The sequence below is a fragment of the Mustela erminea genome, chromosome 5 (assembly GCF_009829155.1).
Source record: "Mustela erminea isolate mMusErm1 chromosome 5, mMusErm1.Pri, whole genome shotgun sequence".
NCBI classification, from domain to species: Eukaryota; Metazoa; Chordata; class Mammalia; order Carnivora; family Mustelidae; genus Mustela; species Mustela erminea.
Window position 1 is genome coordinate 144,631,557 of NC_045618.1, and position 203,989 is coordinate 144,835,545.

General features: G+C 55.2%; 4 protein-coding genes across 16 annotated transcripts; 3 read left to right on the plus strand and 1 right to left on the minus strand.

Annotated features, from left to right (window-relative positions):
• Positions 1-13,385: 13,385 nt before the first annotated feature.
• Positions 13,386-110,325, minus strand: CDC42BPB (CDC42 binding protein kinase beta). Of its 4 annotated transcripts, none has more exons than XM_032345369.1 (37): positions 109,924-110,325; positions 73,267-73,358; positions 66,246-66,329; positions 63,343-63,438; positions 58,893-59,041; positions 54,636-54,729; positions 52,936-53,136; positions 51,068-51,316; positions 49,193-49,272; positions 47,341-47,507; positions 47,137-47,256; positions 46,293-46,426; positions 45,740-45,982; positions 44,398-44,508; positions 42,491-42,735; positions 42,275-42,380; positions 41,710-41,834; positions 41,226-41,331; positions 39,881-40,029; positions 38,458-38,552; positions 36,909-36,988; positions 32,959-33,048; positions 32,542-32,619; positions 30,661-30,766; positions 29,655-29,791; positions 29,009-29,148; positions 27,818-27,899; positions 26,625-26,841; positions 26,376-26,438; positions 24,602-25,198; positions 22,022-22,119; positions 21,852-21,936; positions 21,637-21,754; positions 21,459-21,555; positions 20,027-20,132; positions 19,871-19,941; positions 13,386-14,763 (listed from the first exon to the last, which is right to left on the minus strand). In XM_032345369.1, exons 1-37 carry the CDS (start codon positions 110,096-110,098, stop codon positions 14,632-14,634), a joined length of 5,118 nt encoding a protein of 1,705 aa, XP_032201260.1. In that variant the 5' UTR covers positions 110,099-110,325; the 3' UTR covers positions 13,386-14,631. The 4 variants fall into 4 exon arrangements, with proteins under 4 accessions (XP_032201260.1, XP_032201259.1, XP_032201262.1 ...); XM_032345368.1 differs by having other exon boundaries at positions 21,438-21,555; positions 109,924-110,098; XM_032345371.1 differs by lacking the exon at positions 109,924-110,325 and adding an exon at positions 86,233-86,260 and having other exon boundaries at positions 21,438-21,555.
• Positions 110,326-127,134: 16,809 nt separating this feature from the next.
• Positions 127,135-131,991, plus strand: LBHD2 (LBH domain containing 2). 3 transcript variants are annotated; one of them, XM_032341729.1, is made up of 4 exons: positions 127,135-127,208; positions 128,944-129,022; positions 130,482-130,638; positions 131,639-131,991. In XM_032341729.1, the coding sequence occupies exons 2-4, from the start codon at positions 128,954-128,956 to the stop codon at positions 131,731-131,733; spliced, it is 321 nt and encodes a 106-aa protein (XP_032197620.1). In that variant the 5' UTR covers positions 127,135-127,208; positions 128,944-128,953; the 3' UTR covers positions 131,734-131,991. The 3 variants fall into 3 exon arrangements, with proteins under 3 accessions (XP_032197620.1, XP_032197621.1, XP_032197619.1); XM_032341730.1 differs by having other exon boundaries at positions 127,145-127,208; positions 128,947-129,022; XM_032341728.1 differs by lacking the exon at positions 127,135-127,208 and adding an exon at positions 127,833-127,926.
• A 4,084-nt stretch (positions 131,992-136,075) lies between these two features.
• Positions 136,076-147,485, plus strand: EXOC3L4 (exocyst complex component 3 like 4). Of its 5 annotated transcripts, XM_032345372.1 has the most exons (13): positions 136,078-136,249; positions 139,469-139,905; positions 140,400-141,063; positions 141,796-141,907; positions 142,173-142,295; positions 142,666-142,766; positions 143,000-143,080; positions 144,000-144,114; positions 144,622-144,741; positions 144,829-144,981; positions 145,606-145,727; positions 146,929-147,082; positions 147,190-147,485. In XM_032345372.1, exons 2-13 carry the CDS (start codon positions 139,485-139,487, stop codon positions 147,424-147,426), a joined length of 2,403 nt encoding a protein of 800 aa, XP_032201263.1. In that variant the 5' UTR covers positions 136,078-136,249; positions 139,469-139,484; the 3' UTR covers positions 147,427-147,485. The 5 variants fall into 5 exon arrangements, 3 of the variants coding, with proteins under 3 accessions (XP_032201264.1, XP_032201263.1, XP_032201265.1); XR_004286247.1 differs by lacking the exon at positions 147,190-147,485 and having other exon boundaries at positions 136,077-136,249; positions 145,606-146,258; positions 146,929-147,012; XM_032345374.1 differs by having other exon boundaries at positions 136,079-136,249; positions 146,929-147,283.
• Positions 147,486-155,593: 8,108 nt separating this feature from the next.
• On the plus strand, positions 155,594-169,236 carry TNFAIP2 (TNF alpha induced protein 2). Of its 4 annotated transcripts, none has more exons than XM_032345378.1 (13): positions 156,397-156,547; positions 157,318-157,444; positions 159,544-159,904; positions 160,216-160,873; positions 162,738-162,852; positions 163,015-163,137; positions 163,249-163,349; positions 163,963-164,061; positions 164,573-164,696; positions 165,546-165,668; positions 165,911-166,066; positions 166,220-166,341; positions 167,628-169,236. In XM_032345378.1, exons 3-13 carry the CDS (start codon positions 159,559-159,561, stop codon positions 167,767-167,769), a joined length of 2,109 nt encoding a protein of 702 aa, XP_032201269.1. In that variant the 5' UTR covers positions 156,397-156,547; positions 157,318-157,444; positions 159,544-159,558; the 3' UTR covers positions 167,770-169,236. The 4 variants fall into 4 exon arrangements, with proteins under 4 accessions (XP_032201271.1, XP_032201269.1, XP_032201270.1 ...); XM_032345379.1 differs by lacking the exon at positions 157,318-157,444 and adding an exon at positions 159,157-159,304; XM_032345380.1 differs by lacking the exons at positions 156,397-156,547; positions 157,318-157,444 and adding an exon at positions 155,594-155,680.
• Positions 169,237-203,989: the final 34,753 nt, after the last annotated feature.

Below are 203,989 nucleotides of genomic sequence, written 5' to 3' on the forward strand. Positions count from 1 at the left end.
TTTGACAGAGACAGCGAGAGAGGGAGCGCAAGGAGGGGGAGGGGGAGAGGGAGAAGCAGGCGTCCGCGGAGCAGGGAGGCGGATGCGGGGCTCGATCCCAGACCCCTGGATCATGACCTGAGCCAAAGGCAGACGCCCCGCTTTCTGCCCATTTTAAAAAATGGGATTTTTTCTTTTTTAAGATTTTATTTATTTGTCAGAGAGAGAGAGCGGGCACAGGCAGAGAGGCAGAGAGAGAGGAGGAAGCAGGCTCCCCGCCGAACAGAGAGCCCGATGCGGGGCTCGATCCCAGGACGCCGGGATCATGACCTGAGCCGAAGGCAGCGGCTTAACCCACTGAGCCACCCAGGCGTCCCCAAAATGGGATAGTTTTTTAAATACCGCGTCACAGGAGTTCTTTATGTGTTTTGGACGCTCGTGTCTTACCAGTCTTTGCGAAGAGCGTCTCCTCCGCAGTGCGCTGCCCTTTCCGTGTCCTGGATGGCTTCCCCTGCGGCGCAGAAGCCGCCTGGCTGGACGCAGCTCCCTTGGACCATTTTGGCTTCCGGTGCCCTTGCCCGAGGAAGTGCTGCTCAAGCCAGTATCAGAGCGCTCACCGCCTGGGTTTTCTTGTAGGATTTTGCTGGCTTGGGGTGTTACAGTTGAGTGTTCGGTCCCCTCGAGCTCGCTCTGGAGTGCGGCGCTCTTCCGCCAGCCGCTGCTTCCCCGGCACCGGGTCCTGCAGAGACTGTCCTTTCCCTGCGTAGGCTCCTGCCTCCTTGGTGCAATGAGGCGGCTGTGCAAGTGTGGGGTTTCTTTCTGGGCTCATCGCTCTGTCCCACTGGTCTGGGTGTCTTTCTGTGCCACCAAACTGCATGGATTACTCCAGCTGTGTCGTGTAAACGTGGGAGCAGGATTCGTTTCCTTGTTTTTCAAGTTTGCTTTGGCTATTCGCGGTCTTCTGTGGTTTCCTATAAATACGGGATTACATATTCTAATTCTGTGACATGCCATTAATATTTTGACAGATTGCTTGGACATTTTTTTAAAATTTTTTTTAGGTTTTATTTATTTATTTGAGATCACAAGCAGGCAGAGAGGCAGGCAGAGACAAGAGAGGGGGAAGCAGGCTCTCCGCTGAGCAGAGAGCTGGATGCGGGGCTCGATCCCAGGACCCCGAGATCATGACCTTTGCTGAAGGCGGAGGCTTAACCCACTGAGCCACCCACGCGCCCCTATAATTGGAATTTTAAGATTTTATTTTTTAAGTAATCTCTATAATCTCTATACCCAACATGGGGCTCGAACTCACAACCCAGAGATCAAGAATCAGATGTTCTACCGACTGAGCCAGGTGGGCGGCCCTAGTATTTGGAAGTTGTCCCTTTAGTCCCCTTCACCCGTTTCACCCACCCCACGTCTCCCTCCCCTCTGGCAGACCACCAGTTTGTCCTTTGTATCTGTGAATCTGTTTCTGTTTGCATGTGTGTTCTTTTTTTTTTTGACTTATAGATTCTAGACATACATGAAATCCTATAGTATTTGTCTTCCTCTGACTTATTTCTCATGGCATAATACCCTCTAGTTCCATCCATGTTGCAAGTGGCAAGATTTCATTCTTTTTTCTGCCTGAGTAATCGTCCATTGTTTATACACATCGGCTTCATCCATCTGTGGACGCAGATATCCTGGCTATTATAAATAATGCTGCGACACACAGAGGAGCATAGATTTTTTTTTTTAAGAGTTTATTTATTCAACACAGAGACACAGTGAGAGAGGGAACACAGCATGGGGAGTGGCAGAGGGAGAACCAGGCCTGGTTCTCTCTGGACTCTGGGACCACGACCACGACCACGACCTGAGCTGAAGGCAGCTCAGTTAACAACTGAGCCACCCAGGTGCCCCAAGGAGCGTAGATCTTTTCAAATTAATATTTTCATTTTCTCTGAGTAAATACCCAGAAGTGGGATCAGTAGGCTATATGGTATTTCTATTTTTTTTTTTTTGGAAAAGCCTGCCTGCTGTTTTCCACAGTGGCTGTACCAGCTTGCATTTCTACCAACAGTGCCCAAGGGTTCTCTTTTTTCCACATCTACACCAACACTTGTTATTTCTTGTCTTTTTCATAGTAGCCATTCTGATAGGTAGGGAGTGATGATCTCACTGTGGTTCGGATCGGCATTTCCCGGATGCTTAGTGGTGTTGAGCATCTCTTCATATATCTCTTGGCCATCTGTATGTCTTTATGGAAAAATGTTTACTTAGGTCCTCTGCCCATTTTTTAATCGGATTGTATGTATGTATACATACATATTGTATATGAGTATTGTATATGTGTATATTGTGTGTGGATATACATGCAAACGTATACAGACACGTACGTGCACACACACACTGAGTTGTAGGAGGGCTTTATGTATTTTGGATGTTAGTCCTTTATCAGATCTATTTGCAAATAGCCTCTCCCATATAGTAGTTGCCTTTGCGTTTTGTTGCTGGTTTACTCTGCTGTGCAAAAACTTTTTAGTTTGATGTAGTGTCAAATGTCCATTTTTGCTCTTGTTTCTGTTGCTTGGGAAGAGATCCAGAAAAATATTGCCAAGAGTGATGTCCAAGAGTTTACTGCCCATTTTCTTCTTGGATTCCTATGGTCTTAGGTCTCACATTTAGGTCTCTAATCCATTTTGAGTTCAATTTTGTCTATGGTGTAAAGTGTTCTAGTTTCGTTCTTTTGCATGTTGCTTTCCAGATGTCCCAGCACAGTATTTCCCTATTGTATATTCCTGCCTCCTTGGTCATAGATTAATTGACCACATGTACACGGGCTGAGTTTTGGTCTCGTGATCACGTTCCATCAATCTGTCGGGGTTTGTTTTGTTTTTGTTTTTTTGCCAGGACCATTCTGTTTTGGTTACTACAGCTCTGTGATAATAGTTTGAAATCTGGAATTTTGATACATCCAGCTTATTCTTTCTCAAGATTACTCTGGCTAGTTGGGGTCTTGTGGTTCCGTACAAATTTTGGGATTATCTGTTCTAGTTCTCTGAAAATACTTTTGGTGTTTTGATAGGGATGATTGCACTGATTCTGTAGACTGCTTTGGGTAATATGGACATTCTAACAATAGAATTTTTTCCAATCCATAGGCATGGAGTATCTTTCCATTTATTTGTGTTGTCTTCAGTTTGTTTTTTTAATGTTGTTTTGTTTTCAGAGTACAGTTATTTCACTTCTTTGGTTAAATGTCTTCCTAGCTATTTTATTCTTCAATTTTGAATGGGATTGTTTTCTTAATTTCTCTTTCTACTAGTTTGTTATTAGCATATAAAAACAGCTTTCTTTCTTTCTTTCTTTTTTTTAAAATTTGTCAGAGAGAGAGGGAGAGAGCAAGCACAGGCAGACAGAGTGGCAGGCAGAGGCAGAGGGAGAAGCAGGCTCCCTGCGGAGCAAGGAGCCCGATGTGGGACTCGATCCCAGGGCGCTGGGATCATGACCTGAGCCGAAGGCAGCTGCTTAACCAACTGAGCCACCCTGGCATCCCTAAAAGCAGATTTCTTTATATTAATTGTGTATCCTGCAACTTGACTGAATTTATTCTAATAATATTTTGGGTAGAGTCCTTACAGTTTCTGTATATATTACATGTTTTCTCTCTATACTCTTGTGTCCTCTAATAACATAGTGATCTTTCATTTCCTTATCATTTTGGATGCCCTTTATTCCCTTTTCTTGTTTGATTGCTGTGTCTAGGGCTTCCAGTACTATGTTGAATAGAAGTGGTGAGTTGATATTTTTGTTTTGCTCCTGATCTTAGAGGAAAAACTTTGAGCTTTTCATCAGTTTTATATTAGATGTGGGTTTTTCAGATAAAGCCTTTATTAGGTTAAGGTACGTTCCTTCTATTACCTACTTCGTTGAGAGTTTTATTCTGAATAGATGTTGAATTTTGTCAAATGCTTTCACTGCATCTATTGAGATGATCGTATGACTTTTATCCTTAATTCTGTTACTACGGTATAGCGCATCGATTGTGTAGATTTTGAATCCTCTTTGCATCCCTGGTATAAATCCTACTTGATTGTGGTGAATGATCCTTTTGATGTATCACTGAACTCAGTTTGCTGATATTTTGTCAAGGATTTTTGTATCTATGTTCATGAGAGTTGTCGACCTGTAATTTTGCTTAATTTGTAATATCTTTGTCTGGTTTGGTATCAGGGCAATGCTGGCTATTTTTTTGGAACAGTTTGAGAAAAATAGGCATTAGCTCTTTCACGTGTTTGGTGGCATTCGTCTCTGAAGCCATCTGGTCATAGACTTTGTTTTGGGAATTTTTACTGTTATTATGAATTCAATTTCATTATTTAGTAATCAGTCTGTTCAGATTTTCTCTTTCTTCCTGATTCAGTCTTAGAAGATTGTATGTTTCTAGGAATTTATCCATTTCTTCTAGATTGTTCAGTTTGTTGGCATGTAACTTTTCATGGTGGTCTCCTGTAATTCTTTATAGTTCTGTGGTGATGGTTGTAACTTCTTTCATTTGCAATTATATTTATTTGTTATCTTTTTTTTTTCCTTGATGAGTTGTGCTAATAGCAGATCAATTCTGTTTTTTCAAAGAACCAGCTCTTAGTTTCATTAATCTTTTCCGTTGTTTAAACCTCTATTTCATTAATGTTTCCTCTGATGTTTATTATTTCCTTCCTTCTACGACCTTTTGGCTTAGTTTGTTGTTTTCCAGTGCCTGTAGGTGTGCAGGTACCGTGCCCCCCTCTCCGGAGGTGGCCGGCAGTGCCAGCAGCGCCAGAAACGTAGCCTGTTAGAGCTGCTTTTGTTCTTCCCTGCAGATTCGGAGCTTTGTGTCTTCATTCTCATTTTTCTTCAAAGCATTTTAAAATTTCCTCTGATTTCTTCATTGACCCATTGGTTGTTCAATAGCACATAGTTTAATCTCTACATATTTTTAAGTTTTCTTGTTACTGATTTCTAGTTTCCTACCATTGTGGTTAGAAAAGATGCTTGGTATGATTTTAACCTTAAATGTATCGAGACTTGTTTTGTGGGCTACCATGTGGTCTGTTCTGGGGGCAGGCCATGTGCACTTGAAAAATGTGTATCCTGCTGTTTTGGGATGGAATGTTCTGTATGTATCTGTTAAGTCCATCTGGTCTAATGTGTGACTGCAGGTTAATGTCTCCTTATTGGTTTTCTGTCTGGATGATCTATCCATTGATGTAAGTCAGGTGTTAAAGTGCCCTACTCTTGGGGTGCCTGGGTGGCTCAGTGGGTTAAAGCCTCTGCCTTCGGCTCAGGTCATGATCTCAGGGTCCTGGGATCGAGCCCCGCATCGGGCTCTCTGCTCAGTGGGGAGCCTGCATCCCCCTCTCTCTCTCTGCCTGCCTCTCTGCCTACTTGTGATCTCTCTCTGTCAAATAAATAAATAAAATCTTAAAAAAAAAAAAGTGCCCTACTCTTATATTGCTGTCAATTTCAGCCTTTGTGTGTGTTAATATTAACTTCATGCTTTTAGGTGCTCCTGTGTTGGGTGCACAAATATTTACAAGCACTTTTCCCTTCTGCTGGGTGGACCCCTTTACCCTCCATCTACTTTGACTGATGGAATATTGTCCCCCAGCTGTTTGTTCCTGTTTGGAGGCAGGGTCTTTTTCTATCCCTTCCCGTGCAGTCTGTGTGTGTCTTAAGTCTGAAGTGAGTTTCTTGTAGACAGCATTTGGGTGGGTCCTGTTTTTTGTTTTTGTTTTTTTTTTAATCCTTTCTGCTTCCCCATGTATTTTGATTGGAGCATTTACATTTAAAGTAATTATTGATAGGTATGTACTTCCTGCCATTTTGTTAATTGTTTCCTGGTTGTTTTTGTAGTTCTTCTCTGGCTCTCTTCCCTTGTGATTTGATGATTTTCTTTAGTGTTTAGATTCATTTCTATGTTTTGTATATCTATTATTTATTTATTTTTATTTATTACTTATTTACATCTACTTCTGTATATGTATTATAGGTTCTTTGATCTGGGATTACATGAGGCTCATATTTAACAATCTGTGTCTATGGCATTCTGTTTTAAGTAGGTGGTTGTTTAGGTTCAAATCCATTCTCAAAGCACTACATTTCATCTCTTCTACCGTTTTATGTTTTTGACATCTTTTTATTTAGTGCATACCTTAAGTGATTATTGCAGAATTTAGTTGACTTTACTACCTTTTTTCTTAACCCTTATACTGACTTTTTAAAAGTTTTATTTATTTGAATAATCTCTACACCCAACATGGGGCTTGAACTCGTAACTAAGACTCACATGCTCTATGGAATGAGCCAACCAGCTGCTCCTGAATGCCTTTCATTTTGCTTTTCTGGGAAACTCTTTATCTCTCCTTCAATCCTGAATGTTAACTTTGTCAGAGAGTATCCCTGGTTATGTTTTTTTCTTTCAGCACTTTGAGTATATCATGGCACTGACTCTGGCCAGCAAAGTTTCTGCTGAAAATCAACGGATAGTCTTAAAGGAGTTCCCTTATACATAACTAGTTGCTTTTTTTTTTTTTTTATGCTTCGTATTCTCTGTATCTTTAATTTTTGACATTTTAATTATAATATGCCTTGGTGTGGATCTCTTTGGATTCATCTTCTTTGGAGCTCTATATGCTTCTTGGATCTTGGTCTGTTTCCTTCCCCAGGTTAAGTTATTATTTCTTGAAGTAAGTTTTCTGCCCCTTTCTCTCTCTTCTTCTGCGATCTCTGTAATATGAATGTTAGTATACAGTATACTGGATGTTGTCCCAGAGGTTCCTTAAACTCTTATTTCTTTTCATTCTTTTTTCTTTTTGTTCTTCATTTTGGGTGATTTCCACTACCTTGTCTTTCTCATCTCTGATTCATTTTTCTGTATCCTCAAATCTGTTGCTAATTCCCTCTAGTGTATCTTCCATTTCTGTTTTCATATTCTTAAATTCTGACTGGCACTTCCTCATATTTTCTATCTCTCTTTTTAAAAGATCTTCTTTATTTCAGATACAGAAAGGGAGAGAGGGTGTGTGAGCAAAAGCATGAGAGAGGGGAAGGGCAGAGGGAGAAGCAGACACCTCACCGAGCAGGGAGCCTGACGTGGGGCTTGATCCCAAGAGCTGGGATCATGATCTGAGCCGAGGCAGACAATCAACTGAGCCACCCAGGCGCCCCATATTTTCTATCTCTTAGTTGAAGTCTGCACTCTTGTTTCATTTAGTTATTTATTTAGTACAGGTTTTGTCTTATTTTGTCTGAAACATTCTCCTATGTCTGTTCATTTTGCCTGACTCTGTTTCTGTGTATTAGGTAGTTCAGTGACTTCTCCCAGTGTTCAAGGTTTATGTAGGAAATGTCCTGTGTGGCCGAGAAGTGCAGTGCCTCCTGGCCACCAGTGCCAACGGCTCCAGGGGTGTCCCTTACATGGATGGCATGTACCCTTGTGTTGTTGTGCAGCTGTGACTGCTGTGGGTGTGCCCATGGGCGGGGTGACACCTGGTCTGGCTGGCCGGGCCTCCCTGCTGTGACTGCCGTGGTGCACTGGCAGCCTGGGTTATAATGCTCTCAGCTGTGGCCTCAACAAAACACAGGGTTGTGTGGGATCTTTGGGGGTGTACACCCTGTTGTTAACCATCTAGAGGGAGAATTTTATTTTTTAAAAGATTTTATTTATTTGACAGAGAGGCACAGTGAGAGAGGGAACACAAACAGGGGAAGTGGGAGAGGGAGAAGCAGGCTTCCCACTGAGCAGAGAGCCCGATGCAGGGCTCGATTCCAGGACTCTGGGATCATGACCTGAGCCAAAGGCAGAGGCTTAACACACTGAGCCACCCAGGTGCCCCTCGAGGGAGGATTTCAAAATGGCACTTGCCATCACTGGAGTCTACACAGAATGGGCTAGGAAAAATGGCTGCTCCCAGTGTCTCCGTCCTGGGGAGATGCCCAGCTGTTTCTGCCCTCTCTGGCAGGTCCTCCAAGATTTTATTTTTATTTTATTCTAATTTTTTAAATTCTAATTTTTAATGAAAACATTAATTATGCCTATGGTACGTACATGTTTTATATGGTATTTTCTTACTGGTTTCTGAGTCAAAGCTAGTCTGTGCATTAACCCTTTAAGGGCAGGCTTTCCTTTTCCTATAGTTCCACTGTTTTCTTGGACAGGACTCCCTGGTAGTTTGGGAATCCAGGTGTTTTGTGAGCTCCTCTGGATCTGGGCTGCCTGATGTGGACCTCAAACCTCTCTCTCCTCAGGGAGAACGTCTGTACCTGTGAGATCTCTCCACTGTGGAGTACTGCCTCTGTGGGAGTGTGTGTTTTCCTTAGGCTGTGTTTCTGCCTTTTCTACCGCTCTCCTTGCTGTGCCTTGTTGTGGAGGCTCTGTTCACCCAGGGTCTGGGTCCCCATTACTGGGGATTATTCCACATACAGTTGTAGATTGTTGTGTTCGAGGGATGAGGTGAGCTCAGGACAGTACTATGCTGCCATCTTGAACTTTCTTCTTTCGGTATTTGTCATTTGGACCCTTCAAACAGGACCTTCATTTAACCATGAGAAACCTGCATTGGTTGGAGGAGTTTCCTGTAAATTATCAGAGTCAGAGGTGTCCTATCTGCAGTGATGAGGGGTGTTGTCCAAGAGGGAGGGAGCAGGGTGTCCGGGAGAAGGTGACTGCAGTGAGGAGTTCTGGGAGGAGTGGTTAGGAAGAAGATTTCATAGGACTGGGATGATGGGCCGGAAGGTGGTGGGTGTTCAGGAGAGCCTCTACACAGGGCAGGGGGATGGCTATGGGGGTCCCGGCACTGTCTCCTTGCTGCCCTTAGCCAAAGGCGTGGTGGCGGGAATGGCTCATTTTGGGGTGGTACTTGAAGGCCCTTCCTCCTTACATATTAAAAAGAAAAATGGGAGCTAATAATTAGGATGTCCAAGGGCAGGAGGCATCATTAAGCTTTTCTTTAAGGTCTCAAAGGTTACGTCATCTTGATTTTTCGTAAATGATAGGGTCAGATTTGTTGATTTCTTTAGAAAACATACAAAGTTTGGTCCTAAGAGAGAAAGTTCAAAATCCAATTCCACAGCAAACCAGTCTGAGAAAAGCTTATAATTGGTGCTTGGTTTTAGGTTTGGGATGTGCAGGATACTACAAAAGCACATGAGCTTCTACATGAGTCCTTGTTCCAAGACCAGTGCCATAAATACTGAATCTGAGTTTGAGCAAACTGCCATTTTTTGCTGGAAGACTTTCTGTTCTTTTAAGGCTAACGGTTTCAACAGGAGGCTGCTGTCCTCTTCCTTTGGGGGGACTTGGGAAAGGCGGCAGAGAAGCAAGTTCTGGTCGCATGGTACCAGTGGGAAGCCTCCAGAAAACCTTGCGTCACTAAGCCCTTTTGTAAGGTGCGTGAGCCCCCGGGATGTGACTGCCTGAGGGTCCTGCCGTCCTGCCCAGGGAAGCAGGGATCCCTGCTGGCCACCGCCAGAAATGCTGACACAGGCACTGGGTACGCTCATTATGGCCAGACCCCGGCTGTCGGTTGAGATGGAGGCAGACAAGGACAGGTGGCGAGGGTCACAGTGTTATTTTATGGCTTGGAGCTCCCAGACGAACCTCCCTGCTCAGCGGCTGGGTTTTCTCACAGGTAGGATCAGAGCTAGTGCAGGGGCAGTGAGGCCAGGGGCCTCTGGCCTTCTGTTATCCTGGTGCCCTGCAGGGTCTATTTATAGGGTATTGGTTTGTTCTGGGGAGAGGCTTTGCAGGGTCTGTGTGGATCTCCGTGGGAGGTATGCTGTGGATTTTGTGGGGGTCCATTGAGGGTTTTGCCCATAATGGGCTGGTAGTTGATCCAAGTGGCCTTGGACTTGGCGGCAGGGATGGAGGAGACACAGCAAGGACATGAAAGGGTCACATGACCCACCTAGTTGGCTATCTGGATTGCTGCTGTCAAATTCCAGAATTGCTTCCTCTTTCGGGAGAAATTCCAGCAATTTCTTGAAGAAATTTGGGCCCGGTAAGGGAATGGGGCCAAGGAACTAAGAAGAAAGTGTGAGTATCTCCTAGGGGGCCCAAGCAAGAGAGAAGAGGTTCACGACAGGACCTTGTTGAGGTTTGCTAGGGACCCCCATTATCTGAACGGATGTGGCTCTCCGAGGTGGGGCTCTTGGTGGTAGTGGGGCTGAGCACTGAGTGTCGCTGTCATGTCAGAAGGGACAGAGACTCATTCCCAGTGTGCAGGGTGGTAGAGAGGGACAGGAAGAGCCTCTGGTTCCTCGGAGCCCTGGCACAAGGGGTGGGAGGGACTGGAAAAGCCCGGACGGAGGCCGAAGCGGGCTGGGGCCCTTCTTCCATGTCCAACAGTCTTTTCCAGGGCCCTGGCCTCTTACGGTAATGGTGAAGGTCAGGAGGGTTTCGGTTCTGTTTAGGGGCCTCCGTATGTCAGAGTTGGAAATTATGGGTCTTAGAAGTCCTGGTTTTATTTGAGGCGTCCAGGGCACAGGTGAGCGGGCTTGCTACATCAACTGGATCCACAGTGGACAAGTTTCCCATTTCGTCCTGGTCCTTTTAACTGAAACATCCGCCCAGTAACGAACACGGAGCTCAAGGCCACCTGGCCGGGCTGCGCGTCCAGGGCAGACGAGGCAATCTGCAGGCGTCAGAGCCGCGGCGCAGGCTCACAGGTGTTCAGCGTCAAGCCTGGACTTGGAGCAACCAGCGGGCTTGGGAGCAGCTTCGGGAATTGTTCTGCAAGTTTTCTAGGGATTGCCCAGGCTTCCTGGTCTGTCCCTGTGAATCCCTTCCAGGGTCTTGCCGTGGGCCCGACCCTGCCCTGTTGGGAGTGACCCGCGTCCGAGGGCCGGGGTTCAGAAGACCGAGCGACCGTGTTCCGAGCGTGCGCGAGTCTGCGAGGACCCCGAGTCCTTTCTCAGCTTTGGCTCCGGGAACGCGAGAGAGTCGGGGCTTAGCTTTCAAGGGCAGGTTCTGACGGGCTGGGGGGCGCTGGGGCAGAGAGTGCATTCCGGGGGCACCGGAACGAGGGGCCGGGGATGGCCCCGGAGGCAGGCAAGGCGGCTGGGAGGGGACACGGAGGCCTCAGAGCCCTCGGAGGCCGCGCCGTCTTCCACCGCGGCTGACTGAGGACCGGGTCGGTCCGGCGCTGGGCGCGCTGGTGCCCCGGGGCTCTTCCCCTCGCGCTGTGTAAATTCGGAGCCACCGTCTTCCCCTCCGATTCTGAGACGGCGACTCTGGGGAGACGGAGGTTTCCCGAGTGACCCGCTGGGGGCTCCGGGAGGCGCAGCCGGAGGCCTGCACGCACCGCCCCGCGCGGCTGGCCCACCCCGGGCCGGGGGATCCCCGCTCCCAGCCGCACAGGCCGCTGCGGGGCGGGGCGGGGGTCTTCTCCGGAGCCCGCATTCGACACCACGTGCCGGGGACCTGGCCAAGGGACGGGTTTCCTCTGGGCCGGCGGGGGAAGGGCGTGGCGGGCTGTTCGGACTCGGCCAACCCACGGGGAGGCGCGTCTGGAGCCCCAAGGAGAGGAGCAGGATGGCCGCGGAAGGAGGGGCGTGGGAGGGGCGGCCTGGACCCCAAGTCCGGGGTGGGGACGGGTGGGGACGGGTGGGGACTCAGGGTGCGCGCTCGCTGGCCGGCTGCTCCAGAACCGCCTCCGCGGCCTCAGGCTTCTTGAGGAGGGACGAGACCAGGCGCGCGGGGGCTGCCGGGCCGCGCGGGGGCTGCCGGGGCCGCGCGGGGGCTGCCGGGGCCGCGCGGGGGCTGCCGGGGCCGCGCGGGGGCTGCCGGGGCCGCGCGGGGGCTGCCGGGGTCGCGCGGGGGCTGCCGGGGCCGCGCGGGGGCTGCCGGGAGCTCTGGGACCGCAGCCTCTGCGCTGGTTCCCCTGCCCAGGCTGGAGCTGAGCACCTGCGCCGCCGCAAAGACCCGGGTGCTGCGTCTCTAGCCAGACACACACACACACCCCCGGGGCCCACGGGGTGTCCTTCTGGGCGGGGGCAGGTAGAGCCTCTGGCGTCCATCGCTGTCAGGCCCGGTGCTTGGGGGGAGGGCGGCGGCGTGGGTGTCCCGGTGGCAGCAGCGAGAAGGCGAGTCACGCGGCGTGTGTGACAGCGGCCGGTCTGCGACCCCCGCCAGCACCCCCCACACCCAGGGCTGGGACCCCGAGGGCGTCTGGGGCATGCCGGCTGCCGGCCTCCGTGGGCAGCAACTGAGCACGGTGGGGACCCGTCACTCCGGGGCCCGTGTGGCACTCGGCGGTGTGAACCCCACCTGCTTCTGCGCCACCCGCTCTGCCGCTGCCGAAGGACACGCCGGCGCCCGCTGCTGGGATCTGCCGCCCGCACGGTGTGGCCGCGGCGGGGACCCTCGGCGATCACATGCTGGTCCCACGCGGCGCCGGTCTCCGCGGAGCCCTGCTCCTCGTCCGCTCCTCCGCCGTTTCCAGCTGGTGGCTTTCACCTGGGTCTCTGAAAGGCTCCACCTGTGCCTGGCGTGGTCCCTGCTGCCCGGACACTCCGGTCCTTTCAAGGACAGCAGAGAGGACTGCCACCTGTGCCCTGTGTCAGCGGTGGTGGGACGTGCAAAGCAAGGGGAGCAGATGGGAAGGCAGAGCCAGCGGCCCAGGGGCTGGTCCCTGAACATCCCCGTCACAGGGTGGGCGAGCTGCTCTCTGGACTTTGTTGTGGCCTCACAGCCCCCCTGCAGGCAAGGCTGCCACTGGCCGGGCCTTACCAAGAACACGGGAGCTCTCAGAACGACTACAACCCAACCCACTGCACTGGGTCATGGGGGGGGGGGGGTGCAGCTGCCCACTGCTGCCAGAGTTCTGCAGTGTCGAGGTAACTCCAACCTGCCCCAGCCCATCCTCTAGGGCCGCTGAGGGGCCAGCGTGCTTGTGTGTGGCCGGGGTCCCCCTGCGGCTCCAGGTGGCCCCACAGACTGGAGCCTCTCCCGCGCGCCTGCGCTTGCGGGACTCTTGCTCTGCCTTGCAGTGTCTCACTGATGCCCCCCACCCCCGCCCTGCCCCTGGCCCCTGGCCCCGGCAGCTTCTACTTCTCTCAGGCTGAAACTCTAACCCAATTCTGGTGTCTGGCTACCGCGAGACCCGGCAGGAGCACCTAACCAGGGGACCCCTCTCTCCCCGCAGTGGCCAAGCCCGTCCCTGCCTCCCATGTCCAGGTGCCCCCCACCAGGAGCCCCATCACAGCCCTGGAAGGCCAGAGTCCCACTGGAAACCAGCGTCTGCCACATGCAGACAGGTGCCTTTTGCAGGACCCCGCAGAGCAAATGAGGAAGAGCGGCATCTGCAGGCGGTTCCGGCACCGGGTCCCACTGGGGCACAAGCAGGGAGACAAGTCGTCACACTCAGACAAGCCACTGAGAACTTTAAAACTGCTGTCTTCTGCTTTATTGGCAGCTAAATTGTTCAAAAATGTTCTCACGATTCAATAATTACAAAGACTCAGACTTACATTAAAAAAGTAAAAACCAGAACCCCCAGCAGGTGCCAGACCCAGCAGAAGGCCCAGGGGGCGGTGGACAGCAGGTGCTGGGTGTGCGACACGCACAGGCAGGCCGTGGTGCCCACATCACTCAGTGCCGACTCAAGGGAAGTGCACGTCTTCCACAGCGTCGCCAGAACGCGGACCAGCGGGAGAGCAGGGCAGAGCCCGTCCTGGGCCAGAGACCAGCACTGCCGGCTGGCCAGTTAATCTAAGCCTTTCACAGGACAGGGCACAAACCTGATTACTCAACACAGCAGCAAGGAAGGGGGAGAGTAAATCCACGGGCAGAGCCAATGTGCAGGAGTGTCGGGCGAGTCTATGTGATGCATACGGGCACTAACCACAGGGCTCCATGCAGGGGCAGGGCGGCAGGGCGGGGGCTGTCCGGCGCCTGCAGCGGGGCTCCGGGGGCGCTGGCCTCCTCTTGCCCAGTGGCAGCTCGCCACGCCCACCTTCATGGTGAGGCAGCAGCCGTGCGAGCACAGGGACTTCACAGTAGTGAGACAGGTGACACTTGACAGCTGTGACCAGGAGTGGACTCACACACACACACACACACACACACACACACACACACACACACACGGGGCCCAGGGCAGGGGTGGCTCCGGGGGCCTCTGGCCATGGCTACACGGTCGGCAGAAGGTCTGCGGCTGACTGTAATGGCTAAGCGAAGACGAAGGCCACCGACTGACCTCCGCTTTCCTGTCTTCAAGATTCTAGGGACACGGGGACCGAAACACAATTTCCTACGATTCTCTAAGGTCCTAGGGGGCAGGGAACAGGCTCGTCACGGAGGCTGCGTGGGGTCTGCCGGCTCACCACGCGGGAGGCCGGCATCCGCAGCTGGTTCCGGGCGGGGGAGGCGAGGTGCTGGTCCTTCCTGTGCAAACGGAATGGTGCTGTCCCACCGTGGTGCGGGTCAGTGGGTCGGGCCCACCACCAACAACCATGTGGCAGAAAACTGATCATTATTATAATAAAGATTTTTCTTTATCTCCATATCTACATATTGAGTCTACGTTTCCTTGGACAACACTGGAGGGTCAGCTCAGTCTTGGCACTGGCACCGGAGGCCACCCACCCCAGCTCCCTGGCCCCGTGGTGGCGAGGCCGGTGGCTTCAGGCGTCGTAGGCTGGCTGCTCCAGGCCTTCGAGGGGGAGCTGGCTCCTGTGCGGGGAGTTGGGGCTTGGGGGGCCGCTGGGGTTGGAGCTGTTCGATGGAGTCGAGTGTTTGGTCGAGTCGGAGTCAGGCTGTTAACACAAGGAGGGGAGAGCGTAAGGACAACCACCCCGGGCTGTGGAGGCTGGGTGCGGCCTCCAGACACGGGCACCAGCCGGGGAAGTCGGTCCCGCTGCTGCCTGCAGTCTGGCTGGGACAACACTCGACGAGCATGTGACAGCGTCCTTCAGTGCGCCGGTGAAGCGATCGCAAACCAAAGCCCAACCTGAAACCCACAAATAACTCAGCAATTACAGTTCCAAAGAGGAATAAGCAACTCTACGGCGAAGCAACCAGACAGACCGAAGTGAGAGAAGGCGCTCTTCCATGAGAACCTTTCTCAGCGCGCTCAAAGGCCCACAGCTCGCTTCACACTGAGTGGCGAAGTCACAACTTTCCCACTAGCACGAGGCACAAACGAGATGCCCGCTCTCACCAGCGCTGTTCAACTCCAGCATAAACTTAACCAAAGAGGTGAGACATCTGACCACTGAAAGTAGAGAACGCTGCGGCAGAAAGACGGCCTGAGCCATCTCGTGTCCGTGGAAGGCAGACTGAGCATCGCGAGGACGGCAGCACGCCCCAGAACAATCCACAGCCTCAGCGCCGTCCCTACTGAAATGCTGACAGCTCTTTTTCCAGAAATGGGAAACGGCGGTCCTGTCCTCAAATTCATATGGAATTGCAAGGGGCCCAGAGCAGCCAAAACAATCCTCTGAAAAAACTGGGAGGAACCACACTTCCCAAACTTACTCCTCCAAATGCATTAAGAAGCAACAGTACCCCAAACGGTGTGGTGTTGCATCGGCACAGAGAGCAGCAGAACAGAACCGAGTCCAGAAATAAATCTGGTTACCACGGTCCACTGGCTTTTGGCAAGGGCACCTCGACGAGGGAAGGTGGCGCCGGATCTCCACCTCACGACATAAGGGAAACGCACTCCCAGTAGATCAATGACCGGAATATGAAGGCTAAACCCGTAACACCCAGAAGAAAACAAGAATAAATCTCCATGACTTTGGATTCAGCAATGAATTCTTAGTTATGACCTCAAGAGCACAACCAACAGAAGAAAAGCGGTTGGGTATCGCCCGAATGAGAAGCATCGGAGAACAGATCAAGGAGAGAGGCCGACCTGCAGAAGGAGAAAACACCTGCACCTCACGTCAGGGCCAAGTGTCCCGAGAACACAACGTGCTGTTCAACCCCGTAACAAAAGACAACTCAATTTACAAAAACGGGTAAACAACTAGATGTTTCTCCGAAGGTACAGAAGCTGCCAGCAAGCGCAGGAGAACAAGGCTGGACATCAGCAGTCACTAGGGAGATGCGGATCAAACCACAATGAGGTTGGTAACTTCACACCCACCAGGATGGCTATCAGAAAAAGAAGAAAAAAAGGAAAGGGAGGGTAAGCACTGACAAGGCCGCGGAGAAATCGTCCCCTCCACACCCTGCTGGCAGGAGTGTGAAATGGCACCGCTGTCGTGGGAAACACTGATGGCTCGTCGCAAAGTGAACCGTCCCCCGCGGCTGGAGGCGCAGACATGAGGACGCGCCCGCACGACGGCGGGTCCGCACGTGGTCTTCTCCGCGCTACTCGCAGCAGCCAGAGCTGGGTCCAGCCCACGTGTCCACCGGGGACAAGGAGGATGTGAAATGGGGGACCCCGGACGCCTGCTGCCAGGTCAGTGAACTCGAGGCCTTTACGCTGAGTGAAGGAGGCCAGACTCCGAAGGCGGCGCAGGCGTCCGCGGCGGGCACACCGCAGAGACAGAACAGAGATGTGCCACTGCCACGGCAGCAGGAGGGAGGAATGGGAGAAGACGCCGGGTTGGGGTGTGGTGGGTTTTGGGGCAGTGGAAATCCTGTGGTCTTTAGCTGGTGGTTGCACAACTCTGTGAATTTACTGAACAGCCACAGAATTGTTCACTTTAGAGCAGCACGAACTGCACCACATTCCTCCCAGTGTGAACACACGAGAGCAGTGCGGGACCAATGGGTGCTCTGTGCCTGGGGGTGCACTAGCCCCCTCGGGGGGTCCCCTGTCCACTGTGTGGCAGGCTGGCCTGGGACTTCTAACCTGAACCCCGAGAGGAGGCAACGTTGGAAAGACGGAGGACCAGCTCCAGGGTCAAGGGGACCGAAGCAAGGTGGTGAGACCGGGGGCTGGGGGAGCGGAAAGAAGGGGCCCAGTGCGCCCCCGACCGACGGTTCAGCAGAAGCGCGCGGGTGCACGCACAGGCACATGCTTACACACTCTCCTCCGCCAGCCCCTGGGGAGAACACTATGGGACCCGCTCACTGTTCGAGATCGCAGACAAGCCTCGCCCGAGAGGCGTTCTGCACGAGAGCTGTACTTCCCGTAAATTCAGCGGCATGAGAGAGAAAGGCTGCACTCAGACGAGAGGCAGGACGACAGAACCCACAGGTGCTCCTTAACCGGACTCTGGGTTTCAGCGCGGCCAGGCCCTGGGCGTGAACAGTCCCCGGGAGACACCGAGGTGCGAGGCGAGCCCCGCCGGGGAGGAGGGGGCTGCACCCTCAGGAGACGCGCGCAGAACCAGGCTGGGGCTCCGGTGAGACCGCACCTTCCTTTCTGCTGGGTGTTCCCCCACAGACCCAACCGGGGGAGGCAGGTCACGTAAAGCTCACGTGGGATGCTTACTCTGGTGTTCGTGCAACTTTTCTGAAGGTTCAAAACTTTCAAAATACACGGCTGAGGGGAAAAAAAGTAATAAGAGAAAAAAACCAAGACCTACCTCTAGAGGCAGCAGCGTTCGGCGGTTCTGAGGGTGTTCTACGAAACCTTCCCGGAAAGAAAACGGGTACGTTATGGCTACTAAGAGGTGAGTCAGAGCTGAGCTCAGTACAGCTCTGAGGACAAAGGCGGCCGAGGTCAGCCCAGGGCACGAGGCTGATGAACACTGTCAACCGAAGGACCCCAGACCGTCTCTACTCCAAGAAACAACACATCGCGACCAGGGAGGACTGACTCTCCGGACGCAAGGCTGCCCCCGTCCGACACAAACAGGCTGGCGAGAAATCCCGGGAAGGTGGGGTTTCAAAGGGAAACCTTTGATGAAAGCACCTGACCGACACCCAGCACCCCTGCCTTAGCCTGGTGAGACGCTGGCCAGAAAGGACGGGAGGCGTGTGTCTTCCTGGAGCCTGCTGGGGGCACGGAGCCCGCGGCGTCAGCGGGCCAAACCTCTGCTCTCAGGAGGCCCCCCAGTGTGCTGAGTGAGGCGACACCACCTCTGCCCCCCCCACCCCCTCCCAGGGTCCAAGAGACAGAACTCCAAGGCCATCAACCAAACACAAGTGCCAATCAGAACTCATCAAGGTAGGGGGACACTGAAGGGCCCAAAGTTGCCAGCTTGTACGGACCCCAGCCAGAACCACCAGGTACGCGGCGGAAGACGGCAGACCATCCACGATGGCAACAAAACCCTCCAACGTCGTAAGAATCACTTACCACAAACATGCGCTGCCTGCAGGAGGGAAACACAGAGAGACACTCTGTGTTCCCACACAGGAAAGGTCGAGATGGCGGGCATCCCCCAAATTCATCTATGAATCAATATAATCGCAACGAAAAGCTCAACACAATTTTTACTTTTTTTTTTTTTACTGTGAAGCCAACAAACTGCTTTTAAAAATGTGGAGTGTGGGTGCCGGGCTGGCTCGGCCCACGAGCACGGGACTCCTGATCCCAAGGTCATGCTCTCGAGCCCCACGCTGGGTGTAGATGTTACTTAATAAATACACTTAAAAGAAATAAAATTTATTTGCATAAAATAAAAACAGCTAAGAAACTGTTATAAAGGAACAGAGATTTCTTGCCTGATCTCCCGCAGGCGGCGCGGACAGAGGAAAGAGTCCGTCCACCGGCGGACGGACTATCCAGAAACACATCAACAAAGGGGTTTAACGTACTAAAAAGACAACATTTCAAGCTGGAGGGAAAGAAATGGCATGGGGCCAGGGCACCATCCGCTTGTGAAATGAGTCAGCTTAGGTCTTTGCCTACAAACATACTCTCAGAGTCAGGACACTTTCTCACAAACATACGTCACGAAGGTACGACGCACCAAAAGGAAACCTCGCTGAGCTCAAGAGACGCGAGAACGTCTGTTCACCTTAGCTGAATGAGACAGACGGGACTGCGTGGGAATTAGCGGCTGCAACAGACCACGTTCACAGTGAGGAAAGAGCTTCCAGGAATGAGGGGGGGCGAAGGTGGGACATTGGGCCTGGAGGAAGATCGGCCGGCCCACGCCGGCAGTGACTGCGGACCTCAGAGTCAGCAGCCCGCAGGAAGACCAGCATCGGCCTCACCCGTTCTGCCCCGGGTGGGGCTCCCAGGGAGCCACCGGGCAGGGTGTGGGGCTGCCTAGTGCGCGGAGGCAGGTGAGCACGGGCTCCCGCACCGTCCCCACCACCCCCAGCAAGCGTAAGGCCACACCCACCGTGGCACAGTCCCAAGGAGCAGCAGAGCCACGCTGGCCCCGCAGGCCCCAATCCTGAACAGCCACCAGAGAACGGGCAGAGAGGCCGGCGTGGGAGCCTCTCGCAGACGCACCAGGCCACCCTCACACCGACAGAACGCAGCTACCAGGAGTTACACGAGAGCTCGCAGGAGGACAGAGACGGTCCAGAAGGGAGAAGCTGGCTGCGCTTTTCTTGGAAAGGCATTCATTTCTCAGTCATTCGGCAGGGAGGCCCCTATTTGTCAGTGCCCGGGAGGCTTCTGGGGCCCCCCTAAGCTCCCAACTGAGGCAGAGCCCGGAATGGGGCCTGGTCCCAGAGGCCTTGGTCTGATTGAGGAACGTGCTGGTCAGGTCATTACCTGCGAACAGGATGCCACATCCTTCTCCCACCAGGCTCCCGGTCACGGAGCCCGTGCCCTCCCGCCCTCCAGCGGCGCTGGGGAGTAGCGCTCAGGTCAGCCTGTCACCAGGCTGCTCTTCCTCCTGCGGCGGTGACCAGGCTGCATCCCGGCCCCTTCTTTCCCGGGCCTGCCGGGCCCCACAAGGCTGGTCCAGGCGGGGTGAAGCTGCTGTCACCACCCGGATTCTCCCCCACGCGAGGAGCTGCAGACACTCAGTGGCGCCCCTGGAACAAGGTAAGTCTTACCTCTTTGTCGAAGTCCTGGTCAGGATCGGACATACTCCTAAGAGGCACAGCCACTCCGGGCTCCGACCCCCCTGTGGAACACGGACAGCTGCCATCTTAGGGAAAAGAGTCCAGAGCCCCGGCAGGCCAGGCCCCCACTCTCGGACACCCTGGTACCTGATGAGGGCCATGAGATGTAGGGCTTGTTCCTGGATGGAGGCTGCCGAGACAGGCTGGGGGGAGCAGGGCCAGGCCTTTCCTCTTGGGAGGGGGGTACAGCGCTCTGGGTGGAGGGAAAGGTAGTGAGCAGGCTTGGGGCGCCCGGGCAGACGGCAGGGCAGAAGCACGTCTGGGCCCTGGCCCAACTGCAAGCCAGGCCCCACAGGCCACAGCTGGGGTCCCGAGACCTCACTCCATGGACGGTGGCACCAGACTAATTTTGAGCTAAGAATTGAGAAGAATGATTTTAGGCAAAGTTGAATCTTAGCTCATGTCTGATTTTTAAAAATTAACATACAATGTATTATTTGCCCCAGGGGTACAGCTCTGTGAATCACCAGGCTTCCAGCATTCACAGTGCTCACTGGAGCACACACCGTTCCTAGTGTCCGTCCCCCAGCCACCCCATACCTCCTCCCCTGCCCCTCCAGCAACTCTGTTTGTTTTCTGAGATTAAGAGTCTCTTATGGCTGGCCTCCCTCTCTGGTTTCACTTTTTTCCCTCCCTTTCCTTATGATCCTGTCATGTTTCTCAAATTCCTCGCATCAGTGAAATCATATGGTAACTGTCTCGGGCTGACTGACTTCGCTCAGCCTAATACCCCCTGTTCCACTCATGTCAGTGCAAATGGCAAGATTTTGCGGTTTTTTGATGGCTACGTAGCAGTCCGTGGTGTGTGTGTGTGTGTCTGTGCGTGTCCCACAGCATTTTTATCCATTCATCTGCCGATGGACATCCGGGCTCCTTCCACCGTTTGGCTGTTGTGGATGTTGCTGGTATGAACACGGGGGTGCATGTGCCCCTTCAGGTCACTACATCTGTATCTCTGGGGTAAATATCCACTAGTGCAACTGCTGGGTCACAGGGTCTAGCTCACGTTTTTAAGTGAAAAGCTCTGCTACCTGCTTGTACGAAAATGTTCCTGAGAAGTCTTTTTTTTTAAATTTTTTTTTCTTAAGATTTTATTTATTTGACAGGCAGAGATCACAAGTAGGCAGAGAGGCAGGCAGAGAGAGAGGGAAGCAGCTCCCCGCTGAGCAGGGAGCCCGATGCGGGGCTCGATCCCAGGACCCTGGGATCATGACCTGAGCCGAAGGCAGAGGCTTTAACCCACTGAGCCACCCAGGCGCCCCCGAGAAGTCATTTTTGACAGCTAGTTTCCCCACAAAACACTAACAGCCTGAAAAGGTGACGGACACCAGCCGAGGTCAGAGACCCGCAGATGAACCAGCCAGCTCCGCAGTGAGGCGCCGCGGGATTCTGCCCGGGATGCGGTGGGGCAGCCGGTAGCCTAGGCCGGTGGACCGCAGGGCCTGCAGCCCCGCCCCCGCCCGCCCCTGCCCGCCCCGCCCTGCCCCGCCCCGCTCACCAGAGGCAAGTCCATGAGCACCTGCATGCCGTCCCCAGGGCCCATGTGGGCCACGTGGTTGAAGTTGGTGGGGTTGGATATCATTTTGGATCTCAGCTCCGGGTCTCTGAGCATCTCTCTGAGGAGAAGGAGCGCGTTGCCCGCGAGCCGACCCGAAACCGCCGCGGGCCCGCCCGCCCCGCCCCGCCCCGGCGCTCACCGCCGCTGCTGCAGCCGCTCCTCCTCCGGCACCTTGAACACGAAGCGCCTCTTGCTCCTGGTCCGCAGCATCTGCTTCTTGCTGTTATCCGACGTGTCGGGCACGTTGAGGGCCGTTCCTGCGGGAGGGGGACGAGCCCTGCGGTTCCGAGCGGCCCTGGGGCGGTGACCCGCCGGCCCCGCCCCGCGCCCCCGGCCCCGCGGGCAGAGCCTCACCCGCGAACTTGCTCTTGAAGTAGATCAGGCGGGGAGGCTCGCAGCTGAGGAGGTTGAGGGCGCCGTCGGAGCTCAGCGGCCGTATCTGCGCGCGAAAGCAGAGGGAGGGCAGCGGCGTGCAGGGCTGCGGCGCGCGGGACGGGGCCGACCCGAGCCGCGCGGGGCCTTACCCTCCGCAGGCCGATGGTCTGGACCCACTCCATGGTGCGCACGTCGAACACGTCCACGCCGTACTCGCTGTACACCGTGACGTGGGAGGGGCTGCAACCTGGCGCCGGGGGGGGGGGGGGGGGGGGGGGCAGGCCGTGAGCGAGCGCGGCCCGCGCCCCCGCGCCCCCGCCCCTCGGGCCGCGCCGCCCTCAGCTCGGGGGCGCAACCCGCTGGAGGGCAGGAACTCGCGCTCCGGCCCTAGAAGGACCCTTCGCTCACACAGGGCCCGCCTGGGCCCGCGCAGCGCCTTCCACACACGGCGCAGGGGCGAGCAGCCGTGCGGGGAGCCGGCTGCCCCTTCGCTTCCCCCCGCAACCCCTGCGGAAACCAGCGCTTTAGGCCCAACATGCCTGGAACTGAGGTGGGGGCGAGCGCGGTTTGGAGGCAAAATTCCTTTAAGAGATGCAGAAAGTCCGATTTCTCAGGGAACCCATAAAATCTCCAAACAAGACTGCTGCTCGGCTCCGGGGCAACCACCCGCCCTGCCTCGGCCCCAGCTAACCCACGGGCTCGCCCTCTCGGGGACTGGTCCTTCCAGGTGTGTGGTGGCCTCTGGTGCTCCCGCCTCAACACATCCGGGACCAGCTTTCTGTGAGAAGTCCCGGGGGGTGGGGTGGGGGAATGACATTCCCCCCTTGTCTGGAGTGATGGGACACTGCCGGGTGGGGACAGGAACACACCAGGGACCATGGGCCCATCTGGCATTTGAGGCTTGAGGGGACAGTCCCCATCTTTAGAATCGCAGTAAGACTGAACCTCTGGGGAAGGAGAGCAGGTCGAGGGAGAGGGCCCGCCCAGGAGGGCAAGGCAAGGGCGAGGCCGGCCGTGGGGTCCCCAGGGCCATCCGGCCCTTCTGCCTTCCAGGCTGAAGTTACTCCCTCGTGTCATGCGTCACTGACTGAAGATGAACCTTTGCAAGGCTTCTCCTGCTGTGCTGCCATCACAGTCCCCATGTGCGGTCAGCCCCTCTCTCCAACACAAACGGGGACATGAAGGAGCCTTTAGGAAGCAGCCGAGAGGCTGGAACTGGCCAGCGCCCGCCACAGAGGGGACATGCAGCACAGCTCCCTGCGGGAACTCTCAGAGGACCGTCCTCCACACGGAGGACCAGGAGAGGCTGTGAAGCTTGCTGGTAAACTGAGACATCGTTGTTTAAAGGAGACTGTAAATGAAACCATCAACACCGGTGGCGAGAGGACGGGCCGGGGAGCCTGACGGATGTGCGTCCGAGCCCGGCTCCACCGTGTGGCCCACGTGGGACCGCCCGTGCCTCCCTACGTCACTGCGACGGGCGAGGACCCCCGCGAATGCGCAGCGCGGGCGTGGAACAAGGAGGCAACAGAGCTCGCGTTCTCCGGCCCGAACTCAGCGAGTCGTTTCTCGCCCGCTCACAAACGGAAGTGGGGTGTGTGGTGTGCACGCAGGGGGAGTGGGAACCAGGAGGGCCAACACAGGAGCATGAGGTGCGCGGGCCAGCCACACAGCCAGGATGCCAAAAACATCACACGCAGTGACCTTTCCACAATAAACTTCTCAAAACTTAGGGTTCAGGAGAAGACCCTGACGGGCAGGGCTGCCGCATGGCTCTGAGGCCGCTCCTGTCCAGGCTGCCCATGAGGACGATGGGGTGCAGCAAGGAAGGGACCCGGCCAGCCATCACCTGCCTGCCTGTCTGCCGCCCTGGCTGGGGACTGACTGAGCTGGGGAATGTGCAGAGGCCCGGAGAGCCGAAGGCTGGTGGGTCATCTCAATGGCCCAGTGTCCCTGTCCAACACCTCTGGGGACTCTGCCAGCTTGGCGAGGCTGGCCATGAGGCACACAGGTTATCCTTTTAGGTAATTAAGGAAAAACAGGACCCCCACCTCCCACCCTGTCCCCATCCGCTCAACATCAGCATGTGCCCTGTGACCCGTCTCCCCACTCCCTGCTCTCCGCCCGACCTGCTGCTTCTCTGACTTGGGCTACACTGAGCACATGATCTGAGCCGTAGAGTCTGCTGAGAGCGCCCAGACAGCAGGCTGTGTGGGACGTGTCCCCACAGAGCCAACTCGGGGCCCTGACTCACTGGGCTCGGGCCTTAGAGACTCCTGTCCGGGGACCCCGTTCCGCAGGCCACTGAAAGTGGCAAACAAGGGGCCACGGCTCCCAGCAGTTCCACGGGCATCTCTGTCCCAGCAGGAGCTAACCTGCACTCTGGAGCTGCGGTGTCTTCTGGTACCTAAACCCTCTAGCTTGAGTTTATAAATCCTGCCCATCCGCGTTCTTCAGCGGAGGGGCCCCTGCGAAGCCCTGGTGCTCCGGGGGAGACAGGCGCCGCCAGCAGGAGGCTGGCGCAGCAAGAGGGACACCCCCACCTCCCACTGCAGTCAGGAGCACACCATCTCCTGAAGAAACGCAGGGGCCCGCCACCCCCACCCCGGGGCCCCTCTAACTGCTCAGCTGAGGGACCGAGACACAAACCAAAGCGAACTAGAACGCATGCTGACTGTCGAGGTGACGAGCGGCAACAGGGATATGGCAACAGAAAAACATATACATACTACAGGCAACAGGCGCCGCAGGCCACATGAGCTCCTGCATGCGTGACCTCCGACCTTGTGGGTCCACGTACAGTCCCATGTGGCTGAAGCAAAGCAGGTACTCCTCGCTTTTGAGCTCCACAGCACAAAGGGCATCAAAAGACTGCTGTGAGAGGAACGTAAGCGAGGGGTCATTGGGATTTACCAGGGTTAGAGCCTGCCCGTCCCCCTGGGGGCTCAGCAGAGAGAACCCAGACGGGTAGCCAACACACAGCTTGTCCTTGAGCGCGGCCATCCACTGCACAGTGCCGGGGGCCACGATTTCATTGACCTTCCTGTGGAAAGGCCTAGTTCTCTGGACCTCATAGCAAAGGACCAGGCGCTTCACAGCCGCGAACAGGCAGGTGGAGGAGCTCTTCCTCAGTGTCGCGGTTGCGATGAGCTGGCAGCCTTTTGTTTCTGGAAGCTTGACGTCTGCGCTGCTTTCTGCCCCATCGAAAGCAGACCACGGACAGAGATGGACGTGGTGGTTCCGGCCGCAGAGGAGGACGGCAACCTTCTCTTTGGGAGCAAGCTCGATCTGGTGGACTTTCTTGTAGTCAGCAACACGGACGATCACTGCGGGAATGGAACAGCGGAATCACAGCAGCTCAGGAGCGCCTGTGCGAGAGCGCCAGGAACCTTGCCGTCGGCTCCCTGCCCTGCCAACCACCTGCCCTGCCAACCAGCTCTAGAACACGCTCGAGAATGTGCCTCCGACCCTGCCAACCTCAGGGTCGTGCAGATGCCAGGGCAGCGCCCTCCTTCAGGAGCACCCAGGGGCCACCCCAATCTCACACTCCCCTGCCTCCATGGTACCAGCACCCCAAATCCCCGCTGCCCAGGTTGGGAGATGCCAAGCACACTGCAGCCTCGGGGGGTGGATGTGGATCTCCCGGTTTATCCCCGAAGGTAAGAACCCTCAGGTTGCACATGGGGAGCAAAGGTCTGTCTCCAACCTCACTGGACCCTCAGATAAACTGTCTGAAAGCAGCCACCCCCAAATTAACCTGCTATCCCCAACACCCTAACTGGTATAGGACCTGCATTAAGGGCTCTCTGAGCAGAGCCTTTGGTCTGGAATCTGAGGGACCAGCAGCCCTGGGCGCGGGCTGGCAGGAGCCACTGCTGGTGACTCGTGTTCCCACCAGGCTCAGCAGGAAGGGAACGCTGGCCACCACGGAGCAGCTCCTCATTTCTGGGGGATGTGCCCAGAGCCCGGCCCAGGGGCCAGGCCAGTTCTAATCTGCCTGCGTTTCTCTCCTGAGACACAGGATGGTGAAGAGAGGAGACGGGGCTACTTTGCATTTTCTTGCTGGCGAGAAGGAAATACCCCACTTGAAGCAGAGGAAGGAAAATTTCAGGAAGTCATCAGCACACTGAGGAGTTCAGTAAATCATCTTCCTTTTAGGAGGCTCTCCCTGTCCCCATCTCCCCCCTCAGTCCTGTCCTCCACGAGCTCAGTGGGCGCAGGAAGCCACTTGCCACCCCACCCGTGATGCCGGTGGGTCTCCGTGCTCTGCTGAACCTGCAGGTAGAGCCTAGCCCCGACTCCGAGGCACCAGGGGATGTGCCACACACATCTGCTGAACATCTGTCTTATCTGCCGCAGGTGACGTTTCTCAGCTGTTCACCCTTCCCTTTGTTTACGGAATCCACACGTCCCGAAGACGTCTTTGCTCCGGGGTTCCTGCTCCTCCTCCCGCACCCGTGCGTGCGAACCAGGGAGGGCAGACAGTGGCTCCTGGGCACTCACCATCGCGGGTCACCTCTATGACGTACAGTCCTTCTTCTAGGCCGACCACGATCCTGTCCCCATCTGTCACGGCAGGAGGAGTAAGAACAGCACACGGACGTCAGTACTATTGACACACAGCGTTCTCAGAGCAGACACAGGCACTCAGTTCCCGCAGACACCACGCAGATCAGGCCCCACAGGCACCGCGGACACGCTCCACTGTCCCCCGCATCACGGGCATGGCCCCGCACGGCACCGGGCACGCACCAATGACGGCGGCGCTCAGGACAGCCTTGATAAGAGGCAGCGTGCTGTCGTAGGCCTCCTGCGGGACGTGCACGACCTGGTTCTTCAAGCGGTTCTTGTGAAGGATGGACTGCAGTCCTTCCAGAATCCCAACCCACTTCCTCTTCTCGTTCTCATTTTCTGTCAGAATGAGCAGTGAGCTGGTCTTAGAAGGTGTCCCTAAAAGAGAAGCTGTCACCTTCGTGACAAAGAAAAGAGCCGTAAGACAACCAAAGCACGGCACACAGATGCCCACAGCCTGGCCCTGACGCCCCGCGCTCGAGGCCTCGCTGCCCTGTACTGACAAGGGTGTCGGCAGAGTCCCGGTTCCGGGTGCCCATGGAGACTGTGAGGGGCTCTGCTGCCATGAACAGGTGCCCCGCATCCCTTCCTTGTCCGACTGTGCTTTTGCCAACACTGATGGAGCAAGTCCACTTCAAAACGATTTCCTGAATGATCTTCCTATACTTAACATAACGGGAAAGACAGACTTGCCCGCACATGCTGGGACTGTCCCCCGAGCCTGTCCAGGAGCCTGGGCGTCATGGGCTGCTGCTGCAGGTCAGCTTTAAGCACACGAGGATGGCAGTTCTCTATACTGCACAGGTGGGGCAGTTTCTAGGTAGGTAGGTGAGTTCAGTTAAGAGGATTCATTTTGCGGTCAGTGAAAATTCTCCTGTGTTTATGAAAAGTCCCAGTGGAGGGGTGGGGGTGATTCTTTCCTTAACCCACAATGGCTCAGAGGCTTCCTAATGCCACACCACCTAATAGGAACTCTGCGGGGGGAACGCTCCACCTCGGCCAACAAACATGCTGCCGGGAAACACCCACTGATTCCTGCCGTTTGCTCCCGCTGAGGACCAGTAAGTCCCAGGGAGGGGAGCTGTGGGGGCACATTCCACTCATACAGGACCACGAGGTGGCTCCCAGCATCAGGCACGCTGTGACTGCACAGACAGACCAGGTGGGGTGCGGGCGGGAAGGCAGTGCGGGTGACATGGGGGAGACGGGGCCCTGGACAGGAGGGACCCCAACACAAGGGAAGGCAGCTGCAGCGAGGTATCTGCTGGGCTCTTGCTACGGCACACTGAAGTGCTCCGAGGAATGGTTCCATCTTAAGCAGGGGATTCCTTTTTTAGGGTTAACGAGACTTCTCTAAGGAACAGAAAACATACCCTGAATATACACGGGATATCTCGGCGGGAAGCGTGTATGACGTCTGAGGCCAGGACCGAGCTCACCGAGAACTCCTCATCTCTGGTGAGAAATGAACACTTGGAACATCAGGAAGAAACACACAGCCAGGCCTGACCCCACCCCGCTGTGCTACAAACCTCCCGAGAGAGGACACTTCCATGGCTCTACATATAGCGTCGGCCCCTCGCTTCCAGCGTGGTGAGGAAGCACTTATGCTGACCAAGCCCGCAGACCGGAGGACCCCGTCGGTGTTCCAGTAACAAGGGGCGTGTGAGAGTAAAAACCCTTTTGTTCCCTGAGCCACATGGTTCTGCCAGATGCTTCCAGCCACAGACACATCGCTGATTTAGCCCAGACCTGGCTACAATCAAGTGGCCGCTTGGTGCCGGCTTCTAAGGGAAGGGAGGCAACCCGTGCCAAGAGCCGCGTGAGCCCCATGTTGACTGAATCCCGGGCTCCGCCTGCCACCACACCCGCGGCTGCCAGCCCGTGGGCTCTTGTCCACCAGGCCAGGGTCTACCTGTGCCCAGTGATGGACAGGCAGGATCGCCCGGGGATGTGGAGGTGACCCAGCCACATGGCTGTCCCTGGAGCCGTTGTCGGGGGCACCTGCCGCAGCTAGGGCCACACAAGCCCCGGGGCGGAGACTGAGGCGCCGGGCTCTTGCCCAGGGCAGCTGCCGACAGGCAGACGAGAACCCTAACCCCGTGCTGAGCGTGTGCCTTCTAGAACTGCTCTGTCCTCACAACCTCTCCGACCTGATCGTGCAGTCATGCCCGCTTTACAAGTGGGGAAACGCACAGCTGGACGCTACCCCTAGGAGAAGCAGGAGGGAGCGACAGAGAGCGCTCTGCTGCCCCATCCGTCCGTTAGACGCCAGAGGGCAGGTGGGGAGAGATGCCATGCTTGAGGGAGGGGGTCACGCGGCAGAGCCCTGGGCTCCAGATTTCTGTCACTGAGAGAACGTGCAGGTGCCGATGCCTTGGGCTGGGCAACATGTTTCTGGGGAATCTCCTAGTTGTTCTTGGGGGCAGGTGCTCTTCTTACGTTAAATACCTATGTGCCAAATTGTTGAGTGCAAGAATACCCACAGGGAAGTTTCTAGCATGCGGGTCAAGCACCTGTTTACAGAAGTGTGTGATGACCAAGACAGAACGCACAGAACAGACCTGAGGTCCAGGACCTGGCTGGCGACAACGCCAGGCTGGGTGGACTTTCCCTCTGGCAGGTCGTAGAGAAAGAGCTTGCAGTCACAGACCACTGCGTAAGCCCGCTGCCATCCCTTCTTCACCCCGGTAGGCTTCGGGACCTATGGGCAACAGTGAGAACATTCCACCGCGTCGGAAAGGCCAGGCCCGGGCCCCAGGAGCCTCCTTGCCAAGGCTTCCCGTCCAGCTGCTGCATGGTTGGCCTACTTCTCCAGGAACAGCTGCCCCCATGACTCGGGGCACGACTAGGGAGGGGTCCACGCAGGATAAAAGGTGATGCAGGGGACCAAGTGGGGAACTCGGCAAACAGGTGTGTCCACACCACACACAGAGCATCTTGGAATGCTGTAGCTCTGAGGCCGTCTGGACCCAGCACTCAGCTCTGGAACCCTGTCTTTAAGTGACTGAAAGTCAGGAGAGGATGTTCTGGGGTCCTCAGAACCCAGGCCTGAATGCCAGAGGGGAGGCCTCCCAGGACCAGCACAGAGACTTCACAAAGCAACGAAGGTCGTCCGGAGAGCGCTGCGGCGGACGGTGGGCCATCACGCCCAAGACAGGGACAGAGGAACTGACGCGCGCACCCTCCCCTGCTCTCCGCATGTCCTACCTTGACGTAGCCCTTGTAGGCTGTTCCTATGCCCCTCTGCACATCCACGCCCAGAGGCCGCTTGGACTGCTCAGGAGGGATGGGGCACACCTGGGGCGCGCTCTCTCTGCAGGATACGTGGCACGCGAACGAGCACACTGGGAAGATGAAGGCGCTGCCGTCAGAACCTGCTTCCTCCACGCAGAAGCCACAGGAGGGCGCGTGCTGCACATGGGGCCATGCGGTAATCCCCACATGTCATGGGAACGGCCTGGACCCCCCGGCAGAGCGACTGGTTTCTGGAACAGAAGCCCTGGGACTCTGGCACCAAGCGGCCCCGCGTATGCACGTGGGAGTCCTGACAGGGCGTGAGGGCCAGCGCGGACGGGCGGCCGCAGAGCTGTGCACGCTGCTCCCTCAGGCAGCTGGGCCTCAGTCCCCACAGCTCCGTCCCCAGATCACCCGCAGAGGAAGCCACCTGCGGGTGTGTGACAGAACAGTGGCTTCAAGGACAGACAGGGGGTCCTGGCAGCCGATCTGAAGGCCTGCCATGAACAAAGGAGGTGGCTTCTGCGGCCAGGTAGAAGCACAAAAAGCTGCTTTTGCAGAGCAGCAGCTAGGACTTCAGCGGGCTGCTTGTCAGTGACACGGGCCATCCCACTGCCCCGAGGCGGCCACGCTGACAGACTGAGTGAGGTACACGGCACCCAGGCACCAAGGCCAACCATGATGCCAGGAGAGACAGAACACCCCCGCCTACCCTCAGTGACAGGACGGGAGAGGAGTGAAGTTGTTTAGTCTCTGCTCTTCCTTTCTGGAAGGCCCGCCGACATTTCATTTCACAGTAAACAACAGCCCACAGGCAACCTGGGTCCCTGTGGCCCTGTGGTCTCCCGAAGTTCAACTAAGCATTTATACAACTAGAGAGAGCATCTGCCCTGGCCGGCTCACCACTGGCCCGTGTGCACTGTTCCCCGACCCAACAGTGCACCCAGGCCCGCTCGGGCACCCCGCGGTCGCCACTCACCCTCGCAGGCGTAGCCCTGCCGGATCAGGCCCACCATCAGGGACGTGCAGTGGCTGCACTGTGTGGGGCTGGAGAAGGACTTGATGCTGAACTGGTGAGCTTTTGGCTGGAGGAAGAACATCAGCAAGGTGAGACCCAGGCTGTGAGCAGGGACCGGTCTGCTGCGGTCACCCGGACAGCCTTGGGCATGACCCTGAGAAGCTGCAGGGACCGGTCTGCTGCGGTCACACGGACAGCCTTGGGCATGACCCTGAGAAGCTGCAGGGACCAGTCTGCTGCGATCACACGGACAGCCTTGGGCATGACCCTGAGAAGCTGCAGGGACCGGTCTGCTGAGGTCACCCGGACAGCCTTGGGCATGACCCTGAGAAGCTGCAGGGACCGGTCTGCTGCGGTCACACGGACAGCCTTGGGCATGACCCTGAGAAGCTGCAGGGACCAGTCTGCTGCGATCACACGGACAGCCTTGGGCATGACCCTGAGAAGCTGCAGGGACCGGTCTGCTGCGGTCACACGGACAGCCTTGGGCATGACCCTGAGAAGCTGCAGGGACCGGTCTGCTGCGATCACACGGACAGCCTTGGGCATGACCCTGAGAAGCTGAGAATGTGCAGTTTCACTCTGACGTGTACATGTGCCTTCCTGGTGTTAAATGAAGAGCAGAGCCGACCACCCGCCTCCCAAGCTCGAGCCAGAACAGAAGTCAGCACACGCCTCCCCTGGGGCGCGGCCCTGCTCCCAGAAACGGGGGCTCGGCAGGGGTGCGCTGGCACTGCGCCTGGCCTCCTGGGGGCCGCCACCCAGGGCTGCACATGCATGTGAGACCCACAGTCGCGCAAGAAACCCACAGCAGCCCTGTTCCCGAGAGCAAGGGCGTGGACAGACAGCCGGCCCTTGTCAGGGGGGCGGGTGCACCACAGGATCCGCCACGGGGGACAGAGCGTGAGGCCGAACAAAGGAGCAAGCTGGAAGCCCGCAGAACTTAGAGTGTGTAAAGCTCCAGAAGAAAGGGTTATTACTCGGGGACACAAATGCCACAGGACCACGGGTAAGAAGCAAGGGAGTGGGCAACACAAAATCCAGAGGCCAGAGCCCCCGACCCTACAGGCATCTAAACCCAAAGCCTAACAAAACCAAGTATCTAGCTGGCCCACTGTCTCTGGCTGAGGCCGTGGCTTGTTTGAGGGGAATGAAGCGTCTGAGGGCATCGGGCCACGTGCTTGCTAAGCCGGACACTTCGGGCCTCCTCACAAGAGCCCGGAGCCACGCAGCCCTCCACACACACTCCGGGGAAGGACGAGGTACCGAACTGCGCTCTGGGCGCTCTTCTGCTTACTCTGGGGAAAACACCCTTCCACGAACCACATGGTTCTCTCCCATTCCAAGTGCAGACAGACGGATGGATGTCAGCCGGAAGGAGCGTGGCGGACACGTGACCAGAGTGGTCACTGCTAGAGAAGGAACTGTGGTCTGGGCGATGAAGAGGAGACTGATTCTGAAATTTCCCAGTTAACACGCAAGCCTGTGTCATTCACTGGTTGAATTAAGGAGACGCCTGGGTGGCTCAGGTGGTTAAGCGTCTGCCTTTGCCTCAGGTCATGATCTCAGGTCCTGGGATCGAGTCCTGCTTCAGGCCCCTGCTCGGCGGGGAGCCTGCTTCCCCTCTACCCCTCCATCGCTTGTGCTCTCTCACACACTCTCTCAAGAAAATAAATTCTTAAAAAATGAGAGGTAAGGTCCTGATACTTCGTGGACCACACTGCTCACGGCAAGCCATTACTAGACACCAGGGTCTCACTGCGCACACAGAAACAGTCTTATTTATACAAAGTTATCTCCTAAAACTGAGAAGGAGGCACAGGTGCAAAGCCAGGCCCCTACCTTTGGTCCGGCCAGAGCGAGGGGCTGCGTGGTGGGCAGCGGCACGGCGGGTGGCCTCTGTGTGGCCCGAGCCATGTCCTGGGGACAAGCAGGGAGAGTGAGCATCCTCTGAGCTCGCGACTGCTCTTACATGTCACACCCTGCTTGGGCTTCATTTCTCTCTAGAACTGATTAATAACGAGCAGCATTTTTCATCCCTGCATTGTTGCGACATCTGTCAGAGCAGGCCTCATCCGGCGGGTAATCGGACGATGACGGAGACCCGAGCTGGGCTCGACAGCTGGCAGAGGGTCCTGCTACAGGCTGAGTGGCAGGCCTGGGGGCCACCCTGGCGTGAGCACGGCCCTGCCTATCAAGGACACAGGCGAGGAGGGGACCCCAGGGCTCGCAGGGGGGTAACAGGGTAACACTGCTTACTTCCTGCTGTTCTGTGCTTGCGGCCACGGAAACTGATGGGGACACCTCTGGCTTTGGAGCCTGTGTCTCTTGCTCTCCAGCTGAGCCGCTCTGTAAAGACAAAGGCAGAGACACAGTGGGAAAGAAAGAACTTCCGCAGACGTTGGACTCTGACTGCTGGGTCTGTCCCCCTGGAGACCCAAAGTCCCACCTAGGCCCAGACGCCGGTCATGTCCCATCAGAGCCCACTTCACTCACAGCTGTGCTGCCTTCCCTGAGGACCACTGCCCTTGGCACTCTGAGACCGGAGAGGCGACCGGGGCACTGTGTGGTCTGACAAGTCAAGGTTATCCCCAAGGCCAGAGGCCACCTTCCTCACCTCCACCCGCAGCCCTGACCACCTGTTCTCCCTGCCACCCTCCATTTAAGGGGCAGGAGCTGGACACCGCCGACCCCCTCTTCTCGTTCAGAAGTTACTTTTTCTATACCTGGTATCGTTAAGCTAAAGGAGTCCAGTACTTTTTAACCTCATTTCGGGGGCCAAGAAGAAATTACAATGTCAGTAAGGGTGTGGGGCCTATGACCCAGAAGTAAGAATTTCCTTGAAAGTTTTACAACACGGGAAGGCAATGTTTTGTTCTAAGAACTCAAGATTCCCAAGTTAATTTCCCAAGAAGCTGAAGCTTTGAATCTAATTTGAAGCTTTTTTTAAAACCACCTAAAAAGGACCTCATTTTGAGTGTTCCTGAAATTGTTTCCTCACGAAGGGCGGTGACTATTTGCATAGACATGAGTAAAGCACATACATGTGCTCCATAAGCATGAGCACTGTGACATGGAGGTGGCTGGTGGGTTCTTATGGGAGCAGGTTATAGCTTTATCTAGCGTTGCACACTGAGATCCCAGTGACGCAAACCAGGAAACACTTCCTAAAAGTTGGAATGAGCGAGGTTCCTGTATCAGGAGCTGAATTCAGACAGGAAGGTATGTGAGCTCATGAACACACATGACCATGCACTGCACTATTTAAACCTGTTAGCAAATTCAGCAGGGAAATGTTCTGTGAATTAGCTAAACATCAAAGTACAAACTCAGTGGGGCGCCTGGGTGCCTCAGTGGGTTAAAGCATCTGCCTTCGGCTCAGGTCATGATCCCAGGGTCCTGGGATCGAGCCCCGCATCGGGCTCTCTGCTCTGAGGGGAGCCTGCTTCCTCCTCTCTCTCTGCCTGCCTCGCTGCCTACTTGTGATCGCTGTCAAATAAATAAATAAATAAATAAAATCTTAAAAAAAAAAAAAAAAATACAAACTAAGCGAATTTCTCCCATAAATGAGGTGTGGTACGCGCATTAGAGTCCGCATCTAGACAAACGAAGTCAAAGGGCACGAGGTAACTGAATTTCAGCCCCAGGATGGCCTGGCTAGTCTCCCTTGTTGGGGAGTCCAAACATGGGAATGAGGAATGAGGAGCCGTCCACATCTGAGGGCAGCTGGGGACACAGGGAGGGCGGTGGGGGGCCAGCACGGGCAGTGGCTTACTTCTTCCTGAGAGGCTGGCAGAAGAAGTGGGGAGGAGGCAGAGTCATTGGTTGCGACAGATGGCGGTGTGGGGGGGAATGGGAAACATCAAAATACACAGACTCTGTCACTGCTGTAACCAACACTATAGTATTTAACGATGTGTTTGTACAGAGAAAGCAAGGTAGAAACTTCTAGAAGATGGTTCTCAGGTCTGGAAACACCTGACAAACCCAGACTCTGACCAAAGATTTTTTCTTTCCATCAATGAGTGTCCTTCGTCCTCAAACCACAGAGGGAAGGAGGGGCTAAGGCCCAACAGGAGATCCGGCTGCTGGATACAGAGGCCTCCGTCCAGGTCCGCGATGGGACCACCTCCCCAAGGACCACTCCTCTTGCCCCAATCCTGCAGAAAAGCCTCGGTTCTCCAGGCCACCTCCACCCGGTGAGGACGGCAGGCCTCAGTCTCTGGGGACGTGCCTGGCGTTCCCGCGATGGGAGACACACGGGCCTCACGAGGCTGCATGTTTCTGAAGGAACCAGCTTGTAGCGACCAGATAAAGCTATCTGCTTCTTAAAACTGAGGACTTCAGGGAAAAGACAAACATCAACAGTTTGGTTAAGAAATCATTCTTTTTTTTTTTTTTAAAGACTTATTTATTTCACAGTGATCACAAGTAGGCGGTGGGGGGCGGGGGGGGAGTAGTCTCCCTGAGCAGAGACCCTGATGCGGGACTCGATCCCAGGACCCTGGGATCATGACCTGAGCCGAAGGCAGAGGTTTAACCCACTGAGCCCCCCAGGCACCCCTCTAAGACACTATTCTGACAGGTGAACAGAAGCAGGTATGAGCCAGGGTGGCAGGAGTAATACAAACCTGCGGGATTTGGTCATAACCGACCCCAGGTAAGGACTGCCACCAGACACCAGCCTGCTGGCGCACAGCTGGCCAGCGGCCATCCCGAAGGCCCAGTGCGGACGAAGGTGGGGTGGGCTCTGGCAGATACCACCTCACCCTGATGACGAGGCCTGGCATCACCAAGCCTACACGGGAAGTACCCCAGCATCACCAGTACACACAGGGGAAGTACCCAACGTCTCCTGGGCAGAATCCGTGTCCAAATGTGCAACCCCCCTCCAATCGTGAGGGCTATCAGACAAATCAGAACACAGGGCATTCCGCAGGGCAGCTGGCATGGCTACTACAGAAATGCCAACGTTATCACGCTGGGGTGGGGGAGAAGTGGGAGCCGCTGTTCCAGATCCAAGCCCCATGTGTCCTATGGGCTTTGGCTGGATGCGGACCAGGGGAGGCCAGGCAGCGGTGAAGGACTCTGCTGAGGCAACAAGGGAAACGGATGTGCGCGCTCTGCTACGGCATCGGCGTGAAACGTCCTCTGCCTGCTAGCAGCGGTGTGCTTATGTGACAACTCCCCTGATCTCCAGACGCCGCCATGTCCGGGGACGTGTCTGTACACACAGATGGGGTCATACAGCTGAGAAACATCTGTATGCTTACTGTACTACTCTTTCAAATTTCCTGAAGGCTTATAATTTTCTAAATATAAAGGTGGAAATCAGTAAAAACAATGACACTTTGTCAGAAGTCCCACTAAGGTGACCTTTCATTATCTTAATTTCTGGCTTGTTTTAAGGGTTGCCTGACCCTAGTAAGGGTCCACCTCTAGCATTTTGGAAAAAGGAGGGAAAGGCTGTGCTAGGCCCACTAACAGCACACACAGGGACGAAGTCGGGCTCACACACCCCGACAGCGGCTTCCTTGGGCGGCCCCGACCTGCTCCCGCGGGGGTCACTCCCAGCGCAGAGGCAGCAGGTCGGTGACAGGGCACCGGGGGCTGGACTCCTCTCATAAACCACCTTTCCTCTACCTGTCCTCAGCCAGTACAGGAGTCACTAAAAGGATAATGACACTGGCTTATTCTTCATCAGCTGCAATATGAGAATCTGTATTTTGAAAACTGCCCCGGGCATCTGGGCGGCTCAGTGGGTTAAAGCCTCTGCCTTCAGCTCAGGTCATGATCCCAGTGTCCTGGGATGGAGCTCCACGTCAGGCTCCCTGCTCAGCGGGGAGCCTGCTTCTCCCTCTGTCTGCCACCCCCCCTGCTTGTACTCTCTAACAAATAAATAAAAAACAAAACACAAAACTGCCTGAAATACTTAGCACACAGCCAGAGGCAAATGTAGATTTTCTTCCCCAAAGATGTAGAACACTTTCTTAATCAACTTCCATTTAGCCTGAGGACGCTTCTCTGGAAACCCTGCCAACACCTCAGATGCCTCTAACTGCACACACTGAACACCTGCGTCAGTGACAGGTCCATGCGGGGCAGAAAGCTGTTCTATGCTGTGGGTGGCCCTGGGCGGGGTCACAGCATGTCATACTAGTTCCAACTTAACATCAATTCATTGATCACTTTGAAAAATAACCACTTACTCTAAATGTCAAATCATGTGCAAGAGGCGCAGTGTTAAAATACTCAAAAATGGAATCCTGAAAATCTGGAAGTTTGAGTCCTGTAAAAAAGAAACAAAGACCAGTCAAAGCAGGTTTAAAAGACAGTCTGTTGTGCTTAGATGGGAAGATGTGACAGCATCAAGATGTCAATCCCCCATATGCCAACTGGTAAATCTGATGCGATTCCAGTCACGTTCTAGTCGTGGTCCGGAGACAAACTGAGGAAGACGGTCTCAGGAATCCTTACAAAAGGGGGTTGGAAGAGAAGAACTACCAGATACTAAAACAGGTCCCCCAAAGCCTCTTTAATCAAGATCAAGTCAACAATGAACAAGGAGGAAAACCCCGAGATAGACTCCGGTGCTCCGGGGACTCACGTGGGAACAGTCACATATAAAATCAGTACAGAGAGGAACTTTCTAGTCACTGCTTTGACACAACCGACTAGCCACAGGAAAAAACCAAAACTAGATCCACTCCTCAAACTGTACATCACAGTCCATCCAACTGAACGAGCACTCCCGAGGTAACCGATGAAACCGTACCAGCACTGCACAGTACGAGCAACTCACGTGAACACCTGGGGATTTGGGAGTACTTCCCTATGACTTGAGGAAAGGGAGAAGACTGATGAATTTACTGCACAAAAACTAAAAACAAAGAGCACTGAAAAACATTATGCTCAGTAAAAAACAAAACAGACTCCCCAAAACCCAAAAAACCAAACATAAAGTAAAAAAGACAAAACAGAAATGAGGCAAAACATCTGCAACTTCCATCACAAAGAGAAGGCTCTAATCCTCAATATACGAACCACTTCTAGAAGAAAACCTGAGGTTTTAAAAGTGGGCAAAAGCTATAAACACATAAAAATTATACAGTAAGAAATACGAGTAACCCTTAAACATACAAAAGGTGCTCGGTCCTGCTCGTGATAAAGGACGTGCAAGTGACTATGCTGATGCTCCTCTTGCCTCTGAGCGCACAGAGCGGCTCTGCGGCTGTGGCGCAGGCAGGGACGCACGTGCTCGAGCCCCTGGGGCGGGGGAGTGAACCCAGCAGGAGGGGATGGAAGCTCGCTCTCTAACCGGCAACCCCAAAGAAACGGGAAGAGTCATACACATACGGCTGTCCTGTGACAGCGAGAGCAGAGCGCAGCACTGTCCGAGCCCCCAGCACAGCGTGGGGCTGTGTGGCCGTGAGCTGGGACCACCTCGCATGCCGTGGCCCCATCCACGCACAGAACGGAGCCCCGAGCAGGTGCCTTGCGTCACCAGGGGGATACGAATGCGCATGCGCGCCTTTACACACAGGTATTTGCTGTGCATTCCGAGGTCCAACCGCAAGACTAAACCAAAGCCTGTGCTTATCTATGGGGAAGGTTATCTTTGAACATACCCTATTTTGGCTTTGAAGTAAGTGGTTTCTTTACGTAACCAAAAAAAAAAAAAAAAACACAATCTAAAACAAAACCACGTTCTTTAAAAAAAGTATGTAAGTACTTCAGAAGCTTATAATTTCAATTTACCAGTATCTGCTCTAAATTTTTCTTCCATCTTTTTCTTCAGAATTTCCATTTCTTCTAATAATTCTCTATTTTTGGCTTCGGAATCCTTTAGTTTACTAAAACAAAAAATAAAAAATAAACGGCTTTAAGCACACTGAGAACAGGTCATCCACACGCTGACTCAGCAAGTGTCAGGATGCGAGGGCAGGGGCTCATCTCCAGTGGCTAGGAAAGTGCCGGAACACCGCAGGCTCCCCACTGAACGGATGTGCAGCGGACGTGCAGACCCGCTCTCGGCCTGGGCGAGCCTACTGGGCATGTTATGGAGAGTAGGGCACTTCTGAATCATAAACGGACACGGATTTTAAAAATCATGGTTAATGCAGGTGTATCTCGAGGCTGCCATGCAGTTTCCGACACTCCTACTCTCTTTCCAGAGTCCTATGCCCTCTGAGGACACACAACCTCTGAACGTCCTTCCCACAGCTGGCAAGATGGTGGGCTGCCCCTGAGACCATGACCACTGCCCGAGCACCGGGGCTCCTGGGGCTCCCACGCGGTCACACAGCCATAGTCAGGCCGTGGCAGGTCACATCTGGCCCGCAGCTGAGCAGGGGCTGCCGTGCTGAACTCGCCGGGGAGCTGGCTGGCCCACCGCGCCTCTGCCTGTCTGCCTGTCTGTCTCACCATCTGTGAAATGTGGCTGCAGGACGGCCGGCCCGCCAGACAGCCGGGAGGGTCACGTCATTAACAGAATAAAACTCTTACGGGAGCATATTCAAGTGGTAGCCATTATTACTCTTTTAGCCCAAACCAAGGGAATGTATGACTCCGTAATCCTGTCAGTGATGCCCTTGCTGACACCCAGGTCCCCGCCCCCTCAGGGAGGGGCTCGTGCCACCTGCCACACCCACAGCTGCCACTCCGAGCAGGGAGGCCCAGTTTCTATGAAGCAGCGAGTTGGTCATTACGGAGTCCTGAGCGTGTCAGGCCGTGTCTGCAGACGGCGGCCTCTCGTCCTGCCCTGGCTGGATTTACTGGTGGCCATGAAGGCTCTCCTAAGGCTGCATGAAGCTGGGAAAGTGTTTTCAAATGGGACACCATCTCCAACCTGTATTTTAAAGTTTCAAGTTAAAGGAAAAACTTGAAGCTGATGAACTGAACGGCACTGCGGTGGACAAGAAGCCCAGAGTGGCTGCGTCCTGTCACCCAGCAGGGAAAACAAGCCCGGCCCTCAACACGCACGCGCAGAACTACAGATTCACCACTCTCACTACTCCCCGGAAGCCCGAGCGGAGGTGAAGGGCATCCGCACTGTCGCCCAGTTCATTCTTCCTGAGCACCTACCAGGTGCCCGAGACGACCCCCTGCTCAAAGCCCCTCCCGTCAGCTGCTGCCCAAGGTCACACGGCCCCCTGCATGGACGGACCACAGGACCAGGTACCTTTCAAAGGACAGATTAGTGTCTTTGACTTTCCTCAACTCCTCCTGAACCAGCTGCTTGGCCCGGATCTCTGCCTCGAGGGCGGACTGCAGCTCCAGCCGCGCGGACATGTCCAGCTTCTGACTCCGGCGGACTTTCCAAAGGGGATCCTGCAGAGGCAATGGTGCAGGCGCGTCGTTAAGCTGTTTATCTGTTAAACAAAATGCTGGCAAACATGTTCTTTTCTCTAAAACTTGTATTATCACATTTAATAAGGAGTTAATTTAAACATTAACTTGATACTACCAGATATTATCAAAGTCCACACGACCCGATTTCAGTTCGAGCATTTTGTGATGTTTATTTTCACTTAGAGATCTTCTAAAGAACGAGCCGTACCTTCTCTTATTTTTTAAAAGAATAAAACTGAAACCCTGGTGTAACTTCTACTTGAGCTCACCAGAGTCTCTCATGCGCCAAGATCTATTGTGAGATCTCAGCGGCCTTCCTGTTCCTTCATCCTGAGACGTTCTGCTGTCTCGCTCAGAGACTGTGTCCGTACGCCTCAGTCAGTCCTGCCCAGGATGAAGGACCACAGTACCCGGGAAGGAGGAATGACGGAGGAACTGAGAGCGGAACCAGCCTGATGCCAGGGTCCTGTTCCTGCCGAGCCCGATGTGGTCCGTCCACTTTCAAGAGGGCTCGAAGTCTGGGGACGCCACTTTGATACACCTTTTTAAAGTATTCCCTAAACACTGGGTTTTCGTTTTCTGCGCAGAGTAAGGAAAAGATAACCTGGTGTGGGGGCACAGGGCCGGGGAGGGGCGCTTCAGCTGGACGCTAATGCTAACGACTGCGCTGAAATCTGGCAAACGAGAGAAAAGTCAGCGAGTCTTCCGATGCCTGAGTCCCACACGGATTTCCTCAATCAACAGGTGAAAACACACTTCTCTGGACAGAAAGGAAAGACACTTTCATCCAGCGAGCCTCCAATACTAGTCTTCTGCAACAAGAACCTCATCAACCGCTTTTGCTAAAAGCACCTACGACCGCATTCTCTCATCTTCTAGATGGTTTGTGCACTCGGTGTTATCTCCGCGAGGGCAGCGGCCCATCCTGCCGAGGCTTCCCCCACCCCAGAGCCTGGAGCTCAGTGACTACTTGCTATGAGAGTGCGCTCTCAGGAGAGCCCGTGATCTCCAGGTTACTCACAGACCCTGAGCTCCTCATGCCAGGGCTTTCACTGGCCACGCGAAGTCCCACGTGACCGGTGTGACCCGCCTGGCATGAGCTGCACTCACGCTCAGCAGAAAGCCATTAATGAAGTCCGTTGCCATAGAAATGCAGAGTTCAGAACGAGGCCTACCAATGCTCTGGACCCCAGACTGGAGCTCCTCAGGGCCTCGAGCTCTTCGGTCATCTTGGAGGCAAGAGCCTGAAGATAACCTCGGGCATCTTTCTCGTCGCTGACCCTAGAGGAGGACCACACCCTGTGAGCAAGAGGAGCCGAAAACGAGACCAGGTTCCTGCCTTCCACAGGACAGAGCGACACTGCGTCCTATCAGGCGGAACAGTCGCCCACAACGGACGAATGCCCGCCGGCAAGGGCTGGCCCAGGCCCTTTCTGCTGTGCTATGCGGAGGCCTGGCCTCTTGCTCCCCAAACCCGGGGGGCGTGCAAAGCCTGACCCACACCGTCAGTGACTTGGGGCGTTTTCTCCACCTTTGGTCCAACGTGATGACCGCCACGCAGAACTGTGGCCCCAGATGTTAGCAACTCAAGGAAGAGCAGCGAGGTCTGTGCTGAGGAAGCGCGTCGGCGAGGAGAGCCCAACGGGCCCAGGTACGTACCACTGAATGATCTCTGCGATCTGGGCTTCCCAGTGGGCCACCGACTCCTTCTTGGCTGCCAGACCCTGCAGCTCGTCCTCCAGCTGTCTATTTTGGGCTGTGAGTTTATCCACAAAGGAACAAAGCTGAAATTAAACAATCATACCGCATGACTTGTTATTGGTGCCTTTTAACTTTTAAACTTTTTTTTTTTTTTTTAAGATTTTAAACTTTTGTATGCTCTGGGAATCTCTGTGGGAAGCTAGAAGCTAACACAGCGCCCTTCAAAGATGACGTTGGTGTTGTTATAGCCCAAGTTCTCCTGAAGAGCCTGAAAACGCGCCTCGTTACAAAATACTGTCCCAACTTGGTCTTCAATGTAGGCTTTTTGAGTGCATCTAACTTTGTACATCTCAATACAAATCTTAACACACAAGAGGTAAGAGCTGGTGGTTTGGGGTAATCAGCAGCTTTTAACCCAGTGAAATACCCAATTCAGAAGACCGAGCCTAGGACGCCCATAAGCACGAAGCTCCCAGGACCCACGACCGAGGACATGGCGGCCACGCGCAGGGACGCAGATTACCCTCTCGTTCTCAGCCGTGAGCTTCTTGTTCTCCTCCAGCAGCAAGGCTCTCTCGCGCTCGTACTTATCTCTTACTGTGCCTATTGCCTCCTCCATTTCTGTGTGCCTGGAAAGGTACGAGAGAGAGAGAGAGGAGTTAAGATGCCCGTGAGGCAGCCCCCCGGGGCAGGCACACCAGCCCGCACCCCCAACACTGCAGAGTGCATGGACACGTACCGCTCTCGCTTGGACTTCTCCAATTTGTCTTTTAACACGAGAACTTCCTTCTGCAGGGCCAGCTGGAGGCTCTCCGAATCATGCACCTCCTTCTTCACGTTTTTGACCTCCAGCACATGGGAGGCCTCACGCCTGACCAACTCCTCTTCATAAAACAGGACTTTCTTCTCGAGCTCAGATTTGATTTTGGAAATCTCCTGCTGGTGTTCTAAGGCGGCACCTGCTCCCCGGCCTCCTTGCTTCATCTGAAGACAAAGGTGACATAAAGCAAATCACAGAGCTCTGTGTCCTCCTGAGGGTCATGCGGCCTATCGCCCGCCCACCCAACGACAGGCGCTGCCCGGATGCATCTGGCTCCAGGGGCTGACAGGACCTGCCCTGCTGAAGGGACGTGCTCAGACCTGCCCGGGACCCCAGAGGCTCTGTCTACACCCGGACGTGAACGGTCTTCAACGCCTCCTCCCACTGCTTGTTCATCACGCAACACTCGTCCTTTGAGGGCCGACTACGTGTCAGACGCCTCCGTGGTAACCGGTGGCACTGAGCTCTCTGCTCTTGCGGGGCAGAGGGGAGAGCCCAACCAACCAGTAACTAAGCAACGAGATGCTAACATCAGGAGGCTAACACAAGGCAGCGGGATGAGGAATGGGGGTGGCACAAAGCAGACACCTAGGGAAGGCGGCACGGACACACGAAGCCCCAGGTCAGGTGACAAGCAGGGAGTCAGGCGCTGAGCTAGGAGTGAGCCACGTGTGCAACAGGAGGGCGTCGGGGTGGCTGCGGTCAGCAGGAAGGGAAGTGCTGGGAGGGGCGCCCTCAGAGTAGAGTCACTCTGACAGTGACTGCTGGGCACCGAAGACAGGATGCGCTCTGGCTGCCACGTGGAGCACAGACTGTCACTCTGGACAGCGACCAGCACTCGGGCACAAGGGAGCAGACGTCCAGGCCCACAGGGCACCAAGGACGACGGAGAGAAACAGGCCCCTCTGAGATGTGTACCGGGAGAGAGGGGGGCCACTGTCTCTACTTCACAGACAAGGAAACCAAGGCTCAGAATGGGGACTTGCACACTCGAGATCACACTAGGCTAACAATGAAACCTGCCAGGTCCTCACCCCTGTTCCCTCCACTAATGCCTTTTTTTTTCTTTAATATTTTATTAATTTATTTGACAGAGATCACAAGCAGGCGGGGGGGGGGGGGGCAGCAGGCGCCCTGCTGAGCAGAGAGCCCGATGCGGGACTCGATCCCAGGACCCTGAGATCATGACCTGAGCCGAAGGCAGCAGCTTAACCCACTGAGCCACCCCGGCGCCCCATGAGTGCTTCCTACCCGCTCCGTCCTTCCCTCCCTCCCGAGGTGCCTGGCTTCCCCGCCCGGCCACCAGCCTGCCTCTTCAACTTCAGCAGCAGGATGTGGGCTTTTCCAGAAAAGGACTCCACTAAATTTAGAAGCACGAGATAAGGAAGCCTGGTTAAGCGTCTGCCTTTGGCTCAGGTCATGATCCCAGGGTCCTGGGATCGAGACCCGTGTGGGGCTCAGTGCCCGGCGGGGAGCCTGCTCCTCCCTCCTCCTCTGTCCCACCCCCTCCCTCCTTGTGCCCTCGCCTCAGCACATTCTCTCTCGCTCCCAAATATATAAAATCTTAATTAAAAAGAATTTCGAGACAAATGGCAGTTATCAGGTGTTAGTTTACCAGGGCTTCCTATAAATCGCCTGAGACTTTTTTTAGAAAGGAAAGAAATGGAGGAACTTGGGTTTTAAAAGTGAAAAGCTGCCATAACGGCATATTCTCCGCGACCCGTGTCTTGTCCGTGACCGCCCTGCCCCCCGCCCCCCACCCCCACCCCGGCGAGCCCGCCATGACCATTGGTGAGGGGCCCAGTCTGGCCTCCGGCAGGCACTACCTTGAGGGCCTCGAGCTCACTCTCCACTTGCTTGGAGAAGTTCTCGCTGTGCTCACGGAGCTTGCGCTCCCTGGAGGCCTCGGCGACCGCGTCCTCCAGCCGCGCTTCCAGCTGCAAGAGGAGCGCCCGCGGCTACTGGCACAGAGTCGCCCCCCGACAGGGGCCCTCGGCCAGCGCAGCCCCGAGGGCCTCAGAATCCTCCCCTCTTCGTCAGACTTCATCCCCAGGGCTGAGAAACACATTCGAGACTTAACTGGAGCGGCTGGTCGATAATAAGCTTAAATTCTAATGTAAATCAGAAACTTGGCATTCAATTTCAAGAAAGGATGCTGAGTGGTGACACAAGTACTTGGCTGTCTGGAGAACAGGAAGGCATCTACCCAGCGACAGACGTCACGCGTGCGCGGGCTGGGGGGACAGTGGTAGGACTGGGCCTCGGAGTTGCTACCCCCCCACCCGCAGCACCTCCTGCAGGGCGGGGCTGGTAGCGCTCAGCTGGGGGAACCCACTGTCCGCAGCTCCCGCTGCAACTACGAACTTATCTGGGTTGTGAACTAAACGGAGAGGAAAACAAAGATGCTCCCTGAGACCCAGCGACTAAGCGCAAAAGGCCCTTCTTTGCCTAATTACCTGGGTTTTCTTCAAGTACTTTATCCAAAACAGTGTAACACGGTGGACCCAATGCAAAAACAGGTATGACAACCTACATGTTTACTACGGCAGTTACTAAAGAAAAGCAAGAAAATGTAAGAACGCCCCTCCTCTCGCCACACGGGGGAGGCAGTTAGATTTCATAAAAAAATGTTACCTACGTTACCACGCAATGGGTTTAGTGTTATACTGAAGACAGTGTCTTAATTTCTAACATGGTAGATACGAAGGGCTGTAACCGACACAAACAAGAGCTCTCTGGGGGTCTCGACAATGTCGAAGAGCAAACAGCCATCCGGAAAGCAGTTTCCAAGCCGCTGGGCTGACGTGCGCTGCGCCCGGTGGCGCCCAGTCCTCCCGCACCTCCCCACCCCCCACGTCCGTGTGGCTCACGCACACGTACATACACTGTGCTGTACCGATCGCTCACGATATGTTTTGGTTACGTCTGTTAGTTTGCTTTCAAACAGAATTTTTAAAAATCAGCACCCTAAGACATCTCTTAGTGATTTCACAGACACATAGGGAGACCTGAGAAACACAAACTAAAAACCAGACAGACCAACTTGATTTCGCCTAAAATTTAAGATTTTTAAGTAATTTGTGTAATCCAGCCCAAGATCTCAAGATGTTTTATGAAGATTGTAGAAAGGTCCAAACGGTACAATCCCTGAAACAGCTGAAAAGCTACCTCTTTCCTGAGCTTCTCGGACTTGCGCATCTCCTGCCGCATGGAGTCCATCTTCTGCATGGCCGCCTCCACCTCCTCCTCTTTGTCACGGAGCTGCCGGGACACCTTCTGCTTCTGGGAGCGGAGCTCGGCCATGCGCTCGTTGAGCTCCGAGAACTCCTGCAAGGCCAGCTTTCGCTGCTGGTGGGCGTCTTTGAGCTCTCTGGCCTGGGATTTCAATCTCTCCGAAGCCTCCACCAATTGCTGAACAGAAAAAACAAGAGACGTTTCACGTTTGCTTGACCAAGACGTGGATGGCCGGAAGCTCAGTGATCCCCGGCGATGCCAGCTGCAGACCACGGCCAAGATCCAAGAGCTCACCTTCTTGGAAAAAAGCCCTTTGCTCAGCCCCAGTACAGCCAAGAGCTGCCTGGAAGCAGCCCCCCCAAGCCGAGGCGCTACGCACCATCCTCCCTCCGGGGAAGACACCCCACGACACGGCGACCCGCAGCCCAAGCCCACAACTTGCAAAACCATTCGCGCCTCTCCCACGTCCGATCACTCCCTTGACTACCTTGTGAAAATCCTCCTTCTCCTGCCGCGCCACACGGTACTGCTTTTCCAGGCCTTTCAGCCGATGTGTGGAGTCCTCATGCTCTTGGCGAAGGGTCACCGTGTCCTCCAGCTGCCGCTCGAGCCTGTTTGAATCTGAGCAAAAGAGAAAACCAACCATCCTGAGAGCGCTTGACTGAGTAACTCCTCACGCTCGCGATCACCCAGGAGCTTTCTGACTTCCTCACACACAGCAGTTTGGAGACAGGTCACCTGACACAGGGTCAGCCTGGCAGGGACACCTTCTGCTTCTGGGAGCGGAGCTCGGCCATGCGCTCGTTGAGCTCCGAGAACTCCTGCAAGGCCAGCTTTCGCTGCTGGTGGGCGTCTTTGAGTTCTCTGGCCTGGGATTTCAGTCTCAGGCACCTGGCACCTGCCAGGCTGACCCTGTGTCAGGTGGAGGGCTGAGACTCAGAAGGAACATGAGTCTTTAGGAAGCTCTGATAATCGAGGAACCACAGAAGACTGGGGCAGGGGGCTGGCCCAGCACCTAAACGACCGAGGGAAGCCTCAGGAAGAAATCAGCTGTGGCAATTCTATCTCCGGGCCACAAAAGAGGGGAATTAAGACAGAGAACTGTAAAACGTTCCAAGAGTTTGTGGATGAAAGACTAGAGACACATTCAGGCTTCAACTACAAAATCCTATTATTTGAGCTGTGCCGAGGTGGAAAATCCTCTCCAGTGAGCTGACGAAACAGACGTTTAAACAGGTTCACCAAAGCCGAGTTTTTCCCTCCTTCTCCGCCTCACGAAAAGGACCGAACGTTCTCTGAAGGGAGGACCGCCCGAGACACAGACCACCCACCTGCGATTTTACTCTTCAGACGCTCGATCTCTTCGTTGAGCTTTTTGATTTCCTTCTCCCGCGCTGAGCCACCTAGCGCCCGCGTGGAGCCGTGCAGGGACTGCACCGTCTGCGTGGACTCTGGGGGAGGGACATGGGCCGTGAGGGCCGGCTGGCGCCCAGGGTGGCGGGCCGAGGCCGCGGAGGGCCGGGCTCCGCCCTCACCTTGCAGCTTCCTGCTCAGCTCCAGCTTCTCCTGCTCCAGCCTTCGGATGCGCCGCTCGTAGGCCTCCGCCTGCAGGCTGTTCTCCAGGTCCCGCTGCACGCCCTCGTCTCTGGTCAGGGTGCTGGACTGCATGATGCTCTTCAGAGAGCCGCGGTCAGAGAAACAGCTGCAAAGAAAGCCATGGGGTTTTCTCGTCTGAGAAGTCACGGTGAGCTCGTCGGCGTTCTACAGCTTCCTGGGGTCAAACACGCGTCTTCCAGGCAGGCCACCAAAACCGCGTGTGAGAAGACTGGTGTTTACAGAGCCAGAGTTTAGCCCAGGGCCCTCGTTAGGGCTAACGGTTGGACGACAGGGGGTGACCAACAAGGATGTGCCCTCCACGGGGGTCAGAGAACGAAACCCCTATGGCCCCGCTTCCGCTCAGCCAGAATGCGACAGGAGCCGGTGTCCTGTGGGCGGGCACCTGGGCGTGGGGACCTGGTGCAGGCCACGGGGATGGCCCTGGACACCCAGGCCACCAAGGGCTTTCTCCTCCTCCTGCCACTGACTGGCCGGGGAGTTCTGGGGATGGGCCGCTCCACCTCCAGGGCCCATCCTCCCCCCCAGACTGAAAGCGCGAGGCTCTCTTCTGTACGGCGGGCAGCCCAGCTACCCACCGGCGACGGGCCTGTGGTGCACGCCACATGCACAGATTAAAGCTCGTGGCGCTGTTCTCACTCAGAGCTTAATTCTCGAGCTGGTTCACAAGTTTAGTTCTCTTGCTTTTAATGTGACAATGATGCCAGGGGGACTCCTGAGTCCTGCTATACGGAGGGCGGCGAAGTCAACAGCACACACATGCTTACGGGAAGGGCCGGGCCAGGGTCTCTCAAAGGTGGCCTGAGAATGCTGCGCTCGCCAGCACCACGGGCTCGGTTCCGGGAGGAGGGCCCTGGGCCCGACCTGCCAAATGCCGGTGGGCCCAGAACCCCCAGGTTTAACAAGCGCCCGCGGATCGAGAACAGATCAGGAAATGGGGAAGCCCTGCACGAGGGATTAAGAGGTCACTAGGCCTATGGCACCTCAGGCCACTTCATGGGAACTACAGGGCGTCCGCGGTCACTCTGGCTCCTCACCCCAACGGGGTGTCTAAGAGCTCAAGCAGAAACAACCCGCTCCTGAAGGAATTCTCATCAATCTGGCTACGAGCTGCTAGCGGGTGCCAGGAGTCAGGCTGTGCTGGCCTCCGTCAGGCACCGTGGGGCTCTGTCTGCTCCACATGGCCTGCCTGTCCTCTGGCCCAGTTTCCTCTGAAAGCCAGTGAGAGCCTGGCGAAGAGGCCCATGTGGGACGGAGGCTGATAGGAACAGTCACCTCATGCTCAGGGCCTGCAGCGGCACACGGGGCTTCTGCTCCCGCCCTCCAGTTTCTCCCGCATCTGCGACCGCGCTCCGGCCCGCGGTGGAAGCTACAAAGCTGCAACTAAAATCCGCACAAAAGCTGGCACGACTGGGACAGGGTGGCCACCGGCCACGGCCAGGAACAAATCTCGCCAAAGCTGACAGGCTGTGAGTCAGAAGTCAGCCAACTACCTCCCATGAGCCAAGGATAGGTTTCCCATTTTCGGAGGTTTTGTTAACAAATAAGACTATATAAACGAGACCGCCCTTTGTGGAAGAAGTCGGCTGAGCCTGCGACATGTCACCATGTGTAGTCACCAGGGGACCGTTCTAAAGGACAGGCCCGTCCATGCTCCATGAGCACGGTCCCCCTAACGCCGACGCAGGCACGCACCCGTCCAGGAGCAGCCCCCAGACTGCGCACCGAGCCCGAGGGGAGGCTCTGCCTGGGGAACAACACAGCGAGACCCACCTTTCCGTCGTGAACGTAAAACCGATGAAAGGCAAGTGCAGCCCAGAGAAGCCCGTGTGCGGACCTGGAGGCAGTATTTCCTGCAGAAGAACACGACAGAGTGAAATCCGCGTTCCAACAAAGGAAGAGAAGGAGGAAGAATGCTACCCATGGGTGAGATCAGGGGTGTGTAACAGAATGGCCTTCTGGGACACGGAGGACACAGTTCCCCGCCAGGGAGCACCGCCCGGGCAGACTTGTAGTTCTCAGGCCCGGCTGCGCCTGCTGCACGCACAACGCAGCGAGAGGACAGACGTGCCGCTGCAGGTGAGGAAGGCGTCACAGGACACCTGCACCACACCCGCCCCTGCTCCACGTGGCCCCCAGCAGAGGCAAGCAGAAGGGCACAGACACAGCACCCGGAGGGCGCAGGGCAGAGGCTGGGGCGTCCAGGTTCTCAGCAGCAACAGAGGCCAGAGGCAGAAGGGAGGCCTGGAAGCCAAGCTAGGGTATTTTAGGTAAATACATGACCTACTCTATTTTTCAGTTTCAGGATCCTTCTTTATCAAACGTGAAACCGAAGTTACAATTCATCTGGGAAATGTCAGTGTGGAAGTAGTTTCTTTGGAGTCTAGGAAAACCCTTCCCACAGTGACACTACTTTTCTCTGTGTGGTCTACAGTTAAGGGCTTATTTGAGTAAGAGGAATTCTCTAGGGAGCCATCAAGAAGATCCTTCCTCTACCTGGCTGAACCCCAGTAATTCTATCCCCAAACCAGGTCACATGTACGGACTGAAGAAGGCTGGGTTCAGCCTCAGAGCCAACGTCTCTGGATCTAAAGGTGACGACTTGTGTACCAGAAGCCCTGTCGGACCAGCCAAACACGGCGTGGGCCCAGAGCCAGGACCCAATCTGGAGGACCCACAACATTGGTGGGAGGACTCAGAACACACACATGGTCACTGCTGCTCCCAAAACCCCTGCCAGACGAACACCAGTGAGCATAGGCACACCTTGGGAGAAATTTAGGGTTCGGTTCCGGACCACCAGAGAGGGAGTATCCCAACAAAGTGAGTCAAGTGTATTGTTCAGTTTCCCGCGCATGTGAAAGCTGCGATCACACCACCGGGAGGTCTGTTAAATGTGTGACAGTGTATCCCATCAGGATAAAGCAAACCCCTTAATTTAAAACTACTCTAGTGCTATGAAACAGTGACCGTCACCTGAGCTCTCGGCAAGTCGCAAGCCTTGATCACACATCACCTAACAATACAGAATTGTTACAATACAGTAAGAACGAAAAGGCCTGGGACGCCTGGGTGGCTCAGTTGGTTGGACGACTGCCTTCGGCTCAGGTCATGATCCTGGAGTCCCGGGATCGAGTCCCGCATCGGGCTCTCAGCTCCATGGGGAGTCTGCTTCTCCCTCTGACCTTCTCCTCGCGCATGCTCTCTCTCACTGTCTCTCTCTCAAATAAATAAATAAAAATAAAAAATCTTAAAAAAAAAAAAAAAAAAAAGAACAAAAAGGTCTGAGGCACGGCAAGAGCCAGCAGAATGTGACCCAGAGACACGAAGTGAGCAAATGTGGTCGGAATAATGGTGCCATAGCCATGCTGGAGGCAGGGGTGCCACAAACCTTTTGTCTATAAAAACCCAGTATCTGCAAAGCACAGAAAAATGAGATTTGCCTGTGACCCTTACTTTCTCAAAGGGACATTAAGGACCAAGCTGAAGGTTGAAATAAAGGTGCCTTTCTTAAAACAGCTACCAGATTTTTAAAAAACCCAACACAGTCCGAAGATGTATCATATTGGAGAGCAACCCCGGACACACACTGCCAAGACTCAGACCCATAGGGCTGCCACGTTGGGACAAGACTGCATCGACACTTACGATGTTTCTCAGCACGTCGTCATCCACGTCGAAGTTGGAAGTGTCGGAAGGACTGCTCACATCAGGAATATAAGGGGCCTCCAGATTCCGTATGTTCTCCCAGTTCAGACCTTCAAAGAACGCGTGCTGCTTGAAGTCCTCTATCCCATTCTGGCCCAGCCGGCGCTCCCTGCTGCAGATGAGTCTCTGAATGAGGTCTTTGGCTTCTTCAGACACGTCGGTGACGTGGGATGGAAACTGAAACCGCTCCTGGGGGTGGGGGGGTGGGGGACATGGGATGAAAACACATTTAGAAAAATCGAAGGTACACAGATGCTACAGGAAACAAGAGAGGCAACCGCTCCAAAGCAACAGTCCTAATTCCACGGTGACTGTAAAATCCACGGTAAAGTGTGAGCCACGGCTAACAAAACTGAATTCCAGAAAGGCAAACGAGAAAATCACCAGTCCTGCTTTTGCGCACAGTGGATTTGGTAGCACGTGCCACGTATATGACGAGGGACTGGTTCGTCACCCATCAAAGCAGCCAAGGACACAGACCGCGCGCTGCGGTGGGACAGGCCCACATGGCTCTGCAGAGGGCGTTTTGCCAGGAGCTATGGCAGACCCCCTCTGGAAACCGTGCTCTACGGAAACAGTCATGAAGAGAACGCCCACCGTGTTCACATGGCACGACATTCTGACCTGGTAAACTGCAAATTACCTACATGCCCAAAAGGGGACTTGTTAAAAAAAAAAACAACAGGGCACACACACGCCAACAGAATGGTCTACTTCTATGCACTGGACAGACAGACGACTAAAACACACAGACAAAACCACCTGGTTCTATGTGATGTGATGCCGTTCGTTCCAACACCCCCCCACTCCCCGGCGCAGGCCCACCTCTGTGATCCAGAACCAGGGACGGCAGCACCACGTCCCGGGGTGGCGGAGCTCAGGGGAGAGCGCACGGTGAGCCCAGCTGGGCCCCACCGGGAGCGTGGGACCAGCAGGCTCCGTAGCAGTCCCGGAGCCCAGCCCGCACCTTCAGAGTGCTTATCGCCGAGAAGGGGGTGGGGGTGATTCCCACCATCTACACTCTGCCTCTCTGTGTTGTCTGACATTTTTATGTTTTTATGGTAACTATGTATTAATTTACACATGAAGACATTTATTTCTACTTTGGGAAAAGTGTTTTTTACAAGTACGGCCTGCTCTGGTCTGGAGTTAAACGGAAAACCAGCCACCACTTCTGTGTGCACCTGCTCCCCGTGCGAGCCGTCAGTGAGAGACTGAGGACAAGTCAGCGCTGAGGTCGCCCTTAGGGAGGCAGGAGGACGCCAAGAGCACCCTGGTGGGGGGGGGGGCGGCCTAGGGAAGGCCTCCGTGACTGCGGGGGGCAGGCGCCGGGAGCAGGAGGAGGAAGAGCAAGTGGTAAAGCAAAGGAGAAACGGAGGCGAGGCCGAGGGGAGGCAAGGTCGGGGTGGAACATGCACAGACGGGAAGGGAAAAGGAGCAGGATCCGGGAGGCAGGAGGATGCCGCTGTGGAGAGGCGCGTGGCGCCGTCACGACCGCCGGTGAAGCCCGCCCCTCCAGCGACGTGCCCGGCGGCTCCCCGGCCCCTACTGCCCCGAGGCCGTGCCCGCTCCGCAGCTCCTCCTGGGCCCGGAGCCACGGCTCTCCTCCGCTCATGCCCACACCTCCCTTGCCGGCCGCGGCTGTGGACTCTTCCACCCACTCTCTCTGCTCCCGCCTGGCGGCCGGCAGCTGCTCCAGCCCCATCGCCTCTTCCCCAAAGACGCTCCCAGCTTCCGAGCAGCCCTCCCGCCTCCGGGCCTGCGCCTCAGGACTCGAACCAATGGGACATGGGAATGCTGTGTCTTACCTCGTGGTTCATGATCTTTCCATAGGTCTCCACGAGCGACTCTGCGTAGAAGGGCGTTTCTCCGTACAGCATCTCGTACATGCAGACGCCCAGCGACCACCAGTCACACTCGGGGCCGTACCTGCCCATGCCGTCCTCCATCGCCTGCAGGATCTCGGGCGAGATGTAGTCAGGAGTGCCCACGGCCACGGAGGACTGGACCTTAGGGAAGAGGGTGGTGTTGGAAGGGAAACCCCAGGGCAGCTCTCATGCCACATTCCTAACTACCGCCTCTAAAACAGGGACGACAAATAAGGAAACCATCATGAGATGAAAGTGGCCTGTGATCATGATTAAAAACTGTAATTCAAAATTCAACGCACAACACTCTCTCTCACACCTGGTCTCTCTGGGCCCAAAGGCCCACCTCAGCCCCCAATGGCACTGCAGTCCCTCAAGGGGTGGCATGTCCCACAGGCTCCAAGGTGGGGTCCCGTGGCCACGTGTGTTCAGGCCAAGCCTTCGCCACACCCATGTGCACACAGGCCACCTAGGTTCTTGTAGAACGAATTCTAGGGTGGGGCCCAGACACCGGACTCCCAGGATGCTCCCAGGGATGCTACGGTAGCTCACCGAGAGGCTACCCCAGCCTCCCAAAGGGAGCATCAGGAAGGGGGTGCAGGCACTAGGTGGGCGCTCAGGAACTCCCCGGTGGGGAAATAGGAGACTAAGGGCCCTAAAGGGGAAAGAATATTCCCTCAGCTACCAACATCAGCAGAATAGGCCTGTGACCTCTCTCCTGAAATCTGTGACCCGAGAGGGCAGCAGTCATCACAGAGAGCGAGAGGATGCCAGTCAGCTGAGAATCAGACCAGTCTTGGAGGACGCAGAGAACAGAGTCTGCAAGACTGAGAGAAACCATCACAGAAGGACTGACTGACTCTCCCCTGGCTACGTCTGAAGAGAGGGCCGTGGGGTGAAGCTGCACCCTGGGTCAGACCGAATCAGCAGGGAGAGCTGCCTCCATCATGTGACCAGATCGCGGCTGGGCAGCACGGCTGCAGCTCCGAGGCGGGCCGGGGAAGACCGGGGCATGAGGTGGCGGCACAGGATGCGCGGCCACGCGTGCAGGGGAGAAAGCGGAGCCGCGCGCTAGCTCAGTCTGAGGCCGCCGTTCGTTCTGTCAGAAGACTGGATTTGAGGACAGCACCCACCTATCAACTCATCAAGACGCGGAGAAACGAGAGACCGGCTTGTTGGAAAGAGAAAAGTCTAGCATCAAGGACCCCTGCTTCTAGATCTGCAACACCCACAGAGCGAAAAGCCCTCACTGACGGGAAGTTAGCTGCCCAGACAGAACGAGGAGGGTAGTTACAGCGAACGTCTGTGCGCCTGAGCGTCCCGCACAGGGCGTTTCGAGAAGTGACACAAGCACCACCTGCCCTCCACTGCAGCCCTGACGTGACTTTAGCCACCTAGCCACGTCTGGAAACCCAACCCCTGGCTGAGAAGACACATGCGTGACTTTCGTAAACACAGAAAGCAAAAAAGAGCTTTCAAACTTAAGTAGAACGTTTCAGCTGTCTCCTTAACAGATTTATCTTTTTAATTTACATTCATAAACTTGCTTTCTTAACTGGATCTCAAATCACAATTTTAAGCCCCTTCTAATTACAAGCAAAACCCCAAATCAAATGGAAGATCTCCAACAAAATACCTACAGTTCCATCATCATTCATCTTCAAGCATGATCCAAAGTCAGCCAGGCGGATATGACCATTCACGTCCAAAAGGACATTGTCAGGTTTGATGTCTCTGTTAGTGAAATAAATAAATGAGTTCACCATTTCCATGCTGTACATTTGGGAGGTCAAGCCCTTACCTCGCAGCATATCAGTGACAATCCTGGGAGCATGTCTCCCATGCGCTTTCCGTGGGTATGTGGTGGTGCTCACTGGTGCAGTGTCCCCGGTCCGTTGGGTGACATGCCACTCCTGTTCCCACCACACAGCCGACAAGGGGTCTCCTGAGCGTCTCCTTTGTGCCAGGCGCTGTGCTCGACCCCAGGTCTACGACAGTGACAGACCCCACAGCCCCCGCCTTCACGAAGCCTCCCCCTGGCTGAGGTGGCAGGAAACGAGCACGGGAGCACGACATGTGTGGTAAGTGCTGTGAGGAAACGTGAGGAAGTAAAAAATGCAGCCAAGGCTGGCCGGGCAGAGCCTGGATGAGAGCAGGAGGCAGGTGAAGCTCTGGGCAGGAGCCCAGCAGACCAAGGGCGCGCAGCACACCCCACGCTGTATGTGACGGACGATGACCTGGGGGCCGAAGACCCGTGAGCAGCAGGAAGTGCACGGCAGCAAGGGAAGCCCGTGGTCGCACGTGCTGTTCTAGGTCCTGGCAAACGTGGGCCCCGTCGGGGGTGGCGCTCTAAAACACAAACCCTCCTTCCTGGCAAAAGAAGCGAACAACAGGCTGGCGGGCGCGCAGTGAGAGCACAGGTGTGCCGACACGGTGTGATGCCTCCGGGAAAGCAGACACGCGCCCCCGCTACTCCCAACATCGGGGACGAGTCCCACGAAGTAAGCAGAAGATGACATTTCTTACCACAGGAAGACCCACAAAGCAAAAGAAAGCTAGCACAGCACTCCGAACTGGACAACACACAGGCAAGAGGAGAAAACAAACCCTCAATGAGTCAGGAAAATACAAACAAAGAGCAGAATCAGACAAAACAAGGAGAAATGAAGAGAGTTGATTTAACTCAGGAAGAACCAGAAGAAAAAGACAAAAATCATCTCAGACATAGTGACTCGATTCTATGGTACCCAAAGGAGAACAAATTGAAATAAAGATCTGATGAAAGGCAGTGAAGCGGGGAAGGGAAAGTCCTAGAAGAATAAGAAGTGAGACAAAGCAGAGAGAAGGGTCAGAGAGAACAGTTGGAGTGAAGCAGAAGACAGGCTAGGAAGACCCAGAACACGGATCATGGGAGTCCCCAAAGAAACGGTAACAGTGAAACGTAACTAATACTTGAAAACACAGAAGTAAAAAAAGGACCTGAACTGACAAACTGCGGGGCCCATCAGTGAACATTTTCCAATGTCCTGTTTTTTGGAGCCAGAGAAGTCGATGCTGAAGGTCCCAGGGATTGGTGACTGTGAAGACAGCCGGGAGAGCCGTGAAGACAAAGCAAGGGGCCTTGTGCGGCGACCAGGCCGCCATGGGCTCAGCCTCCATGACTAAAGCAGCAGGGCCCTGGTGCGGACAGACAGAGACGGCAGCACAGGACGGAATTTCCAAAACCAGACCAGCTGCACAAGGAGCGCGCGGACGTGCGGAGGGTGTCCTCTCAGTCCACTGGGCAGAGAAACATGGGAGTAAGTAAGCGGCTCATGGCATGACAGGAGGGCCTCTTCAGGATAACGTAGGCGCCCCCCACCTCAACGGCCCACCCCCCAACTCTCGGTCTGGGCCGCGTTTCCCCTGCGCGATCCTGCATCTCTTCCACACATGCAGCTCCTTGCTCGAGCTCTTCCTTTTCCAAGACCGTGTTTGTTTTCTGCACATTCCGTCTCACAAAACCGCACCGTTTCATCCCTCAGCCGTACTCCGTTCTTTCTGGGAATGCGCTGTCCTCCGCCAGCGAGCCTGTGTCAACCTGAGTCTTCGTTCCCACCTCTGCTGGGATCTGGGGCGGACCTCTCAGAAGCACGGGCGCTGCACGCCCCGCCGTGGGGCGGCAGGCACTACCAATAGTCACCGCAGGCCCACAGACAGCCACCGAAGCCGGGTGCAGGGCGGGGGCACAGGGTCCCGGCCGTGCGTGTTAAAGCCGGCAGTGCCGCTGCTCGTGCCGGCAGAACACGCTTCTCTCGTGCCCCACCAGATGTGGCTTGAGGCTGCTCACCCCGTGTCCTCCTCCACCGGAGGCTCGGGAGCACTGACTGACTTCCTACAAAACCTAACTTTGCGAACTTTCTACCAAAAATGCAAAGCTTGCTGTTTTTAGACGGGGTTGTTCAAGTGCTAAGTGTGAATCCTGAGTTGATGGCGCTGCTAATTACATATTTAATTCTCGTACTATGCCTGAAGGTCAGACAACAGAGTGAAGCTTCTATAGAGCCAATTAAGAAAATACGAAGAAAGCTTTCTAATTAGGGAAAATAGAGAAAGAATAAACTGTTAATAAGGGGGTCAGGTTAATTTCCCTAGAGATCAGTGACAGAGGCAAAGACATTCAGGTCTGGTATGAATCAGGCACAGTCTGTCAGAAAGGTAAAACATAAAATTGAAGCTTGAAAACAACTACAACGAATCGTTACAAAAGCAGGCACAATGACGTTAAGGAACCCATGAAAAAGGGCAAATGCACTGCTCCAAACCCCATTGCCCTAAACGAAGGGACAGTTGTTTGGGGCAGCTCCCCCTGCTTACTCTGTGACACACGGCCAACCTGAAGGGCATTTCTCTTCGTACAGGGTACCGTGGCTACACTTGGGACAGGAGCTGCGTCTGCTGAGTTGGGCCCCAAGCGGGGCAGCAGCCAAGCAGCAGCAATGCCAAGGGATGGCAGCAGCCCCCAGCCCCCAAACATGGCACAGTGACGCCTTCACAGTCCTAAGAGGAAGGTGACTTCCAATCAAGAACCCCGCACTGGTTCATCCTTCAATCATACACCTGGATGGAATTAAGATGCTGATCTCAAATAAATAAATAAATAAATAAATCTCAGGCGCCTCCTTTTCCAGAATTTACAGAGTGTGTGCTACCAAATCGAAAGCATGAACTGAGAAAGAGGAAGATGTGTGACTCAGAAAACAAGGGCTCCAGTCCCAGGGCGGTGGGGAGGGAGCCTGTCTGGGGAAGAGCTCCCAGGAGGAGGCCAAAGCAGGAGGCTCAGAGAGCACCGGGGCGGAGGGGAACGGGAAGGAAGAGGCAGCGCCAAGAAAAGTCAGACCAAGGCACACACAGGCTTTGTAACTCCGTGGCAGCGTCCAGGGATGGTCAGCGACGGCCACCACGGAAAAGCAGACTCACGAAAAAGCGGGACCGCGACCAACCCCGGAGAAGACAGGCTACAGGACAAGTGTAAATACTGTGCGTGCAAGGCTCACCTGTCGTATCTACACGGGCGCCGTGTTATGAACTCCAAACACAGATTTAACCAAACGTTCTCATTCGACTGCAATGGTGCGGGAGTGAGGGTGGAAAGCGTGTGCGGGCGGAGGGCCGCGAGAGAGACCTCCGTAAAGGGTAAATCTCCATTTTAACAGATGTAGTCTAATTCCCCCTTCTCCACACACCAAAAAAGAGAAGAGCAAGAGAAGCCTGTTATTTAGAAATATGAGGTAAATACCAGAAGAAACATTAAGAGAGTGACAAGCCACCTGTGGCCAGTGGAACCAGGGAGGAAACTCACAGACAGCTATGTGACTTTGACAAAGAAACAAACCCACTCCTGGACCAATCTGCTGTCTTAAACGGCAGAAGAGATGGATACAGTCCCTCGCACCAGAGCGCGCGAGCCTGGCAAAGGGCCCCCGGCACAGCGGGAGGACACCAGGCACACGGACACCAGCGCCCCCCGGCCGAGAGCCAGTCACACTGTCGCGCGGGCAGCTGGGGTGGGAGACCCTCTCCGCAGCCTCTCCTTCCTGCATTTTGCTGCAGGCTGTGGGACAGGGAAAGCTGCGCTGACAAGCTAGGGGGTGGGTGTCCTGCGGAGGAGGGTCAGCGGGGGAGAGGGGGAGCTGCTGTTAGGTGGCCTCGGGTGACCAGGTGACTGGAGCTCCAGCATCAAGGCTGTCACAGTGACGCTGGGACCCCCTGGTGCCAGACGGTGGGGCAGCTCAGTGAGAGGCTGCTACGTGCATGAACTCCCGGGGAGCCTGGAGCCTGAGGCCTGTGACACAGAGAGCTCTGAGGGCCCTTTAACACATTCCACGCAGCCTCTGTAAAACCCAAGAGGTGGTTACCTGTGCACGTAGTGCAGCTGATGGATGGAGTCGATGGCCAACACCATTTCACCAATGTAGAATCTTGCCATATCTTCCGGAAGCTTGTCTTCAAATTTACTGAGCAGGGTCAGCAAATCACCACCCACATAGTAGTCCATGACCAAGTACTACAAATTGGGGTGAGATGGGGGAGAAGAGGCACAGTCAGCGCCAAGCCTGACAACTGAAAGCCAAACCCCCCCGGGAAGTTCTCCAGCTCTTCAAGTTGGGAACCGACGGCTTGCCCCCACGTCATCCAGAATGCCCCCGGTTTGTTGGACCCTAACACTCCCAGTCAGGCCTCTGGCAGAGAACAACTTCAACAGGTAATACATTTAACCTCCGGAGAAAGTTACTGAAGAGTCTGATGCAGGAGAAGGCACAACAGAAGCTGGGAGACCCAAAGCGGAAACACGATTCGTGATCTATCAGGTTCTCCTGGGTCTGTAGAATTCTCCCGGCCCTTACATCACAGGAAGAGGACACCAGACCAGGAAGAAGGTGAGTCACCTAAAATCACATGAAACTAGCAGTTCTTACTAGAAAGGCGATCCCACAAACAAGCTAGAAGGCAGGTACCTCTGCATAAAGCCCCAGGAAATATCAGACCCTTTACTGCGTATGCAGAAATTAAAGCCACGACAGAAGAGCGTCCAAGTGCCAGGTGTCCTGCGAACGGGACTGAGTGGGCCTCCCCTCGAGCAGGGCAGCCTTCTCTCTGACAGCAGCCTCTCTGCGCAGCACCCTGAACGCTCTGACGTCTGATGGGGCATCTCACAGGTTAGGGAGGCTCAGGACAGGTGAGACTGTCACAGCCAGAGTCGGGGTGGCTGTGGCTTAGGGACTGCTGGGGAAGCGGTGGGCCCCACCCCAGAGCAATCACCTCCCTGGAAGCCAGTTTCCGTTGACGAGATGGACATGCTGGTCCAGCAGTTAACTAGCCAACAGAGGGAAATGCCGGCACCCGGTTTACTGAGCCAGAGAAACCACCACTGCAGACTGACTGGGATCCGAACAGCGGTCCGAGAGCAGCTGCCGGGCTCTGTGCTCTCCGGCTCCGGCTCCGGCTCGTGCCCGTCCCCTCTGGCAACGCCCGTAGCAGCCCCCGCCGCAGGCACGAGCACAATCCCATTGTGCGGCCGAGGAAGTGCAGCCCGAGGCCCAAAGTGGCCCAGCCAACAAGCGACGGAGCAAGGATCCGAACACAGGCAATCGGACCCAGGCCCAGAACGGCAAACACGGCCCTCGGTGCCTCACGCAGGAGGAGAGCAGCCACCATGCTGTGGGGCTCGTGTGAGGAGGGGGACCGTCACTCAGGCCCCTGCTCTCCAGAGCACCCATACCGACAACCCTCCCACCCAGCCTCACGAACCGCTCCCCTCGGCCTGATCTCATGGCGCTGAGGCACGGCAGCCCACCCGTCCAAGGGGGGGTCCTGGGTGATCGGGTGCCCCTCACCCGCACCCACAACTCCTGTTTCATGGAAGGCCCTCGACGGCGCCCGCTGAGCTCGTGCCTCCCTGTTCACTCACTCGTTCTCGGCCAGGAGCCCCTGGCACCCCGAGACAACGGGCGCGGGCCACAGAGCTGCCGCTGAGGGAGGGCCAGAGACCACACGTAAGTGCGCAGACGGCCCAGCACTTTCAGAGCGCGCTGGGCATGGAAGAAAATGAAAGAACACGGCCTGCAGAGCACAAGGCCGCGGGGACCGCCAGGCGGACGTCTGGGGCCCGCACGGCAGGCAGAAGCCGGCCTTGGCATGGGTTGGGGGTCACGTTCCAGACAAAGGGATGTGTGCGGAGGGAAGGATATGGCCAGCTGCGGGGAATGGACAACGGTGACTACGGCTGGAGTGTGAGCAGGGGTGGGAACAAAGCCAGGCCCCACGGGCCACAGCCGGGACCGCACGCCCCACTCTGAGCGCCGGGGAAACTGCTGGGAGGTCCTGGGCTAGACCGCTGCAATCGGCTGCACTTTATGAGCCTTCTCGGCCTGCCCAGGAAGAAGAGACTAGAAGACGAGGGCCAGGAGCAGGGCAGGAGAGGAACTGGGGGCCGTGACGCAGCTGGTCCAGGCAGGAGGTGAGGGTGACAGGCGCTGGGGGGCGGGGGGGGCACAGAGAGGCTGGATCAGGAATCATGGGTATCTGTAGGCAAAGCCCAGAGCACCCATGGACAGACGCACCCCGGGAGAGGGGGCAGGGGAACAAACAGCCAGGCTGTGCAGACTCTAAAGAATACATGAAGCGAGCGGCATATCTGGCCAAATGTCAGGGCTTTCCAGTTCTGCCGGGAAACATAAAAAGAAAACAAGGACGTAGCACAGCAGGGCTAAACAGGACGGACAGGCTCTCGCGAAACTACTCTGTAAGAAAAGTCAACTGTAAGAGCTTCTAAGGTGGACATGCAGAACCTGATTTTTGGAGTAAGAACCAGACTGATTACTTTCTCTGTCATGTAACACAGGATTCTAAGTCAGTAAAAGGCAACGCCCTTTTGGTTACTGGTGAAACAGGTTTAATTTTTATGATAGGCCGAGTTCAGACGCCTACAGCAGAAATTATAACATGAACCGGCTCGGCAGGGCAGCCAAGGAACCCACAGTTTGAGGGAGGCCTGACCCAGCCCGGCCCACCCCACGAGGTTGCGGACTGCCACTGTCCCAGCGAGCAGGAACCTGCTGGAAAGTACCACTCGGGGGCAGCAGAGACACCGGCCAGACCCTGATCCACCGACCCAACAAGAGGACCCAGGAAAGGCCCAGAGTCCCTGCTCTTTCTCCCTAACTGTCTCTGGACTTCTGTTTGTGCAACTCCACACACTCCAGAAGATGGCTTCTTGGCTGGATTCCTAGCAGACTGCCCGCGGTCAAAATAAGCCCAGACTGCGACACCCCACACTGACCTCGGGGAGAGGTGCTGCCCCGCTTCTGCGCACACAGCCCCGCGCTGCCCAGACCGCTCACAGGCTTCACCACGTCGGAAACGGGCTGGAGCCGGTCCCTCCCAGCAGCGGCCTACGTGCAGAGGACTCCAGGGCATCAGGACTCTGCGGTCTGCGGGGAAGGGCCCCGAACACCACTTCCTGCCACAGGCCCGGGCTGCAGTCCCTGCTCAGCCCCCTCATCTGAGCGACAACTCTGGGCACATGACTTCATCCCTTCCTGCTCCCGACACCCGATTTAAAAAGTGATGACAACCCTGAATGCCTAAGCCCTGGGGTCCTTGGAAGGACGTACGGAGGTGACCCACACGCCTCTGCTCAGTAAACACAATGGCCCCCTCTGTAGAAGCAAGTGTATACATTTTAAATTCTTTTAGAGACAGAGCACAAGCGCGTGAGTGAGCAGAGGGGACGGGCGGGGGAGGGGCAGAGGGAGAGGGAGAAAATCCCAAGCCGAGCCCGACATGGGGCTCCACCTCCCGACCCCGAGATCATGACCCGAGCTGAAACCTAGAGGCGGATGCTCAAATGACTGACCCACCCAGGTGCCCCTATTTAAAATTCTGAATGAAGAGCATAATAAACCCTTTTACCTAAGTCGGACCGTTCAGATCGAAGGGAGTTCTCTGATGTCTGAAAGAGGCGGTTCTCCGATGAATAAGCTTGCTCCAGGGAACGGAGCACACTAGCAGGGATGCGCTCAGGGAGACAGAGGTCTCTGCCCTGGGGCTGTGCTGACCCCTGAAGGCCCCTCGGCCATCGCCGGAGCTGAGTGGGCCAGAGGAGCGAGGCAGAGACCAGCTTCTCCGAGGTCTGTCCTCACCCGACATCCGGAGCTCCATATACAGACTTTGGCTTTAGGCGAACCTAGAGTCCCTCTTGGAGTTCACAGGGCCTGAGACCCCAGGTTTGGATTCCCTCCACTCTGAGCCGCTGTGTCTGCGTCCCCACGTGTTCACGACCAGGCACATGTGCGAACCACGCGGCAGACTGGTCACCACTGAAAGTAAGCCCAGCTCAGGGCAGGGGAAACGGCTGCCACAAACCCCCCAAGCCCATGTCAGAAAGCCTCAGAGCGCGCGGCTCAGAGTCCTGGACCTGCCGCCAAGCAGCAGAGGCAGCAGCAGCCGCTCGGCATCCAGGGCTGAGCCCTGCAACTCGCTCCCGTCCTCACACGTAACTCCAGACACTCAAGATGGAAAACGCTGGACACCCCCAGCTTATTTAAATGGAATAGCACCAGTGACCAAACTAATCAGGTTAGCTAATGATCAGGAAAACAAAATATACAAGCTCACTAGCCTATTTTTAAAAATGCCACCTGATTACTACATTACAACAAACCCCTAAGTCTTCTCTGGTCCAATATGCAGTGAAACAGCATCAATTCCACGCCGTGGGACCCCTTTTTCAGTCCCAGCACGGAGGAATCCACAAGCCGCAGCCACGCGCCATCTCAGCGCCTCGGCCCCGGGACCCACACGTACCAGGTAATTCTCGTCCTGGAAGGCGTAGTGCAGCGTCGTGATCCACTGGCAGTCCCCGTTCACCAGCACGTCCCGTTCTTCTCGGAAACAGGCTGTCTGTAAGGAATCGGGGACAGTTGGTCTATGTGCATCTGAGCAGCACAGTCCCCAGCAAAGGGGACCCTGCCGTGGCCCGGCTCTGGAGACGGTGCAGGATGCTGGGCCCCCCCGCCCTCACCTGGAAACTCCCCGAGGCAGCTCCCACCTACTCCTCTGTATTTCTTCAGCCCCACGGGCCAAGAGCCCGATCGGATCCAGGCTCTTCCCTGCTCCTGCCCACACCGAGGATCGGTGAGAACTCCTTCCTCACAATGGGCCTGTGCCCTCCCTTCCCCCCACGGGCTCAATGCTCCAGCCAGCACGGAACAGTCCACTGGGCTCGAGGGTGGACGCTGGCCCGTCCCACGCAGCAATGCCTGACCTCTCCTGACCAGGCCAGCTTCGCCCTGATGGCCTACGGTGCGGCCACCCTGTGTGTGACTCTGTCACAGATCGCACGGATGGCAGGAAAGGGCACACACCTGCTTCCTGACCTGAGCCGTGCAAGGGCATTCACTTCTAGCACGCTGGTGCACACGACCGTCACAGGACGCTCTGAGCACGGAACATTTCGACTCCTTATATTTGAACTTGCAAAGCTTCACAAAAATGAGAGTGGCACCAGCAGGGGCCCTGCTCTGGCAGGCACGGGGGATTCTACCTGTGCTCTCCGGAGACTCACAGTGGCCTGGAGAACTTTCCTCCTACAAGTTTTCTGCTCTAAAGTTGTTTTCTAAAGTTTTTCTTTCAAGAAGAAATGACTGAAGTAGATGTGCCTCAATTCTACTAATTAAAAGCAGTGAAAGTAACTTCAGTTGGGCAGCGGTCAGCTTACAATGTCCAGTGAAAGTAACTTCAGTTGGGCAGCAGTCAGCTTACAATGTCCAGATGTGCAGAGACCAGAGGTCCCGGAGCCCCTGTGGCCGCTTGGCCGGCAGCCATGGAGACCACAGGGCCCGGTATGGGGCAGTCACAAGACGCTCCGTGGTCCCGAGCACCTGCCCACCCAAATTTAGAAAGAAAGCCGTCCTGACACCGCGGACCAGCACTGGGACCCGCAGTTAGGAAAGACACGTATTGTTCAGCAGTTTTGTTTTTCTTTTGAGAGAAAACTTTCAGAACTTCTTTTTTATGAGCCAAAGAGATGAGCTGAAAGCCCAGCACGATTCACAAGTTACGAATTAATGCGGTTTTGCAGCTTCTCTACACTGCTTCCTCTTGCTGACTCCCCACTTTTAAAGATCTTTGCAAGTTAATATAAAATTTAATGTTCAAAATAAGATTACTAAGAATGAAAAGATAAATTACGTCAACCCGCATTTTGTATCAATATTATGTTTTTATACGTATCTCACACACACCCCCACGACATATATGCTGAGATAATCGTCAAAATTATCATCATAAATCATATATAATCATAATTCTGGGACTTTTCAGAGTATGCCAATTAGATAGGATCTCTGTAACCAGATTTAAATTTCAAAATGCCATAATTTTAAAATGCACTCACCATGACATTTGGGTAAATACTAACTCGTATGGTAAGGTGAGAATCCCTCTCCCTAATCTTGAGACTTCTCACGCTTATCAAAATATAAACTCGAATGAATTTGCTACTAGCATTTATTCCCCACACACTCATTCTTTCCCCAGACTTCTACGTAACACAAGCCGCTCGCGCCTCCCAAAGAGTCATGTCAGCAACAGCCCTGGGACGACCAGAGGACAAGCGGCACCGCGAAGAGGGCTGCTGGGGCCCAGGGCGAGGAAGGCGTCTGGAGCTCAGGGATCCGCACCAGTGGCGACGCGTCCACCCACCAACACGCGTTCACCAAGCAGCCCAGGGTGTGAAGCCTCGTGCCGGGCGCGTGGCAGGAAGCAGGGCAAGCCGTGAAGGACAGACACGATGAACTTGGACGCCATGTGAGAAGGCCCACCCACCGAGTTCACGACAGCCGGAGCTCAGGAGAGCGATCCGACCGGAACAAACATTGGTGCTGCCATCTGCCCAAAGGGACAGCATCACCCCAGGCAGGAACTGCAGAACAGAGGAGGAAGGGCCCCCTAGAATTACAACGAGGGTTCAGAGTGACAGGATGAGGGAGGCCAGAAACCAGGAAAGGAGTTTCCGGAGGCGGGGGCGGCCAATCCTAGGGGTGTGCAGTCCTGGAGTGAGCTTGCTTCACAGCTGGGGCACAGCAGGGGTGGCGCAGATGGTGGGCGGGGGGCAGGCGAGGCAGACCCCAGCCCCAGGCACGCCGAGGGCACTGGGCCTGGACAATCCAGCGACAGGACACAGGGTAAGGATGCTCAGGTTCCGATGCGGAGTGGAGGAGCACAGAGGAGGGCCGGGGAAGGGAGCCTGGGGGCGCGTCTGGACGGCACCAGAGGAATCTGTCGGGGCCGGGAGCGTGAAACAGGCACCCCAGACAGGACGCCGAACTCAGGAAAGATACATCGGAAACTGCCAAGCGGTCACCATCCACTTCTACTTATGATCTCGTCCTCCTTCTAGGAGGGAGTATTAAAGACATCTCTGTCCTGAAGTAGGCTCCGAATTCAACAATGCCTTTTGTGCAGGAAGCAAACCTGGGATAAACGCCTACAGTTCCCTCGAAGGCTTTAATCCGCCCTCTCCGCGACCAGCCCTGCGGGGGAGGAGCCCTGCAGGGCAGCGGACAGCAGGGCAGGACGGAGCACGCGCCAGGACATGGCTGGCCTTGCGGCAACAAAAAGCAGTTCGCTGGGACTGAGGAGGGAAGCCCGGACCCAGGAGGGCACAGAAACCCGTCCGCATGTGCACGGGTCACCACTGCACTCACCTCCGCCCTTTTCAGCATCTCCCACTTGTTGAGGATTTTCATGGCGTAGATCCGCTCCGTGTTCTTCATCCTGACAACGGCGACCTGGAACATGAGCAGGCGCGTGACAAAAATGTAGTTAATGGAACAAAAGCCAGCACGTTTTCACGTAACTACAGTGCAATCTTCATCGCCTAGGGGAAATGAAACACTGGAGAATGAGCTCCTGAGGAAGAGAAGTTTTTTACGTCAACAAAGATTTGCCCTTTTAACCATCAAGACCTGATCTCAGCACCTGGCACCCCACGCGCTCGGTTCACAACCCTCCCACAGCGAGCAATGGGCAACGGAGTGGGGGGCGGCGGGTGGAGGGGTCTTTGGCGCATGCCTAGGATTTTCATCAGAAAAACATTTTTTTTTCCTTAAAGATTTTATTTATTTATTTGCCAGATAGAGAGCGAGCGAGCAAGAGCAGGCACAGGCAGGCCGAGTGGCAGCAGAGGCAGAGGGCGAAGCAGGCTCCCCGCCGAGCAAGGAGCCCGATGCGGGACTCGATCCCAGGATGCTGGGATCATGACCTGAGCCGAAGGCAGACTCAACCAACTGAGCCACCCAGGCGCCCCTCATCAGAAAATTTTAAAAATCTACTCGCCGCTCCCCAGCCTTGTTCCCTGTGTCTGAGGGCTCTGTCCCCACGGCCTGCCCACCTGCCCCGCGGGGGGCTCACCTCTAGCTCTCACTCCCGCCACAGCCTCTGCCACATGCCAGCTCTTGCCCCTGAGACCCTAAGACGGGAGGTGCGCCCGCTTGGGCTCTGGACTGTGACCTGGACAAATTCTTCCCTTCGGGTTTCTACAGCAAGCAAAGTGGTCACAGCAGTGCTGGCCTGAGACCACTTACAGATTCGGAATCCGAGGCCGGAGGTTCAAGCAACATGCTGGAAAGGGGCAGAGGCTCTCCCTCAAATGCATGCATGTGAGCAGCTACTACACAGTCACAGCTGAATGTTGTCTTCCACAGGACTGATGACCGGCGGGGGGGGGGGGGGCGGGGGCGGTCCACAAGGAGCACGGCCTGACAGAACCCCACAGCACACCGAGGGCCAAAAGCACCTCCCAAACCACGTGACTTGCCGCCAGACTCCCGCTGCCCACCATGTGGACCATGTGGAATGACATGGTCCTCTGTCACCTCCCTAGGTCACCCTGTCACTGCCAGCCTGGCGCTCACGGTGGTGGCCCCACTCAACACACCACACCTGTTCCAGCTGCTATGTCTCAGCCATGGCCTTAGAAAGGCAGACCAAGCTCACAGCTCTGCACAGTTCTGAACAGAAAGAGTCTGTGAATTCCCCGACACGTCTAAGAACAGCAACTCTGGGCACACAGTCTGTCATTACGTCAGGAGTGTTGATTTCTTCCTTGGAACCAGCTACAATCCATAGGGAAAATATCAGTGTGAAAAAAAAATACTACTACCATGTAAACCCTATCAAAATATCAATGGCATTTTCACATGATCAGAATAAACAGTCCTAACTCCTTAAATAAAAATTTATTGCCTTAAAAAAAAAAAAAAAGAATAAACAGTCCTAAAATTTGTATGGAATCCCAAAGACCCCTGAGAGCCAAAGCCACCTTGAGAAAGAACAGAGCTAGAGGCATCACATGCCGCACTCTCACACTATCCTGTGGAGCTGTAGCGGCCAAAACACCGCGCGTCCTGGCCCAGAGACAGACACACAGACAAACGGAGCAAAGCAGAGTCCAGAGATGAACTGGTGGTGTGCGGTCAGGCTTCGACAAGAAGGCGATAACAAGCAACCTGGACAAGACCGTCTCGCCAACAAACCCACTGGGAAAACTGGACGGCTGCACGTAAGAGCATGAAACCAACCATTTCCTTACACTGCACACAAACACAAAAATAAACTCAAAATGGATTAAAAATTTAAAATACAGCACCTGAAACCATAAAAATCCTAAAAGAAAACATCGCCGATAATCTCTCAGACATCAGTCTTCGCAGTATTTTTCTGGATCTCTCCCCTGACGCAAGGGAAAAGCAAATATCAACTATTAAGACTACATCAAACCATAAAGCTTCTGCCCCATGAAGGAAGCCATCAACAAAGCAAAAAGGCAGCCTACTGAATGGGAGAAGGGATCTCCAAATGATACATCCCGTAAGGGGTCAATACCTAAAATACGTAACAAACATACACAACTTGATAGAAAAAAATGAAACAATCCAATTTAAAGAACAGGCAGAAAACTTGAGGGAATTCTCCAAGGAAGACATCCAGATGGCCAACAGACACACAACAAGACGCCCTGTGTCACTCATCATCAGGGAAGCACCAATCGGAACTACAATGAGACACCACCTCACACCTGTCAGAACACTACTACCAAAAAGACAAGAAAAAATAAGTGCCAGTGAAGATGTGGAGAAACGCGAAGCCTCGAGCACCGTTCGTGGGAACACAAACTGCCGTAGCCACTCTGGAAAACAGTCTGGAGGTTCCTCAAAACAAAAAAATTAAAAAAGAACTACCATTCGATCCAGGGGTTCCACTTCCGGGTATTTGTCCAGAGGAAACAAAAACACTTTTCTGAGAGACAGAAGCACTCCTACGGCTACTGTAGCATTGGTTTCAACAGCCAAGATCTGGAAACAACTGAAGTGTCCGACGACAGATGGACAGACGGATGGAGAAGGGACGGCACACACACACCGGAGTATCACTCAGGCAGAAAAAATATGAAATCCTGCATTTGCGACAACACGGATGGGGCCGGGAGTACTATGTTAAGTGCGGTCAGTCAGTCAGACAAGTACCATGTGACTTCCCTTATGTGTACAGTCTCAAAAACAGAACAAAAACAGAAACAGACTCACAGATGCAGGGAACGATCTGGTGGCTGCCAGACGGGTGAACCGGGGAAAAAACACGGCATAGTATTTACTACAGAAGTGGTCTAACTGGGAAAAACGGTGGAGATGATAACTTCTGAGGGAAGTAATGAAATTCTCAAGACTACAAGCCTCAGGAACAATCCAGATCCTGCTGAAGAGGAGATGCAGGACACTCTGAACTCTTACTAGAGCTTTTTCTGTAGAAGAGGTCATCGGGGCACAGGCTCTGGCCAGGAAACGCACCGATGCCTCTGATAAATACCCAAATAAACAGTTTGTAAAAATCCCGTTTAGTTTACCCGAAGCTGCTTCTTGGCCCAAAACTCAGTGTTAATTGCGTCAACGAGGTGATGATGATGCTACACACAGCTCCAAAGTCAGACACTTCCGGAAGGAAATACTAACAGAGGTAACTTACCGAAACCCTGAAAAATGATCCGGGGACATGACAGGCAAGTGATGCCTGCTGCGAGCCCAGGCCCAGTCTGGAGGGACCAGAAAGAATGCCAGGAAGGTCCTGGTGTGAGACAGTAGATCAGACAAAGAGTACTCGGACTGAAAATCCACATTTATGAACCGTGACTTTCTGAAAGACTGTCTCCAATGAGAAAACGGTCTCTGAAGCACCAGGGGAAAGCACCTTGCTGGACACAGGCAACCCCTTCTCAGTCCTTCAGGGAAAATCACACACAGATGCATGGGGGGCCGGGGAGGGGAGCACGGACAGGATAAAGCCAATGAGCTACAATGTTAAGTGACAAAAGGCACCTGGGGAAAGGGGTGAGGTGACTGAGCTCTGACCCATTTTATTCATGCACCGGTTCTGTTAGTTTGAAACTGTTTCTAAACAAAGCTAAAGCTTTCCTTCTTTTTTTTAAAAGATTTTTTATTTATTTATTTGAGAGAGATCACAAGTAGGCAGAGAAGCAGGCAGAGAGAGAGGAGGGAGCAGGCTCCCCGCGGAGCAGAGAGCCCAATGTGGGGCTCGATCCCAGGACCCCGGGACCATGACCTGAGCCGCGAAGGCAGAGGCTTTAACTCACTGAGCCACCCAGGTGCCCCTAAAGCTTTGTTTCTTTTTGAAAAAGTCATTCCGGGAGTAAGAGACAGCAGGGCCGAGTGGTTGGGCCTGGGGCTTTGAGTCAGGCAGGCAGGACTCAAGTCCGGCTCTAGCACAAGCCATCCTGGGCCCATGGGCCTCGATCTGTCATCTTCCTGATGGGGTGGTGCGCAGGCCGGGTATAGAAGGGGTCAGTGCTCCCACACTGATGAAAGCACTTCCCAGACCAGCCATCCCCATGATCCCAAAAGTGTTTCCAAAGCTACTATGCTTAAGAAAAAGGGCAATACCCCAAATATTCCCAATCTTATTTACAGAATCATCCAGAAGTGTTCCCCTCAACTCTGGCGGGGGGGGGGGGGAGTCGTGTGTGCGTGCAATTCTGAGCTGTGATTTTCATACACTCCTGCCAAGGGGTGTAGAGTTCTGGACTGTCCATGCTCTCTCTGGGAGGGGGCTCCGGAGCAGCACGTCCCAAGGCCTCAGTGCTATGGGTCTATATACCTGGGCTCCAATGCAGACCCCCACAGACACTCACTCTCCCCTGGCATGTCATGAGGAAAAAATAATTCAGTTAGAACCATGTTTCTCTGTGTGTGTTCTTCATACAGATGATCCCAACACTGACAGAGACCTCATTTCTGGGATCTGCTCAGTGCCGTCACTGAAATCGGGCACACACTTCAGGTACGTGATGACACGAATATCTCAGGCAGGCAACGGCAATGATGCCTCGTTACCACAGAGGGCCATGTAATGGCAGGACTGTTAAGAATCCAAACTTCTAGGGGCGCCTGGGTGGCTCAGAGGGTTAAAGCCTCTGCCTTCGGCTTAGGTCATGGTCCTAGGGTCCTGGGATTGAGCCCCGCCATCGGGCTCTCTCCTTGGCGGGAAGCCTGCTTCCTCCTCTCTCTCTCTGCCTGCCCCTCTGCCTACTTGTGATCTCTCTCTGCCGAATAAATACATAAAATCTTAAAAAAAAGAAAGAATCCAAACTTCTGGTCATGGCAGGGGAGGGAGGACCAGCAAGCGTGTGCAGGGAGCCCAGACGGGTCGCAGAATGGCTGGGTGGCTGGCGAAGCCGGACGAGGGAGCCAGTGTGGACAGCCCAGGCCAAGGGCCCGGGGAGGGGTGGTGGGGCACAGGGGTGGGGGAGGGCCTCACAGGCTGCTAAAGCCTGGACACAGAGCCAAAGGAAGGCAGAGAACCTGAGGACTTCTGCAAAGGCCCAGACAAGGACGGGTTTCTCTTAGTTTAGGAGGAACTTAAAAAGTGATACAGGCCACATTCTCTGAAACTCCGAAAGCTGAGTTTTGCATTAAACCTCTGGCAGCGGAGAGCACTTGCACTAAACGTAACCTTCTCGGGCACAAGGCTGTTGCCTCCCATTCTTTCATCTTGCCTCTCCGGCCCTGAGGCATCTTCTGGACCGTCCAGATCCCTCCGCTAGGCCCGTAACCACGGATCTCTGGGAGGGCCTGGGCCTTGCTCGTATCTGCGCCCAGAGCCTGGCGCAGGTCCTGGTACAAGGAAGTCCATCAGCAAAAGTATGCGCTGCCCCGAGCCAGGCTTGGTTCCAGAAGGCCTTCTCCCTCTCCTCACAGATCAGCCGCCCAACCAGACCTCACATCATCACATAACCCACCCAGCTCAGAGATGTGTTATTTCTTCTAAAACCCTTTTTTTTTTTTTTTTAAGATTTTATGTATTTATTTGACAGAGACCATGAGAAAGGGAACACAAGCAGGGGTAGTGGGAGAGGGAGAAGCAGGCTCCCCGCTGAGCAGGGACCCAAAGTGTGACCTGATCCCAAGACCCTGGGATCGTGACCTGAGCCAAAGTCAGACCCCTGACAAGTGAGCCACCCAGGCATCCCTGTGTTATTTCTGAGCAGAACTCTCGCTTTCCCTGTGGCACTGCTGCCTCTCTGCCCAACCCCACCTCTGTGAGACACCTCTGAGGGACGGGCCCAGGCAGGGGGACACAGAGAAAGGTGTGAGGACTTGAGGCTGGGGTCCGAACTGAGGCCAGAGCAGTGTCCAAGGGAGAAGCCAGGGCACGACACCCAGTTGTCCACACTCGCTGGGGCAGGCCAGGCTTTCTCCCTGGACTCTGTGAAGCATTTCTGGAGGAGTACCGCCTTTCTGTATGTTCTACCAAAGCAGACACGGGAGGGGTACCATCGGCCACTTGCAGGAGAATCGCCAGAAACACCGACATGTGTTCTCAGAGGACTGGCCTTGTTTCAGCTCAGCAGGCAGAGGAGAAGCATCCGAGCCCAGGGGCCACCTAGTGAATGCATGGCTTTGCTCTCGTCCTCGGCGCCCAACGGAAAACGCAGGCCGGGCACAACAAAGCCCACGTCGTGCTGACGGCACCGCGGAGTCACGGCAGGGCTCGTGGTCAGACAGAGCACGTCTGCTGCAGTGGGACAGCGTGTCACCGCTGGCTTTCTCCTCAGAACTGCGCAACCCCCCCACCCCCAGCTTCCCCAGCCCAAGAGGGCTGAAGGCAAAGTCTGAGCGGGGGTCTGTTCATTTCCGTGTTTAAGAGGTGCATGGGCCGTAAAACCACCTGACCCTGGTCTGCAGCAGGGACCTGAGCCTCAGGGCCCAGCTGGGGCCCGACGCCAAGGAGGGTGCCCGGGGCAGAGGCCATGCCCCCGGGCACTGGCTGTCCAGCCCAGGGCAGCGAGGCCAGCACTCCTGAGGAGAGCGGAGACTGGCAGGGCCCTGTGGCAGACCCCTCCCCAGCACAGGGGGCCCCAGCACCCACGGCAGGCGAGCCACCCAAGAGGAGAACGGCTGTGGTTCTGCCCTCCCTGCACTCTGTGGAAAATTTTTCAATTAACAAATGGATTTTTAATAGACTTGTCTCAAAGCAGCAGGATTCGGGGCAACTCACCTGTCACGGGGTTCCACTGCTCTTCCTCGTTGCATTAAGTGCTCTCCCAAATCCCAGCAGTGAGCCCCCCAGCCCCGGTCAGCGCGCTGGATCCCAAAACTGCTGGATGGGGCCTGCTTTGACCATGAGGCAAAGCCAGCACAGTAAAGCTTATCTTACCTCTCCGAAAGCCCCTCTTCCGATCACTTTAATGATTTCGAAGTCTTCTCGATGAAGCTGCATCTCCTTCACCAGTTGTGTAAATGGTTTAGCTACAAATTTAAAAAAGCGAAATCAACAATTTACTCTCAGGAGTTGAGACTACATAAAAATTCAGCTGACTGAGGCATTCTACTAAATTATACAGCTTTCTTAGGAAAAACGTTTATTTTTTAGATGTTTAATAGCTGGCAAGTTTCGGGAAGCCCGTGTTTATGCTCAATGTGGATGCACTTCCTGCTCTGTTGTCCACGAAAAGCTGGGACCGACCTTGCGGGGCAAGCAACTGGTGGGCACGCTCCCAGCCGGCCGGCAGCGAGAGCCCGCCACACCACATGGAACCAGCCAACCTCCAGGTAAGCGAGCGCCACGCTCCATCTGTCAGCTCCATGGGGCCACGGGGCCACTCTGGGGACAAGAGACATTCTCCAAGAATGGCAGCGACCTTTCCAGTGCAGGCAGTGCTCCTGGACATCGTGACCATCCTCGCTAATCGCGAGGAGCCTCGAACAGTGACCTTGGTAAGAAATGGGGCGAAGCGGCTTCCCCGGCACCCAAGTGTTCCGCATGCCAGGGAGGAGGAGGCTGAGCCAGGTTTCTGCGGACAGTGCACTGGCTGAACAGTGTCGTGTCTCCCTCACCCCTGCTCCGCCCAATCCAGAGTGTCCACCCAGAACCTGGGAATGTGGCCTTATTTGGAAATGGGCTGTTTGCACATTAAGGTGGGGTCACCAACAGGAATGAGATGGGCCCTAAATCCAACAGGACTGAGTCCTCACTAAAGAGAGGGCACGCTGACGCAGAGGGAAAAAGCCACAAGAAGACAGAGGCATGGATTGGCGCAATCAGTTGCGAGCCACGGAACGCAGCCTCCACCAGAAGCTGGAAGGGAAGGGGCATCTTCCCTGCGGCCTCCAGGGGGAGCAGAGCCCTGCTCACACCCTGACTTTGGACTTCTGGCCTCCGGAACTGTGAGAGGAGATGTCTCCGTAGTGTCAGGCTGCCCCAGCTCGTGGGGACCACCGCACACCACATGGGTCATCTCCTTCCGGGAACAGCACAGGCGCAGCGCCCAGGACAGAGGTCGCGCCGTTCACTCCAGAGGCAGTGCCCTCCCCACCACCACCGGGCCTGCCCCTGCTCGGACACCCATTCAGTCGGTCGCATCTCTCACACCTGTTCTGATCTTCACCTCCAGGCCCAAGTCCCTGTTTGATGCTAACCTGTATTCTACACATTTCTTTTCTCAAATTCCCACTACTGGTTTTGTGAAACATTTCCACGGGGGGGACCAGGCACAGTGCACAAGGGCTCTTTCTGTATTATTTCTGGCAAATACACCTGCGTCTACCGTTATCTCCAAAACCAGCCGAAACGAAACCTGCAATCTGACTTTTTCTGGGCTTCTAACTGAGCTCCGTATTATTAACCTAATTCTACCATTTTTCTCTTTAACTAGATGTTTAATAAACAGCACTAAGGTTTGATCACCCTGGGTCACTGACCACGGTAAGAGCAGCCAGAGCGCCAGAAGGTTCTCGGGGCCCATGGAGCGTAAACTGTGACCACTATTGGTGCAGATCCCCGTTGGCACAGACATTAGGGAAGAGAACACAGAGGGCCTGATTTAAATCAACAAAATCAAAAAAAAAAAAAAAAAAAAAAAAGCCCAGGCTAAAAAAAACCTTGAGCTACAACTTGAGTCTATGGCTCTTTCTTGTATTTCTTTCAAATTTTTCTTATTTTTTATATTTATTTTATATATATTTCTTATATTTCTTTCAAATGTCCCCCAAAATAATCATCCCCACAACTCCTAATGGAAATAGGTACCGCAAACAGCCACCGAAAACCTGGACCTCTGCTGGTACCGTCTCGGGAACCGCATGGCACTGCTCCTTCCACAGTGACGAAGGATCATCCCACACATCAGACCTGTTCTGTTCCACACCGGAAGAGAGCACTGCGGGAAGGACTGCTCGCTCACCAGCACGGCCGAGCGCGCCGCGGAAACATCCACTCTGGCAGGGCACAGTGCAACGTTCTGGACCCTTCCACAGATACCCCAACGACTCCCCAAAGGTGGTAGCCACTGCTGTAATGCACAGACCAGTCAGCAAAGGCAAAGAAAGTTCCGCCGGAATCGTGCCACAAGTCAACTGAACTTGTCCGTGCGCCCATGCCATCCAGGTCGCAGGCAGAGTCAGTGTTTCCTATCTTCTCGGACATTTCACGTCTCTGCACTCAGCTATCACTTGAACGGGTGCATACTTGTTCACTAAGCTGACACACCAACTGTAAATGGTGTGTCTGCTGAACAGACAGGTCAGACCTTTTTTCCTTTTTTTTTTTTTTTAAGATTTATGTATTTGGGCGAGGAGGAGAGGCAGAAGGAGAGAGAATCCAAAGCCCACTCCCCGTGGAGCTTGAGGCGGGCTCAATCCCATGACCCTGAGGTCATGAACTGAGTTGAAACCAAGAACTGGACACTTAACCAACTGTGCCTCATTATTTTAAAAAAAGATTTGGGCACCTGGGTGGCTCAGTGGGTTAAGCCTCTGCCTTCCGAGCAGGTCATGATCTCAGGGTCCTGGGATCGAGCCCCGCATCGGGCTCTCTGCTCAGCAGGGAGCCTGCTTCCCCCTGTCTCTCTCTCTGCCTCTCTGCCTACTTGTGATCTCTGTCTGTCAAATAAATAAATAATAAAATAAAATAAATAAAATAAAATAAAAAAATTTGGGAGAGAGCATGTGTGTACAAGCATGAAAGGGGGAGGGGCAGAGGGAGATGCAGACTCAGTGCTGAGCACGGGGCCCAAGGACGTGGGGCTCGATCCCAGGACCGAGATCACAACCCAAGCCACAGTCGGACGCTCTACTAACCGAGGTGCCACACAGGTACATTTCATTTTAAACCATTCTCTTTTCGGGGCGCCCGGCTGGCTCAGCGTCTGCCTTCCGCTCAGGTCATGGTCCCAGGGTCCTGGAACTGAGTCCTGCACCCGGGTCCCTGCTCGGCGGGGGGTCTGCTTCTCCCTCTGCCCTCCACTCCCCCGCCTGTGCGCCCATGCACCCCCCCCCTCAGGCAAATAAATATAAAAAATATTTTTTTAAATTTTCTGAAAAAAGTAGCTTCTGTAAAAAATAACACAATGAAGATGAAAACTGGGAGCATAACGGAGGTGTGGGGTTCACAGGTACGATGTCTGACAGAGTAAAGCACTTGCGCGGTTGGTTACACAGGATTAGGGAGCAAATGGGGGGGTGAGTGGGTAATCCGCATTACAGGGCATACAGCCGGCGTCACTGGGCCTCAGGAAACTGCCAGTTTCAAAGGCAGGTGAGACACCCATGTCCGGTGTTGGGATGAGGAGTGGGGACCCAGGAGGTAGTCTGGAGAGCAAATTAGGAGCTGCAGAAAATGGCAGTGTCCTTCGGAGAGTCCTGGAATTTCATCCTAGAATTATTTTAAAATAGTAAAAAATCTGGTGTGCCTGAAAATGTTCATTCTTAGAGTAACAATAAGAATATAGTAGGGTTTTTTTTTAAAGATTTTATTAATGTATTTGTCAGAGAGAGAGAGAGAGAGAGAGAGCGCACAAGCAGGGGGAGCAGCAGAGAGAGAAGCAGGCTTCCCACCGAGCAAGGAGCCCAGATGCGGGCCTCAGGGGTCATGACCCAGTGAGCCCCCCGGGCGCCCCTCTCCCACTCTTGGATAGAAGCACTTGTGTTGTTTGCCTGTACACAGATCTGCACAAAATTCCCTGAAACGGATGGACAGGGGTTCATCAGGGCCAGTCAGCCAAACAGGGGAAAAGCCACGCAAACGGAGATGAACCCTTGAAACGATATGCAACGGTTCTGAGGGGAGAGTAAAGGTACGTGCTGGCGCGTAGAAATGACCACGACTGCATTAGAAAACCAGACCAGAGAATCACACCTCAGCAGTGGGCCACCCTGCTAACCACACAGGTCTAAGGGGCCACGAAATCACACTGATGGGACAGGACTTAACAGACGAAAAGCAGCAAGAGTGACATTTCAAATGGGCTCTCAATCAGTACCAATACAAAAAACAGGGTGACCCCGCCATGCGGACTGGGTCAAGTTAAGAGACAGAAAAACACCAGTTACACAGATAAGAAAATCTCACCTAAAATCTAACATAAAACTGCTACCGAGGGAACTAAAAAGTAGGAACTTCCCCCAGGGACAGCAGACACAGGAAGCGGCTCTACTACCCACAGGGTCAGGGGAAGCAACGGAAGACGCTCGAATTTTTGAAACCTAGAGAAAGGGCTCCGGTGAGCGGAGGGTGGGCTGCTGCTGCTGCTGCTGCTGCTGGGGTCTCTGAGCTGGGATTCCGTGGGCTGAGAGCCAGGGAGCTGGGAGGGAGGAAAGGCCAGCGGACGCTGAGGGTCTCTGCCAGTGTGGAAGAGCGCCCGACTGCGACCAGGGGCTACTGCGAGCAGGTGCTTTGGCCAGGAGGAGGAAGGAGGGTTACTAAGGGCATCACTCAGGGGAAGGGGAGCAGGCAGGAAGTCCCTGTCCCTTCTGCCTCCTCTGTCCCTCTGCCTCCTCCTGCTAGTCTCTGACTAGCGCCCTTGAGGCAGAGCCCAACAGAGAGCAGGGGTCAGAGCCCAACAGGGGAGATGCTGGGGTCAGGAGGTCCCTGCAGGGAAACGGAACAGGGTGAACAGGGAGGGGAGATCTGCTACATCCGGGAGCACTGATCAAGCAAGGAAACAGAATCAGGAGAAGGGGAGTCCAGCTCCTCACAGTCAGAGAAGGGAGTTAACGAGTAAGTTACAAATCCCACAGTACTGGATTAGAATCGGAGGCATCGGTGTGACCTCGTGATTTTCAACGGACAGAGATATCCGAACACAGACATAAATGGCTGCGTCCATCCCCCACAGTCCTTGCTCTACCCACGGACAGGGCCTGGGGGCAGCAACAAGCACACCAAAGGGCTGGTCTTGGGTTCTCCGGACCATCCTCCCGCAGGGGAACCGGGGCTCCCTGGGCCCGCCAGAGCCCACGCTCAAACAGTCTGTGCCAAAAAGGAGAGACATGCTCGAAGAATAATGGTCAAAGTAAATACTGATAATCAGAGATTACATAAATAAGAAATCAGGAGCCCATACGGAAACTCCTAAATCTTAATAAAAATCTGATGAGAAATGAGATACTTATATACTTTCAAAGCACATCCCCAAGAAACAGTTCTCAATGACAAAGGGAAGCAGCCACTTCATGGGGACATCTGGCAGACACTGCTACCTAAATCAGAGGGAACACTATCACCAGTTATGTGACAAAAAGAAACTGCTGTCCCCCAAGAAGATACAGTGAGGAAAGGCACTGTGGCTTCTGTATTTTTCTGCCCAAGTTACAGAACCTGAATTGAATCAGGAGGAAACAGGAGGAAAACCTAAACTGAAGGAACATTCTACAAAGTAACTGGCCTGCAATGTCCAAAACTTTTAAGGTCAGGAAAGTGAAGACAAGACCGAGGAACTGTTCACACGGCAGGGAACGGACCGTCCAGGCCAAGGAGGAGCCATGTGTGGCCTGCGTGCGCCCGGGTGCCACGGTGCCACGGAGCGGAATGTCAGTGGGCTGGTGGCCCTTCCGGGGCTTTGAAGAGCATCTCACTCTCAAACAGTTGAGGGCACTTCTGTGTACTGCTTGTTATTTGCGACTTTTTCTGAGTTGGAACATGTTTCAAAAACATTTTTAAACATCTTTTTAAAGATTCTCTCTATCTGGAAACAGGCTGTTGGGGGCAGGAGTGGAAGCAGAGAGAGCAGAGGGTGCCGCCTCCCCACAAGCCACGTGGCTTGGAGACCCACGACGACAGTGGCAATGCTGCCGGCCGGGGCGCGAGGAGGAAGAGGCTAGGCTCTGGCAGGGCGGTGGTCTGCGCTGTGGACAGGCGCCAGCGACTCACAGCGACACCCAGGATGAGCAGGATTGGGTGGGGGAGGAGCCACGGCGGAGACGCCGAGTCCAAGCACTCTGGTTTCCCGGCGGAGCCCAAGATAGCGAAGAGACCAATCTTGTCCCGGCCCACGGCCGCTCCATCCTTCCGGAAAAGCCTCACTTCGGAAGCACCAGCTGCCGCGGGGGCGGAGGAGCCGTCGGCCGGCAGGGGAGAGCGGCAGGAACCGGGAGACGAGCTCGCGGAGAGGAAGGGGCCTCCGCTCCGTCCCCGGTGCCGCCCGCGACGCTCTCGGAGCTCGGAACGTTACAGGTGAATTGTATGAACTAGACCCACTGGGTGGGACCCGGCTTGTCACACACCCTCAGCATATCCAGGGTGCAAAGCAAAGCCATCTGGGACGCGTTTTGAGTCTCATTTTACTAAGGTTCTCCTAGCAGACAGACATCTTACGTAACTCCAACAGATGAGCCGCACCCCTCGGAATGTGCGAGTTTCACGGAGAGCGTGAACTTGTGGCTTCTGACGACGAGAAAACGGGTGCGAACCCTGGGAAGGTGACGCACCGCGCCTCCCATTCCAGGACCAAACACTGACGGCACCAACTCAGCAGGTCCTCCCCAGGCACCTCCAACGTGCCAGCACGAGGACGCCCTGCCAACGGACAGGCTCCGGCACCCGCCCCGCGGGGCAGTGTGGGGGTCCAGGGCCCGCCCCACGTCATGGACCCCACAGACCGTCCCAACAAGTCCCCACCATGCCCGAGCCTCTGGTCAGTCACACGGCCTCCCTCTCCCGTCCCTCTGATGCAGACTCTAATGCTCGCTGGCCGGTGCCCCGCGTGCGCCCTCCCCAGCCCCACCCGCTCCGGTCCCACAGGCCATGACACCATCGCCGCAGGGGCCGGGGGACCACATCGCTGCCCCGCTCCAGACTCCTCCACAGCTTCCCACGGCTCCTGGCAAGACCGCGCGTGCTCCCAGAGCTGGCTGCGTGCGCAGGGCCCCCTGCCTCCCCCAATGCCCACTCCAGCCTCGTGCTTCACCCCCGTGCTCCCCACGATCCTGCCATACCCGGGCTGTCACTCAGGCCCTCAGTCAACCCTGGGTCTGCCCAAGCAGACCCTTCAGCCCTGGACAGCCTCTCACCCCTGCCAGCTCCCGTGCACCCTCGGGATCCCTGAGGCAGGAGGGGACCCGCAGCTCTGACCAACTGACCAGGTCAGGAGCCTGGCGGTCCGCACGAGGTAGGCCTCAGAGCTGTGCCTGCTCACTGCCATCTTCCCCAGGGTACCGGAAGGCCCGGGAAGGCAGGGCTGCCGCCACCGTTACCGCCTGCTCCCCACGCCCCTGGCGCAACAACGCAGCTGACTGAGTGACGTCACCATACGCCATCAGGAAAGGTTACTTCCTTTACAGGAGGGGTGGCAGAGTTCCTAAGGTAAAAATATTTAATGACCTGATATTAAGAGACTACTAAAAGACTGAACAAAGCTTGAGCCCTTGGAGAGCGGAATGTTGATTAGATTTTCCTCCCCCACCTTGATTCTTCCACAACCCAAGACGGTCCGCAGCAGAACTTCTCTTGATGCCCCGAATTAAGCCCTGAATTAATTGTGGGCAGCCACTGGCCAACAGGAGATCCCAACTGCAAGGAAAAACTGGGGTCCAGTGTTCCCTTTAAACAGGAAAACACTTGCCAGGAAGAGCTGGGGGCGGAGGGAGGCTCCTTGGCTGAAACGGACAGAAAATCACTGTGAAGCGAGAAGCTGAGGCCCCCTCCCCCCTTGTTGATGTGTCTGTCCAGGGAGGAAGTAAGATCAGAGTGGCTGGAAGGAGTGTCCAGGGAGGGACAGCTGGAGGAAAGAGGACTATGTCACAGGGCACCAGGCCACGGGAAGGCACACGCGAAGTCCCACTCTGTCCCTTCCCAGCACGCACCCTGGCCTCCCACTGGACTCGACTGGCCCTGCGCCCTCGTCACCCACTCTCTCTGCTGTTCCAGCCACAGCCACTCACTGGTCATGTACTTGGAAGTGGAAATGGTCTTATAAATAATTCAGTCCAAATAATACATTTACTACTTAAGAAACAGGAGCCCCAAAGGCCAAGGGACCGACTGTCAGCTCCACTCTTTGGTGTGGTGCTCCACTCCTAGAAGTCCTCCCTGGCAGCTACCAGCTGCTGCTCTGGTCCCATCCAGAGACCACAGGACAGAGCAGCAGCCCCACAGCTGGCTGGGTGCAGGGGAAGAGCCCAGAGGGTTCTGGAAGCCCCGAGGCGACAGGCCAAGACATGCCAGTGCTCTAGGGACCTGGTTTCTCCTAGGAGAGAAGCAGCCAGGCCAGCAGCCCAGGACCACGGGTGTGGCCACAGCAGAAGACCACCAGGGGCAGCGCCTGACTCTGACTGTGATGAGCACACGCTGAGAACTAGAGAGCAGGGCAGGACTGAGAAAGGGCCGGTGGTCAGCTAGCGGGTGGCAGAAAAAGCAGACACTTCCCTACAAGGACCAGCTTCCAGTTCCAGTTCCCAAACTGCTTCAATTTATTCTCACCGCCAGACCAGGGTTCAACCTACAGAAGATACATCCCTATCATGAAGTTTTCGAAAAACGTGCTTAACTTGTATCAAATGGGATTTGCTTTAATACTAACTTCGTGAGAGGACCAGACACTTTCTTTCACGGGGAGTGGGTCACAAAGCCGTCTTGTTACAAACCGCGGGTTCTGAATCTTGAGAAGCCCTGTTAAGTCCCAGATAAAGCTCTCTAAACCTGGGCCCTCCCACACAGGCTGGTAATCAGGAACCCTACTGTGGTAAAGTGAACAGACATGACTTTTTAACGCAATTAAGGGTTTCAGAGAACCGAAAGGGAAGCCCTTTCACAGCACTCTGACCCAGAAGGCAAGGCAGGCACAGACGGGGGCAGAGAAAACCAGAGGAGCGAGGCTGAGGGGAGGCTGCACTGAGTCAACGAGAACCCGGAAAGGTCTCCCTCCCACCGCCTGCCGCCACCCGCGGACAGCGCGCCCACCTCGGCTAACCTTGCTCAGACCTGGGTTCAGGACACACCCGGGGCTCAGCCATGCCTGCCTTCCTCTTTGTGGCCACTCGGTCGCTGCCTGATTGCTTTTCTCAATTGGCTGTTTGCCTCACTGGGTCTGTGTCGCTCTGTGAATGACTAGAGCGAAGCCACACCGTGTCATTGCCACACATCACTTAGGGGGTCTGTCTCTTTCACGGCCCGCTGGGGGCCTGCAAAGGAGGCCACGCCTCCAAGACGGGGAGCCTCACCGCCAAGTGTAGGACACCGTCCTCTGGAATTCCTCTGTCACAGCGAAGAGCCCCCGCGGTGCGAGAAGAGATCTTCACCACGTCTGTCTGTCTCGTAAAGCCAACCTCCCGTCGAGGTGAACACAGATAAATGTCTAACTTCAAAAAAATCCGAGTGTGCAACGCAACGAAATGAAACACAGCCAACCGAGGCACATACACAAGTCACATGAATGCACCAAAGGCGCCAAGAGAAGGCGGCACGACGCTCCAGGGCTTTCCCGGTGAGAAAGCCGGCTGCAGGCCACTTCTCCCGCGGTGCATGGCAGCAGGCCGCGCGTGCTCGCTCTCCACTGAAGACACAGGAGAATCTACAGGACACGTGCTGGCTGTCAGATGGCGGGGGGAACCTCCCCCAAGAGCACCACTTCCTCACCAAGGGGCAGGCACAGGACCCCGGGGCCGGGCGTCACACCCCAACGGCGCTGGGCCCCGCGCCCACCCCGCAGGCTGCCTGGGCTCCCCCGGGGTTGCCTCCTCCCCAGCTAAGAAGGGCGCTCACCCAGATGAGGGCCGGGAGAGCTGCACGCCACCCGCACGCCCGCCCCAGCACGGAGCACACAGTTTCCCGAAGAGCAGCACCGGCTACTGGGTGGCGGGCTCTCTCCTCGACGGCAGGAGTGTTACTCAGAAGTCACATCAGACAGTAAGTAAACCAGCTCCGCCACCAGAATCACCCGGGAACCCGGCTGAGCTACCCACCAGCAAGATGCACCTGTCACCAACATGTTTTACCGGGCAGAGTCACCGCGGACAACACCCAGGTGGCACTCAGCAGTTGCCACCAAGAGGGAAGCCCACGTGCACACCTTCCACGTCAGCGTGCCGCGGGCGGTGGCTCCCAGACCTGTCTACTGGGGAGACAGGAGAATCTCACCTGCTGAGACCAACCCACCCAACAGCCTCCCTCTTCTCTGATCCCTGACATCTGCCGCATGTCTGCAGTGGGCCCGCCCACCTTGGGGACTTGCAGGACTAGTGGGGGTGACTCTGATCACTTAGTGACCCTCCCACTTCGATCTGACCTGCATGGCTACTTTTCTTCAGTGACACTCCATTTAAGAGTTTCTTTCCTTTTTAAAAGATTTTATTTATTTGACAGAGATCACAAGTAGGCAGAGAGGCAGGCAAAGAGAGAGAGGAGGAAGCAGGCTCCCTGCTCAGGAGAGAGCCTGAAGTGCGGCTCGATCCCAGGACCCTGAGATCATGATTTGAGCCGAAGGCAGAGGCTTAAACCACTAAGCCACCCAGGCGCCGCAAGAATTTCTTTATAAACCTAAGATATGAAGGGACAACCAAAGGGACCATCAGGCCTCAGGCACTCAACAGACTGCTGCCTGGTGGGACTGAGCGGCTCACACCCTCGTTCAAAGGCTCCGCAGACCTTCGGCACTGCAGTCGGCGGTGCACAGGAGGACTGACTTCCGATGGCGGGTCAGGGGTGCTGCTACCCTGCTGCGTGGGGGAGACCCACACGACTTCCTGCAGTAACCGGAGGTTTCACAGAAGAGTCCTGGTTTTCTCACTGTTTTGTTTGTCTGGGCTCCAGGTACCGGCCATGGTCTCTGCAGGTGGAAGGGTCACCCAGGAATGGAGGGCATGTCTGCCGCACCTGCTACTGATACCACCTGCGGCATCAGCGCGGCCACGAGCGACAGGCCCCGAGTCTGCCAGGAGCGCCTGCCTGCGGCCCACACGCCGGCTACCCTCTGCGGCTGGCCCCGAGGACCCCGGGATTCTGTACCCAAGGACATTATGTCACTGACGTCTGTGTTGACTGAGTAAATGATTACAAGAGACAATACATGACAGCACCTTGAGGAGCCTGGGGGGCTCCCAGTGGGTTAAGCCTCTGCCTTTGAGACTCAGGTCATGATCCCGGGGACCTGGGATCGAGCCCCACATCAGGCTCCCTGCTCGGTGGAGAGCCTGCTTCCCCCTCTCCCCCTGCTCATGCTCTCACTGTCTCGGTCATTATCTCCGTCTCTCTCTCAAATATACAAATAAAATCTTAAAAGCATTTTGTAAACTACAATATTGCACAAAAATGCTTATAGTCCCTGATGGAGGGACAACTATCTCACCAATAATACTCAAAAGGTTTTATTTACAGGTCCTAAAATCTGTCAGAATCATTCAACAGCCGCTGTTTGCCAGGCAGTGTGGGCAGCTCCGAGCCAACCCCACCTTCCGCATCCACGGGAGGAGCCAGTCCGCTCTACAGAAGATACTCAATCTTCAGATAAAAGCAAAAAGGCAGGAAGCCGGGAATGCTGCGGGGTAGGGGAGGCGAGCTGCTTCTCTAGGGCCGGCGGTCTGGACGGAAGCCGGCCAAGCGGTGGGGTCAGGGTCTGAGTGTATCTGAAGGAGAGCGCACAGGGTTTCCTGTAGGACCGACTCGCGGTGTGGGAATCACCCAGGTGCGAGCCTACCTGCCCCGGAGGACGGAGCCGTGGGGGAGGCAGCGGATCCTGGAGCCTGAGCTCCCGTGAATGTGGGTCCTCGGGATCCAGCTGGCGTCAGAGTCACCGGCACGGGTGAGATCCCCAGGGGTTAGCAGAGACAGAGGAGGGCCCGGGGCTGGCCCTCTGGCTATCGGAAGGCTGAGGGAAGAGAAGGAACCAGCCGGAGCCTGGAGGAGCAGCCAGCTCGATGCATGGGAACCGGGCCCTCCGCACGAAGGCAGCGGGGCTGACCATCAGCCACCGGTGTTCGCCACGGAGAGACCACGGCGGCCCCGACGCAGAAGCGGCTTTCGGGGAACAGTGAGGGACACAAGTCGAGGGAGTCTGAGGATGGGAGAAGGGGTCGTGAACACAGGGAGAGCAGATCCCTCTGAAGAGCTCTGCTGCTGAACAAAGCGCTCATTAGAGGCCTGAAGTCCTTTCCACCAAATGTTTTTGTGAACACGAGAACGAAACCCATGCATCCTGAACAGAGGTTAAAGGCGATCCGTTCCAAAACCAAGCTCACGTCCCTCTGACCAACTGACCTAAGCAAGCGGGGGCCAGGACGGGAAGGCTCTGTGACAGACGCCACCGTCTGATAAGCAAAAAGTTCATCTCCTCCAGCGCAGATGCCACCACTGAGCCCCAACTCCAGGCTTCCCAACCCACGTCCGAGCTTCAGGAAGCGACCCACGGAACACAGCCCCTTCCGTGTGGTGTTTCTGTGGCGCTGCCTGGACCTCGGTGGTGTTTGCTGGGCTGGGCCTGCACCAGGCTCCGAACACAAGGGCCACACCAGCTCTTGGTATTTTGTTTTGGGTTTTTTGGGTAGAAAGTAATATTACTCACTGGCTTTTCTTTAGCTTTTCCTGATCCTTCTCCCCTGAATTGTGAGTAAAAAGGTTTTATTTTGATAAAATTATTTATGAACACATATTGCTTTATGGACTCAACTTCTGGGATTACACACACACACACACACACACACACACACACACACACACTTTTTTCTTTCTTTGGATCGCACACAGATTCCACAACACAGATTCGTACCACACGGAGGGATGTCAGAGACTAGCAATCAGAGTGCGGCCTTCTCGTCCAGCAATACAGTATCACGCCCGCCCTCGAGTGGTTTTGTAATTCCAAGTCTTACTGTGTTAACTAGATAACCAGGAATCCCAGTAAGGGACACAGCTTACCTTTAATAAACATTCTATGTAGTTAAAGACAAAACGCAGGCCACCAGCACACAGTGCCCGGCGTCCTCTGGGTACAAAGGGCGCCCCCAGGTCAGCTGGGGAAGAGCCCGCATACCCAGCACGAAGACCAGGCCACCCTGGGAGTGCTTAGCCCACCCTCGGGAGGACCGTGAGAAACCGTCTCCGGTGGCAGGACAGGCAAGTCAAGGATGGCCTCCTCGCCCTGCCCAGCACGAAGCCAGAGCCGTCCTGAACAGACACGACATGCCTCCTGTACACTGGGCAGTGTGACCAGTGGGGCAGGAAGCACAGCAGGATGACAGCAAGGCCGGGGACTGTCTGCCTCGCTTCCTCCCAGGATGCTGCGTGTCACAATGCCTCTGTGCCCAAGGCTGGAGCCCTGGGGCAGAGTGAGTCCGAACCCGCTCCCCGGCTCCGACTGTCCGGTCGGCCTGCACCGGAGAAGGGAGCAGGAGAAAGTAAAATCAGAAGGTGGGAAGTCTGCAAAGCCTCCATCGGCAAATCAACACATGAATAAAAGGTGACTGAATTTCAGTAATCAGTAATTTGGGGGAACTTTCAACAACCAAATAATATCCACCAACCTTCTGTTACAACCGCTCAGTTTATGCCGCGGTCCTGTTTAAGAGGCGTGAGAAGGCAGGACCTGGCCGAATACTGACATCTGTATCTGTCTTCTGGCTTCCACCCCCAACGTCTGATAAAACAGTAAATCCACCCCATTGCTAACAGCAGCTACCGCCTTCCAAAGGTCTTTATACCGGTCAGGGATGTCACAAAACAATCTCTAAACCCTGCAGGACAGAGATTACCACCTGCTTTTGACAGATAAGTAAACTAAGAGAACACAAAGTTCACGTTCATGTAAGTGGCTGGTATTTTAATTCTTTTTTCTTTATTTCTCACAATATATAAATTATTTATATTTCCTTTACATTAAAAACTTCCAATTTTAGAATGAGAGGAAAAACTAACTGCCCTTGTTTTTCTTGTTGCTCATTCGGTCGGCCGAGCACAATGGCAGTTTCTGCGGGTGCTCCTGCTGCAAATATGGAGCGGCGTGGGCTGCGCTCCGCACAGGACAATCACAGCTGCTTCTGCTTTCGTGATCACTCACCTTCTGCAGAACCAAGAGTCAGTGGAAGCCAGGACTGTTTAGGTTACAGGAAGTGTATTGCCCAAATTCTTTAAAATCTGGAACAAAAGCAATTCTTTCATGCTCCTCTAAACGGATTCTTCAACACCCTACTCGTGTTTGTATATCCTAAAACGTAAGTGCACCCAGACGCCCCAGCCACGTCTACCAAAGACACGAGAGTGTTCGGCAGCTTTTGTCAAGTCGTCACAAACCCGTAACCACGCAAACGCACACTAACAGGAGAGCGCACGCACGATGTGCAGCGTTTGTGCAGCGGCACACCACTCATCAGAAGAACGAACCGCCGCCACGTACAACACTGATTAATCCCAAGGGCACAGTATGACGCGTGATTCCACTGTCTGAAGTTCAGAAACAGACAGCTCCAGGAGAGCGCAACAAGGAAGGCAGGCCTGTCAGTGTTAAGACAACCGACCACCCATACCCAAAAGAATAAATAGGAGCCCCTACCTCACACCAAATACAAAAAGTAACTCAGAAACGATCAAAGACCTGGGGCACCTGGGTGGCTCAGTCAATTGAGCATCTGCCTTCAGCTCAGGTCATGATCCCAGGGTCCTGGGATCGAGTCCTGCATCCAGCTCCCTGCGCAGTGAGGAGCCTGCTTCTCCCTCTGCCTGCTGGTCCTCCTGCTTGTGCTCTCAGTGAAATAAATAAAATACTTAAAAAAAAAAATCAAAGACCTAAAAGTAAGAGCTAAAACTATAAAACTCTTAGAAGAAAGAGTAGGTAAAAATCTTTGTGACCGTGGATTAGGCAACAGTTTTTTAAATACGAAATCAAAAACATAAGCACGAATAATTTTTAAAAATAAACTGGACTTCATCAAAACTAAAAATATTTGGACTTCCAATGCACCAATGAAAAAGAAATGACAAACTACAAAATGGAGAAAATACGTGCAAATCTGCAATTAGACACAAATTCATATACCTGATAAGGAACTTGTATCCAAAATATACCAAAATACTGATATATCCAAAATATACCAAAACATAAATCACTAATATCTGCTTTTTATTAAGATTTATTTGAGAGCGCGCACACACACGTGTAACCACAAGGAGACGGAGGGGCAACGCAAGAAGAGGGACAAACAGACGTACCGCCAAGTGGGGAGCCCAGTGATCCCAGGACCCCGAGATCATGACTTGAGCTGAAGGCAGACGCTTAACTGAGCCATCTAGCCCCTCCATGTAGAACTCACTAATAAGGCAAAACAGGGCGCCTGGGTAGCTCAGTCAGTTAACCGTTCGATTGACTTCGGCTCAGGTCACGACAAATCATCCATTTATTTTATTTTATTTTTTTAATCATCTAATTTAAAAATGGCCAAAGGATGTGAGCAGACATTTCTCTGAAGAAGACACACGGTGGCCGACAGACAGGAGAGAGGGCGCTCAGCATCAGGGAATTGCACATCGAAACCACAGTGCGCTGCCACTTCACACGCGCCAGGATGGTTAGAATGAAAAAAGACCAATCGTAAGAAGCGCTGGCGAGGTGACGGGGAACCGGGAGCCCTCACACACTGCGAGCAGCGCTGGACAATGAGGGAGGCACTTTGGAAAACAGTCCAGTCACTCCTCAAAATGCTAGACATGGAGTCCCCCAAAACTCAGCAATTCCACTATGTCCATGAAGACCCTGTACACAAATATTCACGGCATCACCAGAGTAGCCAAAGACAAGCCACGACCCGCGGTCCATCACCTGACGCACGGATGCACAAAATGTTGTCTATCCACATGACGGCGCATTCTTCAGTCATAAAAGGAAAATGTGCTCCCACCACACGGATGAGGCTTACAAACACTGTAAGGGAAGGAGCCAGTCATATCGGATCCGTCCTTTTATAGGAAATGTCCAGAACAGGCAAATCCACAGAGACAGAGCAGGAGGCCAGAGGAGGGGGGAGGGGAGAGGGTAACCACTAATGGGCACAGGGTTTCTTTTTGGGGTGGCGAAAATGTCCTAGAACTAGACAGAGGTAACTGTACAATTCTGTGACATTAAGATCACTTCATCATACACTTAAAAAATAATAAACATGAAAAGGAGGCATAACTAATCTATGATATGGGTCACAAAGGTGCTTACTCCTGGAAGAAGGGGCTCCACGCTGTGGGGGAGGGGCCGCACGGAGCCCGCAAGGGTCCGCGATTCATTCGGTTATTCAGAAGGTACTAGGAATATTGGAAGAAATGACGGAGAGAAGCAGCGGACACACCGGCTGACAGCAGACCCGAGCTGGACGCGGCCACCCCACTGGTACCACGAGCTACCGCACCTGAGCTCCAGACTCCCCTGCGGTAAATCCGGGGCAAGCGGGGCTGAGGGTTACTGGGAGGTTACGTGAGACCGTGGACACAAACACCGAGGAGGCACAGGGCTCACTCCGTCGATACACAGGGCCGCCCTGACCGCGCGTGATCACCTGCTCAGCACAGAAGACTCCCGGCTCCCCCGCCGCAGCCCGGGCTCCTCTCTGGGGCACACAGCACCTGCTCCCTCATCCCACACCCCTGGCGCTCCCCTGCAGCCTTCCCTGCCTGGTCGCCTGAGCCGGAAACCGGCACCCCAGTGCTCTCCACCATCTTCATCTCCCCTTCCAGCAGCACCGGGCGCGGGGCTCCTCCCTGCCGGGCCCTCAGGACACAGAGTAGGGGCCCCTGACATCGCCGACCGCCCTCTTTGGTGTGGTCTCAGCCCTTCACGGTCCTGCTTGCTCAGGACCTTCACACACGGAGCACCTTTGATCTGAACACAAGTGCACGGATTCTCGAATAAAAGGACTGTTATTTAACTCACTCAACTGTAAAATACTAGAAAAACAAATTTATGCCAGAGATACAAAACACTACTCTAGCACACATCCTGAGACCAGCAGAATCCTATTTAAACCTTCCACACAGAGCGCCTGGGTGGCTCAGTCAGTGAAGCGTCTGCCTTCGGCTCTGGTCGTGATCTCAGGGTCCCGGGATCCAGCCCCATGTCAGGCTCCTTGCTCGCTGGGAGCCTGCTCCTCCCTCTCCCTCTGCCTGTAGCTCCCCCTGCTTGTGTTCTCTGTCAAATAAATAAAATCTTTAAAAAAGTAAAAAAAAACAAAAAAAAAAAAAACACCAAAAAACCACTTCCATACAAAACCCAGCTTCATCAATGTTCATAATAACTGCCCAGAGCTAAGTATTTAGGGACCTGAGTCCAGTTTCACACTCTCTCTGCACTGGATGGTCAGTACACTAGGAACACTGTGGTGGGAAAGCAGGGGAAGAAGGGTCTTATGGGTGATGCCCCCATCACCTAAAATCCATTCCGGCTTTCATTTTATTTTGTGACGAGCTCTATACTTCTGCATGAGGAATACACATCTCCGCGAGGCATAAAACCATTTCTACAAAAATCACAAGAATCTTCTAGAACCCAGTCCTCTGCCAAACACCCGAGGCTACAAAGGGATGCTAGCCTGCAGCCCCAGCAGCCAGACTGGAAAGCAAGCAGGAAAGGAAGATTCAAAAGGGCAGCCCTTGCAGCCGCGCCAGCAGGTGTCTGATGTTTCTGACCCCAGGACGCAGCCGAGCAGGCTGCCCTCCCGAGACCCCCTCCTCCACCGGGCCCACCGGCCTCGCCCCCTAACAGCTTCAGGGCCAGGCCGCCTGCACCAGCCTCAACCACCTCTGGGGGCTGCCAGGGCTAAGGTGGAGACAGTGCCTTATTAGGATGCTTCTAAACATGGAAAAGGATCTAGTTTTCTTTCTCCTAAGAAGAGGCTTTTAAAAATTGTTTGAGCAGCAGCAATATTTTAGATGTGATAAAAAGTTTCACTCATTTGAAATATGCATCGATTCAAGGTCAACGATTAAATCTGTCCACTGTCCACATTAAATGGTACGTCCTATTATCCAACTGAACCTAAACACTTGTAAGGTACGTTTTTAAGAAAATAAACCCTCTGTCATTGATAGTTTTTCAGTAATATAAAAACGACAGCATTAAAAAAAAAAACCCACAAAGGAAAATAACCGAGACACTTAGGAGAGAAAAAAGGTACATGTCCTCCTGAATCTTTTCTCCTTAACTCACTGTCGTGAAAATAGGTTGATTAACAGGGAGTAAGGAAGCTGAATTTATCTAAGACTTTTTAAACCATTACTCTGGCTTCATCTAGCCATTGGCTAGCTGGTCCTCTTCCCAGTGGGTGGCTAGAGATGGACACACTAAGGAGATGGCCAATGACAGGCGCTTTCCGTAAATCAACAGAATTTTATTGGAAGGCTGGCAAATGTTTAACTTCAGAAAAAGACCTGCAGCTTTGTGCAGGCTGCATCTGCATGCTAGAAGGTCTGTCAAAACTGCTTTCTCCTTAAACCAGTCCTTCGGTAAAAATGAATTCTATTACAACATATGATCACCAAACACCCACACTTTTCCAGAATCTCTGGTGCTTCTGAGTGAACTGCGGATCTACACACACCCGCACTCATCTCTGGCGCTTCTGAGTGAACTGAGGATCTACACACACCCGCACTCAGCTCGGCTTGGCCTTCTTGCTCGCGGTGACCGCTGCCTCTGCCTCCCCGCCAACCCTTCAAAAGCACAGCCTTGCCCCTGGCAGGACGCCCCCCACCCCCGACCTTCCCGAGCTGGGTTACAGGAACCAAGTGGGAACCTGCAGGCACCAGAGAGCACAGCCTCAGGCACAGACGCGGACGAGGACACCTAACTTTTGGTCAGCTCGAGGACGGCCCGCCTAGCATCTGCTGAGGCCTCCTCCACACACCCTGTCTTGCCCTGAGTCACCCGGGCTGGGCCTCTGGCCTCTCCCTGCCCCTGGGGCCTATGTGGACCTCTGCCCTACCGGGCACCTGGCAACCCCAGCGAGGGAGGGAGCCTCGTGCTCCTGTGACTGCTCACACATCCGGACACAACGAAAACCAAAGGTCCCGCTTCACAACCTCGGGCCACGCAGTATCTTCCCTGTCTCTCCGGCTCCTGGAAGCTGGCGACAGAGACTCCCTACCCACCATCCAGGCCAGAAAGTGGGGGGGGGGGGGGGGGAGACATGCAGAACAGGAAGGGGGGGACCACCAGGCACAGGACGGGGGAGGGAGCGACAGCCCGCACAGGAAGGGGGGACATCCGCCCGAAAGGAGGACCGCACCTGAGAGCTCGGAGCCGGCACCTTGGATTTCAACTTGGATTTCAACTACGGTCATAAACTCAGAACAAAATACCACCAATGCTGACAAGAGACAAAGAAAAACACATATAAAAAGGGGGTTAATTTCCCTAATACAGAGTGCTAAGAAACTGATAGGAAAAAGCTGAACAAGCCAACAGAAAGTAATGAGGAGGAGGGAAGGGTTTTAGCTAAACATTAATCAACTCTTTAAATGTTCTTGGTGTTCATGATGATGCCCTGGGGGAAACCATGGGGGAGGTGAATCAGACTTGTGGGCTCGGGGAGGAAAGACGGGTCCCCAGGCCCACGCTGGGGAGACAGCCGGTCACAAGACCACGGGGAAGGGAGGCAGTAAGCGCCGCCACCCCCATCCCCACCTGGAACGTTAACCACCGACCTCGGGCACGGCTGACCCCACACCCGGCCCACACTCAGGATCTCAAGCCAAGTCAGCCACTGAGGAAAAACACACCTCCTAACAGTAAAAACGCGTGCACACACCCACAACAACAAAAACATTTCAAATAAAGGAAATATCTCATTTTTTACAACAATTGGTAACCCCCAAATAACTATTTCCCACAAAATATACTAGATCAACAGGGAGGAATGACTTGCCACCAGCCTTATTTGTCTCGCTAAGAAAACACTAAAAAGAAGTTAAAACGGCACAAGCAGGATGGGGCAAAGGGCCTGGTTTCTTCAACAGAAGAACTGAAAATGGGGGGCCTGGAGGGGTGGGGGGTGCGGGGGTGTAGGGGAGGGAGCCTGTAGGTCAAGAGATGCAGGAGGTGCACGTACAAATGCTGTGTGCAGACCTCGTGCTCCTACGGACCAAACCGACTGAAAACAGCAACCAAAAGGAAATCCACACCATGACGGAGTTTCTGATTATGCTGAAAAATTTGCTTTCATTTTTTAAAAAGATTTTATTTATTTATTGCTTTTGGGTTTTCAGTATCATAATGTCACCATAGTTATGTTTTTAAAAAATATATTATTATTATTATTAAGATTTTATTTATTTATTTGTCAGGGAGCCAGAGAGAGCACATGCAGGCAGAGTGGTAGGCAGAGGCAGAGAGAGAAGCAGACTCCCTGCTAAGCAAGGAGCCCGATGGGGGCCTTGATCCCAGGACTCTGGGATCATGACCTGAGCCGAAGGCAGCAGCTTAACCGACTGAGCCACCCAGGCGTCCCTTATTATGATTTTTAGAGATTGTACTTATTTATCTGAGAGTAAGAAAGCACAAAGCAAGAGGATCGGCAGAGGGAGAGGGAGAAGAAGGATTTCCGCTGAGCAGAGAGCCCGATACCGTGCTGGATCCCAGGACCCTGAGATCATGACCTGAGCCGAAGGCAGAGGCTTAGCCCACTGAGCCACCCAGATGCCCCCTACCACTGTGTTTTTAAAGAAAGCCCTTACCTTCTTAAACTGTATACTGAAATATTTACAAATGAGACCACAAATGTCTTGGATTTGCTCAAAATAATCCTTTTTGGAGAAGAGGGGGGGATAAAAAGAAAGAGACCGACCACGATCTGACAACAGTCGAATATGGGCATCATTCCACTCTCTGCTTCTTAATAGCTGAAATGTCCTACAATAAAAGAGATCTAAATTTGCAATGGGAAATATTTCCAATTGCTACCATTTTTATTAATACTACTTATGAAAATAAAGAATATCAACACATGAAAAATTCAAGCCACTCCAAAACAGAAATGACTTTTTCATACCGGGGGTCATCGCTATTTCTGACCTAAACAGAGGACAGCTGAAGGCGGGACGTGGGATGCCCGGCTAGGCAGCTTTGAAAACGGGTCTCCTTGTACACACTGGGCACTGTACACACTGTACACACTGTACACACTGAAAACCAGAAAGACTGACTGCAAACCTGCACCAGCGGTCGCTGCAACGACTCGGGAGTCTTCCTCACCGGCAGCACATCCGGACGCAAACATGAGCTACACGCCCAGTTTGGTAGGACATAGTTTGGTTTATTGCCAGCATTCCTTCTGGTCATAAAACAGTTTTACGAGCGGGTAAAAAACCTGTACACACTCTGCCGAGCTGACGTGACTAATGGCTTCAGTACTCAGCATCACAGACGTACACACGCTGGCACAGCCGCACCTCGGCCTGCTGAGATCCTTCTACTGCTAAGTGCTCACCCACAGGCGCCCCTTTAACTTAGGAGCCAGGGAATGCTTCGTGAAAAGTGAACAAGTTACACTTCTCCACGCCAATCTTTATTTTACCAGTAAGGTTCATTACTGGAAAATATTTTTTTTAGATGATAAATGCAGTATTTTATGCATCGCTAGATGTACAGTACAATCAACAAGAATTACTAGAGCAGGAAAAATAAACCATAAGAAACCAGACATGGGTGGTATGAAATGACAGTAACTGAGAATGACACAGATTTTTAAAGTTTCTAGTCTTAGTAGTAAATGAAGTTTTATTGATATTACAAACCAATTGTGATGAAAATGCTACTGAAGAAGAAAAAATAAAAAATATGTTCAATGAAAGCATCTGGCAATACTCGAAAATATCACCATTCATTAGGGACTAGTAGTTGTATATTATTTTAGCAACTTCCCAAGTAATCCGTGACAAATGGAAATCCAAGGAGTACCTGTATTTGAAGGAAAAATCACTGGAAGGAAAAGTTCCAAGGTGAACAAAGAACTGGTCCCAAAAGAAGCAGATAAATCGAAGAAAATGTTAAAACACTCTCATGAGTATCCACCCTCCATCACCTCACCATGATCACGAAGCAGAAACTTCAGGAGGGAGACACCGTGAACCTGGAAATCACACTCCGTCAAGCAAACCACCAAGACAGAGAGGGACAGTACGGCATTTTTAGACATTCAGTGGCTTGGAAAGATTACTACCCTTGATTTCTACAAGGGGAAAGATGTTACATACACACACATATCTGTATTTATGTAACATATATATCCTCTCCTCACTGTGAAAAGACTCTAGCAAGTCACCAAAAAAAAACCCCCCAGAATCCACAGACTAGTGATGTGAAGATAAGAAACCGTGGCGGCTGGACAGGACCCAGGAGCAGCACAGAAAGTGAGAAAGAAATTACAGGGGACTCTTCGGTGCTGACATCTGGAGGATTCTCCTACTCAAGAGACAAGACAGGTCCATTCTGTCCGGGACAGTCACACAACTGGGTTTCACAGTGAAGACAAGTTACAGAATCCCAGGCGGGCCCCGGAGACACCTCAGGTTCGCTTCCAGACTCACAGTAACCCGAGTGTCACAGCAAAGCCAGGCTCACGAGCTTCTCGGTCTCCCAGCACATGCCAGCCGTACGCTCAGGCCATACTGAGTCTATTACGTGTGCGACAGCATTAGGTCTAAAAAGGCAATATTCCTGCCTTAATTAAAAATACTTCAGTGAGGGGCACCTGGATGGTTCAGTCAGTTAAGTGTGATCCAAAGGGGCACGTGCACCCGAATGTTTATAGCAGCAATGTCCACAATAGCCAAACTATGGAAAGAACCTAGATGTCCATCAACAGATGAATGGATAAAGAAGATGTGGTATATATACACAATGGAATAATACGCAGCCATCAAAAGAAATGAAATCTTGCCATTTGCGACAACATGGATGGAACTAGAGTGTATCATGTTTAGCGAAATAAGTCAAGCAGAGAAAGACAACTATCATATGATCTCCCTGATATGAGGAAGTGGTGATGCAACATGGGGGCTTAAGTGCGTAGGAGAAGAATCAATGAAACAAGATGGGATTGGGAGGAGACAAACCATAAGAGATTCTTAATCTCACAAAACAAACTGAGGGTTGCTGGGGGGAGGGGGTTGGGGGAAGGGGGGTGGGGTTATGGACACTGGGGAGGGTATGTGCTTTGGTGAGTGCTGTGAAGTGTGTAAACCTGGCGATTCACAGACCTGTACCCCTGGGGATAAAAATATATGTCTATAAAAAATTTAAGAATTTAAAAAAAAATACTTATGAAGACAAAAAAAAATTAATAAACAAAACAGAATACAAGAGGCTCAACTGTGCAGTTTGAGAAAAACAATGCCATGGCTAAGTGTGCCCACCTGGGAATGCATGAATGATTCACTAGCATTATGTATGTCGATATACATATGCATAACAATAAAAATTAAAAGTTTATCAAAGGCAAAAATTACAGCCCTCTTGATACATGCAATAACCATATTTCAACATAAACTTCTCATGAAAATTTTAAAACTATGAATAATAATATATTTTTATATTTAGAAGCCTTTCAAATTAATATTCAATTTTAATGAGAAGTCTACAGTATGTTCTAAAATTAAAAAAGAAATAAAAAGTTACATACAATTACTGGGAAAAAGACTTTCACTTTCTAAGGCACACCTTTCTGAATTGTTTCAAGTTATTAGACCACATTGTTATTTTTATAATTTTAAAACTATTTAAAATAAAAATAGCACTGGCCTACTATAAGTTTTGTGATTTATGTTCTGATATTATTTAATACTCAGTACAAGGGGCAATCCCAAATCACAGAGAACTGTAACTTGGACCATCCACGACCATCTCCACAACTACTGCAGGACTCAGAGTTATGGGAGAGTAACTCAAGAAACATCTAGAAAGGAATTCTTAAAGAAAAACCAACGATGATATGGTAGACCCACTGCAGTCAAAGAAAGTCTCTCTGGAGAATTTTTTTTAAAAAATTTTAAAACCAAACCAATTTATGTTAGAACTCTTCATTAACAGCCCCAAAACCAGCCGCCGCAGACGTCCGTGCAGAGTGAACACACAGACACACAAACACCGGACAGTGAGCAGAAAAAACAAACAGCAGTTGTTGACAGCATAGATGGAGATCAGGGACTTTCACTTGCAGTTACTTTTTTACTGTGGTAAAACATAGAACGTGCCGTTTTATGACAACCCATTTTTAAGGTTGGCCAAGGGGACAAAAAAAAAAAAAAAAAAAGAGGAGACTCAAATTGTTAAAACTGAAATGAAAGAGGAGACATTCTCACAGAGCTTACAGAAATAAAAGGATTAAGAAAAACTATGAACAGACTCTATGCCAAAAAATTAATCTAGATGAAATGGACAAATTCTTTTTTCTTTTTTTAAAGATTTTATTTATTTATTTGACAGAGAGAGATCACAAGTAGGCAGGGAGGCAGGCAGAGAGAGAGAGAGGAGGAAGCAGGCTCCCTGCTAAGCAGAGAGCCCGATGCGGGACTCGATCCCAGGACCCTGAGATCATGACCTGAGCCAAAGGCAGCGGCTTAACCCACTGAGCCACCCAGGCGCCCTTTAATGGACAAATTCTTAAAAAAGATAAAAATTACCAAACTGACTCAAGAAGAAAGAGAAAATGTGAATAAATGTCCAATAAGTACAGGGGTTGAATTAGTAATCCAAAAACTAACCAAAGAAAAGTCCAGATAGCTTCCCAGGTGAACTGAGAATCTGGCAGTTCTTCAAAATCAAACATTTAAAGAATACAAAATTTTTACAAACTCTCAAAAGGAAAAAAAAGGGAGAGAAAACACCTTCTAACTCATTTTGTAAGACCAGTATTAACCCTGATATCAAAACCAAAGACAGACATTTAAGGAAAGAAAAAAACACAACACCAGTATCTCTTACAAATATTGATATAAAAATCCACAACAAAGTACTAGCAAACCAAATCCAGCCAACACAGAAAAACTGTACACCATGACCAAGTGGGATTTATCCCAGGAATTCAAGGTTGGTTCAACATACAATAATTAATGCCATATAACAGAATCAACAGACTGAAAAACAAAAGCAACATGATTGGGGCGCTTGGGTGGCTCATTGGGTCAAGCCTCTGCCTTTGGCTCAGGTCATGATCTCAGGGTCCTGGGATTGAGCCCCACATCGGGCTCTCTGCTCAGCAGGGAGCCTGCTCCCCCCTCTCTCTCTGCCTGCCTCTCTGCCTACTTGTGATTTCTCTCTCTGTCAAATAAACAAATTAAATCTTTAAAAAAAAAAAAAACCACATGATTATCTCAAGGGACCCAGAAAAAGTAGTTGACAAAACTCAATACCCTTTTAGGAAAAAACTCAACAAACTAGGAAAAGAAGGAAACTTCCGCTATCTGATAAAGGACAGCTACGAAAACGCACAGCTGTGAGCATACTTAATGGTGAAAGACTTACATTCTCTGTCCCTAGGATCTGGAATAAGACAAGAACGTGCACTCTTGCCACTTCTATCGTGCACTGTGTTGGAGGATCTAGTCAGGGCAGTTAGACGACAGAAAGAACGAACATCCAGCCTGGAAAGGAAGAACCAAACTATCTGTATTCACAGGGGACATGACCTTATATACAAAAATCCTAAGGAATCCACTAAAAACTAACAGAACTAATAAATGAGTTCAGCAATTCTGCAGGACATAGGATCACTATTAAAAAAAAAATCAATTGTTATTTGTATACATTTGCAATGAATAATCTGAAAGTGTGATTCAGAAAACAATTTCATTTACAATAGCATTTAAAAAAACCTTAGGAATAATTTAGTAATTGCAAATCTTATACTGTTTTGTGATGTAATTAATGTAACCAAATAAACACACTTTTAATGGTATAATGACAAATTTTATACCACATGTTTTGCAATTAAAAAAAAGAAAAACATATTAAACTCTGAAAACTACCAAATATTTTTGAAAAACAAGACCTAAATAAGTGGAAAGACATTATGTTCATAGACAGAAGACTTAATATTGTTAAAATGGCAATACTCCCCAAATTCATCTACAGATTCGATGCAACCTCTATCCGAATCTCAGATGGCTTCTTTTTGGAAACTGACAAGCTGATCCTAAAACTCATATGGAAATTCAAGAAACTCAAAATAGCCAAAACAATTCTGAAAAAGAACAAAGTCGGAGAACTCACACTACCTGAATTCAAAACTTACTAAAAAGCAAGAGTAATCAAGACAACGTTGGTACTGGCATTTAAGACTGGCAAAACTCTCAACAGAACACAACTGAGAGCCCAGAATGAAACCCATACACAAGACCGCTCAGTGGGGGAAAGAACAGTGTCTTCTACAGATGCTGCTGGGGTAAGAGGATACCTATATGCAAAAGAGATAAAAGAATGAGGTTCCCTATCTTACACCATACACAAAAATTGACTCAAAATGGAACAAAGACCTACATGTAAGATCTGAAACTATAAAACCTTTAGAAGAAAACAAAGATATAAATCTTTGGAACCTTGGATTTGGCAATGGATTCTTTTTTTTTTTTTTTAATTAACTTATTTATTTGAGAGAGAGAGAGAAAGCATGAGCAGGGGAAGAGAAGAGACAAGCAGACTCCTCGCTAAGCAGGGAGCCCTCCCTGGGGTCCAATCCCAGCTCTCTGAGATCATGACCTGAACTTAAGCAACTGAGCCACCCTGGTGCCCTTGGCAATGGATTCTTAGATATGACACCAGAAATAAAAAAAAAAAGATTTTTATTTATTTATTTGCCAGAGAAAGATCACAAGTAGGCTGAGAGGTAGGCGGTGGGGGGGGGAGGCTCCCTGCTGAGGAGAGAGCCCGATGTGGGGCTCGATCCCAGGACCCTGAGATCATGACCTGAGCCAAAAGCAGGGGTTTAACCCACTGAGCCACCCAGGCGCCCCAACAAAATTTAATTAAACTTCATCAAAACTTAAAACTTTTGTGCTTCGAAGGAAACCATCAAGAATGTGAAATGACAACCCACAGTACAGAGGAAAATATTTGCAAATCACACATCTGGTAAAGGTTTAATACCCAGAATATGTAAGGAACCCTTACAATTCAACAACAGAAAGACAACACAATTTAAAAATGGGCAAAAGAACAGACATTTCTCCAGAGAAGATATACAAATGGCCAATAAACACAAGAAAGGATGTTCAACACTGGTAGCCTTTAGAGAAAAGTAAATCAAAACTAAAATGAGACACCATTCACTAGGATGGCAAGAATAAAAGACAACAGCAAGTCTTGGTGAGGATAAGGAGAAATAGAAGTCTTATATGCTGCTAGTGGGAATGTGTACTGGGACAGCTGCTATGGAAAACCATGTGGCAGTTCCCCAAAATGCTAAGCATAAAGTCACTGAGTGACCCAGCAATTCCAGCCCCGGGGATACGCCCAAGAGCAATGAAAACGTAAGTGCACACCGAAACTGGTACATTTATGACCACAGCGGCCTTCTTCGTAACAGCCGGAAGGAAGGACAACCCAAGTGTCCGCCAGCTGACGGAGAGATACAGCGGGGACTATCCTTGAAGTCATGATGCTAAGTGGAAGGAGCCAGGCCCCAAAGACCACAGGAAACATCCAGAAGAGGCAAATACATGATGAGATGTGGTCAGTGGCTGCTTGGGGCTGACAGCGGAAGCGTACAAGGTTTTTTTCGGAGGTGACCAGAGAGTCTGTGACTCAACAGTGGAGACGGCCGCACAACTCCAGGAAAGATTCAAAGCTACTGGGCCGTGTCATTTGAACAGGTAAACTGTGTGCGAGTTACAACTCAATAACACTGCTACCAAGGAGAGAAAGAGAGGAAAAAAAGAGAGAAAGAAAGAGTAAATAAACCATCTGGTAACTGTAAACGCCAGAGAAATCTTTCTTTTCCACTAAAATAAACTTAATCAGTCGTGCAATTTAAGTTTCTCTCATCTTGCTGATCAACATCACTTTTTGTCCCAGTAACTCTCTTCACGTGGTATTTCACAAGGATTATCAAAAGTCCATAAAGGCAAACCTTGCTTTTTAAAAAAATAATCAAATATTTGTAAAAGGAAATATACCCAGGCTTATCACTTTGGTTACATAAAGCCATGATGACGTTTTCGGAAACATTTCTTGTCCTGAGACAGTCTAATATAAATGCCATTCTTGACACCTTAGTTAACTGGTGAAACTGGGAACAGAGCGCTCCCAGTAACTTCCCAACTCGCTGCGAGACAATACAGTCCACATATTTGAAAGCAGTGCTTTACTGACATTTTCCCAGATCAGTTTTAAAGGTACATCAGAAGGGTGGCTTGTTAACACACTTAAAACATTTTTCAACACTCTGATCTCAAATACTTGCAGTTAAAAAAGAAGTTCACTTGCGACAGAGCTGCAAAAAATTTTTTTTAAGATTTTATTTATTTATTTGACAGAGAGAGATCACAAGTAGGCAGAGAGGCAGGCAGAGAGAGAGGGGTTGGCAGGCTCCCTGCTGAGCAGAGAGCCCGATGGGGGACCAGATCCCAGGGCCCTGGGATCATGACCTGAGCTGAAGGCAGACGCTTAGACCACTGAGCCACTCAGGCACCCTGCAAAATTATTTTTTAAAAGATTACTGTATTCTCAGTAATTATGAAATCAAATCTTTCTCAATAGTGAAGAATAAAAAATGCTACTTCCAGGGGCCCCTGGCTGTCTCAGTACAAAAGCCTGTTAACTCTTGATCTCAGGGTCATGAGCTCAAGCCCAACACTGGGTGTGGAGCCTACTTTAAAGAAAAAATTAAACTAAGAAATAAAATTTAAAAAGTAGCATTTCCAGTTAAAAATAACATATAAGTTAAAAAAAATAAATTCAGGGGCACCTGGGTGGCTCAGTGGGTTAAAGCCTCTGCCTTTGGCTCAGGTCATGATCTCAGGGTCGTGGAATCTGGTCCCCCATCGGGCTCTCTGCTCAGCAGGGAGCCTGCTTCCCCCTCTCTCTCTGCCTGCCTCTCTGCCTACTTGTGATTTCTCTCTCTGTCAAATAAATAAATAAAATCTTAAAGAAAAACAAAAAATACACTGCAAGGGGGCCTGGGTGGCTCCGTCAGTTGAACGTCTGCCTTGGGCTCAGGTTGTGATCCTGGGGTCCTGGGACAGAGCCTCATGTCAGGCTCCAGCAGGCTCCCAGCTCAGTGGGGAGTCTGCTTCTCCCTCTGCCCCTTCCCCCAGCTTGTGTGCAGGTACGTGCTCTTGCTCTCAAATAAATAAATGAAATCTTTTTTTTAAAAAGTGCATTGCCTTCGTGAAATGAAAATAGGATTTTATAAAAAAGGAATGCTGAGAGCAAAAACACTTAGTAATGAAAGATGATGGCAGTAATAAAAATCCAACGTAAGGACTAGAAGATACAATTGAGGAGCTCTTCCAGAAAAACCAGAAGAAACAGATAAGTGAATAGGGAAAAGTAGGAAAAGGGAATTAGCAGAACACTCCAGAAGGTCCAACAACCGAATAATAGATCAAGAAGGCTACAGCAGCAAACTCAGAGATGAGATCATCGAGACAACATGGAAAAGTTTCCAGAGGCGATGGACTCAGTGTCCCCACCAGAAAGACCCACCAAGAATGCTGGCGGTGGAGAGAAGACCCCGAGAGTCCCCTGGTAAGTCCCACAAAGTCCTGGGGTCACTATGGGGTGAGGGTGCGGACCATGGAAGGTGGGCAGTAATGGACTGACACTTTCAAACTTCTGAGGAACAATTACTTCCAACCTAGAACTCAGTGCCCACGCAGTCTGCCACTTAAGAGTGCGGGAAGAACAGGCATTTTCAGACAGGGTAGGTCTCAAAAACTTATCTCTGATGAACCCTTTATCCTAGAAGACACACTGTACCTAAATGAAAAAGACATGAAATCCAGAAAGGGGAATTCAAAAGACAGACACCAAAAAAATTCCCATAAGGAATAAAGAGAAATGCTAGGAGTACTGCTAAGCCCTGGGCCTAGAACACAAAAGTCTCAATAAGAACAGGAAAAGGAAAGGCTTTGAGGTGTGGAAGGTGACAGGCTGGGTGGGGCAGTGTGAGATGTCCCAGCTACAACACCCAGACTCTACCTAGCTGTATGCTGGCTTCTAAGCTAAAGGGAAGCAGCCTACCTCGTTCTAGTAAACACAGAAATAATTCCGTCTCAGTAAAGACAGGGAACTAACTGCATGCTATGTGCCTGGTTAAGGTGTTTGCCTAGTGAGAACACACAAACACTACCAATTTAAACAAAACACATTTAGAAAAAGGGAGAGAGAGGACAGGTGGGCAGAGAAGGTACATGAAAGTTCTGTAACCTTCCCTTCTGCGGGTAAGAAGTCAACAGATAACATCTGAAACAGAAACACGGGAAGTCAGCGGCACAGGACTCACAGAGACCTGGAATCTGAGGCAGGAAGTGCTGAACAGCCACAAGCCCCCAGACCTGTCCCCTCGCCCTTCACCTGCCGCCTGGAATGCAGAGGGGACGACGGCCACCGTCAGATGCTGCCCTGAGAGCGGGTAAGGGCCCTGGTCCCTAAAGAGTTGCTGGAATGAGCTGTTTACTAGACCTGCCCTCCGCACACCCCAATTCCACATGAGACAGAAGTCGCCTTGATTCGGGGTGAGTCGCTGTTAGCTGGCTGTGTTACCGGCAGCTGAACGCAATCCTGAGACCGATGATTATCAAACAGCAACAGCGGGGTCAGAAGTGGCTGCTTATGAAAGTTAAAACCCAGTGTTACTAACTAAATGCGTTACTTTAATAAAGGTAAAATTATATTTGAAGAAAATCCTGGGGTATGGTCAGAACTGCTGTTAATCTCAACTTCTAAAACTACGATTAGATGGGTCTTTTTAGGTCAGTTTTACCTGATTGATTAAAGGCAACAGAAGATGAAGTATTTAAAAGGGGAGTGAGGAAAGGAACAGCAGTGTCTGAGGCCAACTTGGCAGAGGCATTTAAGTCCTCAAGTGAGAAAGGCATTCGTTTAGGTCCGTGAGCTGGAGAGCTTCAGCACGGCCAGCGATGACGGGAACGGAAGGAAAAGGCTACAACAAAACGGGTATTTCCAAGCACGTGCCTGCAAGGCTGACCAATGTTGATCACGGTCCGGTGAACAAGCGAACCCCCCACTAGAAGGCTGCTGGGTCCGAAATGATCAGGGAAAATGTCCTGAGCCTGGTTCACCGAAGGGAGAGCGGGGTCGGGGTGGAGGGCAGACCACATGGTCACTCCAATTCCTAAGAGAGTTCACACTTAGGACTCTGTGACTGTGGAGGCTGGAGAAATCACCGCAGTCCCCGGAACACCTGGAGTCACCTTCGGGCCAGGTCCACAAGTCGCCACAGCAGCTCCAATACAGGGACAGAAATGGACTGAAACGTGATCCAACTCAAATTTCTCTCTGAATTTCTAATTCTCACCTAAAGATAACAAAACCCAAAGTTCTCCCATCATCTAACTGATCCTCTTTACAAAGTTTTCATCTAAAACCAATTTTGTTGTCAGTTACCTACCAGTCAATGAAACTGACCAAAAACCTACCATGCGACACAGATCTTTCAGATCCTGCTGCACGACCTTCATTGTCAGTATCTGTCTTTAAAAAACAGTGGTCTCTGGTAAATTTTTAAGTCTGTATGTAGTTCAGATTCTCAAAACACGTCTGGTTTCAAATCTAAGATCTAAATCCTTATTAAGAGAGCATTTGTGTGAGCTTTTCACACGAATTTAAGATAACCCCAACACATTGTCATTCTGGACCATTCCAAGAAACTAAGAACCAAACTTAAACTTGGGGCAGGGACTAAAAGGTTTTATCTTATGGGGACTAGCCAGGGTGATGTGATTACAGGGTCTTCATGAGTTAAAAAAAAAAAAAAAAAACAAACCCACAAACTCTTTCAAAAGAGTTTCAAACTCTTTCTTTCTTCCTTCAATTTTATCTTCTTTGGGATTTAAAAAAAAAAAAAAAAAAAGGTAAAAAATCTCTATTTGGTTTCTTCCAGCAAGATCCTTTTACTTTATCAGTCTCAAAAAACATTTTTTGTCTCTTTACCAAGAAAAGCACTTGATAAGTTTCACCAGACTTCATACAGTTTGGAATTAACAGTCCCGTTTGCTCCCGTGTTTACCCAGCATCACAGACGTCAGACAGACAGACTTCTAAGGGCACCAGGCCCTGCACCGGAGGCAGGGCAAGGGCAGCAGAGGCCGCCTCTGTCCACCCGGGCAGTCTGCTACACAGCGTCAACCTTCTCTAGGGCCTCCCACAGCGGCATCCTGTTTGAAACCCATTCACTCCAATGCCAACCTTAGTTACTCGAAGTCTAGATTTAACACACACACTGTGTCACACACACAGAGACACCGCTGTTCACTCCGACATCCGAATGTCAACGGACCAGGTTCTAGGAGAGAACAAGTAAAGGCTGGCGTGTTAGGTTTAATGGTTTCAGCTGCCCCATCCCATGCCATGGAGTCAATGTCACCAGGCATTTCAAATAGCTACTTACAAGTCTAAATTATGTTAACTTAATTTTTATTAAGCAATCCCAATATCTCCCTCAAATTTAGATCTTATTCAAAACATCTGTTTAAGTCATTCCCATGTTATACAAACATTCCATGTGGAAGAGCCGTTATGTAGCAAACCAAAATGGATGTTGAGAGGTTCGGCCCCACCAGTTCAGCCTGAGTGTATTAAATTCGTTCGGTAGAGTCGTCCCCACTCACACCTCGGGCCGAGGATCCCTGCGCCAACTGCTATGGGAATTCATGTGGATGAAGGTAATGCTGCCTTCCTAAGGAGAAAAATCACGAATGAGGAGAGTCAAGAAGGCTAGAAAGGATTAATCCTCTTCCTTATACAGGAAGTACAGTGGCAGGGTAAAGGAAGGTGCCCTGGACTGCAAATTGGGAAACCCACACTAAGGTCCGTGTCCCGGAGGCGTGCCTACACCAGCTGCAAGATCCAGGCTTCCCCCCTGGTTGGCAGGCCGTGTGGGGGTCGGAGCACAGAGCCACCGTGGTCCGCCCACTGCCAACAGGCTGGGACTTCCAACATCAGCTCCATCCAAATGAAACACTAGCCATTATATTTAAGCCATTAAAAAAATATTTAACGCATGTAAAAGTATTTTTATGTAACAAAGATAAGAGATAGCAAATTCATCTCATTTACTTATATTTGTAGAAATTTCAAAGTGTTTCATGTGTTCTACTTAGAATGGGATGAAATTTGCATTAAAATACAGCTTAAAGAAATACAGATGCAAAGCAGGGTATTTCCAACTTTAAATTGAAGTCCAGGATTTCATAGAGGAAACTAATCAAACTATAAACATAATCAAGGGAAAATTAAAGACCTACAGTGAAGGTCTTGACTCTCGTCCCATGCAACTACTATGGCAAAAAGGAAATAAGAGCCAGAAGCCCTTCTTCTAAAACTTAAAAAGAGGGCACCTGGGCGACCCAGTTAAGTGCCTGACTCTTGATTTTAGTTCCGGTCATGATCTCAGAGTCGAGAGGTCAGGCTCTGCACTGGGCGTGGAGCCTGCTGGAGCTTCTCTTTCCCACTCCCTCTCCCTCTGCACCCACGCACTGCCTCTCTAAAAAACTGAAATTAACTTAAAATAAAACTTCAGAGAAAGACAAATGCCATGATTTCACTTGTATGTGGAATATTTTTTCACTCATATGTGGAAGATTTTATTTATTTATTTGACAGACAAGAGATCACAAGTAGGCAGAGGCAGAGAGAGAGAGAGGAGGAAGCAGGTTCCCTGCTGAGCAGAGAGCCCGATGCGGGGCTCAATCCCAGGACCCTGAGATCATGACCTGTGCTGAAGGCAGAGGCTTAACCCACTGAGCCCCCCAGGCGCCCCTCATATGTGGAATTTAAGAAACAAAGTAGACGGAACATAAGGGAAGGGAAGGACAAGTAAAATAAGATGAAAGCAGAGAGGAAGCAAACCGTAAGAGACCCTTAATCACACGAACAAACCGCGGGCTGTGGGAGGGGAGAGGGTAACTGGATGACAGGCATTAAGGAGGGCAAGTGATGGAATGACCGCCGGGTGTTATGTGCAACTGACGAATCACTGGATTCTACCCTGAAACTGATAAAAAACCCATTATCACCTGTTATAATAAAACAATTTTTTAAAATAAAAAGCCTTAAAAACCTTTATTATTTATTACTTATACATTCCAAATTTCCTCAAAAATTCCTCAGTAACTCTCAAAATCTGAACTGAATAGCTGTATTTCTTCATTAAGTTTCAAGATTTCTACGTACTTGTCATTAGACACCTACCAAGACTTGGAAGATGGGGAGAGGCTGGCCCTCTGCGTGCCAGGATCCACACACTGGAGGTTTCAAACACCACACAAAGTGTGAATCCAAAGACCGCAACCCCAGGTTGCCGGCTTACGTCTCTGTTTCCAGAGCAGAAGTAATTCTACTCGGAAGTCAGGACACCTGGTAACACTCCACAATTCCACGCGACGGCCCAATTCTTCACCCTCCAGTTGTAATACACATGCATGCTAAGGAACACTACCTAATGACCGTACACGCATCTTCATTAGTATCGCACCCCTGCGAGTTGCAAGTGTACATGCTAACATGCAGGAGATTAAATACTGTTCCCTATTTTACTAGTATTTAGAAGCAGTATTAAAATTTCATTAAAATGCCCCCTTAAACCTCAGTCCATTTTTCTTCCCTGCAAGTCAAGGTTTACAGTTCCCCGCAAACGGAGTCGTTAGGACACTGTAACTCCTTTGTAATCATAAGTTCCAAAACGCCAGAATACAGTTTCGAAAATATTTCAAAAATATTATAGCACACATCTTCTGTTTCCATTTGAAAAGGTCAAATCTCACAAAATAAGACCTCCACCCACACTGAGAAGAGCCTGCTCCGGTGACGCCCACCAGGTCACAGAGCGGCCGGCACAGTCTGGCAGGGAGGGGGCTACACAGGAACCAGGCGGGCACAGAGTGTCCGGTTGTCAGACTTCAGCCTACAGAGGCCACACCTCACCACTACAGCAACCCTCCCTCCGCTTCTCGCTTCGGTCACACTCCTACCCACACACTGTGCACAGAGGTGAACCTGACTGTGGCGCCGTCTGGATTTCAACATCAATGCTCAGCAAGGAAAGGCAAATACAATATCCAGAAGGCTCAGATGTAACAAGCACCAAAGACCTCGCTTTCTGCTACTGCGAAACTGAGTTAATTATTTGGTTGAGAATCACATCCGGAAAGGATCCCAGGAAGAGAAGGCCCTCATTTCACAGACACCGCACACGACCAAGCACAGTGGTCCCTACCGAAAAAAAGCATAAAGGGCTGTCCTGGGCTCTGAGTTGCCTTTCTCCTGCTGCTCCTACAAAACACCTCACTAGAGAGCAAAAAGCAAACCCTCTCAACTTAAGTTTTAATTAGCAAACAGAATCTCAAATTCCAGTTACCATTTTGGCCGAGTAGGAGGCCTCACCTCAGGATACATTTGCTTCTCTGCGTAAATATCAGCTTTATCAGTCCCAAAGGTTAGAAATCACTGGTTCAAACTGCACAGCCCTAGCCCAATGACGCAACCACCCCAGGATGAGATTTTCTTAGGTCTGCCTGACCATAAGCACTGCATTTTCCTACTAAGTCGTTCCAGTGAGTCTGAGGGTCTGGGCAGGACGCCCGCGTTAGCTAGAGAGGAATGGAAAGGGTCTCCCTTTGCACCTGTAGCTGTCTCCGGGATTCTAATGATCATCGAATGGCTTAATCAGACTTTAGTCCTCATAAAGCGGAACAGGTCAGCGGATCAATGCTTGGAGAGCTACAGAATAAACCAGAGCAAGGATCAGATGAACCAAGTTTCTAAACGACTCCCACATCCTGACAGCCCAGCCGCCCCCACCTATTACAAGAGAGCAGCAAAATTACGAAGAAACCCAATTTGTTCTTGCAAAACAAGGCTTTTCGCCGGAAAACTCCCTTGGAGGTGCTACAGTAAAGGGCGCTGAAGCCCTGGACGTCCAGGGGATGCCGCAGGCCGTCACCTAGGAGGGTCCGAAAGAACCGGGCTCCCCAGAAATGCGCACGCAGACGGGGGCGGGCGGGGGGCGCAGATGTAAAAACCACACGCGGCAGCCCCCACAGGCCAGCAGGGCGTGCGGGGCGGCCTCGACGCCGACTCTGGACCCCGGCGCGAGGGCGGGGGCGGATTTCCCGGGGAGTGCTGCAGGAAATGATATCCAGACTCGGGAGGGTGGATCTAGGAAGCGGCCCGGGCTCGGCCGGCGGCGGGGAGCGAGGGGGGGGGGGGGGACGGAGGATGTGGCTCCCGGGGGCAGGATGAGGGGGCGGGACGGCCGAAGGCGGACGCGCCGGGGCCGAGGCGGAGGGCAGGGAGGGCCGAGAGCCGCGAAGGGACGAGGGCGCGAGGAGCGGCCCGAGGGGAAGCGGGCGGCGGGCCGGGGGCTCGGGCCGGCCGGGGGGCGGGCGCCGCGGCGCACTTACCCCACTCGAGGAACTCGGCCACATACTTGTCGCGCCGCAGGGCCGAGTGGCTGCACTCGGTGTACAGGCAGACGAGCACGTCGAGCAGCGTCTCCACGCTCAGGGCGCTCTCGTTGCGCCACGGCCCGTCCAGGAGCAGCTGCTCCAGCTTCTTGAGCCGCACCTTGGCCGACATGGTGCCGCGCGGCCCGCTCCCCACGCGCCGGACGCTCGCCGCCCGCTCAGCCAGTCCGTCAGGGCGAGCCCTCGGGGGCCCGGCGGCCGCGAGCCCCGGCAGCTGCGGCGCCTCGTCGCCGCCCCGTCCGCGTCGTCGCGCCCCGGCCTAGGCCGACATCTTGGGCTCGGTCCCGGCGGCGCAGCGTCTGGGGCGCCGGGCCCCGCGGGTCCATGGGCCGGTCTCCTCCCCTCGGCGCCGCCGCCCGCCCCGCCCGGCGCGGCCCGCCCTCGCCTCGCCTCGCCTCGCCCCGCCGCGCGCCCTTCAGCCCCGCCCGCGGCCGCGCCCTCCCCGCCTTCGCCGCCCGCAGCCGACCCGGAGCGGCGCGGACCGAGCGCAGCGAAAGCCCGGCCGGCGCCCGAGCCCCGACCCCAGCCCCGACCCGGCGGCCCAGCCCCGCGGCCCGCAGCCAACCAGGGCGCGGCCAGCGCGGGCGCAGCCAACCACCGCGGGGCCGGCCGCCGCCGCGCTGACCTCAGCGCGCCGCCCCGCCCCTGCGCTCCCGGCTCCCGGCTCCCGGCGGGACGGGACCTCGCCGCTTGCCGTAGGGAGTCCGGGATGCTGGGAAGGCCGGGAGGAGGGGGCGGGGCGAGCGCGCGGCCAGTGCGCCCCCGAGATTGCGCGCCCGCGCGTGCGCAGAGGGCGCCCGGGCGGCGTGCGCGACGCTTCGCAGACCAGGCCCGCGGGTGCGGGGCGCGTGCTCGCGCACGCCTCGGGACCCAAAGGGAACCCGGTGCTTGCGGGGAGGCGGGGCGGGGGGGGCTTCGGCGGCGTGACCCGCTGGTGGCGCGTCGGAGCTGGGAGCAGCCTTGGAAAGCGGGACCCTGCCGGGCCTGCACGGGAGCCCGAGGCCCGGACTGGCCGCAGCAGCTGCAGAGCGGCGGCCCCGGGGGCCCCCCAGCCCCTCGTGAATTCGGGGTGCCCCGCAGTGGCTACTTCAGACTCGCTGTGCAGCTCTCTCCCGCTGCAAGCAAATGTTTTCGGGTGGGAGTTTGGTGGACAGCGGCCGGCTGTCTCCAGGCCGGGTTTGCCAGTCGCTGCGTCAGTGAGATCGTTGGTTTATTTGGGTGGCGGGGTGAGGAGGGAGAGGGAGGACACCCCCCACCCGAACAGACCCTTGGCGGCAGGACAGCGGGGCCGCCTGGAGCACAGGGGATGTCACTGAGGCCACGGGGTGGCCGAGAGCCGGGCGGGAGGGTGCAAGGCCTTGGGAAGCCTAACCCTAGGAAGGGGGTAGAGTGAGGGGCTTCAGCAGATCCGGGGCAAGGAGGTAGAGCGGATAGAGATGTGTAGACGGAAAACCGAAGGAGCCTGTGGCAAAACTAACGTATGGAAATAGGAATCAGAATAGGAGCTACCTCTTGGAGGAAGGAGTGGCTGGAAACGGGTAGGAGGGAGTTTCCTGGCTGCTCGAAGTGTTGTATAATTTTATGTGGGTGGTGGTTATGCAGGAGTAGGTATAGGTAACGTTCTTCAAACTGTACTCTGTAGATGTTACACCTTAATCTTTATAAAAGGCAGGCAGAAACGATCTTGGTGTTACAGATCAGAGTAGATGTTACTAGGGGTGGGTTATGAACTGGGGGCTAGAAGCATCTTGATCAGACCACCTAGGGCCAGATCTGTGCATACTTACTTTTTAAAATCTGAACTGTGCTCTAAATATTTGTTCATTTTGTATGTATGATACCTCAACTTTAATTGGGAGGAGGTAGGGGTGACCAGACCACGTGGCTCCAAACCACAGACTTCCCACTGGTTTTAGGATAAACACCAAAAATTTTTTAAAAGGTTTTATTTGTTTACTTGACAGAGAGAGATCACAAGCAGGCAGAGAGGCAGGCAGAGAGAGAGGGGGAAGCAGGCTCCCCGCTGAGCAGACAGCCCGATGCGGGACTCAATCCCAGGACCCTGGGATCATGACCTGAGCCGAAGGCAGAGACTTTAACCCACTGAGCCACCCAGGCGCCCCTAAACACCAAACTCTTTACCTTTGCTTTTAAGTAGGGTGACGGGATGCCAGAGTTTTTCCAGGACGGTCCCCATTCTTTGTCCCAGCGGAAGTGTACCAGTCCGTCCCCCCACTGCCCCCGTTTGGACGACATACTCTCTCATCTTCAGACCCAGCAGGCTCAGCCTGTCCTGCTCCACTCTCCCGCCCTGGTCGTCCTCTCTCCCGTCTCTGACCGCAGTGTCCCTCGTCTCCTTGCTGCTCCCGCTGTTCCTGCTCCCTCCTGCTGCTGCCTTTGCACTTGCCAAGACCTCCCCCTTCTAGTCCCCTCCCTGACCACCGTCATTTTGTCTGCTTAACCCGAAGCTGTTAGAGCACTGCCTTTCAGCCCAGCCTTGCCTCACTCGCTGGCTTGAGTCAAATCGCAGTTCACCCTATACTCCCTGTCAACTTTTGGCACTGTGGGTGCCAATAGGTCTTGCCCACTACGCTGAAGACTAGAAATCTCTGCCTCAGTCTCAGGAAGAGAACAACTGTTAAGACCTACCCTGTATTTCAGTGAGTTTCTGGAAGTACTAAATGAGTGAACAGTCACTGAGCACTTTGAACGGTTCTAGGCTCTTAGTAAATGCTCACATTGGTAACTGGAATGCATTACAATTACTATTTCAGAGACTAGGGACTCTGTGACCAGCTGATGGATAGAGCGGTCTTGGGTCCTCCAGACCAGAGAATCCCGGTGTCTTCAGGCACCCACGAAGTTCCCCTGTATATGTCTTAATAACTTCAGGCCACTATAACAAAATTCCATAGACTGAGTGGCTTATAGACAGAAATCTATTTCTCACAGTTCTGGGGGCGAGAAGTCCAACATCAGGGTGCCATCGTGGTCACGTTGGAGTGAGGGCCCCATTCCTATTTATAGAAGGCTGTCTTGCCATATCCTCTTGTGGTGGAAAGAGAGATTCATCCTTTGATGGGGAAGTAATCCCATTAATGACCTCCCTAAGTCCTCACCTCCTAATATACCACATTGGGGGTTAGGATTTCCGCATATGAGTTCTGGGGACATCCTCAGTCTATAGCAGCATCCTTACAATAAGCTCCTACTTGGGCTCCCCTGGGTTTCTGGTCTGTGCAGCATGGCAGGTCCAGCTAAACCCAGCATTGTGCCCAACACCCTGCAAAGTACACAGCTTACAGTAAGTTCAAGCTGAAGCATCTCAGTTTGGGATTCAGAATGACCAGGCTTGCAGAGTGACACCTCAGAACTTGATTTAACTCAACATCTTCCCCTTGCATACTGCTTGTGGGGCATGAGATAAGCACTGGGGACAGGGGCTGTGCTTGGTGCCTGCCTTGCTCCTTCCTGAGCCTCTGCTAGCCTGGCCCTGCTTCCACCCACCCGCAGCTACTACCAGGGCAGTCCCACCTCTGGTCTGGCAGGGTGTAAGCCCACCCTTTTGTGCCTGGGGATATTCACAGGCTCCTGCTTCTCCCTCTCTTGAGCAATATGTCGTCACTTTTCTGGGTGGGTGTTACTTCATGGCTGCAGGGGACCCTCTGCCCCTCAATGGGGACCACTAGACAGAACCCAAGATGACCCATCCCCGTGACTCATATCTGTCACCAGGAAAACACTCTTGCATCCTTTGCTGTACAAATGCTCAGAGCAGGCAGATCCCAGCACGAAAGCATACTCTACCTCCAAAGCAGCTCATGAGCCCTCCCTCCCTGCCTGGGAGTCCATTCCCAGTCCATGATGTCCCCAAGGGAGGGCCACATCTTAAGTTCTCTGAGCAATCCCTAGGAAGCCATAGGTTTCAGGTAAAGGAAGGCGTGCCCCTTGCTCCACACCCCAGTAGGACCATGTCATCAGACACACCTTTTATTCCAGAGTGTGGGACAGGTTTTCATGCATTTCTTTTGACAGCCTACATATGGTAATCCTACACCTCCTTTGAGAATTCTACATTTGTTGTCTCTTGATGCCCCCCCCCCAATTTCAGTTCTGATAAATTTATTACATGTACACTGGACAAAGGTCACTGTCCTTGTCGGGAAGTTCTTGTGTTTCTCTGCCTGCCATCTGCTCTAAACCTGAACCTTGCACAGAGAAAGAACCCTGAAGATCTGCAGGGGATCCCCCTGGAGTGAGTATCCAGCAATTTTTCAGCTAGCACTACTATGGGGGAGGGGAGAACTTCTAAAGGCTACAGAAAGAACCATTCAAGAAGATTAGAGAAAACAGTGCCTGGTACTCACACAGATTGGAAATAGTGTTGTTTTCCACCAGCCAGACTGGAAAAATTCATAATTCAACAGCACTGGGTAGAATCCTTAAGAGGGTTGTGCCTTGGATATGGGAATTATCTCTAGACTGAGCACTGCTCCAGACCCACCTAACATCCTATTAAAAAAAAAAAAAGTGTTTTGAAGCAATTTAACCACATCCCAGAACAAAGTGCAACAAATTTTTATAGGAACACAAAAATAGCCAGCACTCAAAAAAAGATAATCACACTATCTGGCATCTAATCAAAGATGACCGGACATTCAAAGAAGCAAGAAAACACAACTCATAGCAAGGAGAGTAATCAGTTTAATAAACCAAACCAGAACTTACACAATGTTAGAATCAGCACAGAAGTTACTATAACCATACTCTGTATGTTAAAAAATAAATAGAATCACAAAAGGCATTTTTTTTAAACCCTAATAGAACTTTTAGGGATGAAAACTACAATTCCTTGAAAACATATGGTATGGGATTAATGGCAAATTAGACATTACATAGGAAAAGTTTAGTGAATGTAAACACATAGCAGTAGAACCTACTTAAAACCGTGAGAAGAACCCAGAAAAATGAACAGCATGTGTGAATTGTGGGACAATATCAAATGGTCCAATGTATGGATAATTGGGGTCCTGAAGGAGAAAAACAAGAAAGGGAAGGGACCCAAAAAAATATTTGGAAAAAATAATGGCTTAAAATTTTCCAAGTTCGATGAAAACTGTAAACTCCTAAATCCAAGAATTTCAATAAACCCCAACCACAAGAAACATGGGGGAAAAACTAAGGTCACATCATAATTGAATTCCTCAAACCCAGTTTAAAAAAAAAGGGGGGGGGGAACAAGCAGAAGAACAAAATAAAGATGACCTCAAATTTCTCTTTTTTAAAATATGTATGTATTTATTTACTTGAGAGACGTACAGAGGAAGAGGGAGAGGCAGAGGGAGTGGGAGGGAGAAACTCAAGCAGACTCGGTGCTTAGCAGAACCTGATATGGGGCTTGACCTCCCAACCCTGAGATCAGAGCCCAAGCTGAAACCCAGACTCAGACGCCCAAGAGCTGTGCCATCCAGGCTCTCCAGATGTCATCAAGTTTCCTATTGGAAATTATGTAAATGATAAGATATTGGAACAGCATCTTTAAAAAAGTATTGAAAGGGGGAAAAAAAAACTCAGCCTAGAATTCTATACCCAGCAAAAATAACTTTCAAGAAAGGAAGGTGAAAATAAAGACTTTTCAGACATAGGAATGCCCACCATGAAGAGCCCAGCACAGTATCTAATTGTCTTTGTTGGGTTGTGTAGACACATTTATGGCTTGGGTGAGTTTCTCCAATTCATTGCTGGGTACCCTCCAAAACTGCCATTTTTTAATGGAACCCAGAGCACAAATGAGCTTTCCAGCAGCTCCGGGCTTTGGTGCAAGTTACCCTGCCACCTGACCCCTAAGGCCCAGCAGACCCTCTGTGGTGAGAGTGAGTGGCAGAGACTCTTGGTGGGGCAAGTCCTAAGAGGAAAATCCCTGTGTATACACACAGGGTTTTAGAGTAAGGCCATGCCAGCTTCCACTGAAAGCTCTTCTCTGGTTCAAAGACAGCTCCTGGCTTGCTGCTGGACCTTAGCAGGGACTTAACACAAAAAAACTATGCAACCCAAGCTGTCCATTACAAAACAGTGTCTTATCCCCTAAATCATAAAGCTGTATGTGCATGAGGCAGGGCATTATAAGATGAGACTGAGCTCACGTAGACCTGGGAGGACAACTAAACTTCATGAGAAAGTAGGTGGCTTAGCTTCCACACTATCTGCTCCTACGGTTTTGCCAACTCTTCTGAACCCACAGCTACACCTTCATGGGAAGGGACATGACCAACCAAAAAAGGATTGAAACAGTGTGGACCTGGGGCACCTGGGTGGCTCAGTGGGTTAAAGCCTCTGCCTTCGGCTCGGGTCATGATCCTGGGGTCCTGGGGTAGAGCCCCACATCGGGCTCTCTGCTCAGCAGGGAGCCTGCTTCCCCCTCTCTCTCTGCCTGCCTCTCTGCCTACTTGTGACACATCTCTCTCTCTCTCTCTCTGTCAAATAAATAAAAAATATCTAAAAAACAACAAAAAAAGTGTGGACCTGATTTAAAGGTTGGTCTGCCCAGGTCTAGCCAGAGGATAGATGGTTGCTGCTTTACAAACACACTCAGAAGAAACCCTGAAAGCCAGTGGTGAAGACAGATTCTCCCAGGAGACAAAACTTCTGTGTTTGTCCACGGGCAGCAGCTAACGGGTTGGCCTGCCAATCAGAGACTTGGAAAAATGAACTTTTTCTGCTTGGAGGGGAAACGCAAGTGGATGTGTCGCTCGGGATGGGCACAAATGTCATGGAACGGCTTCTACTGTGGAGGAGGCTCTTGTGGGTCAGGTGGACAAGGTGACCCATTCGGAGGACATCGGCCTCTTTCCTCCCCCGTCCCAGGGCTTTCTCAATGGGCCTGTGTGCAAGTGACTGACGAGGCTGGGAGGGCGACTACACGGGGGCTCAGCCACAGGGGCTGCCCTCACCAAGGCTGACTTGGCTTCCATGACAGCTGAGTGCCCACCTTGGCAACGTCAGGGCCCCACAGTGAGTTCCTAATATGGTGCCATTCCCCCAGGGGACAGGCGGTTGCCTAGTGGACTGCTGCCATCATGAAAAGGGCAGCGGCTGGCTCTTGCATACTCCGGCTCAGTACTTGCCTTTCCAGCCACATCGCTTCTGCCCGCACCACCATTTGTAGACTTGGAGAATGTCGTATTTATCCATCACCATGGCAATGCAAGCAACACCACCTTAGACTGAAGGCCTCATTTTCTGGTGGAGGAAGCCCAACAGACAGACAGCCCATGCCCGTGAAATTCCCCGGGCTTACCCTGTGCCCTGACACCCCAAAGGAACCGGCTTCAGAGAGTGGCAGAGTGGTCTGAAGAAGGCTAGTTCTGGCGCTGGAAGAGAGTCAATACCCCGGACCCCGCGGTCTGGATTGTGGTGTGTGCCCCGACCTAGAAAGCACCATCTAGCACCATCCCTCCACAGCCCGAATGCGCGGGTCCAGGAGCCATGCAGGGGAGGCGGGAGCCTTCCCTCTCACCATAACACCAAACAACACACTGGAAGAATTTTTGCTTTCCTTCCTGTGACCTTGGGCTGGTGTCCAAGAGAGGAATGCTTTCATCAGGAAACAGTCATGCTTCCAGTGAACGGAGCTGAGCTGCCCCCTGGCCCCCACCAGCTATTTCTGGTCCCTCATGCCATGGAACCAGCAGGCAGAGGAGCAGCAGAGGAGTGGGTCTGGGACATCGAACCCAAGTGTCAGAGAGAATCTGAATGGGTTCTACGCATTGGGCCAGGGCGCGGGATGTCCTGGATTTCCCAGTGGCCCCTGCTGGGACTCTGACGGAGACAGTCATATGTACAGTAATATTCGTTATCAGTTACCTGCCATTAAGTCAGGAAAACCTGAACTTCCAACCCGAGACACACAGATCAATAATGGTCCCTTCACTCATTGAAAAATTACAAATATCCATTCACTCAACCAAGCCAAAGCTGCCGACGACCCGCCACGCGCCAGCACGGCCCTAGATACGGAGGGTGCAGCAGTGGCACAGACGGGCGCCCGGGCGTCCACTCTCGTCCAGGGGCAGACCACAGACCGGAGCTCAGAGGGGTAGGAAGAGAGAATTTCGGAGAGTGGCCAGGGCTTTGAGGAAAGCAGACACGGCAACATGATGGAGAAGGAGAGGGTGCCTGCCTTACAGAAATGGGGGACCCAGGGAGGCCTCTGCCCATCGTGGCTACAGTAGCTAAGATGTGAGCAGGAAGGAGGCAGCCAGGTGAGGCTTTCTAGGCACAGAACGGGAACCGGAGGTGACCAGTGTGAGACGGCAGGGAGGGGTCAGGCCCGGACTTGCACGGGCAGGCCCTGACCGCAACCTTTGGGAGCAGCTCCACTGTCCCTGCCTGTTGCTGCCTGGGTCCTGAAGTCACGGTGATCCGGAGGTGGCTCCTGAGGTTTCCTGCCACCCATGTCTCTGGGCCAGGGCTCTTCTGGAAGCGTTTGTCTTCCTCCTGCTCAGCCTCCCAGCTGACAACGTGGAGGACTTTGAAGGTCAGGGGCATAAGCCGGTACCTGCCAGGATCAGACACAAAGAAAGTAGCCACAGAGACGTGTGTGCATGAAGGAAGCAGGCTGGGAGCCCAGAGAAGGTGGCAGGGAAGGAGCGAGGGAAGGCTGGACAGCCATCTCTCGAGTGGACTGCTGCTTATCTCCTTGGCATCTTGGCGCAGACCGGACTGTGAGTTTGCAAGCCTTGCCCTCCTAATCCCCCCTTGCATGGCCTTGCTTGAGATGCCCCATTGCCCCTAGGAATGTTCCCGGCATCCCAGAGCACTGAAACCAGCAGTGCCCAGCAACTGTCTGTGCAGGCTCGGTGAGAGGACCCGACCAGAAGCAGCAGGCTGACTCTGTGACCCCGAGCTCCTCATCTAAAAGGGACGTGGAGTCCCTGCATTGCAGAGGCTGCAAAACATCAGAGGTCATGACCAAAGCATGCAGTCCCACTGGGCACCTTCTATGCAGAAGTCCCACTGTGTTTACTTACAGAGAGTAGCTGCTGCCGGTGACGATGCTGGAAGGTGAGACGAGGTGGTGATCGAAACAGCCCATGCCACCTCCTCCCGCCCTGCTGGCGCCCTGCCTGGCAGTCTCCCCCAAGCACCTTCCCAAAGGCGGGCTCTGACCACATCTCTCCTGCTCAGAGCCTCCCGTGACTCCTCACTCCCGAAGTGGGGCCCTCTGGAGCCTCTGATCTAGGATTTCTGCTCCAGAACCTACAGCAGTGGGGAGGGAACCACGCACCGCCTGGAAGGAGCACCTGTGCCGCTGGACCGAGGAGTCAGGGAGGAGGCACCCAGAGCGCGTGTGTGTCGGGGGCAGCTGTGGGGGGGACAGCAAGGCTTTGCAGGAAAACCTGAAAACCATCGAAGTGTTCTGTGCACGATGCTTGGCCGACCAACCCACTGAGGACTGGGGAGGCAGGGACAGGAACGGCCTGTCTCAGAAGAGCAAACCGAGGCTTGGGGTGTGCCCTCCTCCGCTGCTTCGCGCCCGGGGAGCCAGCAGGATCGGGGTGCCGGGTCCCACCTTCAAGCCAGCTCAGCCTCCAGACCTTGAACCCCGCAGGCGGGGCTGGGAAAGGGCTGTCCGCCCCCACCTGCCGCCCCCACCCATGCCGTTTGGCTCCATGCCGTTTGGCTCCGGCCTGTCCCCGGCGCCATCACAGCTTTGCCCCAGGCGCACAGAGGTTTCCTGTGGGACAGGCAGAGCCCAGCCCGAAGATCGCAGTCACCGGGAGGCTGCGGGGGGATGGGCAGGGTCTGAGCCATCCGAGGGCTTACACAGCACCCCCAGCCTCCGGTGGTCCGCAGGGATTCAACGTCCCGTCCTGGGGCGAGGGGAGAGCCATGGCTGCAGGACTCGCCTGAGGCCCCTAGTCTTGGAAGCAGGAGGGGCCGGGAACCCAGGGAACCCAGAGTCCGGGCTCGGCTCTGCGCAGGGAGCCCTGGGGCAAGCCGCGTCCCCTCCGCGTCTGTGTCTGAGCCCGTAGCTGTCCCCAGGGCTGCGGGGACGCTGCAGAGCCAACCGGATAGGCCGCGTCCCAGCTGCGGAGTGGCCCCTGTTAAGAGCGGGCACCGCGAGAGGTGCCCCACCTCCTCGCGCCCGGTTCCCCAGAGCACCAGCCCAGCGCGGGGGTCAGCTGCAGGTCTCCTCTGCTCCTTGCCAATCCCAGCCTTGCTTGGCGCTCAGCTCTGCGGCCTGGGCAGGTTTCTCAGTCCCTCCGCTCCATTGTCTCCACCACAGAATGGGATAATACTATACCCTTCGTCCAGGCTTCCCATGATGCAATGAGCTAGGCAAAGCTCCCAGGTGGGGCCTGGCACACAGGAAGTGCTATGCAAGAATTAGGGCTAGAATTACGTTAAGTCACTCCAGAGCACCCCTGCACTAGGCAAACGTCTGTGTGCATTAAAGGGGCATCTACTCCAAACTTCATACGGGTTACACAAAGGTGGCTCATGGTGAGCACTGCTCATTTACCAAGGCTTCCTGGAGAAGGATCTGTCACCACCTTTGTGAACAGGAGCTGCGGCTTGGTGGGGTGGTGAGTCCTGGGATCTCCCAGGATGGCCAGCTGGGTCCTACCCCTTGCTCCTGGCAGTGGGTAGACCTCTGAAGGCCCTAATATATGAGAACCCCACCCCCACCCCACCCCCAGGTGTATCCCGCTCAGCCTCGGCTTCTGGGAATGGGTTGGGGTGAAGAAGCTGGAGGGCTGGTGACAGCACTGTCCCCAGGGGTGGGTGGGCCCAGAGTGGGATGGGGCCAGCGCTCTGCTGGCAGGACACAGGTTGCAGGTGGGATGACATCCGCCCTAGCGGCCTTTGTGAGCAGCACAACCTTGGACAGCTCTCTTCCCTGCAGTCTGGGTCAACTCTGCCCTGGGACCAGCCTCAAGTCCCGCCGGCAGCCGCACCCTCACCTGCCCTAGCACTAGTCCCCACACTTGGGCTGCCTCTCTCCAAGGTCACCTGTACTTCAGGCCAGAAACCAGGCCTCCTCTCTGGCCACCCCTACAGATCTTGATGGGTCCGCGGGGTCCCCCAGACCTGGTGGAGCTGAACCTGAGCCCCCCTGCTCCTTTTGCCTGTGAGTGGCGTTCCCTGTGTGGGGGACCAGCGGGGGCCCTAGCCTGTGGAATGGGGAACAAGCCCCTCCCTCCCCCAGTGCGCAGGGTGCCTGCTTTGGGGGACAGCTTTGCCTCCCATTCTCCCGCTGACCCACTCTCTGGAGCCCCAGTTTGTCCCCCATGTGCCAGGGGTAGAGGCTGCGGGCTGAGGTGCTGAGTGGGGAAGGAACATCAACCTGATCCCCTCAGGCTCCCAAGACCTGGAATCTGCACCCACCCCCGCAGGGAGGAAGGGAGGGCGTGAGGCTTGGAGAAACTGAGACCAGGAGACTGACTCTGAGCCACCTGGTCTGAGCAGAGAGCAGGGCATCCGGCAGCGTCGGTCCGAGGGGAGCGAGGCCCCCAAGGGGACCATCCACACGCTGTCTTTCCCTCATTCGTGAGGAGTGGGACGTGGGGAATGGGGCATAGGAATGGGCGCCCCCAGGCTCTCGGTCCGTGCATGGCTTCCCCCTTACCCACCACTGCGGGGCCCTGAACACTCAGTGGTCTGTCTCCCAGGCTGGGAAGGGTGCTGGAATGAAGCCTCGTGGCCTGCCAGGAATGCCCAGCCCAGACCCCTGGAGCCCCCCAGCGATGGGCCTGGCGTCCCTTGTGACATCCTGCCTCATTCACCCCGACCCCCTCATATGCCCCATGTCAGTCCCGCACAGTACTGGTCAAGGGAGGGCCGTTCAGACCCAGAGGACAGGCCTGGGTCCTCCTCCTGTCCCTACGCCAGCCTCCCAGAAAGGACAGATTTCTCCCACCCCCGGGGATCGCCACCCCACCCTTGTCCAAGGGCCTTGTCCACAGGCCTGTGGTGGTGGCTGATGGCAATGCTGGGGCCTCCTGGGTCCCACAGACCCTGGGAAGGGTGCTTTGGACTGTGCCCACACACCTGCTCACCCTCGCTCCCTGGGACTGCCTCTGTTGGTGTGATTCTCTTATCATGGCATTTTTAAAACCCTGAAATCTGGGGCGCCTGGGTGGCTCCGTCGTTAAGCATCTGCCTTCAGCTCAGGTCGAGACCCCAGGGTCTTGGTATCAAGCCCCGCCTTGGGTTCCCTGCTCAGTGGGAAGCCTGCTTGTCCCTCTCCCACTCCCCCTGCTTGTGTTCCCTGCTCCATCAAATAAATAAATAAAATCTCAAAAAGGTAAAACTCTGAAGTCTGAGTATTTGCATTAGAGAGAAACATCCTGAAGGAAGACTGAAGATTTAGTGTTGGTGCCGGACGGGGGGAGTGTTACTAAGAAGAGACAGTCGGTAGAGACGGCTGGAGCTTTTCTCCAGCCAGACCTTTCCTGAGCCATCCGTCCGTTCATCCCTTAGCCGGTGCTCCCCTCGCCTGGGGTAAGTTAGGTAGGACCCTTAGGACCAAGGGCACAGAGGCTCAGTCCCGGACCTGCTCTCACAGACGGTCCGCCGCCCGGAGTCTGGGCCGTTTTACCCGAGAAGGGCCGCAAGAGGGCGCACAGAGCAACCGTTCCGGGACCAGAACCAGGATTCCGCCCACCCTGAGTACCTCCAGCCCCCGCAGCGGCCCTCGCCCCCGCTCAGGCTTGGGAGGGTGTGTGTGCTAAGCGGGTGGCTAAAGGGATAATTCCAGTCTCGCCGCGGCCATCAGCGCTGGCACATGAGAGGTGCTTACTCTTCTCCTAGTCCGCTCTCTCCTCCTAGGACGTGGGGAGGGACTACAGGTCCGGAAAGGGGCAGAGGCTGGGCGCGGCCAGGATACAAAGCTTCCTTTGCCTCCAGATCTGTCCCTCTCCTGTGTGGCCGGGTCCGTGGTGGAGGCCAGGCAGGAGGGGGAGAAGGACCACTGGAGGCTGGAGGAGAAGATGGGCCCCAGGACCGACACTGCGGGTCCGACATGGGCCTCCTGCCCTGTCTTTAAAGATACTCCCTGTCCCCAGCCTGCTGCCCGCCCCCCCACGGCCTTTGCCTCAAGGGCCTCCAGCCCTCCCAGAGAAGCCTGTTAGCAGCAGTCCCCAGGAGCCGCGAGGCCCCTGTCGGCTAACACCTTGGCTGATAACCAACGCCCTAGGTGACAGCCAGCACCCTCATTAACACGTAGGAAGAGCAATTCCTGCCCCACATGGAAAGTGGCCTTTGGGGGGGTTGGGTGGTGTAGATGGGAGCATTCATGACTCGAGGGTATCTGGGCAGAGGGGCCGTCCGCTTGCAGCCACAGCATCGCACGGGTCTTGCCGGTGACTCTACGGCAGGCCCCCGCGCTTCTGGTCCCTGGTTCAGGTGCTCTTCCGTGGAGAAGTACTTGTTGTGTAACTTGCTTAGAACTTAGCTGACAGGGTACTTACCCGCCTCAAACCCTCCCAGAGCCTCCTGTCGCCATCAGGGACCCAACGCTTAGCCGGGGGTTCCTAGCCTTCCATGACCTCTGCTGACCTCATTTTCCGGCCTTATTCCTCTTTACACCCACATCATCGGCTCCCCCAAACCGCAGTCTCCGTGGCCGGATCAGGCCTCTGCCAATTCTGCTGCGATGTCCTCTCCTGGTCCTTCTCCTGGGAAACTCATGCACAGACGTCTGATGGTCCTATGGCCAGACGATGGAGGCACCAAGGTTTAAACACAACATACATTCTCTGACCTGTCTCTTCTTTTTGGACCATCAGAGTATGAATTCATCAGACCATGAATTTGGGTGGAATCTTGTCCATCTCTATGGTCCTAGAACCCAGCACTACGTTGAGTAATACATGTTTAATATTTATGGTTTTTTAAAAGATTTTATTTATTCATTCAACAGAGAGGGAGAGTACAATCAGGGAGAGCAGCATGCAGATTGGGAGGGGGAAGCAGGCTCCCTGCTGAGCCAGGAGCCGGATGTGGGGCTGGATCCCAGGACCCTAAGTCGAAGGCAGCCTCTTAACTAACTGAGCCATCCAGGTGTCCCTAATATTTATGTTTTTTAAAAGATTTTATCTGGGGGCGCCTGGGTGGCTCAGTGGGTTAAAGCCTCAGCCTTCGGCTCGGGTCATGATCCCAGAGTCCTGGGATGGAGCTCCACATCGGGCTCTCTGCTCAGCAGGGAGCCTGCTTCCTCCTCTCTCTCTCTGCCTGCCTCTTTGTCTACTTGTGATCTCTGTCTGCCAAATAAATAAATAAAATCTTAAAAAAAATTTTATTTACTTGAAAGAGAGAGAGATTACAAGTAGGCAGAGCAGCAGGCGGGGTGGGGGGGAGCAGGCTCCCCGCTGAGCAGAGAGCCCGATGCAGGACTCAATCCCAGGACCCTGAGAACATGACCTGAGCTGAAGGCAGAGGCTTAACCCACTGAGCCACGCAGGCACCCCTAATATTAATACTTATTGGGACACCTGGGTGGTTCTATCGGTTAAGCCTCTGCCTTCGGCTCAGGTCATGATCCCAGGGTCCTGGGATCAGGCCCCACATCGGGCTCCCAGCTGAGTGGGGAGTCTGCTTCTCTCTCTGCCTCTCCCTCCCCTTCTGCTTCTGCTCCGTCTCAAATAAATAAGTAAGCTCTTAAAAATATTGATATTTATTATTGAATGTTTATGAGTGAATGCGTGACAGCATGGCGAGAAGATGGGTGCGTGAGTGAATGACTGACAAGGTGGGTGGTAGAGAGAAGTCAGAAAGGTTAACGGTTGTTCGTGTGTGTGGGCAGCAGCGGATACAGGAGCAACGGATGAATGCAGGGGAGAATGGTGGACGGGTGAGACACCAGACGAGCGCACCGTGGGTAGGGGATGAAGGCTGGGTGGAGAGGTGAATTAATGGGAGAGAGGATGCAGTGGTAGACGGTGTGTGTGTGATGCGGGTGGGTGTGTAAATGATGGTTGGGTAGGCATGGAAGCATGGTCGCGGGAGGTGCTGGATAGATGGGAGACGGTGAATGGCGGATACATTGATGTGAGCAGTAATTGGTGAAGTGATGGGCAGATAACCAGACTAGGCTGGTAGATGGAGAGTGGACGATGCGGACACTCAATTGACAGACTAACGGACCGGACAGAATCTGCAGATAGAGGAGGAATTGCAAGTAATAGGTGGTGCACAGTGGATGCTTGGTGGGTGGATGAACCACGGAGCATGGGTGGGTGGCGGGTAAATAGTAAGTGGGTGATTGCGATGGATCTTTTCATAGAGAATGATGGGTAAATGGCAGATAAATGGGAGTGGAGGTGGGACTGAGGGATGGACCGTGAATGCTGGGGCTGAATGGGGCATGAATGGAGGAACAGACGGCAAATGAGTGGTTGCCAGGTCAGCAGATAGTGGTTTGTGTGCTGTGGGAGCGTAGATGGAAAGTTGGTGATGAGCAGACAATGAGTGCGTGATTCTGGATGGATGATTAGGGGAAGAATGGGTGATCATTAAACGACAGACGGCTCCATCATGGAAAATGGAAGCAAGGTGGAATGGTGAGGGAGAAGGTGGTGGAGAGATGGTGGGTGGATGGTGGGCGGTGAGTGGTGTACGGCAAATGCACGGTTTAGTGCACAGGTGAAGATCGTCCACGGCGAGCGGATAGTGAACGGACGACGAGTGGCGTTGCGTGTTGAACGGACAGTGAACAATGGGTGGGAGCTGATGCACGGATGGTAAGTGGAGGGTCATGGATGGATTGTAATGGCGGATGGATTTCATGGATGGATTGTAATGGCGGATGGATTATGGCGGATGCATGGTCACTGTTCTCTCCACTCTGTCTCCAGCACCTGGAACAAGAGTTGGCGCACAGAAGGCACTCAGTAAGGCATTCCAGAATGGATGATAGTAGATGCATAGTAGATGATACCTGAGTGGATTTTGAATGAAGAGTGAATGGTGGCTGGTTGATGCATAGAGGATATCGTGAGGTGGACAATGAGCGGCTAGATATGTGGTGAACAGGGACAAGAGTTGGGTGGATGGTAGATGGCTAGTGAGTGGATGGGTGACGGGTTGCAGTTCGTAGAAATATCAATGGAGGAGAGAGGGTGATTGATTGGTAACTGAATTGTAGATGGGAAGAATTGCGGCTGATTGGACCAATGGAGTCGAGTGGAGGGGTAGTGGATAAGTCCAGATAAATGGGTAGTAGAGAGATGACTGATTAATGACAACCGGGCGTATGGTGGATGGATAAATGGAGGGTAGACGAATAGTTGTTCAGTACTGACTGAAAGCTGTTAGGCAGGGAATGATGGGTGGGTAGGTGGTGAGTGGACACACAGTGAATGAATGTTGGACTGATGGGTATTTTCCCGGTGTATCCGTGCTCAGCAGGTAGTGGGTGTGGTTGACGAATGGATAGATGCACGGCTGAGCTGAATACTGGTGGAATGGTGGGCGGTGGTTGGGGTTGGATGGTTAACGAATGTGGGATGGTGGCTGGATGGTGGCTGGTTGGTGGAAGATACGTGAGGTGGTGCTTAGTGGAGGGTGGTTGGCTGAGTGAATGCCGAACGGTGGACTATGGATGTTGGCTAGAAGCCGGATGTTCGAGAAGGATGGGGGTGCTAGAGGCTGGATGGAGGAAGGACGGAATTACGTGGATCAGAGGCTATGCACCGCGTTCTCCGCCCTCAGGTCTGTCCACCGGCTGTCCCAGGACTTCAGTGTTCCTTTTTGGGAATGGGACTGGGGGCGAAGAGGAGCGGGAAGCAGGGCAGTCACACACACCCCACCCCAGTGGCCATCCCACTTGTTTCCCTTCTCTTCACTCCTTCAAACTGGACGGTGTCTTCTTCCCCTGTCTCTGGCCCCACTGACTTCTGACCACCCCTCACCCCGCATCCCAGACCCCCGCCGCCCGCAATTCCTGAACCTCAAACCTGAGGCTTGCGGTCTCAAGTGACAGGGGTCCGGTTCTGGCGGCTGCGGTTTTGTCAAAGGGAGGATGCGCCCGGGGCGCGCGACCGGGGAGCTGGGGCTGGGAGCGCGGGAGGGCCCCGCGGCCAGAGTGTCATGGGGGCCGGCGCGCGAGTGTGGGCGGAGAGCACCGGGGAGGGCGGGCGGCAGCCGGGGAGGGCGAACCCGGGCTGCCAGCTCCGAGCGGCGCCTGGCGACTCGGCGCGAGCATCCAGCGCGGGAGGGTGAGTGTGAGCGAGGCTCAGCGGGCGCCCCCTCCCCACCCTCGTCCCTGCCCTCGCCCCCGGTGCGCCCCGGCTCCGCGGGGCTGGGCGGGGGGGAAGGCGGGGGGAGTTTGGGGGTTCCGAGTCGGAGCTCCCTCGGGAGAGAGGAGGCGGCGGGGGCCGCGCTCAGCTCCTGGCTGCTGGACGCCGGGCTCTGGGCGAGCGCAGTGCGCCTGGGGACTGTGCGCCTGGGGACCGCACCTGGCCTGCCGCACCTGGGCGCCGGCGGAGGTGCGGGCGCGGGGGTGGCGGGTGGCGGGAGTCCCTGATGGGCGAGAGCTGCGGCTGCCGCTGGCCCTGGCGGCGCGGGACAGCGGGGAAGCAGCCCTTAGAGACTTGCTGGCTGGCTGGCTGCCTAGCCCCTGGCTGGGCCCAAGGCGACAGTTGTGTCATTTGTCTTTCTCAAGCCCTCTGTCTCTTCGTCTCTCTTCCTCTGTCTGTATGGTCCCTCTGGCTCTGTTTCCCTCTTCTCTCCCCAGCCCTGTCACCTCTGCCTTATCTCTGTGGCTAGCTGGTTTGTCTGCCTTCCCTCTGGGGTTTTTCTCCAATCTAAGTCCGGTCTCTTGGTCTCTCTCCTGGCTGCCCTGGGCTCTAGCTGAGATTCTGAGTTCTGATATGGGATTCCAGAAGGGGCACATATGGAAGGACTGATGTGGGAGCATCAGCTCAGAGAGAGAGGGTAGGGCCTGGCTCTCTCGGGCTCTGGGATTGGGTGGAGGCACATGGCTCCCTCCCAGCCTTCCCTGGGTCTCAGTGGGACCCGAACCAAACGGAGCTGGGCGTTGGGTGAAAGAAAGCTCATATCCCAGAATAGCAACCCTCGCCCTTTGCTGGGTGCCCGCAGGACCACCTCCCCCACAACCAGCAAGGCTTCACAGGCACTCGATCCCCCAGCTTGCTGCTGTCCCTCTGCCCAGCCCCCTCCCAGCACTCCTGCCCCTTGCCTGGGGCCCCCGGCGGCCTCCCAGCCAGACCCCACCCCCACTTCTGCCTCTGGCCAAGTACAGGTGGAGAGTCGGAGGCTGGTGCTTAGGAGGCCACCAGGGCTTCTCTTCCCAGAGCCCTTGCTGGGCTGTCCCTGGCTGGGCTCCCTTGCCCTTGTGCTGGCCCGAGTGGGCATGGCCAAGTGCAGAAAGGATGCTGGTTTCCCTTTGGCTGTGGGTATCGAGTGCCCGGCCCCAACTGGGGCCACTCTTGTCCACTCTTGGAGAGGACCTGGCCACCTTTGCCTCTGGCTGACTTGAACCTGACTCCAGGGGCTCCCAGCCTCCTGGCTCAGAAACCTGTTTGGGTCCCCCGATCTCTGTGTCCTCGCCTAGCTGTTCCCTGTCCCAGAACATCCTCTCTCCTCCCCACTGGCCTGGCAGCCTCCTGCTCAGCCATCAGGCTTCAGATCAGAGGGCCCTCTTCAAAGAAACCTTCATGGGTCTCAAGGCTTAGTCAGCTTCTGCTCCACTCCTGTCCCCTGCAACACTGGGCACGCTGCATGGTGCCCGTCCAGGGTCCCCTCTGATGGTGGGCTTGGACAGGGAGCAGTGGCGCAGGAATGTCAGCTGAAGCAGGGGCAGGGGGCCAGGGTGGGGTGGGCGCAGGCTAGAGTGGTCTCACAGGAGGAGAGTGGACTCCAGTATCCGTCCCCTGGCAGACACCTTGTTTCTCCCCTGCCCACAACCCCCGTCTTCACGCACCTCGACAGCAGCAACAACATGACTGCCCCCCAGCCAGCCATGCCCGAGCTAAGCCCAGCGGAGGAGGCCGGAGGCCCAGCGGGAAAGGTATGCAGTTGGGGCCCTGGGGTCTGCCAGCCACGGGGGACAGGAGAAAGTCAGCCTCAAGCCCTGGCCTGTGATTTGAGGCATGCCTCAGTTTACCCATCCGTGTGAGCGAGGCAGATGCTCCTCCCTAGAAGTCTGCTGTATAAAGCAACTGGCGGCCGAGCCTCCCTGACTTCCTCGGCACCACTCCTGGACCTCGAGGACCCTCGGGATTGTTCCCCAAAGTGGTCTGCTCCCTGGTGGGTGAGGCAATGCCACAGTCCCCCACCCTGGTCCCCTAGTTTTCAGGGGCTGTGTTGATGCATCCAGAAAGTGAAGTCCCTACATGAGGGGTTCAGTCTTGGTGTCCTGCATTCTAGAGGCGGGACAGTGTCATTGCTGGCACTGCTGGCGGCTGGTGGGGCTAGAGAAGGGGACCAGCCCAGAGTCACACGGGGGCCAGCCTCCCAGGCGGGACAGATGGACACCAAGCCTCAGACCTCCAAGCGCCGCTGGCGGGACCTCCCTCGTTCCAGTGGCACACCCTGGGCCGAGGAGCGCCCAGGCTGGGAGTCAGTGGGGCCTTCGCAGAGGAGGGCCGGGTGGAGAAGCGCAGGTGGGGAAGGGTGCCAGAGGCCGTGCCGGCAGGAGGAGCCGGGTGGTCCCGTCGCTGGGGCGGGGTAGGCAGGCCCCTGAGCTGCCGATTGCAAGGCAGTCCCAGCCTCGTGAGGGAACCCTGCGGTTCTTGGCGAAAATGCCGATTCCTGCCCCCCACCCAGAGGGCCCAGGAAGGTGCATTTCAACCCATGTTCAGATGGTTCTGCTGTGGTGGTTCTGAGCCACTTAGCCAAGTTCCCGCAGCGGTGGGCCCGCCTTTCCTCAAGGCACTCCTTGAGCGGAGGGACGCAGGACATCAGCTGCTGTGGCCTCAGCCGGAGGGCCGTGCGGGAGCGCTGGCCACGCGGGCCTCTCCCTCCGGAGGCCTTGAATGGGAGGCGGGGATGCAGAGGGGACCAGGAGGGCTTGGGGAGGCAGCCCCCGCACACTCTTGTGGGCACCGAACAATGAGCCCAGAGCGAGCCCAGAGAGCCTCCGGTTGCCATGGTAACAGCTTCCCAGCTCCTCGGCGCTGGGGAGGAGACCAAAGGCCCCTCTAGGAAGACCCTAGGAAGGGGCCACAGGGGATGCGGGAGGCGGCTCCAGCGCACAGAAGCCCTGGGCTCGCTCACCGGGTGGCCTCGGCCTCTCTGGCCTCAGGCTCCTGTCTGTGAAATGGACCTAAGGCCTGAGTGCAGATGGATCCTTTGGTGCCCCAGGTGCTGAGTGCTCGGTCCCCCCACGTGGTGGGATGGGGGAGGGGTTGGCACACCCACGTCACGCGCACGCGCACACGTGAAGCTCCCAGTAAACAAAGTGCAGGGCAGGTGTGGGGTGTAGGAGCGAGCAGGGAGCCCCTGACCGCTGCCCACCCTCCCTGCAGGCTTTGGCAGGTGCCCGGGAGAAGGGCCCCCAGCTGGGCCCAAGGCTGCCCTCAATTGTGGTGGAGTCCCCCGAGGCGGGCTCTGTGGAGAGCGGGGAGCTGCGCTGGCCGCCAGAGGGCGCCCTGAGGGGGTCAGCCCAGACCCAGGGCGCAGCTGGTGAGTGAGGGGCTGCCTGCGGCGCGGGTCGGGGGGAGCTACCCCTCCAGTCTGTGCACATCATGGCCCCCCTTGCCTGAGCTTCTGCGGGGGCACCTGGGAGCCTCGTGGCCTTGACCCTCTCTTTGTCCAATGCCCCCTCCCACGTGCACACGAGGACCCCACCTGCTGCGGTGGACCCCAGGCCCAGCAGAGAAAGGCACGCATTTGGGGTCTGTTGGACACAGGACCCTGGGCTCCTCCCAATTCCAGCTCCTCTCCTCTCCCACCTGATTCATGCCTGGGGGGCAGGTGTGCATTCAGAGGGCCTGGGAAAGGTGAGGGGGTGGGTGCTGGGCAGGCCCGGCCTGGGTGCCCAGGAGGTGGGGAGACGAGCCGTCCTAGTGACAGGCACCCGTGCTGGCCACCAGTGCCTGATTAAAGGCCAAGAGGCTGCCAGAGCCAAGGAAGCTTCCAGAAGGAGTAGGATGTGTGGGGAGGAGAGGGGTCTTCCAGGGCCCAGGTGTGAGGCATAGGAGAGACGGCAGGCTGGCCAGTGTGAGCCTCTGTGGAGGGCACTGGGGGGCAAGCTGTGCCCTGGGAAGTCTGTCTCCTGAAGAGGAAATGAATTTGGCCTCCGCTGGGGCTGCCTAGCCCCTACCTGCCCTCCCCCACTTCTCAGACGTCAGCCCCCAGCAGCTGAGGCCCAGAAGGGGCCTGTCTAGGCCATAACCCCCGCCTTTCCCCAAAGCCCCCTCAGTCTCTGTCAGCTTCCGTCTAGGGCCCAGAGCGGCACCAGGGACCACCCCTTGGGTAACCACTGGAACTTGGGCTCTGGGTGGGGGGAGGGTAGTGTCTCCAGATTGGCCCCGGACTTGCCTTCAATCTGCCACCTTATCGCTCTGGCCCCAGGGGAGGAAGGGCTCCTGCTCCCAGAGCCGGGCCTTGCCTGCCCCCCCTTTCCTTGCCAGCCTGTCGGAAATGCAGCCGCAGCAACATGGAGGCCTTTATGTTTCTGCAGCCTCCTCACTGAGGGAAGCACCCGGGAAGGCCCCGGAAGACGCCAGCAGCAAGCATGCCAGCTGCAAGGACCAGGCCCCCCAGGGCCCCCAGTAAGGGGGCAGGACATGGCCTGATTTTGCTGTGCAGGGCTGGGGTGGGGGGCACCCAGCAAACCCTGCTGGCTGACACCTGGGAGGGCCTCGGTCCCTGGGTGGCTGGGCTGATGCTTGGAGAGGGGACAGGACAGCCACCACCTCCTGCCTCCTGGGGTCTGGCCAGGACCACCGCCTGCCCTCTCCCGTCTGCAGCTCGGGATCTGGATCACACCCTACCTGTCCTGAGGTTTGAAGCAGAAATAAAGGCCCTTCCTGGTGGCTGGCGGGCACATTTGCTAGGGCCCTGAGGGGCTGGGAACAGTTTGGGTTTTACTATGGCATTCCAGACAAGGGCCTTGACTCGGAGCCCAGGGTGACCAGGCCAAAGTGCCAAGTGAGTGACTCAGGTGTTTCTACACTGGGGGTGGGGTAGCTGGTGGGGCCGTTTGCTCCTGTGGACTTTGCTCCTCTGGCTCCCCCAGCCTTGGGCCTTCTGCTTTGCTCAGCCTCAGCCAGGACCACCTAAGGCAGGACAAGCTTCCTCCAGGTGGCCCTCCCCCTCTCCTTGGGGCCTCCAGCTCTGGCTGGACCCTGAGGGCAAGATTCCTTCCTCTTATAACCCTCCTCACTGGGAGTCTAGGGCACAGGAGTGGCCCATAGGATGGGGGTCCTATTCCAGGCTGGGGCTCCTCAAGTCCTTGCAAAAGTCCCACTTCGCAGATGAACACACTGACATGTGAAGAGGCACCCACGGCTCGTCCCGGCCCCAGCTGTGATGGGGTCCCTGGGACGGGGCGGGGAGGCACCTCTTCCTGCCCACGTGAGTGTCCTCTCCCTCCAAGGGGTCCAGCGATATTGCCTCTTGGCCGTGTCTCTCTGCGCAAGGGGAGCCCTCCTGGCTAGTTGGGGTTAGCATGGGTGGGGGGCAGAAACCCAATCACTGCTGGAGCCCAGGTGTGCTGGCCTCCCTCCCAGTCTCCCTTTATGGTCCTCTGCCCTTGGCTAGCCTGACCCAGGGCAGAGAAAGCCTGGCAGGAGGCAGCCCCGCATAAATGTTAAGCTCAATGAAGTCCTCGGGCTCAGGCCGGGTGGGACAGGGCCCTGGTGAGCTCGGAGGGGCAGCTGGGAGACGCAAGCCCCTCTCTTCTTTCCTGGAGGCCTTGCTCACCTCAAGGATGAATAAGGCATTCCTCCAGCACGCCTTCCTTCTAAAAATAACCCAGCCCCCAGTGCAGGAGAGGTGAAGGCGGAGGTGAGGACGTTTGCCTGTTTTAATTTTAACCCCGTGGCCCCATGAGCCACTCCGCAGTCCCAGATGTCTCCGTGGTCCCCCCCCCAGGTCTCCAGCTTAGGAGAGGTGTTGGACAGTCCCTCCAAGTCCTTCTTGCCCTCCGCCTCCAGCCCTCCTATGGTTCCGCGGGGACATGGGGGGGCAGACATTTCACAGGACGCATGCCGGGGCTTGCTGACCGACAAACGGGTCGTGGGGTGAGGGACTTGGGCAAACAGGGGTGATTTGCATATTCTTGGTGCAGCAGGTGGGGTGGGCCAGGGTCTCATTTACTGAGATTTCTTCGGAGCCCCTCCCCGGTACAGTGTTAAACTCATTTGTATACGACTGTCCCAAGGTCCCACCGCTGACAAATCGCTGAGCTGGGACAGAATCCAGGTCCCCTTCAGAGCCCGGTCTGAGTGGTACCCACAATACCACACCGAAGCCCACCATCTACCAGGGCAGGCCTTGAGAGGAGGTGACCCATTATTGGAGGCCCCAGGAACCTGCAGTATCCAGTGAGTCCAGGGTGGGGGAGTCAGGCCCACTGAGGCAGTCTAGTGGGGGCAGGGCTCGGCATGTCCGCCCCTCCAAGCGCAGGCCCCCAGCCTGCAGGACACAGCCCCTTAAAGACCGGTCCCCAGCCCACCGACCTTCACTCAGAAGAGCTGGTTCCGGCAGAGCGGGAGGGGGCGGTACCAGAAGTGGATGCCCCGCCCATATGCATGAGGCCCCGCCCCCAAGGCAGTGGTGGGAGGGTGCGGGGTGGGGGTGGGGGTGGGGGAAGGGCCTTGGGAATCATCCAGAGGCCCCATTCCGGAATGGGTTGGGGTCATTGCCTAGTGCAGGTCGGAGATAGGTCCCCTCAACTTTGCAATATCGGTCTTGGAGAGACACCGTCCCCTGCCCCGACCCAAAGCTGGTTCGGAGCAGAGGACCCAGCCCAGGCTTCCTGCTCTCTGCCCCGTCTGTTTGGTCCTGGCTGCGGTGTGGGTGACATCTGCCGCCTCTGGCATCTGCATTCGGGGTGTGACAGCCTGGCTTCCCCGGAACCACGGGCACAAGCAAGCGTCTGGGGGTGAGAGTCCTTCTCCCTGCCCTCTCCCACGTGGGAGCAGGTTCTCTGCTGCCGTGGACACATGTCCCCAACAGCTGCATTTTTTTTTTTTTTTTTTTAATGGAGACAAGGCTGGGACTTTTCTACAGGGATTTTACTGAGGCAATTGGGGAACCACAGCGTGGAGATGGGATGAAAGAACCAGCACAGCCTCCTGCTGAAAAGTGGGCCCAGGCTGGCAACGGGTGTGGGATGGAGCTGGGAGCTGGGGAGAGGCCCAGGCGCAACTGCCCAGGCCCTGGGTGCTGCCAGTTTTCCGGGGACCCCTCTCTTGAGAGGAGGTGACCCTAATGTGCCCTGTGAAGTAGAGACCAGGAAGGCCTCGCCCTATGGGAAGACCCCAGTCCTCAGAGGCAGGACTGGCGTCCTGGCCTCTGTCTCACCAGCTTTGTGGGCCGCGGGCAGGTTCCTACGCCTCTGAGCCCGTGTTCCAGGGCAACGAGGGTGGAGGTGTTCACTCCACAGAGGCCCTGGGACTGCCAAAGAAGAGCCCCGGGCTGTCACTGCGGGGTGTCCCTCTGTCTCTGAAGCTGTGCGTCCCCCTCCCGTCTCTTGGTTTCTGACTGCTGGAGACACATGGCCCAGGAGGCCAGCGAGCAGACCAGCCTGAGCTCGGGCGGGGGGGGGGGGGGGAGGTCCCCTCCAGCCCACGGGGCTCGAGCTGAGACTTGTGACCCTGCTTCACAGAGGGGTACCCAGGGCTCAGGGGGCTCGTGACTCAAGTGGGAAGCCAGAGGGCTTCCTGGAGGAGGTGCTGGTATCTCTGGGTCCGATCTGACCCGGCTACAGGTGGCAGTGGGGCACTGCAGCATCTCAGGTGCCTTCCAGTCTGTTGTGGGCTGGAGTTTGTCCCCGAAAATTCCTACGTTGAAGTCCTGACTCCCAACAATTCCTCAGAAGGTGACTATATTTGGAGACAGTGCCTTGAAGAAGGTGACTTGTTAAAACGAGGCCATTCGGGTGAGTCCTGATCCTATAGGACTGGTGTCCTCATAAGAACAGAAACACAGAGACACGCACGGAGGAACGACCGTGTGAGGACGCGGGGAGAGCCTGGCGTCCCCCTGCCCAAGAGAGAGGCCTCAGGAGAAATCAGCTTTGCTGACACCTGGATCTCGGATTTCCACCTCCAGAACTTGGAAAAATAAATCTCTGCTGCTTAAGCCCCCCAGCCAGTGGCGCTGTGTCCTGGCAGCCCTTGGACACAAGCCTGTCTCCACCTGCCCTGCTCTGCCCCCTGCCCAGAGGCTCCTGCTCAGCCTGCTCAGGCCTGGATCAGTCCTCCTTGGATTTTCCCTAAGTTTTTTCCAAGGATGCCAGCACCAGAATCCCCCCATGAAGATGTGGGGCCTGCCTCTTCTGGGAAGCCTCAGGGTCGCTCCCCACAAACCCTCCCCAGCTGGATCCGCGGTGGGGGAGGAGGGCCTGTGCTCTCCGTTCCGCAGGCCCCGGCCGCATCCACACCTTTGCGGACCGCTGCCCAGAGCGCCTTCTCTCCTCACTCCTGAGCCGAATCCTTCTCCCCCTGAGCCCCCTCCCACGCCAGCTCCTGAAGCCCTCTGGAATGGCCTGTGGCTTATGACATTCCCTTTGCTGTCACTGTGACACCCTCCCGAACTCTCCCCCCACACCTCCATCCCTGTGCCCCATGGCTCTTGGCTCTCCGTGCCAGGCAGGGGCTCTCTGAATGAGCTTGGCACACGGGCCCAGAAGAGGGAGGGCTTCCTCTGGGCTGGGATGCCGCCCACCGAGGCAGGCCAGCGCCTCTGGCCCCTGGCCTCAGTGGGACCACAGAAGGGTCCCCCTCACACTGCCTTGAGCCCTGAAGGGCCGCCCCTCCCCTGCCGTGCTCCCTGACAGCCTGCGCGTGGACTGCTAGGAATCAAAGGTTGGAGTAATAGTGTCTGTGACAGGAGGGGCACTTCTGAAAGTGAAACTACGGGTTTGGGGTGGAGGATGGGGCGGGGGGTGGGGCCGGTGGGCCCAGGGCGTGCGCAGACCAGGCTGGGAAGTCCCAGCTGTTGGTCACTCACTCGGGCTGCTCCAGAGGCCGCACCACTGAGGCCCAGTTCCCGGGCCCTGGCTCAGCAGGCTTCTCCTGGCAGCTCCGTCCTGCCTGGGGCCTGGGCCCTCCTCACCCAGCAGGTACGTTCTGGGCAGGTGGCCCGGGAGGGCTGCGGGGATGCCTCGGGCAGTGGGCGGGGACTCAGGGGGCTGAGGACGGCTCTGCTCTGCTCGGGGTCTGCAGTGGCCTTCTGGGCCAGGGATCTCAGCTCGGAGCCCAGGACCGAGCGCAGCTCAAATCACCGGGTGCAGACACAGACACGCAGAACGCGGCTATGCGGATGGAAAGACCCACACATGGGCACTGACAGACACACGGACTCACAGACAGAGCCACTCGCAGGCCTCTGAGACACATGTACAGGGGGACACACTCAGGTTAACACACAAGGCCCATCCACACAAAAGGGGGAACCCCCTCAGCCCCCCCCCCCCACGTTAGATAGCTTATCTGTTTTCCTTGGGTACCTGCCAGGTACTGGGCGGGCCTGGCTGGGGACTGAGTCAGGCCCACTCCCCGCCCTGGGGGGCTCGTGGCCCAGGGCCAGATGCCCCACACCACGCCACCATCCCTCAGTCACAGGACACCCAGCGTGAAACCAGGCCCTGAGCGGGAGGTGTGGACTGTTGTCCAGAAAGGCTGCCGAGGCAGGTCTGGGGCGGGGTCAAGGTGGAGTCCACAGGGCATGGAGGCCAGCAGATACCAGTGTGGGGCCCGGCCAGGATCGCAACGGGGACCCTGAGCCTGACGGTCCCCTCCTCCACCAGGCTGACTCTGGGCGGATGGGCACGGGGCCGATGGACAGAGACTCCGGGGCCAGTAAGGAAAGCCCATTGCCACAGGAACATTGGGCAGCACAGCCCAAAGTCACCTTGGAGGTGGGGGCACCCATATCCCCTGGACCCTGAAATCCAGGTCAGATTTGGAGAGTTAAGATGGGGAGGCTGGGCATTTGAGGGCCAAAGAGGTGCCCGGGGGGCTGGATGGGTACAGGTCAAGGAGGCCCAGAGGTGAGGCTGGAGGGGGTCCAGGGGTGGGGGGCTCTGGCTGCCAGGATCTGGGGAGCCATGGAAGGGCTTAAAGCAAGGGAGTGACCTGGTTGACTTGTGCTGTAGGAGGGTCCATAATGGCTTGGGGAAGTATGGGAGCAAGAGGGCAGGGGGACCGTCTGGGGGCCTCGAGGGGCCTTCAGGACAGTTCTGGTTCTGGAGGAGGGTGGTCGAGCAGGCTGGGGGGACCCATCTGCTGGTGTGGCCTCACAGAAGACCCAAACTGCCAGCCGCCCCTCCTTCCCCCTGAATCTGCCTCTCGGCCTCACTCCTGGCATCCGGGAGCAGCTGCCACTGTGGGTGCCTCGGCCAGGAGAAAGGGTTCCTTGAGCAGCGTGGTTCACTGTAGCTGGGAGACGTGGGGACCCAGGCTGTGCTCCCGAGGCTCCCTGACCCTGAGCTGTGTGGCTGGAGGCAAGACCCTGCCTCTTTTCTGAGCCTGTTTGCTCATCTATGAGATGAGGTGGCACCCTGCAGCTTTGTCATTAGGGAAACCTGATGTGCGCCAGGCCTTGGGCTGGGCGCACAGTAGGTGTTTACCAAGTGTAAGCTCAGCCAAGACAGGGCCCACTTGACCTTCCCCCATGGCCCTAGTGACGATACTCAAAGCACATCTGGGCACAGCACAGGTCGCCTGGACCCTGCTGGTGTCTGAGGGGCCCCGGAGACAAGGAAGCTGGGGGTGGGGAGGGAAGAAAGCTCTCGGGACAATGTTCCCTGCGTGTGGGGGTCAGTCCAAGTTGGGGCAGGGTCCCTGAGTCCCAGTGCCCAGGAGAGGACGATGACCTGTGACCTGGGCAGGGCTGATAAGAACCCATCAATCACCTGCTCCTGCCTCTCCCTCCGCAAGGCCTCTCTCCAGGTGTTAGGTGGCCTCTGGGAACAGGAAAGGAGGACTTCGCTGACGACCTGTGTGTCTGACCCCTGGAGGGCATTCAGGGGGTGGGGGAGGGTCTGGGCCTTGACCATCCCAGTGTCATCCCCACCAAGGCAAATGGGGGCCTGGGAAGAGGTGTTCCCGCCTGATGTCACCCAAGGGTCAGGTGACAGCCTGACCTTTGTCCTGGGAGTAGGGGGAACCTGGAGATGGGCTGGGGGCTCTGGCCTCTGGTTCGTCTGTGACTTCAGTAGTCCAGCCCTCCTTGTGGCACACTTCTCCAAGGCTAAAGTAAGACCTTGCTGGTCTAAGAGAGCCTCCACCCTGGCCACACCCTCACAAAGGGGTGGGGGGGAGGTCCCCCAACGCTGAGGAGTCTCCTCTCTCCCACACCGGCCTTACCTAAAGGCAGAAGATCAAACACAGGCCCGGCTCTGCCACAAGGGAGTGGGAGAGCACCCTGGGGTGAGAGCACCCTGGGGTGAGAGCACCCTGCGGCAGGCCTGGAGCCCGGGGAGGGCAAGGGGGGCCCCTGCTTCGCACCTCCATGCTCTAGAGACCCCCTCGGGGCCCCGTCACTGGGGGAGCACAGCAGGGCTGGGTGGAAAGGCGAGCAACAAGGGCGTACTGCCTTGGGGACCTCCAGGTCCCTCCCACCATGCCCCCTACAGTGCTGCAAGGCTGGATAGGGAGATAAGCCTTGGGGACAGCAGGGGGTGGCCACAGACCTCAGGCCTGACCCCGCTTCCCTCCAATTCTGAGTTACCCAGAGAAGGGGTAGACTCTTACAGGGGTCCCTGAGCTCCCCTTTGAGCAGAAGCAGTTAGGCCGGATGGGCTGAATAAGGGTGCACTGAGGACTTTGGTGGGGGGGGAGGGCAGTGAAGCCTGGGGGTGCGGGGACTGGGCATTTTAGGCCTCAGGACCTCACGTCCAGGAAATCCTGGATGTGGTTGCTGGGCCCAGCCCCGGGGGCTGTGGGTTGTGGCTTGGGCTGGGCCACAGGACAACAGTGCAAGTTCAACTCTCCTCTCCCACTCTGACAGGAGGGTCTGGCCTGGCCAAGTCAGGGAGGGTCGGCACGGGGCCAGGGGGCGCTGCCCTGGGGAAGGTGGTGTTGGGGAAGTTTTCCAGAAGGAAGTAGCTGTCTGCATCTCAGAGCCAGCTGCAGCCTGGCACAAAGACAGCCCCGGCCACGAGAGCTGCCTGGTGCCGGCCTAGGGTCATCTCCTGGGAGAAGCTTCCCCGACCAAGCCCAGCTGCTGGGCTCCATGAGGTCTCACAGGTTTCTCACGGGGTTTCCGCGCCCATCCCCCAGGGCGGACGCCACCCCTCTCCCACCCCAGAGCTCCTGAGCCTCCTTTTCATCTCCAGCTTTCCTGCTACCAAGATGTCGTTGCCACAGACGGTGACCTCTGGGCCGGAGCTGCACAGCCCCAAGGAGCCTGCGAAGAAGCTGCAGACCCCACCAGTGCGGGGTCCCTGGCGGGCAAGCGGTGAGGGAGCTCCCGGCACCCGCCATGAGGACAGTTGGCCCGGCCTGGGCACATTCCGGCGGGCCTTCTCCCGGTCAAGCCAGCGGGCCTCAGGCCAGGCCCCCAAGGAGGACCTGGGCCTGTTCCAGCGCAGCTCCCGCTTCCTGTCCCGGTCCCTTCGGCGAGCCCGGGAAAACGGCTCCACGGCTGACCAGTCCCAGGCCACGGCTGTGCCAGGGGTGACCCACAACCCACAGGTGCCCTCTAGGGTCATGGATGGTGGCGGCCGGCGGTCCTCTGCTGGGGTGGGACGTGAGGAACTGGAACCGGAGGCAGGTGAGCGCTTCACAAACAATACTGAGCATGGGGGGAAACTGAGGCCAGAGGGTGAGCAGCAGGGCCCAGGCTTCCTGACAGGCTGTCCTCCCCAGCTCCTCCAAACACTGCCCTGCCCAACGGCATTTCACATTCGCCCAGCATTTCAACCAGGGGAGCCTCCACGGGGCCGCTCAGAGAGGTGAGAGTGAGCCAGGCGAGACTCAGAGAGGTTAAGTGACTCGCCTCAAGTCTCACAGCCAGGAAGTGGGGAAATGGGATTTGAACCCGGACCTGCAGGACTCGGGAACCCTCACCTCCCCACCGTGGTCCACAGCCTGGCTCCTGGCCAAACTAGAGGCATGGGCAAGGCCCTGGTCCTCTGAGGTCCTGGAGGGCTCCTGGCAGCCATGCGCCCGGAGGGGAGGTCCAGGGGGCGCTGCCAGGGCGGGACACACTGCAGCTGGGCCCAAGGCTGCAGGGCACCCTCACTGCCGGTGTCCTCCGCGTCGTAGCACAAGACAAATCCGTGGCCGACCTCATCACCGAGCGCCAGTTGTTGGCGGCCTTCGAGCAGCTGCGGCAGCTGGAGGGGCGGCTCGTGGCCGAGAAAGCCTCGCACAGCTTCCAGGAGGACCCCACGGGCTTCGCGCGGCGCGCCATGGACGTGTGTCTGCACTACGACGGGCTGGCGGCCGAGATCGGCGCCATCGTGCGCGAGACGCTGGGCCCGGGCGGCGTGGACTCGGCCACGCTCGGCGAGCTGGCCCGCACGGTGCGCGCGGAGGAGGAGGCGCACCCCGCGTCCCCCGCCGACGGCGACTTCCTGCTCACCCCGCGCCGCTGGCGCCAGCACTGGGAGGACGCGGTGAGGCAGAGCGCGCAGGAGCGCGTGCAGCAGGCGGGCGCCGGGGCGGCTCCTGGGGCGGCCGAGGCCGAGGGGGCGTCGGGCCTGGCCCAGCGGCTGGCCGAGCTGGGCGGCGTGGTTCGCAGCGACCTGCAGAAGGTGTGGCGGGAGGTGCTGCCGGCTTACTCGGCCGCCGGCTTCCCGGCCGGGGAGGCCTATCTGCGGGCCTTCCACGGCGCGGTGGCCCAACGCCTCCAGGAGCTCGCGCAGGATGCCCGGGGCTGCGAGCAACTCTACGTCCTTCTGGACTGGGCGGTCAATGTCTACGGCAGGTGAGGCCCCAGCCAGCGGCCGCGGGAGGCCCCGGAGGCTGGCATTGCCTGCCTGGCCGCTGCCCAGCCAGAGGCCTGTGGGTGCCCGCTCACCCTGAGCAGCTCGGGGCTCCCTTCTTCTCTCTTCCCTGGGGGAGGGCTGGTGGTTGGGCAGCAGAGATCCCGGGGACTTTGATCTTTTCTTCTTGGGCCCTGGTACTCTCCTACCAGAATTTTCCTAAGGGGCCACCTACGCACCCGTTCCTGAAAGCGGAAAACATCCGGGAGGGAGAGAGGGCATGTGCTAATCCACAGGGTGCCTCTGCGCATTTACAAAAGGGCAGCCCTCCAGGCCAGACACAGGGCGGCTCACAGAAGCTGGATCTCACCCCCACTCTTCCCTTTGGACAGGCCCCTAGGTACAGGGCCTCGCCTGTCGCCAGCTCCCGCCCCCAGCTCTGCACAGTGTGATGGGGGTGGATTACCTTCACCTCTGAGCACTTCCCAGCTCTGAAGGCCAGAGCACAGGTGGGAGGAGGGTGACTAAACGCTCCTGGGCTCATTAATTTGCTGTGTGGCCTCAGGCAGGTGCCCGTCACTCTCTGGATCTCCCTGGTGGGGGCTGGGGAGTGGCAGATCCCTGAGCTGCCTGGTGCTTGGTGATGGTGTTAGGCTTGGCCAGGGGGAAATTCGGGGCAGCAACTCATGCATCGAAGCCCAGTCCAGGCCCTCAGCCCCTACCCTGCCTTCCAGTCCTGACTTTCTGGGCGTCCCAGACCTGACCCTGTCCATGGAGCCACTGCCCCCACTCCTGGCTCCTGCCTTGTGGGCCCGCCTGGAGAGTGACTACACCAGCTTCCTCGAGGTGAGGCCAGGGGCCAGGCCTGAGGGGCATGGTACAGGCTTAATGCGGCTGCCTCACCCTGGGGAGGTGTGGTGCCCAGAGTCACCCAGGGTGTGTGGCCCTGGATCAGGCCAGAGTCCCTTCTCACCGTGTGGCCTTTGGCATAGGCCTATGCCCCAGCAGGGTGGTCCTTTCCTCCGAGGGTGCATGACAGCTCAGGAGGTAGGGGAACTGGGGACTTCTTCTTGGGAGGGTCTCACTGTGCCCTTCTCGCCACCTCGCACAGACCAAGGTCACGAGCTGCTTCGATAGCATCCTGCAGCTAGAGCAGAGTCGGTGGGCAGACATGGAGGCCCCCGATGTGCTACAGGGTCTCTACCACACGCCGCTGTCCATCGATGTCCACATGGTGAGCCTGGGGCGGTGGGGGGAGAAGCATACTTGGGCCTCTGCTGCTGTTTGGTTCCCTTTGAGGTGGGGATGCCCAGAACTGTACGACCCAGTCCCAACCTCCTTTCCCCATTAGCCGAGAGCCTGAGGCCCCACCTGGAGTGGAATCAGGGACCCTGGGTCACATGCCAGGCTGGGATCCCCGGGGCTCAGCGCCCAGCTTGGCAAGTGGCCCGTGGCTGTGGGGACAGGGAGGAGCTTCTGGAAGCTGTAGCCGAGATGGGGAGACAGAGCAGGGCAAGCTGGGGACACCTCTGGGCCACAGGTGGGGGACAGGGGCATCAGGATCTGGGCTCTGACGTGGGTTCAGCGGGTGGCATCTCTTGTAGCTTGTGGCAGAGCATGTGAAGGTGGCCGGTGCCATCTCTGCGGAACTGGAGGCCACCACCCTGAGCATCTGTGCACGTGCACTTGGCCTCTTCCTGCCCAGGTGTGGCCACCTCCTCCACCTGGGGATGGAGTGGGTGGAGTGGCCAGGGTGTGGACAGCCCTCGTCCCTGGGTGAGGGGAGGGAGAGCCCAACCTGTTTGCTCAGTCTGAGATCTCAGGACAGGTGAGAGGGAGGGGCCTTGTTATAACGCCCTGGAGGTCTGGGTGGGGACCTGAGCAGAGGGCTGACGCGCTAGGAAGGGTCCCTAAGGCCTCTCCGTACTTCGCCCCCAGGTTTGCAAAGGCTTTTCTAGAGTCGAAGGCGGTGAGCGAACCTCATCTGGGCGCCAATATCAACGCCTGCGAGGAGCTCCGGTGGGTCTCTCCTGCTCCTCCGCAGAGGACGTGCCCGGCGCCGCCAGCAGGGGGCGCGCGAGCTCGGGGAACCGGGCACCGTAAGCGCCCGCGGTGGCCAGCTGGCGCCCCGGGAGGAATCTGGACCCCGCGGAGGCACTGGGGGACTTCCCAGAAGGCCTCCATGGATGGCCCCGTCTCCACTCCCGCCCCCGCTGGAAGGTCCTCCCTCCGCCCTTCAGAGCTGAGGCCCTGGAAGGGATGCAGGGAGTTTCAACGCAGAGCAGAGGGGGAGAAGTTCCCGCTAGCCCAGTCATGGCCTGGTGCCTGCCCAGTGTGTCCCCTGTCACCATGGGTTCCTTTCTTTCCTCCCTTCATCCAGCTTAGCCATCTTCCTTTTCAGGGACACTCCCTTCTCCGGGAAGCCCTCCCTGGCACTCCATCCTCCCCACTACCCTGGGGGTGGCACCTGGGTCCCTCTGCCCCCAGAAGGCAGAGCCCCCCCTTTCTGTTGGCAGCAGCTGCCCCCCTTCTATGCCTTCAACACCAGGACCAGCTTCGGTGTCCTCCACATTGTGGACCACCAGCAGCTGTGGGGGTGGACTTTGAGCCACCCCTGCTGGGGTCTGATCCTACCTCTGCCGCCTGCTCGCGGTGTGCCTCAAGATAAGTCACTTCGCTTTTCTGTGCTTCCTTCTGTCACCTGTGAAATGGAGTTCGGAGCGCCTGCTCCTGAGGGCTGCGTGGGGACCTAATGTCTTAGAGGGATCATCTCACCTTCAGGGTTACTACCCTGTGCAGCCCTAGAGGCTGCCCTTCACATTCTAGTCTAAGTTTGCAGAGTTGGTGTGGCACCTAGGCTCCATGGCTGTATTCTGGAACTCCTTCCACAGCCTGCTCCCCCTTGCCCACTTCCTCCCCTGTCCTGGCCCCACCCCAGGACCAGTCTTCTGGCCAAGTTCCCAGGAACCTTTGAAGAGCTGGAGAAACCTCTAGTGGCTGCCACCTGTACCTTCCAGAAACGGCTGCTCCAGGGCCTGCAGGGTGATGTGCAAGTGAGTAGGGCTTCCCTCCCCACTTTCGACACCCAGTAGGTGCTCCCTGTGCCCTGGGTTCGTAGCAGCTTCAGGGGTGGTACGCGGGGGGGGGGGCAAGGGACCTGAACCGACCAGTGAGGTCAGGAGATGCCTACTGACTTCAGTCTCCACCTCTCCGAGAAGGTGGGTTCAAGGAACCAGACCCCTCACCCAGCCCCTCGGGCCTCCCCAGGCTCCCCTAAGCAAGGCCTGCCTAGAGGTTCACACACAACCCTGTCCACTGGAGCTCAGGGCCCAGATGAGGCGTTCCTGCCAAGGGCCTGGTGACATTCCTGGCTGAGAGAGGAGATGTTACCAGGGGGACTTTAGAAGGGAGCCAGATACCCCCTCCAGAGTTTCTTCCTGGGGACAGGCTGTCCCTTGACCCGAAACGCCCCTGTGAGGAGCCAGGCACTGGACTCTGAGGGAAGGTTCTGAGGAGGAGCAGTATATGGTTGGAAGACTCCTGTCCCCCTCCGCTCCTAGCCGCTTTTCAGGAACCTGTGCACCAAGGCGTGGCTGACACAAGACGTGCTGCAACCCCTCATGGACAAGGTGGTGGCCTTCGCCCGCCATCTGGAGCACATGGCCCCACTGCCGGCACAGGTACCTCAAGGGCGCAGGGCTCAGGCGGGGACGCGCGCTGGGCGGGGCCCTTGGCTCTGACCTTGACGCGGCTGCCTGCCCGCCCAGGAGACCCTGCAGGAGCTGCACCGCTACGTGGTCCGAGAGTACCTGGCGCAGGTGTTGAGGCCGCGCGAGCGGTTCCGGGGTGAGGAGCGCGTGAGGAGCGCCCAGAAGATGGGCATCGACGCCCAGGCCATCGGCGACACCTTCCAGGGCTTGGTAGGAGCATCCACGGCCAGCCCCGAGGGCCCGCCTGCTCTGGGGCCTCTGGCCTGGGGACCTTCCGCGGGCACCTCCGTTCTCATTGTAGTGGCCTCCGCAAGAGCCCCCGCGGGGTGGGCTTTGGCAGAAGGGGTTCTCCTCGGGTGCGGCTGGGGCGGGGCTCGGTGGCAGTCGTCTCCGTACATTTGCATACGGCTGGTGGGGCGAGTCGGGAAGGGGCGGGGCCTGTGGGTGGATCTTCCAGCCCCCCCACCCCGCCTTTGGAGCTGGGGCACTTGGTCCACGCACACCCCTTATCTGGGCTGTTGGTGTCCCGCACTCTGTAGGAGTCTGGGCTGTACCTCCGGGCCGGGGCCTCAGTTTACCCATCTGAGCAGAGATGGCAAGACATCTCTGCATTGTAATATGGGAAGGGAAGGTGGCCGAGTCCACCGCCGAGGCCCGAGGCCCATTCGGCCACAAGCGCAGGAGGCAGTCATAGCAGGGACACGGTGGCGGCTGCAGGGCGGCTGCAGGGGCCGGTGGGCTCGCGGGGCACTAGTGGAGGGGTCGCTGGCACAGGCGGCAAGGAGGCTCCGGGGGCAGATGACCCGGCCAGCACTTGTCTCCGTGTTTCCGTAGGGCTCTGAGGCCACGTGGCTGGACCAGGCTATCCCATGTGTGGCTGACATCCTGGGTGAGACTTACAAAGACGACATCCTGAGGCACCTGGAGACACTCATTGGGAGCTACCCTGACATCAGGTCTGTTACCCACCTGCTCCCTCATGGGGCTCCAAGGGCAGAAGGCCACCAGGCCCCGGGGAAGGGGGATTGGTGCCTTCAGAGGGTCCCTGTGTCTCTAGGTGGGCAGGGGAGGAACCCCAGGGAGGCACAGCTTGTTCTGGTGGGCAGGGGAGCCACTATGCAGGCCAGGTGGGCCCTTCCTCGGGCCACTATGTGTCAGTGCCTGGGGACCATGGCCCCTGACCTTCAGGCAGGATGAGGGGGATGAGGGGGGTGATGGGGGAAGAGGGGGGTCAGCCTTCCTTCAGAAGCTATTCTGGGCCACTCTCCTTCAGTGCCCTCGGACGGGGAGGCCCCTACAGCCTGGGGGAGTGGGTTGTGGTCGGGGCCCCTCTCTGGGCATCAGACCCCAGAGACAAGTACCCATCCCTGAGTTTGAAGGGGAGGCATGGCCCCTCTGCACGAAAGCCATGTTGGGAGCCTGGAGACTCCTGACACCCCGACAGGAGGAAGGAGACTTTGATCCCCGGGGGTGTGTTGGGGAGCATGGTGAGTCATCGGTCCTGTGGAAATTCCAACCCCAACCTCTCCATAACCTTGGAGAGTCCAGGATGGGGAGGCAACAGAGAGCCCAGGGCAAAGCCCTGTCCCCAGCCTGGACTCTCTCTGTCTTTGGCTGGAAATGACTACCCCCTCAGAGCACAAGGGGGGTTCCCCCTGGTCCCTGGGGTTCCTCTACACTCAGCCGGCTCCTCCCCTGCCCCCACCTTCTGGAGGGGGGAGGAGGGGGGACTCTGGGTGCTGCTGAGCCAGGGCTGCCCGCCCACTGCACGCTGCCTCTCTCCCCGCTGCCTGTGTGTGTGGCTCCCTGCACAGTGCTCCTAGGAAGAGGCCCGGGACACCTCCTGGCCAGGACCCCCTCTCCTGGAGGCCATCCCACTCTCTCGCTCACTTCTCCGCTGTTTCTTGACCTCCAGCTTGGACTGTTGTCCCTGTTGGGCACACTCCCTCCTCTTCGCGCCCAGCTCAGCACCCTCAGAGCCCCAGCCACCCTGTGCAGGGCCCTGCCCCCTCCCTCAGCCTCCATCATTCTTGACCTTTCTCAAGCTGGGCCCCAGGAATGCTGGGTGGCCCTGCACTTGAGCCCAGGCCTTGCCCCGCTCCAAGTCGGGATCGCCCCTGGAGATGGGCTGGCAGGGACAGGGCCTTGTCTTTGCAGGCGGGACCACGTGCTGGCCATCCTGGCACTGCGCAGACTGGGCCGCCGGCGGAACCAGCAGCTCTTGCAGCATGCCCAGGGCCTGCTGAGGGCTGCGGCCAAGGCAGGGGGCTCTGGGGCAGCAGGGGGCCACGTGCTCTTCGAAGAGATCGAGGTGCCTGCCTCCATGGACCTGCTGATCGCCTGCATCTAACGGCCTGGGTCTGGGAGGGGGCGGGCTCAGGCGGGGGACTGCGTTAGCTCAAGGGCACCTCGCCCCAGGCTTGGGAGCCCAGGGAGATGCGCTCAGCCCTGCTGCCAGCCTTGAAGCGCATGATGAGGAATCTTCACCCTCAGACACCGTGGCTGCGCCCAGGAGGAAGGGCGAGAAGAGAGGCATTCCGGGCATTTGCAGGGGAGTGTTTGGGGGAGGCAGAAGCTCCCTTCAGGACTGCCCTCCAGGGGAGGCCTCCCTGCCCACCCCCAGTCCGAATGGGAAGGATGGAGTATTTATTTTGAAAATAAAAGTGAATTAAAATGGTGCCTCCCGAAAGAGGGGGCGGGGCTGAGTTGGCTGGGAGCAGAAGGTGTGGGTCCCCACGTAGCGAGGGGTTGGGACGGAAAATTCTGTGGTTGTGGGTTCTGCCCATTGTACAAATGGGGAGGCTGAGGCGGGTCCAGAGCTGGGAAGGCCTGTGCCGGTGGCTGCACAGAAAACAGTCTTAACCCTGGGATCCTGGGTCCACTGGCCTCACGTGCCAAGTGAACCTCACCCAGCAGGGGTGGGCACTGCTCTGGCAGTTCTCAACAGGCCCGGCTCCTGGGAGACAAGAAAAGGCCAAGGCCTGTTCTGCAGCCTAAAGTATTTGGGTTAGACGTGAGAGGGACTTCCCAGCAGGGCAAGTATCACCCGGGGAGTATATGTGGGGGAGCCGAGTCTGCTGGTCTCAGCTCTGCGAGGCGAGGCTGCAAGGAGATCCCTCCACTGTGCACCTGTTGCCCTCCCCGCCCCCCTTCTCTCCCAGAAGCTTGGCCCTGGAATTTGACTCCTACCTCCTGGCAAGGCTACAGGGAAACTCATTTGCATGGGCAGCCCCTAGATTGCCAGAGAGCCTGAGCACGGAGACGGTGCGGGGAGACACTGAGCCGGGCAGCCAGCCGTGCGTGCCTTCCCACCGCCCTTCTGCAGCAGACCACCGGCTCTCTGAGCCTGACCTTGACCCCCAGTGGTAGGGGGCAAGTGGCTGCAGGTGGGCCAAGGTCCTGAGAACCCAGTGAGGACGAGTCTCCTGAGCACAAGGCGAGGGTTCTGACAGGCGGCAGGCCCTGGCTGGTGGGGGATGGCCCACCTCCCCACACCGTGGACGGCCAGGGGCAGTGCCGGGGAGGTCTGCCACAGCCCCTAGGCCAAGGCCAGAGAACACAGCCAAGTCTGAGTGTTGTCGGGGTCCTGAGGGGAGTGGAAGCAGGTACCAGGGGCAGCCCCCTCCATGGATACAGGAAGGCTGGGGGTCAGGGGTGGGGCAGGCAGGGGGCTGAGGGGATGTCCAGACCTCCCTAAGCAGGGAACCTGGAGGGGGGTAGGGCAGGAATGAGGGCAAGGAGAGGCTGTGGTTCAGTGCGCAGACTCCAGGCGGTGGGGGGGGGAGGGGAGCGGGGGAGGTGGGGGGCGGGGGAGGGCATGTTCCAGTGCTGCCGCTGACAAGCAACGGTTGCATCTTTCCGCTGTGGGGAAACTGAGGCCCACAGAGGGTAGAGGTTGCTGCTGCACAGCAGGCCCCAGCATAGGTAGCTTGAGGAGAAAGGGGTTAGCCAGGGAGAAGGGGGGTGTCGGAGGGGCACCGCCTGGGTGGGGTAAGAGGGCTGGATCAGACCCCAGCCTGGTTCTCCCTTGGGAGCCCGTACCCCATGTTAGAGCTCCAGTCGCCTCGTGGAAGCCTCCTCCCACAGCCCCTGGCCCTGACCCCGTCCCTAACAGGCCTGGCCTTGCCCGAGCCCCTTGGCCGAGGCTGAGGGTCCTGGGGTTGGGTTTCCAAGACAGGCTCCAGAGCTGGGGGGGAAGGAGGTCCAGTCCCAGCCATGGGACACCTCTCTGTGGTGCCCAGAGGCGCCTCCCTGTGCCTCTGTTTCCCGCGCCATGAGAGGAGGCCGTCTGTGCCCCCAGGCTGGGGAGGCTGAGGTAGAAGCCAGCCCCGGGCTGCAAAGAGAGGCTGGCCGTGCAGTGCGGGGCTCTGAGGGGTCGCGAAGCCTGAGGTGGTGGGGTGGGTGAGCGGGGAAGGCGCCCGGAGGAGGCTGGGAACAGAAGTGGAGGAGCCATTCTCTGACAGGAGCTTCCTGCCGCGGGGGAAAGGCTTTGGGCCGAGACCCAGGCAGCCTTCCTGAGCGTGTCTGGGCCTGGAGATAGGAAGTCAGGCTTTCCTGGCCGGAACCCTCATGCCCAGGCGGGTGTGTGGGCCTCGTGCGTGTTCCTGTGGGCCTAGCAGGATCTGGACACTGGGGCTGGCTTCCCGGGGCTAAGCGGGGATGAGCAGGAAGCCGGACAGCGGCCCTGAGGCGGGTGGTCAGGAAGGCTGGGGCCCAGAGGTGGGCCAGACCCAGGGAGCCCGGCTCTGGCCATTGACCATTCTGCCCCAGACCCTCCCGTTCTCCCTGCCCACCACGTCCCAGGAGGCCTTGCCGAGAGTGTAGCGTATTTCCTTGGCCATCCTGTCGTCCAGGCCGAGCATGGGGGAGGGCGCGGCCGTCAGAGGGCAGCTTCCGGACTCGTGGGCCAGGCTGTCTGGCTGCTACGGAAGCCTGTGTGCGTGTGTGTGCCTGCGGTGTGCCTGGGGGCGGAGGGGCCGTGCCCAGTGTCTGCGTTCCCCTATGGAGCAGGACATCCTCTTTGCCCCCCGAGCGGGGGTCCTGGGCCCTGCCTTCTGACCCCTGGTCTGGTCTCTGCCTGGCTACCCTCATTCTCCTGCACGGCTCCCCGGTCTCTCCTCACCAGCCCAGCTTGGCTTCCTTCAATGCGCACCCTTCCTCGGGCTTCTTCGAGGACTGGGGGGTTGCTTCTGGCCCGGGTCCTATGGGGAAAACAAGGCCCCCTCGGCGCAGGTTCTGGAGCAGGTTCTGGGACTCCGGCCCAGCCTGGCAAGGGCAGTGGGAGAGCACAGAGGGCCATCCTGCCCAGGGCCGAGAGCTCAGGTCCGAGGACACCCTGAGCCACGGCCTGCTGGTCCTTCTGCCAGCCCAAAGACAATCCCGGGGTATCGGGAGGGACCTGGGTGTCACCCGGGAACCCCAACTCAGCCGGGACTGGCGCCTTCTGTGGGTACCTCTCCCTGCTGGCCGCCGGATGCTTGGGCCCAGCTCCCCTTGAGAATGCGGTGCCGTACCAGCCCATAGGGCCACACCAGGCAGCGGTTTGCTCAGGGCTTGGCCTTGCCCTCCTGAGGAAGGGGGTTAGATGAGTGTGTCCGTGGGTCCTGGCACGCAGGGCACGCCGCCAGCATCACCAGCGTGTCATCTCCGCGCCTGCGCGGTCTCTCCCTCTTCCCCGCGTGCCTGGCCACTCCAGCCCCTTCCTTCCTGGCCCCACACCTCATGGGGTCAGCATCCGCATGGCCAGGATGCGGTCCTGCAGGCCCCCACCACTGCCGGGGAGGGGAGGGCAGGAGGCCGCAGCGCTCCCAGGGTCACCCTCCACCCCCACCGTCACTTCCTTCCTCTGCTGCCACCAGGTCCCTTTGGGAACTCAGCAGGCCAGAGAGCCCCCTTCTCCAGCCGGTCCACGGGGAGGGCTGGGCAGCGGGCCTGTGCGGGGGCTGGGGAGACACAGATGCCGCTGACGAGGTCCAGCCCCACAGCATCCCACGTCTGGGGGGATCAGTCCCGGCCCCCCTCATCCCCCACGCCCAGTGGTGGTGCAGGCCCTCCCTGTAGGGGATTGTGCCAGGGGCCAGGAGCGCCCATGGGTGAGCGCTGCCAGGGTCTCGGCCCGGCCTCCCTGGGCCCCCTCCTCTGGTGAAATGGTTGGAGGGCATGACTCTGGACAAGGCTAACCCAGTCCCGCGTCCGCTCCTCTCCTGGGACCTGTGCAGCCTGGACTAGTCTCTGCAGGGATTCCCTTCCCGTGCGGCACACACACCTCCCACCTCTTAGTGGCCTTCAAAACATACTTGTTAGATGTTTTCAGTGTTTAACGCGAGTTTCAGAGAGCGACACCATCACACAGCTCAGAATTCGAGAAGGACAAAAAGGTTCTAAGAGGAGATGTCTCCTTGTTTCCGTCCCTCGGCGTCCTTCCCCAGAAGCAAGCGGGGCTCCTTAGCGGATAAGCAGCTGCTCATCCGTGAATAACAAAGAGGCAAGCGCTGGTGAAAAGGAGGCAGGCCCTGGTGAAGCGAGCACCTGCTTTTGCCGGAGGCAGTGGGGGCGGGGGTCGGGGGAGTGGGGTGTCCTCCTTGAGCCCCGCAAAAACAAATGAAGAACCCAATGCTTTCACACTGATGGGATCCTCAGAGAAGATCATCTCGGGGCGCCTGGGTGGCTCAGTGGGTTAAGCCTCTGTCTTCGGCTCAAATCATGATCCCAGGGTCCTGGGATCGAGTCCCGCATCGGGCTCTCTGCTCAGCAGGGAGCCTGCTTCCTCCTCTCTCTCTGCCTGCCTCTTTGCCTACTTGTGATCTCTGTCTGTCAAATAAATAAATAAAATCTTTATTAAAAAAAAAAAAAAGGAGATCTCGAGGTCTTGTAAAAGAGGAACGTCATGAAAAGTCCTGCCGTTTCTGGGGTACCCGCGGGGTGTGCCTGGCTGAGCTCACTGATTTACACTTTCCTCCCTCTCCGTGGACTCGGTGCCAGGGTTAAGAATCTGCTTCTAGATCCAGACACCTCTGGGCTGGGACCCCAGCTCGGCACCTTCCTGGCTGTGTGACTTTGGGCAAGTGACTCCGCCTCTCTGGGCTGTCTCTGCAGGTGTAAGATGGGGAGCACCCATGAGAAAACATAAATGTGGTGCTGGCTGAGGGCCAAGCCCCCAAGAGGGGCATTATTGTTATTTACGGGTCCCCCCCGTCTCCCATAATCCTTTCCCGGCAACCTCCCAAGCCTGCATCACACCGTCTCCAAGAAGGAAGGCTGAGGCCTGCGAGATGGACCCCAAGTCTAAATGAACGCAGGTGTGGGTGATGGAGCTCCCCAGGGCCAGGGGGTCTTCACACCTCAGCCCCCACCATTATGCCTTCCCTCTCCAAAGTCCAGAAGCCCAGAGCAGCGAGGGGTCCCCTCTGTCTTATTGAAGGAGGGGTGCCCAACACCCAGGCCCTGAGGGGTTTGGGGACAGCCTGGCTTCCCTCCTGGCCCTGCAATGCTGGGGTTCCCAGGCATCTGCTGCCTCGTGAGGTGCCTCTGTCACTGGGTGGGGCCTGATGGGGAGCAAGGCACCTTTTGGTTGTTTTCCTGGAAGTCAAGGGCCTGAGAGAAAGGCCCCATTGCAGTCCCAGGCCTGAAGAGGTAGAAACTGAACTTGGCCTTGGGAGGGTGCCTGGCTGGTGGTGAGCCAGGGTCCTGGGTCTCTTGGCAAAGCCACTTACCCTCGCCTCAGTTTCTCCACAAGCCCCTTCCTCCTGAGGTGGGGGGGAAGGGGAGGAGCTTCACAGGGAGGGAGGGGCATGATCTGTTGGTAAACACTCGGTGTGTGAGTGCCCTCCTGGACAGGGCTGCCCTGTGAGATGGTTCCCGGTCAGCTGTCCTGGCCATCCCGTGGTCCCTGGGAAGGTCAGCAGACCCCAGCGGAGGTCCGGTGTGGTTTCAATACCCTGGAGCTGTTGACTTCCCCTTTTGGGGAAGGCCGCGTGGCAGCAAGGACCACAGCCCCAAGGCCTCGAACTTTGTGTCCACTTCCCACTCTGAGACTCAGTTTCCTCATCTGTCACCAGGGGGTACAATGGCTCTGCCCAGGGCAGCTGGCCAATGGGGCATCCCTGGAAACAAGAGGGCCTGGGAGGGATCCCAGTCAGAGGATGGCCGGCCTGGGAAATAAAGGAAGCAGCAGGCCCAGGCTGGGGCTGTGGGAAGTGCAAGTCATCTCTCAGAGGGAAGTGGGCCTAGCCCTGGGGGAGGGCTTTGATATATCCTGGAATGCCCTCATTTCCTAGACCTGGGGAGCCCTCCCCAGGGTCAACACTGCCTTGTGACCAAGGCACACTGGCCCAGGGACCCCCAGCCCCTTCATTCCCATGCAATGTGCTCCCGGGCCTTTGCACCTGCTGATGTCTGCACCAAACTTCACCCTCCTGCCGGCAGCGTCCCCCTCTTCCAGGGAGCTTCTCTCCAGCAGGGCTCTCAGGCAGGCCTGAGACAGAGGAGAGAGAGGATCACTAGTGACACACACGCACGGCCCTCTATTGGTCTCTGGCCCAACCTGGCAGGGCTGCCAGGACAGAGTTAACCCCACCTGCTGCCCCACAGGTTGAAGGTGAAGACTCAAGTCATTGACTGAACAAGTCATTGACCAGAGAGATGAGGTGTTTGGTTTTTTTTTTTCCAAAGACAAAAAAGAAGTAGAGGGCAAAAAGCCCCCCGTGTTTGCATCTAAGCTCTCTGCTCTGGCAGTCTTTACTTTTGTCTGACTTAAGTCAAGCTGCATTTCAGACGTTGATCAACACTGGGGGAGAAGCAGTAGGGCACAGGGCTTCCTGGCGGCATCCTGAGCTCCACGCCGACCGGCACACGATGGAACTTATCTGTGCCTCAATTTTTCTCATCTGTGAAAAGGGGATAATTAAGAAGTACCTATTTCCTAGGATGGTCTGATGAAATCAGTTAATGCACGCCAAGCATTTAGAACAGAGGGTGGCACCAAGTTCAAGGAGAGTCACTTGTCTACCCACAGAATTGAAAGCAGGCGGTTCCGTATTCGCACACCCGTGTTCAAGGCAGTATTATTCGCAATAGCCAAGAGGGGGCAGCAACCCCAGCGACCACGGACCGATAACAGTGAAATATTACTCAGCTGTAGAAAGGAAGGAAAATCTGACACCTGCTATAATGCGGCGGGACCCTGGGGGCATCACGCTGAGTGAAATAAGCCTGTTACAAACGGACTAACACTCTTAGGGTACCACTTCTATCAGCTGCTTAGAATAGTCACGTTTATAACGAGAAAGTAGGACAATGATCTCCAGGGGCAGGGGGAGGATGGGGGAATAGGTAAGTAATTTCAGAGCCTCATTCTTGTAAACTGAGGAGTGTTCTGGAGATGGGTGTTGGGTAATAATGTACATGTCCCTGAACTGCACGCTTAAAAAGGTCAATATGGTAAATTTGGTTCTGTGTGTTTTATCACAGTTGAAGAAAACGGTCCACTGTCATGTCTGAGCAGAGGGCAGGGCGGTCTGCCCACGGGTCCTGGGCTTCTGAGGTCCCGAGTTCACAGTGAGGAGCTGGCTGTTGCCCCCAGTGCCTCACACTTGACTTCTGGGCTGGACTGGGGGCGGGGGGTCTGCTGCCAATCCGCTTCTGGCTTCCACCGCTGTCCCCTCTCCCAGGTGGAGCTGGCCTGGTCTCCCCTGCCCATCCCCCGGGGAGATGGCAAATGGGACAGCAACTGGCCAGGAACACTCCCGAGCCAGCCAAGCGCATCTGATGTTCATTTCCTGCTGGGGATGGAATTTTTGGCTGGCTTGGCTCCCTCTGGAAGTGTCTGGCCCCTTGAAGATGGCTTCCTCATCTATCACGAGGGGGTAAGGGTAGTGCCTGCCCTGCTGGCTATCATCCCTTGGCCCTATGCAGCCCTGTTTTCAGAGGATTTCCCTTGTGTTGGGGAGTCCATATAGGGGACCCCCAACCCTCCTATCTTAACTCAGGGAAAGGGAAAGGGACCGGAGCAAGCACAAAGGAGAAGGCAACTTTTCCCGACTCCTGGCTGCTGCTCAGGGTGAGGCCATGGAGAGGGAGCTCAGGCAGCCTGGGCATCCGGGGATGCGGTCGGCTGACCAGGCCCCACCCTGGGAAGTGTCCTTCCTGCCTCCCCTGATCAGGATCCTGGGCTCTGAGGGGATGGTGGGATCTTCGGGCCTGACAACCACACCCCCTGCCCCCACCCTATGACTCAGAAAGCTTCAGATTCCCCAGCAATTTCCCAATCTGTTTGGGGTGAGGAGAGGAGGCCTGGCCGGAAAGTGCCGGGATTGCACAAGGAGGCCACAGGAGGCAACCACAGAGGCAATGAGCCAGGAGCTCTGCTTTCCATCCTCATTGGCCCTATGTCGCTGGATGAATTTGGGGACCTGGCCTTTTGTCTCCCCATCTGTTCACTGGGGAGCAAATGGAGTGCCCCTCCCAGCCCTGAGGCTCTGTGGCTCTGAGGTATCATCTGAACTCTGTCAGCCCGCGACCCCCTCCCCCAGGGACTCAAGGGAGAGTGTGGAATCTGTCTGAAGGGCCACTTCCTGGCATTCCCCCTCCCCACAAGGACCCCCAGGGACAGGATTAGGGGCAAGCCCAAACCTAGCATTTGACTTCCATTCCCAAGGAGGAAAAGGAAGTCCCAAGGGGCACCTCCAGCTCCTCCTCCCCACCGCCCACTCCCAGGGCCCAGGGATCTGTGCCCAGCTGCTGGGGGAGCAGGGAGTCCACGGGAGGGCGACACCAAGGGTGGGGCAAACAAAACATGGGAGGGGCAGGGGTTCTAGCAATGAAGGGAAAGGGAAGCTGGTGCCCAGCTGGGAAATTCCTGAACGACACGGTTCTTTCCAGAGGGCAGGAATTCCTAAACTGAGAAGGAGAGGTGAGTCCCTAATGGTTGCTCTTCACCAGCAACAGCCTCCCCCATGCCCCACCGGACCGGCTGACCCCGAGAAAGGGCCTCGCGGAGGAAGGACAAGGCCGCCCAGCCTGAGCTGTCGGAGTCCGGACCCGGTGCGTCCCGAAGCCTGTCCTGGCGCAACCGCAGGCCCAGAAAGGGAAAGTGGTCCCGTGGGAGTCCGGCGGGTGTGTGACCCCGCGGGAGCTGCAGGTCGCTTGCCTTTCTGAGCCCTGTTCCCGTCAAACAAGATAGCGAATGCCGGCACCCCGCAGACGTGCCCTTTGTCAAGAGCTGTCCCGGACCCCCTTCCCCTTAGGCGCCTGCTCCAGCGGGGTCCCTTCCCCGCCGCCTGGGTGGGAAGGCTCTGCCCCGACGCGGCGGTCCTCGCGCGGCCCAGGGCGCCAGGGCGGGGGCGGGGGGGGGGCGGGGGCGGGGGCCCCGGGGACCCCGCAGGGCGACCGTCGTCGCGCGGGGCTGGGCGCCGCTCTGTGACGCGGGGAGGGGGTCCCGAGCGCGCGGCCCCGGCCGGCCAATCGGCGGCCGCCGTCGGACAAAGGGCCCGCGCCAGGCCGAGCCCGGGCCGCGCGGGGTGCGGTTCCCCGCGCCCACAGACCGCCCGGGCGGCTGGGAAGGCGTGACAGCCCCGCTCCCTCGAGGGGCGCGCGCGACTCCGGGCTCGGGCGCGCAGGGTCGCGCTCGGCCTTGGCCTCCGCCCGCGGGTTTTCCGCGGCCGCCGCGGGCGGGGCGAGCGGGGCGAGCGGGGGGAGGCGGGGGCCGGGGGGCGGAGTCTGCGACTATTTCAGGCGGCGCCAGGCTCCGCGGGGACAGCGGCGGCCAGGCCCGGACACAGTAAGTGACCTCCGCCCGCACCGCGTCCGTCCCCCGCCGCCCCGCGCGGCTGCCCGCCCGCCTCCTCCCCGGGCTCCGGGCCGGCTCCCCCGACGGAGCGGCGGGCACAGCCCGACCGGGGCTGGGAAGGAAAGAGGGGGCGCAGAGCGCCCCAGGGCCGCAGGCCTCCGGCAGCCCCACTTCTAGGGAAACTGAGGCGGCCGCGGCAAGCCAGGGTGCAGGGGCCCCGGGTTTGGGACTGCAAAGGAGGGGGGTGTGGAGGAAGGCGCAGGGGTCCCTACCCTTTTGCAGAGGACCGGTCCGGGGGGGTGGGGCCGGCAGGCCGAGCTGCTTTGCTGCCTGTGTCTGGGTGTCCTCACTGCGGGATCCCTGACCCCGGGAAGGAGCAAAGGGGGGTGTGCGGTGCCTGAGGAGAAGCTGGGAGGTCAGGAGAGGGTGTCACCATGCGGCCACAGGCCGTGGTCACATGCTATGACCAGGCAGGCCCCTTGTGTCCGTGTGCCCAGCCTAGAGCCCAGCTGGAAGGAACGCCTTTCCTGCACTCTTCTCTACCCCAGCGCTGAGGCTGGCTTGATGGACACAGGGAACGGGACAGGCACCCTTACGAAGGCTGGCTTCCTAAGGGTGTGGGGTTTTGCCACTTCCTGTCTGCATCACTGTGGGGTGGGGGTCTTCGTGCCCATTTCACAGACGGTGGTAGGGTGGTGGTGTCCACGCGCTAAGGAGTGGTCGAGATGACCCCCCTGCCACTTCTCTTTCCACTGCACCAGCTGCCTCTGAAAATCAAGGCCTGGGATGGAGCCGAGGGGGCCGTTGTAGGACCCAGAAGTGTGAGGAGGATTTTGTACCAGAGAGGCAAGGAGGCAGCCATGTTATGTGGGGACCTGCAGGAGCCAGGTGTGAGGTGAAACAGAGCCCAGCGCATGCGCGGGCTCGTGGCTGTGTGTGTGTGTGTGTGTGTGTGTGGGCAGAGGTGAGGCTGGTGCGTCACAGCAGCCCTTTCCCTCACCCTAGCTGGACAGCAAAGTGGGGGTCTGGGCAGTCAGCTGGCTGGACCAGCTCCTGTGGGTGCGTGGCATAGGGGAAGGAGCAGACCAGCGGATGGGCAGGGCAGAAGAACCTAGTGGCCTTGCTTGCACCTTGGCTCTGGGGCTTTCTGGAGCACCCCTCGCTTGGCCCTGGAGTGGAACTCTCAGCCCCAATGGCATAGGAGAGGCGCCCGCAGTCCAGTGGTGTTGGACTTGGCTGAGGGCACTTGGTGAAGCCCTTTGAGAGAAACTTGGGCTTCCTGCCCCCCCCCCCTCCAAGGTAGCTGTGGCCAACGTCCTGGGTTGTGCTGAGACCTGGAGTAGCTAGGCTGGTAGGGAGGTAGTAGGGGCTGTGGGAAGAGTCTGACAAGCCTAATTCATACCTGCTATGTGCTTGGGGCAAGCACCCCCCAGCCCCCTTCCTTGCCTCAGTTTCTCCTGGAAGAGGGATCACCCCACCTGCCTTGCAGGGCTGTGGCAGGTGTGAATCAAAGTCATCATGTTGCATAGGTCACAACTCATTGTATTTACTCTTGGGAGGGCAGGGGGCAGGCACTGTGGTCCTGGATCTCCCCAGTCATGAGGGAAGCCCGACCCTATCTGCTCCCCACTCCCAGCCCTGCCTTGCTCCCCTCTCCTGGGCTCAGTCATGTTTCCCTCCACTGGTGCTGTCCTTGCTTTGGTAATGGTCATGGTGCTGGGGAGGGTGCTGCTGGACACGAGGGGGTCCTAAATCTCCGAAAGTGGCCTGCAAGGTTGGGGGGGGGGACATGGAGGTGGGGGACCCAGCACTGGATGATCCAAGTTACAAGCCTGGCCTGTCAGCTGTAGGGACATTTACCCGGTCAGTTTTGTGCACTGAGGATAGCAATGTCCTCCCTGCAGGGAATGCGGAAGAGATGGGATGGGCGCCAGCGACAGCACGGAAAGTGGAAGCCTTTGTGATGATGATATCACCCCATTTGGGAGCAGCCAGGGTGAAACGGGAGCCCGGAAGCCTGGTTCCTGGCCCGAGTTACTGGGGATCCTCAGGCAGCTGGGTGCCTCATTGGACCCCTTGTCCCTGCTGACATGTGAAAGTCTTCAGGGTCCTTTCCTAGCCCTTGAAGTTTGGGAGGGCACTATGAGTTCTAGACCTGAGCCCCAAGGCCAGGAGAGGGGGTCGGGCTCTGCTCCCCTTGTGGTCACCCCCAGGAGCAGCCCTGTTTCTGCTCAAAGCATCCCTCTGCGGCTCCACATAGAGAAGAGAAGAAGCAGGCAAGATGGAGGCTGGGGTGGGGAGGATGAAGCAGCCCTTGGTGTCGCGACCTTTCTGGACTGCGATTCTTTTTTTTTTTTTTTTAAGATTTTATTTATTTATTTGACAGACAGAAATCACAAGCAGGCAGAGGCAGGCAGAGAGAGGAGGAAGCAGGCTCCCTGCTGAGCAGAGAGCCCGATGTGGGGCTTGATCCCAGGACTCTGGGATCATGACCTGAGCTGAAGGCAGAGGCTTTAACCCACTGAGCCACCCAGGTGCCTGGACTGCGATTCTTGCTCTGGGCAGTGGGACGGCAGCCTGTGCTCTGCCACCTCTCCCAGGGCCTCCTGAAATGCAGGATGGAACTCGTGCCGTCCAGTCCTTTCTCCTTGCCCAGGGGCTGGGCTGCTGAGGAAGTTGGTGCCAAAATGAAGTGACGGCCCCCTCCGTCTGGGAGTCTTGGCATCTCCAGATTCTTCCCTGCTTCTGGTGATTTGGGGAGGTGCTGGGGGGTATTGGATTTGTGAGTGCTGAGACACTGGTGTCCAGGGAGGAAGCTGAACTGTAGGTGCTCCTGTGGTAGCCTGACCCTGATGGTCGCATGGCAAGACGAGATGGTGTCTGCTTGTGGCAGCTGCCGCGGCCATATCCTCGGCCTGGGAGCTGCTGTGTGTGCACTTGTCTGCTGCGGCGGCTCTCTCATTCCTCCTCCCCTTGCCAATCTGCAGGCCCCAGCCGGGGGGATGCTGAAGATGATGACTTTCTTCCAAGGCCTTCCAGGCCAGCAGACGGTGCCAGGGGTTCTTGACTTTCCCAGAAGCTCCCAGAAGTTGCCCTCCACATCCGAGGGGGAGTCCGAGACCTCCATGTCAGAGGCCTCTTCTGAAGACCTGGTCCCGCCCCTGGAGGCCAAGGCAGCCCCGGAGAGCGACAAGGACCAGTTGACAAAGCAGAAGAAGAAGAGGTCCAAAGGCCTGGCCAACATGTTCAGCGTCTTCACTAAAGGGCGGAAGAAGGGTCAGCCCAGCTCAGCGGAGCCGGAGGGGGAGCCCGAATCCCGGCCTGAGTCCAGCCGCCCGCTGCCCACAGGTAGGCTGGGACCCCGAGCAGGGTAGGAATCGGGGATCAGAGCTGGCGGGGGACGGGGGGTGCTGGGCAGGGCTGGGGCTCATCCGAGTGAAGGGCCCCCTCACGCTGGACGCAGGGAGGCCGGCAGCGATGGGCTGGGCCGCGTCTCCCCTCCCGGCTTTCCCCTGCGTCGCCCAGTCCTGGGGCCGGCCGGGTCCGGGTCCGGGGCACCGGCGGGGCTCTCGGGGCGCACCCCTTCCCCTGTCCCGGGGCGGGGGAGGCGTGGGGGCGCCGTCGGGCGGGCGGCGCTGAGCTTGCTGTCCCGGCCGCAGTGGAGGAGCTCAAGGAGGCGCTGGAGCGCGGGCGGCTGGAGGCGGCGGGGCCGCTGCTGGCGCTGGAGCGGGAGCTGCAGGCGGCCGCGGCGCGGGGCGGCGAGAGCGCGGAGGAGCTGGTGCGGCGCCAGAGCAAGGTGGAGGCGCTGTACGCGCTGCTGCGGGACCAGGTGCTCGGGCTGCTGCGGCGGCCGCTGGACGTGGCGCCCGAGCGGCTGCGCCAGGCCCTGGCCGTGCTGGCCGAGCAGGAGCGCGAGGACCGCCGGGCGGCGGAGGCGGCGGCGGCGGGGCCGGGGGCGGCGGGGCCGGGGGCGGCGGCGCTGGTGAGCGCGCGGCCGCGGCGCTGGCTGCAGCTGTGGCGGCGCGGGGTGGCGCAGGCGGCCGAGGAGCGCCTGTGCGCGAGGCCGGCCGCGGGCGCCGAGGGCCGCTCGGAGGCCGAGCGCGTCTTCCTGCACATGGGCCGCACCATGAAGGAGGACCTGGAGGCCGTGGTGGAGCGGCTGAAGCCGCTGTTCCCCGCCGACGTGGACGTGGTGGCCGCCTACGCCGAGAGCTACCACGAGCACTTCGCGGCGCAGCTGGCGGCCATGGCGCAGTTCGAGCTGTGCGAGCGCGACACCTACATGCTGCTCGTCTGGGTGCAGAACCTCTACCCCAAGTGAGCGCGGGGAGCCTCGGGCCCCGGAGTCGGGGGTGGGAGCGGGGCCGGCGCTCGGTGCGCTTTGCGCCGGGGACCCTCAGCCGCATTCCACAGTGAGGGAAACTGAGGCACGGGACGCGGCAGGGACTTCGTCCTTCGTTCCTGAGCTCCCAGTCTGAGGAGGGGGCGAGGCGGGGCACCATCCAGAGCAGGAAGGGCGGTGGCGGTGGCTGGGAGCCTCCAGCAGGGGCCCTGAGCAGCGCGCTGGTGCGACGTGGAGGAAGCCATCCCCGAGGCGGTGCAGGAGGAAGAGGAACCAAATTCTGCTGCCGGAAGGAAGAGAGGCGGGCAGGGGAGGGAGAAGACAGGCCTGGAAGTCGGTGCAGGGAGGATGCTGTTCCCAACCAGGGGAGCCGTCCTGCGGCGCCCGGGGCTGAGCGCAGACGCCTGGGAGTTGGGCAGAGTGCGCGGGCGTCCCAGCGCTCCCAGCCGCACACAAGAGGGGCAGAGCAGGGCCCTGTGGCCCTTGTGCAGGGTCACCTGATGAACCCACGGCAGAACTGGGTTCAAGGCCCAGGGCTCCTTGGGTGGGAGGCTGGCTCTGCCAACAGAGTGCCTCGGGCACCCTCTGATTCACCCCGACCCCCTGGAGTCCTGAGCACATCTGTCACTTATCCATGCTCTGTGAGGAGTGCGGTGCTGGGTGGAAATGCCCAGGGCACCAGAGGCTGGGGGTTCCTGTGCGGGCCAACTCCAGCCCCCAGGATAAAGTCTGCAGGAAGTCTGGAGGTACAGACTGTGAGAAGTGTCTAAGGGCCTCGGAGACACATCTGGGTGGCCAGTGGTCTCACAGGATGCTGCTGGTGGCTCAGCCTCCAGCAAGGGGCCAGAGGGAGGGCGCCGCGGGGCTGGTGGGTGAGTCAGCAGGGCACAGGGAAACTGGCGGAGGGCAGGGGCTGCGGGCTAGACAGGCCAGTCGGGAGCCAGTTTTTCTTTGCTTATCCTGACTCACCAGGAAAGACTGGGCATTTGCACCTCAGTCTTCCTGTCCCAGTGACCTCAGGCCTTTGGGCCTGGGGCCCACTGGGGTCGGCACAGCAGGAAACTGAGGCCAGCAGGGCAGAGTCCTGGAGAGAGGGAGTCCCACGGGTTGCCGTCGAGCCCCGTGTGGCCGGAGTGGCCAGAATACAGGGAGGAAAGGGTCCCCAGCACAGCCAGGCTGGGAGAAGGGCGAGAGGCCCCTTCTTGAGTGTCCAGGCAGACAAAGGCCCCCGAGGAAGTGCCAGGGAGGGCTGGGCCGTCCCTGGGGCTCCCGGATCCCACACAGGCGCCACAAGAACTAGTAGCTGGGGTGGGGCAGCCCTTCCTGCCTGCGCTGACCCGCCCTCGGGGGGCAGCAGGGCTGGCCAGGGGGTGCTGGTGCAGGGTAGGCAGGACACCCGAGGCCAGGGGGCCTGGAGTGCAGTGAGGGAATGGGGTAGGGACAGGGTGGAGATCCAGCGGCCAGTCTTGTCTGTGGGAGCTGGAGGCCTTGTGGCAGGGAGGGGGCCGGACTCCCAAGGCGGTCAGGTCTGCTGGGCGAAGGGAGTGCTGCTGGGGCTGGAGAGCGGGTCCCCACTGCCGCCAGGCGAGAGATGGCGGTGCTTGGGCATTGGGCAGCGTGGCTCGAGGCCAGTCTGCTTCAGTAGGAGGGGATGGCGGGAAACGAGAGGGTCCCAGCTGAGCAGATCTGGCCCCATCAGCCGAGACAAAGAAGCATGGAGGGCGGAGGGCCATCAAGTTCTGGGGCCGACAGAGACAGAGGCCGAGAAGGCGGGCTCTGGATGAGCCACGGTGCTGGGCAGGGGCAGTCTTCCTCACGCCAGCCCCCCTGTGCCCTCAGTGATATCATCAACAGCCCCAAGCTGGCAGGAGAGCTGCAGAGAGTCCAGCTGGGGAGCCTTCTGCCCCCCCGGCAGATCCGGCTGCTGGAGGCCACGTTCTTGTCCAACGAGGTGGTGAGTCCGTGCTGCGCTAGGGCCGGGGCCAGGGCGGGTTAGGAAGGACGCTCGGGGAGGCTTAGGGTTGGGCGGGACGCCAGCCAGGGGCTTGACAGGGACTCCGGTATGGGCTGGGCCGCTGGGCTCTGCGCTGCCCTGACCCTCCTCTCCCGCCCCCAGGCCAGTGTAAGGGAGCTGATGGCCCGCGCCCTGCAGCTGGAGTCACAGCGCTGGGCCCAGGACGTGGCTCCCCAGAGGCTGGACGGCCACTGCCACAGCGAGCTGGCCATTGACATCATCCAGGTGCTGCGGCCCGCCCAGTGTGCGTGTCTGCGGGTGTCCGATCTGAGCGCCGCTCCGCCTTATGCCAGCGCCTCCCCTCCCCTGGTCTCAGCTCACCCTTCCCCCCTGCAGATCATCTCCCAGGGCCAGGCCAAGGCCGAGAGCATCACCCTGGACCTGGGCATGCAGATAAAGCACGTGCTGCTGCTGGAGCTGGCTGCGTTCCTGAGGAGGTGGGTGTCGCCTGCAAGTGCCTGCGGGGTTGGGGGGCTGGGGGTGGTCCCTGTGGCCACTTCTCTCAGAGCCACCTGTGCTCCCTCGCGTTCAAGCTATATCAGCGTCCCCTTCCTGCCTCTGGAGTGTCTGTCACTAGGAGCAGGAGTCCTTCCATCCTCCCCAAACCTTCCACCCGAGCCCTGAGAGCCTCAGATGATCCTGCCTCGAGCAGGAAGCCCCCAGCTGCAAAGACGATGCCCCCCAGGGGACTGAGTGCTGGGGACTGGCCCTGGTGCTAGGGGGCTCCAGCCCTCCCGTTTCTCTAGGCTGCCTCTCTCCCCGCCTCCGGGGTCTCCTGCATCTACCCATTGACTCCCCTACACCCTTCCTGGCTTCCTGCTGTAGAAGGATCTGAGGGGAGGAGTAGGGGCAGCAGGAGCTCTGCAGGGTCCTTGGCTCCTCTGACCTTGGCCTGTCAAGCCAGTTACACGATGCTTGGGGGCTGGCAACCCCTCCCTGGGCTGCTGGGAGCCTGCCAATCGGAAACGCACTCTCTAGGCCTTTGTGGGGGGCGGGGCAGGGTAGGAGGCAGGCCCAAGGCCTTGCATGTGCCCCTTCCGGTTTCACCAGCTACCAGCGAGCCTTTGATGACTTTCTGGAGAGAGGCAGACAGCTGAGAAATTACAGGGGCAATGTTATCGCCAACATCAACAACTGCCTGTCCCTCCGGTAAGGGGTGAGGGTGCTCGGAGGGGTGTGTGGGAGCGGGACTCACTGGGCCTGCCAGTCGGCTGGTGGGGGGGAAGAAGATGGCACAGCCCAAGCAAAGCCGGGATCAGGGAGCACCTGGCTGTGAGGAATTGGGTCTGTAAGGTCTGTAGGGGCAGCAGCAAACATCTTTCAGGTGCTGCTGGGTCAAGCATTCACGCAAAGGCTCTATGCCTTATTTGTTTCTTGTAGGGCCCCTAGGAAATGGATGCGGAGGCCGTGTCCGTTAGGCAAATGGAATTAAGAGCAGGTGGTGGCAGGTGTTCCTGGGGGTGGGAAGCCTGAGCGCTGCCCCCAGAGCAGGGATGGCATGGTCCGGACGTGCTTCCGTAGGGAAGGGGGAGTCACGGAGGGTTCTGCAGTGGGGAGAGGGTTTAGGAAGATTGGCTCAGGGCCAGTGGGCACTCTGGGTGGGAGACTCTGGTCTGGACAGGGCTGGTGTGATCTCTCTGCTCCGTCTGTGTCCTTTCAGGACATCCATGGAGCACAAGTGGGAGAACCCACAGGATCTCCCGGGCCACCTGCTGGACCCCCTGAGTGAGCTCAAGAGTCACGGCTTTGACACCCTGCTCCAGCGCCTGTTTGGGGACCTGAAGGTACTGGAGCCTCCCCAGGGAGCCTGCCGAGCTTAGCGTGGGCCGGGAGACGCAGGGAGAGACCGGGAAGGGGGAGATGGCAGACGCAGGCCCAGGTGATGGGGGCCACTGAGCAGTTTTGACCTTGTCCCCACCCCTTCAGCCTGGGCTTGGCCTCACAGGGGCCCCTTGGGCTGGGAACCTGCAGAGGAGGCTTCGTGCCCCTCCCCGCACAGAGACTCAGCCCAGGCCTGTGCATTCCTTCTCCAGCTGTCCCTAGACCTGTCTGCGCCCCATCCCCGCCCCATGACTCCCTTCCAGCAGGGATGCACAGAGCCTTTGGCAGCCGCTGCCCCATCTGCCATGGACCAAGTATTCCACAGAAACCCCTTGGCTCCCTTAGCAGAGAGGGAGGCAGGGGTCCCCAGAGGGAAGGAGTAGGCCCTCCCTGCCTGCTTTCCACGGGAGCCTGCCCTGTCCCTACTGCCCAAGGCAGAAGGCTATGCGTAACCAACCGGGCATGAAGGCCGGGCGGTGACCCCTGATGACTCGGCACAGGTCCTCACAGGCCCAGCCAAGCACAAGACCTTATTTATGCAGGAATTTATTTATTTCAGAGGGGGGCAAAGGAAAAGGCCTCAAGGCCCGCAGGTGGCCTCCCGGCCCCAGAGCGGCAGCTGGTTGACCTTAGAGATGGGTGCAGGGACCCTGTCTCTGCTTCTGGTCTGGGAACAGGGCCCGAGTTCCGCCCCGGTGCCTCGGGGTCCCGAGTCCTTGGGTCCCCCCTTGTCCCTGCACCAGGCTGTATGTGTGTCTCCGTGCGTGTGTCTGTGGGGTGTGACCAGACATCCTGCCTCTCTCCCGTCACAGCCGCTGTTCAAGAAGTTCACGCAGACCCGCTGGGCGGCCCCGGAGCAGACCCTGGAGGAAATCCTCTCCACCGTGGCCGACAGGCTGCCCGAGTTCTCGGAGCTGCTCGACTGTTTCCGGGAGGTGAGGCGGTGCTGGGCTGGGGGTTGGGCCTGGCATGGGAGGGGGACAGAGGGATGGGGGACAGTCTGGACATGCACCCTAACACAGGTGCCAGGCACACCTGCAAACACACACGCACGCTCACACGCGAGCACACATATGCCTCTGCCCCTCCCTGGACTCCCAGCTTCGGGGCTCAGAGGGAAGGGGGTGAGCTCCCCGCCAGCGGCGGCTCACCCAGCCCTGCCCGCTCTCCCTTCCAGGAGCTCGTGGAGGTTGTGCACCTGCACCTGGTGAAGGAGTATATCACCCGCCTCAGCAAGCGGAGCCTGGTCCTCAAGACGGTGGAGCAGCAGCAGCAGCTGGCCGGGCACATCCTGGCCAACGACGACGCCATCCAGCGCTTCTGCGCCCAGAACGTGCGTAGGCTCCTGCCTGCCCCTCCCCCAAGTCCTGCAGGGGCCCCCCCTTACCCCCGCCCACTGGAGCAGTTCTGACCTGGACACCTCTGGGCCCTCGGGGGGCCCCTCCGGGAAGGGGCGGCCTGCCTCCAACCAGACCTTTGCCCGCAGGGCTCCTCGGCGACCTGGCTGCATCACGCCCTCCCCAAGCTCGCCGAGATCATCCGCCTGCAGGACCCCAGTGCCATCAAGATTGAGGTGGCCACTTATGCTACCTGGTACCCCGACTTCAGGTGAGAGCCAGGGCACCGCAAGACGGCACTGTCCGCAAGGCCCTGCTGGCGCTGGCCAGAGCCTGGGGGATCTGGTCTCGGGGCTGCGGGGCTGCGGGGCTGATTCCAGTCCCAGCTGGTAACCCCGGCGGAGGGCTGGCCGAGCACTGGACACTGCTCAGACGTTTACAGTGTCGCATTCACTGGAAGCACACTCCAGCCTTACGAAGGGGATGCTTTTCGTTCCCACCCTGCAGACCAGGCCTGGAAAGCTTCAGGAAGGTGTCTGAGGCGACACAGCTAGCCAGGGGTAAAGCCAAGATGCCAAAGCCAGGTCCCCTGGCCCCACAGTCCATGCCTTTAGCCTGATCCGATACTGCCCCTTAGAGGGGAAATCGAGAGCAGAAACACGAGGGACCTGCTGGAAGCCTTGCTAAGCTGGGGTCCACGCCTGGGGTCAGCCTGGGGGTCATCAGAGTGGAGGCTTACCCCCCAACCTACGATCCGGTGAGCTAGGGTGACTCTGTCTAGGCGGAGTCCTCTGACGTGGTAGGGAAAGTTCGAGCAGTCTTGAGTTGGAGGATCTACCCAGACCGGCCTAGTCTAGCCTCTTTTTGATCCCCCCGTCCATCCCCCCGCCCATCCGTCCGCCCGTAAGACACCCGTCCACTCATCTCCCCATTCATGGATCTGTCCATCCACCTGCTCCCGCCTTCTGCCCAAACATCCGTCCGTCCATCCCCCCACTCATCCCTCCGTCCGCCCATCCTACCCGTTACTAAGTAGTTTCCCACTAAGTGCTGGGCTCTGTTGTAAGTACTGGGATACAATGAAGCATAAGACAGACCAGGTCTCAGTCCTCTCTTGTGTAGCTTACAGCCTAAGGAGGGTTGTTAATAATGAGTAACCAGGGAAAGAAACAGTTATGAGCTGTAAAGATTATTTAAGCAAGGTTGTGAGGGCAGGAGGTGCTGACTTCAGAGATGGGAAATCTCGGGGGCAGTGACACTTTCGCTGAGGCCCAAAGTGAGAGAAGGAGCTGCTCGTCACCGGAGCATGGGGAAGAACATTTCAGGGGGAACAGCCAGTGCGGAGACCTGAGGCAGCAGGTGTTTGGTGCACTCTAGGGAAGGACCGGTGTCCAGGGCTGCTGGAGCACGGTGGGGAAAGGAGACTACGACGCCCTCGTGGGCAGGGGCTCGGCTGCAGGGCCCTTGTGGCTTGGGCGAGGGGTCTGGGGAGCTGGGAAGCGGTGTGAGTAGGGGTGTTGGGGACGAGCCTGGACTGACGGATGCTCTCCTCGCCAGCAAAGGCCACCTGAGTGCCATCTTGGCCATCAAGGGCAACTTGTCAAGCAGCGAGGTGAGGAGCATCCGAAGCATCCTGGACGTCAGCGTGGGGGTGCGCCAGGCCTCCAAGCCCCTATTTTCACTTATAAAGGTCGGTTAGCTTTCCCTGCGGCCTGGCCTACTCTGGAGCCCCCAGCGAGCATCGGACACCACCCCCTTGGTGGGCAACCACCCCACTTCACGGCCCCTCTACAGGCTTCGTGCCTCCTGCTGCTGCTTCTGCCCAGCCTTGGCTAAGGCGTGAGCCCCTGGGCAGCTGGACTGGATAGGCCCATGCGGGCAGGGGCGTGATCGTGGGGAGGCCATGAGTTCATCCCCGAGAAACTCCTTGTAAATGATGATTGATCGTGTGTGTACTAAAGGGGGGAGCCAGGAGGGAGAGTGGCCCAGAGATCCCGGGCTACTTCCCGTCCAGGGGGCCCCTCCACAGTCTGTCGTAACTGTCGTCCTCGTGGCTGGCCTGCGCACCTTCCCAGCTGCCAAGTGCTGAGCCTTGCCCATCCCGCCTCCTCTGGCCCAGGATAGTGAGTGGGGCTCAGTGTGTCCTCGGAAGCGAAGGCAGAGCTAGAAAGAAGAAAACAATGAACTCTTATCTGGACCCTGGACATCCTGGGTCTTCCACGCAGGGATAGGCGGGGGCCCTCTGTGGGACCTCTACCTGGAAGTCAGCCTGAGGTCTGGGCAGGGCTGACTTGACCTCTGACCCCTGGCCTCTGGGTCAGTGTCCTCTTGCTGCTGGGCACATTTCCACAAACGTGGTGGTTGAATCCAAAACTTAGCTTTCAGCCCTGGAGGTCAGAAGTCCAACGCAGGTCTCATGGGCTAAAGCCAAGGTGTCAGTAGGGCTGGTTCCTTCTGGAAGGTTCCGGGGGGATTTTCCTTGCTTCTCCCGATCTTTAGAGGCTGTCTGTATTCCCTGGCCCGTGGCTCCCTCCATCTTCAAAGCCAGCAGGAGCCAGTCAAATCTTTTCACACTGCAGACCTCAGACCTCCACTCCTGCGCCCCCCCCCCCACTTTTAAGGACCCTTTTGTTGACCTTTGCCCCACCCAGATGATATGGGATCAGCCCCTGTTTTAGGGTTAGCTGATTAGCAGCCTTACCCCACTTGTAACCTCAGGCACTTTGCCACAGACCCTGATGTAATCACAGGTGGCAGGTGTAGGGCGTGGGCTTGTGGGGGGCGGGGGCATGATTTGCCCCTGGCCTCCAACCCCCAATGGTGCCTTAGCCCACCCCGGGAAAATGTGGCTCCAGGAACTTGCCTAGACCTCTGTTGACCCACGAGGCCCCCTGAGCCTTATGGCGGGTCTCAGCCGTGTGCCCCTGAGCTTGCTGAGATGGGGTCTGGAGCCAGTGCCCTTGGGCTTGTCCCCACCCCCCCACTTTCCAGGTACTGTGGCCAGGAACTGGCCCATGTAAATGGTGCACAAGGGCCTTTGTACATTTGTAGAAATTCATGTGGTTTATGTTGTTAATATTATTTTTGATAGTACTGCTTTTATACATATGTACTCAGGACAGGGTCTGAGTTTTTATAGCTTAATATAAAACTGATTTCCAAAGTGGCTTGGAGTGATTTATTTGGGGAACAGGAAGGGACAGCAGTGACTTTCTCAGCCTCCTGGGCCTGGGAAATCCTGTCTCCCAGGATCTGTGTCAGACCCCCTGTGAGTCCAGCCTATGGTGCCTCTTCCCCCTTGAGCTTTGGGGGCCGGCTCTGCCTATGGGGCACGGCCGGTCATTTACTCTTCTGTGCCTCAGTTTCCTTACCTGTAAACAGGGGACCATAAGCCCCTTTGGTCTCCCCTACACACCTTCTGAGGAGGGGGGAGGAGGGGGTGGACCTCAGACAGTCCCTTCAAGCCAACTCACAGGACCCAGTGGGAACCTACCCTTCTATTTCTGGAACTGACCTCACAAAGCTGCAGCTGTGGTCGGAGGAGCCGCACAGTCTGTCTCCAGAGACGGCCCAGCTCACCTGCACACTAGTTCACCTGGTCCAGGATTTGGAGAGGAGCCGAGTCCCTAAGGACCAGACCCCCTCCATTCCACACGGCTGAGGGAGGGGCCCCACGGAGCCACAGGTGGCATCTGGGGTTCTGGGGGCCCTTTCAGCCAGTTCCAGTGGAGGGGGAGGGGCTGGAGCAGCCTGGCGGTGGGGAGCGACGGCGAGGGGACCGGGACCCTGGGATCCTCCTCCCCCTCCGCTCAGCTGGGCCCACAGGTCTACACGGGCAGCAGGAGTGGGGGTTGGGGAGTGAGGGGCGGGGGCGGGGGCGGGGGTGCTAGGGCTGCCAGGGCCAGTGCACTCTTCCCCCTGGGTACTGCCCACAGGGAGTGAAGGCGCCCAGAACCAGCTTTAGACTCCTCTGCCCAGGCTGACCTGATAGACCTAAAGACAGGAAAGGCTGGGGAGCCAGGACCCCAGACTGGCTGTAGCTGTAGGGGTGGGGGTCTTCAGAGCACGGGCCGGGTGCGAGGACCCCAGAGCCCCACCTCTGCCCCACCCCCACCCCACCCCCTTGGACAGGCAGAGCTCCAGGAGGAATGAGGAACAGGACTCAAAGGGGACTAGAAGGCGCACAAGGGACAGGAGGTCACAGGCTGTGCTACCCTCAAGGGTTCCACTTCAGGAACTTCCCTGCCCCCCCCCCCTCCCCGCCACGGGAAAATCCCCTTAGGGGAAGGATCCAACCCCAGGGAGGAGTGAGTCACCAGGCTCAGGGCACTGAGGGGACAGCCTGGACAGGAGGTGGCCACCTGCTCTAAGTTCATACGTGGACACGGGGCCCTGTGAATGGGAAGGGAATCCGTAGTCAGTCGGGTCACCAGCCCTGAGGCGGCCCTCCGACCCTCCCCCATCCCCGCTGGGGGCAGGACAGTGGGGAGAGCTGGCCAAGGCCGCCCAGAAGAGCTGACATTCCCAGCGGCGCACAAGACACAGAGCAAGCAAACAACCAGTTCAGGTCCAAGCGCAGTGGGGTGATGGCGTGGGAGTGACTCACAGAGACTGAGGCCGGTTACAGTCGGCAGCTCCTGCTCCGGCCGTGAGGCTGCTCACCCGGGAAGAGACGGTTTGTTTGGGACCCCAGACTTGACCAGACCCCGCACACAGACCTGGACAGAGCTGTGCGGGGGAGGGAACAGAGCGGGCAAAGGGCAGGGCAGGGGGTGCTGGAAGGGCTCCAGCTGGAGGGAAAGAGCCAGCCGGAGGGAAAGCGCACCGGGGTTGGTGGGGGACGGGAAGGTGGGACGCAGGGGTCTGAGAACCCTGGATGGGGCTGGGAGTTGGGGTTCACTCCAGCCGTGGAAGCGCTGAGGGTTTTGAAGAGGCAGCTGGGACTGATGGGACATTGGACTCAGAAAGAGCCTTCCGGGGGCGCCTGGAGGACAGAGGGCAGTGGGGAGGCCGGGAGACCCTTTAAGGGGCGCTGGCGTTGCCCGGGGAGATGATGTGGTCAAGGAGGGCTGCGAAGGCGGGGGTCGGGTTGGCTGCTGACGTGAGAGAAGTCGCGCCCCTAAGCAAACCAGGGGACAGTGGTGTCCTCTCCCGGGGGAGGAGGGCCTGAGGGGAGCAGGAGGAGGCCCGGGGAGAGACTTGGGGAGTGACGTTTGAAAGGTCTGCGGAAAGAGTACGTCTCCTTAGATTGTCCAAGACCCAAGTGGGTGACGAGAGTCTGCCTGGCGAGGCTGACAGCCATCGGCCACTGTCGCTCGCCGTGCTGGGAGGGCCGTCTTACCCAGCACCCACGGAGGGCTGTCTGGCAGCATGGGTGGCGTCAACAAAACCTCTGGGAACCAGCCATTTATCTGACAAATAAAATCTTTTAAAAGATTTTATTTGTCAGAGAGAGAGCACCCGCACACAAAGAGAGGGAGAGTCAGCGGCACAGGGAGAAGCAGGCTCCCCGCTGAGCAGGGAGCTCAGTGCAGGCCCCTGGGATCATGACCTGAGCCCAAGGCAGACACTTAACCGACTGGGCCACCCAGGCGCCCCTCCAGGAACCAATCTCATCCACACTCTAATATTCACGCCTAGCGATGCAGGTACCAGGCCGGTCACCGTGTAGTAGCAAAATGCTGGAAACGCCCCACCTGTCCATCAGTAGCCCCCGGGCACCAGACAGCGGGGAACGATACAGCTGTACGGAAGCCTGAGGAAGCTCCCTCTGTCCTGGTGTGGAAATCGTTCCAATACAGAATGTCCTAGAGAGACAAGCACAATGCAGAGCAGTCTGTGGTGTGTTGCATCCAAATAAACAAAAGTGGGGGAAGATACAGAGAGAATCTGGTACCTTACACATCACATATATTCATTTGTATTTGCCTGTGTGTGCATTAAAGCAGCCTGGAAGAATACACCAGAAACTAATAAGAGCGATTACTTGTGAGTGTGTGGGCACACAGGGGCGTGCATGCGTGTGCGCGCGCGTGTGTGTGTGTGCGCGTGCGCGCACCAGGAATGGGGAAGGAGGGAGCAGGAGGTAAGAGGGCGATGGGGAGGGGGACAGACTGGGAAGGAGCTAGTTCACCATATATCCTATTTTAAATTTTTATTATTGAGCCACATGAATGTGTTACACATCCACATTCTATAATCTGACATTTGTTTGAGGATGGAAGCCAGTGTGGTGGGGGGCTCGAGGGAGGAGGAGATGAGGTCCGGGGTCTCGGGTGTGGGATTGTCCATCAAGGTCAAGTACCCTTTCAGGTGGGTTCATCTGCAGCCTGAGATTTTCTGCAGCCAAGTTCAGTGCTCGGGAGTCCACCCGGGGTTCCAGAGCTGGGTTTAACTGAGAACCGGGCTTTGGTCAGGCGGTCCCACCAGGGGTGAGCAGAGCTACAGCATGGAGAGGAGCTCACCGGGAGAGGTGGAGAGGTCACGGCCATGTCCTGGGGGCTGGGCAGGCAGGGGGTGCTGTGGAATCAGACTGGGTCAGAGGAGGGTCAGGTGGGGGACTGCTGGGGTAGAGTCACAGCAGGGAGGGAGTGCCAGGCCAGAGGGCTGGGGCCACAGAGGAGGACCCCCGCAGCAGTCGAGGTCACGGAAGTGATGCGGTCGCTGAGGACCGGGGCTGGGGGAGGAGAGTAGGACCTTGGGACGGTGTGCTGACACGGGGAGTGCCAAGGGCTCCAGGAAGCAGGAGGCAGCCTGTGGATGCAGAAGGCCCCAAGAACACTGACGGAATCATGGGGTAGGTGACTTCTGAGGATGCCGGGGGGAGACCCAGCAGTGAGGGCAGCAGGGTGAAGAGAAGTGAGACGGGTGCCTGCCGACCTGGGCAGCACCGATGGCTTTAGCTCCTGGCTCTGGCCCTCGCCTTAGAGCAGTGCACGGTCCTGGGACTCAGTGGATGGATCAGGCTTGTGATGGGTCGTGCCAGAGCTCAGGTGGGAAGCAAAGGGATTCCTTCCTTCCAGGAAGGAAGGATACCCTGATTCTCTGAGCCTTCGGTGGGTGGTCCGTTAAGAACGGCAGTGAGTCAGGTGGTCAAGGCTTCCATATGGGCAGTGACTGTCCCTGCAGAGACACCCTGAGGGTCTGGGGGTTGTCAGGGTCAAGGGGGAGGGCTAGAACACCCAGGGCCTCTCCTCTCTCAGGACAGTAGCCCGGGCTTGTTCACACACAGGCCAGAAGGTTCTGGAAACAAGCAAAGGTGAACCTAGTACACGAGTGCTTTTCCAGCTTCTGCTTGTGCACATTTGCTAACGATCCCGTGGTCAAAGCCAGTCACACTCACACGACCAGGTCCACATTCAAGAGAAACAGTATTCCCTTTGCTGGGGAAACTGGAGTGTTTGTGGCATTTTCCCCAATTTGTCTTGTGACTAGAAGTGCTTCCCTTGTGAATCACAGGGTCGCCCCCATCCCCGGATCACCCGGTCTTATCCAGTCATGGACCAGGCGGGCCAGGCATGATCTCTGACCTTTAGTGGGACCAAATGTAGAGGATTTTCTCCGCGTAGCTCCTTGGGCCAGCAACTCCAGACCCACACCCCAAGAACTAAAAGCACAAGTCAGTTGTCTGACACGCTCACACAGTGGAGATACAGGGACAGGATGGTGACGATTGGTGACATCATTTAATGGGGGGGTGGAGTGGAGCACCTGGGTGGCTCAGTGGGCTGAGTGTCTGACTCTTGATTTCCGCTCCGGTCATGATCTCAGGGTTGTGGGACTGAGCCCTGCACTGGGATCTGCGCTGAGCTGGGAGTCTGCTGGGGATTCCCTTTCCCTCTGCCCCTCCCCCAGCTTGCGCGCTCTCTCTTTCAGAAATAAATAAATAAATCTTTAAAAAATAAGGGAAGGGACCCCGCACATAAGGAGCTGCCTGCTCTCTCCTGGACAGCCCTGGACGCCACCGCCCTGCATCTGCTCCGAGCTCTGCCCACCCGGGGGCCCTCCTTTGCTGTAACCAACGGCCCGTGTTGGTAGCCGAGCAACTTCCTAGTCTTTCCATCATTCAGGGCCCAATCAAGAGCGGGGACGCCCCAGAAATAGGAACAGGGGACTTCTAAAGAAGCCTGTAGCAGGGGCTTGGGGGTCACAAGGGGTCAGCTAGCGAGAGGATAAGAACCCTAAAAACACAGGCAGAGCCTGTATATGGGACCACTGAGGCAGAGCGCCCAGGAAGGGGTACATCCAGAAGGGTCTCCTTGCCCCACCAGTCCCCGCACTGGGCCTCAGTCAGGCCTCCCTGGAGAGGATGCAGCCTTGGTGCGGTTCGCAGACGTGCTCTGCCGCAGAACCTGCTGGAAGGTCGCGCCCCGGGATGCAGGTCGGCGGGGGTGGCGGTGCAGGAAGCGTCCTGGGGAGAGCGCCAGGTGCGCGGCACGACCCGTCCTCCTGGGCTGTCTCTCCAGCGCCCTCTACTGACGGAGAAAGTTCCAGAAGGCCCACACAGGCCGATGAAAGATGAGTTTGGGGCCGGTTGGCAGGAGAGCAAGGAGAGGCACTCCGATCCCGCGCAGGCCCTTCTGCACACACCGAGCCGTCATGAAAGCAGCCCCGGCTCGGCCCACCTGCCCCCCCACCCCACAGAAGACGCTCGTCGGCGGTGGGGAGACGCGCCGAGCGGCTGTATCCACCCCTGGGGGTCCTAATAACACGAACAACCCAAGGGCAGCCCCGTGACACAGAGCCCGTCGCTGCCCTGCGGTCTCCCCGCTGGCCCGTAACTGACCCTTCGCGGGGTCGCGCGGCCTTTCGCTCCGGCGGCCCCTTCCGGGTGAGGGGGGCTGTGGGGACACCAGTGAAGTCCACGGCCAGGAGCCCACAGCACAGCCCACCCTGCCGCGCCGTCCGCGGCGGAGACCCGACCCCTTGGCCCGAAGCAGGGCTGCGCCGACCCGCGATGGCGGCGGAGGCCCCCTGCCAGCCCGTGAAGCGCGGGGCCAACGGCGCACGACGAGGCGAGGAAGCCAAGGCCATTCCAGAACGCGCCCCTTCCAGAGGGTGACCCAGTGCCCCTTCCGGACAGAAGCGGTCCGGGCAGGTGGCTGCTCTGTCCAGGGACCGGGCGTCCAGGGCTCAGCGCGGGTCTGCGCGCTTGTCCGGCGAGGCCATCGGCGGGGGCCAGAGCGCCTGGTAAGAGCAAGCCCGTGTCGCTGAGCCCACGAGCAGCCTCCGTCCCTGTCGCCATGGCTTCTGTGTTCGTGGGTCTGTTGAGAAAGCACCGGAGTGGCCGGGGAAAGAGGCTGTTTGGGGCTGAACTGTGACCCCGAACTCACCCCGCAGTCCCAGTGCCCCGTGCCTGAGCCGAGGAGCTGAGCTGGAGACCGGATCCTCGCAGAGGAGGACGGAGGGGAGCGAAGTCTTGGGGGGCCCCGCGGGCGTGACGGCGCCTTTAGAGAAGGGGGCCGTGGGGGCGGACGCGCGCGGAGAGCTCCGTGGGGGAGCAGGCGGAGACTGGGGTCGCGTCTCTCCCAGCCTGGCAAGGAAGCCGCCTGCCACCAGCTTGTCTCCAGCTTCCAGAGCTGTGACTCGGCCGTCTCTGTCGTTTGAATGCCCCGGGCTGTGGCGCTCGTTCGTGGCGCCCCAGCAAGCAAAGACGGAGGCTGACAGACATCTCTGCAGAGCTTCATTCTCTCGCCTGATGAGGAAGGGTCTCTTCTGGGGAGGCTGCCCTTGGGGGGGCGTCCGTACAGTGTGCACGTGTCTGCATCATCTCGGCCCACTTGGAGATGTCCGTCTACACACCTCTTCCCCGGTTTTTCTTGTCACCAAACTCCCAGTTCTGTTTTGTTTGTTTGTTTGTTTTTCCCTGAGTCCTTCACCGACCAGCCAAACTGTGAGCAACTGTCCAGGTTAGCGTGGGTCTGCACCTCTGGCCGTCTCTCGGTCGGGATCTAGGGGACAAGTGAATGTGCTGCTCTAAGTTCCACACCCTAGGGGGACATTCCTTCCGCACGTCCTCCAGGGCGCCCACGGATTGTGGCCGCGGCTGCAGCTGTCCACGTTCTCATGGAACTAGTACATCGCGCAGACCCATCGGTCAAGTAGGCTTGAGTTTCCAACTCAGCATCTCAGGATGTTGTTCACCATCCCAGGAGGCCACAGGCACAGACGGGGGCAGGGGAAGCCATGCAGCGGGATCTGCTATTGAAGACATCTTAGCCACCTTCCGTGTCCATGACTTGTGCCTCGTGGACGTGCCTGAGCTCAGACTCTTACATGCTACTTCCATATGATGATGAAATGTGGTCACCCCCACCAAACCTTATGGCGAGGTGGGTCTAACAACAACTTTTAGCTCATGATGGGAAACTCAGGCAAAAACCCAACCAGTGTCCCATGTTTGGGCACTCAGTCTCCATCGGATCGCAGAAGAAGGTCAGAAGCAGTTTCTCAGAAGGAAAACAGTCATCTCCAGAAGAAAACATAGACTTAGTCCCCAGTTCTAGAGATCTGGCTCTGATTCTCCCATTGACGCCAGTCAGGGATATTTTGAGTCCTGGTGGACCTGCCAGATCCCAGAGCCCAGGGGGTAGATTCGCTGGAGTGTGTAGAGCAGCCTGTATCTGCAGAGCCTTCCCTCCTGGTCTCCTCTTGAAACTGGCTAGATGGACAACAGCACAACGCACTGAAATGTGTTGCTTCCAAAATTTAAAAAGACCTACCAAGCATTTGCCTCTTTTTTTTTCATGGTAGATGTCAACAGAGCCCAACAAATTGTCTTTAACCTTAGAGAGGATATTAAAAAATCCACCAGACCAAATAACTCCCAGAAACTTAGAAATCACAGGCTCCTGGGTTTTTGGAGGGGAGAGATGTCTCCCACTCTCAGGTTCACACATGTCTTCTTAAGACATCTCACGTACTTCTTGCTATTTCTTATCAGATCCAATCAGTATAATGTCATCAGTGTGGTGGCCAATGTGATATAATGTGGAAAGTTAGGATAAAAAAAAAAAAAGATCAATTCACAGAGATGGAAAGTAGAATGACGGTTGCATCACAGTCCTAACCCAGGATCCAACCAATATCCAGGCGAGGTAGACCTGTGGGAATGTGACAGGTATTCCCAGTTCCACTTCTTTCAAGTCTTCAGAGGTGGCATTAATCCCTGTAATGATCCAGGGACACACTCAGGGCCAGGCCTTGGATGAAGTGAGGCACGAGGACACAAAATTTAAGGAGGTTCTCACTCCCAGGATTGTGCAAATTCCGAGCCTGAACTCAAGTGTCATTCCCTAGGTGCCCTGCTCTGGAGGAAACACTCACGCCCAAGGCTGTGTGAGTGGAGTGTGGAAAGGTAACACAGGCGCCTGCCATTGAGGGGACTGTAGCTTGGCACAAAATTCCTGGGGGGCATTTGAATATTCATTTAACAAAATGTGATTTCAAGATTCCAAACTTGCCTCATAACTTCTCAAAAATGCGTTCTGTCTTGTGAATTTTTACATTTTCAATTTAAATTTTTACAGACTACCCTGTAAACATAGTTTAAAAAGTCAAATAACAGTTTTAGGTTTATCATGCAGAAGTCCGTGCTCTGCACCTCCCCACCCCTACCCCCAACACACCAGGCAGCCCCTTTCACTTCAACCTGTGACTTCTGGTCCTCCTTCCTGATTTTTTGGCTTTGGCTGTTCTCCATGAAGCTGTTATCATATAGGTGTTTAACAGTTCTTTTCATAGTTTTAGCCGATGCTGTGAAGCAGACCATTTCCCGTAAAACTTATCTTACTAGGTCCTGGGCACAAGGTGTTAGTCCAGTGAGTTTTGCTCCTTCATCTTGCAATCCGTGACCTTATCAGATTGTATAATTTGTTCTAAGAGGCTTTTAGTTTAGTCTCTTCTATGTTCTGGATGAACAATCCATGAGCTTAAAAGAAACTCATTTGGGGGAGATTACGCATCCATATATGCATTGTGTAATGTCTCTATAAAATATACATGTCCTAGAGAAGATCCTGGGAAGAGAGCTGCGTAGGAAGCATTAGGAATCTGCCTCCCCAACTTAGATAACAAATGGGCCAGCAAAATCTCTCTGATATGACAATTCTGGAGCTCTGGAGTTTGTTGGAGGCTTGCAACTTCTAGGGCAAGACCTGGACAATAAAGTGAAGTTAGTTGGTCAATCTCAGCTCTTAGCACAATAGCAACCCCCACCCCCCACCCCCATACCTGCCACGAGGCAGGCAGCTGTGCACCTGTTCCTGGAGCAGCCTCCACACAGCTGTAGGAGTCACGGTGGGCAAAAAGACCACGTCCTCCAAATACTGGGACCTGAGCTCTGATCACCGATGGCTGCGTCTGGTCACAGAGTGCAGACAAGAAGTGAGGGGCCTCTGTTGTCTCACCTCCTCCGCATTGTAGCAAGACCCTTCCCCTCTGGCTGAAGTGACCTCCAGGAAATTTAAGGGACTAGTGTCCTTTTGCCCCTTCATTGTTTACTTTCTCTCCCTCTGGAAACCAGACAGTAAAGAGTAGGGCATAAAGAAAAAGAAACTGCCCTGGAAAAAGACCAGATGACAGATCCACTAGAGAAACACTTTAAACCAACCATCTTAAAGATGTCCAACACACTTTAAGTAAGATGAACTCATAGACATCAACACCTCGACAACATGAACATCAGACTTTCAAAGGAAAAAGAATTGTGAAAGCAGCAAGAGAAGCAAATCATCACCTCGGAGTTAGTCCCAGTGAGATAATGAGCAGCTTTCACATCAGAAACTTTGGAAGCCAGGAGCGAGCGATGGGTGGCTCAGTTGGTTATATGTCTGACTCTTGATTTCAGCTCAGGCCTTGATCTCGGGGTCGTGAGATCGAGCCCCGTATTGGGCTCTTTGCTCAGTGGGGAGCCTGCTTGATATTCTCTCTCTCCTGCCCGTCCCCCCTGCTTATGCATGTACTCTCTCTCTAAATAAATAAATAAATAAATAAATAATTTTTAAAAGAAACTCTGGCAGACAGTAGGCAGCGGGTTGATGTAGGCAAAGGGCTAAAAGAAGAAAACATCAATCAAGAATCCCGTATCTGACAAAAGTGAGAAAGAACATATTCCCGGATTAACAAAAATCAAGAGACTTTGCAACCACTAGTGCTACTGTACAATAAATGCTCAGGGGGTCCTACGAGATAAAATGAAAAGACCTCAGACAGCAACTTGAAGATGTATGGGGAAGTAAAGATCTCCATAAAGACAAATACATAGGCAATTAGAAAAGCTAGTATTGCGACAGTGGTTTAGAACTGTGCATTTATTGATTTTTCTACATGATTAGGAGTCTAATAACTTTTTTAAAAAACAATTACTAGTGTAAAAGCTAGCATTATTGTAACTTGGTTTGCAACTCCAAATCTTGTTTTCTACATAATCTAGAAGACTGATACCTTTCAAGAATAATTGGTTTATGTTTTTAAGAACCCAGGTGGGAGTGCCTAACATTAAGCTTTTAGTCACTGAAGGATTCATTTCAAAAGACACCCATTTTGAATAAACAGATTGCCAGCTGCAAGACATAGCGAAACCAGCAGATGAGGAATGAGGCCACCACACCCAGGAAATTCCCCTTGCAGACAACTGGGGGCAACCTAGATAACTGACCACTTGACTGACCTCCACCCTCCCACACCCTGATTCCCATTGGTAAATGCTTCAAATTAGGCAATAATGACAGACACCACAAAACCCCAGAAACCCCACCTTTGGACCCTAATAGAGGGAGAGCCCCAGATCCACATTCCTCGTCCCTCTCCCTGTCTTACTCTCCCCTCCCTGACCTCACCTTGTGGCCTCAGGTATGCCGTGTACCCTCCAAAACCTGTGAGAAATAAAGCTTTTTCCTCAAAGTTCCTTGATATTTTTTCTGGAGTACATCCTATCATAACAATAAGAAATCAAGGGCTGGCCCAGTTATAATTGGCCCCATTGAAGGAGATGGCTATGGAGCTCTCTGTGAGCAATGCTGGGCTGGGCCAGTGCCTCAGACATTCCTAGCTGAGGGCATTACCACCAATAGACTGGGACTGACACCACGACACTGTGTAAGGATGTAATTTTGTGCTATCAGTAACCAAAAAGCTGTAAAGGAGCAGAGTTTTTGTATGTCATTGAAGTTAAACTGGTATAAATTCAAATAAGGGTGTTATAACCTTAGGATGTTAAATGTTATCTGTACAAGGAAAATACTTATACAAGATGCACAAAAGAAACTTAAACATTTCACTACAGAAAAAAATTAACTAATTACAAAAGAAGATAGTAATGCCAAAAATGAAGGACAAGAAAGCTACATGGCATAGAGAAAAAAAAAAAGCACATTATCAGTAATTACCTTAAATGTAAATAGTTAAACTGCTCAATCAACACACAGAGACTGGCAGAATGAATAAAAACATATGAACCAATAACATACTTTCTACAAGAAAGAGGCTCTGCTAAGATCCAAAGACACAGACAGGTTGAAAGTGAAAGGATAAAAAAAGATGGGCCATGCAAATAGCCCCCCAAACAGAACAGATGAGTATATCAACAATAGACAAAATAGACTATATATCAATAAGGTTTACAAGAGACAAAGATTAATTTATCTGTTAATATGAGGTTCATGTATAAAATTGTCAAATCACCAAGTTGTACATCTGAAACTAATGTAACATTGCATGTCAATTATACTCAAATAAAAAAAGGAGATGAAAATAAAATTGCAAGTAATAAATAAAAGATTCAAAGCAAATGGAAGATATAACAATTACAATATCTACACACTTAATGACAGACCATCAAAATATATGAAGGAATAATTGCCAGAACTGAAGAACAGACAGTTCTACAATAATAGTCAGATGCTCAATCTCCCACTCCCAACAGACAGAACAACCAGACAGAAGATAAGGCAGGAAACAGGACTTGAACACACAATAAACTGACCAGATCACACACTTGCACGTGCATGCACACACACAAACACACACACACAGATCATCCCACCCAACAAGACACATCTTCTTCTCAAGTGCACAAGGGGAATTATTTAGAATGGAAATAAGTTAGGCCACAAATTAAGTCCCAATAGATTTAAGAAGACAAATATCACACAAAGTATCTTCTCTAACCACAGTGGGATGAGGTTAGAAATCAATGGCAAGACGAAAACTAGAAAAGCCACAAAATTGTGGAAATTAAACAACATACTTTTAAACAACCAAGAGATCAAAGAAGAAATCATAAGAGAAATTAGAAAACACTTAGAGATTAATGAAATTGAAAGCACAACATACCAAAATTTATGAGACACAGTAAAAGCTGTGCAGAGGGGAAATTGTACAACTATACATGCTTCCATTAAAAAATAAGAAAGGTCTTAAATCAACAAGCTAACTTTACAACTAAAGGAACTAGAAAAAGAACAACAAAATGAGACCACAGCTGCCAGAAGGAAGGAAACAATAGAGACTGGAGCAGAGATAAATGAGAGAGGAAACGGGAAGTCAACAGTAAAAAAAATCAATGAAACTAAAAGTTGATTCTTTTAAAAAAAAAATCACAAAATTGACAAACTGTTAGCTGGCTGGAGTAAGAAAAAGAGAAGATTCAAACTACTAAAATCGGGAAATGAAAGTGAGGACATTACCACTGATTCCTACAGAAATATAAAGGATTATAAGAGTGTAGTATGAACAATTGTACAGGAAAAAAAAATTGGCTAGCTAGATGAAATGGACAAATTTCAAGAAAAAGGAAACCTACCAAGACCAAGTCATGAAGATATAGAAGATCTGAATAGACCTATAACTAGTAAGGAGATCATATCAGTCATCAAAAATCTCCCAACATAGGCGTGCCTGGGTGCTTTAGTCAGTCTGATCTTAGTTCAGATCTTGATCTCAGGGTAGTGAGTTCAAACCCCCATTGGGCTCCACAGTGGTGTGGAGACTGCTTAAATCAAAACAAAGCAAAACAAAACAAAACAAAACAAAAATCCCAAAAATCCCTGATAACTTCGCTGGCAAATTCTTCCAAACACTTAAAGAAGAACTAATACTATTCTTCTCAAACACTTCCAAAAAATTGAAGAGGGAACACTTTCTAACTCTTTCAGTGAGGCTAGCATAACTCTGATGCCAAAGCCAGACAGACATCACAAGAAAAGAAATTACAGACCAGTATTCCTTATGAGCATTGATGTAAAAATCCTCAACAAAATATTCCAAACCAAATTCAGTGGCACATTAGAAGGATCATGCACCATGACCAAACAGGTTATATTCCTGGAATGCAAAGATGGTTTGACATATGAGACTCAATCAGGGGTGTACACCACAGCAAGAAAATGGAGGTAAGAAACCACTTGATCATCTCAACTAATGCAGAGAAGGCACTGGGCAAAATTCATCACCCTTTCATAATCAAACACTCAACAAAACTGGAATAGAATGGAAATACCTCAACATAATAAAAGCCACACATAAAAAAAGAAAACCCACGGCAAACATCATTCTCACTGCTGAAAGATTGAAAGCTTTTCCTTCAAGATCAGGAACAAGGTAAAGATGTTCACTACCTTCCTTCAACATAGTATTGGAAGTTCTTGCCAGAGCAATTAAGCAAGAAAAAGAAATAAAAGGCATCCTCTTTGGAAAAGAAGTAAATTATCTGTTTGCAGATGACATGATCTTATATATAGAAAACCCTAAAGACTCCATAAAAAGCCATCAGAACTAATAAATAGATTCAGCAAGTAGGACACAAAGGCAAAACACAAAAAATCGGTTGCATTTCTATTTAAAGTGAACAATCTGAAAAGGAAAATACAAAACCAAAACAATTTACAATAACATCAAAAAGAATAAAATATTTAAGAATTAACTGGGGGTGGGGGTGGTGAAAGACTTGCACAAGGCAGACTACAAGACTCTGCTCAAATAAAATAAAGATATAAATAAATGGAAACACATTGAAGTTCATGGATTGGAAGACTTGGTATTTTTTAAAAAGATTTTATTTATTTATTTATTTATTTGACAGACAGAGATCACAAGTAGGCAGAGAGGCAGGCAGAGAGAGGAGGAAGAAGGCTCCATGCTGAGCAGAGAGCCCAGGACCCTGGGATCGCGACCTGAGCCAAAGGCAGAGACTTTAACCCACTGAGCCACCCAGGCACCCTGGAAGACGTAATATTATCAAAGTGTCAATACCACCCAAAGTAATCTTCAGATTTGATGCAATTCTGATCAAAACCCTAATGACATTACTTTCAGAAATAGAAAATTGAAATTTTTCAATTTGATGGGGAAGCTGGATATCTACATGGAAAAGACAGAATTTGTACCCTTACCTCACACCATATACAAAAATTAACTTGACACGGATCAAGGACCTAAATGATAGACCTATAACTATCAGACTCTTTGAAGAAAACATCAGTCAGAAACTATACAACACTGGAACTGGCAGTGAGTTCTTGGATGTGACACTGAAGGACAGCTAACAAAATAAAAAACTGACAAACTAAACTTCATGAAAACTTTAAAAATGTGTCCATCAAAAGACACGAACCACAGAGTAAAAATGCAGCCCACAGAAGGGGAGAAAATGAAAAAAATATCTGCAGACCATAGCTCTGATAAGGGATTAATATCCGGACTATGTGGAGAACTCCTAAAACTCAATAATATTAGTAATAATAACAAAACACAGCTACCTGCTTCAAAAATGGGCAAAAGACTCGACTAGATCCAGAGAAGATACATGAATGGCCAATAAGAACATGAAAAGATGTTCAAGGAAACACAAGCCACAACTACAAGGAGATACCAACTCATATCCAGTGGGATGGCCACCATCAAAGGAAAGAAAAAATAGAAAATGAGGGTTGGCAGGGATGTGGGGAAACCGGATCCCTCGTGCACTGTTGGTGGGAATGGAAAGCGGCGCAGCCACTGTGGACAACAGAACGGTGGTTCCTCGAAAACTTAAATGAGGAACTACCTGTGATCCAGCAGCCCCACTTCCAGGTATGTGCCCTAAAGGAGGGAAAGGAAGGTCTCAAGGAGACATCTGCACACTCACGCTCAGAGCTGCACTGTAGGCAATAGCGAAACCACGGAAGCAGCCCAAGCGTCCCTGGTCAGATGAATGGATAAGCAAAGCATGACATACACATACAATGGGGTTAAAGTGGAATTAATTACTCAGCTGTGAAAAAGTCTAAAAACAGAATTAATCATTCCATCTTAATTATTCTGCAATAGGGCTACCACATAGGTGACGCTGGAGGACATTATGCTGAGTGAAGTAAGCCAGTCACAGCAAGAGAAAGACGGTGTGATTTCACTTAGATAAAGTACTTCGAGCAGCCAAAACTGCGAAGACAGAGAGCGTCATAGTTATTGAGTGCTTCCTCCTTCTCCGAAGGTGAGGGGTAGGGGAGAATAAAAGAGGCAAGGGCAGGGTCATGGTGCTCATGGTTGCCTCCCAGGTTGGAAAGAGGGACGCATACTGCCCACTTCTGTACACCCACTTCCCCTTTACCTCCTATCTCGAAGGTATTTCTGCGTCAGGACAGAGAGAACTTCCTCCTCCTTTTTACAGCTGTATAGTATTCCACTGTTCGGGCTTGGCAATTATTTCCCTGGGTTTTACTGATGGGCATTTAGGGAGTTTCCAGTACTGTGCTACTGCAGTCAAAGGAACTGACCTGGCACCTGCACTGTTGTGTATGGATGTTAGAGGATCGATAAGATAAATCCGTGGAAGGGGATGGCTGCGGCTGTTTCACAGGAGGCCTTGTCAGCGGAACTGATACCACCAAGGGGTCCTCCACAGGGACGTGCAAAATTACACTCCCAGAGCAGTGACTGAACGTTCTGGGGGCTGGCCACCTCGCTATTAGAAGATGTTAAGTGATCTGGCTGAGCAAGTAGCTGGCCCTGTGCCTGAGCCCTGTGGGAGGGCTGGGGGCATGATTACAAAAGGCCCAGGAAAACTTCCAGTGATGATGGACGTGTTAATTCTCCTTATCACTGTGATGGTCTCATGAGTATATGCTTACAACTTACTTTAAATATGTGCAGTTTATTGCACACCCATTATATCTCGGTAAAGCTGTTTCTTAAAAAAACATGGACACGTGGTAATTTTTGGGACTTACTAGATGATCAAAAAATAAACAAGATAATTGCCTCCAGGTCTGGCAAAACTGTGAGGAAACTGGCTACGTTACCCCTGGAAGAATGCATTGACATAATTCTTTCTGGAATTCATTTTTGCAGCATCCATTGAAAAGCGTTTCTGTTCTTTGGGCAAGAAAAAAATATCATAAGCTGTTATTAAGATCCTTTTCATTTACTTCTTTTTTTGTCTCAGTAAAATTAAGTTTCTCAGCTTCTGTGGCCAAGTAATGAATTTCCACAGCCTGGCTTTCAAAATGAAAGTCTAGGGGCACTCGGTGAAGCATCTAGAGGCACAGTTGGTGAAGCGTCTACCTTCAGCTCAGATCATGATCCCGGGGTCCTGGGATGGAGGCCCGCATGGGGCTCTCTGCTCAGTGGGGAGCCTGTTTCTGACCCTCCTCCCCCCTCCTGCTCTCACTCCCTCAAATAAATAAATAAATAATCCTTAAAAATAAAAGTCTATGTAACAAAAGGAACCTAAGAAACAGTTAAAGATGTGTCTTTTCCCCTGAAATCATGGAGGTAAAGATATCATTCTGAATTATGAAACTCAGAATTTGGCTTGGTAAGTTGTTGAATCAGATCATTTACAAGTGTGTAAATTTTGCAAATCTATGCAAAACTGGAACTTGTCTGCAGATTCATAACTGTTACCACCTCGTTCATGTCTCGGTTTCAGTGAATCCGGTATTTAAAGTGAAGGGTCTTACAATATTTCTAAGAAGATCGCTTCAGATAGAAAGCTGGAACTCTGTCGTACTTGGTAAGCGTTGCCAGGGGTGGAGGGTGCAATCATGTTTCTGGATTGCTGCACGGAACAAGAACCTGGCAGATTCCTCAAACACAAGACAGTGTCTGTCTCTGCTGGATTTCGTATCGCAAGGAAGACAATGAGTCTTGGCTTGCCTTAAATAAGATCTTTGAGGTATGAATCCTACTTCCAGGGAATATATGTTTGAGAATAATAGGACACATACACACACACACACACACACACACACACACACTCAAGACTCTCATTGTGGGGAACACTGGAAAATCCCCAAATATCCAGCAAGAGGGAAAGGGGGAAACAGTTCCACTACCAAGGACAGTGTGGCCATTCAGACGACGGGCTGACTCCACCCTCAAGGGTGGGGAAAATGTCCTTGGCACGGCATTAAGGAACATGCAGATTTGCCGAGCGATGTCTACAGCACAATCGCTGCATAAATATACACGTGCTTGTACCAGAACGCTGGCCCGGCGTAAGCCTGGGGCGGGCGCGTGAGAGCATCGCTGGGCTGAGGGGAGGGTGACGTCCCATCTCTACTCCATGTAATTCCTTAGAATCTTTTCTTTCTGAGCCCTGCGTTCCCTGTGAGCGGAACTGTTACCTCGAAGATCTTGTTCAAGGTGAACCAAGACTTTCAGCCCATGAGATTCTTCCTCATTCAGATTTTTGAGAACAGAGGGGGAGGGCATTAAAGACCTATGTCTGGGGGCACCTGGGTGGCCCAGACGGCGAAGCATCAGACTCTTCATTTTGGCTCAGGTCACGGCCTCGGGCGGTGGGGTCCAGCCCCCAGCGGGCGCCATGCTCAGTGCGGGGTCTGCTTCACAGTCTCTCCCTCCGCCTCTGCTCTCCCCCCTTCTCTCTCTCCAAATAAATGGATCCTTAAAAAAAAAAGACCTATGTCTAGTGCTTGAGTCTATTAGGATTTGTGTGTGATTTTCAATTCTTTCTTTCTTTCTTTCTTTTGACACAGACAGAGATCACAAGTAGGCAAAGAGGCAGGCAGAGAGAGGAGGAAGCAGGCTCCCCGCTGAGCAGAGAGCCCGATGCGGGGCTCGATCCCAGGACCCTGGGATCATGACCTGAGCCGAAGGCAGCGGCTTAACTCACTGAGCCACCCAGGTGCCCCACAATTCTTTATTTCAATATTTTATTTAGTTTAGATACTTTCTCCAATAAAGCATTTTTGAAGCTAGAAAAAAAATTTTTTTAAGAAAAAGTGTTTTAATAAAAGTCTGTACAATAGAGGAAAGGACGCCTAAGATGTTACATCAAACAGGGACCAGGTCACCTGGAGATGGGAGAGCGGACCTGCCTCCAGGGGCGGGACAGGGGCTTCTCCCACCTGATGGGTCAGTCCTTCTGCCAGCTCTTTGGTGAGGGGCCCCAGGTCTGGATGGAGGCCGGAGGCTGAGGCAGGCTGGGGGCAGGCGGGAGGGAAGGGCAGACTGGGGGCCTGCAGCTTGGCAGAGCACAGCCAGGAGGGCCGGGCAGGGGCCAGCTGTGGACCCCCCACTTGTGCGGGTTTGGGGCAGAGCCACAGGAAGGAAGGCCCCACATGGAGCCAACAAGTATGTGGGGGGTGGGGGTGGGGGTGCGGTTCTTGCCACTGGGCAACAGAGCGAAAGGGGTCAGGTATGGTCAGCAGATGGGCTCCTGGGCCAGGAGGGCGGCTGTTTCTCAGGGATGGGCGAGGTCTGGAACTTGCGGGGTCACAACCGCCTGCCAGGACCAGCCCCATCAACCTGGCCATGCCCTCCTATTCATCCTGTTCCCGAGTAGAGACCCAGCCCCACTGTGTGCAGGAACCATGGGGTCCATCCCCAGCGTGACCAGGGGTGCAAGAGTCCCCTTTTAGCCAGGAGGGCTTCTGCCTTGGGCCCCCCAGACCCATGCGGAGGAGGGGGCTGCTCTGTCAGGTGCCTGAGTGCCCCGAGCTGAGAACCCTGGTGGGACCTGGAAGAACAGAAGGGGGTTCGTTTTCCCCCAGTATGCACGGGTTGTTCCAGAACTCTTTAGCAAAGGGGAGCGCCTTGTGAGCTTCTAGACCGACGGAAAGGAGCAGCAGTGTTGGCACTCCCTGGGAAACAGGGTGCCATGGCTGGATGGAGCAAAACCGGGGTGGGGCTGGGGCCACAGGAACCTCAGAGAGAGAAGGTGACCTGAGCCAAGCGCCAGCCCCTCCCCCCTTGCACTGGTGGGGAGGGGTCCTTGGGCCCAGGGACAGGGAACAGGCTGGGTCACCCCTAGGGGTGCCCATGGATAGTGGATGCTGGGCTGGCTGTTTGCTCACGGGTAAGATGCAAATATGTACGACCCCCTTCTCCAGACGCTTTGGGGCGGATGGGACGGCCCAGCACCCTCCCTGCTGCCTGGAGCTGGCCGGACTCTAGGTTCCCCTTCTGGATGTCCCGAGCTCATAGGTTCTACATCCACCCTGTCCCGTCTGTCCGAGACCCTGGACAGCAAGGCACAGGCCCCTCACAGCCCACCTGTGGGCCCAGGTGCTGCCGGCGGCGGATGGCGGCCCAGATTCCAGCTCCTGGGAAAGGTGTGGCCACCAGGAGGGGTCAGACAGGCCGTGGCCCCGAGGACTGTCGCGGACTGTGGGACCCCGCAGCTTCAGAGAGCAAGTGCCTCTGACACGGAGGACCCCATAGCCACAGAAAGAGCTGGAGGTGGGCGGTAAGGGGCTTTCCCGGAGCCCGTCCCCCCAGCGGAGCCTCGGAGAGCAGGGGCGAGAAAAGACCTGCCCACTAGGCTTCCCTGGAGGCTGCCTGGGGATCCAGGCCCTGGCCCCACACCCTGATCTGGAAGCCAGGGGCGGCGGGGCCTCTCTTCTGCCGTGCTGGTTCTGCCCCCTAGTGGTGGCAGCGCAGGCCCTGCCCGGGGAGGCGCCGCTTGGCTGCTCCCCTTGAGCTAAGGGTATCCCACCCAGCTCTCACTGCAAGGTCAAGGCAGCTCATCAGCACCCCATGGCACAGACAAGCAGTCCAAGGAGAAGCACGGAGCAGACCACGACACCTGTTGCTGACATACCTGACGTACTCGCTGAAACAAGTTTGAAATCTGTTGAAATGTCCCACACTTTTTCATGGGAACTTACAAGCCTCTTTCTTTCTTTCTTTCTTTCTTTCTTTCTTTCTTTCTTTCTTTCTTTTTTTAACAAAAGTTTAAACTGCTTCCAGGGATGTAATTTCTGGGATACTGCCAACATTGACACTGAAAAATAAAACGGTCACATCACTCTCCGGAGTGTATCTAACTTAATCTGAATGTCGGGTGATTTAAGGGGCCCTAATTTATGCTCAGTGACGCACGCAAACCTCAAGCATCGTTTTTACATCTGTAAACTGGTAGCACCGGGTCAGGACATGCACGGTATTCCTTTGTGTCCCCCACCCGGGCAATATGCCCCCCAGAAGGACACTCCTCCTAACCTGTTACCATAGATTCGCTTTGCCGGTTTTGATCACATGAACGGACGCATACGCGGCGTTCTCCCCCATGCCCGACTCTCTCACTGAGCACCGTGTCCGGGAGATTCACCCCTTGTGCTGCCGGTGTCCGCAGAGTGCACTTTCCCTTGCTGGCGGGTTATTCCGTTGTATGACTATCCCACAGCTTATCTGCTCATTCTACCACCGATGGGCATTTGCTTCCAGTTGGGGAATAAAGCTGCTGTGAACATTTTCACACACGCCTTATGGGACAGAAGCCCTACTTTGTTACACTTACACACCCACACACCCACCAGGGAGTGACATTGCTGGTCTGGGCGCCCGCAGGCTTGGCTCTAGGGGGTGCAGCCTGACGCTTCCGGAGGGCGCTCTAGTGTTCTCCCCTCCTGCCCCCCCCAACCGTCTAGTTATATCTAATTATTTTATTTTTCTGTCTTCTTTTATCTCCTGGACTTTGGGCCAATCGAAGTTAAACTGACAGAAATAATAAGTCAGGCGTTCAACAGAACCAAGAAGGCACATCGTATAAATGTAAACTGTGCCGCCAAGTAAAGGAAAATACATATATTTTTTAAAGATTTTACTTATTTATTTGACAGACAGAAATCACAAGCAGGCAGAGAGGCAGGCAGAGAGAGGGGGAAGCAGGCTCCCCGCTGAGCAGAGAGCCTGATGCAGGGCTCGATCCCAGGGCCCTGAGACCATGACCTGAGCCGAAGGCAGAGTCTTAACCCACTGAGCCACCCAGGCGCCCCAGAAAATACATATTTTTAAGTGTATGTTGAACACTCATGGCAAAGCATCCGTCATACTTTGGATGACCAGGTCACAAAGAAAGTCTCAAGAAGATCCATAGAGTAGAAATAATATAAAGAAATGTCATCCCACTATAATAAAACCAGAAGTTAATTTTTAAAAAAGTCTTTCCATCTTGAAAGGAAAAAAATTACCTCTCCGTTAAACAATTTGGGAGGATATAACTGAAATTGAAGACGTTCTAAAAACGAATGATCATGGAAATGCTCCGGGAAACAATTACAGAGAGAAAAGAGCACAACTTTAATGACTTCATCCAATAAAGACTTCAAAACAAAAATAAGTAAATGAGGTATGGCTTGCTCTGGGTTTCCCAGAAAACAACCGAGGCAGAGACAAATATACGCACGCTTTTCAGGGGAGGTGCCCACCCAGGCAGCAAGGGGAGGGGGACAAAGAAAGGCAAGGGGCGACAGGACCCAGCGGGAAACGGCTCGCTGCCGTGCTGGCTGCCGCGTCACCATGGGTTTGCTTGGCTCGTGGGGCTTCTTTGGAAAAACTGGAAGTTCTCCTCAGCCCTTCAGAGAGAGGAGGGAAAGGACATTAGGTCCTTCCCATCTTTGGTTTTCCGTTGCCCTACGAGGAGTTCACTTCCTCGTGCTTCTGAGCTGCTTGCTGGGTCCTTCGGGGGCCAGACGGCAGGTCCCACAGCCTGGGGCAGGGCGCTTCATCCAGGGGCGGCAGGGGGCCAGCACCCCACAGACGTGTTGGTCTGTTTGACTACAAAATGGTGGCAAAGGAGGAGAGTCCAGGGTACCCAGGGTGCGCGCCCACCTGTCCCGGGGGCCAGGACAGTCTGGGCCCGAGCTGAGTCCTCTGGGAGAGGAGGCAGCCGGGAGGAGCGAGCAGCGGAGGGCGCGGGGGCGTGGCCCGCGGGGACGTCCGTGTCCCGCGTGTCCACTGCAGCCCTTCTCCCCTTGCTTCCCTAGATGGTCTCCTCCGTCCGTATCTAGCTTCCATGCTACACTGTGGGGTCTCCTTTCTTCCTTCTTCAAGAACAGGATGGTATCGTTCCAAGTAATCAAAGACCCCCTTTCAAGTGGTGGCCAGTGTCTTGGAAGTCTTCAGGGTAGATTTCTCAGTGAATCGCCAGGTCCTGGACGGTCTCTCCCTGCCTCCATCATAGGGGAACAACCACAGCGTCTCCGGACGCTAGAGACTAGAATCTAGCACCTTCCTATCTGTTGGTCCCCTGGCACCTGAAGCTGCACGATATTTAGAGGAAAGCTTACCAGTGACAACCAGTAGCCAAGTGACAACTGGCAAAACCAAAACAGCGACCTCAGGTTAAGTGTTCTTCCCTGGGAGGGGCCCCTGCACCTGCAACTTGGCAGAATTTTAGGGACAAGAACCACAAGTTTCACAAATGGGTCACTGGCCCACGTGCATCTCTTTATGTCGGGTGCTCGTTGGGAACTCCTCACGAGGCCATAGGTGTGAACAGACGGACACGGGTGCATCTATGACAGAATTTATTCATGTCTTCTGGACCGTCTTGAGCCTGGTTTTGAAAGGGTCACTTCCCTTACATGATGGGTTGCTCCTGCGTGTGCCTGTCCCAGGACTCTGTTATGACTCAGTGGGTCAAATAATGGCTCGTGCTGGGAAACCCTTGTTACATGGGCACGTGTGTCCCGTGATCCTCTGCTGTGTGTTGATGAGGGCCTGACAGCTTGCGAGGAGCTGTTCCTCAGGTGCGGACAAGGGCGCAGGTCTGCTCCATATGCTGGATGACTTTGCAGCAAGTCTCTTATCAGGGATTGCCAGACAAGCCAAATAGTACTCTAACCCCATCCAGATACTTTCATTTCTTTTTTTTTTTAATTAAAGATTTTATTTATTTGACAGAGAGAGAGAAATTACAAGTAGGCAGAGAGGCAGGCAGAGAAAGAGAGAGGAGGAAGCAGGCTTCCTGCGGAGCAGAGAGCCGACGTGGGGCTCGATCCCAGGACCCTGGGATCATGACCCCAGCCGAAGGCAGAGGCTTTAACCCACTGAGCCACCCAGGCGCCCCCAGATACTTTCATTTCTATCAGATCTGTTGGATCTGTGGCTCAAGAGGTGTCCTGGACCTTCTGCGAAGTGCTCGGTCCCTTGCGCTGGGCGCTATTCAAAATTGGAAGTCTTCGGATCGCTATATAAATGGATGCAGTGTTTGTTACCTCATACATGCAAAGGGCCCCCTTAAGTAGCTGGGCCTCTCACACAGACACCCAGCTGTACCTCTGCTCAGCGCTCACAGATGCAAGAAGTAGCAACTTGAACTTTAACTTAGGGAACATGTTTTAGAAGGTCCATGCTATTGAACATCTAAAAACCTCACTGACATGGCAGTTGTGATTAAAGTCAAATTTAATCTCTAGGATTAAATTTCCTGCTATCTATGCACCTGACACTTACTGGTGTATCCAGGCAGTTGCCGCTTCCTGTGTAACAGGTCCAACTAACACTACACCATCAGCACGGGGGACCGCCATGATGTCGCACAAGCCATCAGGACGATCAAATCCCTACAGACTGCGTCGGAATGGAGAGCGGTTGCTAACATAGCACTGAGGCAAGACGCAATGGTATGTTAATATCCTTAACCCCAAGAGTTGAACTGCCTTTCCTTTCTGTCTTCATAGGTATCGAGATGAATCTGCCACCACACCAATAACCATATATCCAGTTCCAGAGGCTTCGGGGGAAAATGACACACCCAGAAGAGCAGCTGCAGTTGGAACTGTCACCTGTTTAAGTGAACATTCGTCCATCGCCATCTGCCATAACCCCTCTAGGTCGTGTGGATGGCAGACAGGTGAGTAGAATTAATATTTTGGAAGGGCCACCATCCTTGTAGGTTTTAACCCACCGAGCCACCCAGGCGCCCCCATCCTTACAGGCTTTAAATCTTTGAAGATGGTGCTTTTACTTGACTCTCTCTACCATATCGGCCTATGCTCATAGATCAGGTAACAACTGGAAAGGCAGGTCTCAGTGAGCAAGTACTTTTCAAGCCTCTGATGGTGGTGTTTGCTAATGTCACCCTGACCAAAGCAACTCACACATCCAAGCCTGAACTCAAGCGCCAGAGAGATAGACAAGGCCTCTTGATGGGATAGGCATCAAAGAACTTGCAGTCATTTTCAAAAACTGGACCAAAGGGATGCTTAGGTGGCTCAGTGGGTTAAGTCTCTGCCTTCAGCTCAGGTCATGATCCCAGGGTTTTGGGATTGAGCCCCCATCCGGCTCTCTGCTCAGCAGGGAGCCTGCTTCCCCCCCCTTCTCTGTCTGCCTCTCTGCCTGCTTGTGATCTCTGTCTCTCTGTCAAATAAATAAATTAAAAAAAAAAAAACACCTGACCAAAGCCCTGCAGTAGAGAGCAGGAAGATCACACAGTACCCTCTCAACATGGGACGCTGCCAGACTGGGGTGAGTCAGCTCGTACCTGTGGCTGATGGTATGTGACACGGGGCACGAGAGGGGTCAGCTACAGAAGCCTCTCGCATCACTCAGGTCCTTTCTTGTCACACTGGAAGTCCAATTTTTCAAGTTCTTTCAATTCCTCTAAAGGCTTAGTGCACAAAACCAGGGAATAAGCTAAAGTCAGTGATGCGACTGGACCCGTGATGCGACTGGACCCGCGATGCGACTGGACCCACGATGCTACTGGACCCGAGGCGGTAATTGAGATTTCCCTCCTTCTTTACCGCTCATTCTAGATTTTCCCGTCCTTCAACAAGATTTTTAAACAGCCTAGGTTGCTTGCTTGCTAGAGTGACTAAGTCTTTCAGACTTAAAGAGTCTGAGACTTCAGCGGCCTCATTTTTGTCCCGATGTGGTTGTACCAACTGCCCTGTCGTCATTTTCATTTAGTGTATAAGCACCAAGAGATGCCCTGGAAAACCCTGAGCTCCAGATGGACTCCTCTCTGCGTCACGGTGCGGCACGACAGAGTTCCTCCTGGTAATTACGGTCAATTACCCCACCAGCAAAGTCACTCCTTTTTTCCTGCTGGTTCATCAGGATAGTGTTCAAAGGGGACCAGAGGGTAGTCATAGCTTCGAGCTCTTATAGCTCCTGGAGGAAGAATTCACTCACCGCCTGAGACAGGGATGTAGTAGAGTATAAATTTCCAGCTACTGGAAGCACAGATTCTTCACATAGGTCCTGGGGGTGATGCTGAGAGTGGCCGTTCTTATTTCCATCCAGAGTCTCCTGGCAATTTAGACAGACCACCATGTATGGGCTGTTGGTCCAATGCTTATTCCGCATCCTCGTGGCTAGAACCCCAGCCCTGCAGGGTGATGGTCCCATTCTAGCATTCTAGTGCCTTAGCTGAAAATTCCAGTCTTGTATCCGGCCAGCTGCTTCAGGGTGATATGATCTGTACCAGGTATAGAGGGTGACAGCCATAAGCCATTGTCACACCACTTTTGCTGTGACGTGTGGGCCTCGTGCTGAGGGGATGGTGTATAAGATCTATCAGGCATCTGGTAAACCTTTGCAAAGCAGAGCTGTCCGAGGAGACTTAGGCACGGGAAAAGAAATCTATATCCAGAGTAGGTGTCCATCCTACGTCCTCCCCTCTTGGTTGAAAGAGGTCTGATACAAGACACCGGCCAGGTGAGTGGTTGGTCTCGTTGAGGGGACAATAGAGGTATTGTCACTGAGGTCTGCTGATGAACGTGCCATCTCTTCTGCTGACCGGTCAGCATGTGGCAGCTTCCCTGGTGACATAAGTCTCAGCAACAGGGAGTCCCCCCCAAGGCTGCCTCTCTGCCAACATGACTATTTTGGCCACGGTCCCCCTGTGCAAATGTTAGGGTTGGGGAGGACGGAGGCTGGCTGACGCCTCCTGGAAAAGTCATCTGGTCTACCAGGTTGTCCGCCCTTCCTCAAGGGAGGGGGCTCTTGGGTCAGCTCCTGTGAGACACGAAGATCTGCTTACTTTCGGCCCCGCTCCCTGGTGTGCACACACCCGTCCCCCAGAACTCCTGGTCTCCAGTCCTCCAGCCTTACTCTTCTCTCGCCCCCAACTAAAAAGCCAACCGCTCACCGCTTCCCAGGAATATCCTTACCTCAGGCCTCTCCCATCCTGAACTCAGGTGAGCGCCTGTCGTTCTCACAGCGCCATCTACTGGGGGGCTTCACATCACCACCCCCAAGAACAACCCCCAGGGTGGAAGCGATCTATTTTTAGCTTATACCAAAACATCAAGTGGTTCTCCCCCATATGGGTCCAAGTTTTGTATCAGCCAGTGTTAGGAACCCTCTCGCGAAGGCAGAGCTGTGTGCTGAAGGAGAAGTGTTAGTGCCGCAGAGCTAGGTACGCTGTGGGTCTGGGCCACCCCCTCCGGTGACTTATCTGTGCTCTTGGATATGGACCCGCACTTAAATTGTCCGCCATCTGATGAACCGCTGCTGGGTCCACCCGACTCCGACGTGGAGAGCTTATAACGCCCCCTCCCGAACAGGCAGTTATGGCCACACAGTCACATAATGTCCTATGTCAGGGGTCAGGACCTTGGTCCTAGGGCCCCGGTGGCATGCCAGAAGCTCTTCCTCAAACTGCGAGTGGCTATCTGCTCTGTGTCATGACTTCACCCCAGAACCTGTGACTCCCCCACTGGGTTTGTCAGGGATTTCCCACAGCATCTTTATCTAGTACAGATACCTTGAGCACCTCTGGATCCACTAGGAGAGGGCAGTTCTGGACCCTACTCATGGACAATGTACAATAACTTGTCGTATATCTCAGAGGGGATGTCGCGACATACTGTGGACCACTGGACCTTAAAAACGTCATCAATGTGCAGGACCCAGAATTATTTAGGGTCTCTGCCCCATCCTCCGGCACACAGGTGACAGAACAGCGCACCCAGACTTCTTGCTCCCTCATGCTCAACGCGGGAGCATAACTAGAACCAGCGGACTTGCCTACGCTCCGGCTCACTGCAAGGCTTTTGTGGCGAATGTTGTCCTAGAGGAGATGAAGGGTCCTAGCTCCAGTAAATGTGCTCTGCTCTCTTTTCCATGTCGGCGCAAATTATCTGATCCTCTTTACTGATGGGGAGTGAAGAGAATGTATTTGCTAAATCGATCACTGTCTCGCAGTGCCAGAGGCCAGGCTGATCTGTCTGGGTAAAGATGATAATTCTGGCACAGGTGCAGCAGTCTGGGCTGTCACTTGGATTAAGGTGACAACAGACGGCCATCATCACTGTGGATCCAGGACTGTACGTTAAACAAGGACTGTATTTCCAGGACTGTACATTAAACAAGGAGACACCTCACGGTGCTACAAAAACAAAAGTGCCCAATGCTTAAGGGGAGGATTATGCCAGAAGGATAGGTAGTCTAACTGGTTAAGGCTCTTACTAGTAAACTCTAGGGTTATGTTAGCTTCAAAAGGAATCATAACTGTAATTAATTGTAAACCATTCAATAAATCAAACCCATGACTTGATAGTTATGCCAGAAAAGTAAAAAGGAACAGAAAGAATGTTGATCCTTTTAGAAGCCTGCCGGAATGCTCAGACCTCACACAAGGATTAGAAAACTACACTTTCTGCAGCCTCCCGTGAAACACTTCACTCAGTAAGGCCCTGCACACATCAGTTTCCCAAACAATAGGGCCGCAGAGCAAATAATCCCGCCCCCAGACAAGAAGCATCTGTTTCTCATTCACAGGTTTGTAATTTGCATGAATTCTTGTTTGTTGGGTTCATCCCCTCCCGTGGCCTGGATCGGTTTTGTCCTCCGTGGACCAGGCTCCACGGGGGACATGTCCGGGTCATGGCACATTGCAGCAGGACAAGAGCCCAACCCAAGCTCAGAAGCATATTTAACACCCTTCCCCATGTCATGTCTGCTAACATTGCATTAGCTAAAGTAAGTCACATGGCCAAGCCCAGGGTCAGTGGGGAGGGGAAATGGATTTCCTGTACTTTAGTGGGAGATACTGAGAAGTCATGTGGCAAAGGAGGTGTAATTCTACACCTGGGAAGGAGTAAAGAATTGAGTACAGTGATCTACCAAAGATCTGACAGAAGCTAAAACCAGCTGGTGAAGCTGTGGAGAAACAGCATATTTGCAAGAAGCACAAAGTGTCAACCCACTAGATACTAGCTAATTTCAAAAAGAAAAAAATGTGATAGAGATACACAATGGAATATTACTCAGTCATAAAAAGAACAAAACCTTGCTATTTGTGACAATGAGGATTGACCCAGAGGGTATTATGCTGGATGAAATAAGTCAGAGGAGGACAAACACCATACGGCCTCTTTTATATGTAAAATCTAAAAAACAAAACAAGTGAACAAATAAAACAACACAGAAACAGACTCACAAATACAGAGAACACACTCGTGATTGCCAGAGGGGGGTGGGCAGGAGGATGGTTGGAATAAGTGAAGGAGACGAAGGGGTCACACTTGCGGCTACAAAATAACAAAGGCGCGAGATGAAAAGTACAGCATCGGGAAGACCGTCAATCACACTGTGACAACTCTGTGTGGCGGGGCACGGGAACTAGACTTCTTGTGGTGAACATTTTGTAATGTATATAAATGTTGGATCACTGTGTGATACACCCGAAACTAACATGGTATTGTATGTCAACTCTACTTCGATTTTTAAAAATAATTAATTAAAGAAAAAGAAAATACTTTTACATTTCCACTTAGATCTTTCTTTGACCCGTGGGTTACTTAGAAGTGTGTTTTCCATTTCTAAATATTTGAGGATTTTTTTCCCGGAAATCTTTCTGTCATTGTTGGCTAATTTAATTCTATTGTGGTTAGAAAACATACTTTGTATGACTTGGATCCTTGTCCAGCTTCTAAATCCGCTGAGACTTGCCTTATGGCCCAGAGTATGGTTCGCCTTGTTAAATGTTTTGTGTACCCTTGCAAATACTTGTATTCTGGGTTGTTGTGGGGCAGAATATTCAATAAACGTCAGTTAGGTCAAGTTTGTTGGCAGCATTCTGAGCTTCTGCCCACTTACCCTGAGACGGGTGTAGAGCTCTTCAGCTAACCTTATCTGTAGATGTGTCTGGGTCTCCTGCTAGTCTGATCAGGTTTCGTTTGGTTTCTTTCAAAGCTCTCTTATTAGGTGCATAAACATTTACACGTGTTACGTTCTCTTGATTAACCGACGCTTTTGCCTTGTTCATCACTCCTATTCTTGCTTCTGAAATCTATCTTGTCTGATGTCATCAGAGATAATCCAGCTTTTTCTCATTTAATAAGGCAGCTTTCCCCATCCTTTTGCTTTTAAGCTACTGGCTTTATCTTTGAAGTGGTTTCTCATAGGCAGCATACAGTTGTGTCTCGCCCCTATAGCATACATTTTTTATAAAGATTTTATTTATTTATTTGACAGACAGAGAACACAAGCAGGCAGAGAGGCAGGCAGTGAGAGAGGGAGAAGCAGGCTCCCTGCAGAGCAGAGAGCCCGATGTGGGGCTCGATCCCAGGACCCTGAGATCATGACCTGAGCCAAAGGCAGAGGCTTTAACCCACTGAGCCACCCAGGTGCCCTACAGCATACATTTTTAATTGAACCACGGTCTGCCTTCCAGTGATATTATGCCCCTGCACGTACAGTAGGAAACTCACAACAGTTTGCGTGCCTTCTGTCACGTGCTTATGCTACTGCTGTCCTCTGTGTCACTTGGCATGGGTCACAGCCCCAACTCGACATTATTTTTGCCTGTTCCTCTGAGTGGACCCGGGTTCTCCCTGGCATTTTGTGCATTGAGATGCAGGACTTCCCCAAACACTTCTTGCAGTAGGAGCCTGCTGGAGATTGGTCCTTCTGGGTTTTTGTACGTCTTGTGCCTTAGTTTCTGAAGGATATTTCTGCAGAGTGATAAATTTTATGCCAACTGTGGTTTTTTTTCTTTGCTTCCATTCTGCAAAATGTTGCTCTGCCATCTCCCAATTACGTTAGTTCTGACATTGGTTCGATCTTTCTTCTGCCTCCTTAAATACAGAGACCACGGTTTCCCGGAGTCCGAGCTCCTGAGGCTTCCGCCTGTGCCCTGTGTGGCTCCATTCCAATGGACGGAGTTCTCTCCTTGTTAAGCGTTCTACCTTCCGTTCTCCCCCCGCACACCTGCTGCTTCTACTGGGAAATCAGAGGATGTGAAGATTACCTTCTTGGTCTGGGTATTTTTGTGTTCTGTAAATATGCCCATTCTTTGTTGTGGGATGCAGTGAAGCTATCGGTGGGGCCAAGCAGCATTTAGTCTGGGGCTAATTTTCCTTCCTCCTGCACTGCGACCTGGTTGGTACCCTCACCAGTATCACGTCCCAGTCTCGCTGATGGGAACAGACGATGGCTCCTTGCTGTGGGGGAGCACCGGGTACAGCCTCCAGTCCTCTTGGGTAGTCCCTCCCACCCCCAGCCCATGCGAGCGGCTTCTCAGCAGGACACTGCAGGGAGACATTCTGCAAGGCTCTAGAACACTCTCTGTGTGCCCTCCTCTTCAGGTCTCTGTCCTGTGGCCTCTAGACCGTGCGGCTTCCCTGGACTGCACTCCGGAGATGCTGGATCTCAGCCCTGCATCGGGTAGGCGCTCCAGACGGGAGCACGGGGCTCGCCTCACTTGTTCCCACGGCCCTGCATCACCTCACGCTGTGTATCTGAAAGAGATGAATATCCGGAAGACACAAATGCTCAAATCGATGAGGAAAAGAAAGAAAACTCATTGGAAAAAAATTAGTGTTTTCAAGACGTAAATGCAAACATGAAAAAGTAGATGTGTAAATGGCCATCAGCCTGTGAAAATCTCTCGGCTTCACAGCCATCAAGGAAATGGCAGTTAAAATCACAGTTGGATGTGATCACGCATCCACCAAAGGGTAAAATGAAGACTGAGTGTTGCCAGGAAGCCCAGAAGCAAGTCACAGGCCACACAGGAAGCCACATGTAGGAAGCCACTTTGGAAACGATGTTGATGAGTGGTGTCTACCTGCGCTGCACCGACCCAAACCGAAGGACCCGACATCCACTCCTAGGGCAGGACACAGAAGGCAGCGTGCATCCCCCAAACCATGGCCAAGAACGCTCCGCGGCGCTCACGCCGGACAACCGAACAGCCAGCCCCAGCGCGGTGGACAGAAGTCGGCCACTCTCCCACACGGGGACATGATCCAGCAAACAGAAGGAAGGAGCCACACCCGCTCGGCAGCACATTCTCGGACAACCCAGCACGGAGGGTCCTGCCGCAGGCGTCCCTGTGGACGACGGCCGGAGACAGCTGACAGTCGTTCTGCTGTGAAGAAACCGAGCTGCTTCCCTGTGGGGACGACGGGGAGGGGAGACAATGGAGGCTTCTGCGGGAGCGACTCGGGGAGGCTCACGCCGTGCCCATGTTCGCGGCTGCCCACCCACGTCCTGGGCCTGGTTCTACAAGTACGATACACTTCACTTTAGAATTTTGCTCACACGTGCTCGCAGACGGGTCCGTGTAGAAACGGCCCATCCCTGGATGCCGTCAGGGGCAAGGGTCTGACCCTGATCTGGCTTGGACATCTGCTTTGACCCTGGTCGCCTGCGGCACCGCCGAGGGGCAGCGACCCCCTGGCAGCGAGATCTGCTGAGTGCGCGCTGCTGGCAACAGGGAAGTGACGGCAAAGACACAGCAGCGCCTGGGCTTCTCGGGCTGAAAATGCCCACGAGCCCTGCCTTCCCTCCTGGGCTCAGCTGCCCCTCAACACCTAACAATCCACCTGGCTCTGCTTCCGGAGCCAACGGCTGGCAAACAAGCCCTCCTCATCCCCAGTCCCCCCCACCCCAGTCCTCACTTAGCTGTCGTCCTGCCAGGCACAGCACACGGACATGTCCTTCCTGCGCTCTGCCCACCAGGAAGAGAAGGGCGCAGAGAGACGTGCCCTCGATCCCCGCCAAGAGGAGACAAAGGTCAAGGACAGTCTGGCACATTCTGGGCATCAGCAGCCCCAAAGGAGTCAGCGGAGCCGCCTGTGTGGGGCCCGGGTGGCTCCAATCAAGATTTGGCCAAGGCAGCCATTCCTAACAGGAAGAGGTTCATTTCAGCTGCGGCCACAGCAAAACGTTCCTTGGAAACCACTAGATGCGGAATCCGTCAAATGACATTAGAGGACTCACACTATCAAGGACAGTGAACGCAGTTCTGCAAGTACGCTGTACATGACCCCCGCCGACTCGGGGCGCGTCCACGGACCCCAAAACCACAGTGGGAGGGGGCCGGGTCTCATCCAGGCTTTCCAGGCAATTCCAATGCACCAAAGCTCCAGATCGCCCCCAGCTGGGAGCGGCTTCTGAAGGGAGACCATCTGCCCCAAGTGAAACACAGGGTCCCTTATCAAGGTCATTTCTAACACATACCTGGACGCAGACCCAGAGGAGCAAGGGAGCCTTTGGTTAGGATCTATGTCCCGGAAGGAAGGAGGGAGCGATTCTGGTGTCTCCCGGAGCTTTTTGGTTCGGTGGAGACGTCTGCTCTCTCTCACCATCAGGACGTGGTTTGCCAGGACAGAGCCGGGGTCCCCAGCCCGCGGGGGACCAGAGCCCCCACACTGAGTACGCCGGGGAAGCTGGGCACCAGCATCTGTGGGAGCTGGTCCGGAGGCAGCACCGGGGTCGCAAGGAGAGCATGGAGCCCTCCCTGGCAGCCTGCCCTTGTGTGGGGGCTGGGAGGCCTGATGAGCTTTAACTAGAACCTCCTGGGCCTTTCCTCCACCTGGAACCTGAGCTGAGCTGAGCTGACTTTCCAGCGCCCGTCGTTTGCCTCATCATGAAAGTGTCTTCGCCGCTGTGACCTACCGGCCGGGCTGCGGGGAGACCCCTCCATGCCGCTGGGACCCCAGTGGACCTCCATTCTGGCCACACGTGAGAGTCCCCCGGGCAGGTCTGGAACCAGTGGCTTCTGTCCACTTGGGTCTGAGCCGATTCCCCGGGGATTTCTGTGGCTCGAGGATGGTCACGCAGGGTGAGAAGGAGCCGCCCTGCTCCACTCCGGTGGGCTGCGGGGTCGGGGAGGCACTGGGGGCTCTCCCTGGGGGGCCACTGCTCCGGGCTTCCCCTTCCTCCGGGTCCGAGGAGCCAGCAGTCCCTGTCCCATCACATCCAGCAGCAGGGCTCTCTCTGCGGACTTGCCTGAGCACGTGACATTCCAACTGGGCTGTTTCCTGCGGTGACCCCAGTATTTCGGGGTTCAGCTACAGTGTCTGGGACAGTGTGATCCTGCACATGGCTGGTGTTCTTTCCCTGGGGGTTCGGCCCTGCAGGGGCCCACGCCTGGACATGGGGGCCAGCCTGGTCCCTGGCGGGGCTGGAGCCAGGCCCTGCCCATGATGGGGGTTTCCTCCTGCCCCTCCTTCTCTGGTGTTTCGGCAGGGTCGCCCCCTGGTCTCAGGGGCTCTCTCGGGAGCCTCTGGTCGCTGGCAGTCCTGCCTTTGAATGCTCCCCGCCCCTCGGGGATGGGGCCACCAAAGGGGAGGGGCCCTGGTCCCCAGAAAAGCCTTCCCTCAGGTCCCGCTGAGAAGACTTTATCAAGGGACCAAGCCAGTGACAGACCATGCTCCACATTTAAGAGGCTCCCATGAGGAGAGGGGGCCCGGGAGACCTATGGTGAGCTCCGTCTGTGTGCTGACAGGTGATTCGGTTGTCTGTGCAGAAAGCGGGGAAGGGGGTGCTCCGCCTCGGGGTGGGGGTGTCCTTGCCGAGGGAGGTCCATGTGGAGGAAAGGCCCAGGGCTTGTCCAGGGCTGGGTGGGAAGAGGCTCTTGCTTCAGGCTTTGAGGTCAATCCCCCGTCGCTGGGGGCAAGAGGAACGGTTGAAGGCCTGGGCCGGCCCCTGCCTGTTGTGGGCACTGAGGTCTTGCCGGTGTCAGGAGCAACACCTGGGACGTTTACCTGTGGGGACTGACGGTGATCCGGCTGGAGGGCGGAGCCGTCACCGTGCACACAACCTGCCCGGAGGCGGAGCACGGTGCGCCCGGCTTTGCTAACCTTCCCAGCATTCCATCCCAACGAACTTATTTAGCTATGGGCGTTCAAGTACACCTTTTGAGTTGTTTCAGTTATATATTTAGAAGCATTTCTGGATGACTGACCTCGAGCTGCAGACATTCAAACCCTTGGTAATGAGTAACCGGCAGTTAACGACTTTTCCACAGAGAAAAGAGGCACATTGAAACCCAAAGCGATGTCAGCAAGACATTCCATGTTGTAGAAGTTCTCTCAAATTCCCTCATGTCACCAAACGGTAGGTCGACCTGTTTGTACGGCTTCCTTTTGTTTCCACACCTGGGCACCAGGACAGGCATGAAGGGTTTTCCTACAGAAAAATGCTCCCCCCGAGAGAACAGGGGCGACCCTTGGAGATCCGTCTGAGCGCGTCTACCGGCGGAAAGTGCTTCCTGGGAAAGAACAGGGACTTTACAAGGAAACATTCGGGAGAGAGTTGTGGCAGAATAATTTCACAAAGGGAAATGTTAGGAATAGAAAATGAAAATCGGCTTATTGGCACCCCATTCTCCTTTGCAGGAATGGCAGAGCAGCCCGTCTCCCAGGCCAGACTAGGGTCCTGTCCGGTAAAAGCGCAGAAGGAGAGATCGGGGCTGGAAGTGTTGCTCTGAAGGAGGCGAAACTTGGGACCCG

Bases quoted from the DNA above. Each gene is read 5' to 3' on its own strand.
- CDC42BPB (XM_032345368.1), bottom strand. From the start codon at position 110,098: ATGTCGGCCAAGGTGCGGCTCAAGAAGCTGGAGCAGCTGCTCCTGGAC. The intron at 41,332-41,709 runs GTACGTACCTGG...GTCCTCCTCTAG, and splicing joins ATCGCAGAGATCATTCAGTG to GGTCAGCGACGAGAAAGATG. The intron at 14,764-19,870 runs GTAAGACTTACC...TTGTGTTAACAG, and splicing joins ACCAGGACTTCGACAAAGAG to CCTGACTCCGACTCGACCAA.
- LBHD2 (XM_032341728.1), top strand. From the start codon at position 127,886: ATGGAAGGACTGATGTGGGAGCATCAGCTCAGAGAGAGAGG. The intron at 127,927-128,943 runs GTAGGGCCTGGC...GCACCTCGACAG, and splicing joins CATCAGCTCAGAGAGAGAGG to CAGCAACAACATGACTGCCC. The intron at 129,023-130,481 runs GTATGCAGTTGG...CCCTCCCTGCAG, and splicing joins CCGGAGGCCCAGCGGGAAAG to GCTTTGGCAGGTGCCCGGGA.
- EXOC3L4 (XM_032345372.1), top strand. From the start codon at position 139,485: ATGTCGTTGCCACAGACGGTGACCTCTGGGCCGGAGCTGCACAGCCCC. The intron at 141,908-142,172 runs GTGAGGCCAGGG...CACCTCGCACAG, and splicing joins ACTACACCAGCTTCCTCGAG to ACCAAGGTCACGAGCTGCTT. The intron at 142,296-142,665 runs GTGAGCCTGGGG...CATCTCTTGTAG, and splicing joins TGTCCATCGATGTCCACATG to CTTGTGGCAGAGCATGTGAA.
- TNFAIP2 (XM_032345380.1), top strand. From the start codon at position 159,559: ATGCTGAAGATGATGACTTTCTTCCAAGGCCTTCCAGGCCAGCAGACG. The intron at 159,905-160,215 runs GTAGGCTGGGAC...TCCCGGCCGCAG, and splicing joins CAGCCGCCCGCTGCCCACAG to TGGAGGAGCTCAAGGAGGCG. The intron at 165,669-165,910 runs GTGAGGCGGTGC...TCTCCCTTCCAG, and splicing joins TGCTCGACTGTTTCCGGGAG to GAGCTCGTGGAGGTTGTGCA.